Source organism: Lutra lutra, chromosome 7, assembly GCF_902655055.1.
Source record: "Lutra lutra chromosome 7, mLutLut1.2, whole genome shotgun sequence".
Lineage (NCBI taxonomy): Eukaryota > Metazoa > Chordata > Mammalia > Carnivora > Mustelidae > Lutra > Lutra lutra.
This window is the reverse complement of record NC_062284.1, coordinates 99,168,123-99,456,480: the sequence shown is the minus strand read 5'-3', so window position 1 is coordinate 99,456,480 and position 288,358 is coordinate 99,168,123. Positions and strand designations below refer to the sequence as shown.

The 288,358-nt window shown below is 40.1% G+C and overlaps 2 protein-coding genes, 1 non-coding gene and 2 pseudogenes across 8 annotated transcripts; 3 read left to right on the top strand and 2 right to left on the bottom strand.

The window, feature by feature from the left end:
• Window positions 1-41,627: 41,627 nt before the first annotated feature.
• Window positions 41,628-55,766, bottom strand: TMX1 (thioredoxin related transmembrane protein 1). The gene is given in 10 exon segments (XM_047737895.1): window positions 41,628-43,401; window positions 46,150-46,216; window positions 46,330-46,431; window positions 46,531-46,576; window positions 48,544-48,672; window positions 50,907-50,952; window positions 52,486-52,601; window positions 55,548-55,569; window positions 55,572-55,634; window positions 55,637-55,766. Coding segments are annotated over 10 exon segments (831 nt in total). The 5' UTR covers window positions 55,698-55,766; the 3' UTR covers window positions 41,628-43,222.
• LOC125105859 (small nucleolar RNA SNORA70) lies at window positions 52,248-52,380 on the bottom strand. Its single transcript, XR_007129106.1, has one exon. It is a non-coding gene; the product is annotated as a small nucleolar RNA SNORA70 (small nucleolar RNA).
• A 47,555-nt stretch (window positions 55,767-103,321) lies between the features above and the next one.
• Window positions 103,322-117,653, top strand: LOC125104520 (cleavage and polyadenylation specificity factor subunit 7-like; annotated as a pseudogene).
• A 45,842-nt stretch (window positions 117,654-163,495) lies between these two features.
• Window positions 163,496-274,033, top strand: TRIM9 (tripartite motif containing 9). Of its 6 annotated transcripts, XM_047738461.1 has the most exons (14): window positions 163,496-164,774; window positions 225,159-225,254; window positions 227,756-227,878; window positions 240,100-240,210; window positions 241,330-241,483; window positions 249,221-249,378; window positions 250,772-250,910; window positions 263,156-263,344; window positions 265,881-265,922; window positions 266,338-266,361; window positions 267,214-267,517; window positions 269,753-269,915; window positions 271,682-271,739; window positions 271,981-274,033. In XM_047738461.1, the coding sequence occupies exons 1-14, from the start codon at window positions 163,953-163,955 to the stop codon at window positions 272,010-272,012; spliced, it is 2,415 nt and encodes an 804-aa protein (XP_047594417.1). In that variant the 5' UTR covers window positions 163,496-163,952; the 3' UTR covers window positions 272,013-274,033. The 6 variants fall into 6 exon arrangements, with proteins under 6 accessions (XP_047594417.1, XP_047594416.1, XP_047594420.1 ...); XM_047738460.1 differs by having other exon boundaries at window positions 271,682-274,033; XM_047738464.1 differs by lacking the exon at window positions 271,682-271,739 and having other exon boundaries at window positions 163,497-164,774.
• Window positions 274,034-283,171: 9,138 nt separating this feature from the next.
• On the top strand, window positions 283,172-287,917 carry LOC125104519 (fibroblast growth factor receptor substrate 2-like; annotated as a pseudogene).
• Window positions 287,918-288,358: the final 441 nt, after the last annotated feature.

The window sequence follows — 288,358 nt, the reverse complement described above, 5'->3', positions numbered from 1 at the left end:
GATCGAGTCCCGCATCGGGCTCTCTGCTCAGCAGGGAGCCTGCTTCCCTTCCTCTCTCTCTGCCTGCCTCTCTGCCTACTTGTGATCTCTGTTTGTCAAATAAATCTTTAAAATGTCCTTCTTTGGGGCACCTGAGTGGTGCATCCAACTCTTGGTGTCAGCTCAGGTTATGATCTCCAGGGTCATGGGATTGAGCCCTAAGTTAGGTTCTCTCTCTCTGCTTAGCAGGGAGTCTGCTTGAAGATTCTCTCCCTCTGCCCTCAACCCACCCCTGCCCCCATTCATAGGTGCTTTCTCTAATAAATAAATCTTTTTTTTTAAGATTTTATTTATTTTGCAGAGGGGGTGCACAAGCAGGGGAAGCAGCAGTCAGAGGGAGAGGGAGAAGCAGACTCCCTGCTGAGCAGAGAGCCCGATGCGCTCGATCCCAGGACCCCAGGATCATGACCTGAGCCGAAGGCAGATGCTTAACCAACTGAGCCACTCGAGTGTCATAAAATAAATAAATCTTTAAAAATAAGATAAAATAAAATGTCCTTCCTTTTATGAAATAATGGTGATTTTTTAAATGTCCTTACTTGGCAAAATAAAAAAGCAATAATCCTATATATGACTCCAATTAAAAAAAAAATTGTCCCAATCTGTGAAATCCCAAATCAGGAAAAAACAAGGAGAGAACAGAACATCACTGAAAAGTCAAGTGCCAGCTCTCAGCAAGGCACACACTCTTGTTGAATAAGTCCCTCCCAGACACAACCCTGGAAATGCTCAGGATTCACAATTGTGACTTGGCAGACTTTGCTAAATGCCATGGACATCTGGAGTTGTTTCCAGACAGTCAAAAACCACAAATGTTAGGGTGCACTTTATCGGTAAAGCTGAGTCATTGTGCAAAAGGCAAAAAAATTCCTGAACTCTAAGAACTGTAAACACGGCCCTTTGTAGCTCCTCACCACATTGGAATCTTGATTCAATCAAACCAACTAGGAAAAGACTGTGTTGGCATTGAAAATAGTTAAATATGGTCTGGGTAGAACTTGCTAGTAAGAAGTTACTGTTAGTTTTGCTAGGTGTATCAGTGTCATCATGGTAAAAAATATTCTTATAATTTAGAAATGCATACTCAAGTATTTGAGGTGAAACTGATGGTGTTTGATACTGTTTTAAAATACTTTAGCAAAAATAAAATAGAGAAACCAAATATGGCAAGCTGTTGAACATTGTTAAATTTAGATGATGACATTGGTAAGTTTAGATGATACCTTTATGTATGTTTGAAATTTTTCACAATAAAGTTGCAAGGAAGGAAGGGAGAAAGAAAAGGAGAAGGAAGGAAGGGAGAAAAACTATCCCCAAAATGCTTATTATCATTTCATAATGACTTTAAATGGAAGGAAGTGTTAATTAATTAAATAAGGAGGGCTTTAGTCTGAGGTGGCTCTAACGCCAAGCTAGCCCAGGAAGCAAACCAAAACCTAGGCCTATAAATGCCTCAAGGTTACAAAATTGAAACCTAAGGACAACCTATCACAAACAGCAAACGGGGCTTTAAAGCTGAAGCCAATAATGGGGTACCTGTGTGACTCAGTTGGCTGAGAGGCCAACTCTGGTTTCAGCTCAGATCACGACCTTGGGGTCGTGAGATCAAGCCCTGCATCAGGCTCTGCACTTCCCAGGGAGTCGGCTTGAGGATCCTCTCTCTCCTTCTCCCTCTGCCCCTCCTCCCCCCAGCCCCCGGCTCACATGCATGCGCACACTCTCTCAAATAAATAAATAAACTTTAAAAAAATTAAGCTAGAGCCAATCAATAATTTCCTTACTTTGCCTCTGCCTTTTCTCTGCTAAAGCCCCTCCCCCAGCTCTGGCTGGTAGAGCACAGCTAACCACTTCTGGCTTGGTTCTGCCCCACTGGAATCAATGTTTGCTTATACCAACTCTCAAAATGTTCAACATGCGTGAGTTTATCTTCTGACAGAGATAAGGTGAATAAAGAGAGAAGAGAAATTCCACTAATATTTGGGAACACCTACTCTGGGTTAGTCTCTGTGCTATGGGCCCTCCTCTGTGTGCATATGTGTCAAGTAGCTTTTATTACCCCCAGTTCATAGAGGAGAAAAATTAGACTCGAGCTCCATCTGCTTTCACATGGAAAATAAAGAACACATCAGGCCCATTGGGACTATCTTGGCTGCTAAAGAAATTCACCAGTGAACAGATTAACAACAAAAAGAATTATACTGAGTCCTCGTGTGCTCTCTTTCAATCCACAATGAGGCAGGGGCGAAGGCTCTGCCAGGGGTGGGAGCAGTCCTCCCCCAGGCCTTTCCATAACTGTTTCTGGCAACACACGCAGCTCCCGGCATCCCAACCCCGGCCCCTTCCATTTCCCTGCCACTGGGGAACCAAACATGAGATCTGACCTGGGACTATGAGAAGGAAAGACAGAGCTTCTGTCATCACATCCAGAAAAGGGCAGGAAGAAAATCGTATCCAAGCTGCTGGACCCGCCCCCCCATGACCAAGAGCTAAGTTGAGGGCTCCACGAAGAGCACGTCAGATTCCTCTGCTCTTCCCCTACGTGGCTTCCACCCTGCACATCCAGGCCCTACTTTCTTCAGATTTCATCCTGCCTCCAAAAGTCAACGGCAAATCTGTGCATCCGCACAGCATAGTGGTTCTGAGGGCAAGCTCAGAGCCAGAACACAAAGAGTCAAACCCTGGTCACTTAGTTGCTGGGTGACCTGGGACAAGTTTATAACTTCTCTGTGCCTTTGCTTCCTCCTCCCCTCCAAAAAGGAGGATGACCCCAGAACTGCCGAGGATGAACCAAATTAGTTCACTCGAGTAAAGCACTGAGAACACAACACACATCACTTAATGATGTTAGCACTGTTACTATAACCCACCCTTATTTTGTTTTACCCCAGGCCACTTACTTCCCAATTGATCCCCAAAAGCAGGTAGATCTCTATGCCCCCTTGATCTTTGACTTTGCCCGATGCTCTTCCCAAATATTTTCTCTCACTGCGGGCAAATCCCCAGCTGAAGTCCTGCCTTCTCCCCAAGTCCTGACTGTCGGAGCCCACCAGCCCAGACCTCCTGCCAACTTCTGTACTGCTTACTGCTATCTGCTGCTACCTGGAAACTTCTAAGAAATGAGTCTGTTGAGTCATGGTCTTGTGAGAAAACAGGCAGCACCTCAAAAAGACAACCACAGGGACTATGTATGGAGGGGTGGACAGGGTTAAAGGAAACACAAAATGACCCAGAGAACTAGCAACAGAGCTCCCCGAGGTCTGAGGAGACAAGGGGAGGAAGCAGTTACTGAAAACCAATGGGAGGCCTTGAAGAGGCCACCCAAGTCATGGCCTTGAGGTAAAGAAACCAGGGGGACGGGGAGTGAACCAATATCCCACTCAGGGAGTCTTTTGCAGGTGGTTCCCACTGGGCAGACACAACTGGAGGCTGGAGCCCAGGCAGAGGTCAGTCTCCCTGGGATGGAGAGAAGGGTGAAGGGACCTGGTGGGGCAAATGGTGGCTAATCATCATGGACAGGTCTGAAACAAGCAATCATCACTCAACCAGGGGCCGTCTTGTACTCGTCCTTAGTGTCCTCTGCGAGAATCAGCATGGAGAAATGGAAAAAGCATGGACCTCGAAATCAGAGGCCTGGTAAATGGATAGACCCTGTCAACTACCTGCTGTAAAACCTTAAGAAAGTAATTTCACAGTAAAATCACACTGTGATTTACAGGGTTGCTGTGAGAATTAGAGAAGCCCTTTCCTCCTCCCTATTCTCCTTCTAACTAGGACTGAGGGTTTAGCTCTTATCTCCTCTGGATCCAGAAATGCTGAAAAATCAGTAAAAATGTGCATACTTGTTGATAAGAGAAACACTTCAGCGAATCCAAAGTCATTCTAGACAACTTAAGAAATTTGTATGATCTTTGCTTAAAGCTGGCTTGTCCACGGAGAAAAGCTGAAAAATTTATCAAAGGGCCCACAGATCTTTAGAACCTTGCAAATCCAAGTGTGGTCCAGCAGCATCCCCCATCACCTGGGAGCCTGTTAGAAATGTAGAATCTAATGAGGCAATGGATATTAACTAAACTCGCTGTGGTAATCATTTCATAATATACATATGTCAAGTCATTATGCTGTTTATGCCTTAAACTTCCATCTCAATAAAACTGAACAAAAATGCAAAATCTCAGGCTTCATACCCCCACTGGCCACCATAATTTGCATTTTAACAAGATCTCTGGGTGATGTGTATGCACATTAAAGTTTAAGAATTCCTTAAAAAAAAAAAAAGTTTAAGAATTCACGGTTTGGGGGGCACCTGGGTGGCTCAGTGGGTTAAATATCTGCCTTCGGCTTGGGTCATGATCTCAGGGTCCTGGGATTGAGCCCCTCATCGGGCTCTCTGCTCAGCAGGAAGCCTGCTTCCTCCTCTCTCTCTCTGTCTGCCTCTCTGCCTACTTGTGATCTCTGTCTGTCAAATAAATAAAAAATCTTAAAAAAAAAAAAAATTCCCGGTTTAGGGGGCGTCTGGTTGGCTCAGTGGGTTAAGCTTCTGCATTCAGCCCAGGTCATGATCACAGGGTCTTGGGATTGAGCCCTGCATTGGGCTCTCTGCCCAGCAGGGAGCCTGCTTCCTCCTCCCCACTGCCTGCCACTCTGCCTACTTGTGATCTCTCTCTCACTCTGTGAAATAAATAAATAAAATCTTCAAAAAAAAAAAAAAAGAATTCCCGGTTTTGAACTCAAGGAACCCCAGAGACCACGTACCTTCTAGTTGAACCACCTCACTTTATAACTGAGCAAACTGACGTCCATACCAATACAAATTGTCTTGAAATTGTCTGAAAAGACGCTCACCCTTGACTAATCCTATAGGCATTTCCAACCCCCTCATCCCTTGCTACTTTCCACTTTACAGTGTGAAACCCCTTCTTGCAAATCTGCTTTGTTGGTAGAAGAAGCCAGACATGGAAGCACTGTCCTTCCCTGTTTATGTTGCTTGACTAGCCCTGGGGTCTGGAGTTGGGATGGGTCTCTTGTGACAATAAAGCTACAAGCAGGAGGATAAAAGGGCCACATAAGGGCTGTACGAGGTAGACACAAGGCCCCTGGTCCTGGATGATGTCATTCAGCTGGCGGCTGAAATCTAACCAATGATTTCCTACTTTCAACTTTCCTGTCATCTAAAAGTAAATAAATTCCTTTTAGTGTAAGACACCACTTGTCCATCCTGTGTAATGTCACACAGCTAGCAAGTGGCTAAGCCAATATTAGGACTCAGGGCCCTGAATCCCAGCCCAGAATTTCTTCCTATGCCTCCTTCCTGACTAAATTTTAATAAACACATATAGAATCAAGAAGTGCTAAGGGACACCTGCATGGCTCAGTCAGTTAAACTCCTGACTCCTGATTTTGGCTCAGGTTATGATTCCAGGGTCATGGGATCATGCCCCACATCAGGCTCCATGCTCGGAGGGCAGTCTGCTTGAGATTGTTGCGCTCTCTCTCTTTCTCTCCCTCTGCCCCTCCTGCTCATGCTCTCTTTCTCTAAATTAAATAAACCTTTATTAATTTTTTTAAAGATTTTATTTATTTGAGACAGAAAGAGAGAGTACAGAGGGAGAGTGAGAGGAAGAAGCAGACTCCCTGCGGAGCAGGGAGCCTGATGTAAGGCTCGATCCCAGGACCCCGAGATCATGACCTGAGCCGAAGGCAGAGGCTTAACTGACTGGGTCACCCACATGCCCCAAATAAATAAACCCTAAAAAGAAAAAAAAAAAGTGCTAACGTGGGGATGTACCTCCCATGGGAAAAGAAGTGTTATATCAATTCTTACAAAGTGTACGGTAACATTTTAAGAGCGGATCATCAGGCTTAATCTAGGCTTTTTGCATGTGTGTAGTCTCCTGACTTTTAAAAAGGAGACTTGTACAAAAGGGATGAAGAGTACACAGACATTCATTTCACCAAAGACTCTGCTCTGACCATTTGTGTACCATGTGGAACTTCATAAATAAAACTGGAATAAGTGATAGGTATACTTCCTGTTCAGTGACACCACTGCCAAATGTCATGTTGATTCATCCCTGTCTACAGATTCCATTCATATGGAATATGGATCTACAGAGATATGAAAAATGAATGTCTAACCACATGTTGCTGTTCTCAAACTTACTTTTTTAAAAATCAACAAAATACAAGGGCTAGAATTCATTAAGGCAGAGAAACCATAAAAATAAATGAAAGTGATGACACACCCAGAAATTGAGAAAGTTCCAGAAGCTGGACAGCCCATTGGAGGAAATGCCGATTCTGGCTGGGCCCAGGGAGGAGTCTGAAGAGGCATGGCCATCATAGCCAGGGCTGATGGAACAGGGCAGACTTGCTTCCTTCCTTACACAGAAAGGCTTTTGAAGAGCTAAGGAGGGTCCTATTTGGGCTCTGGCCAAAACCAGTCTCCCATTTTTAAGTGACAAAAATGAGTTGCTAGACACTAAGCAGTCATAATCGTTTGGCTTCTGTAAGACTACGTTTTACAAAGCAACGTTTCATCCTTGCTGTGTCCTTGTCAGGTTGGCTCTGTACACCCCTTTTACAGGTGAGATGTTAGGAAACTTACTCAAGATGACATACGAATAAGTATAATGAAAAACCTCCATAAGCCCCTGCAGGATCTCGTCCTGCTTCTCTCTAACTTCACTAGGACACTTTTTCCTGTGTTTCCTCAGCCACAGCCGCTCTGGCTGGGCCCTGACTCACCGCACATTCTACACCCATTTTTACCTCTTATTTTTGGTCTCAGCTTCAAAGTTACCTATTTAAAAAATCTTTCCCTCATGCCCTACCCTAATTATCCTTCTTGTGAGCTGCCACAAGGCCCTATACTTCTTTGCACTATGGCTGTCATTAACTAATCACTTGATTGATTGATTGACTGAGTAAATGAATTAGATAATGATTTGTTTACTCTGAGATGTTGGCACCGGGAGGTGGCTTTGTGTTATGGTGGGAGGGAGGGGTCTTTCACCACTTGACACTCTCCATCAGCTCTTCTCCACCATCTATTCCAAACAATCAGATAATGTGAGAGAAGTCATTTTGCAGAGCAAAATCACCTTCAGGACGAACCTCGACACCACTCCCTTTCTCTGTGAAATCAGACTGAAGCCTTCATTCCCTCCTATGTAGAACTTCAGAGTCATTTTTTAATGTCTTTCACTCTGACTAGAGTAAGAGCTCCATGAAGGCACAGACTAGGTTTCGCCCACTCTTGAATCCCAGCCCCGAACCCAGTGCTCAGCATACGGAAGCACCACATTTGTTCAGCGAATGGATAAATGAATGGATGGATGACTTAGTCCTCCCAGATGGGTGGCTTCCCACTCTACCACTCTGCCTCCTACCAGGAAGAAGGCTACAGCAACTGCCACTTTGGGCACTGTCTTCTGCAGATCTCCAATGCACAGCCTTGGAGGGGTCAGGGGCTTGGAAACACAGAGCTCCCAATAGACCATTCTTGGCTGAGTTAGCCAAGATGTTTCATCCCACACTCAATGCCTTTTCAGGGGATTCTTCCCTTGGCTGGGGAGAAATCCTGAAGTGCTGGAAGTAGCAGGGCTGAGCAGAAGCTTCCCACCTGCCAAGACTGAGGGAGCCATGGTCCCAAGACCCTTGCTTCACATCTGTAATAAATCAAAATAGACCCAGGGCTTCCCTCTCAGGCCATTCTCCAAAGATAAAAAGAACACCCAGACCCAATAGAATGAACTCATGGAAGGAAGAATGTTGAAGGGACCAGATGTCCCTTCTTCATCCAAGCTCTCAACATTTGGAAAAGTAAAACTTTATAGCCCCTTCCTCAAAACCACTTGGAGATATTGATCTATAAAACAGGAACAATTCCAGGACTCCCCCACAGACCTACTGAATCAGAATCTTTAGGGATAATCTAAGAAATCTGTTTGAACAAGCTCTCCAACAAATTTCTGATGCTCACTAAAGTCTAAGATGTCCTTAGCTCTCAAGTCCCTTCTTAACCTAGGACTTTTAGAGGCTGAGCATCAATTTTGGCCAAGCCAGGCATTCGAGGTAGAGGAATTCCATGGGATCAAATGAGACTCCATCTAACCTGATTCCTTGCCACCAATGGCAAGTGGCCTGGATCACTGCCTCTTCAGCCCTTCTCCAAGCTTATCCTTATCACAGTCAGAGTATCTCGGACTTGCCAGAATGAGAGGAAAACTAAAGGATTGGGACCTGGCTTTTGTCACTTAAAAACACAGTTCAAAGTACCAGACTGAACCTGGAAGGCACAGGAATGTGAGGCTTTTCTTTGTTTATTTTGAGGACAAGCAGGGGCATTTTGGCAACCAAATCCCAAAACCAAGACAGAATCACAAAGCCCCTTTCATTTTCCAGTTACTCACTCAGTTGCTATTGAGTCTAGCCCCCGCTCCTACTATACAGCCAAACATCTGCTAAAAGTTCCCAGAGCCAGGTCACCCAAAATGCAGACTAGCAATTCATGGACTCTTTTGTTCTTTAAAAAATGGACACTTTTGAGAAATTGATGACCACCAGAATCCCTCTCCTCAACACCATCAAAAAGCATACAATCCCCAAGATTTTTCATATAATTTCAGGGGTACACAGACTCTTTTGAGCCCATCTATGAACCTCTGCCCATGAGCCCCAGGTTAAGAATTACCATAAACATGATGGAAAATTAAGAACCAGAAATGGATAAAAATTCTTAGACACACAAGAGCAAAGTCAAGATGGGAATGGGGTGGGATGCATAAGGAAACAAGTTGTATGTGTGCTTTTTATTCGTGTTAATAGAAATTTGACAGAAATGCAGATATATGCAATATTTAACTTTCTAGTGTTTTTATTAATCTGAAGTTTTGTTATTTTAGGGACATTAATAATTGACTATATAGAATTTAATCCGCTCATAAAATAATCATGCTTGGCAAATTTAAAGGTATAATCTTCAAGACAATTAAATATTTACTAGTTGAATTTACTTGACAATGTTTTATATTTGCTGTGAGGTATGAAAACAGGTAAGCTTTTTAAGAATTCAGGTTTAATTTTTTGCTATTATATATGAAGCATCCCAAAACTGTAAATATTTTTCTTTAAATGAAAAACTATACTTTTTTAAAAAATCTCTTTGTCCATCTCAAGTCCATACGTCTCAGAGGACAGGTTCTTGCTCCCTCCATGCTCTTGAGACCTGTTCTAGTTCCTTTTTGGTACAGTCATTTGGGCACATAGCAGCAGAAGCATACAGGATGCCCCTACCCACACAAGGCTTGGTCAACGATCAGCCAGCCTTATGCTGAATCTCCTAATTGTAGGCCCCCAGCAGAGAAGGCATTGGATCTCTCTTTTCCTGTAAAATGGTAGTGGCTCCCTGAACTTTGTAATCCTGCATTTTGTACCATGTTCCATTAACTGTAAGGCAAACCTTTTCTTATGCATCACGTCCAATGGACATGTTCATTTAACGGCAACACATGTCTTAACCACAGTCCTCTGCAGTGGTGCAAGCCTTTTGTTGCTTTGACATCCACCTGACGTGGATGTCAAGGATGCTTTCCTCCACCCGACATGCATTAGCAGTTTCTCCTGTCACTCGGCTGGGCTTGTGATGACGGCCAGCTTGACTGTGGATCTCAGCTAGAGTTTCTTCTACATGAGGGCATGGCTCTTCTGTTCATAGGCTCCAGAAAGCAGTCGGTTGTGGTTTTGCAAAAACCATGCAATTGTTCATTCCTCCAACCATGCATATCTGCTTCACTGATATTAAATTCAAGTCCCGCAGCTCTGTTTCTGCACCTTTTTGCAACAGGACTTTTCTTTTCAGTGCCAAATAAGAGTGTCATCTTCTGAGGACCTTTTACATAACAGTCCAACTCAATCCCTACAGTAACAACAGTACACTTACCTCAATTGTTGTGATGACGATATGAGCAGCTATGACCGAGTTTTGGCAATATTAGTAACTGTAACTCTGCTGAATTTAGCAGACGCCATCTGATTCCCAAAGATGTTGGAAGGTGGAAAATGTGTGTTCTAGAATCAGTGAAATATGGTTTCCCACTCTTTACCCCTGCCCCCCATCTCCATGTCTCTAGCAGACCAGCAGTCATAACTAAAATGAAGACGAAAAACTAAGAATAGGATAGTGGTAAAAATAACAATGTTTTTACTTCCCATAATGTTTTGACTCATTTCCATTACTCTGTCTTAAAATGAGGGACTCAATGCTATCTTTCTTCTCACTCACCTACACTATGTCATATTACTTTACTATGATCTTAATAACAGTATCTCATTACAGCTCTTTTTCTTTTCCTCTCTCAGTTTGTCCCTTTTTTCCCCTTCAGCAACCTGGAAGTGAAAGCAAGTGCTCAACTCCTATTTCACCTGTCAATACGATCTAGTACATGACTTAGAGTTTATGATAAAATTCCTTCCTCTCATTTTTATAATGAATCCCCATAATAACTTAATTGAGTGGTAGAGACAGGAAGAGACTATGATGTTTCTGATGATGAAACTGGAAAGAAATCCTGGAGTGTTGGCAGGGGAAACAACACTGGGATGCAGCCTCCCTAACTAGTATTTACTCTTCTCTGATTTCAAGACCCCTCTGAAAAGAGCCACCCCGCAAACAGAAAGCAACTCTCACTGAGATCCCCGAAAGGGTCACCCATCACAAGCCCCCTTTCAGGATGGAAAGGCTTTATTGTGGATTCCTAGAAACTCAAATCTGCTTATATGTGTTCAATTTACTAAATACTCATTCAGAGACTGTGCATAAAGCAGACCAAGCAGGATGCTGCTGGAGATTCAGGATGAAAGTTCTGGTGCTGCCCTCCAGTGACTCATAGTCTAGAGCTGTTCTCAGTTTGGGGATGGAGAGGCAGAAAGGGAGCATGGACCCTTTTGTGAATCAGACAACATTTATAGGTCATAGAAAATTGTTCCAGATCCCCATACACCCACACAATTCAGCAAATAATTTCTTAGGGCTTATAGAGCTCCTGGATGTTGGAAGAGTAGCTCATGTGTGTGTTCTGGAACATCTGGCCACAAAACTCATGGTGGGGGAGCTTTCTGTCATAGTTAGTCCTACCCAAATACAAAGAGACCAAATCAGTCAAATAGTTTAAGAAGAGAGTAATATCCTGCCCTTGGAGCTCAAGGTTTTCTTGACTAATAGCTGCTATTAGTCAAGGGGGGTAGATAGGGTGGCTGGGTTATGGACTTCGGGGCAGGTATGTGCTATGGTGAATGCTATGAATTGTGTAAGCCTGTTGATTCACAGACCTGTACCCCTAAAGCTATTAATACATTATATGTTAATTTAAAAAAATAGCTGCTAGACAAAACGGCTTAATCTCACTCAGATTTGTGTTTTGAGTCCTTCTTTTCTGGCAGGGACTGACTGTATCCTCCAGAATGCACAGCCAGCAAAGGAACTATTCAGAAGAGCCAAGGCCCTCCTTGCTGGACTTGCCCACAATACTTCCTGCCCCAGTCCTCCATTTTCCCTTTAAAGCCCCTACGCAAGACCTCCAGGGCCTCATTCTAAAATCTGACCTGCTCAGAGAGGAGGGCTCCTCTTAAAGAGATTGGGGGATTCCACCCTTCCAGGGACATCTCTAGCCAGTGCTATGGCAACAAGGAGTTTGTGGCATTTGTGAGTTGGCTGGTGGTTGAGGATTTTCCTGTCTTTCCTAACTCTGTAAAAGCAACCAGATTTTTCATTTGAAGTTATTAGGATGTCGAGGTGTCACTGAATTGCTAGGGATGATATGTGGGATTGGAGTCTCATCTTGACCACAGCCAGCGTCTCTGTATCACGTAAGAACACAGACACCCTGGCTTCTTCCCCATGTTAATTTGTGAATGTGAATGTGGGATTTTGTTATGTTCCCCACACCCTCTATTAGGAAAGGGGTCAGTTCCCATTTGGCTTCTCTTTCTGATCCTCAAGCCCAGAGCCATGGGATTTGTTGGAACTCTGAGGTTGCATGCATTTTCTTGTGTCTGTGATTCCTCGTCTCTGGATGTCAGTGCTTCAAGCCACACACAAAGGAAGCTCAGATATGGCCTCATTTGGAACACTACTACTTCGACTCCTAGTAATCATATATAGTGCTTTTGGTTTTAAAAGGGCTTTCACCTTTATTGTTATTTTAACAATTGTTATTCCTCTCCAGATAGAGTATCATTTGGGATTGCACAGGAATCAAGGGCATCTTCAAAGAGTTTGACTGAAAATTCTTTAAAGAGGGAACAACTTACAGAGATATACCTACGTTCAATCAGGAAAACAGAAATTATGCTGTTTTAATAACAAAGAATTACTTTAAAAGAGTTGGAGATCTTTACATAGCGTATTGAAAGCTGTCAAATTCATAAGGACAGAAAATAGAATGGCGGCTGCAAGAAGCTGGGGGAGGGGAGTTGTTTCAGAGTTTCAGCTGAGCAAGATGGATGAGAAAGTTCTGGAGCTCTGTTTCATGGCAATGTAAGCACACTCAACACTCCTGAACTGTACACTTAAAAATAAATGGTTAGGATGGTAAATTTTATCTGATATGTTTTCTGACAACAGAAAGAAAAAAGAAAAAAGAAAAAAAAAGCATTGAAGAGCTGAAGATGTGAAAATGGCTCCCTGAGGTAACACAGAGAAGTTAACTGCAGAGAAGCCTCAAGGGGCATGTGGGTGGCTCGGTCAGTGGAGCATAAGACTCCATCTCAGGATCCTAAGTGTGAGCCCTACACTAGGTGTAGAGATTAGTTAATGAATATGTAGACAGACAGACAAATTACTGTGAAAAGAGGGTGGCATTACTCTGGCCAGGGAAGCAAGGGATGAGCTTGGGAGTGTTATAACCCAGAAGTTCAGAGGCGCTGCCATGCTGATTACGGGTTACCCAGCTGTGCTAATGGCTCAGGAAATCCTGGCTGTTGTGAGGGAACTAGAACAGGAAAAACAAGCAAAGGGAGGACCAGGTCCCTCCTCCTCCTCAGCCTTGCAGGCTCCCTGTGGCACCCAGTATTGGCAGAATTGACAGGAAATTGTTGGCACAGAGGGGTGTCATTTGTTAAGTCCCAACCCAGCACCAAAAAGGCACAAACGGGTTAGGAGCTTTGATGGATTCCAAAGTCCTAGAGGAGAACGTAGGCAAGTAACCATGTTCACATCGTCCTCAGCAACTTCTTTCAAGACACATCTCCAAAGGCAAGAGAAACAAAAGCAAAAATGAACTTTTGGGATTTCATCAAGATAAAAAGCTTCTGCAGAGAAAAGGAAACAGTAAACAAAACAAAGTAGCAACCCACGGAATGGGAGAAGATATATGCAAAAAACACTACAGATAAAGGGCTGATAGCCAAGATCCATAAAGAACTTCTCAAATCAACACCCAAAAAACAAATATTTGAGTCCAAAAATGGGCAGAGGACATGAACAGACACTTCTCCAAAGAAGACATACAAATGGCTAACAGACACATGAAAAAATGTTCATCATCATTAGCCATCAGGGAAATTAAAAGCAAAACCACTTTGAGATACCACCTTACACCAGTTAGAATGGCAAAAATCGACAAGGCAGGAAACAACAAATGTTGGAGAGGATATGGAGAAAACGGAACCCTCTTACACTGTTGGTGGGAATGCAAGTTGGTGCAGCCACTTTGGAAAAGTGTGGAGGTTCCTCAAAAAGTTAAAAACAGAGCTCCCTATGACCTGGCAATTGCACTAGTGGGTATTTGCCCCAAAGATACAGATGTAGTGAAAAGAAGGGCACATGCACCCCAATGTTCATAGCAGCAATGGCCACAACAGCCAAACTGTGGAAAGAGCCAAGATGCCCTTCAATAGATGAATGGATAAAGAAGATGTCCATATACACAATGGGATATTACTCAGCCATCAGAAAGGATGAATACCCAATTTTTGCATCAACATGGATGGAACTGGAGGAGATTATGCTGAGCAAAATAAGTCAAGCAGAGAGAGTCAATTACATATGGTTTCACTTATTTGTGGAACATAAGGAATAGCATGGAGGACATTAGGAGATGGAAGGGAAAAATAAAGGCGGGGCGGGGGGGGGTATCAGTGGGAGATGAACCGTAACTCCATGGTTCCATAGAAACAAACTGATGGTTTTAGAGGGAAGAGGGGTAGGGGGATGGGTGAGCCTGGTGATGGATATTAAGGAAGGCACATTTGCATGGAGGACTGGGTATTACAAGCAAACAATGAATCATGGAACACTACATCAAAAACTAATGATGTATTGTATGGTGACTAACATAACAGAAAAAAAGTGTTAGGAGCTGAGCAATATTAGCTTAATGTGCACAAAAGGTGTGGGGCGAGGTTAAGGGAATGATAAAACCGCCACCAACTGGAAACAGCAGGAGGCAGTTACCACCTCAAGCCTAAGGGGTAAGAAGAAGGAATGACCTCATAGAGACCTCCTGAGGGTCAAGGCTGTGGGAAAGGGGAGACCAGTGGGAGTGGTGATCCCCTGCCTAAACTAGAGCCAAGCAAAGAGGGAGCAGGCCGGAGTCAGGGGATAACCCCTCAACTCTCTCCTCCCACCTGCTAATCTCCTGAAAACCAGCCTCAGCTAAGCCAAACCAAACTGGAAGCCAGATATCTGTATGTTTAGTATGCATTTTATGAAAATAAAACCTACCATATTCACATACCTGCATCTTTGTTTCCCCACCTAAGGATAACAATAACAAAACAGAAATCCCTCCAAGTGAGTACCCATTCTTTCTTAGCAATAACTTGGCATGAAAATTTGCTTTTAAGGATAAAAAATTAGGAAAAAAATAAGTGAAAAATTGGAATATTTTTGAAATCTGCCAAATGCCTCATATACGCCACTAAAATACTTGTTGATTTTCACGGCCCCTTACTGTAAAGAGTGGACCAAATGTTTATCACCTGCTTCTCTTGCCCATGGTGGAGTTGCCTTTAGGTTCCTCCTCTAAAATGGGAACAATAATAATACATCTCAAAGGACTGTTTTGATGCTGAAATGACAAAAAAAATAGGTGAAAGTGCTATAAAAAGATGAGGTTTTATTTCCCCTTCAGTACCCCCTGGACCTCGGATTGCCACCATCACCATCACCACCGTCACCACCATGGCCAGCACCTTCGTCACCGCTACCATCATCCTCAGTGTCTCCACGGCTGCCAATAGCATCCCCATTGCCATTATCACCCCTAAAACCATCTTGGCTCCAGTTCCTCAATTTCCTTGCATTTCATTGCCTTTGGGACCTTCAAAATTTTATTGAGCAACAAAACACAAAACCCTCTTGCAGGGAAATAAGATGTGGGATTTGGAGTCAGAAGAGCTGCCCTGAGGCCTACTCCGGCCAGTGGCCATTTGTAGGTGCCTTCTGAGTTTCCCAGTTTTCTCACCTATTAAGCAGGAATACCCACCTACCTCTGATTGTTCTCCTTTTACCCTTCCAAATCCATTTGTAGCCCGTTGTTATTCTAGTCTGTGTTCACGGAGGACAACCTTTACAAACTAAATCATCTGAGCTCTTTTGTATGTGCACATGGTTGTACGACTATTGATAGAAGGCTAGAAAATATACATACTAAGCTTCAGTTACATGGTTTAAGGGGCAGGAGGGTGAGCATCTGCCTTCAGCTCAGGTCATGACCCAGGGTACTGGGATCGAGTCCTGCTCAGTGGGGAGCCTGCTTCTCCCTCTACCCCTGCCCTCTCCCAGCTCATGCTCTCAAGGTACACACACACTCTCTCTCAAATAAATTTTAAAAATAAATAAATAAATAGGGTGCCTGGGTGGCTCAGTGGGTTAGAGCCTCTGCCTTCAGCTCAGGTCATGATCCCAGGGTCCTGGGATTGAGTCCCACATAGGGCTCTCTGTTCAGCAGGGAGCCTGCTTCCCTCTCTCGCTCTCTGCCCGCCTCTCTGCCTACTTGTGATCTCTCTCTGTCAAATAAATAAATAAAATCTTAAATGAATAAATAATAAAAACATTATGCTGAGTGAAAGAAATGAGACACAAAAATCATACCTATGTATGATATCATCTGTGTGAAATTCTAGAAAATGCAAAATATGTAGTGGTGGAAAGGAGATCAGTGGTTACCTGCGGCCAAAAGTGGAGGGAAAGGCTGACTGTGGCAGGGAATGAGGGAACATTTTGGGGTGAAAGAGATATTTGGTGTCCTGATTGTGGTAGTGGTTACAGGGTACATACATTTGTCAAAGTTCAACTACCTGCATTTAAATTGGTATAATTCATATGTAAATTATACTTCAATAAATTTTCAAAATACCCACGGCATAATACAAATGGGAGCTATCTATCAGAGGATCCCAGCTGTGACATTACTATAAATCCATATAACTTGAATGTACACAGAGGACCAGAGTTGACGCAGGCCAATGCGTGCATCAGTCTGGTTTGCAGATGCTGGCAATGACAACACCAAACTCGTTGATGATGCGGCCTTTTACAGAAATCCATGACTACTGAAAGTGAAAGGAACAAGAAAAAACTCTACAGGGACCTGGTGGGTGCCACATTTTTAAAAGAGTTTTATGCAATGGGCTGTTGAGTTATAAGACAACTTAGTAGGAGAAGGAGAGTGGTCTCAGGGCCACTGCGGCCGAAGAAGTCTGCTAACCCTTCCAGATTTCACTTCTTGACTTTATAAACTAAAAATAATACTAGCCTTCAAATGCCAAGATTTCACGGCCCCTATTGCCACTGAGAAATCATTCCCAAGACATGAGAGGAAACATTGATGGGCTCAGACACAAAATAGATTTGGCTCCACAGCCAGCCTTGTGCTAATGGTTCAGGAAGTTTAAAGCAACATGATTAGATCCTTGAGTTCATGGAACTAAGCAAAGCCCCTCTTCTTTATGCCCGTCCAGTAGCTCTCATCTGGCCCATTTTCTAGAAACTTCTGTGTAACTTTGAAAAAGTTGAGATACCTGAGCCCATCCCTTGAAAGGTAGGACTCGGGGGGCCTGGGGCATGGCCCAGAGAACTGGGTAAGTTCAAAGGGGGACCCTGACAGTCAGCTAATGTTGAGCATGCCTCCACTGGGCACCTGCCCTGCTCTCCTCAAGCAGCCCAGGCAGCCCAAAACTGTCCTCTCAGAAGGATATTCCACCCCCAGGCCCCAAAGAAACACAAAGCAGCTTCCATACACAGCTGAGACCAGACACACCTAAACTGGGTAAAGGAGACAGAGGTATTAGACGTGTAGACACCCTTCCATGTTTTCATTCAAAGGGCTTATTCTGAATCTCCTTTCCTACTTCCTGAGTATTGGTGACTAAAGTCGGTTGGCAAATAGGACCCGAGAGGCACTGTTTGCACCTTCTGCAATAAAGGTACAAGGAAATGAGATGGCTTCCTGACCTGCCTCTGACACCCTCACATACACCCAGCCTTGAGATCCAGACTTCTCAAGAGCAAGAATCAGCTCTTCCTTCATGTCCTCGAACAGCATGCACTGGCTGCCTGCTACGTGCAAGCTCGATTCTAGGCACTGGGGACACAAGACGGAGTTACGGACAAGCCTCTTGCTGTTCTTGGCTATAGTCCAAATCAAAGAGACAAGTACAAAACAAAACAAAAAAGATAGAATCCGATTTTGATCCCTGTAATGCAAGAAAGTAAAAATATGCAGTGATAAAGAGTAAAGGACAAGAGGCAAGCCATGGGGGTGGGCAGTGAGATGGGGAGGTAGTCAGGGAAGGTCTCCCTGAGGCAGTGACGTCTGAGCTCAGACTCAAGAAGAAACCAGCATGCAGAGAGCCCAGAAGGGAGCATGAGGGTATGATGGCTGAGGTCTGGCAGGAAGCAGGTGACACCCAAAAGGGAACTCTGGACAAAAGTACAGAAAGAGTTTAATGAAACTAGAGAGAGAGTGGGATCTCCCGAAGGTGGGGGGAGCTAAGGCACTCCTGGGACACAGCCAATTACCTGTGACCTAGCCAGAAAGCAGCAGGGAGAATAAATATCCTGAATTAAGTATCTTTTCCCTCCCTCTGTCTGACCCCTTGCTAGTGCTTTCTGTTGGCTAATTCCAATAGGAAGCCAGAACACTAGTATGTCCATGGATGCAATTCATATGGTCAGCCTACAGGGTTACAGAACAAAGTGAGAAAGGATGGACGCTGGGAAAGAAAGGGTAAAGGGAAGCCATCAGCATAAACAGCAAGTATGAAGGCTTGAGATGGGAAAGAGCAGAGCTTGTTCATGGAACAGACGGGCCACTGAGATCAGAGGACAGGGTTTAGGAGGAGGACAGAGAGGAGACAGGCCCTGACCATATAGGGCCCTGTATGCTGATGTGAGGTGTTGGTACTTTATTCTGTGCCCAATGGGAAGACTTTGGACCATGTAGAAAGGTGTTACGATCCTGCTCGGCTTCCTGTGTGGAGTAGGCACTTGTAGGAGCAGTGAGGATGGATGCAGAAGCAACCGGCGTAGCAGGCTTGCAATGAACTCAGCCCAGAACTCCAATGTGGGGAGAAATCAGACTTCAGCTTGGTCCAGAGCCCATCTATTCTTGCTCACTAGTTCCTATCAACTCTAGGAAAATGAAAGGAGCAGGGAGACAACCCTTAGATCAATACAGTGATTAAAGCAGTCTTTTAAGGTAAAACTCAGCCTCTTTGGTTAGATGAAATTAATCTCTAGATTTTGGCACTGCCCCAGGCTCCAGGATGGTGTACAGAGGGAGAGAAAGATGCATGACCTTATGGATTTGGGGGAAAAGAGTCCTCAAAACCATGCAGAGTCCTCTGGCTCCCCAGCAATGTCCCTTGTCCCTCATGTCATTAGCCTAAATGGTGTCATTAGGGGCTGCAGCTGAGGCTGAGCTGGTCTATATCTTGACCCGTACCAAGCTCTCAGCCTGGTGGGACTGGCAGTCACCTCCACCCTCACTGGCATGACAGGCCCCTCTGAATGTCTCGCAGTCCCAATCTCAATAGGCCCATGTCAGCCCTGGTGGCTTGCAATTCCATGTTCATGTCTTGGAATAACAGAGGAAGGCTTGGGGATACAAATGAGATCCTCACTCTCTCTGACCACATCTCTGAATTTACTTACATTGTGGTCACCCTCCAGGTTGACCAGAAAGATCCCTCACAGGGCCCCCGGGTGACTTTTTACCAGTGTCCCATACTAGAGGCCAAGGAGGAGGCCCTCAGCCCTACCTCCAGGTATCTAATTCACTTCTTTCTCCCTGGGCTTCCCTAACCGACCATTATCACCTTCTTTCCCTCTTGCCTTCCTCCTCCAAAAATCTGTGTAAGAGGGTGTGTAGACCTCCTTACCATAGCCCCATCATCTGCACAGCCTTTTCACTCACTCAGCATGAGGGGTGAATAGTACAGACATTCTCTGTGTTGTTGGAGACATTTATAATCAAGTCTTTTAGTCCTGATCTCTGCTATGTAAATGGGCACCAAAAACATTTATAAAATCCTTTCTCTCCCTATAAAGACTAGCTTTCAAGTCTACTATCTTTCTGGACAACCCTATTTTTTAATGTCAGAAGCCAAATCTTAGCTTTTTCAGTTTGTAATTTTTTTAAGAGATTTTATTTATTTGTTTGAGAGAGACAGAGAGAGAGAGAGAGAGAGAGCACATGAGCATAAGCACGGGAGGGTGAGGGGAGGGCAAGGGAGAAGCCAACTCCCCACTGGACAGGGAGCCCGACATGACATGGTGCTCTATTCCAGGACCCTGAGATCATGATCTGAGCCAAAGGCAGATGCTTAACCAACTGACATACCCAGGTGCCCCTCGGTTTGTATTCTTTTATCCCTTCTCTGAGCAGGTATATTTGGGAAAAAGAGAAAAGCACATTAAATTCTTCAAGTCATTGCCATCATTATACCAGTTAGGAATCTATCTTAATGGTCTGGATGAGAGAGAAATGTAGCACGCTGACGTGAAGTAGAGAGCAGGAGAGAGAGAGCAAAGCAGGCATATGGAGGAAATATTTTGGAATTAAAATAGAATTGGCTGAAGGATAAGATTGTAGGGGGTGAAGAAAATGGGGAACCAAGAATGACTCCTTAAGTGAGTAATAGACAGATGGTCCATTTGGGAATACTAGAGAACAAACAGCTTTGAGGCAGGAAAAGTCAAGGATTCTGTTTTGCACCCAGTAAATTTGAAATTTCAATTAAACGTCTAAGTGATCATGTCAAACAGGCCACTTAGAAGGGGGCCCAGAGATGATGATAAAAACTTTAGAATCCTAAGCATACAGATGGTGCCTAAAATATTATGAAGAAAGGCTAGGTCCATGCACGGATGGTACCAGGGGTGGAAGCTTCTAGAGGCCAAGTCACGTTAGGACAAGGGGGACAAGAAGAATCCCAACCCAGTCCAAACCTACTTCAAGGTAAGCTCTCAGGATTCACTGTAACATTTAAGGTCCAGACTCAGGCACCACAAACCCATCTACGTTTTAGCTATAACCACAGAGGAGAGAGAAAATGTGTATGTGGGAACTAGGTAATTGTTTTTGTACAGACTTTTATCTGAGAGAAAGTAACAAACACTTGGGATCCTTCATCATGGAGATCATGGAGAAACAAAGCACTCCTGAATAACGGATCTTTCTATCCACAAAACATCTGGTGATGGACCAGTTTTTCAGCCCAGAAGCCAACCAGAGGGTGGGCTCTCTGACTACCCAAAACCATACACTCTAACACTTCTGTTGTTGGGTAGGAATAGGGGGAAAAAAGAATGCATCGGCCCTCTGAATGGGGGGAGGGGTAGAGTGCAGTGATGGGGGTGGAGGACCAATACCATATCCCAAAAAATATCCCCAATTGCTGAAACAAATTTCCATCTGGGTTCCTTGAGAATCACTCTTCTGAACCAACATAGTGGAATGGAAGCAAGGCTGGCAACTAGAAGACAGACACACTTAATAAGGGTTTAGGGAAACCTATGTGGATGTCATATAAAAGCAGCAGGAAAATAGAAAATGATAAAGAAGACATGATTCTTTAGAACCAACATGTTGGGGCACCTGGGTGGCTCAGTTGGTTAAGCGACTGCCTTTGGCTCACGTCATGATCCTGGAGTCCTGGGATTGAGTCTCGAATCAGGCTCCCTGCTCAGTGGGGAGTCTGCTTCTCCCCCTGACTTTAACCCAACTCATGCTGTCTCTCTGATTCTCTCTTTCAAACAAATAAATAAATAAAATCTTTCAACAAAATAAAATAAAATAAAATAAAACCAACATGTTTATGTAGGTAGGATAAAAGAGAAAAAAGGAAGACAAGAGGGAGAGGAGGGGTGAGAACAAGGGATGTGAAAGTTTTTTTTCAGGATCCGTTACTATTTAACTATAACCCTCTTGCTCCCTCTGGAGGGCAAGGGTGTGACTAAAATGTCTGTAAACGAAAAATCACTGTAATAGATGCCTCGGTTTCATGTGGACAGCAACTTTCTTCACTTTAAAATGTCAGGGAAAAAATAACAAAATAAAATCAGTATCAAATAAAAGGACAAAATAAGGGTAAGAAATAAAAATTTCTCTGACTTTGAAGCACTTTCTATATATTCTGAAATTTGAAGCCCAAAAATTTGAGGTGATTTGTAAGCAAAGCCAGACTACAGCACTAATCAAAAATTTAAGGCAGGCCTTATATAGGATGGGGAAAAGGTACAATACTGCATTAGCCTACATTAATCTATTTCCCATACAGCTCATTGTTTCTTTTGTAAACAGGAAGATTCTTTAGGATGGGTTTTTTTTTTTTTAAAGGTTTTATTTTTAAGTAATCTCTTTACCCAATATGGGGCTTAAACTCACAACCCCGAGATTAAGAGTCACATGCTCCACTGACTGAGCCAGCCAGGCACCCCTAGGAGAGTGTTTCTCCTCACATCAATGTAAAGTCATCTTGGAAGGACAACATCTGGACTTTGTTTTAGATTTTTTGTATTTTAACAAGGATGTCATTGTTGCCAGGTAACTCTGTACTTAAGACGTAGGTATAACGTGAAAGTTAAATTATCTCATATTTCTAATGACTAGTCTGGTAGTAACCACAGTATTACAATTTGTCTCCCAAGACCTAGCAGCTGAATTAAGAAAACAAGTAAAGGAGCCAAAGACAATGAACCTTCATAAAACTAGTGCTCATGAGACCATTCTTCAAGGTCTCAATACAGTAGTTCCAAGCTAGCAGCCCTGCAACTCATTTTAGGAAGCCTCATTTTAGCCTAACAACAGAAACGGACTCAGATAACATTTGGGCAGAAGGAGCAATGCAATGCCTCAGAGCTGTGGGTTCAATTTGGGAAACAGTATTTAATAAATACATAGCCAGAAGGTAAATTTCTCTGGCTTAATTAACTATTCTCTCAGAAGAACAAATATCAATCTGGAGCATTATGTGTGGCCACAGGCAATGAACAGATAACATAACACCAACCACACCATGACTAAGTACAAAAAGAGCGAAAATGAATTTTAAAAGGTGATTTGATATAATTTAGTATACGCTAAAAGTGACATCTCAAATCACTTTCGAGTGGTGTCAGGACAAGGGGGGAGCCATTTGGAACAAAAGGTAAAATCAGATCTGTATTGCACTCCATACAAAAGAATGGACTCTATATGTATCAGATATCTGACAAAATTATCCAGGTACTAGAATAAAATACAAGTAAATTCCTCTTCAATTTGGGTGTAGAGACAAAGACTTAAAATAAAGAGGCGATTAAAGAAAAGACCAATAATCTGACCACATAAAAATAAGTACAATATAGAACAATAAAAAACCCCAACCACAATAAACAAAGATAAAAGACAATTGACAGAGTGGAAGAAAGTATTTGCAAGGCGTATCTATAATAGATAAAGTGCTCTTGAAAATCAAGAAAGGGTGGCTCAGTGGGTTAAAGCCTCTGCCTTCAGTTCGGGTCATGGTCTCAGGGTCCTGGGATCAAGCCCCGCATCGGGCTCTCTGCTTGGCAGGGAGCCTGCTTCCTCCCTCTCTCTCTGCCTGCTTCTCTGCCTACTTGTGATCTCTGTCTGTCAAATAAATAAATAAAATCTTTTTAAAAAAAAAAGAAAGAAAGAAAATCAAGAAAGGACCAAAAACTCCAGTAGAAAAAAAAAAAGGGGGGAAAAAATAGAGACAATTCACCCCTGAAATATAAAAAAGTCCTTAAAAACGTGAAAAAAAAGTTAGAGAAATATAAATTAAAGAAAAAAAAAAACAACACTGATATACCATTTTTACCTATCAGACTGGCAAGAATTAGAAAGTATGATAATACATTCTGTTGGCAAAACTGTGGGGAACTATTCTTGTAAATTGCCAGTGGAAATGGAAGATTGATACTATCCTTCTGGGAATGAAATTTGACAACACTTAACAAAAGCTATAGATGCACTTAACTTCTGCTCCCACAATCCCACTTTTAGGAGTCTACTCTGAAGATAAACCTCCAGCAATACAACATGAGTAAGCACAAGGTGATTCACTGCAGCACTGCTTGTAACTACAAAATATTAGAAGCAACCCAGATGCTCAATGCCACCAGTAGGGGAATTGCCAAATACACTGAGACACCACACAGTGAAATAGTATGCAGCTATAAAAAAAAAGAATGAAGATCTCTGTGAATTTATATGGAGTGACTTCCAGAACATATTAAATTTAAAAAGCAAAATGAAGAGTATCTATAGTATGCTACCTTTTGTATAAGACAGAAGGGATACAACAATATATGTGTGTCTATGTGTACTCATTCATTTGTTCAAAAGAAATGCCAAAAGGTTAAACCATAAATTAATGAGCTTTGTCTATAGAAAATGAGTGAGGGGGGTGGGTGTCTGGATGATCTTTAGCATCTTCCTTCAGCTCTGGTCATGATCTCAGGGTCCTGGGTTCCAGCCCCGCCTCAGGCTCCCTGCTCAGCAGAGAGTCTGCTTCTCCCTCTGCCTCTGCTACTGCCCCTGCTTGTGCTCTCTGTCACCTAAATAAAATCTTTTAAAAAATTAGCATTCCAATTAATAAATGTGGAAGGAATGAAGGAAACAGAAAGTCACCATTAGGCAAATACCATATGTACTAACTATTGCACAGATGACCCATTAATGGACAATAAAATCAGGAAGCAAAAGTATTATGAGAAAAAGGATATTTGCATGGTCTCAAAGTATCTCCCTACAAAATACCAATGACAAAGACAAAAACAGTTACCTTACAGGGCAGAAACCTGCCACACAACACCTTAAGTAATCAAAGTGAACGTCACCAGGAATTAGGCACAGCAAGATCCTGTGCCCCTGAGAGGACACACTGACGAGGGTTCAACATAACTTCTGTGATGTTCTTGCAGAAAAATACATCAACTCACATCTAATCCTCAGAAAGCATTAGAAAAACCCAAATTGGGGGATGTTCTAGAAATTAACTGATCAGTATTCTCCAGAAGTGTCAAGGTCAAGAAAGACAAAGGAGACAGAGACATGACAAATACACGCAGTGTGTGTGTGATCCTGGGTTAGATCTGGGACCAGAGGATTACTTCAACATGAGTGGGAAAATTGTTGAAATTCGAATAAGGTTTACAGATTAGTTAAAAGTTGGGTGTCGTTGGGGCGCCTGGGTGGCTCAGTGGGTTAAGCCTCTGCCTTCGGCTCAGGTCATGATCCCAGGTCCTGGGTTCGAGCCCCGCATAGGGCTTTCTGCTCAGCACGGAGCCTGCTTCCTCCTCTCTCTCTGCCTGCCTCTCTGCCTACTTGTGATTTCTCTCTGTCAAATAAATAAATAAAATCTTTAAAAAAAAAAAAAAAAGTTGGGTGTTGAGGGGCGCCTGGGTGGCTCAGTGGGTTGAGCCTCTGCCTTCAGCTCGGGTCATGATCTCAGAGTCCCGGGATTGAGCCCCGGGATTGAGCCCCGCTTGGGCTCTCTGCTCAGCAGGGAGCCTGCTTTGCCCCCTCTCTCTCTGTCTGCCTCTCTGCCTACTTGTGATCTCTGTGTGTCAAATAAATAAGTAAAATCTTTAAAAAAAAAAAAAAAGTTGGGTGTCGATATTAATTTCCCTCTTAACTCTGTTGACTACCAACATGACAGATTGTGAGTAAAGGTTATATGGAAAGTCTGTATTAGTTTTGCCAAACTTTTCTGTATGTGTACACTTACTTCAAAATAAAAATTTTAAAGGATTTTTTTAAAAAAGTGGTTCTGTTAAGTGAACACATGTTCCACATGGCACATTTCTTTTTTAAGATTTTATTTATTTATTAGCAAGAGAGAAAATGAGAGGGGAGAGGTCAGAGGGAGAAGCAGACTCCCCACTGAGCAGGGAGCCGATGCGGGTATCCCGGGACTCCAGGATCATGACCTGAGCCGAAGGCAGCTACTTAACCAACTGAGCCACCCAGGCACCCCTACAAGGCACATTTCTGAAGGGTATTACATGTGCAAAACCTTATTATGACTGCTGGAGGTAAGCTCTGAAGATATTGATGTGTAAATTCTGCAGGACAATGTTGGACCCCAGAAAAAAACATCAACAGGACAATATCTTGTTTAAAACACTGTAAAATGAAGTATACCCTCTTTGCTAAGTGCATAAAATAGTCTTAAAGATGTTCACGAATGAGAATTTTACCCATTACATGATCTGTTTCAGATGGAGGCAGACTGTGAGGTGATCCCTGAGGAGTAATAACTCTTTGAGAGAGTAACTGAAAAAGCAAAGAGGGTCTCCCATATCCATGGACAGACAACACAGGACTCATATCAAGCTGGGTTTTCTTTTAGCCAACATGGAAAAAAGGACTGTCATAAGACTGCGATTAGCACTGCTCAAGGACGTATGTATATGACCTCTCAAAGAAGTCTACCACTAGCCAGCAAAAGATGAAAAATGAAAGCATTCTTACCTGGAAAAGAGAAAGGTATATTGCAAGGTTGTTGGTAGGAAATGTTAAGTCCTACATTTTCTTAAGGGAGAAATTTTTTGTGTGTGGAATACCAGATAGGAAATAATTGATTTATACAAAGAACAAAAAAGCAGAAAAGCCTAAAAGAAATACAATTTAGCAAAATTTCCATTTGTTAATAAAAATGAACTTGGCCCTACTGATGCCTGAGATATTTTTTAACAAACCAGCTGCCTAATAATTTGTGCCAATCATATCATTTTATATTTGGCAAACAAAGATTTTGTTGCTCTTTTCCCCATATTTCCTTTCTTTTGGTAATGTTTTCTTTGAAAGATCTAGTAGCTACTTCCCTTAAAAAGAAAAAACAGAACTGTGAACTAAAACTATGGTTAACCAGTGCCCAAGTTCCTTGCCAGTCTGAAACGTCAGCTGGAAAAACAGCCACTTAGCATGGCACATTTTAAGCCCAGTCTTCAAGAAATCCATCAAGTTTTTATTTATTTATTTTTTGAAGATTTTATTCATTTGACAGAGAAAGAGTAAGAACAAGCAGGGGGAGAGGCAGGCAGAGAGAGAAGCAGGCTCTCCACTGAGCAAGGAGCCCAATGTAAGACTCGATCCTACGACCCTGAGATCATGACCTGAGCCGAAGGCAGACGCTTAACCAACTGAGCCACCCAGGCATCCCTCCAACAATTTTTTAAAGACCTGCAGGAGAGCCACTTCTCTGAGGATGAACAGCCCTCCCAGATGTGGTAAACACACACAAAAGGATGTCAGTATAAATAAAAAAGATCTGTTAACATGAAAAATAAAGTCTGACTGAGAGACTTTACTATTATCACCTCCACACTTAACACACCTGATAAGGATGACTTTTAAGGGTTGCTGTTGTTTTTTTTTAAGATTTTATTTTTATTTGACAGAGAGACTGTGAGAGAGACAGAGAGAGGAACACAAAGGCAGGGGAAGTAGGAGAGGAAGAAGCAGACTTCCTGCCAAGCAGGGAGCCAGATGCAGGGCTCGATCCCAGGACCCCAGGATCACTACCCCAGCTGAAGGCAGACACTCAATGACTGAGCTACCCAGGCACCCCCGACTTTTAAGTTTTTAAAATCCCAACCCCATAAGACAATTTTTCTTCAGTATGTAAAATTATGTTGCTTTCATTTATGTTTTTCAGTTTCTCAAACTATGGGATCCAAGCTTTTGGGAACTCTAACTACCATATATATACAGTTACACAGTTTGTGCACTGCATAAATGTACCTTATGCCAAAAGGAATGTGAGAGCTAGGGAGGGTTGGGGCCTAGGAAAACTCAAGAACATAATTATATCTGTAAAACTATACATAATTTCAGGGGCTCCCAAACCCTATGAAGCCCAGATCACAAGTTCAGGCCCTTCTGTTCTATTGTTTCTACCCAAATAAATGAGGTTTGCATTTTACCATATTGAGAATTTGTTGCTGGGTCAATCCTACCCCAGACATAAAACTAATTACAAATATACCCTTTCCAAGGTATAAGGAAATTTATCTTTACCAAGTTAATTAACTATTTTGTCTTTTGTTACGAAACAGTTTTTTTTATATGAATAAGATCTTAAGATAGTAACTCTCAAGTATTTTCATTTCTCTTCTGTCCCATTAAAAGGTCACTCTCTGCCCTTTATAAATTTAATAAAGAGCTAACATTATGGAAAGCACATCTAGGAGTAAAAGTCTCAACATTTATAACTTCGATATCTCCTTTATATCATTTTAAAGTTTCATTAAAAATGAGCAGAATTCAGGGTGCCTGGGTGGCTCAGTCTTTAAGCGGCCACCTTCTGCTCAGATCATGATCCCAGAGTCCTGGGATGGAGCCCCACATTGGGCTCCCTGCTCTGTGGGAAGCCTGCTTCTCCCTCTCCCACTCATGCTTGTGTTCCCTGTCTCGCTGTGTCTCTGTCAAATAAATAAATAAAATCTTTTTAAAAAATGAGTATTTATCGGGGGCGCCTGGGTGGCTCAGTGGGTTAAGCCGCTGCCTTCGGCTCAGGTCATGATCCCAGGTCCTGGGTTCGAGCCCCGCATCGGGCTCTCTGCTCAGCGGGGAGCCTGCTTCCTCCTCTCTCTCTGCCTGCCTCTCTGCTTACTTGTGATTTCTCTCTGTCAAATAAATAAATAAAATGTTAAAAAAAAAATGAGTATTTATCAATTGAATCTATCAGTAATAATAGCTTAATTGAACGAAATGACACAAGAACACACCTTTAGATACACACATTCATCTGCAAACCCAACTGATCTAATGAAAATATCTGACAATAAAAGGAAAAAAAGCATCACACTTAATTTTCAGGATGCAGCTATAAACTTAAATTCAATTCTGTCTGTGACATCACCACCCCATGTTTCAGTATATAAAAGTCCCCAATGTAATAGCTAAAAGACCTCCCACAACAAAAGTTTTTGTTAATCTCTACATTTTCTCAAAACACTATTAAAGTAATGGTAAAGAGATTTTTTTTTTAAGTGTAAACCCACAATACCAGAAAGAATAGGAGAGTAGTTCTGTTTCAGGCAAAATGATTTAGTGGAATGGATAACTTAAGAAAAACTCCTGGGACGGACATCTAAAATTTCTGGGTAAAAAAAAAATTTTAATCTAATTATATTCATGGCTGGGCATTATGAAGAAACACTCCATAGGCCAAAAATGAAGCAGGAACTAATCAAGTGAGACAGCTAAGTGTAAGAGCTAATAGTTACCACTGATGGTTCTGCTGATCAATGTTAGTGGATCCCAACTTTTTGGTCTTTATACAAACAAGGGCACTAGAGAAAAAATCTAGGACTTAGGTAGGATGACAGGTCAGATGAGATGAGACCCACCAACAACTCCCTCAGAAATAAGATAAACACAGAAGGAGATAGGAAGGAAATGTACCTATTTTACCTTAGCTCTGGAAGCAGGGAAGATTCCTCTGGGAGTTTCTCCACAAACTGGCCCTGCACACACAAACAAAACCTATAGTACCTTTGGGGGTGAAAAAAACTCCAAGGTGAGAATTTAATTTAAAACGCTCCTTTGGGGCACCTGGGTGGTTCAGTGGGTTAAGCAAGCTTCTGCCTTCGTCTCAGGTCCTGATCTCAGAGTCCTGGGATCCAGGCCCGCATCGGTCTCTCTGCTCAGCAGGGAGCCTGCTTCCCTCCCTCTCTCTCTCTGCCTGCCTCTCTGCCTACTTGTGATCTCTGTGTCAAATAAATAAAATCTTTAAAAATAAATAAATAAAAAAAATAATAAAACACTCCCAAGTGACTGGCAGAAACAAATGCAAATCCTAGAGGAACTTTGTAAAGCCAGGCCTCCAAGAATTTACAGATAAAGTAAATTATGAATTAAGATAAAAAATTCCTAAGGTATAGGAGAAAAAAAATCAGCATACATGACTGACACTCAAACAGAACACAACCATATCAGACTCACAATGTCTGGAAATAATTACACTGACTATATTTAAATATAAAAAGATAGTACTTAAGAGTATGAATAGGCATATGTCATAAGTAGAGTGTCTAGAAATTTAAAACATATAATTGGTTTAGAAACTCAATAAAGAGATGAAAAGAAGACATTGTTGAAGAATTACTATTAAAGGTAATTTTGAAGAAATTATTTAGAATGAAGGAAGAGTTTAATAAGAGATGAAAAAAAGGAAATTTAATAAATACTGAGAACAGAGGGAGAATGTTTAACACATCTCTAGTAGGACTATCAGAAGGTGCTAATAAATAATATAGGGATGAGGCAATATTCAAAAACATAACAGCTGAAAATTTTCCAAAACTGATAAAAGGAACAAATCCTCAGATTCAAGAATCTTGATGAATCCTAAAATGCTTAAATAGATTCACTACTAGACGTTACAGAACAACAAAGGGTAGATCTTAATGCAGCTAGAGGAAAAGATTACATCAAAGAAATCAGTCTAATAAAATCATTTTAATAACAGCTTCTAAAATTCAGAAGACCTACTCCAGAAAGAAGTAAAAGGGACCCTCCTAAAAATGGTCTGTGATGCAGAAACCAATGGTGAGCAAAATAAGTGGAAAATGCTTAAGAAAGTCTAAACTACTACTATATAAGGCAGTGACAATGATACCAAAATTGTGGGGTTAAATACAGAGAAGTAAAATAAAAAGTAATAAAATATAATTTGGATGATGGGCAAAAATAGCAATCACATTTTGTATCTATTAAGTTAAACATGCTTTTTAGAATTTCTGGGAGCACAAAAAAAATTAGTAAGAGAGAGAATCAATTCAATGGAGAAGATGGATTTTAAAACAAAATTTTAAAAAATCTCTATTGGAAAAGAAAGGGGAAAATAGGCATATAAGAAGAACACTTACAAAGCACAAAATAAGATGGTGGAAAGAATTCCAAATTTGTTAGTAACCACAATAAACTGTAAAGAGCAAATTCTTCAGTAAAAGAAAATGTCCATATACAGTCACTTGTTTTAGAGATAAAGTAGTATAGAGATAAAGTAGTTTTAGAGATAAAGTCGTGTAGGGACACACCTACACTCATTCATTTATAGCTTACCCTAGGCGGTCTTTGTGCTCCAACAGCAAAGATGAGCTCTTCAGCAATATCTCAGTATGGGTCTTCCTATTTATTAAAAAAATTTCTAACTGTACAAGAGGAACCTGAACAAACTTTTAACGTTCTGACTCAATTTCATGGGAATCACTAAAGGCCAAGTGGTCGCTACAATCTTCCTCTTAACCTAGCAGCAAAACCTACTGACCTGGGAAGAACAGCAGCTAACCTGCAGACTTGGTTTTGGAATCTCCTTTAAATGTGATGGTGTCTCATGCTGTACCATCTTTGGTACATCTTTTGGTACTCAGCAGGTAATCCTATCTTCTATGAAATCCCATTATTTTCTCGTGCATGCATTTATACTCATTGTTGCCATACTTTCAATACTGCTGCCCTCCTATGTCCTGAAGGAAATACTCATAACTGTTTAATCTTTATGCATGAACGACCTATGCTCCAAATTGATTTATTAGAAAACACAGACTTAAACTTCTTTGTGGATGAACCTACCCAGAAAAATATTAGAAGAAAGACACTGTAACAAGTCTCACGCTTCACCTCTAGGATGTGACTCCCTTCAAGGGGCAGATTTGCCATTATACTCAAGAGAGCTTGCTGACTACTTACACATAAGAGAATCAATACATAAACTGGTAACAGGTATGAGTCTGGATCTCAGCAGAAAATCTAATTAAGATCAGTCGGCAGATTAAAGAACTTCCAATACTCTAATGTTTCCTAAAGTACTGGTTATTATAATGGTTGGAACTCATCTCAAAAGGGATAACACAACACAAAACAAAATACCCTGGCTGATCACAATGCAAGACAGGCATCTCTTGCTAACATCCTAGCATCCATGTAACCCCAAAAGACCAAAACTTTGGAGAGGTGAAGTTATATTACAAGATGCCAGCAATCGGATCCAGAGTTAGAAGACAGCTACTGGAAGAAATCTGGATGCAAACTACATACGGATGATCTCTTGACCTCTCTCAGCACGGGATGCTGTAAAAAATTTACATGAAACTACTGACCGCAGTAAGGAAAAATTGACCACTACACTGAACCAACATTGGTGTATCAGGGTTATCCAGAAAAACAGAAGCAAATAACGAACGAACTAAATAAATAAATGTATTTATTTAGAGAGAGATAAATAAGAGAGATAAATAAATAAATGTATTTATTTATTTAGAGAGAGAGAGAGAGAGAAATTGGATCACATGGTTATGAAGGCAAGAAGTCCTGTGATCTGTCATCTGCTCTGCGAGCTGGAGAAACAGGAAAGCCAGGGAATTATTCAGTCCAAGTTCAAAGATCCCCAAAACAGGAACTTTGATGTCCAAGAGGAAAAGGAGAGAAAATTCACTCTCCTTCAGCCTTTTTGTTCTGTTTGGGCCCTGAACTGACTTGATGCTGTCAACCCACATTCATAGGGCAGATCCTTACTCAGTCTAATGATTCGAATGCTGATCTGACTTCAGAAACAAACCAGAAATACTGGTAACTTTCTGGGTAACTAAACTCAATCCTTTCAATAGGCAACTTTTTAGATGGCAAACGACACACGGACAGCCAGAAATCTAAAATCCTCTATGAGGGGCGCCTAGGTGGCTCAGTGGGTTCAAGCCTCTGCCTTCGGCTCAGGTCATGATCCCAGGGTCCTGAGATTGAGCCCCGCATCTGCTTCCTGCCCCCACCTCCACCCTGCCTGCCTCTCTGCCTACTTGTGATCTCTGTCAAATAAATAAATAAAATCTTAAAAATAAAAAAATCCTCTATGACATTCTATGCAGAAAAAAAGACTCTCATATCCACCAAAACTAGTATTTGGGACCTTTTGTAGGAGCTAGCTTTCGTATCTGAACCTTCAGATACTGAGCCTGGAAGAGAACTAGGGAACATATGGTAGAGATTTGGAAGCTGTCTCACTTTATCTAGTTTTACAGGTAAAACACACTATTTCTTTCATTTTAGATGTGCCTAACTGATGACCCTGACACTATAAATTTCAACACCTGGGGCCAGACTACTCTCAAATGGCCCCAAATCATAAACTATTTGACAACCCTACAGGGTATTCTGACCAAAAACAGATGACTGGGTGGCCACCAATAACTCCATTTTGTGACACAAAATTCTTCTGTAATCCAGTTAAAGCTGTAACATGAAAGCCTATTGGCTACTAGCAGCAAACTGGACAAGGGCTTGTCACCAGGGTAAATGGACACCTGCCTAGAGAACAGTCTGATATCAGCCACTCTGACTCATTCATCTGCCTCTTAGAAAATGTAATTAAGGTGAATTAGTGAAAGGAGAAACACTGGGCTTTGTTTTGAAAATTGAAACCTTAGCCACTCACAGCGGATCCTAGACTGCTTTCTTTTCTCTGATAGACTCTTCATTTCACTTTGCAAGTGGCCTAGAAATAGACATCTTACATGCTATGGTTCTGAGAAAAAAGCACAAGAGCTAGACAAAGCCACTAAGTCTATAAAGTTCCACCAAGGTAATCCTCATCCAAGAGATTCAGGAAATTGAACTGAGTAGGAGCCCATTAGATATAATATTGGTGTCTTGAGAGGAAGCATGTGCTGTTTTAGGGGGAAATGGTGTGATTATATCCCTGCAAACCGCTCTGGCATCTTTAATACTTCTAAAGAGATCTGACTAACAAAGAAATCACAAAATTAGGTAATTTGGCTAATAATCTCATGTCTGGTACTGCAGACTCATCACGATGGAAATGAAAACTGTTCTTCCATCTTAATTTGGGCATTCTTGGCTCAGGTTTAAAAGGTACTCAGCAAACTCTGATCATAGCCCTTCTTCTAGAAGCTCTCTGTTATAGAGGGGCTCAGATGGGTGATGACAAATTTGTTTTAATTTTTTTAAAGATTTATTTATTTATTTGACAGAGTGATGGCAAGAGAGACAACACAAGTGGGGGAGTGGGGGAGGGAGAAGCAGGCTTCCCGCTGAGCAGAGAACTCCACGAGGGACTCGATCCCAGGACCCCGGGATCATGACCTGAGCCAAAGGTAGATGCTTAATGAATGAGCCACCCAGGTGCTCCTGCAAGTTTTAAATGCTGCCATGCAACTGGTGTCCCACCATATAATTAAACAAATGATCTATGAAAAGAAAAATTTAAAAAAAAATGTAACTTTATGGATGTTGAAACAACCATCTAGGAACCGTGATACATGATCACGATGCCACAAACATCAGTGAAGATCTATAGTAAAGATTGTGGGACCACAGCCCGTTATGAATCTCTCAGCTCAAACCAAAGAATGGCAGTAAGAGGGTGATACTGAGAACTGAAACTACTTGCAATCACATAGCTATCAACATTAACAACTTTACTATTCTACTGTTTCATTCACATGGCATTAATATTCTAGGTAACTACCCCAGAAAGCTCAAGTTGCAAAAAACTTTATTGTTCATTTCAAGAACTTCCTTAAAGTCAATTATCTGACCACTAGACTATACAACTTCCCCTAAGCAAAGTATACACTCCCTTCTCAGAACAGGTAGCACTGAATGACTATTTACTTTCCAAGATTTACTTTAAAATTCTAGTCCCAAATTTGTCCAGTCATAAAGAAGACCTCCAGTCAAGAAACCCACCTTAAACCAGACCCCAAAAGAACTCAAATAATCTGCCTTTGTTCTCCCTCTTTCCAGAACACAGTATACTAAGACTCTGTCAATGAAGTGATTGTCCTAAACACGGTAAAGAATAAATTCAGCTTTGCTTAATCAATAAGATTATTTTGGTATATTTTCAGGAAGCCAGCAATCAACTGAGTAGGAAGCTTAAATTACGAGGTACCATAAAGGAAGCCTCCTATAAGGGGAGGGTAGCATGGTATAGAAGTTCCTCCATTAACACTCCCCCAAAGTGTACTTTAAGGGAAACTAACACCTTGAGATGTTTAAAGAATGTTAATTTAAAAAGAGGTTCTATGTTCAAATAAAGGGAAGCATCAGGTTAAACAAAGGTAACCTGGTCTTATTGGCCAGGGATTTTAGACTGAACTAAGAACATCCAGAAGGAGCAGCATATACAAGCTTTCCCTAACTCATTTTACCATGAGACTCTTCTTCATGAAACATCTTGTGGGACTAGTGAGCTTAAGATAATCTGAGAAACACTGAACTCTACCGAAGTGCGTGCCCAGGTTCAAGTCTTAAATCCACCTCCTTAATGGTTATGTAACCTCAGAAAGGTCTTTTGGCCTAAGTTTCAATTTCCTTAATAGTAACATAATAAATAGTTGCCCTGTCCACTCATTAAGGATGTTGTGAGTCAAATGAGACAAAGGTTGTGAAAGCCCTTTGTAAACTCTACAGCAGTACATTCGAGTAAAGTGTGTTCTTTTTTTCTTAAAGATTGTATTTATTTATTTGAGAGAGAAAGAGAAAGAGCACAAGAGAACATGAGCAGGGGAAAGTCAGAGGGAGAGGGACAAACTGACTCCCCCAGGGACACAGGGCTCATCCCAGGACTTTGGGATCCTGCCCTGAGCTGAAGGCAGAGGCTCAACAGACAAAGGCACCCAGGTGCCCCGTGAGTAAAGTATTCTTAACAGTATCTCACAGGAGGGGTGGCTGAGTGCCTCAGTGGGTTAAGCCTCTGCCTTCAGCTCAGGTCATGATCTCAGGGTCCTGGGATCGAGCCCCATATTGGGCTCTCTTCTGAGCAGAGAGCCTGCTTCCCTTCCCTCTCTCTCTGCCTGCCTCTCTGCCTACTTGTAGTCTCTGTCAAATAAATAAATAAGATCTTCAAAACAAACAAACAAACAAACCAACAATACCTCACAGGAGAGATAAAGTAAATCCGTGGGGATCATGGGGCAGAATTTATTAGAGAAATAAAGTGGAAAATATTCTAATAAAAACCATTTTGTGTGAAGTCAGAGCTTTCTTTGTCTACCTCAAGATCAGTGGTAAACAGCTAAGAAATATACGAAGCAAACATTTGTTGAGCTTTGTAGTGCCAGAACATGAAAGTGACTGATACGAACCTAACTTGGGTACTTCTTGCTACTATATGTAATAATGATGCTTCAACCAGAAAAAAATAAGGCTATATAAGACCCTCAGTATGCCCAACTGGTACTTTCTATTCCTTATCACCGGTATCAGATTTAAACTGATCTCCCTATATGAACAGGTGGAAATGTTACTGATGAAGCAAAAATTCAATTGTTCTCCTTGATGAGTCCAGCATAACACAGAGACACAGAAAAATGAGGTTACTACAGGCTTCTGTTGCACAGTAATACAAACTGTGACCTGCTAGATCTCCTATAAGCCAACAGCCCTGCTTGATCAGACTTGGGTTCTATTTAACAATGTGAACAGAGCATTTAAGCTTACAGTTGCGAAATATGGCATGGCTTCCATTAACTCCACTCAGAGAAAAATTTATGAAGAAATAAGAAATCAGTTGTGAGGAGACTGGAATTCTTACTCTTTGTCCTTCAAGAGCTGTCTAGGGAAGAAACTTCAGGTGGTTCCCAGACTTCAAAATATTATGGTCCACTAAAATTCTCTAAACTTAAGATACTCACAAGAGACTGTCAATTCTTAACTTTACCAAGGTAAGATCATTTTTTTAAAATCTGACATTTTTAATTTTAAAAACATTAAGAAGGATACATCCAAAATAAAAGACAGCCCATTAATGAAAAACTCATCAGTGTCTTATCTTTGTATACTATAATTTCCCTGTAAGCTCATATCCAAGGGTGAGAATACACAACACTTCATTTTGCACAATCTGCATATCCTCAGAATAAAAACCAGCCTGAAAGCTCGAGCCATTTAACAACTTGGACTCATACATAAACACCAAACATAACTAAAAATTTTTACATGCAGCATATAACTCAAAGTTAGCAAGCAGTGTGATTCTTCCAACAATAAGGTATCAAAGTATACACTGACAAGGAGCTCAGACATAAAAAAAAAAAAAAAAAAAAAGTAACTGCATTCTCAACAGGTTTGCAAAATCAACACTTCAAACTACAGTGCAAATTACAGTCTATTAAGCAGTAGGGTTATTCAGCTGGAATCCCCTTACATAAACATCAGATTAAGAAACATTCCATATCAAGCTGTTTGCATGTGCTAAGTTATGACTGGCATTTTCACATACATTCTCATTTAATCTTGACAACAAACAACAAACTTAGAAGAGAGAAACATTCCAGAAGACATAAACAAACTTCACCTTTTATCACCTCATCCTTTATTTGCTCCACCTCAAATGGGACAGAATGGCAAAATAATTCCTTCTTACCATCTTCAAATTCATATTGTTCTCATTCTCAGTAGAAATCTTAAGTCACTGTCAAATATGATAAGCTTTACTCACTAAACACAAAATCCAAATAAAAGAGGATTTTACGGGGCGCCTGGGTGGCTCAGTGGGTTAAGCCACTGCCTTCGGCTCAGGTCATGATCTCGGGGTCCTGGGATTGAGTCCCGCATCGGGCTCTCTGCTCAGCAGGGAGCCTGCTTCCCTCTCTCTCTCTCTCTGCCTGCCTCTCTGTCTATTTGTGATCTCTCTCTGTCAAAATAAATAAATAAAATCTTTAAAAAAAAAAAAAGAGGATTTTACAAGCCTAACACGGTTATTTCAGGCTCAAAACCTGAGTGAACGCTACATAGCTAGCTATGCTTACACTCAACATACTATTTTTAGCTTCCAGGATTTCATCTCTAATGCTTATAGATCCTAACATTAACGTAATAAAAATGTGAGCATAATTTAAAAAAAAAAAAAAAAAAAAAAAAAAAGCTCCCCAAAAAGAAAACTATACTCACTTAACTTTTCACTACCAAGCCTGTTTGGAGTATATCTGACTTACCCCATTAATTAGTTTCAACCACATATATAAAGATAACTCTTCTTCCTGACCTTGAAATGTCACGGGAAGAAAAGTAAACCACACAGCTTGAGGTGAGCAATCTGAAAATGACATGGAATTGAGCTGAGTTAAGCCAAATCAAGACGCCATTGCTCACAAAGTCCAGAAAGGTGACATGCTGGTAACTTTAGTTACAAGTAACTGAAAAGCCTTATTCAACATGGTTAGGTAATAAGGAAAATGACCTCTAATAACAAGATGTCTGGAGGTAGGATGTGCTCTAGCTTTGCTTTTCTGATTCTCTTGGCTATGCCCCATTTGTTCATTTCATCCTCAGGCTGTGAGGTAGTCACAAAATTCTAAGAAAATAGCCAACTCCAAAAGAAAAAGACATCTCCTTTGAGTCCTCATTTTTAAGCAGAAACCTTATAAAAAGCCCCCACCTCCTCACTGGCTCAAGCTGGACCACATATCCATTGACAATGTCAGTCACTGCTTTGGATCATCAAGTCTTAATAATCCAAACTCAACCCTAGTAGGTGAGGAGGGAGTCAGCTTATCTTGAAGAATATGGCTGCAGAGAAGATGGAGAACAGAAAATCTTAGTTCTGCTGTGAAGGATGTAAATGTCAGAGAGTAGACTAGACATCAGTGCTTACAATGATAGCGAAGGCAGACTAAGTAGCCTTTTTTCTTTTCCTGCTCCCCCATCTAGGTAGACTGAGGACCCAAACTGGTGCCTAGTGACACCCAGTTTACTGTCAATATGAACAGCTTGACTATTCAACTGTATTCATTCCTGTGGCATTAATATTCTAGGAAACCTGCCCAGGAAGCTAAAGTTGCAAATAACTTCACTATTCATTTCAAAAACTTCCTCAAAGTAATTTATCCAACAACTAGACTACTCAACTTACACTCATTTCACAAAAATAAACCATCAGTGTAGAGAGGTTGTAGTCACATTCCTAGTCAGGGACAGAGGCAAGACTTTTATCCAAGGTCTCCTGATTTCTGCCAAGTCTCTGCACAAGAGTATGCTTTGTCTCAAACTAAGATATTTTCAGGGCTCAAGGTGATGACAATCAGGTTTTAGAGACAACTTATGAATGCCTTGACTATCTTATGAAAGGTAGAGAACTCCAGAAATCACTTAACTCATACATTGAGGCCAAGGGATGTATTGTGATTTGCTCTATCACTCAGTTAATTGATGTAATAAATGTGAGAAAAAATATCACAAGACATAATCTGATTTAACTGCCAGGGAAGGATGAAAACCTACATTTTAGTTTAGTTTTTTTGTTTTTTTTTTTTAAGATTTTATTTATTTGTCAGAGAGAGAGGAGAGCGAGCGAGCACAGGCAGACAGAATGGCAGGCAGAGGCAGAGGGAGAAGCAGGCTCCCCGCCAAGCAAGGAGCCCGATGTGGGACTCGATCCCAGGACGCTGGGATCATGACCTGAGCCGAAGGCAGCTGCTTAACCAACTGAGCCACCCAGGCGTCCCTTTAGTTTAGTTTTTAAAGAAAAAATATTGTGGGCCAAAAAGGACTTAAGGGATTTGAGCTGACCCTTAAACCAACAGACGGAATGTGTGACATCTTCATGGAGCAACAGAGGATTTGTTAAAATAGTTTCAGGAATATTAGTTAGGTTGGGGGGAGGGGGAGATAAAGTTGATTTCATTTAAAATTTCCAACCAAGTATACAGTCTGTATGCTTCTGATCTTCAGTTCAGAGACATTTTCCTCAGAATGCCCAGGTAACAGTAAGTTGAATTTTCCTAAGTACTGGGCTTGATATCCCCAATCTATTAGTAACCTTATTTCTGTGACATACTGTATTAAAAACACTGAACCTAGGAAAGTTTTTCAAAAATACTTAATTACTTAAGTTATTCTTCAAAATTAGGTATATTTTCACTCAGTTTACAACTGACCTTAATTATATTTGGATTTGAAAGAAATTTCAGAGAATCAAACCTCTATTTGGTCAACTGACTTCTTATATTTTCATTTTTCATATTTTCATTTTCAGGGATACAACCAGTCTGAGTTTTCAAAACACAACCAAAATAGGTGTAAAAATAATGTCATAGACAGCCAGGTGGGTAGAAAGGAGAAATAGCTGATTTCACTAATGGCCACAATACTGATATTACCATCATTTGTAATTAATGAGTCAAAAGAAATAATCATTACAAGAAAGGATATATTTTAGATCTGTCCAAGTGTATAACTTGACCTTACTACTTGTGTAATATCAAAGTTCCAATTTAAATTTATCATTGTTCTACTTTTAATGGTTTTAAAACAAATGCAAAAGTTGTTATATATACAATACAAATCTAAATCTGGAAGGTACTTAAAATTTTACTTTTACCATTATAAAATTACTTAGTAGGACCACTCACTTAAATTCCACCCCAAATCAATCATTTTATTAATAAAAGAGCCATATCAAAAATAATTTGTCAATCATACCTCAATAAAACTGGACAAAAATAATTTATTGAAAGACTTCTACCTTAAACTGTTGTGGTGGATCAGAATATTCTGGGTAATCCTAAAACGAGTCAAAATGTTTGCTTTAATGTTAATTTCATAATGTAATAGCATCCAGAACAATGCCTTTGATGCACTGGGCTGAATAAAGACACACCCTGACAGAAAACTGCTTTCAAAGCATCATTTACAAATGAAACTGGGCCATTTTCTCACACTATACATAAAAATAAATTCAAAATGGATTAATGACCTAAATTGAAGATCTAAAAACATAAAACTTCTAGAAGAAAAGATAGGCAGTAATTTCTCTGACGTTGACCTTAGCAACATTTTCTGTTTCCTCAAACAAGGGAAACAAAAGCATAAACTATTGGGACTACATCAAAATAAAAAGGCAACCTACTGAATAACTGAAAAGATATCTGCAAATGATCTATCCAGTCATGGGCTAATACCCAAAATAAAGAATTTATACAACCTGACACCAAAAACACCAAAATGATTGGATTAAAATGGGCAGAAGACTTGACTAGACAATTTTCCAAAGACAACATCCAGATGGCCAACAGACACATGAAAAGATGGTCAACATCACTCACCCTCAGGGAAATGCAAATCAAAACCACAATGAGGTATCACCTTCCACCTGTCAGGATGGCTAGATTCAAAGAGACAAGGGATAACAAATGTTGGCAAGAATGTGGAGGAAAAAGAACCCTAGGGGTCCCTGGGTGGCTCGGTGGGTTAAAGCCTCTGCCTTCGGCTCAGGTCATGATCCCAGGGTCCTGGGAGGGAGCCCTGAATCGGGCTCTCTGCTCAGCAGGGAGCCTGCTTCCTCCTCTCTCTCTGCCTACTTGTGATCTCTATCTGTCAAATAAATAAATAAAATATTAAAAAAAAAAAAAAGAACCCTGGTGAATGGAAGCTACTATGAGATACACAGGACTCTTCATTACAACTCTTCTCATTCCTGCTCATTAAGTATCTAGGCAGTATGTGCTAGAACTGCGTTCTCCATCAGAGTGATCAGATTTTCCACTTCCATGGTAGCACTGAATAATTACTGGGAGTGGGGAGCAGAGTTCTCCAGAACGCTCATACTGCACCTTAATCTCTCCTAAGCTGCCATATAGAGCACCGTTAACCCAATAATGGAAACAAAAGGGATCTGTTAAAGGTAAAATGATCCCGTATAGTTTCTGCGTGCTGCTGGTGTGACCAAAAATTGATTATTCAGATGTCTAAAGTGACTGAAGAGTCACTGGAGAGATGCCAGAGTCCTGATGAAATGCAAGATTATGTCTTCTGAAATATCATGTCTCTGCCTATTAGGGCTGCTTTTAAATTTCTACATATATCATATTTTCTAACCACTTAGAAACTTAAAATCTATGTCGTGTATACTAGAATACTAGAAAAAAAACATGCCTGATTAAAGAGTACTGTTTTTCTCTGTCATCTCATGAAAAAGAAAAAGATGTGTAGGACTCTAGCCTTTTGACTGTACAGATCAAGAACACACACAGTGACACAACTATTCATTGGAACATCAATAAATACAAAGTAATTAAGCTTTTCTATCCAGAAATCACACTTATCTCCAGCTTTAATGAAGTGCTTAGAAAAGTTTATTTTGTGCTTAGACTATTTTTCTAAAGCAACACAAAATTATTATACATCCAAACTCTGCAATGGTAGAATATTTAATATTCTAAAGGCAAGGCCTTTCAAGAAAACTGCTGTACATTATGATACTGTGTAAGTCTAATGGATTCACACAGAAGCAGAATCTAGACAAAAGAGGACATTACAGAAACTATTACATAATGGACAAGTGATTCGCTCTGAGTTATGGTTTTTTCCCTTCTTGTAAATAATACAGTTCTTACTGTCACCCAGCACCCCTCCCCACTTTTGCTGTAAGGTAAAAACTCTGTGCTCTAACTCTCTGTGGAGTAAAACCACACTAAATATCCCATCCTGCTGATGCCCACTTGTGAAATACTACACAATAAAAAGTACAGCAGAACACAGATTCTGTGTGTCCAAAACGTAAGAATGCTATGATTTTTTAAACAGCAAGCATATACAGACTTTGTAAAATTAAGAACTTTGTGAGGGTAACTATACATTGAAAACATACACTAAACAATACTTTTTCCTGAGTAGAATGCTAACTTTATTTTATATCAAACTAATTTTCTATGAATTTTCAAAATGTAAAATATCAAGGCTTTTCCACAACATCAGATAAAAATCAGGAATGTTCACCTTCATATCCAAAAAAAAAAAAAAGGTTCAAGTAGAGGTTCAACAGAATGATGTAAAATCTGAAATGAATGGCCAAAATTTTAAATGATCGGTAGACAGCTCTTCAATTTTAAGGATCCCTCAGTAAACTTTGATTTGAAACAACAAAAAAGGGCTATTTATTAAGAAGGAAAAACATTTCCAGAAAATTATCCAATTTGGAAAATGAAAAATGTAACCCATGGTTAAGAAAAATACAAATTGTACACTGAACAGAGGGGAACAAAAACGATAACCAATCTTTACAGGAATCAAGACAACACCATCGACTTATATAAAAACTTCCTAAATCAGTAGCATATCCTGTATTATCACATGTAGAAAACTGTAATTAAGCAAGGTAGTTTTTATTAGTTGCATAATCTAAAAATATGATGAAATTTTGGGCTCTATCTCTAAAACCACCAGAGTTGTCACTGAAATACACATTTCTTGAGACAATGGGCAAAGTTCCCATTTATGGGAAATATGTTCTTTTTTTCACACAGTGAAACTGAGAAAAATTATACCAAATGAGAAATCTTTTTCTCCAAAGTAATCTCCTTAACTACCTCAATAATGCAGTATTTGGGAAATGTAATTTTTCAACTCAGAAAACTTGAAACAGATTATTAAACAAACATACTGAAATCTTATTGCTTGGCACCGGATTTTTCAAAAAATCAAAGAATTGTTTAAACCATCACTGCCATTCTTAAATCCTATTTCAAACATTTTTATGCATTTTTACATAGTCCTACTTTTATTTTCTGAAGGTAGTCTGTTCAATCTAATGACAATCTAGACTGAACCCTGAAATGTACAAGCATGTCACAGTTTACTTCAAACCAAAAGAAATGTTCAATCTTCTCTTTTTGCCAAAATAATATTATGGTATTAATAAAAACCAACTAGGATTTATCTGTGGCCAATGAAGGACCCACAAAACGTTGTCGTATGGCATTCTGTGCAAAGTCTTTGTTTGTTCCTTCTTTACTTCCTGCTTCCTCTTCTGAAACATCATCTTCATCAGCCTCTTGTTCCTCCTCCACTTTTTGCAAAGGTTGAGAAGATTCTGGTAATAATTTTTCTTAAAGACAAAGACCAGAGGGAATTAAGAGGTACAAACTTCCAGTTATAAAATAAGTCACTGAGATGAAAAGTACAATACAGTCAGTAATAACGTTAACAACATTCACGGTGAGCATTTAAAAAAAAAAAAAGAAAAAAAATAAGGTCAAGACCAGAAATGTTTTTTGTTGTTGTTGTTGCTGTAACAGATTTGCATTAGAGTAAAATGAAGACACAATTCATATGCCCATAAACTGCTTTGCCACTTATTTATCAACCATAAGTTTAGATTTCCAAAAGGAAAAAAGTCATCTTTAAGAGTGACACCATAAAAACAAAAAGTGGTTAGGAAGATCCATTTTACTTACCAAATTCATTTATGAACCAAACTGAAATAAATCAAAATTAATGCTGTGAATGTGGATGCTGTAAGAACATACATTGCATTCACTAGAACCACCTTAATTTGCTATTAAATCTTCCAGTGAACACTGAAACAAACTCCAACACTACCCTTGTTTCAGTTCCCAGGTGAACAAGAATGAGACATTTACAATTGAAGGTTATATTCCCATCCAGGTTTTTTCCAGGGAGTTTCAGAAATGTTCTTCCTTACATACATAATTTCATTAAGACATAATTACAAATAATAACATGTGCAAATCTTAGGTGTACAGCTCAATGAATTTTTAACTCTGTCCACACACACATACCCTTTCCATCTTTTTAACAAGGCCTATTGATAGTTAGCTTAAACTTAGAACATACCAGGTTACTAAGAGATACAGAACACAGAACTGGGCCAAGGAATTTCAGCCTGTTCAATGATCCTAGACTGCCCCTAATCTTAGGCAATCCAGAAGAGAGTAGGGAGACGTGAAGGTGCAAGGCAGAAGAAAACACCAAAGTGATTACCACATGGTGAACAATCTGTTGTTTGGTCTGGCACCCCTCTTTCTGTTGGGTTAATAGTCCCTTCCCTGTACCACATAGCATGTAGTTGTGGTGAGACCACATACAGTTCACAGTAGTGATTCTCCACCAAGGATGATTTTGCTGCTGCCCCACCCCCCTCCACCCTACACCCCCTGCCAAAGAACACTTAGCAATGTATGGAGATATTTTTGGTTGTCACAACTAACAGGAGTGGTGCTATTTCCAACCAGCGGGATGCTGCCGAACATCCAACATTGTACAAAAGACAGTCTGTCACAATTAAGAATTAACCAGCCCAAATGTGAGACGTGTCCAGGTTGAGAAACCCTGATTTACAGAGATTGTTCCAAACAAGTGAGCTCTTTACACTAGTGGAGTACACCAAAATTTTTTAAAGATAGGCGGGTATAGTGGAAAAGTGTATCTCCTTCTTACTTTGAATTGTGAGCTTAATCATTTTACACGAAGGACTAGAAAGAGCCAAAAATGGAACAAGCTAAGGCATAGAAAAGTAAGCAATTCAGAAACACAACATCTTAACATTTGAGCCCTAGGATCCAGCCATCTCTGCCCTCAGACATCCTTGCTCCCTGAGGCAATAAACTTCTATTTTGCTTAAAGCTGGACTGAGTTGGGTCTTTCCCTAGCAACTCAAAATCTAAGCTAAATACATCCTAGAAAACAACTTAAATCATGTGGCCTGCTATAGAAGGGGCGGTATCACACTGAACTGTGGTATCTATCAGTTGTGCCACAGATTACTTAAGAGACGAATTTGTTAAGGTTTTTCAAGTGATATAAATATTAAATGTACATTCACCAACTTTTATATTGTCTTTTACAAAGTAATCTGTGCTTGCATTTCCTTCCCTAGAGGTCACTGGCTCTTGTTGGATAAAATGATTCCTTCCCCTGTATATGTCCTTTTCAGTATTGATGTAATGATCTAAGAAATGAAAAGATAATCTGTCAGTTATCAGCAATCTCCACTGACTTCATTTCACAAGTCCTGACCTCAATAAATCCTAAGTCATGAAAGGCAGCACAATGAAAATGTCATGCCAACAGTCTAATTTAGGCCCTAATCTCCACTCTGTCACTTCTGTGTGACCCTGGAAAAATATTTCATCTCTCTGAGCCTTACTTTCCTCAACCACAAAAAGGAAAGGGTATCATTTATGAAATCCAGAGTTACAGGAAAGTGAATGGGATTGCACAATGTGAAAGTTCTTTATAAACAGCAAAGAGGGGGGCTTCCATAACACTGTAATTTTCAAGATTAAATGCATGTTTGAGAGGCAATTATACTAAGACAGACATCAGTGAGTACTTCTAATTATATAAACTCATCTTGTAGTACCGTGTCAATGCCACTCCTAAATCAGCTACAGGAATTACTTTTCCCAATATCCTACCATAAAAACAGACTTGGCTAACATACAAAGAAAAATCTTCAAATGTGGTTACTATAATAATGAATGACTTCAAGAGCAGAATATATTCAACTTCTTCTGATTCAAGTATACTCAAATGGATCCATGAATATGATGGTTCAAATAAAATGACATCAGATCAATGTCATTAAATATCTACAAGTTATATGCAATGTTAAAATTCTCTACATCATAAAAGCCAAGAAAATAACTGTTTCAAAATCCACCAGGCTGTCATTCTTACATGAAATAAATATTCCCCTGCCCCTTCCAATATAACCTATCATTCCACATTTAGAACACTAAGCTAGAAGGGCAACCTGTTAGAGTTGTGATTGTATTCACAGAATGAACAGGATTACAGTGAATAAAAAATAAACACTAAAAAACATACTTACTGGAAGGGTATGGCTGTGGTCTGCGCCTTTTTGAAGGAAAAAGGCAATCTGCCACAAATATCATACACTACAAAAACAAACAGAAGAAATCTCAATGTATGTGACAGAGCTAGTGTAACTATATTAAATTATCAGATGTAAAGGTTTTTTTCCTAGTACTCTGAAAAACGAAATACTTACAAGTCCTAATAGTAGTCCTGAAAGCAAAGTTGCTAAAGCAAAAACTGCATATGATCCCCAAACTGGTAATCCAAGGTCTTCAATAAAATAGTTATGGCAAGTCTAAAATGAAAATTAAAAAATAAACTAAAAACCGTGTTGTTTAAAATAAAGGGGTGGTGTCAAAAATGTTAAGAAGAGAAATAAAACTTTAGCCCATACCCGGATCCACATAGAGAGCTGAAAGAGTGCAGACATACTGCTCATCCTGAAAGAAAGGAGAGAGCACTGAGAAACTGAGTAAAACACACAGCTTTGAAGCAGAACGTGTGTATATCTATACCTTCCCTTCTGGGTAAATTTCTATAATTTCTCTGACATGATAGATTTTATTGCTAGTGTTAATCAAGATTAGTGATACATCAGTGATTTCAAGCCTGTATTAAAAAGTCTCATTAATGAAAATTAACAGTTCTTGAATTGTTATCACTATGTGATGTCCTCATAAATAAAACACTTGATAACTTTTTTCCTTTTCCCTATGCTTTGCCATTAGACTTTCACCTGATGATTTCTCCAATATACTCACAGCTTACAAGCTCTATGGAACCAGTTAGAGTCAAGTGTACTGTAAGCCAATGGCAACTCTTATTGATCCTTAAAATTCTTAAAAAAATGACCAGAGAAGGGATTCTGAAGCAAGAACTGGGAGCACTTGTGGAACTGATCCTTGAATTAACCCCATTTTGTATTATAATTAAATAAAACTTACAATACCATTAGTTTGATATAGCTTAATGATATACAAAGAAATTACACAGGAAATAAATACTAATAATATAAATAAAAGTAATTATTATTTTCACATAAACCCAAGTAGTTTAAATGGGCAGTTAGAAAGGCATGCTCGAGAACTAAAACGGTTTGTGGGGTCCCAACTGTTTCCCCTCTGGTGCAGGTGATGCCACCAACACATAAACTAATTCACACCTAAGCGAAAGTTCCTGTATGCAGGATCACCTAACCCACTCCCCATCAGTGGGTGGGTGACCATATTAACACTTGAAAATACCTCTTATTCGGTCCACCAAGACAAAAGACATGGACTGCTGGATCCCTGAGGATTCAACAAAGACTTAAAAGCAACCCCTTCTTCTACTGGAGAAGGGAGGAATCATTTATGAGATTTCAAATTAACAAAGTCAGTTGCATTTTGGTTCAACATAAAAAGGTGATTCAATCATATTCCTTCTGTTGTTTAAATTGCAAAATGGGAAAAGGAACAAAGAACTGAAACAAAGCACTATGTAGCCTCACTACAGTCAGCACTAATTAGGCTCTATCAGGAATATTAGGTGCCTTAACTGGGTTGGCATGGTGGTTCAGTAGGCGGAATTCAGACAAATACAGGACAATTCAATTCAGATTCTCACAAGAAGAAAGATGTAAGGGAAAGGTGCTAAAGACAAAATTCTATTTCAAAATATTGCTTATGGATCATCTTTCCTCCACTCCCAGAATCCACAGCATTTTTCTCTTAGACCATTGTTTAACAACCCCCCCATCCTCCAAGAGCAAGTGTGGTGAGGAGATAGGGAGAGATAGCTTAGCCACACCAGCATGAGTCCATGGGGACCTCAGCAAAACTCAGTATTTCTAGATGTCTCTCAAATGACCTGTGAGGCCTTACACCCCAACAGGTAGCAGGAAATATGCTAGCCATCTCCAATTCTTACTACTCCATATATCTAGCTATATATATTAAGCCCAGTGGTTACTCAGGCCATTAGGGTCACTGTTCATCCATACATTCATTCAACAAAAAATTATCAGATGGGTAGAATAATTCAATCACATTAAGAACTGAAATCTAAAAGTAGCAAGAGGAGGTATATGTTTAAGGCTTCTTATTTCAGTATTAAGCTCAAATGATAACTTTACCCTTCATATTGCTCAGGAAGATTGATTAGTTTTTGATGATAGAGATGACCATAATCCACAGAGCTAATATATTCCTGAAAAGGCTTTCAATTCTAGTGAACGCCTCCTTTTAGCTTAACAAGGATCAAAGTATTTTTGTCTCAGAAGAAAAAGTCAAACTAAAAATATCACAGCAAATATGAATGTACCTTAAGGGTCCAAGAATTAAAAACCCACTATAAATGCTTTATTTCTACAAAATATAACTGGTCCAGTTAATTCTGAAATAAATAAAAGAAAAATCCTTATACTTACAGAACAGAACCTGGACCAAACCATGATGAAACAGGTTCAATACTCTTCCACTCTTTCTCGCTGATAAAGTTTATGAAGTCCTTCTTAGTTCTTGGGCCCTGATAGCGCCTAAATTCACCATCTTTACAACTAAAGAGGATCAGAATCACATATTAAACAGAACCAAATAAATAAACTTTGTATTTGTTTTGCTATTTTTAACCTCATTTTACAATCAATCCTTATATTCAAAATCATTAGTAATGCACTAGTAACAAATTAAACTAATTGCACTCATAACATCTTAGCTCCAAATTTATTTAAACAGGGTTATAAACAAGCATAAGCCTTCAGACTAGTCTTATCTTTCCAAATAATAAAACAATGAAATAATAAATCAACTGTATCTCAATAAATGTGTGATGCCCTTATAAAAGAATGACTATAAAAAGTTGTTAGAACAGTGTCTGCACTTATTAATTACTAGTTACTTTTAAGTATATAGGTTAAAAAATTTAAGGCATTTTTCTGGTATTTTCAGCCCTAATAACATCATCTTAACCATGCTACTTTAAATTGCTGGAGGTATCTGGTCGTATTTCCTTTCCTATTTCAGTCATTCTACTCTACAGTCTACTTTGCATTCTTCCTGACAGCCCCCTCCCTCCTTCCCATTCGCAATGTATGGAGTTCTCATAGGTTCAAAAATGCTCTCTCTACTCCTACATCTTCACTATTTCCAAACTACCCTCAATAATACTGCCAGTCTAATCCTATAGAATACTTCTCTCTTTATCACATAAGTGCAAAAACTATCAAGAGCTCCCTACTACCTATAGTAGGGTTAGAGGATCCTTCAGTCATTCAGAGTCAAAGACCACAAGAAAGCCCCCACCCAAAAAAGAACTTTTTGTAAAGGCAATGGCATTTGAGCTGTTTATGAAAAATAGGTAGGAGTTCAACAGGCAAAAGAACAGGCATGATACCCAATGTAAGCTAAAGAAAGGACAGGAAATTCTTAGTTCTTAACCTCCCCTGAACTTACCTGGAATTAAGTTCAGGGGAGGTTAAGAACTAAGAAGGAAGATGACAAAAATAATCAGTTCTAGTTAAAGGACATGTGGAGAAAAGGACTGAGTGAAAAGGGACAGTAATACTTATGGTGACATGAACAGACACAAAGGGAGTAGGGATGAATACAAAGGTAGAGGGAAACAGGCATTAACGTGAAAATTAAAAAGATGACAAAAAAAAAGGACCTATAAACACACAAATAATTGCCAGCTTGCTTTCATATTTGAAATGAGAAGTACCTCCTGGCATTCAACCCACCAGCTAGATGAACTTTAAGGTATCAGGCAGGTACAGGCACACCTCGGTGGTATCACAGTCCCACCCCAGTAGAACAATTATCACAATAAAGCAAGTCACAAGACTTTTTGGTTGCCAAGTACATGTAAATATTTACTATACTATAGTCTATTAAGAATGCAACAGCATTATATCTTTAAAAAAAAAAGTATATTCCTTCATTTAAAAATATCTTATTGCTAAAAAATGTAAACCATCATCTGAGTTTTCACCAAGCTGTAATCATGGGCCACCATAAGAAACAGAGTAATGAAAAAGTTTGAAATACTGCAAGAATTACCAAAATGTGACACTGAGACACAAAGTGAGCAAATGCTGTTGGAAAAATGGTGGACAGATTGGCTTGATACAAGGCTGCCACAAATCTTCAATCTGTAAAAACTGCAGTATCTAGGAAGCACAATCAAATGAGGTATGCCAGCACAGAATTGAGATTTCCTATCCCCAGTTTATTAGACAAATTCAAACTAAAAGATCTGATACTGGAGACTACATAATCTTGCTCATTCCATTTTAGCACTGTCATTTCACCTACTACTGTCCGAAGACTGAGCTACAGCCCTTTCTTAGCCAATTATGAACATACCATGTACCTATTTATGACCATTCATGAGATTATTCAAAGGATGGAGTGCTTACTTCTATACTCTTTTGAAGATTCAGGGTTGTGTTTACATCCCCATTTCTCCAGGAACCACCCTAACCCAGTGATTTTTTTTCCCTTACCAAGCTTTCTACAGGATTTAACACAACTCTGGGCTCATAATCATTTATGACGCTATATGGTATCACACCATTTCATGTGAACACCCTCCAAAATAATTACAAAGTTCTGAGACCAGGGACAGTTTGATACCTCCTCCATCTACCTAAAGACACCTAGGATAATGCTAAGAGCAAAATGAGCCTTACTGAATATAATGCTCTTTAAACATGATCCAGGCCAGAGGCCTACTATTCTCATTATACTATGTTGCATCCTTCTCCATAACTAAGAATCCTCAAATACTTACTGATAAATAGTAGGAAGAGCAGTTATGATAAATCGTCCACTCAGCCCTAAAAATGATAAAGATCAGAAATAAATACAAGAAAGAACACACAACAGATTTTATATGAGCCAACAATCACTACTTAAAAGTTGATTCTAGGGGCGCCTGGGTGGCTCAGTGGGTTAAAGCCTCTGCCTTCAGCTCAGGTCATGATCCCAGGGTCCTGGGATCGAGCCCCACATTGGGCTCTCTGCTCAGCAGGGAGCCTGCTTCCCCCCTCTCTCTGCCTGCCTCTCTGCCTACTTGTGATCTCTGTCTGTCAAATAAATAAATAAAATCTTAAAAAAAAAAGTTGATTCTGAATTATTTAAATACTAATGGGGAAAGCATATGAAATTATACCTAAAAACAGCTGAGCTTTGTAAAAATGAAAAAAAATCCCAATTACATACTGAAACCAACTTTAAATAAATGAACACTCTTATATATTATCTCAACTAAAAGTACATAAAAGTTTGACTACTGAAGTGATCTGAATATGTATTTATTAACATTTGATCATTTATACCACTGTATGATAAGACTACTAACGATAAGTAATGGGGCAGCACAATTTAGCAGTAGTCTTAGAAAGGTCTAAAATCAAATGAAATTGCATTTGAAATTTGAAAAATAAAAGCAGAGTCAAACATGTTAAAAATGGAGAATATTTTGAACCTTTTATAAGATGAGCAATAACAAAAAAAAAATTAGCCATGTGTTAGATAATAACATAACTAACGATTAATCTATGCCTCAGTTTTCTTATCTGTAAAATGGGGATATTACCTACCCCACAAGGTTGTATAGGATTATACAGGATAAATGCAAAACACTCGAAGCAGTATCTGTACTAGGTAAGTGCTCAATAAACTTTAGCTATTATTACCATCTGGGGTGGGAACAGAGTCAATAATCTAGGTTTATTGTGACCAAGAACAAGTATGATGAGGCTGGCGTAAGAAAGAAGTGTCCTTAAGAACAGGCCTGCCACTTATTCAGGGAGACAAGTCAGGAGTATGTTTGACTCCACAACCATGACTAAAATACACAACCATTTATTAAAAGCATGTCCTCAAATCACAGGTATTAAATTTGAAACCCAGTTAAGAAATTCGGATCACTCGTCAGGGAATATGACCTTGGCTCTACACAGAACCTCAACCAGATTCTTATTCTGAAGCTTGGTATAAATGCAAATGATGGGTTGGCAACCACAGTATTCTAGGACTTCTTAAAGGCATCTTACACGCTAATCTGGGCCCTGGGATACAAAGGAAAGAAAGATCAGGGGCAGTTAAATGGGCAAGTATGGGGAGAGGGTAATGTTTCCAAGGTCCCTTAGAGCAACACATAAAAGGAATGAGCTGCATATACAACCACAGATCTGCTTTCTACAGCCACTGCACAAGGATCCCTCCTCAGAGAGATGGGTGAATCAGCTTAAGTAGTACAGTTATGTTTTCAAAACCTAATGAAAGGTAGTTAAGATCAAGTGATATGGCAAACAGGATGAACTTATGAACCCAATCTGCGAAGACTAACCACAGACCTACAGTACCTGGCTGCTCTGTGACATCCACTTTTGCAACATTGACCTCAAGATCTTCTCCCCATTCAGCAAAATTTTCCCATTCCGGTTGAAGATTCTGACAAGCAGGACACCATGGAGCGTAACTGAGAAACAGAACAGAAAAAAAGTTAAGCACTCTAATATGATCATATGGAGATAAAAATTCTAAGCGTATAATTCATGAAGAATATTTTATACAAAAACGAGATAGCAAAGTGACTAGTTTTGTGAAGATGAAAAAGTTTTAACTGTGGGTCTAACATTCTGGCAATCAAAACTACATGATAACACTAATCACAGAAAAGTAATTCTGAGAGTAAGTTCTTAAACCACAAAAATTAGCTCCTAAGTTCACATGCAAAACAGCTCTTTAAAAACCTATGAATTTCTCAGGGTCCCTGAGTGACTGAGACAGTTAAGTGTCTGCCTTCAGCTCAGGTCATAATCCCAAAGTCCTAAGATCAACCCCTGAATCAGTCTCCCTGCTCAGCAGAGGGGAGTCAGCTTCTCGCTCTGCCCCTTCCCAGACATGTGATCTTTCTCTCAATAAATATTCTTTAAAAACAAAAACAAACCTTTGAATTTCTCCCTAAGTATGTGGCCACCAGAAACCTCAAAATCGAATTTGGAGTTCACTGGTTTTAACAATTTGCACTACAGGAGTCACACATGGGAAAAATAGAAGTGCCCAGGGCTGAGGTGAACAAGGAAATGCATGGCCCTACTTAAAAGGGGAACCAACCCTCAGCAAGACCATCAGGAAGGGAATTATAGCTAGGAAGCAGGCTCTATCTTATTTAAAAGAAGCTGAAAATCTGCATTTTTCTGTAAAAATGCTACCTCAAAACTTAATCCAGACACAAACACTAGGCAAGCCAAACAAAATTCCTTTGGCCAGCTCTTGGCCAGCCAGTTTCTAAGACCTCAGGTTTACAAATCTATGGGTAAGTTTATTAGCTTTTTAATTACTCCTCTCATATTCCACATCTTTCAAGGCCCTGACTTCTCTCTAGGATTTTATTCTTCACTTTATTGTACATCATCTTCTAATTTGCCTCAGTTTTTTTTTTAATGGAACCAAGAAGAATAAAGCGAGTACTTGTTGAACACAAGAGTACAGTTTCTAGATTTCATTACATTTGAACTTATTTTATGAAAACAGAATTCCTAAAAGTAATTGGCACTATAAAACAAGACTAGTACCATACATAAAAGGCCAAGTCCTTAACAAGAGATTATTTCACTGAAAGCATCTCTGTAACAAAACTGATCAGAATGGATGTAATGCAAATAACAAACTTGTAATAAGAGCAGACTATCAACAGGACTAGTACTGCGCCCCGTTTTCAGGTTCCTTTGGTTCTTAGATGATTTTAAAGTCTTAACCTCAAAACTCAGAAAGCTAAAGGAAAAAAAGAATAAGTACTACAGTATATTCTAATTTCAGAGAGCAGTTCTAAATTCAAATCTAATAAATTCTTGACCACTGTATAGTTTGATCAAATGAGCTAAAAAAAAAAAACTTCATTACTTGAATGAGCTAAATTAAAAAAACCTCATGTATTACTTGACTGTATTTTGCATATAAATTGATAATCACTATTGTTTAATATTCATGAAACTACGAATATTTTATTGACACAAGCTAAAACAAGCTATTCATGACAATAAAAACCCAATGTTGTCTCTGATTATATTTCCTCCCTCCTGTAGCTTCAATGGTGTCTGAAAATTCATTTCACTAAGTTACAGATTATGTGCACACTACGTAAATATTTTTCCCTATCTTTTCCCCCATATAAATGTTCTATGCCTTTTTCAATTTTATGACTTGATAGAGTTATTGATTTGGCCTTTTGTGCTCTCCTTTAGGAACATCCACCTCCATCCATTAACTGGCAACCCAAGCATACAGGAAAAACACTCACTGAACTCTGTTAAAGAAGGGGGGCTGTTCTAACAATTATTGCATACCTACTCTTAGGCTTTGAAAACAGAAAGGAAGCCAGTATTGCCATACTGGGCCAGATAATGAAAACCTTTAGGTATTTCTCTCACTTGTAAAAGAGGAATATAATACCCATCTTATGGACTTTGTAGAGAATTAAATAGGATAATGTATAGAAAGTGGTTAGCAGTCTTTAGTACAGTTAACACTCAGTAGTGGTGCTTGTATCAATAATACCACCACCACCAATTTAGCAACTATAGCAAAAGCAGGCGGTTTACTTTCTACCTATGCAAAAGAGACATTATAACAGAATCCCCTAGAAATAAATGATTTCCTCTGAAAAGTAAATGATGACCTGTGGTCTTAAGAGTTTATATCACACTCATACATTAATTTTTAAAGCAGTATCACTTGGACGTTAAGAGTAACAATCCAGGATCTCAGTACTTTGCAAAAACAAACATCCAAACGAAAACTGAGATGCGGAGAAAGAGAAAAGAAAATTTAACAATAACCCAACTTGAATTTACTCAGCACCTAAAATAAAAAATATACCCAATCTATAAATAAAATTTAAGATAAGGAGTCTCAAATCCCAACACTGATAATGGAGTTTTTAAAGGATAATTAGACAAAAGGAGAAGAAAGGTTCGGCTCAATTTCCTGTTTTTGTAAAGTTTGATTAAGGTAAGTCTAGAAGTTTGTGAAGGATCATTCTAAAATAAATAACTGTATAGAAACTAGTCAAACGAACCACCTCCACGCCCAAATTCATGAGAAGTTGAGAGAATTCCAAGTTGAACGCCGGTCTTTTAGGCGCACCACGAGCGCTAAAAACGAAACTCGGGTGCACATTTTAGAAGAAACTTCATATTCCCCGGTAAGAAACGAGGAGGGGGTGGGACCAAGCTGATCTAAAGAGGAGTTAAAGGATCTGAATAATCAGGGACGCCTGCTCCACGGCTCGGAGTGGAGTACTGGAGAACCTGGACCCGCAGGAGGTGGTGAATGAAGGTGAAGTGGGGTCTCCAGACTCGGATCGAGGACACGGGACATTCCGGCCCACCGAGGGGACCCGAGACAACGGTCCCACACTCACAATTCTATCATCCACTCTCCTCCAGCAACTCTTTCCAATTCTCGTCCGTGATGATGCGCACGTCGCTCCGCCGCCCGTGGGTCCAGGAGTTCCCCAAAGCAAGAGCAGCATCATTGCCACGGGAGCCACGGGACTTCCGGAGGGCGTCATACTGCAGCTCTCCCACCCCACAAAAAACGCGGCAGCCCCCACCTCCGCGCAGCCGCTCCTCACTTCCGCCTTACGAGCTTATCTGCTCATGGCGCCTGACCGCGCGGTCAGCGCGCGCGTGCGCGCGTTCCTGGGAACTCTCAATGCGCAGGACGAGGTCGGGTCCTAGTGTTTGGGTTGTGGAAAAGAGGGAAGCGCGCCTATCCTAGTGCGCATGACAGAGAAGCGGTCCCTTCCCACCGCCTCATGAGCCCCAGTACTTTTGGGGAAGGAGCAGAGCAAACAGGGGGCAAGGCGTAGGAAATGGGTCGGAGCTTCGGGACGACTGGCTTGGAAACTGCTTCAGCGTTTGGCGCCAAATAATTGGTATTCATACTTAACTCAAGCCGATTGGTAAGTTTCCACAGTTTCCAGTTAACTGCACTTCAGAGCTTTCATTTGCTTCTTTGAAAACTTTGTAGTAAAACTAATGAATGTTGGACGCCTGGGTGGCTCAGTCGGTTAAGCGGCTGCCTTTGGATCAGATCATGATCTCGGAGTGCTGGGATCAAGCCCCGCCCTGGGCTCCCTGCACCGCGGAGAGCCTGCTTCTCCTCTCCCTGCTGCTCTGCCTACTTGTGCTTTTTCTCTATCTCTCTAATAAATAAATAAAATCTTAAAAAAAAAAAAAACCTAATGATGTTTATGTAAATCAGAGTATTGGTTTACTTCTGGAGGATTGCAGACTGGAAAGGTGCACAAGGGAACCTTAGGGATGCTTTCACATTCTATATCTTGGTCGCAACAGTTGGTTACACGAGCGTGCACGTAAAAAAACCATCAAGTCGTACATGATGAGGTGAGTGCACTTTATGCACTTTAGGGTGTATGTTGTCCCTCAGTTTGTTTCTAAGTGTAGTATTTACAGAGATGCGACAATCTGAAATTCAAAACACATAGGCTTATAATAATATTTGAGATTTTCTCTCAAGCGTTTGTAAATGCAAATTCAAATCAAAATGTGCACTGTCTTTAGAAAGTACTAGTCAAAGGATAGCCTTTGTCAGTAGATCTCCTCACCTCACATTGTTGCCTAAACTCACTCCAGTTGGCTGACTTACTCACCCCTCCTTCCACTGAAAGTCACTTTCTAGGACACTAGTGATTTGCATGTTAACAAAGCTGATTATTTCTTCTCAGTATTCATCTTACTCCACCAGCCAGCAGAATTCTACAGTCCCCACATTTGAAGCTGGTTTACTGTCTTCCTTCAGTTGAGCCTCACCTTGATTGTTTTTTTCTCCTTCCTCACTGCTGCTTCTTGGCTGGTCCTCCTCTATGTGATTCTAGTTATCGGCTTGCCCCAGGATGCTGTACTGGCCCTATCCTTATCCTTGTATCCACACACTGCTCCAGGTAACCTCTATCTGGTTGTATACCTGTCATTCCTGCTCTGACCCTTCTGGAACTTTGGACATATGTATTCAACTCTTTGCTGGACAGCCCTTGGATATCAAATAGGTGGTTTAAACATAACATGAACAAAAATAAATTCTTGATTCTCCCTCTCCTAGACTTCCATCTCAGTAAAGAGCCCCAAGGATCATCGGGTTCCTCAAGACAAAAATTACATTTTAAATTCTTGTTGTTTTCTCTCTTTACCATGTCCTCCATCAGCAAGTCCCAAAAACTTGATCTCCAAAACATAGCCTGAAGCTGAGCACCAATTCCATCTCCACAGCAACACCCTAGTCCAAGATTCTATCATCTCTTGCCTCTACTATGATGATAGATTCCTAACTGATGATCTGAAACCTGCCACTGCTCCTTCATGTAGTACTTGCCCTCCTCCTCTTTACCCGGCTACATTCCGGTGGTTCCTGAAGATGCCAAACTTATTCCCACATTAGAGAATTGGTATTGGGTGTTTCCCTCTACCTACACTACTTATCCATTGGTCTTTGTATCACTATCCATTTTGGTCATTGATCTCAAGCGTTACCTCTTAAAAGTCATATTACCCATCATATTAGTCCACTCTAAATCTCTGCATAATATTAAACTGATGTCCTTGTGTTATGATCTGATTTCTTTCCTCACTCATTAAGAATATAAGTTTCAGGCACCTGAATGACTCAGTCAGTTGAGCGACTGACTTGATTTGAGTTCTGGTTGTGATCTCAAGGTTATGGGATGGCTCCATACTCAGCTCAGGGTCTGCTTGTCCCTCTCCCTCTGCTTTTCCCTCCCCCTACCCACCATGCTTACGCTCTCTCTCTCACTCTCTCTTAATAATAAATAAATAAAATGTTAAAAAAAAAAAAAAGAATTTAAGTTTCATGACAGTGGAAAACTTCTCTGGTTTATTCACTACTATAATCTCTAAATTATAGTGCCGAGCCACTATTAGAAGTTAGTACATAATAGTGCTCAGTAAATATTTGTTGAGTGACTGAATGAGGAAAATCATAATTAAAGATATGCCATGCTTTTATTATATTGTATGAGCTGTATTAAGGAAGAATGTAAATATATCCTTGTGTGTAATATAGAGATAACGCCTGCTGTTTATATTCGCAGGTGTTGATAAGAGGATAAAATGAGTATTCTTTTAAACTGTAAGTCATTCAAGGTAATTTATTAAAATTTCATTTTAAGGGAATTTTTATATTACAAAAAAATGTACTTATGGCTAAAATGGTGCAAAGTACCAAAGATTGTAAAGTGAAAAGAAATACCCTCCAAAATCTTTTCCCAGCTCCTGTGAGAATTTGCACCATGTATGCAACTCTATTAACATTTTCTTTTTTATGCTTTCAGAATTTTCTATGCATGTAAACTATTTCTAAAAAGAAAACAAAAAAACGACAACAACACAGGACAAGAACAAAAACATACATAGGGGAACCTGGGTGTCTCAGTCAACTAAGTATCTGCGGGAAGCTCAGGTCATGATCTCAGGGTCCTGGGGTGGAGCCCAGTGATGGAGCCCTGCGTTGGGCTCCAGGTATCAGCTATTTACTAACCAAGTATTTCAATATTTTATCAACTGGTACGCTTACTATCACAATGTAACTGAAAGACTCAACCCAGGCTAGGGCTGTTCCTCTTCCTCTGAGAACTAGTTTTTTCACTGTTTTGGTTTTTTACATTGGGGCTTCAGGGAGGAGCCACTGATGATCTAGTGTCACTGCTATGGCTTAGACAAAAGCTCTCAAAGAAATACTTTTAAATTTGAATTACTGAAACCAGATTAACCCTCCTAACCAAACAAACAATCATCAAGTCCTATTGATTTTAACAACTAAACTCATCTCAATCTATCTCTTCATCCACTGTCACAGCCCTGGTATATGCCATTATCTTTTTTCTTCTGGAATCTTGAAGGGTTTCTTTTTTTCCTTTTTTATAATAATCTCATTATTGATATATATTCATGTACCTTACAGCACAGCCATTAAAATTGCAATTTAATGGTTTTTAGTATATTCAGAGTTGTGCAACCATCACCACAGTCAAATTTAGAAAATGTTTATCACCTCAAACAGAAACTCCATACTCATTAGAAGTCATTCCACATTTCCACCCAACTACCCCTTTCCCAGTTCTAAGTACCACCAATCTCCTTCTGCCTCTGTGGTTTTGTGTACTCTGGATAGTTCATAGAATGGAATAATATAATATGTGTTCCTTTGTGACTAACTTCTTTCATTTAGCATAATGTATTCAAAGTTCACCCATGTTATAGCTAGCATGTATTGCACTTCATTTCTATTTAATTGCTGAATAACATTCCATTGTACAAATAGAACATATTTGGTTATCTCTTCATCAGTTGATGGACATTTGATTTGTTCTTCTCTGTGACTATTAGGAATAATACTGCTATAAACATTTATGTACAAATTTTTGTGTGGATATAGTGTTCTCATTTCTCAGGGCACCACCTTGAAATGAAAGTGTTTATGATACAATATCTAAGAAACTATTGCCTAATCTAGGGTTACCTAGGTTTCATAAAGGAGTTTTATACTTTGGCGTGCCTGGGTGGCTTAGTTGGTTAAGCGTGGGATGGAGCCTCACATCATGCTCCATACCTGGCATGGAGCCTGCTTAAGATTCTCTCTCTCCCTCTCCCTATCTTAAAAAAAAAAAAAAAAAAGAACTTTATACTTTTATCTCATTCATTTAGATCTTGATTCATTTTGAGTTCATTTTTATATATGGCGTGGAAAAAGAGGTCCAACTTTATTCTATAGCATGTGGATGATCCAGTTGTCCCAAAACCATTTGCTGAAAAGACTATTCGTTCAACCATTGATTGGTCTTGGCAACTTTGTCAGAAATCAGGTGTCATAAATGTATAAGGTTGTTTTTTTTTTAATTTTTCCCTGACTTTTCAGTTCTGTTTTATTCATCTATATGTCTCCCTTGATGCCATTACCATAACTGTTTTCATTACTATAGTTTTGAAATCAGAAGTGCAAGTCTTCCAGCTATGTTCTTTTTACCTATTCGAGACCCAAATTTTTTAAATCAGTTGCTTGATTTCTATAAAAAAGCAAGCTGGAATTTGCAAGAAACTACATGAAATTTGTAGGTCCAATTTGGGGAGTATTGCCCTTTTAACAATAGTAAGCCTTCCAGTCTATGAACATAGAATATCGTTCCATTGATTTATGTCTTTTTAATTTTTTTGAGCATAATTTGTAGTTTTCAAATTACAAACCTTGTACTTTTATTAAATTTATTCTTAAGAATTTATTCTTTTTGATGCAGTATTAATGCAATTGTTAATTTCATTTTGGGTTGTTCATTGCGCTGTATAGAAATGTAATAGAATTTATATTTATCTTGTATCCTGCATTATGTTATTTATTCTAATACGTTTTAATGAGTTTCTTAGGAATTTTTTTGCATATAAGATTATGTGATCTAAAGGTAGAGATGGTTTTACTTCTTTTTTTCCAATCTAGATGCCTTTTATTTAATTTTCCTACCTAATTTCCCTGGCTAGACCTACAGTACAATGTTGAATAGAAGTGGCAAGACTAGAGAACTCTGTCTTGTTACTATTCTTAGGAGGAAAGCATTCAGTTTTCATCATTAAGTATGAAGCAAGTTGGGTTTTTCATGAATGCCCTTTATTAGCTTGAAGAGATTTCCTTCTGTTCCTAGATGATTGTGTATTTTTCATGAAGGAATGTTGAATTTTATCACATGGTTTTTTTGCATTTATTGAGATGATCAACGGTTTCTTTTATCCTATTAATTAAGTGTATTGTATTAATGGATTTAAGCCAACCTTGTATTTGTGATATAAATCCCACTTGGTTATGGTGTTTAGTTTTTTTTATATATTGCTAGATTCACTTGTTAGTATTTTATTGAGGATTTTTGCATCTATATTCATAAGAGATACTGATCTGTAGTTTTCTTTTCTTATGATGTCTGTGTCTGGTTTAGATATCAGAATAACACTAGCCTGGTAAAATGAGGTAGAATTGTTTATGAAGAATTCTATTAATTCTTTAAATGTTTGGTGGAATTCAACAGTGGATTCATCTAGGCGTGGGATTTGCATTGAGGGTAGTTTTTAAATTACTAATCCAATCTTTTGTTACAGATCTATTCAGATTTTTGGGCACCTGGGTGGCTCAGTTGGTTGGGTGACTGACTTGGGCTCAGGTCATGATCCTGGAGTCCTGGGATGGAGTCCTGTATCGGGCAGGGAGTTTGCTCCTCCCTCTAACCTCTACGCCCCCCCCCCATGCTCACTCTCTCTCTCTCTCTTTCTTTCTCTCTCTCTTTCTCAAATAAATAAATAAAATCTTCTTTAAAAATTAAAAAAAAATTTAAAAATAAAAAAGATCAATTCAGATTTTCTACTTTCTCTTATGTCAGTTGAGTAGTTTGTATCTTTCTAGGAATATGTCTATTTCATATAAATCATCTAATTTGTTGGCCTGTAGTAGTTCATAGTATCCCATTATAATCAATATAATGGTAAGGTCAATATTAATGTCTCTTCTTTCATTCCTAATTTTAGTAGTTAATAATTTAATAATGTGAGTTTTTTCTCTTTTTTTCTGGTCAGTTTAGCTAAAGGTCTGTCAATTTTATTGATCTTTTCAGAGAACCAACTTTCAGTTTCATTAATTTTTTTCTATTTTTAAAAAATCCTCACCTTTTCATTATTTCCTTCTTTTTGCATCTTTGGATTTAGTTTTTTTTCCCCCTCAAAGTATTTTAAGGGGGGTATTTAGTTTAACTTGAGATGTTTCTGCTTTTTCTAATGTTGGTAATTGAACCCATAAGTTACCCTCTAAACACTGCTTTAGCTGCATCCCCTAACTTTTGTCATGTTATGTCATCATTTCATTGATGTCAAGGTATTAACTAACTTTCCTTTTGATACCTTCTTTGTCCATTGGTTACTTAGAAGTGTGTTGTTCATTTCCACATATTTTTGAATTTCCCGAATTCCTTTGTTATTAATTTCTAATTTCATTCTACTGTCATCAAAGAGCATACTTCATGTGATTTCAGTTTCCTCCTAATTTAATGAGATTTGGTTTATAGCCTAGCATATGGTCTAGTCCACAGAATATTCAGCCCTTGAGAAGAATTTGCCTTTTTCTGTTGTTAGATGAGTGCTTTATAGATGTCTGTTAGGTCTAGGTGGTATATAGTGTTCAAGTCTTTTGATTCCTTGCTGATCTTCACCTAGTGTTCTACCCATTATTGAAAATGGGATATTGAAATCTCTAACTCTTATTGTTGAACTGTCTATTTCTTTCTTCAATTATGACAGTTTGTGTTTCATGTATTTTAGAGCTCTGTTGCATGTTTTTATAATTGTTACACATTTCTGATAGATTGGCTCTTTTATTATTAAAAAAAAATTCCCTCTATATCTAGTAACTTTTTTTGTTTTATAGTCTATTTTGTCTGCTATTAGTATAGCCACTTGTGACTTTGTTAAATTAATACTTGTTGTTAGAGCCCTGGGTTATCAGATGGCAAGTTGAAGTTTAATAAAAGACAAGGGAGATTGAAATAGAGAAGTTTATACAAGTCCTGAAAGAAGAAGAAGACAGTATGCCTTGAGGTTGGTGAGTAGAGTGCTTTGGGGCTCCTGGGCTAAGGCCAAATTGGTTGGCTTACACCAGAAAAAGCAGGATTTTGCTAAATTTCACAGGGTTTTTATCTAAGGGTCTACACACAGTGGAAGTCCTAGGAAGAGGTTGGGGGACTATTTATCACAGGGGCCACTAAGGGAGTCCTATCAGGAATTTACATTTATTTGTGACTCTCTGGGCTATTATCTAGGGCATACGCTCATAGGAGGGCCTAGTGTCAGCTCAAGGCCCCTGCAGGCTGCCTCACCACCCCAGAAGATGCCAAAGCAGCAATATTATAGAGTAGCTTAGCTAAGCTCTCTGACAACCTCACTGTGAGATAACATCTTTAGATGGCTCTCCAAGCCAAGACTAGGAAGATTAATTATTCTTTCCCATGCAGATGCAGAAAGGCAAAAGTGAGGACCATTCTTAATTTATGAAGTTGACTTTAAAATTTAAATTTAAAGAAGCATATTAAATATTTTATAATGTTCTCATTCATGCATAAAATGTTTAAATGAAATTAGAGAAAATTCCAAATGTTCAAAGGGATACTGTCACATGAAACCCTAAATTAGAGTTAAATGAAGATCTGGCCATCTGAAGGACTATAATCACTGACATAATTACTTGGGAAGTTAGAGGGGACTTGTAGCTCGAGATTAGTTTAAGATATATATTATTGCAGATGTCCACAAGACATGAGGAAAGCTAAAGCCACAGACACCATACATACATTTTGAAGTCTGGTCAATTTCAAAAGAAGAAAGAGAAGTGTGTTCACTTAGCATTGGAATCTTTGAAACAATAGCAGCTCTTCCTGCACGATGGCCAAAGGCAGAGAAAGGATCGTTAAGTGTTAGATTCAGGACAAGAAATGCTTGAACTGGACCTGGACAGAGGTGGTTATCTGAGCACACCTCTGATGTCACAGTTTCCCTGCCCTTGAGAATTGGTAGTTAACACAGAGCAACATTGCATACTAACATATATTTTTTAAAGATTTTATTTATTTATTTCACAGCAAGAGAGATCACAAGTAGGCAGAGAAGCAGGCAGAGAGAGAGGGGGAAGCAGGCTCCCCGCTGAGCAGAGAGCCCAATGTGGGGCTCGATCCCAGGACCCTGAGGTCATGACCTGAGCCGAAGGCAGAGGCTTAACCCACTGAGCCACCCAGGCACCCCAGCATACTAACTTATATTACCTATTACATTAATTATAGTGGGTTAAATACCAATTTCATATATATATGTGTATATATACATAATATATAAATATATTACATACCACACTTACACTAAAGTATCTCTCTGAAATTCAGCAATTATAGAAAATGACCTCTCATGGGGCGCCTGGGTGGCTCAGTGGGTTAAGCCGCTGCCTTCGGCTCAGGTCATGATCCCAGGTCCTGGGTTCGAGCCCCACATCGGGCTTTCTGCTCAGCAGGGAGCCTGCTTCCTCCTCTCTCTCTGCCTGCCTCTCTGCTTACTTGTGATTTCTCTCTGTCAAATAAAAAAAATCTTTAAAAAAAAAAAAAAGAAAAGAAAATGACCTCTTAATTTTTGTTATGGGCTAAGTGCTTGTATCTCTCCAAAGTTTATATGTTGAAGCCCTCTAAGCCCCTATGCAATGGTATTAAGAGATGAGGTCATTGGGAGATCATTTGGTTTAGATAAGTTCATGAGAGTGGAATCCTGATGATGAGATGAATGCTTTTATAAAAAGAGGAAGACACCAGCGCTGGTTTTCTCTGCCATGTGAGGACACAACAAGAAGGCAGGCATCTATAAATGAGGAAGAGGGCCCTCACCAAGAACCAAAAGTGTCTGCAACTTGATCTTAGACTCCAGCCTCCAAAACTGTGAGAAATAAATGTCTGTTGTTTAAGCTACCAAGGCTATGGTATTTTCTTGGAGCAGCCTCAGCAGACTAGGGTAGTCATTTTTAAAAAATTAAAAGGAGCAAGTCATGGTTTTTGTTTTGTTTTGTTTAAATTTTATTTATTTATTTTTGTAAAAGAAGAAAGCATGTGTGCACAGCAGAGGTGGGGAAGGGGCAAAAGGAAAGGGGGAGAAGAATCTTAAGGAGACTTCGTGCTAAGTATGGAACCCAACACAGGGCTTGATCCTATGACCGTCTCTCAGAGTTTCTATGTGTTAGGACTTCAGGAATGACTTAATTCCTGGTGGTTCTGGCTCTTTCATGAGGTTGCCGACAAGATGTTGATTAAGGGACATTCATCTAAAGGTTTAACTGGTGCTGGAGGATACTCTTCCAAAGTGGCAGTTCATGTGGCTGAAATGTGGGAGGTACTGGCTGGTAGGAAGCTGTAGTACCTTCCCATGAAGGCCTCTCCATAGGCCACTTGAGGTTTTCATGACCAGCTTTTTCCAGAGTGAGCCACCCAAGAAAGCCTGGCAGAAACAGGGATGTCTTTTGTAAACTGGCCTCAGAGGCTACTCACTGTTGGTCACTTCCACAACATCCTTTTGATCCCACAGGTCAGACCTGTACATTGCGGGAGAAGACTACATGAGGGAATGATAGAAACAAGCAAAGATTACGGGGACGTCTTGGAGTCTGGTTACCACACCTAACAGCTCCATTTTCCTGGTCATGATAGCTTAGGTCTGGTGGCTAAGAACCTGGTTCTGGAGTCAGACAGACCAGTATTCTAATTTTAATTGCACTACCTACTTATACTTTCTAATCCTCTGTTTCCTCATCTGTTGTATGGAAATATAGATCCACCTCATGGGTTTTCTGTAAGCATTAAATGAGTCAGTGTCCACAGGATAATTCTTTCTGTCAGATCATGTCATCTCCCAACTCAAAATCTTCAGACTTAGAAAGTCAACTAGCCTACCAGATCCTGACCTACCTGCAACTGACTTAGCTACTACCATTATTGCTGCTACTACTACTAGCACCACCACCAACTGATCTTGTTTCTTCTAGCTGTCTTTCTCCCTTCCTAACTTCATTCTATCCACTGGTCTCATTAGTCTTCAAACATGCTAAGCTCTCTCCTACCTCAGGACCTTTGTACTTGCTGTCCGTCTGCCTGGAACACTTTCCCCTTATGTTTTCATGGATCATTTGCCTACTTCGTTCGGATCTCTACCTAATTTTTACCTCATCAAAGACCTTCCCTAACCATTCCTTTTATCTCTTAATCCTTCTTCACTTTTCTATTTATAGCATTTACCACTACTTGATATATGTTTGCCTATGTTGATTATCATGGCTTTCCTTCATTAGTATGTCACTTCTGTGAGGACTGTGTCTCATTCACCATCTTATCTTTAGCATTTAGAAATATGCCTGGCTTACTACAGTAGATGTTCCAAAAATAATTTTTTTTAAGATTTTATTTATTTATTTGACAGAGAGAGAGATCACAAGTAGGCAGAGACTCAGGCAGAGAAAGAGGGGGAAGCAGGCTCCCTGCTGAGCAGAGAGCCCGATGCGAGGCTCGATCCCAGGACCCTGAGATCATGACCTGAGCCAAAGACAGAGGCTTAACCCACTGAGCCACCCAGGTGCCCCAAAAAATAATTGTTTAAAAATAAATGCATATGAATTACTCAGCGCATTGCTTGACCCACGCATCATGAGAATTCAGTAAATCTTAACTTCAACTTAACTTCAACTTTGTCATCATCAGTATCTCATCAGCAACATCCTTCCCATCACCCCCTGACCATCCTAGTCTCTCACATATATATATATATACACACTTTACAGTTTTCAAATTCCTTTACTATTTATAGAAAATATGTTATATTTTTAAAGCAAAGCTGTAATTGTGTAGGTATAGTTGAAATGATTTGACAAGTAATAAAACTGGTAAGTACAAGGGGATTTGTCTCCTGTATGTGACTTTTTTTCAGATGGTCTTGCCTGAGAATTCTTCTTTCTCCCCGGCAAATTAGCAGGCTTTCTTTAGGACAAACAAGTCTGTTATGAACGATCATTTTAACTTCATTTAAGATTTGCCTCTTAAAAGAGTCTTTAGTGATTGGGTAGTGCCCTGGATCTTTCTTGGCCAAGCTCTGAAGCAGAGAATCATGCTTTATGACTCTTTGACCTTGGAGTTGTCCTAGAAGCTTAGTGATTTCTTCTGCACACTCACTAGCCCTTTCATCTACCCTCACCTTCCCTGGCAAATCAGATCTCCATTGGAGGCTGTTTGCCTATATTGTGCGTTCATGTTAACTAGGAAAAGGCAAACTTTTGTCCTGGCAAAGGAACCCTGCAGGGGATCAGATTTGGTGTGAACAGTAGCCTTGGCACATGGCTTTGCCAGCAAAGCACAGGCTGAATTTAAGCCCCACTCAGCCCTTGGCTGGAGGCCCCAGAGCACAGTGGCAGGCCAGGGACATCTCTTATTCCCTCTGTGCTGCTTGCAGGCTGCACATATCTGTACGGTCATCCTAGGAGATGACCACCCTGCCAAATCATACTGAATACAGCAATCTTCACTGACAGGCAGTCTAGCACAGTCGGGACTGCAGAGTAAAATACTTAAGAGTGAGGGTTCTAAAGTCAGATGCCCTGGCCTTGAATACTGCCTCTACCAGTTATAATCTGATCTCTTAGGCAAGTGATGTAATCTCTCTTGCCTCAGTCTTGGGTCATTGTGAGTCTTACATGGTCTATTATATAAAATCCATACTCAATACATGTTATTTATTAATATAGGGTAGACTAGAAAACCTAGGAAGGTTCAAAATGCTTCCTCATGCATTTAGGAAAATGCAGTGCCATTTAAGATTGCTTCACTTCCTTGCCTTCCATCCACCCTTTCTGGACTCAGCATTGAGTCATTGAGCAAACATCTAAACACTTACTGTCCACAGTGGTAGACAAAAACATTTGAAGAGACAGTCCTCCACCCCAAAGTATGTTCCCTAGTTCTCAAAAAGTCAATCAAAAGAAGAGAGTGCTACATAATGTCCTAAAACAAATGTGACCATATCAGGAAGCATGGCATAGGCCTTCTGGTTTGGAGTCATACTTTAGAGATAGATCATCTTTGAATTCAGGCTCCTTCACTTACTGGCTTTGTGACTTCAACTAAGTGACTTAACTTCTGTGAGCCTCAGTTTTCCAGTAGGTAAAATGGGGGGGGGGTGTCAAGGGTTATTGTAAAGACTGAGATAATTTTAGAACAAAAGGGGTCTGGCACATACGAGGTGATTATTTAGTGGCAGCTTTCATCCGTACAATTTTCTCTGCTGTAAAGTTCTATGATGGAGCCCACAGGTGAAAGTCAAGATACCTCACATTCCAAGCTTTTGGGAATCAGACCCCATCCACCTTTTTATCCTCATCTTTTTACCCCTTGAATCTTGTAGCCAACATATGTAGAACGACATGAGGTTTCCAAAACCTGGTATTACACATACCCGGCCTTTGCACCCAGTGTCCCCTATGTCTAGATGACCCTTTTTGCCTCTTTTGCCCAATGAACTATCATTTTTACATAACACATATATATATTTAAAGAAGAGTAATAAAATAAACATTTTCTTACCCCCAAGTTAAGTAACAGAAATAGAAGGCCCCTGAGCATCCCACATTTTTTTTTAAATCAGCATTTGTGATATTTATATTTTAAAAGCATGGCAGAGGGGCACCTGGGTGGCTCAGTCAGTTGAGCATCTGCCTTCTTCTCAAGTCATGATCCCAGGTTCCTGGGATCGAACCCCACGTCAGGCTCAATGCTCAGCAGGGAGCCTGTTTCTCCTTCTACCCCACCTCATGCTCTGCCTTGCTATCTCTCTCAAATAAATAAAATCTATAAAATAAAATAAAATAAAATCATGCAGATAAAATCCTTATATAAATGTACCACCTATGCCATGAAGAAACCAAGGAATTTAAATATGGCATAAAAGCCCATAGGGCTACTAGTCTTTCTGCAGAAATGCCATTAGCAACTAAATATTCAAATTCTATTTGACTGATATAATATTTTGGAGAAAAATAATATTTCAATATTTTAAATTTAAGCCTTTTCTCCTACTTTGTATTGTTTCTTTTAGAAATCTACAGCATGATTCCTTTGTTTAAAATAAATATGGTGGGTTTTTTTCTTTTTGCTGGGGGAGGGGCGGTATCTTTTATGTTTTTCTTGAGTGGTCATAAGGAGCCACTAGGTGGCAGAGGATGCTTTTTTTGATTACAATGAGAAAACATAAAAATCATCACACTATGGACTTCATACGTTAACATGTTCCACTAGTACCCCATGGCCTTGCAGTTAGCAAGTCTGGCTTATTGGCTATATTTTAGTAGCAACCACAATAATACCAAAACCACAAAGATTTATTAAATGATTACTGTATACCAGACTAAGCAGTACCTACACATTTTGCTGTTTAACCCTCACAGCAGCAGGAGGTCAGATTCAAACCAGGTTTGTTGGATTCCAGAGACTGAAGGATTAACAATTTAACAGACTCTCAGCACTGGGAGAATATTTAAATCCTTTTGGAAGAATTAACTGTGATATAATTAGTTTTAGACATGTGTTGACCTCACATATTTTCTAATATTTTAGACATCACATTAATATCTGTGAGCTTAATCCTTAAAGACCTTACAAAATAAAAAGTTTATTAAGGACTTTACAAGGGGGTAGGCCCAACCTCTTATCTCTTTTCCCATTTAGTGACCATTTCAACCCAATTCCTATTCATCTCATTTAATCTATTCCCTTAAAACCTCCTTTCTGTTATACCTTTATGCCAAGAAAAGGCAATATATGAATGAAAGTCAGTTTTTCCAATGTTTTATAGATCTTTCTCTAACCGGTCAGATTTGGCCAGCAAACCCTGAGACTGCAAATGGAAAGAATACTCCAGACACAGTAGGAGAAAGGAGAGGCCTGGGGACCAGATATTCTAGTGGCAAAAAGCCTCGAACCAAGCTTTGTCTCTACTTTTATTGGGGTCTTATCAATACACCAAGCACAAGCAGAAAACAAGGAGGCAAGGAGTTCGTGAAGTATGTGACCACCACAGGTGCCTGTTTTTCTTTAAAACTTAAACATTTAGGGGAGCCTGGGTGGCTCAGGCATTAAGCATCTGCCTTCAGCTCAGGTCATGATCCCAGGGTCCTGGAACTCCCAGGCCAGCTGGAAGCCTGCTTCTCCCTCTCCCACTCCCCTGCTTGTGTTCCCTCTCTCACTGTGTCTCTCTCTCTGTCAGATAAATAAATAAAATCTTAAAAAGAAAACAAAAACTTAAACATATACTCCCTAGGTGAGAACCTTGAGCTGCTGTAAGAATCTGGCTGCTTTCAGCCAAGAAACTTCAAAGGAGGCCCAGCATTGCAGGCACTCCCTCTTTGCTTTCAGTTAGTCCCATCCAGGGGGGGCTTATTCGAGTTAGATTTTGTCTATCCAGGCACAGTGAATTCCACACTAACCAAAAATTTTTAAGCTACCTGCAGCAGCATAATTGACAAGAACAATATTATAATGTGTCGATGACCACATGTAGAAAATAAAGTGAAATCAAATGACACAGTCTAATCGTTTTTACAATCCAGTCCGTCATCTTCAGAAAACTACACCATGTTCTTAAGCCTCTAGCTGACATAAGCCATCAAAGAAGCATTTTAAAAATTTCCTAAAGAACACTTAAAAACAGTATTAAAGATATACACTGTGATGGGAAACAGGGAGAGACTATAGACACACTATTGTTAATGTAAGCTTTGTGGCAATACATGACTGTTACGTCAATCCAAAATGGGGCAGTGATCATGTAGAAATTTCAGAGGGCAATGGCTGGGTCCTCCTTCTAATTGGTAAAGTTTTACTTAGTGTCTTTATCCTTGTCTTTCTTTTATATCTTTTCTTCTTTGGAAAAAGAAAAGATCGGGGGAGGGGGAGGTATGAAGTTGATATCCCATAACTACACAGATGTTATTTAAATCAAAGAAGGATGTTCTTACCTGTACCCCTGGGGCTAATATACATTATATGTTTATAAAAAATTTAAAAATTAAAAAAAAAAAAAAGAAAGATGTTCTTAATCAAATCTTCATGTTCTTGGACATGAAGGTGGGAGTACAGGCCAACAAAAGGAACCTTGAATCTCATATGTCTATTACTTGTTAAATTATGTTGTTATCCTCAAATCATCTAGATTGAATGATGATATTTTATTTACATTCATAAATGCTTTACAGTTTAGAAGATGCTTTCAAAACAATCAGCTTATCCTTTGAAATAGGGGAGGAAGAAGAAGCGAACAGATTAGAATGGCAATTAGTAGTTCATGAATGTGGTGGTTTGTTGGGTATTAAATGTGATACTTATTTGTATTATTGTTTAAACTAGATTTTAGCGCGTTTTTAGTGTTTTTTAACTTTTCACTTAGAAAATCTTCCAATTATAATAGGCAAAAATGAAAATTCAAAATAATAATTCCTCTTTTGATTTCCTTTTAATATTCAAACTTATGTTGGTCAAACTTAGTGTCTACTATGGCTGTACATTTTAAATGTGCCAATAAGTTGTGAATGTTTATAATGAGGAACTTCTCTAAAAACAAAATAGATTAATAAAACTTTAAGAATCCAGGTTGTAGGAATTTGGAGGGAAAATTGCTATCACACTGATTATAAATTTTACTATTTTACTGACAATTTGTTAATATTACTATTTCTTTAAGCTAAAGAAATAAGCAGAAGTATGTTAGGAATTAGTGAATTATAGCTATTTACTATCCCTTACTTGATAAATTGTTTTTTTGTAAGTGGTTTACAAGCTCCTTTTTTTCCTTTCTTTTTTTTTAAGAGGTCATGATTGCCTACTGCAATTCTGAGAGACTTCTTATATCAAAGAAATCTCTCTTCTAATTTTACAATTTTAAATACCATGCATTTAGAATGTAATTACACTGCATAATTTTATTTTAGCCTACTTATTTACTCTAACTGTTAGATAATATTCTACTCTATCCGCTAATTGTTTAGGAAGAGATTATTGCCTGCATTGTTTATGTCTTGCATGATTTGTCTGTGTGTGTGTGTATGATTATGCAGTAAATCACTAGAATCAGACATTTTATATATTCATACCTTTCTCCCTTTCTCTGACCTATAATGCCTTTTGTCTTCCTACTAAAAATAGCTATTTTTAGTTATCCAATATGCATCAGGAGCCATTTCTCAATTGAAAATAGTATGTAGTTTTAACAAACAGGGGGCAGCCTTGGCAAAAGCATCAAAGATAAAAATTTCATGTTGTAGAAGACTGCTTCCCTTTCCCTATATACTAGAGTGAGAAAGCTAGCTGCTAGGACAATGAGTTCTCAAAATGTCAGTAGCTTGGGGCACCTGGGTGGCTCGGTAGGTTAAAGCCTCTGCCTTGGGCTCAGGTCATGATCCCAGGGTCCTGGGATCGAGCCCCACCCTGCAGCAGGCTCTCTGCTCAGTAGGGAGCCTGCTTCCCCCACCCTCCCACCCCCCCACCCTGCCTGCCTCTCTGCCTACTTGTGATCTCTGTCAAATAAATAATAATAATAATAAAAATCTTTTTAAAAAAATCTCAGTAGCTTAACACAATAGAAGTTTATTTTTTTGCTTTCAAGTAAAGTCTAATGAGGGTGTTCTGGGTTGGAGAACAACCTTCAGTGTAGCCACTCAGGGAAGCTGTCTCCTTCCCGTGCATGGCTCCACCATCTCCCAGTACCTCAGACTTCTCTGCTGGATCCTCTGCATCCAGCTGGCAATTAGGGACTGAGAAGATGTGGAAAATCACACAGGAAGTTTGCAGGATGGGCCTGGAAATGGTCAACATGGTTTGGCCCTCGTTCCATTGGCCCTAACTTGAGTGCAAGGGAGGCTGGGAGATGTTGTTTAGGCATGTGACAGAGGTAAAGGAAAAGGTTTGTTGAATGTGTGGTGGTCCTTGCCGAGTCCATGATAGTAATCCCATGAAAGAAGTTACTTTCAGCAACACTCACATCTACCTTGTGCAGAAACAATTGGAGTTTGGGACTGCAGGATTTTTAAGCTGTATGGTTGCCCTGTTACCATGCCTAATCTTTGAACTTTAGAGTAGACTCTAGTGAAATCTGTCACTGAGAGGCCTCACATGTTATGTGGCTCTCAGAGGCTTAAAGCAGATATTGGTTGGGTAGAGGCATGAGAGAGGGAACATGGACATCCAGTAGCTAAAACAAGGGCTCATATTACCTGTCTCGCACTGAAGGCAGTGCCCAACGCCGTAACAAGAGCTCTCCTGCCATCTTCCAGCTCTCCTCTGAATCCATTTTCCAGTGCCTCTAGCATGACCTGGCCTCCACCCGTCTGACAGCCAGAGAACTCATGATCAATGTGGCCAATATTCATTAGTAGAATGAAAACTGAAAAACTGGACAAGAAAATTAGTAAGGTTATAGATTCATTAAGCAAATGTATTTTGTATCATGTATAGTGAAAATGTATAATGCATAGTTTAGTGATATTTGCAATAGATTAAAACATTGTCTTTAGCTTTATGCCACGAAGGACACTTGAGCCTAGCACTGAATTTGGTAACTGGGTTGGTTGTTGAAAATTATATCCAAGTTTATGATCACCTTTTTAATCTTTGAAAATGACTAAATGTAAATTTGATTTGAGGGCTTAAATTTGAATATGTCGTAAAAGGGCCTTAACCTCTTTTATGGGGATTAAGAGAACGTCTTCTGTTAACTTGTTTTATTGTTGTTGCCATGGAGGCCACAGGAGACTCATAAATATATAAATTTGTAACCCAAATGAATTAGCCTCCAAGCAATGAATATTTTTTTTTTGCTTCAAATAGTTTTTGAAATGATTTACATTTTTGTCAAAAATGAATATGGATTTTTTTTTACTTGCCTCAGCTTCATAAATATGTAGCCCAGGATCATAGGTTATAAATATAAAATTAATTCACTGAAATATTCATTTTATGGGCCTAAAGTTATGAATTAGTTCATCACAAAATGTCATAACAGAAAAAGCAATTTAATGGTATCACTGTTTTTATCAGCTGCAGATCATTAAAATGTGCAGTTATAATGAAAAATCTTATACGTAATACCAAGGTTAATGTTAATATTCTGTTCAAAATTACCTAGTATTCTGTAGGGCATATATTATTCTGTTCTAAATCTCAGTATAATAATTATTATTTCAAAACATATACATAAAATGAAACCACTAAAAGTTATGCCAGAAAGTAATTGACTATTGTCAGTGTAGTGTTAGTAATGGTGATGACCAGCGATATATTTAATCAATTCTCATAACAAACTGTTTGCTTGAATGGTAACATTTTCTTCCCCTAAATATTGTGTCTTTCTCTTTTGGAATTATGACTGACTCAGAAATCTCTATGAGGATTCTAAAGAAAATATGGATTTAGCCTAAATGACTATCATGAGTCTATAAATTCATTCATCTTAGCCAGAAATGACTGCCATAAATTTAAGAAGAATAACTTTGCATTGCTATTCTCCCCAAAGAATATTCCACAAGATTCTGCATATTAGCCGGAGTTCAGACACAGCCTCCTGCTGGGGTGCAGAGGAGAGAAGAAGCAGTCCTTTTTTAGCTTCTGGGGTGTGCCTCAAGCCAGTCTTATACCCATCTAGACTAGAGAGTCATCTACTTGCCCCTAAAATTATCCTCCCCACTAAAGACCTGCAAAATAGTTTTGCCACAACCGGTGATTAGAGGTAATTAGAGGTGAATTGGGGGCCCCTGGAGCTGTTGTAAATCTACACTTCCTTATCAGAGAAGCAGGAATACTTTGGAGCCTTAATTTGCTATCCCAGTTCAGCCATCACAAATCATGGGACCTTAGGCAAACCACTAAACTTTTACTAAACTCTGTTCCTCAGGTTCCTCTAATGTAAAATGGAGATAAGAAGAGTACTTACTTCACAAGCAGCTTGTGTGACGGTTGATGTCTGTTTGCAAAAGCCAGTTGTTAAATTTTCGGGAATTTTGCATGGCACTATTAAACACAGTCCCTATTAAAAATTAAATGATATAATTTAACAAGTGAGCCATGTTAAATCAAAGTTAATATTCCAAACTCATCACTTCCTACTTATTTTACTGCATTTTATCATTATCTATGTTTTTTAAGTTAGTTATATCTATTGTATCTGTATTTTATCTTGTATCTGCCCCAAAGCACATATGGTGGCTACTGCCAATTTCTACCCAACTCCTATGTTCAGTGACATCAGATTTGTTGCTTGAAATTGGCCTTGGTTGCAGAGTATTTACACATGGAAATTGACAAATATTACACATCAGGCTTTTCTTTAGAGAGCTGGTTGCTAAACATTTTTCAGTACACCAGGATGTCACTCTTTGTAGTTTTTTAAGGGTTTGTCATCCTAAAAAACATTTGTTAAATATATGTTATTAAATATATAATATGTAGCAAAATGTAAATATGTTAGATTTGTGGCATATATATATATATATATTTAAACAAAATAGCATGGTGAGCACTGTAAGTTTTCACAATGGGTTGGCTAACCCATTAGTATTTCTGAGTTGTGTTTATCATCTATATTCTTTCCTCCCTTACTCCTTCAGTTCTACTTCTTTTCTTCTTCCCTCTTTCCCTTTCTTCACCCCCAAACCTGAAGCACAGGGTATGGGGAGATACAATAATGACTGGCAATCCTTCTAGTTCTGTTTCTTTCCTCCTAATCTCTCCTAATTTGACATTCACTCCAACCCAGTCAGATCAGAGACTACATATATCTGATTTACCACTGGATCCCCAGCACCAAACAATGAGCCTGCCAAGTACCAACCTCACATAATCTCAGCTTTGTAGCTCCACCTGGGGGCTGGCCAGGTGACAGTTCTAGAAAGTCAAAGCTGCAGTTATAACTGCTGCATGTCAACACTGTTGTCCTCCCCAGACAATTCCCAAGATATACTTGAAAGGTTTTAGAAAATGTCCTAGAGAGTCTACGGCCATACCACCCTGAAAGCGCCCGATCTCGTCTGATCTCGGAAGCTAAGCAGGGTCGAGCCTAGTTAGTACTTGGATAGAAGAAAATGTCCTAGAGAGTAGATTTGTTCAAAATGACCTCAGGACACTGTAAACAGCTGTAGACTATTCTGGGAAGAAGTATACAAATATAATGACTTACTAAGATTTTCGTTTGTCCTTAATTCCAGCAGCCCTTTGTCTTTGCCCTTCGTCCTCTATTTTATATGTCCAGTCAGGAGCTTTATGATGTGGTGATTGTTGTCAAACTCACTCTGGTTTTGAGAATCAGATATTCAATCTGTTTGTCAATCTCATGACCTTCTTTAGTGCATTTTACAATTAGAATTCCCTCTGCCCCAGGGCCTATTTCAGTTTTCATTAATTTGCCTTTTAATGAAGAACTTTGAGTTTTAGTTTTTACCATGTCTTGGCTGCATTCTATTTTAAATTATAGGTTACCATTTTGTCCTAATTCAAACTAACAGCAAGACCTGAATTCTGAGTTGCAGTTGAGTGTGTAAAAATACCGATTTCCTATGGTATAGCTAACTGTAATTATACTTTTAGTAAACAGAGTCATTTGTAGATTCTTAAGATTTAGAGAGAACTATCTAAGGGATTTTTATGGATGACTTTTGCCACAATCTCCAGAGACCTTCCTAGTGTTTATGATCAAAATAGTTCAAGGAGGGGCACCTGGGTGGCTCAGTAGTTAAGCCTCCACCTTTGGCTCAGGTCATGATTACAGGGTCCTGGGATCAAGCCCCACGTCAGGCTCCCTGCTCAACAGAGAGCCTGCTTCTCTCTCTCCCTCTGCCTGCTGCTCTGCTTACTTCTACTCTCTCTATCTCTCTGTCAAATAAATAAAAAATCTTTAAAAAAAAAATAGTTCAAGGATCCTTAACTGGCATCTTTTATTTGTGCCACCCAGGCTCATTTAGCTAAATATGTAAACCTCTCTATTCAAATATTTGTAGATTTAAAAAAATGAAACTCTAATATAAGAACTTTTTTTTTAAATGACCTAGTCCCTTACAAGTTTTTTAAAAATCAAATACTTTTATCTCAATTTTGCTTTTCCCAAATCATCTTAAATAGGCTATGGATTGGCATTAACCTGCCATCTGGGGCCATTTGGTCGCTTTTTAGGTGAAAGGTGGCCCTCTGCAGGACTAAGTTACTTGTCTAACACAGCCCCTGCTATTGTTCCAGCTGCAAAGCAGATGGTGCAGTGAAGCAGAGGGCAGCCTCGGGGAGCCTGCCCTCCATTTCATCTGCTTACAAGCCACAACACTCTCTCTCGCTCAAAAACTGGGGGCTCAAAAACATTCTCTTCCCTCTCTACCCCCCCAACTCCCAATAGATACATGAAATATTAATTTTTACATATGTATAATAAATGATTGTAGAATGACCTCCATGCAAAGTTGAAAAAAAAAATCCCTTGAGTTTAGGGAGAAGGCCTGGGTTAGAAGTCCCCTAAAGAACAGGTGTTGTGGTGTGTTTCAGTGGTGGACCATCTGCTAGGCTATGGGAACCTGCTGGGTACAGCTGGCTGCCTGACACTTAAGAATGTCACTGATTAATACATAACATGAAATACGTTAACACCATAGTTGTAGGAAATGGTGCCCAATGTAGTATGAAGCTGAAATTAGAAAGACAGATCTGTAACTTGTTGGTTCTGCTTGGTATGGCCTAATGTGAGATTCAGTGTGTCAGATTTGAGAGTACAAGTAATACCCATCCCACTCATTTATTACTTTTTCTTACATACCATGAAGATCCAATGACATTAATCTTTCAAAATATTAAATATCCTCCTCTATAAAATGCAGTGCAATCAAATAGTATTCTACCTGAAGGCACATCTCCCAGAGACCAGATTCTCTCTTTAGTAAAAGATTCTTCCATCTTAATCCAGATTTTTTTATAGTATCACCAGAATTCAATATTCTATTTCATGAATGTAGTATATATCCAAAATGCATTCCTTTGTCTTGGCTTCCTTTGAATGACATTTCTGTCTCATAAAAGTTATTCATATTTTTGAGGAAAGTAGGTGTAGAACCACTTCCAGCCATTATTTGCTTTTTGAAATATGTTTTATGTTATCTGAGTGATCTGTCTACTGCTCTTACATCTTTCAAACCGGCTGGCAAAATATTAGTAGTGCTTTCCATCTTGAAATATGGTTGACAGAAACTGAAGGGAACACTTTACAATTCCTGGGGGAAATGTCATAATCGGATTATAATTTCCCTTTCTGAAGGGAAAATGCCATTGAGACACAGGAAATAGGCTGGGAGATAGAAACTAAGCTCAGGAATAATGGAATCTCTAATATATTGGCAGCTCTTGGTCATCTTCAGTGAAATTAGAAAATCTCTTCTCCATGAAAGAAGTCATATGAAAACAGAGCTGGGTTTTCTGTGTTTTCCTTTGTTGGCTCTCCAGTTCTCATAGGTATTACAACAAGTGAATCATAATGTGCTAATAGTCCTAAAAACCAGAAGCATCATCGGTAATATTGTTAGTTTATGCACATTTTTTCCAAGTTCCATCTCAAAACTCCAGTCATTGTCAGGGGCTTTGCTTCTCCTTCCAAACGACACAGGAGCAGAGAGCAGACCCTGGGGTTGTGGCAAGTTGAAGGGTCTTTTGCCCCATTCAGATGCTTTGTGGGCTCCTGTCTCGTCATTCTGAGCCTCAAGACAGAGTGGGTCTGGCCTTTGGGAAGCAGCAGTTGGGATGGAGATAGACAGTGGAGAAAGAGAAGGAGACAAGCAGCATGGGCCCAGCAGCCACTGTCCATGGGAAGAGCCCATCCTGATCCTGGACAGGAGAGGAGAGTTCTTGCAGTCAGACCAGAGGGGAGGCCCTATTTATACACAAAGTCTATAGAACAGGTATTGGCACATTAGCAACTCCCTGCATAAATTAACATCCAAACTCCCAAACAGAAGACCTGCTCCTCTTCACAGAGGGCTACAGTCAGCCAGCGTATCAGTGGGCTTCCCTTGCAGCATCAGCCTGTGATAACAGTCCAAGTTCAAGATAATGATCATTCATAAGAAGTAAAAGAACAGTTTAAGGATTTGTTAGATGCTCTTTTGTGAGATGATGTGATTCCACAGAAATTCTGGTTCACCCTGATGAAATGCAAGGATTATTAAAATTAGATAAACTAAAAATAGTTCTAAAAACAACAACAAAAAATAAGTTTAAGATGTTGCATGCATCTTGCTAAGAACAGAAACCTGAGCTGTGTTCACAGGAGGTATTTTTTGAAAGCAAGGAGAGATATATAAAAAGAAACTTGAATAGTGGCTCACAGCCAATTTTATATCATTTGGACTGAGAACAATTTGTGCCACATCTATCATTAGAGAAGAACATATCCTGCCCGAATGGGAGAATGGGTAAAAGTGATTTATGAGGTACTTTTGAGGAAAACATTCCGGAAAACAAATGAGAGACAATCAATGAAACTGCTATAAACGGTGACTATTAGAATTCAGGAATGGTCCCTGTAAACTGACACATGAGCATAAGATGAATAGCTGAGAGAATTTACGGTCGATACTCATCTCAGGCTCTTTGTATTCAAATAACCTTAACTAAGTAAGTCTCTGCTCTTTCATTTTCCTAACATATGTAAACTGTAGCTGCCAGTGACCCACACTTGAAGTCATTTCATCTTCGTATGTGTTCAAGAAAAAATAAAATTTTCAAAGAAAAATTACCCAGTAAAAGGAGGTCTCTTGGCCACCTAGAACCTTCCAAGTTTAGAAGCACTGAGTCATCTGAATTGATGTCTGAGGAGATGGTAATGTTTATTAATCTAGAAGCTAGTGCCATCTGCTAGCACTGACTCCTGGGATAACAGAAGAGGTGTGCCTAATATTACATCAGCTATTGAATGTAGGGAATGCAGAGTACATCTCCATTTTTTAAACTGGGCTGCAGTGGTATGGTCCCTGGGCAGAGCAGATGTGATCCTTCATCACATCCCTTCTCTCCTGCCGCCTCCAGCCCGTGTGAGCCCCGGTGCAGCCTGTGTTAATATGGTATTAAAGGAAGCAAAGAGTAAGAAGGAACAAGCGCCAGCAGGGGATGGAGACTGTGCTGCTCTTCACCATATGATTTGCCCCTACTCTTGACCTGCCTTTGGCATGTTTCCTCCTGGAGGAGACTGACTGGACCAGAGCAGCAGGTGGATCTGAGCTTCCCAGCCTCTTGCCATGTTATGTGCTGGACGTTGGGAGGCATTCATTCCATGCAGAGGTACACATTGTTTCCACCACGTCCTTAAGAGATCTCCATTCTTCCTTACATCTGTTGAGAGGAGATTGCTGTGCTTGATACTACTGAAATCAGGGAATGCACACAGGCAGCTATAAGCTGACCACCAATATGCTTGCTATGCTCAAGAGTCTACCATTTCTGGTTTTTTAAATTTTGTTTTGTTTTTTAAAGATTGTATTTATTTATTTATTTATTTATTTGACAGAGAGAGAGAGCACGCACAAGCAAGGGCAGTAGGGTGGGGAGAAGCAGGCTTCCCGCTGAGTAGGGAGCCTGATGTGGAACTCGATCCCAGGTCCCTGGGATGACCTGACCTGAGCCAAATGCAGATGCTCAACTGACTAAACCATCCAGGCGCCCCTACCATTTCTTTTTTAATAATAATTTTAAAAAGAATGCTCTATGCGAAAATTGTTTAGCCAAGGAAAATGGGCATTTCTTTCTCATGAAAAAAAAAAAAAAGAGTGCTGGACTTCAAATGCGATAAATGAATGAACTGGCCCAGTCATTAATTTTTCTTAAGTGACAAAGGGGGGGGGGTGCCTGGGTGGCATATAGGTTGAGTGACCAACTCTTGGTTTTATACTTAGTTAATACAAAATAATAGTGACAGACACCAATTAATCAAGAGAAATATTGAGTAGGGTAATCATCCTTCAATGAGATAATATATAAGATATTTATATACTGCATTCAATCCAAGTTCATAGGGAGAAATCTGGACTCATTTAGAGGTTTAATTTTCAAAAACAAAAATAAAGCAAACAAAAAAGGAATAAAAATAGAGATTAACTGTGATTTTTCATATCAAAATTGAGCAAGATTTTATAGGAATTCCAGAGTCCCTGGTCACAATATCCAAAAATCAACCTTTCTTTTTTTTTTTTTTTTTAATTTTTAAGTAACATATAATGTATTATTTATTTCAGGGGTACAGGCCTGTGATTCATCAGTCTTACATAGTTCACAGCCACCCCATCCCTCCCACCCTCCTCCCCTCCAGCAACCCTCAGTTTGTTTCCTGAGATTAAGAGCCTCTTATGGTTTGTCTCCCTTTCTGGTTTCATCTTGTTTCATTTTTTCTTCCCTTCCCCTAAATCCTCTGTCTTATTTCTCAAATACCTCATATCAGTGAGATCTTATGATAATTGTCTTTCTCTGATTGACTTATTTCGCTTAGCATAATAGCTCTAATTCCATCCATGTCATTGCAAATGACAAGATTTGGGGTTTTTTGATGGCTGCATGGTATTCCATTGTATATATGTACCACATCTGCTTTATCCATTCATCTGTTGATGGACATCTAGACTCTTTCCATAGTTTGTCTATTGTAGACATTGTTGCTATAAACATTAGGGTGAACCTGCCCCTTCAGATCACTGTATTTAGTATATTTAGTGTAAATACCTAGTAGTGCGATTGCTGGGTCATAGGGTAGCTCCATTTTCAACTTTTTGAGGAACCTCCATACTGTTTTCCAGAGTGGCTGCACCAGCTTGCATTCCCATCAACAGTGTAGGAGGGTTCCCCTTTCTCTGTGTCCTTGCCAACACCTGTCATTTCCTGACTTGTTAATTTTAGCCATTCTGACTGATGTGAGGTGGTATCTCACTGTGGTTTTGATTTGTATTTCCCTGATGCCAAGTGATGATGAGCACTTTTTCATGTGTCTGTTGGCCATTTGGATGTCTTCTTTGCACAAATGTCTATTCATGTCTTCTGCCCATTTCTTGATTGGATTATTTGTTCTTTGGGTGTTGAGTTTGATAAGTTCTTTATAGGTTTGGATACTGGCCCTTTATCTGATATGTCATTTGCAAATATCTCCTCCCATTCTGTCAGTTATCTTTTGGTTTTGTTGACTGTTTCCTTTGCTGTGCAAAAGCTTTTGATCTTGATGGAGTCCCAGTAGTTCATTTTTGCCCTTGCTTTCCTTGCCTTCGGTGATGTTTATGGAAGAAGTTGCTGCTGAGGTCAACGAGGTTGCTGCCTGTGTTCTCCTCAAGGATATTGATAAATTTCTGTCTCAAATTGAGGTCTTTCACCCATTTTGAGTCTGTTTTTGTGTGTGATGTAAGGTAATGGTCCAGTTTCATTCTTCTACATGTGGCTGTCCAGTTTTCCCAACACCATTTGTTGAAGACTGTCTTTTTTCCATTGGATATTCTTTCCTGCTTTGTCAAAGATTAGTTGACCATAGAGTTGAGGGCCCATTTCTGGGTTCTTTATTCTGTTCCATTGATCTATGTGTCTGTTTTTGTGCCAATACCATACTGTCTTGATGGTCACAGCTTTGTAATAGAGCTTGAAGTCTGGAATTGTGATGCTGCCAGCTTCAGTTTTCTTTTTCAACATTTCTCTGGCTATTCAGGTCTTTTCTGGTTCCATGTAAATTTTAGGGTCATTTGTTCCATTTCTTTGAAAAAAGTTGATGGTATTTTGGTAGGGATTTCATTAAATGTGTAGATTGCTCTAGGTAGCATAGACATTTTCACAATATTTTTTCTTCCAATCCATGAGCATGGAACGTTTTTCCATTTCTTTGTGACTTCCTCAATTTCTTTCATTAGTATTCTATGAAAAACCAACCTTCTTACTACACTAATATTTGAACTTGTATATTTTTTCTTAAAGTATATAGGGAGAAATCCCATATAAATTTCATTTGTAGAGCCTCATATAACCATTAACTGATGATAATTACCAACGATTTGTTACATCTTAGAGTTCAGTATCTTTAGGGGGAGAAGGAAAATTATACAGTAGTTTATTCTGCCATTTAATATCAAATTAGAACACTTTATTAAGGTTCTATAAATGAAAGAGTTCTAACTTAGTTAATGGGAAGAAAGGATCCGGTGTTTTATGTCCAGTAGATTATGCTGCATACTTTTAAAATCACTTTCTTAAAATTCCATAAGTTATGATAAATGAAAATATTATACAATATACATGTTGACAGAGTCTGTGGAGACCTATCAACCATTTGAAATTTAGTTCTGAAAAGTTTTATTCAGCTTACCCACAGTTCCCCTCACCAGAGATAATTAACAGGTGAGCTGGTAAATTCTACATTTACCCACTTGCCATTTTTACAGATTTTTTTTGATACAACATGGTGTTTATTGTTAGAGCAATGTTCCCTCTGGAAATAATACATGAAAAACTGTCAAAAATTATTAGCTACAGGGGAGAATTGGATTATGGAAAGGAAATCTTAGAGATTTATTTTTTTTTAAAGACTTTATTTATTTATTTGACAGAGAGAGATCACGAGTAGGCAGAGGCAGGCAGAGAGAGAGAGGGGAGGAAGCAGGCTCACCACTGAGCAGAGAGCCTGACACGGGACTCGATCCCAGGACCCTGAGATCATGACCTGAGCCAAAGGCAGAGGTTTAACCCACTGAGCCACCAAGGCACCCCGAAATCTTAGAGATTTAAAGCCTTCCATGGAGCTAACCTCTCAGGAGACAGAGCCACCTCTGCCATCTTTATTTCCTTCTGTCTCTTCCCACAAGTTCTGCTTTGCTTTTTCCGTAAGGAGAGTCCTGCTTTGCCTCCTGTGTTATATAGATGGGTAAGAAAAGTCCAGCAAGTTTCAAGTTCAATCAGAAAATTATCAGGTAGTTGTGAATATAGGTCCCATACGTTGTCCTACAGCCACATGTGACCAAAGTCATTCTTGAAAGAAGGTATAGAGGCCACCTGGGTGGTGCCACCAACTCTTGATTTCTGCTTAGGTCATGATCTCAGGGTCCTGGGATGGAGCCCCCAGTTGGGCTCCCTGCGCAATGTGGAGTCTGCATGTCTCCTCCCTTTGCCCCTCCCCCCTCTCAAGCACATGTGCATGCTGTCTCTCTCTTTCTCAAATAAATCTTTAAAGAGAAAAAAACAAGAAGAAGTTATATAAAGGTATTTGATGATTACCTGAAAACTTCAAGCTAGGGATACAAGGAATTTCATGAAGGCAAAATTGATTATATATTGAAATTGGCTGTTGAACAAGGTCATAAGATAGCTATCTAATAGAAGTCATTTTTTAATATGAGTTTTATTAAAAATATAACAGCGTTTTATGCCATAGTAGCAACTTGACTACAGGCAGAACACTGGATAATGGGTTATCAGATCAAAAGTGGTTTTTTGCAATAAATATGATTATGTAAAAATATCTCTGATCTCTCTTTTTCAAAAAGCTAGTAAAACCTGCCTATGTTCATAAAAGACATTCCAATCATAAAGCATTTGGACCCTGATGGACCTCCATTTTTTTAGCCTAATTGACTGCTGAATGATTGGAACAATGGATTTCTCAGACTATTTTTTAAACATAATAGATTCGAAAAAGAAAAAAATCTCTTTTTTAGCCTAGGCAAGGATATCTAGCATTCCTCATACTTAAATTTATTCCAATCTATCTTTTATTCATCTAGTCCATTCATTTGCCAAAGGATTATATCCTAATACACCATAAGGTATGAAATGAATGGGTGAATAACGAAGTGAAGAGGACTAATAATTATACCCCATAATATCTATCGTAAAAATTATAGAAGTCACAGATTTAAAATCTCCTGTGAGATAAACATTCCTACCTTCTCCACTGTGTTCTGCTACAGAGAAAATTAACATTGTGGGACTAAGTTGCTATTTGAATCATGACTTGTAGAATTTTTGAAAAGGAAATGCCAAACTGTTTTAAGAAGATTTCAGACAACAGAAGAACCAAGGGAGAATCAGGACTAAAATTGGGGTAGAAAGAAATCCCTGTCACTAAGACATTGATGCTTTCATTCATCTTCTAATTATTTCCATCAGAAATGTCTTCCATTATACGCTGCCTTAGTCATCTCAGTTATCACTGCTCTGGAATTAACACTGAATCCCTCCTACTCTTTTCTGCACATTATCATCCATATAGTACTAATTTTATTTTTGGCATCCTTCCAATTACCCAGATTCTGCCCTATGAAAGAAGTCAAGGAGAGCACTCTTCCCAAGGAATTATCTGGTTCCAATCTATTGCCTTCAGGTAAATAAATAATAAAATCAGCCATCCAAACATTCAAATCTTGATCTTCTTCATACTAATAAGCTCTGCACTTAGAGAACCATATTAAGTTTCTTCCAGGATAGGGTCTGATGTTCAAAATTGTGCTAACATAACATGCTATGTTCCAATATAATCACCTTCAGTGACTTCTAGTCCATTCTTAAGCCCAGCCATTTAGTATGTTTTTAGATTCACAGATTTATCCACCATCTTGTTTAATCAAGAGACTTTTGTGTGTATTTTGTATTTCAACAGGAAACATAAACTAATTTTCTCAAAGTATCTGGAGTAAGAATAATTTTAGAAATTTTTCACATTGTGGGGCACCTGAGCAGTTCAGTTGGTTAAGCAGTAAAGCATCTGACTTCTGCTCAGATCATGGTCTCAGGGTCCTGGGATCAAACCCTGCATTGGGCTCCCTGGTGCGTGGGGAGTGTGCTTCTCCCTCTCCCTCTGCCCCTCCCCCTGCTCCTGATCTCTCTCTCTCTCAAATAAATAAAATATTTTTTTAATATTTTAAGATTTTTTAAAGATAGATTTATTTATTTATTTATTATTTATTTATTTATTTATTTGAAAGTGAGAGGGTACAGGCAAGGAGCACCAGAGGGAGAGGAGAATTGGGGAGCCCAGTGCAGGGCCCCATCCCAGGACCCTAGGATCATGACCTGAGTCAAAGGCAGACACCTAACTGACTGAACCACCCAGGCAGCTCAATAAATAAAATCTTTAAAAAAATTTTTTTCACATTGATAGAGGCCAGTAGTTCTGTGAAATACAAAGAAAATTATTAGAAGATAATACTGGATATCAGCAAAATCAAATTGCTGTAAGAAACAGCTAAGATCTTACTCTCAATTTCTGTACTTACCTTATCATAAACCAGCATCATAACATAGGCCGTGTCTTACATAGCACTATTCTCGAACATTCTTGTGACTTTATCTCAGTCTTTTGCCATGTGTGTGCATCACTGTCATACCAAGAGCAGGGAGGAGGGAGCAGACCACCTGGGCATATGCAATAGAAGTTGTATTAAACAATCATAAAACTGATTAAAAATCAGTCCAGTTTTGGTTATTATTAGTTACCATTTGATCATTGACAATTCTAAACAATGTCAGTGATAAAATCTCCTTGAAAAAGATACTTCTCTCCCCGCAAAAATCTTTTCCACACACACAGAACCTACTGTTTGTACTTCAGTTGAGTTTGCGACTGTATCATACATGGTCTCTAGTTTCTCCACATACTGTGTTAACCAATTAGGGTATTCTATTTTATTAAGTGTCTGACCAATTCAGAAAGTACTGGAAGACTTATTCTTAATGGTTCAGACATCAAATTTCTTCGACATAGCTCTGGGTTTTTTTTTTTCTGTTTTTTTTTTTTTTTAGGTTTTTTTTTTTTTTTTAGATTTTATTTATTTATTTGACAGACAGAGATCACAAGTAGGCAGAGAGAGGGGGGGAAGCAGGCTTCCTGCCAAGCAGAGAGCCCAATGCGGGGCTTGATCCTAGGGCCCCAGGGTCATGACCTGAGCTGAAGGCAGAGGCTTTAACCCAATGAGCCACCCAGGTGCCCCGACATAGCTCTGTTTTTAACAATATTTTAAACAATAGCACTGTCATTGCTAATTAATATTTGGTTTTTGAGATCAGCTGTTCTTTTTTTCTCCAGTGTTTAGCCTGAACCTATATTTCTGTGGGTTTAATATCTGTTTGGAGGGGAGGTATTTCTTTTTATCTCCTGTAATTATACCATGGGATTCTCTTCTGTTCTAAAATCCACCCATGGTTGAATTAGTCTTGCAGTTGGTCTAAGTCAACACAAAAATAGTTTCTATCTCCTGGAGTCAAAAATGACACAGTATCAGGTTAGGTTCCCTAACAGCAGAGCCTGCCACAGGGGCTTGAGTCAAGTGTTTTACTAAGGGAAAGCTCTTCAGAAGAAAAAGTATGTAAGGGCAGAGGGGACACAGGATAGGGAGGGGGAAGGAGTTGAGCTAGAATGTGTCTCAGGTAGTCTCACTTTGGCCTGATTCATTACACTGTGTGTGTGTGTGTGTGTGTGTGTGTGTGTGTGTGTGTGTGTGTGTGTGAAGATCAAGGTGGGGGGGTTGCTCTGGAGTAAAGTCACATAGAGTTGTCCTGCCTATAGCAAACTATAATTGTCTGTCCCCAAGAAGGAGGTATATAAGCTCCCACACATCCTAGCCATGGCACTCTATGAAGGCAGAATATATGTGTGTAAGTCTAGTATCGGTTATCTGAGCAGAGCGCCAGCAGCATCTACCACAGTTCATTCTATGCAGTGCTCAGATACTCTGGCTTCCCACATTAAGTTCATTCCATCTAGATACAACTTCTCCAGGATGCTAGTTGGTCACAATTTCTTTGGAAGCTTCTACGAGGAAGATTAGAGGAAGAAAGCAGATTTCTGCTGCAGCATTGGTCCCAAGCTATAACTGATGTTCATTACCACTGATTCTAGGTTCCCCTCCTCCTTGGCTAGTACTTTTACTAAGTGGCTTGCTTGGTGGAGTGCCCTCGATCCACATCATGCAGGATTTGGGCTCCACCTTGCTTTCTTTTTTTTTTTTTTTTTTTTTTAAGATTTTATTTATTTATTTGTCAGAGAGAGAGAGGGAGAGAGAGCGAGCACAGGCAGACAGAATGGCAGGCAGAGGGAGAAGCAGGCTCCCTGACGAGCAAGGAGCCTGATGTGGGACTCAATCCCAGGACGCTGGGATCATGACCTGAGCCGAAGGCAGCTGCTTAACCAACTGAGCCACCCAGGCGTCCCTCCACCTTGCTTTCTTATGCTTGCCCATTTTCAGTTAAAATTGGATGTGGGAGAACCACAGGATGCCTTGGTAGAGCACCAAGTACCAACTATATTCCTTCCACCCCCATTTTGTGTCAGGCTTAACTCCTCATAAAGAGCAGGGTCAACTGTATCTGGTAATATGAGAACTCTTGTGTATGTCAGCTGGTCTACTGGCATGAGGAGCCTTAAGTGACCAGATGGCAGCCATAGCAATAATTTAATGGGTATCTTGATATACTCCCTATTGGAAACATCCTCTTTATGTGAAGGACTTCTAGACCCACAGGGCCAAAAGTTGTGAGAATGGGAAGCACAAAGTCCCCAAATGGGTCATTGGTAATAATGGAGGGCAGTGCTGTTCCTACTACTATCCCTTGGCTTCCTACCCCATGTGGTCTCCCTGTTTGGATTCAAAATGGCTTTTGATCTACACCCTGAAGGATAGCACCCCCTCCAGAGCGTCTACCTCCAACCTGACACCAGCTATGCCTCCTAATGTCTTTTTATGACAGAAAGGAGAGAAGCAGGCTCCCCACTGAGTGCAGAGCCAGATGCAGGGCTTGATCCCACAACCCTGAGATCATGACCTGAGCCGAAATCAAGAGTTGGATGCTCAATTGGCTGAGCCACCCAGGTGCCCTCATTAAATTAACTGTATTGTAACAGACAGTATACAAAATTCCTTGAATATAAAAATAATAATTTTTATACAAAATAAATTTTTGTATAAATTGTGTATAAAAAAATTTTATACACAAAATAATCATAAAGGCCATATGCGATGGATGAGAATTGCCCTTAGTAATAGCTTTTTAATTCCCATTCCACAACTCAATACCATAATAATTGCACTTTTCATTTTATTATTCCATATAATCCTGGAAATACTTCAGTTTCAAAAGAAAAAGACAAGGGAAAACTTTCTCAAATGAAGTACATCTGCTGTAATAATTGCATTTTCACCATAAATGATGAGATTATGCCCATATCTCCTTGGCCTTAAGAGATGGAAATGGAAATTGAACTGCAGTTATTGCTAGTAGGTGAGTCTTATAACAAAAGCAAAGGCAGATTTTAAAGTGGGTTAAGACTAGGGCCACCAGATAAAATATAGTTTGTCCAGTTAATTTTGAATTTCAGATAAGCAATGAATACTTTTAGCATAAGTATGTCCCAGATATTGCACAGGGCATACTTAAACTAAAAAATTATTTGTGTGTCCTATGTTTTTGTCTGCTAAATCTGGCAACCCTCCTTTCTAAGAAGAGAAATCAAAAAATTTCTTGTCTATTTGTTTTTCTAAAGCCTTAGAACAATCCCAACCACTTTACCCAAGAAAGATAATGTAACCCAGATAAAAATAACTGGCATTAGGGACACCTTGGGTGGCTCAGTTGGTTGGGCATCAGACTCTTGATTTTGGTTCGGGTCCTGATCTCAGGGTTGTGGGACTGAGCCCCACGTTGCCTCAGGCTCCACGCTCAGCGGGGACTGTGCTTCTCTCTCTAACCCTATACCCCTCCCTCCTCCTTTCTCTCTCTCTCTCTCTCAAATATATAAATAAATCTTAAAAAAAAAAAAAAAAGACAGAAAATTAGCACTAAGCTGGGAGTTTTTCCAGATGTTACCAGGACTGAAATTAATTGGTAAAAATGGAAGAAACAGATTAGGTGAGTATCCCAACCCTAGGAGAAGTAGAGGAAGAAAAAGAGGGAGAAGCCAAGAAGACAGAAGATAGAAGGAAATACAAGGAAGAGAAAAGAGAACAAGAAAGTAAGTCAACAGAAGAGGAATGACAGAAACTAAAAGGAAGAGGAGGATGGAGCCACCACATTGTTGGTGAGGACACAGCCATTTCACCCGCTCAGCAGGAGAACAGAGCCTGTGCCCACCAGAAGGGAAACACATGGCCATTCCATCTCTGGCTCCAAAGCAAAGACATCTCCCATCTCAAAAAATCATGATCAGATGCTCATCAGAGGAAGAATCTGACAAACTTAATGATTCAGCCCCCAGAAGGAATAACTGGACAAGCATTTACATCTGTGCTCTCTGGTGAAGCTGTAGGCCCAGAATGATTTCTTACTATGGAAAAGGTTTTTGTAACATCTCCCAGTATCCACTTCCTCCAAAATAAGCCCCTATAAACGTTCAACAAACATCTTTTCTTACCCACAGCTTAGGAAACTATTGCAATAAAGTGTACTGGGATAGCATCATAATAACATCCCAGAAGATCCTACCAAGAAATCAGATATTTTGATATCATATGCCACAAATAATATCCTAGAACTTGAGTTTTCCTTCATTGCAGAAGCATTAGGCATTCCATTTATATTGTAATAGTAACAAGTGGACTTTAACTCTGGCCGGCAGAGTTTAAGCAGATGAAGAAACTGAAGAATATCACAGAAACTTGGAAAACGTTTGACCGAAACATATTGCTCCTGACAGATAAAGAGATTAACACTAGGTCAACATCTTATGTAAGTCAAATTATAAGAGTTCAGTTCGGAATCATGGTAGCAGACACTCTTGGTGGCCTGGCCACAGTCCCTGTACTCAGCAACTTCCTCTACCATGATTTCCAACTGCCACACCTCCACTTCTTTACCTGAAGACAAGAGCTCTTGCTGCTAGAAGCAGCCAGATGAACCTTACTATCATCACTTTGTGAATTCAGCAGGCAAGAAGATGAACATTCCAGGAGCAGCCCTCAAGCACTCCCTCACTCCTTAGGTAGGATAACTCTGAGGTTTGTGTGTGTGTGATCTAAGCTGGCTCCCCAAGTTCCTCTGGTGGGATTGAGCTCAGCCTCCCACACTGATAGCTGCCTTGATAACACAATTTTTATTGGCTGCCCTCCCTTTGCCTCATTTCTTCACTTGGATCAAATCAACTACGAGTCCTTGAGTCATTGTCTGCTATTAGGGGAACCCAAACTCGGGCATTTTGCTGTATCTCTAAATTTCTACTCAATGTAACAGATTATTAGAATACATTTGGTTAAGAAATCTCATTTTATTATACTTTGATAATATGGTATTGTGCATAACAATAATTGCTCTTTTAAACACGTAATGTTTTCAAAGAATGCTTTTTATTATGCTAACTCAGTGTTCCTTCATTCATTTATATTTTCTTTCTTAGATCAACTTATAAATTAGTTAAACATCAACAAGAGTAGTGAAACTTAACAATCGGTAGGTTGCTAGGTGTAAACTCTAGACGAAAGGACAGGAAGAAATCCCTAACTACATGTTTTTTTGTTTGTTTGTTTGTTTTAAAGATTTTATTTATTTGACAGAGATCACAAGCAGGAAGAGAGGCAGGCAGAGAGAGAGAGAGAGGAGGAAGCAGGCTCCCTGCCTAGCAGAGAGCCCGATGCGGGACTCGATCCCAGGACCCTGAGATCATGACCTGAGCCGAAGGCAGAGGCTTTAACCCACTGAGCCATCCAGGTGCCCCTGTTTGTTTGTTTTTTAAGTGAGGTGAGGAAGACAGAGGAGAGACTGGAGTCCATTTAAAGATCTGGCACCATTTAGGTTGCTAATTACTTCTTATAGCAGTTAAATAGGCCAGGTTACCTTCATCCATGTCCTACTAAATTGATGCCAAAAAACTGTAGAATTGGAAACTTCTGAGGTTTCTTTGAACTCTAAAAATTTCTTCTTAATCAGCCACTGAAAAGTCATCTCAATATTTCAGACAATCTACTTCTCAGGCAAAAGAGGATTTAGGAACGTTAGAAGGAAAAAACGCCTTATTCAAGCCCCCATCGGGTAGACAGTTGATATATTTTTGCCTGCCCTACTCCTTGGAACACCCTTCCAATGCTGGGAAATTCTTCATCTCTTGAGTCCCATCCTTCTCATGACGGAAGACATGAGCTCTTTCCCACCCTCCATGCAGCCAGGTACCAGCATGTGAGAGAGTTATAGAGGCCTTGCTGATCAGAAACATGTGACCAGTTCAGAAACTGGTGCCCCGCCTGAGCTAGTGCTATACAAATTCATTCTGGGTAATGTGACTGCAAAGCATGGGTATCCAGAGGCAGCCAGGGCCAACATTCAGCTACTAGGTAGTTTGTTCTCACAGGCAGCAGTGAGCTGTGGCGTGGCCTCCATCTGGGAATCCCACAGGACCATCCTGTGGTAGGATTTGCACATTGCTTCAGTCTGTATAACCTCCAACCTGCTTTCTGGTCCTCAGGAAGGGTATGTGTGCTATTCACATACCTTTATTTTCTGCTTAAACTAGCTATAGTTTGCAACTCTGCCCCTTGCAACTAAGAACTAACCGCCACACCCTTCATATGCAAAGCTAAAATGCAGGAAATTTAAAAATCAAGGAGCTTATATAGCTTATATAGCCCAGTGGAGAGAAAAAAAAGTAAATGACCACAATATACAGTAGACTCTGAGTGTTGTAGGTAAGAGCAAACCCTATGGACTACCTGGGGTTCAAGTCCTGACCCCACCATTGCTTACCTAGTTTACCTGGACGAGTTACTTAACCTCTCTATGCTTCAGTTTTGATTTGTTTAGTTTTGTTTTGTTTTTATCTGTACAATGGGGATAACAATATAAACTATCTTATATGGTCTCATGATGTAGAATCCTGATTGTCTTATCACATCCATTCTCTTTCTAGGCACACAGCTGATCAATCAAAGATTATATTTTCAGTCTCCCCTAGAACTAACTCAGTGCAGCTATATGACTAAGTGTTAACCAGTACAATGAGAGCAGAAGCAGTATGTACAGCCCTGGCTTTATTTGGTTAAAAAGAAATTCCTTGTCCTGGACTTATACTGTGTCTTCCCTTTCCTCCCAGCTTTTGCAAACAGTGATTACAGGTGATGAATGGTAATGGTAAACCCTGATATGGAAGATAACAGAGCCATCTTGCTAGCCTGGTTCATGGATGACTCTGTGGAGAACAGCCCATCTACATTCACTGCTTTGTTGTAAGAGAAATCAATGTCTATATTAGAGTAATCCAGAGAAATAGCCAATAGGGTGTATATAGATAGATAACAGGAGATTTATTATAGGAATTGGCTCATGCCATTATGGAGGCTGAGAGATGAGATAATATGCCATCTGCAAACTGGAGAACCAGTTTTCATCAATTCAGTCCAAGTTCAAAGGCCTGAGAATGGGTTGAGGGAACATAATGATCTAAATCCAGTTTACTCTAAGTCCAAAGGCTTGAGATTCAGGAGCTCTCATGTCCCAGGGCAGAAGATGGATATCCCAGGGGTGCCTGGGTGGCTCAGTCAGTTAAGCAGCTGATCTTGATTTCTGTTCAGGTCATGATCTCCAGGTGATGAGATCGGGCCCCATGTCAGGCTCTACACTGGGTATGGAGCCTGCTTCGGATTCTCTCTCTCCCTCTCCTGTTGCCACTCCCCACCTTGCTCCTGCACTCTTTCTCTCTCTCTCAAAAGAAGAGAAGATGGACATCCCAGCTCACGAGAATGAGAATTTGCCCTTCCTCCATCTTTTCAGTCTATTTGGGCTCTCAGTGGATTGGATGATACCACTCCCATTAATAAGTGCAGATTTTCTTTACTCAGACTGCTGATTCAAATGCTAATCATTTCCAGAAATACCCTCACAGACAGTTTGTAGGAACACCTACAAACATTTTGCCAGCTCTCTGGGCATCTCTTAGCCCAATGAAATAAAGTTAACCATCATGATGTTTTTATTCTTTAATTCTCTACATCAACGGGACTCTTTGTCACAGCAACTCTGGCTTTTACCTTATGAACTATAGTTATTACAAGGATTAAATACATACATTTTATAGAGAACTTAGAACAGTACCTGGCTTAAGGTAAGTACTATACAGGTTGTAGCTACTATTAGGTCCTTTTTTTTCGTCATGTGGGGAAACTGAGGCCCAGAAAGATTAAGCAGTTGACCTATGGCTACATTCAGAGTGTCAGAATTAGGATTAAAATGCAGGTCTGTAGAACTAGAAGTTTCAAAATACATGTGTCTATTACTTAAACAATTTTCACACTTATATAAAAATAATGAGGCCCCAAGCAACATTATCATCCCTGAGAATTTGTAATTATAAGATGCCCTTCAAGATCAAGAGGGGTCCTTCTTATCCCAGGCACTGAAATGAGCAGTCAGGGTAATGGGGGGGAGGGTAGGTGACATTGTCTCTAGAGTTGGGACACAGGGAGGGATCATGAGAGGAATCTAAGTCTCACTGAACAGGCTGTCTGTGGGGTCCAACCAGGTAGGAAGATAGAGCAAAAGGACAGAAGGGCTTTGAGCCCAGGGGCTAGTTGCCTATCCCTCTAGGGATACATAAAGAAGAGGTGAGATATAGTGAAAGCTGGGAAAGATAGAAGGATGAGAAGTAGCAGTCACAACAGGGAATAATACAAAGACTCTTTCAACCTCCACCTCTATGGCATGTACATATTTATTTTTTCCTTCCATTTTTAACAGTCTGTGAGATTTCCATATTACCTCCTTGGAGGAGGTAAATTCTTTTATGTCAGCAGCTCATATCATCCCACTGTATGCTGCTTGCAAAAGATTTAGTTGTTTAATGGTTCATTTGCTCAGGTTATTTGCTATCTCTACAGGTAGCTTCTCCAGGCTTGATTGCACATGGATCTAAGGTGACTTCTGATTGACAGCTCTACCATACAACTCTGGTGGGGGCCTCTAGGATTGCAAGGGAAGGGAAGGGGAACTAGGGTTTATGGAGCATCTGCTATACATTTGACATTTTAAGCACCTACTTTTCTTGACTTTTACTAACTCATGACATTTTATTAACCCAGTTTTTAGACACTAGAAACCTGAACTTTCGAGAGGTTACATAACTTGTCCAAGCTCACAAATTTAGCAAGTGGAGGAACTGATGTTCAAGCTCACCCCCTCCCCCGACTCCAGAGTCTACACCCTTGCCACTGTCTTGTGTCCACACACCCATGAGGATGCTCCCATTCACAGGATTGAACTATAGAGGAATTGAACTTCCTCTATATAATGGGGATAATAAACACCTGGTGGACCTGGATAAAATAAAATAACGTATGCACTTAGCACAGTGCCTAGCACAGGGTAGATGCTGAATGTGCTTGAAAACACATACACATTCTCTGCATGTGACCATAAACGATACAGAAATTTCAGCTTGTCAAGCCTCCCTGAGAACAAGTAGACACTTGGGTTAATTCTTTTGGTGGCAAGTGAAGAATTATCATGTTAGGACCAAAAAAAATAAGGTGACAATTGACTTTCCTCCAGAGAGTAAACAATAACAAGTGAGTGGACATTACAGGAAGGGAGACTCCAACAATATTTAGAAGGAGAAGTCCAGTTTTTAGGTGTTTCCTAAGGAAATAAAGGTTACTGAACATGTCCAGACTGACTGGGGGACCATCTGACAAAACATAGCCTCCCATACTGGGCAAGACAGCTTCCTGTACTGGGCAGGACACCAGGCTACAGTGGTCTGATCCAGATTCTTGGCCAAGTTTCTATGGCTTTTTTGTAGGTTAGGAAGAACAGTCTATTTCCTCCCTGGGTAATTTCAGGACATCTCAACCTTGAAATTTCTGTGAATTATGCTTGATTCTAGACTGTGTTCTTCTTCAAAAGCCACTTTTCCCATTTGTTTCTCCCTGCACCTTTTGAGGGAGGAGCCGTGTTGAGCATCTGCTCCCAGATTTCTGTCCTGTCCTCCAGCGATGAAGAACACCCCCGTGCCTGTGGGGGTGGGAGGCTTGGCTCTCCTTTTAGAAATTCCCTTCTGTGCTGCGCTAATCACACCCTCGGTACATTTTACATCTTATTTTTAGGAGCAAAGTATAAAGACTCCTAGCACCAACAGCAGTTTCTGTGGCAACCTGCATCGCCCCCTTGCTTGTCCAGCTGTGCAGAATTAAATTCTAAAAGAGACCATTTTACATCATGTAAAGGAGATCCACAATGAAGATGCTTTTTAAATGAAGATTTTCTTCTGTGTTAAGTGGAAACTAGCTTGGAATTAGGTTGGGGGGGGGGGGGGGTGCATAAAAGAAATAGAACCTTTACTTAGAACCAGAACTGTTATAAAGTCCCAGGTGTTCATGGCCATGCCCTAGTTGCCCTGATTTTTTTCCCACAGGGTATCATTTTAGACACAAAAATAGCACTTAGACCAATGAAAACTAGGTTTGAATATTTATATCAGAGAAGTTTGTTGATAACCTCCCCTTCTTCTGCCCCCGCCCCAGGGTCTTCCTGCATAGCCTTCTAGACTAGACTAGATTATAAATTAACATGCTTTCTAAATTCATCTTGAATAGCTCTTTCAAGCCAACTATCCCAGCTCCAAGGAGGCTTTCACCAAACTTTCCCTACCTGACACAGGTTAAAAAAAGGCAGAATCTACCTGGGCCAGGCCTAAGAATAGACCTGTTAAGGCTGCACCCTAGGACTGTGATTTGGGAGACACCAAAAACCAGCAGTCCAAAATAATCTCCAAGGCCTTGACATGTCCCCCAGTATGATAATAACCACTGCTTTGTGTTAAGTCATTTGCTGCTGTGTGATTCTGGGAAATTGCAAATGTGCTTCTGGGAGGAATAACAATCAATTTTATATTTTATATTCCATTTACTTCTAGGAAAACATGAGGGAACACAGAATAAAAAAGCCATTGCTCCTAAGACCATTAGTATAGAGACCACAAAAAGGAATAAATAAATATGCCCCAAGCCTAGACTATGCTTACACATTGATTGAGCTCCAAGTTTCCTGAAACTAGTCAAATGAATTTTTTATTATGATTCATTATTTGATTATTGCCTGTTCAAAGACAATATTTTTTCAGGATAGAGACATTTTTCGGATACTAAATTAAAAAAAAAAAAAATAGACCCCTGTGTTTAGGAGACAGAACGGGGAATTCTCTTTCTTGCTTGCTTTCTTTTTTTTTTTTTTAAGCTTTTGTTTATTTATTTGCAGGAGAGTACACAAGAGGACAGAAGCATTGGAAAGGGAGAAGCAGGCTGCCCATTGAGCAGGAAACCTGATGAGGGGCTCAATCCCTGGGATCCTGAGCTGAAGGCAGATGCTTAACCAGGCAGAGGCTTAACCGACTGAGTCACCCAGGCTCCCCAAGTAAACTCTTTTTCAACAGTAATTTAGGAAAAGGTACAAAATCATTCTCCCATGGTCATTTATTATACTGACCGTTGATCAAATCTAAGGGTATAACCTCAAATTAAAACTCAGTGAGGCCACCAAAGAAGTGCTTTAAAAATATTAAACAGGCACAAAGACATTAACCCAATCTACCTGAGCTGATTGGCTCCAGGAATGTTGGAGAATGGGCTTTAAGCGAGTATGACATAAAAAGCTAGATTTTGGTAGGAGCAAGTGGCACTGAAAGCCAATCAGTGGTTTTGACGAGATGTAGTAGAGTTGCGGGTGGCAGCCAGGCATGGAAAGCCTGGTCATATTAAAGAAGGGTGGAGGGTAACTAGGGAATGGGAGGGAGGACTGGAAAGAGGAAGTGAGAGGGGTCCGAGATAGCCTATACTTCCTTGGTAATTTTGCCCAAGGCCATCCCTACAACATTCAACCCTTTGATGAAAAATTCAACAGTTGTCAGCAGAGGGACAAGCTTCATAACTCAAATGACTTTCACTCGGCTCTATTAAGCATAAAACACATTGGTTGTGGGTCAAATAGGACTCTGAAAGTGGTAAACGAAACTCAAAATTGCACCTCTAAGGAAAATTTCTCCCAAAACTTCTGGATTAACCTTCCTTTCACTGAAAGTTTAAAAGTAGAGGTTTTGGGGGACGAGGATGGAGAGGGCTTTTTATTTGTTTGTTTTTTCAGAAAGCCATTAGTAATCCAGAAACAAATAAGCTAAAACTCTCTAGCAGTTTTTTTTTTTTTTAAGATTTTTTTATTTATTTGACAGAGAGAGACCACAAGTAGGCAGAGAAGCAGGCAGAGAGAGAGGAAGGGAAGCAGGCTCCCTGCTGAGCAGAGAGCCCGATATGGGGCTCGATCCCAGGACCCTAAGATCATGACCTGAGCCAAAGGCAGCAGCTTAACCAACACTGAGCCACCCAGGCGCCCTAAGCTAAAACTCTCTAAAACCACTTGAAAGTAAGTTCAAGTCCCTTCCGTACTAAAATGTGTTTCTTCATTAGTATGCTACTCAGTCCGTATGTATTGGGTGCCAGAAAACGTTAGAACTGGTTTCAAGAAAAATAGCACAAATTAAATACTGATGTTAAGGGACACATAATTGATTTCATTTATTTATTTTAAGATTTTATTTATTTGAGAGAGAGAGAGTATAAGTCAGGAGAGGGGCAGAGGGACAAGCAGACTCCCTGCTGAGCCAGGAGCCATAGGACCCTGATACCATGACCTGAGCTGATGTCAGAGGCTTAGTGGAGTGAGCCACCCAGATGCCCCAATTTTATTTTTTTTAATCAGATAAAATTTTCCTTTTACCCCTAATTTTTAGTAATGCTAAAATATCAGCTAAACAGATTTAGCATATAATGGCATGAGACCCTTATTTCTGTCCCTTTGATTCCAAAGATAACTGATTCTGGAAGCAAGAAAGGACCCATGGTTTCTAGGGTCCACTCCAACCTAAGTGTTGTTTTTTTTTTTAAAGATTTTATTTATTTGACAGAGAGAGATCACAAGTGGGCAGAGAGGCAGGCAGGGAGAGAGAGAGAGGAGGAAACAGGCTCCCCGCAGAGCAGAAAGCCCAACACGGGACTCGATCCTAGGACCCTGGGATCATGACCCGAGCCGAAGGCAAAGGCTTAACCACTAAGCCACCCAGGTGCCCCCAACCTGAGTGTTTTAAAAGCTATAGAACTAAATGTGGTGACGACCAGTTGGCACACCTGTGCATATTTGTCTCTATTTGTGTGTTAGGGGTAAGTGGTGGGGAGAGATTAGAGGGAGTTTTATCCTTGAATATTTTTCTCTCCATTAGATATAAGTTCATCAAAGGCAGGGGACACATTTATCCATCTTGGCATCTTCAGTACTTAACATACTACCTTACAAACAGGTGATATTTAGGATATACTTATTGAATTGAACGAATAATAAGAGCAGTTCTTCAAATTATAACCTCTAACATCCCAGAAAAATTCACCGTGACACTGGATTTAGATTGTTACTGAATCACAAATCTAGAAGACTCCTAGTTCTAAGGAGACAGGAGAGGGGAGTCAAGGTGCCCTCTCTGCATCTCCATCCCCCCCCCCCCCCCCCCCCGCGCATGCCTGTCCCAGCAGCTGCTCCACTCATGTCAGCATCCCCTAATTTGGCTCTGTAGATAATTGGGGAGTTTATGTAATCTTTTCTGGTAGAAAGGGTTGAGACTGGGGAGATGATATCATAGCAGGTGCTGGCATTAGGAGGAAGTCCAGTCGAGTGCCCCCTGAAAGAAGGCATGACCAAGGCCGCAGTCAGTGACAACAATGCCTAGCTCCCTCAGGCAGCACCCACACAGAAGAAGCCTAGAGAAGCTCCAAGACAGAAGGCTTCCACCATTTCCACCCTTGGGTAACCCCAGAGGACAAGTTTGTCCTTTATCTATCACTGGAATCGTGGCTCCTTCTCAGCATTTCTCTAATGGTAAGAGCTCTCTAGGATACTTAAGTATACAATTTTTTTTATTAACTGTAAATGAATAGGGGCACCTGGGTGACTCAGTGGGTTAAAACCTCTGCCTTCGGCTCGGGTCGTGATCCTAGGGTCCTGGGATCGAGCCCCGAGTCAGGCTTTCTGCTCAACGGGGAGCCTGCTTCCCTCTCTCTCTCTCTCTCTCTGCCTACTTGTGATCTCTGTCTGTCAAATAAATAAATACAATCTTTTTTAAAAAATAAATAAATAAATGTAAAGGAATAAATTCAGCAGATCGTATATACTAATTAGATGATTTCCCAACCCTTATTCCCATAGATAGACTTGGCATGTGTTTTTGATAGAACTGACTTTTGTGTCATTTCTACCTCTCCTATAGCAGCTCTGCCCGGAGACTGTTTCACCGTGGGCTGTTGGATCACTGAGGAAGCCAACTGGGCTTTCTCCCCGTCTTTTTCTCTCCAGCTGAAATGATTACTGATTCTCTAGTCAGCTTACTAACAGCTACCTGGAATTTTTCACACAGAATTTCTTGAAAGTAAAGTTCCTCTCCTCCTGGGAAAAGTCTACCTACACCAAATCCCTTCTGTTGTCGCTTCTCTGAAATTCTTAATCCAAATGCCCCAGATTTCCTGACAACTCAGGACCTGACTCATTGTCTTACCTGATGAATGTCAACATGGTTAGTGAAGGACTTCAGCCCACTTGCATTTATTTTAACCACCAATCCATTTAGTCATATTCCTGACTTTTTATTTTAAGTTCTCTTTTTCTTGATTTGCTATTTGCTGTTGTTTCCCTGTCTTTCCTGACTTATACTGGATAACTAGATTTTCTTTTTTGTCCCTCTATAGCATGGACATTTTTTCTGTTATGGGCCAGACAATACATATTTTAGGCTCAGTAGGCCATACGGTCTCTGTCACAGCTCCTTAGTTTTGACGTTATAGTGTGGAAGCAGCCAGAGACAATATATACATGAATGAACAGGGTTGTGTTTCAGAAGAACATTGTTTACGAAAACAAGCAGCAGGCCAGATTTGGCCTGGGGCTGTCATTTACCAGTCTTTGTCGTAGAGGATTAAAAGTTCTACATCCTGCATTTTAAACAAATATGCCTTGCAACAATAGAATATTCATTCAACTTCTATGACAGGTAATCTAAACAACATAATTTAGACAAGATAGTTTATTTCTCTAATTATATGTGAGTAGTCAGGGGCTGCTATGTGGTTCAGGACCCTGGATTCTGTCTTACTGGTCCTCATCGCTAAGGTGTCACCCTCAACTAACTGTACCTACGTCCTCATCCACATTTCAGCCTATGGATGCAGGGGGAAGCGGAAGTGGAGGGCATGCTTCTTCTCTTCAGGGGACAGCCTGGGAGATGCACAGACCACTTCTGCCTGCATCCGTCTTAGCAGTAGTTTGTCCTAGGTCTCAGCTGGTTTATTGGGGGCCTGGAATATGCAAGCCAACTGGCAGGCTGTATAGTCAGCTACAAATCCTATACTACAGAAGATGAGAGGATAGATAATTGGGAGCATCTGACAATCCCTACTACAACTAAAACTTTGATTTTTTTTTAATTTGCTTCAAGGATCGATTACGATCTGTAACGGTCATCCAGTTAAAACCTTTAGCATGTATTTATTGAATACATTTACAATCCCTATGTTTGTAATACTGTCATCTCCCTCAGTTGAGTTTCTTCAGACTCCCGTATGAGCTTTTGGTGCTTTCTTTTTCTCATCACTCCTTTTTCAATAGATGCAAATGCTTTGTTGATGATTATTTTCTCCAAGATCTGACCTCCACAAACTTTCAGGACAGTTATTCTGCATCTTTCTCCTTCTTTTCATGGAGAGAGAAACAGCAGCACAGGGGAAATCCTTACTGTTTCTGCTTAGAAAGACCTGGGTTTTAATTACTGTAATATACATGAGAGTTTTGTGTTTAGTGGTGGACAACATGAGATGAAATACCTGTTAATATGACATGGCACTAAGGGAAGGAACAGCTCTCTGCAGGCAACATGGCAGTGAATTATTTCCCTGCTGTTATAACTGTTCTGAGAACCTCAGTCATCAGCCCCCTTTGTGAATAATTTTCCATTCGTATGTATGGGTGTCTGACAGTTTGTTTACATGAATGTTGGGAAGAAGAGCCAAAATTATTTGGCATGGCGTCAAAAACTGTCTCTATTTTTGTTTTCTGCAATGCCCTGATTCAGTGCATTTTAATAAGTTTTTAACAATGCATGAATTTGAGTCAGAGGAACTAGAGGAAAGGCTGGGATGACACGCACTTATTATAGAATATAAAGGGATGATACGTCATCTATTTTTCCCCATGCCAACAGTCCTTAAATCAATGCCCCTTCTCCTTTGGAACTGGATTATTCTCATTAGGACTGAGCACAAGCAACTTGGCATAACTTGGTCTTTTCCCTTAAGAGGTTTTAAATCTGAAGTCATGCTTGAGTTCATTTCCAAGTTCTGTCTTATGCAGATTTTATCCACTTTCTGTAGGGGCCGGGCTTTGGAAGGCTACTTTCCTACACAGCCATTAGAGGTCTGTACTTTATTGTGTAGGGATATATCTTGATTCAAGTGAAGGCAGACAAGATATGCAGTATTGGTTTTTTAGAGTCTGGAATAATCCCTTTTTCTGGATTTTCTCCTTCTGCTCTTTGGCTTACACCATTGAACTGACAGTGAAACTAAACTAAAATTTGAAAGCATTGGAGTATATTCACTTTTTTTCTTTAGTGAAAAAGTAATTTGGACTCTCTCATGGAAGTCCTATATCAGGGACAAACCAGTATATTTAAGCTGCCTGAAGTTTCTTCCTGTTGCTGGAGGGAGAGTTTGAATTCTAAGTTGCTGAAATGAAAAAGCTGCTATCTGGGGTCTCATAACCAATTTCTGCATTTTAAAATGGAAACTGGAATCTATTCTGTGGGCAGGACTTTGCTAGGTTCTGCATTGCAGATAGATGTAAAGCAAATAACTCCACATTAATTTTGGGAGCACTGAACCACTGAAATAGCTCAAATATAGATGCCTCAGACTGAGATGTTTTCATTCAGTTTAGAAATAGGAATTGGCTATGTCTTCAGCAAGACTGTGTCCTTGCAGAAAAATGTCTTTTTTCTAAATATATACTTGACTATGTCCCAGAAGAGTAGTTATTTAGGACTGAATAACCTACTCTTTAGTTAATATGTTGCTCATTAATTATACTGTGATTGCCCTGCAGGAGAGTGGGTGGGACATCAGAGCACACTGTGTTTCCCCCCTGTCAGTCACAGGGGGGTGGATTAAAAAAAAGTCAGCTTTGGAATGATAGAAGGAGAACGAACTCTGAATGGCTGAGAGGAGTTGGAAACTAGGCTCTTAAGAGAAAAGACATGGAATGTGCTATTTGTGGGACATAAGCAGGTTCCTGTAATAGTGACAGATCAGGAGGAATGACATGCAGGGGGCCTCTGTGAGCATGGTCTGTGAGTTCTACTTAGCTTTTTCGCTCAGAATTTCCCAAATGTATTCAAAATAAAGAACTCCTCTGTTGCATAACACTTATCAATCTGCCACAGAATATTTTCTGAAGAATATACATGGGAAATGATATTAGCCAGTCTTCCTCCTAGCATGCATCGAAATCACCTGGACGAATTGTTGGAACACAGATTGCCGACTCTACTCCCAAAGTTTCAGATTCAGTTGGTCTGGAGTGAGTCTGAGGATTTGCACTTCTAACAAGTTCCTGGGTACATGGGTTGCTGCTAGGTCCAGGAGCCACACTTTGAGAATGAATGACAGACTGAAAGAGTCTGATCCATTCTTTGTCTACAAGAAGTACAGTCATTGAAATAAAGGCCAGATATTAAAAGCCCACAGCTAACAGCATACTCAGCAGTAAAAAACTGAAAACTTTTCCTCAAATGTTAGGAACAAGGGAAGGGTGCCCACTTTTGCCACTTTTTTTTTTTTTTTTAAAGATTTTATTCATTTTATTTGACAGACAGAGATCACAAGTAGGTAGAGAGGCAGGCAGAGAGAGAGAGAGAGGAAAGCAGGCTCCCCGCTGAGCAGAGAGCCCGATGCGGGACTCGATCCCAGGACCCTGAGATCATGACCTGAGCCGAAGGCAGCGGCTTAACCCACTGAGCCACCCAGGCGCCCGCACTTTTGCCACTTTTATTCAACATTGTATATTGGAAGTCCTAGCCAGAGCAATTAGGCAGGAAAAAGAATAGAAGCACATCCAATTTGGAAAGGAAGAGTAATAGTATCCCTGTTTTCAGATAACTTGATCTTATTATAGATAGAAAACCCTATAGACTCCACAAGAAAACTGTTAGAGCTAATAAACTCGTTTAGTAATGTTGCAGGATACAGAATCAACATACAAAATTCACTTGTGTTTCTAGACATGAACAAAAACAATCTGAAAGGGAAAGTGAAAAAATTCAATTTATAGGGGTGCCTGGGTGGCTCAGTGGGTTAAAGCCTCTGCTTTCGGCTCAGGTCATGATCCCAGCGTCCTGGGATCGAGCCCCACATCGGGCTCTCTGCTCAGCAGGGAGCCTGCTTCCTCCTCTGTCTGCCTGCCTCTCTGCCTACTTGTGATCTCTGTCTGTCAAATAAATAAATAAAATCTTTAAAAAAAATTTCAATTTATAATAGCACCAAAAAGAATAAAATACTTAGCAATAAGTTTAACCAAGAAGGTGAAAGACCTGTATGTTGAAACTACAAAACAGTGATGAAAGAAACGAAAGAAGACACAAATGGAAAGACACCCTGTGATCATGGATTGGAAGACTTAATATTGTTAAAATATCATAGCTATTCAAAATGATTTACAGATTTAATGCCGTCCCTATCACAACCCAATTGGAATTTTTTTACGTAAATAGAAAAAATAATCCTATAATTCATATGGAACCACAAAAGACCATGAATGGGCAAATCAGTCTTGAGGAAGAAGAAAAAACCAGAGGCATCATACTTCTTGATTTCAAAATATATTACAAAGCAACTGTAACCAAAACAATATGATACTGGCATAAAGATAGATATATAAATCAATGGGACAGAATAGAGAGCCCATAAATAAATCCATGAGTGTATGATTAACTGATCTTCAACAAAAGTACCAAGAATACACAATGGGAAAAGGACAGTTTTGTCAAACTGCAAAATGGTGCAGCCACTGTGGAAAACAGTATGAAGATTCATCACTTCTGGATATTTATTCAAAAGAATTGGAATCAGAATCTTGAAGAGATACTAGCACTTCCATGTTCATTGCCACACTAGTCACACAGTGTGGAAACGACCTAAATGGCATTCAGTGGATGAAAGAATGAAGAAAATGTGGTATATACATACAATGGAATATCACTCAGCCTTTAAAAAGAAGGAAATTTTTCAATATGCAGCAACACATGCTAAGTGAAATAGGCCAATCATGGAAGACAAATTCTGCATGGTTCCACTTATATTAGTTATCTAAAATAGTCAAATTCATGGACTCAAAGAGTAGAATGGTGGTTGCCAGGGACCAGGTGTTACTAATCAACAGGCATGAAGTTGCAGTTAAGCAAAATAAATAAGCTCTAGAGATCTGTGCAACATTGTGCCTATGGTCATCGATAATAATGTACACTTAAAAATGTAAGAGAGTAGATCTCATGTTAAATGTTCTTACCACAATAATATTTTTTTAAAGGACCATTATCTTACACCATACACAACAATAAACTCAGAATGGATTAAAGACATAAATGTGAGACCTGAAACCATAAAACTCCTAGATAAAACATAGGCAGTAATCTCTGACAACGACCTGAACAACACTTATCTAGGTATGTCTCCTTAGGCAAAAGAAACGAAAGAAAAATAAGCTGTTGGGACTAGAATAAAAAGTGCTTGTATGGCAAAAGAAACGATCAACAAAACAAAAAGGCAACCTATTGAATGGGAAAAGATATTTGCAAATGATATAGCCACTAAGAGGCTAATATCCAAATATATAAAGAACTTATACAACTCAACACCAAAAAACCCCAAATAAGTAGATTAAAAATGGGCAGAGGACACAAATAGACATTTCCCCAAAGAAGACATATGGAAGGCAAATAGGCACTTGAAAAGATGCTCAACGTCACTAATATCAAAGTAATGCAAATCAAAACCACAATGAGATAATCCCCTTATACCAGATAAAATGGCTGGTATCAAAAATATAAGAAACTACAAGTATTGGTGAGAATATAGAGAAAAAGGAACACTTGGCACCATTGGTGGGAATGTAATTTGGTGCAGCCACTGTGGAAAACAGTATGGAGTTTACTTAAAAAAATTAAAAATAGAAATCCCCTATGATCCAGTAATTCCACTATTGGGTATTTGTCAAAGAAAACAAAAACACTAATTCAAAAAGATATATGCCCCCCTGTGTTTATTATAGCATTATTTACAATAGCCCAGACATGGAGACAATCCAAGTGTTGATCTATAGATGAATGATGAAGATGTGAGATATATATATACATACACACACACACACACACACACATATATATATATATGTATGTATACATATATATATATAATGGAATATTACTCAGCCATAATAAAGAATGAGATCTTTCCTTTTCCAACAACATGGATGGACTTAGAGGGTAGTATGCTCAGTAAAATAAGTCAGACAGAGAAAGACAAATACCATATAATTTGACTTATATGTTGAATCTAAAAAAAAAATGAACAAACAAAACAAGCAGAAACAGACCCATAAAGAGAACAAACTGGTGGTCCAAAGGGCAGGGGGTTGGGCAATGGGCACAATGGGTGAGCTGGAGATACAGGCTTTCTGTTATGGAGTGTGTAATTCACAGGGATGAACAGTACATGCTAGGGAATGTAGTCAGTGGTATTGTAATAGCATTATATGGGGACAGACAGTAGCTACACTTGTGGTGAGCACAGCATAAAGTATAGAATTGTAGAATCACAATGCTGTACACCTGAAACTAATGTACCATTAGGTGTCAACCATACTTGAGTTTAAAAAAAAAGTAGTAGTAGTCATTGAACTTATACCATGAGCAGGCCATACTGGTTTATTCTGCCCCCGTAACACAAAGGCATACTGAAGAAGAAGATCCCAGAGACAAAAATTTAACTCCCTCCTCAGTTATTGCAAGGTAATTTTAAAAATTAATAAACGTATATACTATCCAAGCTTACTGAATGTTTTGACCATTTTACAATTCGATAGTGTTTTTGTTTCAAAGTGCAGAATAATTGAAAGGAGTTTTACTCATTAAAATTAGCTATAGTAACTTTTCAGCAGTCTTGCCGCTTTAAAAGCCATCTGGGTATGCTGGTATATGTTATCACAGCAGTTCAACATCTAGTCAATTAAATCTGAAGAAACCAGTTAGCCAGTAAGCAGTTTGGACCACCTAACAATAAACAACTGGTTTTGTGGATTGCTTCAGCTGAATTGATTACATGCCTCAGAGAAATAGTAGAAACATTTCAATTTGTATGACAGCTTTACATTTCTGCTTTCCAGTAATTATAATCTCTGTTGAGCCAATACTTCCAAAGGAAATACTGTGAAATGTTCTGAATTGGTTTCTCTTTTGCAATATATTATTATCTTCATTATATTTACCTGAAATAGAAAATTAGCGAAAACAAAACCAAAGTAGAGCAGAATAGATGAGCTGTGTATCCCCAGCCAAAGTTCATCTGGAGAAGTTAAATATGCGCAAGATAACTATTTCTGCATACGTGAGGCAACTGGAAAGTGATATGCGTTATCAGCCCACAAATTCAGATGTGCTTCGCTTCAAGTTACTTGAGCCGTTGCCTCATGGCATATCTTTAGATGTGATGAACTTCAAGAAAATGTCAAGGTCTCCATTCTGTGTTTCAGAGACTTAGGGAACCATTCAGCCATCCATCTTCTTGTAATGTCCATCATAATGACTGTGGTAGCCCTGAACTTGTGCTGGCCAGATACCCAGCTGAGGTGAGCATAATTGACTCTGGCCCTAATAGCCACCCCTGAGAATGTACCACTTCACTGGGCTCCAAGGCCACAATTCCCCCAGGCAATGACTGAGCACAATGCCGTACAAATGTGTACCTATTCACGTGAAACTCAAAACTTCTTCAGTTAGTAGTTTGGTTTGAGGACTCCCTATAGGCCTGGCTGCACATCTCTTGGAACTGTACTACAGTCTGAGACTCTTACTACCTAACCTCCCCTTCCTCTCTGCTTCCACAGGAGTTGGACGTTTGTTTCCATCTGAAGGCTCTTCTTGCCTCGTCCTCCTTCCCCTCCTCACCCTTCACAGCTATTAACCTCTCTTGCACATCTAACCCCACCTTGGAATCTGCTTCTCAGAGGACCTAAACTCATAAAGACAATGATTTTCATACTATCACACAAGATAAAATCAAGATGTTTATGAATGAATTTTAAATATTGGGGTAAAAGGGACATCCAGGTGTCTCAATCGGTTAAGCATCTGCCTTTGGCTCGGGTCATAAGCTCAGGATCTTGGGATTGAGTCCCGTGTCAAGCTCCCTGCTCAATGTGGATTCTGGAGTCTGCTTCTCTCTCTTACTCTGCCTCCACCTCCGCTCATGACCTCTCTCCCATTCTCTCTCAAATAAGTAAATAAAATCTTTAAAATAAATGAATAGATAAATAAATAGGGGGAAAGTGTCAGACCTAGAGTAAAAACCACAAAATCTGAAAGTTTACTAGTTTTCTTTATTAGTTTACTTGTCAGGGTCACAGATCAGCTGTAGGGCCAGTTGATATTTTCTGATATTACTTCCTTTGTATTTGGCAAATATCCACAGCAGCACATTACTATGATGAAATGTCTGGCTTCTCCTGATAAGCACCCTCTCTTACTCAAAGATTGATGCAGAGATATTGAATACTCTCATGTAAAAATTTATAGGTTTGGAATACATTTTAGATCATCATTGTTTCTACCTAAAAGTGTTTCCTGTTAGAAAAATCATTATGGGGCGCCTGGGTGGCTCAGTGGGTTAAGCCGCTGCCTTCGGCTCAGGTCATGATCTCAGGGTCCTGGGATCGAGTCCCGCATTGGGCTCTCTGCTCAGCAGGGAGCCTGCTTCCCTCTCTCTCTCTATGCCTGCCTCTCTGTCTACTTGTGATCTCTCTCTGTCAAATAAATAAATAAATAAAAACTTTAAAAAAAATCATTATGAAAAGTTTAGAACATTGTTTGTTTATTTATTTATTTCTTTGTTTATTTTTAAGTAAGCTCTGTGCCCAGAAAGAGGCTTGAACACACAACACTGAGATCAAAGGTCCCGTGTTCTATTGGTCAAGCCAGATAGGCACCCTTAGAACATTATTATTATTATTATTATTATTATTATTAATAAAATCAGGGACACCTGGGTGACTCAGTCAGTTAAGCGTCAGATTCTTGGTTTTAGCTCAGGTCATAATCTCAGGGTCATGAGGTCAAGCCCCGTGTGGGGCTCCATGCTCAGTGTGGAATCTGCTTGAGATTCTCTCCCTGTCCCTGTCCCTTCCCCTCTGCCACTTTGCCCATTTGCACTCACTCTCACTCTCAAATAAATAAATAAATAAATAAAGTCTTGAAAAAAAAATAAAAACAAAAATCACCACCTAGTTTCAGCACTCAAAGGTACATGTTGATAGCCAGTTACTATTTCAGTATGCTTTTGTCTCTATCTTTTCTATGCATTATATTTCTGTCTACCCAGATGAGATAATACTACATATAAATTTAGTATCCCTCTTTTCCCTCATGGTATTAAACTTTTTTTATAGAATACTCCTAATGGCTACACAGTATTCCATTGTGCGTTAATCTTATTACTCCACTCTCTCACTATTTACTTAACTATTTCCTTATTGTTGGAATTCAGATAACTTCTAATTTGTTGGCTATTGTAAACAGTCTATAATGAATATCTTTGTTCATAAAACTTTCGTCTGCCTTTCGGATTTCCCCCTTCCTGACCTCCTGATAAGCCTACTGCTGAGAAGAACCAACAGGCTTACTCCCTATATCCACACAGCATGGTAGGAGGACACAGTCTTAGCAGTCAGAAGACTCACTAACTACCTTGGTGCCCTAAGCAAGTCTCTTTACCTCTGAGTCCACAGGTGTACAATCAGGGACTTGAATTACATAATCTCTCTCATTTCATCCATGTTCAATATTCCTTAAACATTTGCTCCGTGGACCTCACTCCTACCCAGTACCGTAATTCTTATGCCCTTTAGAGCTATGTAACACAAAGAAACAGCACTGGTAGTGGATGTTGGGTATTACTATTTCACTGTCTTTATACCATAGAGAACACTACACATTATATAGGAATATGATGATTCTGTTACTCTGCTCTCTCCAACTCATATAACTTAGTATTTTTTGTGTGTTTTTAAATTACTTCGGGCTTCTAAGTATTAAGAAGTATAGCTGTGTGAACCTGCTGACCAGCCTTCTAATATTAACCCAAGGCAAAACTATTGTTCATTTGTTAGAATATATTAAAATGTCACATTTAAATTTTTTCTTTTGTGTTTTCTAAATTTAAATCTGGCTCAGTCTTTTTTTTTTTTAAGATTTACTTATTTATTTATTGAGAGAGAGAGAGAGACAGAGAGACAGAGAGACAGAGCTGAAGGGGAGGGGTGGGGTAGAGGGAGAGCATCATCAATCAGATTCCCTGCTGAGCACAGAGCCAGACCTGGGGCTCTATCCCAGTACCCATGAGATCATGACCTGAGCCAAAACCAAGAGCTAGATGTTCACCTACTGGGCCACCCAGGCGCCCCTCAGTCTTTATTTATAAAAGACTATATTAGGGGACACCTGGGTGGCTCAGTGTAAGTGACTGACTCTTGGTTTCTCCTCAGGTCGTTATCTCAGGGTTTTGAGATCGAGCCCTGCATCAGGTTGGGTGTGAAGCCTGCTTAAGATTCTCTCTCCCTCTCCCTGCTTAAACAACAACAACAAAAAGATTGTATTAAGTGTTTCTCTGTGCATGACCTTGTGCTAGGAACTGAATTACCAAGATGTTATTTTTGACATCAAGGAATTTCTAGTGGAAAACCACAACAGTAAGGACAAGGAACATCTAAATAACCAGTCTGAAACTCGCTGCCCACCTGGCACTGAGGGCCTCTCTTGGGGCATCGGGAAAGGAGGGCTCTAAAGAGTTCTGAGTTTGGAGAGGCTGAAACCAGTGAGATATTGTATTCCTAAGAGAGAAGATACTGAGGATGAAATGGGAATCTGGAAGCTTTCAATGAAGTGGTAAGGCTTAGGTCTACCAGAGAGAATATTTCAAGATCTGAGATGTCAATCAGGAAAGATTCTTTTCCTGATATAGGTGGAAACAGAGACATCTGATGTTGTACAGATCAAAAGTAAGTCAGATATAAACTCCAACGGATGATGATAATTCAGGTGAAGTGGGTCTTAGCAAACAGCAGTGCAGATAAGTGATGGGAGTTAGCATGGAGAACTACGGCTCAGGGAGTGGACACACTGAAATGCTTACCTGAAAAAATGCAATCACTTTCAATTGCACTGGACCTAATGAGATCCCCTTATTGCTTTTAATAACAGCTGCTCTGTATGAAATACAGTGGTTCCAGCTTTTAATAACAGCTGCTCTGTATGAAATACAGTGCTCACTCATATTGTGAGTTTTATCTGGCTTTGTTACTGGACCCCCAAGACCAGGTTCTTGAGTCTCAATGTCATAGAAATGAACACTGACCATGATACAAAGAAAGCAGGTGGGGGTTTTAGAGATAGCTTATATACGAGAAAGCCAATGAGAGAGGAATGTCACTCCCTAAAGGGGTATACAAGGCAAGGCTTATAAAGGCACTTTTCCAAAGGGTGAGGGGCTGTGAGTAGGGAAGCGTTCTACAGTCTCACGGTTATTATCTTGTAGCTGTTACTTTTTAGTGGACACAAGACAGTCGCAGGATGCCTTTCTTTGTGGTTGATGTTCTTTAGGGCTCCTGGAAAATAGAAATACTTGTGCAAGCCGGCTTGGAATTGTTACTTCTTATTTTGCCCAGACAACCATTACTCCCTGGTGGCTGTTACCTGTCATTTGTTTTCTTTCTCAGAAGGAGGTATTTGTCCCTAAGCCTATGGAAATTTTTTTTTTTAAGATTTTATTTATTTGGGGCGCCTGGGTGGCTCAGTTGGTTAAGCAACTGCCTTCGGCTCAGGTCATGATCCTGGAGTCCTGGGATCGAGTCCCACATCGGACTCCCTGCTCGGCAGGGAGTCTGCTTCTCCCGCTGATCTCTCTCTCCTCTCATGCTCTCTCTCTCTCTCTCTCTCAAATAAATAAATAAAATCAAAAAACAAAAAAAGATTTTATTTATTTGACAGAGATCACAAGTAGAGAGAGAGAGAGAGAGGAGGAAGCAGGCTCCCTGCCTAGCAGAGAGCCGGATGCGGGACTCGATCCCAGGACCCTGAGATCATGACCTGAGCTGAAGGCAGAGGCTTAACCCATTGAGCCACCCAGGCAGCCCAAGCCTATGGAAATTTTAACCCTTGCCTCAGACTAGCGAATTTACAGGAGTTTAAGTCCCTCTGGCTTTCCCTATATTGTCTCAGCTTTGCAATCAAGAAATCTCTGTGGGGCTTGGGAAATGTTAAGAAAAATATCGCCTACCCCCTAAATGGACTTAAGGTAGAGAGAGTGAAATGTGCTACCATTTTGAGAATGCCGATATTACCAAGAACCAGCTAATGCTAAGCTAGGATATGTTTTCCAAATGAGGATATTTTGATAGGCTAATTGGTGACCAGCGTCCTATGCTTCCCAGACATTAATTTTAGGAACTTGAAATTCTAGCACAGAAGAGCCTTAGTTTGAGCTTCCCTAAAAGCAAAGTGTGAAACAAGAACTGGGGTGTGGTAGTTGAATTGGGAGGTGATTGCAGGGAGCAGGAGTGAAGCTGCTGAGACAGAGAGACAGAACAGGAGAAGTAATAATGCATGGTGACTTCCTGAGTGAAAAAGAGGCCAGAACAGGAGACTTCTTACTGCTGTGGACATCAGGGTCTCAGTCCCACAACAGACCGTCAGAGGAGCTGTGGAGAATGTTTCTCAGAATTATCCCACTGAAGGACAAGGAGACTAGGGATTGACTCGCTAACTTCTTCATTCAGTGAAGTTTGTCTTCTAATGCATTAATTACCCCCACACTTCTGGATCAGATCTATTTGGACCAAAAAGACTTAGGGGGAAGTGCTAAAGCAAAACGCAGATTGATCCCCTAGTGCGTGCCTCAGGTAAGACATTGGCCATTTACAGGGACTGTCCACTGAGCAGCTCCCATGCCCCATCCTGAGGTCTGAGGGGTGGAGGGCCATGGTCTGAAGCCTGTGGAGCATGGCCACCATTGACTTAATATGGTCACTGCCACTCTCATTAGTGTGTTCCTTCTTGTATTAGCAAAGGGTCCCTCTTCCTGGGCAACACAGTCACTGGTAGGTTCTCTGGTGTCCTTTAGTAAACCAGTTTGAACATGGCCTTTCTGACTCTTCTTTCCATACTTCATCTAGGCAGTTGCAACATCTCTTCCGTGTTTATTGTAAGCTATTGTCTTGTCCAACCATCAAAGAATCCAGCTAGCAACCTATTAAGGGTCCTTACCAGGAAGTTTAATCCTGCATCATGGGAAGGTGCTTCCAGGTCAGTATTTGCTTCCATACAGAACTTTATGTCCCACTCCCTTGATTGAGCGCCCTCAAGGTCTACTCCCACACACATCTCTAGGTTCCTACCAGGACATACTGGTAAGATCCTGCAGTTCTTCCAGGAGTGTGCTCTCTGCTTCTGCAGCAGGCACTGCTTAGGCTATGCCAAGAGCTGACCCTAATTATTCATCTGATGGCAATGGTGAAAGGTGTAGGTAGACCTGGAAAGGATGGGTGTCATCTTACTTCCACCTCAGGTGAAGGGGCTTCATGTCATCTGTTGGCAAAGGGTAGGGGGGGAGGCCTGCTCTTCTCTAGCAAGATGGAGGGGAATGTTTCTTCCCACTCTGAAGAATCTAGGGCTTCAGAATTCTCAGGCACATCCATGAAATATGTCTCAGCATCTACTCCTTCCTTATGAGACCTCTGATATTACCAAAAGGAAACCAGTCAATGACAGGCAGTCTCCTTACTAGCACATCTGTCACCTACCAGTTGAAGAGAAGCAGCTCAATAAAGCTACCAAGAACACTTTCTGGGCTTCACAGCATGCCCTGAATTGATAGACCATCTCTTTCTTCCAGGTTTTTGAAGCAGATAATAAAAGTCGGCCAACTCTCAATCTTAATACTTACCCTCATAACTACTAGAGCTACTGTGGAAGTCAGTGCTTCCCCCTTCTACCTAAACCTCATGCCAGCTCTCCGCTAGTGAGATTCTTAGCAGTTATGAGGATGAGCTCACCAGAGGTTATCTCCATGCCACACACCACTGGCACTAGGGTCCTTGCTTTCATCTCACGAGTTTCAGTGTCCTATCCTGAGGGTCTTTTTCTAGCACTTCCATTTCCAACTGTCTTGCCTTAGGTTCCTCTAAACTGACATATCATTTGAGCAAACTTCCACAGCTTCTGAGAAAGCATTAAGAAAAGTAGAGAGATACCATGCATACACTTGAGGTAGGATGTTGTCCATATGCATGGAATTGTTCATATGACTACTGAAATCAGGCAGGCCAGGGGTGTGGCTCAGGGTGCTCCAATGGACTGTGACAAGATATTAATGAACTAGAGGGAACTCAGGAAAACCAACAGACATTTTTAGACCCTTGGATAATCAACCCATTCCCCAAAACCATCAAACCAAGAATAGATATAAAATTCATTAAAATATGGGCACCTGGGTGGCTCAGTGGGTTAAAGCCTCTGCCTTTGGCTCAGGTCATGATCCCGGGATCCTGGGATTGAGCCCTGCATCGGGCTCTCTGCTCAGCAGGGAGCCTGCTTCCCCCTCTCTCTCTGCCTGCCTCTCTGCCTACTTGTGACCTCTCTCTCTCTCTGTCAAATAAATAAATATATATATATATGTATGTATACATATATATATATAAAATTCATTAAAATAACTTCTTTAGTCAAAAGAATGTATGCCAGTGGTTTAAAGCTAAGACCCATGGAAAGAAGTGTTTTACTTTCCCAGGGACCAAACAAACAAACAAAATGCTCAAAGATTGCCTGAAAGACATAGCTCAGACATTTTAGAATAAACTAGAAAGAGGGGACAGTGATTGTTCCAGCTGAGTGGGATGAAAAAGAACAGGCAGTGCCTGGAAAGATACCAGGCAATGCTTTACTTTTGAGGTACACTAATAAAGTCGGGAAGCTAGGAGTCTGTATTTAAGATTATTTTGAATATAGTTTACCCAGAAGGACCTGCCATTGGCGGAAGCACCTTTCATGGTGCCGTGCGTGGGAAGTCCTGCACAGAGGGGCAAAGCGTTCATAGCATCCTAAGCCTGTGAATCTAGAGTCTTATTCAAGGTATGGAAGACCTTGTTCTCTCACCCCCAGCAAACCTCAGGTGGGAGCAGCAGAAAGTTGTGTAAGAAAAGCAGCGACACCATCTGTCCGAGGAGCTGTCTACCTGGGACTCAACGTAGGGATGTTTGCTTTACACATAACTGGAAAAGAAATAGCTTCCAGCTGGCTGCAGCTCTATGTTAGGATAGGATATGTGTTAAGATTGGCTAATTGCTCTAGCAGACCACCCCAAATCTCAATGGCTTACACCCACACCAAAGGTTTAATTCTTGCTCATTTCATAATGCCATCAAGTTGGCAGGGACTCAGAGGTCCCAGCTTCTTTCATACTGTGGCTCCACTGTTCCCTGAGCCTTGAAGTCCTCCACTAGATCTTCTGCCTCCATCCAGCCCAAGTGCAGAGGGAGAGAGAGACAGAGAATGATGAGTGAGGGTGGAAGACCACTTGGGAGGTGGAGACCTGATGGCCTACATGATTTCTATCTACATTCTTTTACCCAGCACTAGTCACATGGTCCCACCTAGACATGGGTTTGGGAAAAGTAGTCTTCCTGTGAGCCCAGGAGGGAAGTGAAAGAGTCCAGTGAATACAGAGAAATGTCTCTGCCACAAGCTGTATTCTGTATATAATTGCACTAAATGATGTCCACCAGAGAAAAGATTACCACTGACATAATCCTAAAAACTCAATTCTTTACACATTCTAATTTTGGTTAAGAAATCACTTAAATTGATGCTCTTATCATTTCTCCCTGACCGCTGGAAAGAACTTATTTTCTGGGCTTTCCTCCCTAAGTTCTGTCAAGTTCCTGCCCAAATGTCACTTCTCAGTGAGGCCTATCTGGAGCAACCCATTTAAAATTGCAACCCATCCATCTCATCTCATCACTCTAACTCTGCCCTATTTTTCCCCAAGGCATGTATCATAATCTCACTTAATACATTATTTATTATATTTCTTTTTTATGGAATGCCTTCCCTCCTTGAAATTTAAGCTCTAGTAGGGCAGGTGCTTTTGTCTGATTTGATCACTGAGTATTCTGATGCCTAAAACTGTCCCTGGCACAAGTAGGCATAATGAATGAATAAATGAATAATGAACAAATGAATAGGGGGAGCCACAGGCATTCATCAAGAAGGAACCCAGAAACAGATCTGTATATCCACGTTCATGGTACCATTATTCACAATAGCCAAAGCATGGAAATAGCCCAAATGTCCATGGAGAGATTAATGGATGAACAAAATGTGGTGTACACATACAATGGAATATTATTCAGCCTTAAGAAGGAAAGCTCTAGCAATCCCACTTTTGGGTATGTAGCCAAAGAACTGAAATCAGGGTCTTGAAGAAATATCTGCACAACTATATTCATAGCAGTGCCATTCACAAGAGCCAAGAGGTGAAAGCAATCCACATGTCCATTGACTAATGAATGGGTAAACACATGTATATACATACAATGGGGTATTAGTCACCCTTAAAAAAAGAAGGAAATCCTTTTTCATGCTACCATGTGCGTGAACCTTGAGAATATTATGCTAAGTGAAATAAGCCACTCTCTGTGTTCTCAATCTTCCTTCTGGAGCCATTTCAGAAGGAGGGAACTCGATTGATATATAACTGACACAGAGTTCAGTCAGAACCTGGAATTCAGCAATATGGATCAGATTTGACCAAATGATGTGTTTATGGCCAACTCACAGCCCTCAGATGACAGGAGCAGCAACACAGAGTCACCTCCTCCTGTTTGCCAGGAGCCATCTCCAAGCCCAGCAACAAGACCCCCACAATTCTGCATACCTATAGTGGCCTACGAAAGAGATGAACTATGTGCGCAACTTCTCCTGGTGGACCACAGAACAGCAACAGATCCAAGTCATTCACTTGCTAGGAATCTATGATGTGGTAGAGTTGAAATTTGCAGAGAATGGAGCAAATGGCCAATCCGAATGGGTATGCTGTGGTGGTAAAAGCTTCGGAAAACTCTGTTCACAAATTACTGACTTCTCCCAGGAAAAGTTCTTAACAGAGGAAAAAGTGGACGTGGGACCAGCCACTTGGTAGAGCCTGTCACAGTTTGAGGCATAGTGTCAGAAATGTGTGTCTGAGTCTCAAGAGGGGGGGATATCTCCATGGAACCACTCCTGAGATTCTAATGATTCTGCTGTTGGTAGGACCACACTTTCAGAACCTTGTACCCTCATCTACCTGGGAGATAGGCCCCATGTGTGCTGCCCACTTCAGTTGCCCTTCTTCAGCCCTTCACCTGTTGCATCTGCCACCACTCCCAATTCCATCCCCACCACCTCCCTCCTCAAGACTTGGAGTCCCTCCTTTTCCCCCTGGAATCCACTATAAGCCTCTCATGCCTCTTTAAATTACAGAGACAACCAAGTAAGTAAGTTGATAGTTTAAGGAAAAAAATATATAGAATATGAGAAAGTGGGGAAATTTTTTCTCCCCATTTTTTGTTTTGTTTTTACTCAAAGACACAATTTTTAGTTTAATTTCTGACAGCAAACAGGAAAAAAAAAAAGGCCTCGCCTCATTTCCCATGTTGTCAGTGATTTGTTTGTCTTTCTGATAACTTGAAAACTAATAAATTTGGTGATGCTGTCAATCTTTTTTACTGCCTTGCATCTTTTCCCTTTTGCAACAAAATATTTTTAAATAATAAAATAGGATTGTTAACTGTTAAAAACTAAAAAACTTAAATATTATATGATTCCATTTATTGAAGTATCTAAAGTAGTCAAATTCATAGAAACAGAAGTGGAGTGGTAGTTACCAGGGAGTGGGGGAGAAGAGAATGAGGATTTAGTGTTTAATGGGTACAGAGTTTGAGTTTGAGAAGATGAAAATGTTCTTCACTGGCTTGACTCCCTCTAAGAATGGACATCGTTCAGGAGTGTTGCAAGTTTGGTTCATTTCAATAGGCTACTGGTCATTGTGCCCAATATTGATAGATGATGTATTACATTGTGCATTTCTATATATATTACAAAGTGTTCTTCTGATTGTGACAAGAAAGTTAGAGTGGACCAAACATTTTGAAGGAGCTAGCTCAAAGGTGCTGCCATTGGCCACACTGAATAATATAAACTTAAATATCCATAACTCCCATAGTGGAACTGAGAGAGAGAGAGGGATAGAAAAAGAGAAAAGAGGAAAAGATTTCCTTTATTGAAAAATAATATATATAGCAGAGGATAGTAAGTATAGAAGAAATGGTTTAGTGAGAAATCACCATTTTGCAACCCTTTTTAAAAATTGATTCAAGCAAGGATAAACAGAGGATGCTAAAACCATTCAATGGAAGTTTGTTGGAGAAGAAGATAGTTATGTTATTCGAATTATCACCCCACAGACTCTTTTAATTTAAAAGGGGGGAAGATATTTACAATGAAGATATCTCACAGACACACTTTAACCAAGTTATCAAAATTTCTCATTAATTACAGAACAACTGACATTCTACACATCTTTCTCATAAGCTACAAAAGAAACTATACAGTATCATCTGTGTAGTATTCTTGCCAAAATGTTTAACTTGAATCTAATCATAGGGCCAACACAGAATTATGATGCATTCTACAAGACAACACTCAGACTTCAAAATGTCAGTGTCAGGAAAGGAAAAAGAAAAGGTGGAGGGAAGCTATTCTATGTTAAAGAGGACTAAAGAGACCTAACAGTCATACAGCACGCATAAATCTGGATTTCATCTTGGATTTTTAAAATATAATATAAATGCCATTGGGGGGTAAGTGGAAACTTAAATATGGACTGTATGTTAGGTGATATTGTCAAATCAATGTTAAATTTTTGTAAATGATAATGGGTGGAATGTCACTGAGAATGTCATGTGGAGTGGAGTGTATTATATTTACAACTTATTTTTATTTTTAATATTTTATTTATTAATTTGAGAGAGAGAGTGAGAGATCATAAGCCAGGGGAGGAGCAGAGGGTGAGGGAGAAGCAGACTCCTCACTGAGATCCTGAGATCTTGACCTAATCTGAATCTTGAGATCATGACCTAATCTGAAGACAAATGATTAACCAACTGAGCTACCCAGGTGTCCCTGCAACTTATTTTTAAGTGATTAATAGAATATTTTTATGTATCATATGTAGCATGTTGAAGTTCTATACACATGTAAATAGAAATAGAGACAGAGACAGAAAATAGAAATAATGACCAACCTAGTAACAATGAGCATCTCTAGTGCCTAAATTGTGATCTTGAAATAATATTTTTCACTAGAAGAAACTGGAGTCTCTGGACAAAAATGGCTGATCCAAGTCTGTGACAGAAAATGACAAGATAAGCCTGGAATATCTTGTTTACCCAATACCAAAGAAATTATCAGACTGCTAGGGTCACCTCAGAAAAATTCAGAAGACAACATAAAGTTTTCACTGGTCAAAGATGGGGCAAGTGGAGCTTCATCATGATAATAGTAATTTTGATGGATTGAAACTAATTAAATATGTTTAAATCTATGAGGTCATAATGATATGTATATATGTGTGTGTGCTTACATAATATGTGTATACATATATATATTTATATAAATATATACATATATATAAAGAATTGATCACCTTCAGAATGTGATTGGAGTCAGTCCATTATCTTGAAAAATTATTTAAGTAAAAACAAAGAGGGGCACCTGGGTGGCTCAGTCTGTCGAGCATCTGACTTGTCATTTCAGCTCAGGTCATGATCTCATGGGTCCTGAGATTATACCCCCAACAGGCTCCATGCTCAGAGGGGAGTCTGCTTGAGATTCTCTCACTCTGTTTCACTCACTCTCTCTGTCTCTCTCTAAAATAAATAAATAAATCTTTTAAATAAATAAATAAAAGCAAAGAATCAAGGATCTATCATGCTTTCCTATATGAACTATACCACTGGGTAGCCAAATAAGAGATTAGGGGAAGTATCTCTTTATTAATAGTATTTAACAAATGAAATAGAAATTATTAAAATTAGAATATGTCCATTTTGTAAACAAAATTAACTCCTAGATGTAGACAGTAATCCTCAGTGGCTGTTAACATCACTCTGAGGGGGGAGACAATCAGATGTGCTTCCTACAGAACTGCCCAACACCTCGTATGCTCTTGCCTAAAGGATCAAACGTGAGACTGATCCAGTCCCTGGATCCAGCTGCCAATTAGCAGGAAACAGAGAGGACAGAGGAACATGTTGAATTATACCTTGAGTTTATAATCAGCAAATTTCAGTCTGTGGGAGATTCTGCCAGTCAAAGGACCCAAACAGAAAGTAAGAAAAAGACAGAGATCATTAGGTTAAAACTTAAAAGACATCTTTTTTTTTTTTTAATGGGCAAATCTAAATTATAATGTCTAGAACATTTTATCACAACTGGGGGGTGAAACTATTTGCAAAGCAGCAATTACTATAGAAGTAATGGGGGAAGACAGTGTTCATCATTGGGATGAATCTCATGGAAAGGAGCTCCTGCAGTGGAAGGCAAAGTTGTACATTTTTACCTGGGTTGTAGTTACAAGGGTGTTCACATTTATAAAAATTCATTGCCATATATTCACTTCATGTAGTTTTCTATATCTTTATTTTACATTCCAAAAATAGCACATGTTTTAAAAGAGAGAAAGATACTTAGGAGACACAACAACAAGTACAATATGTAACCCTTGTTTGGATCCTGATTTGAACAAGCCAATTATAAAATATTTATGAGATAATCAGGAAAATTAGAACATTGACTATATCTTTGATAACATTTGGGATTATTGTTTAATTATAGATGTGATAATACTACTGTGTGTTTTAGAAAAAGAGTCTTTATTATTTAAAGATACACACTGGAATATTTTAGATAATGTTTGAGATTTTTACTCCATTGAGGATAGAAATGGCAGGTAGGGATATAAATGAAACAAATTGGCAAATGTTACTAATTGGGGAGACTGGTTTCAGAGTACATGGGGGTTCATTATATTATTCCCTCAACTTTTTAAAATTGATTAATTATTTTAAAGATTTTATTTTATTTATTTGAGAGAGAGCAAGCGTGAGCAGGGAGAGGGGCAGAGGGAGAGGGATAAGCAGACTCCCCACTGAGCAGGGAGCCCAATGTAGGGCTTGATCCCAGGACCGTGGGATCATGACCTGAGCCAAAGGGAGATGCTTAACCAACTGAGCCACCCACACATCCCCATTCCCTCAACTTTAGTGCATATTTGAAGTTTTCCGTAACAAAAAATTCTTTCATTGTCATGATTTGGATGAGTTGTTCATAAGCAAATGAGACACGGACACATAAGAGCTGTATGTCGATTGCAGGAGCAGCTTCCTTTCTTTTTAATGAACTGTCGTGAAAATTCTGTCTTCATGGGATGATTATTTAAGTAAAACCAAAACTTCACAGCCAGGTGAATACCGAATATCCCAGTGCTTCTTTCAGACCAGACTGGCAAAATAAAACACGTATTAACTCCTCTCTAGAGGTCTGGAGACTATGAAGCACAGACTAAAATGCAGTGAATGTACCATCTGGGAGCCAATGTCCAGATTGGTGCACCTTAGAGGACAGAACCTTCCATATTCTGTGGAGTTTCAGGCCCAGACCCAAAATCTGTCTTTGAAACACCTCCCACACTTGTTGAACAGCTGCTCAATCTCAAGTTAGCACCCAAAGGAAAACATAATAATATGGGTTGTTTTTTAAGGCCTCGCTGCCTCAATTTTATTATGCAGGCATCAGCACCATATCCCTACTGGTGCGGCAAATTGAGAAGAAAATGCTCCTATGACCGTGCTGCTGATTTTAAAAATAACATATCTAATGAGCCAGCTGTGATTAGACAAAAAAAAATTAATAATCATTTCTGCAGTTTGTTTCATCCTAAACAGTTCTCAAATATTACTCTCTCTTTACAGAACTCTAATACAGATATCATACAGATGGTCCATTTGACAGCTTCTATTTTAAACAAGCCACCAAGGAAATCATTGTTTCTATCAAGCCGTAGAAAAAAATAGTTTGTCCCAGGTCAGATGGGCAGGACTAAAAAGAAAGTATGACTTTGACAAAATGACATGTGTTTTATAGAGCAGTGTTGTCAGTTCTTCAAGATACAATGCTCTGTCTCCTTGGAACTTGCAAATACAGGAAATAAAAGATTGACTTGAGTGCTAAACCACACAATCAATATATAGTGATCGGAGCTGACAGTGCAAATCTGCTTAGAAACCAAGCAGCTGTCAGGTCAGCAAGACTGAGCTATGAAAAATGAATATATTATGATACCTAGAGAATGTGTTCATCCAAAAGTGTGTGGGAGGGGTCACAGAAACATAGAAAAGCGAGTGTCACTAAGGTAAGTTTTGGCTGAGTCTAAACACCGTTTAGAACAGTGAGTCTAAACACCGTTCAGAGGACAGAGAACCCTAAGTAGTGACTCAGTTACTCGAGGCCTCAGGCAATGGAAACTCAAGGCAGAGGTCACAGATTTGTCTGGATCTGTTTTCTTTTAATATTCAAACTAACTAGAAACTTTTTTTTAAGATTTGTGCAAGATTCTCCATTTATGGCTTTTCTTGAAAAAGCCCACAATCTCATGTGGAAAAAATCAGCTAGAACTGAGTAAAACTGCCACCTTCACTCCCCCATCAGTCACTTTCACTCAGTTCTCTTACCTGCCTGGACCCCACAGTCATCTATGTTGGCCGCACACCCTGCCCCCCTGTAGAATACCATCCACTAATCCACTGGTCTCACTTCTGCATGCTAACTCCATGCTCATACAATCTGCTGGTGTCAGCCTGACTTCTCCTCTTGATCTTTTTTACAGGGAAGGAATGAGCTGGTCATGTTGATGTCATCTTCAAGGCTGAAGATTGAAACACCACTGCTGCTAATTTCACAGTGGTGTGCACCCTGGATCCATGACTTGGGATTGAACTACCCAACATCACCATATGGAATGCTCTGCAAAGAGGACCTTGTCCAATTTTCATTTTATATTTAGAAGGTACTTCGTGGTCTAATTTTATTTTATAAATCACATATGCTCACGTTATACTTTTGTATATAGCCGTGGAGGGGGGGGATCTGAAAATGGAAGTTGGGTTAGTGGAAGAGCAACCAAAATAAAAGCTTGGGTTCAAAAATAAAATGATCTTTGCCTTTCTAGCACTTCTTGAAGCATGCTGGGTGTATGTTTGTGGTTGCTTTATCCTTTCTGTTAGTATCATGTTTCATGGTTCTTTATTAATTGTGAAAGAATTCTTGCTTTTTCTGACTCTCAGACCTTACCTTCTCTACTTTGTTAATGTCGTTGCCTCTGCAGTCACCCACTAGCCTCCTTTATTTTATAATTTAGAAAATGTCCACCTACATATTGTACCTCAATTGTGTCATCTGCCGAAAAGCAAGATGATTGGGAAAGAAAATCTTAAAAACACTTCCTACACGTTCACACATTGCAGAGGCTTTACATCACGGGCATTTGGGAGCCCCACTGTGTCTAGGAGAACTTTCGAATGACTCATGCAGGAAACAACTTGGGGGAGGATGAACTCTGAAAGAGTCTCTTTCACATGCGTGCGGCAATGCTGCCTTGTGGAACGGCTCTTAAATGCTTCAAGATCCTCCAGCTCTTTCCACATTTCTTTTTTTTTTTAAGATTTTTATTTATTTATCTGACAGAAAGAGATCACAAGCAGGCAGAGAGAGAGAGAGAGAGGAGCAAGCAGGCTCCCCACTAAGCAGAGAGCCCGACGCGGGGCTCGATTCCAGGACCCCGGGACCACCACAGAGCCAAAGACAGAGACTTTAACCCACTACACCACCCAGGCTCCCCTCTTTCCACATTTCAGTCAGAAACATAGACCTCTCCTTCATTCATTCAAAAAGTGGTTATCAAACATCTACCATGTGTCAGTGACCAAAGACACACCTAAGGCCAAGAGAAAACAGTTTTCCTAAACTGAGTCTCAATGATTGTAACAATGATGACAATAGTAAGACAGGACATTTTTTGCCTTTGCAGCCAGCCCCACAATGTGACTTCCGTTGTTTTCTGCATTACAGGATAGGACCATTTGGCAGCTAGTGTCATCTAGATCTATACTTAGGATTTGTGTGTTTTCCTCCTGTAGGGAGGTGTCTTTGGACATGAAATTAGAGTTCGCTACAAAATGCAGGCTGAAAGCCGGCAACTACTTAGGGAGTATTTCTCAGTATTACTTCCAAGTAATTTTGAAAACATACCAGAATGCCAGAAACTCATTTTTTCTCTCCGTCCTACCCCCTAATTTTTCCTATATGAACATTACTTATGGTTGAAGCATCTTACAGTGAACAATGACTATGGGGCATACTGAGAAATATTAAATAAATAGATCTCTTACTGTTATGTTTTGAAATCACATGTACATTTGATTGGCAAATCAGTCACACATAAAAGTATCCTAACTGAGAAGCTTCTCAGTTTCATTTCTACAAAATGGAATACTTCCAAGGTTGACATTTTGATAACTAAAATAAATCTTCAACGACAGAAAGAAGTATCTGGATCAACTCTTTACCTGGGTTACAAACTAAATTTATTTTAAATCTTGATTTCTAAGACTCAAAGAGAATGACAGCAGAAAATTAAAATGACCACAGTTTTGAAGGACCAAATACTGATGTCTCAATTATAGAATTGACAGGCTAGCTTCAACAACTCAGATAAGACATCTGGCATTGGCCTGGGAATGGGTTTTATCCCATAAAGATGTTTTATGTCTGACCTCTAATGAGTACTTAGAATTTAGGTAGAGAGAGGAATAACGGAGATATAATTTTAATGTCAACATTATTGTAAATAGGATCTACTTTACTAAAAACCTGCTTCTTCACCTATAAACTATGTTGGCAACATAGTTGCCAACTATGTTAGGACTATGTTTTAAGGAACTTAAAAACCTAACAAAGAGTGTTGTGGAAGCTGTGTGTGTGTTGTAGAGATTGTGTGTTGTTAAAACTGTTAACTTTCAAATGACAACTCTACAATTTTATCATAATAATAAAAGGATGACTCTGTGAGTTCCATGTGGGAACCCTGTAATTAATTTTAAAAAGTGCCCAGCAATCTACAGGTAGAGTAGAGATATGACAACCAAGGAGAACATATGTTGGCCTCACAGGAGTGGGTTTGATATGGTATTTTATAAGAGAAAGGGAAAATATTGAGCCAAATGCCAAGTACCTTGCATTCTGTAAATAATCACAGAATGGCCTTCTGGGACATAACAAACATATTTACCTAGACTACCCAAAGCCACTACCAAGCTGTTCTAAACTTGAAGGACTGAAGGACAATGGCTCACCTGCCTGCTATTTATTTTGCAAAGCAAGGACTACCATGAGTCTATTCCACCCAGAACCTCAGGCTTCAGGGTTTCCATAGCCTGAGTCCACAATTTTTATGTCTAAAATTAACAAAAGTAACCTGTAAAAACAGAATGGAAATACCTACCCCACAACAACTGAACATTGTTAGGAAGGTCCAGTGAGATAATGTGCTTTAACAGTGTGCCCAATGCGTGATAAGTGCTCCGGAAACGAGAGGACTTTGTATTATGCTCTGCACGCACTGTGGGCCATTGTGGGAGGGAAAGGAACTGAACTGCTCCTCTTTTGCCTCTCTGCCTCATAAACGTGGTCACCACAGCTGAAATGCAGCAGTTCCTTCTGGGTTCTTCCTAGAGGACCAAAGTTGTACATCAGCAACGTAAAGTATGTGAGTCCCCCTTACTGACGCTAGTTAGATACCAAGAAAGAGAGGTGGTTTTCTGGAGGAGAATTGCTTGGGGGGAAATGTGTGTATCCACTTCTGTGATGTCAAGTGCTGGCCACTGCTATGTAATTGAGAATGAATGCCACCCACCTCTGTACCCACAGGAAACAGGTGAAATCATTTTTCTCATAAATGGGATTGAACTCTTCTCCCCCCATGAGGATTTTTCAAATTCTTAATTATCACCTCCTCATGGAGGGCCCCTCTGACTACCGTTTTGAAAATAGCAACCCACTTCCCTCCCTATATTGATTCCTCTTCCTTAATGTTTTATTCTTTCTTAACCCCATTAACTTAATAAGATATGTTGTTTTCAAATTTATTATGTCCATTGATTATTGTTTGTCTCTTCCAGCTAGAATGTAATCTTTTGGGGACAGGAATCCATGTTTGTTTTTTGCCTTAAGTGTTGATAATTTGTTGAATGAACAAATAAATACATAGATTTATTTGCCTTTGCTTGTATGTGCACAGAGAAATTCTAGAAACCTCCCAAAAAATAATAACAGTTATTACTAGGGCAAGGAAAGTGGGAAAGTTGGTCTGAATGAACTGGGGGTGGGGTGGGAGGGAGATTTCGATTTTTTAATTTTGAACCATGTGACTTTTTGTTATGTGTAGTGTATATTTCAGAAATCACTCTTTCTAAAGTCACCTGCCATCTCTGACAGGCCTGACTTCCATCTCTCCACTCTCTCAAAAGAGATATCTCTTCCTTCTTTTTCCTGTGCCTCTTTAATTTTCCATAAAGTCTCAAAATAGTAAATTTTTCCCACCACACATAAATATGCATCAGCACATATCCTTTCTAGGTAAATGAATCTTGTAAGAAAAGTGTAAAATTGAACTTTGGTTTCAAGAGAGCTATTCTACTCAAATACAGAATGTAACCAAGTTTTTAGTGAAGGCTTCTTGTTCATCAGCAACAACAAAAAGATGACTCCAGGGAGGGTGATGGTGACCTTAGAGGGTTTGATAAACTGATAGTTCATGCTGGCAACTGCTTTGTCAGTTATTGGCCTTCTCTCCCAGGGGTCACCTAACAGCAGGTCCGTTGTGTAGTAGGTGAAGTAACCACTGTGCTGGGAACGTGTGGTCACGGTTTCTCCCTGCTGCCAGTTTTCCTGAGGCCTGATATCAGCTTCCAGGCTGCACCCTCCACCATTTTAATGGAAGGACTCACTGGTGTTAAGCCATCTGAGGGGAATGCCTCAGAGAGACTGAGAGAACACAAACAAGCAGATCTGCAATGTAGTGTGAAGAAAACAGAAGAGGCACGTGAGCTGGGATGTGTTAAAGATGAGGAATTCATTTACACAGTCACCCGCAGAAGCAACATGATCTAAAATCAAGACAAAGCCAGGAGCCTTGCCTTCAAATCGCCAGTGTGTGGAACACATGCTTAAAATATAGATGCTTTCTTCTTCCCCTCCAGCCTCTTTTTCACCTCCCCACACATTTTCCAGCCAGCGGTAGGCAAGTGAATTATTATTCGGGCCAAATTCTTCTAGGAAGGAAAGAGTAAACTCAATCCATCTTCATTTTCCTCCTCTGACAAAGTAGGTAAGACAGTGATGATATCAGTCTTTTAACTCACTGGATTTTGTTCACAGGGATTTAATGAATATTCGTTAATACACTGTGATAAGCAGTGCAAAATTATGAAGCATAGCAAAGTGATAAAGTCCACAAATTATAAATTCCTAAACCCTTATGCAGAAAACGGATTTCTTCTTACTGCATTAAGATCTGACCGCCCCCCCTAGATCCAGTGCCTCTTGAGTACATCTATGAATTTTAATTAAGTATATAATTAAAATCTGAAGAAAGAAGTCATTTCCAAACTTTTATTTATTTATGTTTAGTCAAAGTATAGTTGACTAGTTGGCATAAAATATTATATTGGTTTCATGAATAACATAGTGATTCAACTTTTATATACATTACAAAATGCTCACGAAGTATAGTTACTATCTATGGCCGTACAAAATTATTACCATATTATTGACCATATTCCCTATTCTGTACTTTACATCCCATGGACTTATTTATTTTATAACTGGAACTTTGTACCTCTTTATCCCTTTCATCTGTTTCTCCCATCCCCTTCCCGCAGCCACCAGTTTGTTTCCTGTGTTTATGAGTCTATTTCCATGTTGTTCATTTGTTTTTTAGATTCCACATATAAGTGAAATCACACGGCATTAGTCTTTCACTGTCTGACTTACTTTATTTAGCATAAAACCCTCTAGGTCCATCCAGAAAGGAGTTATTTTAAATAGAAAGATTTATTCCTAATTTTTCACAAAATCATTTCCCTTTATACAAAATATTATTGAACAGTAGTCCTCTAGCATTGAAAATTGTCACATATCACAATGACTTATAAATGTCTTCTATTAAAACAAAGTCTAAAAATATTTTTAATTGATTTGTTAAGATTATGTTAATTAATTATGTTAATTAATGTTAATTAATAGTTAATCCTCTAGCCTAGAAAATCATGTTAATGTAATTGGAAGTTGAAAGGAACATTTTCTAAATCGTTGCTTGATATTTCTCAGTGTTGGCTGCTGCTTCTGTCCGGAAAGATTATAATGGCACCACCCCTTGATATCCAGCCCCCAAACAAGATTGTCTGTCCTGTGACACCAGAGCAGCAAGTAGTCGAACTCGTTGCTACTTACCACCATGACTATAGTTCTCTCTCCAATGTAGGGGTCATACAGTGAAAGAGGAGCAGGTCCCACCCCACCTCCAGGTGACATAAGCACCCAGCCCGAAGGGAGCAGCTCAGATCCTCTGAGCAGCACCCACAGAGAGAGGACGTCAGACCCCAAATAACAACTTTACTGTGAGCAGCAGAAGGAATGCACAATTCTGCTTATGATATTTAAAGACTGCAACACAGTCTATGAACCTGAGCTTCCAGAGCACTAAAGAGAAGTCACGCTTCAGGGGTCAAGTGCTGGAGGAAGGTCCAAGGCAGAGGCAGTAAGCTCTAGCAGTTGCCATGGTGACGGCAACAGGCCTAGAAAAGGTTTCCAGATACAGGTCTGTCTCAAGAGTGTGTGATGCAGTCCTACACTGTCTGTGTTTACCACATCAGAATGAAGACAGAGACAGTCCGTTTTCCAACTCCCTCAGTCAGTTTGCATTATGATTATCTGATGAAATTCTGGAGGGGCAAGTGTGATGAGCTGTCTGACCTGGGTCTTTAAGTTAATGGTCAGTAAAGAAGGCTCGGGCCTTTCTTCCTGGATTGAGCAGGAAATGTAGCATAAGCCAATCGCTGTGGCAGGTTTAGCCTGGTTTGCTGAAATTTCCAGTTACACTAGAACATTTACCAGTCTCCACCTGCAAAATGATTGATCTAATATTAAAACTGACTTGGTCACGGGGCTCATGGCTGGCTCAGTCCGTAGAGCTTGACCCTCGATATCCGGGTGGTAAGTTCAAGCCCCATGTTGGGTGTGGAGCCTACTTCAAAACAAAAGAAAATAGAAATCTGATTTGGTCACTATGTACTATTATTTGGAAATATTAAGAACTATTCCAGATAGTACAGGGGAATGTTCTTTGAATCTGAATTTATTTTAGAGAAAGCAACAAGGGAATATTTCTTTTTCTCCTTATTCCTTTAAGTGACTTGCAGAGGACCATTAGGCTTTCATTGCAGAGGTCAACTCTTTCCCCGGGACAAGAGGCCAGACCCTGAAATGTGGGCCTATTCTCTAGATAAATTTTATCCTTCCCACACCCCAGAGAAGATCAAGTTACTTTTTTTCTTGTGGTGAAACATATATAACTTAAAATTTACCACTTTAACCATTTTAAATGTACAATTCAAAGGCATTAGGCACATGCACAATGTTGTGTGACTGACCATCAGTATTACCCATTTCCAGAACTTTTTCATCATCCCAAACAGAAACTCTGTACCCATTAAAAAATAACTCCCCAGGGGCACTTGTTGTGGCTCAGTTGGTTAGGCAGCTGGCTCTTGATTTCGGCTCAGGTCATGATCTCAGGGTCCTGAGATGGAACCCCGAGACAGGCTCTGTGCTCAGCGGGGAGTCTGCTTGAGATTCTCTCCGTCTCCCCTTGCCTCTCCCCATGCTTAGTTAGGTGCATGCTCTCCCTCTCAAATAAATAGATAGATCTCTGAAAATAATTTTCCATTACTCCCTCTCCTCAGCCCCTGACAGCCACTGTTGTACTTTCTGTCTCAGTGAATTTGCTTATTCTAGGTCCCTTATATAAGTCATACAATATGTGTCCTTCTATGGCTGGCTGTCAGTATAATGCTTTCAAGATTCTTCCATGTTCTTGCCTGTATCAGATATTTCCCTCCTTTCAAAGGCTGAATGATATTCCATGGTATGTATGTACAACATAAACCCATTGTATGTGTATTATGCTGATCTCTTCCTCTGTCAATGGACATTTGGTTTGTTTCTACCTTTTGGCTGTTGTGAATAATGCTGTTATGATCATGAGTGCCAAGTATCTGTTTGAGTCCCTGCATTCAATTATTTGGGGTATATACCCAGAAGTGGAATATGGTAATTCTGTTTAACTTTGTGAGGAACCACCAAGTTGTTTTCCACAGTTTACATGGTGGGGCAGTGCATGTTGGCATGACCCTGGCTCTACCATTTTACATTACCACCAAATGTCTCCTTTGAATGCCTTTGGGAAGATAAAACCTCTTTGTTACTTTCCCAAATTTCAAAGTGCTGGGGTAAGATGGCCAGTAGAGCCAACTCCATGAGTCAATGGTTAATACATTTCCTTGATGTTACACCGAAACCCTGATAATTTAAAGCCAGTAAACATTTGTTGTGTGCCTGCTATGAGCAAGGCAATGTACCAAGCATTAGAGATAAAAAGAGCTCATAGCTTAGTGAGGATGACAGACTTTTATGTGCAAAAGTGTAGTGTGATGAATCCAGTAATAGAAGGATGTGCAAGGCAATAAAAGGGCAGGAGAAACTTTGCAGAAAGGATCACTGAGCTCAGTTTTGAGGGATGAATAGGAGTTTGCCAGGTGGGAGGAAGGAGAATAGCCCAAGAAGGAAATAGTAAGTTCAGAGAAGATCCAAGAGAACATGGCATTCTCCAGGAATGAAGTATATATAGTTCCTTATGGCTGCTCCCTGATACCAGGTTGCTCCCTGGTATCTGGCCTATTGGGTGTCCCCTCAGAAACTCTAGATAGGGGAGGAAGATGTGTGTATTTGGAGGCATGTGCTCATATATGGACTTGTATCTCAGGGGAGGAAGCAATGGGACTTCATCAGGTAGTGTCTGTTCTGGTGATCTGTGGTCAAATGTAGGAGCAGAGAGGTGCTGAGTTAGGAAGGTGACTGCTAAGTGCTTTCTGACTCCTTGAGGCATTTAAGTGGTTGTTGCCAAACCAAACTTTAAGGCACCTAGAGATAGGAAATATGGCCCACTTAGATCTTTAGAAAAATCTACTTGTGATTCATCCAATTTTAGCAATATGGTAGACTGAGAAACCTGAAAAAACTTCACTGCAGCTCCTAGAAAAGGCTGATCAAATACAATAAAAATTCTTATGAAAGCAAAGCCAAATTAACACATACACAACATAGGCACATCTCCTGTGCCAGAAAAGGGGTCACTGGCAGCCAGGGCAGCAACCTGAAACCGTAGGCCGTGTGGTTCAGGGACAGGGATGCAGGATGGACTGTGAAGGAAAAGGCAAAGTTTACTGGCTTTTATAAAGCCAGCAGGAGACAAAGAGAAGAATTAGCAACAAGGGGTCTTAGCTAATGTAACATAATCATGGGAGTGACATCCCATCACCTTTGCCATATTCTGTTGATTATTAGTAGGTCCTAGGTCTCAATCACACTCAAAGAGGGGGTTGGGGTGGTATTTATAAGGCATGAATACCAGAAAACAGGTATCATTGTGGGTCACTTTAGGGTCTATCCACTGCCTGGGTACAGACATTCTGTAATGCTACATCCCAGGTGTATCTATCAAGAGATTTCTCCCCAATGTCAGAATATTGACTTCCCATATCACCTTTGGTGTGCTAGTGACACGATTTGTCCTATAGCCATTGACTATAAATATAGAGGAACACAAGATTTACTAGTTTTTTTCATTTGTGTATTTTATAAAGTATTGCATGGTTATGGAAACGTTCCAAACAGGACAGCTAAGTGTAAGTACATAGCAGAGATCCTCCTTCCCCTTCACAAGTTTTCCGGTACTACTCCTCCTCAGAAGTAATTTTTGGAAATAGTTTCTGGACAGTGCAAGTTATTGAGACTATCGCCATTTCAGTAAAACAAGAGCACCAGCTGTCCAAGAGAGAATAGGAGTTGTACTGGGCAAGTGTAGCTATTTAGTTTTCTGAGGTACCCAAGGTGAAGGTGAAAGGGTGAGAGATTATTAAAAGGGTCAGGGTTACCGAAGGGCAACAACAAAAGAAGCTTCCATTCTGCCCTGTGATGCTTTGACTCAAGAATGAAAGTTTATAGCAGGTTAAGGAGAGGTTAAAACCAAATATTTAGTTATAGAACAAGAGAATTAAAAATTAAAAGGAACAAAATAATGATATTTACATAGAAAAAAAAACAAGCTATTTTTTAGGAGTAAAAAAGAAAAATAGTAGTATGGAAAGAGTGCAAAGTATAAAAGTAAATAAAGGTCAAAATTTCAAAGAAATCACATTGAAAATTAAAAGTTGAGGGGCGCCTGGGTGACTCAGTGGGTTAAAGCCTCTGCGTTCAGCTCAGGTCATGATCCCAGGGTCCTGGGATCAAGCCCCGAACCGGGCTTTCTGTTCAGCAGGGATCCTGCTTTCTCCTCTCTCTCTGCCTGCTTCTCTGCCTACTTGTGATCTCCGTCTGTCAAATAAATAAATAAAATCTTTGAAAAAAAAAAATTTAAAAGTTGAACCAAAGTATCACAAAAGTTAGGCTTAATTTAAAAAAAAATGTGGTAAAGAAACATACTGAGAATTTACAAGCAATATAGATGGCCTGTATCTGTGAAAATAGGGGAGCTTCATCTCCATTCAATCAAAACATTTAATAAGAATCACGAGATACTATTTCTCACCTGTTAGATCAGCAAAGATTTAGAAGTTTGATAATGTCCAGTGTAAACTTGTGGAAAACAGTTAGTCTCTTACACTGTGCATGGGTGGGAATATAAATTTCTATGGCTTGTTTAGATGTCAATTTGACAATATCCATAATAACTTATAGAGCTACTTTAATTAATAAATCCAATTTTAAGGATATATGTCTTAAGTATGTTTGCATATGGGGTGTGTGTGTGTATGTGAATACGCCATTTATCTTTATATGTTATAAAGATAGATTGATATGTAGATTCTTGATAGATCACCATTAATTGAAATAGAGAAAAGGTAGAACAATTTACATGTCTATCAATTGGGAATTGGTAACATAAATTATTATATCTCCATTAAATATTATTCATTACCACAATATAGCTTTCTCCCACCTGAAAGTGGGCTTCCTTCCCTTCCTTTTCCTCCTTCAGGAAACCTCAGATTATTCCATATTTTAGTAATGGTTTCTTTAGTAGCTGCTAAGGTATTACCCACAATACCAATTTTCACTCACTTTTACTACCCTCAAGTGGTAGATTGATTGTATTAATGGTATTTAATGTCCCAGTCAGTGACCACTCTATATGCATGCTCTCTGCCTTACAACTCTGTTGTTCTTGCCCAGTTTAAATCTGAATTTTGTGGCCATGTGACCTGTTTAGGTCAATAGGAAAAAAGCAAATCTGAGACACATACACACACAGACTTGCAACAAGAGTGTGCACATTTCTGCTTCCTCTGTGTACACATTTCTGGTGGACCACTGTGATTGCCAAAAAACATGCCTCAGCTAGACTGCTGAGAATACGTTATGTGGAGTGGAGTCCAGTCATCCTGGCTGAAGCCATCATAGACCAGCACATTGCCACTTAATAATTGTCAGGCCAGTGAGTAAAAACAAAACCACCCAATCAACATGTAGATTCATGAGAAATAATAAGTGGTTGTTGTCTTAAACTACTAAAATTTGGAGTTGTTTGTTATACAGCAATAGCATACAGCGTTGTTTGTTATATAGCAATACACCCGCAAATTAACTTTTTCAAAAATATGTAGGTTTTCCCAAGCTACTCATGCTTCTTAATTAGCGTTCACTATCTTAAAAAATATTCTAAAAATATAATCTACCATTAAGCTCAGGATACTCTGCTATCTTTATGGTGGTTTAATTATTATATCTTTTATAAACCTGGATTTTTTTTTTCTTTTAGAACTTAGCTGTTTATTTCAGTCTTCTTAAATCAACTTCCATTAGTCTTTTTAAATTTTTTTTTCCTTTTTAAAAATTTTTTTAAGTAGGCTCTAAGCCTAATGGAGTGCTCAAACTCACAACCATGTAATCAAGAGTGGCATGCTCCACTGACTGAGGCAGCCAGGCACCCCTCCATTAGTCTTTTTTAGAACAAACCACATTATTTTCAATAGTGTGGCTATCAAGAGGTTAATGATTATGAACCAAGTAAAGAGAAAAACCTTTGGAGAGGAGTCCCTAAAGTCACCAGTTTCGGGCCTTCTTTTTTCTCCCATCCTGTCCCCGTTTCCTCAGTAGCTTAGGACTTCAGCCAACACAGAACTGGTTTCAAATACAGGAGAACGAGGTATACCCACAGCCAATCAGCCATGGTAAGAGAAGATTTTTTAAAATCAGGAGCCTTTTAGATAGAGATGAATATGCTTTTATTTTGATACAGAAAAAAAAAATTGAGCATGTTTTTTTACATTGCTACATAACACAAATTGATTTAACCCACTTTTATACTTTCAAAAGCCTATGGAAAAAAGACTTTTAAATCCATCAGGTTTTGTTTTGTTTTGTTTTGTTTTTCCTGCTCAGCATCTTTTCTAAAATCTGTCTTCCTTGAATTCTGATTTTTTTTCCTTAAACAGTCTTCAATTTTTCAAAACAGAGGAGGATTGATTAGTACCTTCATTCGTGCTTCAGGGGCCCCTTTCTCAGAAGATGAAATACTTCTTCAAAAACCCTTTGCAAACAAGCTCTCAAGTCAATTACTCTCCTTTTTTGGGATGTAAAACAAATTGTACCATTAGTCATTTAACACAAGCAAAACATCTCCCTCTGTGGAAACCACCAAGCCATTTGGTTTAAAAAAACTAAAGAATAAATCACATTTACCTAATGGGTGAAACTTGATAATTTATCCATATGTCATTACTAAAACTGACATGGCAGAAGTTGCCAAGAGGAAGTGATAAACAGTAATTCTTAAGGAAAGAAAAATAGTTCTTGAATCTTCATTAAACATATCTTTGTTTTAAAGTTTGATTCTGTTTCCACCAGGACATCAATTGACATTTTCACTTACTCTTTTACCTACAACTGAATAACTTTGAGAGAGCTGTTTTCAAAATAACTGTTCCCAAAGCCAGTCTATGGAAAAAGCAATATTCTCAAGTGACTTTTTATGGTCCTTAGGTTATCAGTGAATGGCTCATGCCCTTCTTACACACACACACACACAAAAAAAAAAATACAAGAAGATGCTCACTTCTGCATCATTTGTTTTTTTTTTTAATAGTAGACCTGGGAACTGGGTATCACCAGTTAGGCAGGAAACCAGAACCCTCCACAGCAAAATGACCTTAAAATTTGCTTTAAGTCCAGCCTCGATCTCCTGAGGCCATTGACGGTACTCAAAAGGTACCCTCACTTCTGGCAATTATGTTGTATACCAATGGAGTTCCTCTAAGAAGCTGAAAACTCTTCTCTTATTTATTGACCTTAATTTCTTTTTGCTATTTGGCAATGGTTTCCCAAAAAATTAATTGAGAAGGCTGTAATTTCAGCCCCACATCACTCTTACTCAATGGTAGAATGCCACCATTAAAAATACATTTTTTTTTACCCTTACTAGTCTCCTTTGTTATCATTTTTAAAGTAGTTTGTTTGTTTGTTTGTTTGTTTGTTTGTTTGTTTTTTACCCATCTGGGCACATCATGGCAAAATAGTTGTGTTTTTTGTGTTTTTTTTTTAAATAGTTGTTTTTTAATAATAAAATCACATTCATTTTCGGGATGCCTGGGTGGCTCAGTTGGTTAAGCAGCTGCCTTTGGCTCAGGTCATGATCCCAGCGTCCTGGGATCGAGTCCCACATCAGGCTCCTTGCTTGTCAGGGAGCCTGCTTCTCCCTCTGCCTCTGCCTGCCATTCTGTCTGCCTGTGCTCGCGCTCTCTCCCTCTCTCTCTCTCTTACAAATAAATAAAATCTTTAAAAAAAAAAAATCACATTCATTTTGTTGTTCTACAAGTGGTAGATGAGGTCCCCTTCTATATCCACTAAAAAGAGGTATGATTCAGGGGCTCCTGGTTGGCTCTGTCAGTGGAGCATGTGATAGCTGATCTCAGGGTTGTTTGTTTGAGCCTCACATGGGGTGTAGAGATTACTTAAAAATAATAATCCTTCGAGAGAGTTGTAATTCAAAGAGAGGGAAATATAAACTAGATTATGGTAACCTGAACCAGGTGCTTTACATATGTTAGCTTATTTAATCCTTGTAACCACTTTGTAACGTAGCTATTATCATTTCTGATTTGTAGTTCAGGAAATTAAGGTTCTCTAATGGATGAGATAACGTGCCCAAGGCCATGTATGGAGCCAGCATTTGATTTCACATGGGTCTGGCCCCAAGGCCAGTGATCTGTTTCTCCTTATTACCCAGATTTTAATATAACCTATTTGAATGACATTTAGGAGAAAACACCGAGATTCATCTGATATAATTTCTGGATCTAGGATTGTTTTCTCCTCTTTTTTCAATTTAATCCACAACTTGCTTACCTTTGACCCCTGTTAGGTGACCAGAATGTAAGTAACAGAATTAAACAACAGTCCCTTATTACACAACCCAAAACTTACATGACTTCCAGGCAAGACAGGCAAGCTCTTTGCCCACAGCAGGATTTAAATACCTTCATCAAGCAGGCCAATATTCAAATACTCAGGGGGTTGTTAAGGTCTAAAAAAGGTCCTGTATGTAAGCCCCTGATAAATGTGAGACAAACAGTAAATCTGACAACTATTTACTGAGTAGCAAACAAAGCTGACCTGACTCCTGCCCCCCATTAGACAGCCTTGGAAGGGGAGAAAGGGAAGGAAAAGTGAAGGTGGGGGAATGACACAAAGGGGAAGGGGCCTCAGGGCCACGTAGTCAAACGCAGCTGGGAGTGTGGAGACCAAACCTCCCACTTTACAAAGTCAAGGGCTGTGGCTTTTAATTGTATCTGGGGCTTGGTAAAGCTTTCTTCTCCATTAGACAACCTTCCAATTCCCATCTCAGAGGGAAGCAGTCAAGCTTGGCAGATAACAAGCAGCTCTGTGACAACAACAATGCTCAGACATCAAGCCTGTTGACAGAACAAGCTGACAGGTTCATACCCTCTATGCGGGATTGCAAATTCTCAAGGGTGTTTTGCCCCCTTCATGTGTGGACAGATGTATTTGGGGGGAAAATTACTTTATTGCAAGTTGGGTTTTTCATGTGTTGCTCAGTAGCCCCTGTAGTTTTAACAGGTGCAAGAGAGATGGTGGAGGTAGGTTTGCAAATCTAGCCACCATGCCTCAATGCCTCCCCCAGTCACATGACGTGGGTAGTCACTAGGATGTGCTGGCGTTTGTCCCATCAGGATGTAAGTGACAAGGGACTGCTTGGAAGGAGCCATCCTAGCTAAACTCTTCCCACCTCCATCTTTCAACCTTTATAGTGAATTCCTCTAGGGAGCTCACTGTGTGCCAAGTACTGCCCAAAGTATATGTAACTAATCACTTTATCTTCACATCAGCCTGTGAGGCAGCCCCTGTGTTTACGCTATGTCACAATCAAGGAAACAGAGACACAGAGCAGTTAAGGATCTTGCCCACGGTCACCCTTGTAAATAAGTGGCAGTACCATGTTTTGAACCTAAGCAGCAAGATGCTGGAGTCCACACCATATGCAGGACCTTGCACTGAGAGGCTGGAAATGGGGATTCAGCCTTCGCTCTGCCACTCTGTCGTAGCAAGGGCTACATTCATGGAGCTCATGCTGTGGTCCAACCCTGTGCTAAGCACCTTCAATACATTTCTCACTTAATACAACACCTATAGGAAGTGAATACTATTGTTATCCTTATGAATGGGAAGACTGAGCCTTAGGAGGGTAAAGAATTTGCCCAAGTTTACAAAACTAATGAGAGTTGAAGCCAAAATGAACAGCTCAACCTCTCTGACCCCAGAGGTCTTAACTACTCAGTGTCCTGCCTCTGTCCCATACTCGCTGTCTTGAGTATTTGACCTCTCTAAGCTTCACTTTCCTCATCTGTGAAATGGGCATAATATTAGTTACTATCTCAAAAGACAAATGTGAGGCTGAAACAAAGGTATGAAGAGGATCTACAAACTATAATGTACTAGACGATTCTAGATACTATCATCTTTTCTGAATTGCTCAAGTATTGAACCTTAGCTCTTTCGAATACTTACCTAACCCCAACAAAATGCAAGTTTCTCAAGGGTAGAAATAATGACTTCTCTGCTTGCAATTTTATCTCCCATAGAATTTGGATATATGGTTAGGTACATAGTTAGAGCCCAATAAAAGTTCTTAAATAAGTGTAAGCATGTGGGACAACAATGCCAGAGGTTTTGTCTTAGAGGAAGCTTGGTTAACCCATTTGGCAAAAGGCTATTTCAGGCTTTTAGCCAATAGTTGTCTTATTTATAATAATTCTGAAATACATATATGTTCTTTTACTTTAAAATGATACATGAACTAATATAAATCAAATCAATATGGGAAAAAAACTAAAAAAAAAAAAAAGCCCCATCATTCCACTAAATCCCTTCATTTGAGGTGTCTGTCCCTCCACAGCTGTTCCAAAGGATCATGTAATTAGAAGAAGGAGAGTCCATTTAGTGGGAAATATGTGATTTATGTAGCAGGACTAGTGAAAATGATCTCCCTTTCCTTGAATTTCCTAACCTATTCTCTACAAAGATAAACTCTCTAAATTGTGTTGATTAAGGTATTCTCTCTACTCTAATGTGTGACCATTATATTATCAATACACGCTTGCTATAAGACACACTGTAATTCACATTCTTCTCCAAGCAAATTAATTCTATCCTTCTCAAAGCTGAAGGCTTGGGCATGGGTGATCTCACTGATTTATATGAACTGAGACAGCATTCAGAGGGTAGAGGAGGGAAGAGAGAAAAGAGAGGTTGGATCACTTGCCTCTGTCTTCCCCACCAAGTGGTTTTGTGCAGAGGAACCCCAGACAGTCCTGTGGCATGGCCATATCTTTAGTCTCGAACAGGGTAATAGCAAATAACTGAGCCTTTTCCCTTCAAACATGACAACTTCTTTATCTATCAGGGTCTTCACATTTTGTTGCTCCTACTGTCTGTGGTGCATGTCCCCATATTCCCCCACAGCTCCATCTTTTCCATCTTTCAGGTTCTTTCTCAAGAGGCCTTCATTCCTGGCTAAAGTAGTCTCCTGCTCCATCCTACCCAGTAAGCCTGTTAAAGCATCTCCCCAACATCTCTCTAGGCCTGAAGATATCTTATTTGCTTATGTGTTTATTACCTATCTCCATCAACTTGGGCATAAGCTCCTGGAGGGCAGGCAGCTCGCATCCCCAGATGCTTGGGACACTGCAGGTGCTTAATAAACATGTGTGGACTTAACTATGGGGAGACAGGTCCTCCTCCCTGTAAACCTCACCCCACCGCCTCCCCAATCTCCATGCCAGAAAGGCCTGGAACTGAAGAGTACATCCAAGGGAGTGGTGCTCCCTGGCCCTTGGCAGTACCCTATAGTCTCCTGGCAATTGGAGGGACTATAGCTTTGTCTGTGGTATAGCCTCAGCTCAAATCCTGATCCACACACCTGGGGCATTGTTTCAGGGAGTCAATGTCATGACTGCCAGGGTACAAATTGCTGTGCCAGCTCTTAGCAGCTGGATGATCTTGGGCTAATTATTTAATCGCACTAGGCCAGAATTTCTTTATCTTGACAAACGGGATATAAAGCACATTGCCTGCAGAGTTGTGAAAATCCACTGAGATAATGAATGTAGCGGGCTGTGCCCAGGGCCTGCCACAAGGTAAGCTCTGAATAAATTGTAGTTCTGAATTTACTAATGGTAGAAGATAATTTATACTCGTGCCACTAGTCCCTCTCCCATGGTGGACCCCACTAATTGATTATACCATTCTTTCTCTTAAAAAAAAGAAAGAAAGAAAAGGTTTCTCAACCTTCATGTAACAACACCCTCTCCTAAAGGATCACTACCAATCAATCATTCAGTGTTGGTGTGCAAGTGGAACCCTATTAGCCCGTCCTGATTCAGGAAACTCTTAACAAGCTGTCAGACAGGATTATTAACATTGAGCTTGATGTTCAAAAGGAGATTGGTAAATTTCGCTTCTCGACAAGTGGTATATTCAGCAATATACATCCATGAACAAACCCATTAACATGGAGAAAAGAATAGTAATGGGAGAACCTGTTCTTGATAATTGAGACTGGAGAGGAAAACCCTGCCTCCTCCCATTTGGTCTGGCTCCCAAGAAATTATAAAATCAGGACCACCAGAAGGCAAGTTGTGAGCAGTGCTCTAATTTACTCTCTGGTACATTCCTTTAGATGTAATCACTCTGACCAAAATTGGAAGAAATTATCCCTCATGATTGGCTCCCTTTGAATTTTCATTAAATATTCCAGATGCCTCCTAACAATTTCTGGATTCCAATCAATATCAAGAGGACTATAATTTTCATTAACTTATTTTTAAATGATAGAGAGTCCAGCAGATTAATACCTTTTTGGTACCATTTTAGAAGTGACAATGAGATTATTAAGGAGCTTTTTCCATAGCTGAGGAGCCTGATGGTTTGGATGAATAGCAATATGTTCAGAACAAAAATGTGAAGGAACTAAAAAGATAAACTATAGAAGTAAAAATTGAAAGTGAGGCTTGTGTTTAATTTACTTCTGTCAAGTCTGGCTCTTCCCCCAAAAACAAATTAGGAAATGCCAACTTTCCCACATTCCCACTTTCTTTTCTTATTTCCACTTTCTTTCTTATTCCCATTTTTGGTCAGTTTTATTTCCTGAAGAACCAGTGCCCCAACTTTCTCCATCAGTTTCATTATCAAATTTTCCCCCAGGAAATTAGTTGGGATAAAGCTAATTCATACAGAGTAGAAATGTTTCGTGTGTTAATATTTCCTCTTATAAACAATACACAGACTTCATGGCTTAAAGACTTATGGCCTGAATTATGTCCCCACCAAATTCATGTGTTGGAGTCCTAACCCCCAGTAACTCAGAAATTGGTGTTTTGGGAGATAGGGTCTCTAAAGCAGTAATCAAATGAAGTCATTGGAGTGGGCCTTAACCAATATGAGTCATGTCCTTGTAAGAAGAGATTAAAACACAAACACAGAGGGCAAACCACTTGAAGATGGAGGGAGAAGATGGCCATCTACCAGCCAAGGAGGAAGTTAACCCAAACTGACACTTTTTTTTTGTTTTATATTTTGTTCTTTTTATTTGTTTTTTTAAGATTTTATTTATTTGAGAGAGAGAATGAGAAAGAGAGAGTGTGCATGAGAAGAGGGAGGGTCGGACAGAGAAGCAGAATCCCTGCCAAGCAGGGAGCCTGATATGGGACTCAATCGTGGGACTCCAGGATCATGACCTGAGCCAAAGGCAGTCGCTTAGCCAACTGAGCCACCCAAGTGCCCCAAACTGGCATTTCAATCTTGAACTTCTGGCCTCTAGAACCGCGTGGAAGTAGATTCTTGTTGTTTAAGCCACCCAGTCTATTTTGTTATGGCAGCCCTAGCAGACCAATACAAGTAGATTTGGAATCAGTCAAACTTATGTTAGAATCTCAACTCTTCCATTTAATAACTGTGAAATCTCAGACAGATAACTCTTGGAGCTTTAGTTTTCTCAACTATACATGGAGATGACAATGCCTACCTCATGGAGTGCTTATAGGGACTAAATGAGACACTCTACGTTACTGGTAAGCATAGTACCTGCATGGTGTCTGGCACTTAGCACTTCATCAAGTATTATTTTCATCACTATTACTACTTTTATACTGGAATTTTAACTGGATATAGATGAATGAGATTTGTACTTTTATACCATCACTTGTCTTTACACTATTGCAAACACTCACCGAATATTTATATCCTGGATCACACTGCCCTGGTGGCTTCTCACTTCTAAGTGGCCCTTAATTCCCTTACAAATGGCATTGTAAGCTACAGGTGGCCTTGATCTTCAAAATGTAGATAAGAATTGTGTAAAAATATAAGCAAAGTCCACCCTGCAATAAAGGAGGTGAGAAGAGTCCGCACCAACAAATGAAATAAATTTTAAATGTATAGAACTATCAGTGATTATGGTTAGAAAAATTGTTTATTAAATGATTAATACTAATAAGGAAGGAACTTGTTTCTAAATAACTTTTGGAGAAAGCCTCTTAAATGTAGGTTCTCAGATAAATGTCTTGACTTGTAGAATATTTATGTGATAATTGTTTCAGGTCAGACACATTAAATGTGATAAATGTGATAATTATTGTTTCAGGTCAGACACATTAAATTTCTTTTTATTTTTTTAAGATGTATTTATTTATTTGAGAGAGAGAGTGAGAACATGAGCAGTGTGGAGGGGCAGAGGGAGAGGGAGAAGCAGACTCCCCAGTGAGCGTGGAGCCCATCCTGGGGATGATCCAGGACCCTGAGCTCATCACCTGATCTGAAATCAAAAGTCAGATGTTCAATCAACTGATCCACCCAGGTGCTCCCAGACACATTAAATTTCAAAAAACCATTATGAATTTTGACATTTGAAGTACTTTTAGTATATATGGCTTCTCTAGCAATCAAAACTTACAAGGGAAGGGAAGACCTCAGTAAAACTAATACCATATCCCTTACCCTACAGTTTCACAAAAAGTTTCTAAAACAGATCACTCAAAATATTTACCCACAAAGCATTCTCCATAGTCAATACAAATGTGTCAAGTTGCCTTGCATTATACCAGCAAGCAGGAATAGAATCTCTTTGGACCTCTGGGTTCTAGGATTTTAGAAGCAAGCACAATAGCATCAACTGCATATTTGAATGCTTTCCCCAAGATTTTAGCAATTAGTGGAAATAAGGCTGAAATTGAACCAGCCAGGTACAGAACACCAAAATATAAAACTGATATAACCTTCCTTCTGAGTTTCATTCCCCATGTGCACACTCTATCCCAGGCTGTTCCTTGCTAGCATCAGTGAGCTGTCCCCTCTTTGTCTCTCTACCCCAACTGTGGCAAGAAATTTCTCCATTCACTTATCTTAAGTCCATGTTACCAGCCCTGCAGCTGTATTTTCTAGTCTGTCCCCCTTGTTCCTGTTGCTAGGCCCTTTCCTCCACTCTCTGGTGCCCAAAGCCCACCACACCCTCCTCTTCTCAATTATCTATCTCTTACTTATTTCTGGTGCAATACGGCTGATCACAACTCAAGAAATCCTGAGCAGAAAAGCTGAGAGGAGGGGGGGACCTTGGTCCCACTCTTGTATCAGGCCTCTGGGGAGTTCCTGCAGCATAGCTGTTAAGAGTATATCATTAGATTGTCAATCTAAACCTCCCCAAATCTAGAATTGACCCAAATAAATACACATTAAAATCTTTGGAGAAGTAGCCTAACAAAAGAAAAATAGACAAAAGTTTGATTTTTTTGGACTTCTTTTTTAATATTTATTTATTTATTTATTTATTTATTTATTTTTAGAGAGTATATGCATTTTGCGGGGAGGGATGGGCAGAGGGAGAGAGAGAATCTTAAGCAAGCTCCACGATCAGTGTGGAGCCCAATGTAGGTCTCAATCTCACGACCCTGAGGTCATGGCTTGAGCCAAAATCAAGAATCGGACACTTAACCAACTCAGTCACCCACATGACCCGTGATTTTGGGGGCTTTTTTTACAGTTGATTTCCTCTTCAAGAAGAATAAGAGCAAGATAACTTCCTTTGAATTGAAGTGAAATTCTCTGTTGTAAATGGCTATGTACACAAGACTTGCAGAAAACTGTTTCTCAGCATCTCCATCAGCACAGAAATTACCACAGGGACGTGTTCTCTAAGCGTCTGTTAGGGTGGCACCTTCCCATTGTCCAGCAGAAGAGAAAAGAAAGACTGCCTTGTGGTTATTATACATGGTATAATGGAAACGTCTTTGCACATGTATTTTTGCTCACGAAATTGCTGGGCCCAGCAGAAAACTAAATTTTTTTATGCTTTTCTTAAGTAATGATAAATCAATAGATTTATTCAGCTTAGCTTCTCTGTGCTCACAGCTCATGGTAAATCATGGAGGTGGTAGACAGGGCCACACTTCATTTCCTTTGTGTAGTCTCTTTCCATCTCCCAGCTTTTCTGCCGGTTCAGGTGACCTCACTCCATAGGCTAGCTTTGTTATTCATGGGTAAACTAGCTTTGCAAGTGCTCTCCACTAGTCTTTGATTCAGCAATTCCCCACATCACTGATTTTGTATCTGACCTGACTCTACTGGCTGTCTCTTTCATCACATTGTAATTTGTCAATCAATTTTATCGACCAGTGTGTTTTATTTTAAAAATTCTTTTAGGCTATACTGATGAGAGAAGACAGAAGTTGATAATGTTGCAATCCTCTGAATTCATGGAGGAATTTGGATTGATACTGCTGGATGTGGCAGCTTCCGTGAGCATTGGGGACATCTCTTGCAGGACCTGGTAAAATTTTCTCATGCTTTCACAGGCAGATCTATTCTATTGTACATGGGAAAGAAACCACTGGAGCATGCAATTTTGACTAGCATAGTCACAGAATTCCCAGAATAGTAACTAAAGGAATAAAAGCAGAGGTTAAAAATGACATTAAAAGCAGCAAATATAATGCAATGCTCCCTATAAACATGTAGTAGATACTCATTAACAGATTAGGAGACAAAGAAGGTACCAAAATGTGACTCGGTGCCCACCTTCAGAAAATGCAGTCATTGACCAGCTGCAGATACTCAGGATGCAAGACTTCACCATCCTCTGCCCCAGGTGATGGGGAGAACTTGAACGAGGCAAGTGTCACTTAAAAGAGAAAGCTTCTTGGAGCACCTCGGTGGTGCAGTCTGTTAAGCATCCTACTCTCGGTTTTCAGCTCAATTCTTGATCTCAGGGTCTTGAGATCAAGCCCTGTGTCGGGCTCAAGACAGAGTTTTAAAGCAGACTCTACCCCTCCCTTCTACCATGTGTGTGCTCTCTCTGTCTCCCTCTAAAATAAATTTTAAAAAAATTTTTTAAAGGGGAAGCTTCTTTCATCTTTAGTAGTGGCAACATCGATGGAACTTCTCTCTGTCTGTCTTAAGATCTCCAAATGAAGCTAATACATACCTATTGTTTGACATCAAACTCTGCCTTGTCAACATGAACTGAAATTCACATACTTTCAATAGAGATGTTTGGTCTTCTGTTTAACAATGTGTTGACTCGGAGCATCTGGGTGCCTCAGTGGGTTAAAGCCTCTGCCTTCGGCTAGGGTCACGGTCCCAGGGTCCTGGGATTGAGCCCTGCATCGGCCTCTCTGCTTAGCAGGAAGCCTGCTTCTTCCTCTCTCTCTCTCTGCCTGCCTCTCTGCCTACTTGTGATCTCTGTCAAATAAATAAACAAGATCTTAAAAAAAAAAATGTGTTGACTCTATTTTTGCCCTTGTAGAAGAAAATGTTTACCTAAGTTTGGCCCTAGACACTACTGTCTTTGAAAAGTTTACTTATTCTAGTACTTTTAAAAAACTAAATAGGCCAAATTTTAGGAAAGATACCATCAACTGTTTGGGCTCTCTAGAGCTGGGGCCAGAAGCTGTGACTGATATTGATTTACTCCTAAGGGGAATAGAGGTTTCCCCTGTCTAACTCTGGGGACAGAAGAGGACAGCCCATTGCCAGTCACCTTTGAAAAGGAATAAAGATGGGACTTGCAATGAGGATGAGAAAGTAACTTTTCCTTTCTCTTGAGCCAGAGATTAGACTGGCCATCTAGGGTATGGTGGCAGTTGGAGATTTTAATTTTTGAGGTTGAGCCAACCTCTGTGACTTAAACATCTATCCTTCCATGAGCCTAAGAGTAGCCACTTTTGATGGCATAACTGAACTACTCTCAAAAGTCAAGTGATATACACAAGGCAAAGCTTCACTATATCGTCTTTGTCACTTGCAAATCTTTTTCTGAATCTAAAAGTAGAATTAAGTTTTTTATTCACTTTTGTATCCCTAGCATCTAGCTAGCTCTTAACACACATTTTATTGGATTGAATATTCATAAAATTCAATGGAATTATCAGTATAGGAGTTTTATCTATATTCAATAAAGGCAGCAAGCCCTTAAGTGACTTACTTCTCACTTGATCTCCACCTGTGGAAAAAGTCTGGTTCAACTAGCCTGCTTTCATTTTTGTTAAACTAAATTGGTTGATCCTGTCACTGAAAACAGTTGAACCCACTGGTATTCTCACAGGCCTACAGTGGAGAGAAGCACTGATTCATCCCAATGTCGTTCTGAGCGTCGTCTCCATTTCTCTCAATGTAGTTGCTTGGCTAGGCCAGCAAAAAGCATCAAAGCCAATAAATGGTTTGTTTTCCCAATCCATGTAAAGTCACATTTTCATGATGTTCTTAGACCTACTGAAATTAAGCCACATATTCTTTTTTTTTTAATTTTTAATTTTTTAAATTTCTTTTCAGTGTACCAGAGTTCATTGTTCATGCACCACACCCAGTGCTCCATGCAATACATATCCTCCATAATACCCACCACCAGGCTGACCCAACTTACCACCCCCGGCCCCTTCAAAACCTTCAGATTGTTTTTTCAGAGTCCATAGTCTCTCATGGTTCATCTCCCCCTCCAATTTCCCTCAACTCCCTTCTCTCCATCTCCCCATGTCCTCCGTGTTATTTCTTATGCTCCACAAATAAGTGAAACCGTATGATAATTGACTCTCTCTGCTTGACTTATTTAACTCAGCATAATCTCTTCCAGTCCCTTCCATGTTGATACAAAAGTTGGGTATTCATCCTTTCTGATGCAGGCATAATACTCCATAGTGTGTATGGACCACATCTTCCTTATCCATTCGTCCGTTGAAGGTCATCTTGGTTCTTTCCACAGTTTGGTGACTGTGACCATTGCTGCTATGAACATTGGGGCACAGATGGCCCTTCTTTTCACTCCATCTGTATCTTTGGGGTAAATACACAGTAGTGCAATTGCAGGGTCATAGGGAAGCTCTATTTTTAATTTGTTGAGGAATCTCCACACTGTTCTCCAAATTGTAAGCCACATATTCTTAAAAACCAGTTATATAGTCATAAAAATAAAAAAGGAATTAATTAATGAAAGATATAGTTTGGTGCACCTTGATCTGAGAATATAAAGAATGTCATGTTTTTAGAAACCTAGTATGTGAAAGGTACTGTACTATTTTCCTTAACATTTTCTTTTCTTTTCTTTTTTAGTATACATTTATTTAATTGGTTCTCTTTGGTCAAACATTTATATTTTGAGACTTCTGTGACATACTCCCAAACTATTCTTTCTTACTATTTCATCATCAACATTTTACAACAATAAAAGAGGTTAATTTCCTAATGGAGGCCCCACCCAAACTGGGTATTATATAATTTTTTCCTACTACATTGTTATCTCAATTGATGTTAGTAATTTACGTGACCTATTGCACTAGCTTCATAAATTATCTTTTCTTCCTACACTCACTATCAATAAATTCTCAAAACAGTAACTTTTAAATTTTAAACTATGAAATATTTTTAACAGATTTTAACTTAGATATAAATTACATATAAAATTTTCAATTTAAAGTATATGATCCAGGGGTGCCTAGGTGGCTCAGTGGGTTAAGCCTCTGCCTTTGGCTCAGGTCATGATCTCAGGATCCTGGAATCGAGCCCCGCATCGGGCTCTCTGCTCAGCAAGGAGCTTGCTTCCCCCCCTCTCTCTCTGCCTGCCTCTCTGCCTAGTTGTGATTTCTCTCTCTGTCAAATAAATAAATAAAAATCTTTAAATAAATAAATAAATAAATAAAGTATATGATCCAGTGGTTTTTATCCTTAGCATTTTCCTGTGTAATTTCTCAGTACAACTCTTAGATTTAGGTATTACATTTTCCACTTTATTGGAAACCTGAGGAAACTGATGTTCAAAAAGGGTCATTAATTCACTTCACAAATATTTATATTTTTTTTAATTTTATTTATTTATTTGACAGAGAGAGATAGTGGGAGAAAGAGAGAGAGAGAGAGCACAAGTAGGGGGAGCAGGAGACAGAGGGAGAAGGAGAAGCAAGCTTCTCGCCGAGCAGGAAACCCGATGTGGGGCTCCGTCCCAGGATCCTGGGATCATGACCAGAGCTGAAGGCAGATGCTTAACTGACTGAGCCACGCCTGTGGCTTTAGTATTCATTATATTCCAGGGGATATATGCAGGGGATATATAACAGTGAGCAAAACAAGGTCCTCATGGCATTTATGCCCATGTCCTTGTGGCTAGTCAGCAGATTTACATATAGATCTGTCACATCCCAATATTCTTGCTCTTTTCGCTGCACATGGCAACTGGAATGGAAGAAATCAGAGAGAGAAGACTGCAATATTTTAGTAATCGGAATAAATGTTATATGTTGCTAAGGGAGAGTACCCAAAAAGTAAATTTCAATTCTTGGTTCTAAATTGTGTCAACTTTTTAAAATAATGAAGTTTATTTTTTTTCCACTAACAAATATATTGTTAAGTTCCCTTCTCCTGTCTAGACTCTGGGGAATATGAGATTTTCGTTAGAAGGAAGTATTATGAGTTTTTCAGAGGATGCTAAGACTCATAGACATGTGTCTGCCCTTTTGGAAAAAGTCCAGCTGTTTCCATCATCCATATGCTGTTGTGTCCTCTACAGTAAAATAATAATTCAGGACTGATTCCCCTTTACTACAAATTATGTCTTCAAAACCCCACACTCCAACTTCTCTGTTTACTACGTACTCTACTGAATGTTCTTTTCTACCCTAGCTCTTTCTTTTGAAATCCTACCAATAGAAGCTTCATGACCTCACCCACAAATGCTGCCTCCCTCCTCTGATCCCCCCACCCCATGACACTCTGGAACACTTCTCTGGTATTTATGGCCTTATACTGTAATCATGAGTGACTTTTGTCTTATTCTCTAACAAAAGATTAACTCTGAGAGGGCAGGGATGCTTTTCTCAAGTCTCTGATAATCAACAAATCAGCAAAAAACACTTTTAATTTATTGTGTTATTCTTTATAATTAAGCCAATAATTATCTCTACTCAGATTTTTTAAACTGCCATTTTAAAACCACAAGGAAACATGCCTCTCAAATAAAAGCCCCATGTTACAGTTAATTTGAATCTATAAGAATATAAGAGGATTTTTCATTCAATCCATAAGTAATTATTTGTCATTTACACTGTATAAGGAATTATTCCAGGAGAACTGAAGGTTGCACTGAAGAACTAATGTACACCCAAACTTGTGAAGTCTTATAAAAATAATTTATCAATCAATTAAGAGGTGATTATACAATTCAAAGGGATTTGAATCATGGGTTTGGGGCAAGAAAAATGATCTTGCTCATTCAGGCTCTTATCAGAAGTAGTTCAGTAAAATTGAAAAACCTAGGGCTCAAAAACCAGAAATAAGAGAGATTATTCCAAAATCTGCATGAAGGTGTTCTAATATAGTATCCATTGGCAGCATCAAGGAAAAGAAATATAGAGCAATAAGTATTAGCTATTTCATAAAAATTGGTGTCTCATTTTTCTCTGTAACTACCCTATAAATATCATTGAACCTGAGACAACATTGCACAGGAGAATGCTACGTCTACAAATTATGACAAAATGTTCTGTTATGAGCTGCTTTGGTTACCCATATGTATGACCTGAGTTCTACTCCAATGACACCCGCATGACCAAGGGGACCCTACATAATCTCTCAGAGCCTCTGCTTTTGTAAAGATAAAGTCATTTACTCACCAGGATCATGAGAACCTAACAACCTCAAATACATAAAAGTGAAAAATCAGGTTAAACTAATGTGTTTGTTACATTTAACTTTCACTTACAGGCATTAATAGGTATTTTCTGCTTGAGAAATTAAATAAAAATTCATATCAAAGAATAGGAATTAGTAATAAAATGACTAGTAGTACTACAGCTATCTTGGAGTGGTTTTCCCCTCCCAAATGAGTTTGGGCTTTAATTTATCCTATTTAGATCATGTAGCAAGTGGTTTTGACCTTCACGTATTACAGGAACTTGTACAGGGTGCTTTAAGTACTATCCTCATTATCATCAGTGTAGGGAAAAATGATCTATAACTTTTTTCCTTGGAGACTACAGAGCAGATTTTCTTCTTTCTCCTTCTCTTCCTATTCCTTCCCCCACCTCCTTCTCTTTTTCCTCTTTCTTCCCAGAAATAGACTGTGGATGTTAAAGCCAGAATTTTCTAGAGCTTCAAAGGACCCAAGGAACCATTTAGGCATTCTTAAGACTTAGAAACTTAGGATCCACAAGGTAGAGGACCTGAACAGGACCCACTCAAGATTATATAACTCATACCGTCTTTAGAAATCTAACTTTGGAACTGGAATCTGGGCTTTCCATCTTCAAGGAGCAATCAGATTGAAAGAATCAGTCCATTCAAGTCTTCACATTCAAGTCCATGATCTTTACAAATTCTCTTACCTTGCCAGTATTAAGAAACATATAAATAACAGCATTATTCTTGCTTCTCTTCTAGCTCACCATCGGGAAAAGAGAATTGGACTAGACATCAGAAGTTTTGGCCTGAAAGCCTGGCTCTAATCATTACTTGGTGACCTTAGAGAAGTCAATAGACTTCTTTGAGTCCCAATTTCTGCACCTGTAAAACTAAGATGCCTGCCTTAATTATTTTGCAGAGTTTTAACAAAGAAGGTAATAAATACGAATATTTTCTATAAGTTATACAGTTCTGAATGAACACAGTCACTTTTGTTATATATTCTGTGATCTCCTGAAAGGTTTTTAAAATTTAAAAGAGAAAATAACATTATATGGGTTGGAAACACAATAAACTAAATTCCATTTAAAAATAGAAGATAAGAATAATGTCAGAAGGATAACAGAATTGGAAGCTCTAGCCCTAGTTCCCCACAAAGACACTGACTTAACAACAATATATGGACCAAAATGCCTTTATGAGAACTCTAGAAGCTGGTTAAGTCATGATACTTTACGAGTGCAAAGCCAAGAACAGCTTGTGTTAAAATGGGTAAGAAAAGCCATTGCATTCATTCGGTGGGTGCGGAGCCAATAACCACAGGCTTATTTCACTGAAACAATGCTTCTTTCTATACAATGAGTCTTTCAGTTACCATCTTCTTTCCTTATGCTACCAGTGTTTTGTAAGTTACGTGCAGAAACATAAAGGAATAACTGTAGGCTTAACTCACTGAAAGTACACTGTGTACAATGCATCCTGCAACTAACATCTTCTCTCATTAGGATGTAAGTGTTTCTAAATATATGTGTAGAAGCATATGAGAATGTGTGCTGAACTCATTACAACTACACTGTGTGTAATGTGTCCTTGAGCTAACTTCTGCTTTCAATAAGATACAAGTCTTAGTAAATGTATGTGTAGAATCATATGGGAATGGCCGAATGCTTCACTCATTGGAACTACACTGTGTCTAAACCTTCTTTTAAATAACATGTTGTTTCAGTAGATATAAGGCTTTTCCCCAAGTTTTCATTTAAATTCCAGCTAGTTCACATATAGTGCAATATTAGTTTCAGGTGTAGAATTTAGTGATTCATCACTTACATACAAGACCCGGTGTTCATCAGAGCAAGTGTCCTCCTTAATACCCATCACCTATTTAACCCATCCCTCCACCGACCTCCCCTCCAGTAAACACTACTACAAACACAGTTTGTTCTGTATAGTTAAGAGTCTAGGAAAGCCTTCGAATTTTTTTTTTTTTTAAGATTTTATTTATTTATTTGACAGAGAGAAATCACAAGCAGGCAGAGAGGCAGGCAGAGAGAGAGAGGAGGAAGCAGGCTCCCTGCTGAGCAGAAAGCCCGATGTGGGGCTCGAACCCAGGACCTGGGATCATGACCTGAGCCGAAGGCAGCGGCTTAACCCACTGAGCCACCCAGGCGCCCCCTTCGAATTTTTTTCTTAACTTAAATTCAATTCATTAACATACAGTGTATTATTAGTTTCAGAGATAGAGGTCAGTGATTCATTTTATATAACACAGTGTTCATTACATCACATGCCCTCCTTAATGTCTATCACCCAGTTACCCCATCTCCCCTCCAGCATTCTATCTGTTGTTGCCCCTCCCCGCCCCTAGAGGAGAAAGAGCCCAACTCGGGACTTCTCCCTTAGAACAGAGAGAAGAGTGGAATGTGCATGAAACATTCCAGCTGCCCAAGAGACTGATTTCTGTCTTGCCTGATTTGGAGTGATGATGAAACCAGCAAACTTTGGATGCAGGGGCCAGAGAACAAGAGAGGGTACTGGGGCTTGTTGCTGCCCCAGAGAACCTGCGGTTCCACAAACAGACCAGAAGGAGCAAGAGATTATATGCTCCTAAAAAACAAACCAGCAAACCTTTCTAATTGGGAAATTATGTGCACAACAGAAAAGACACATCCCAGAAGAAGTTTCAGAGGTCCCCAGAATCTCTGGCCAGTCTGACTGGGGAAGGTCTTCCTCTACATGGAACTTCCCATAAAGACTTGAAGAGGTGGCAGTTTTCAGGGAAACAGGGCCTAATCAAAGGAACAACAACATCAGAAAGCTGCAGAAATTGACCATAAAGAAATGGATCTGTGAATTACTTAACAGAGAATTCAAAATAGGTGCCTTTTTTTAAATAAGTAGGCTCCATGCCCAGTGTGGACCCCAATGTGGGGCCTGAACTCATGACCCTGAGATCAAAACCTGAGCTGAAATCAAGAGCTGGATGCTTAACCAACTGAGCCACCTAAGTGCTACCAAAATAAGTGTCTTAGAGAAGTTCAAGTGTGCTTAAAACACAGATAACTAAATGAAACAACAAAAATAGGGGTGCCTGGGTGGCTCATTGGATTAAAGCCTCTGCCTTCGGCTCAGGTCGTGGTCCCAGGGTCCTGGGATAGAGCCCCGCATTGGGCTCTCTGCTCAGCAAGGAGGCTGCTTCCCTTCCTCTCTCTGCCTGCCTCTCTGCCTACTTGCGATCTCTGTCTGTCAGATAAATAAATAAATAATCTTTAAAAAAAAAAAAAAAAAAAAAAGAGGCGCCTGGGTGGCTCAGTGTGTTAAAGCCTCTGCTTTTGGCTCAGGTCATGATCCCAGGGTCCTGGGATCGAGCTCCACATTGGGTTCTCTGCTCAGCAGGGAGCCTGCTTCCTCCTCTCTCTCTCTCTGCCTGCCTCTCTGACTACTTGTGATCTCTGTCAAATAAATAAATTTTTTTTAAAAAATCTTAAAAAAAAAAAGAACAAAAATATGATGCATGAACAAAATGAAAATACAAACAAACAACTAGATAGAAACTAAAAAGAACCAAGGGCAAATTCTGGAGCTGAAATTAGGTGGTATAAAAGGCAGAATGGGCAGCGCATCACTAAAAATGGAGGAATAAATGACAATTTCATGAGATGAAGCTTCCCTTCATGGTCTACTTATGCATTCAAAATAGTTATCTTGGTTTGGAGTCCTCTGAGAAACATACCCAGGGACATGAATTTAAGTGTAAATACCTTATTTGGGGGATGATCCCAAGGAACACAATTAAGGAAGTGAATAATGAAAGACAAGAAGCTATCAAGCCATGTTGGGTATCTTGAGCTGATCGCCTGAGGACTCTGGGAAACAACGTAGGAATATGCCTCAAAATGATCCCAACTAAGAGATGTTAGGAACTTAGGTATTTAAATGCCAAAACCTTCATCTACCCAGCATCATTTGTTGGGGCAGCTTCCAAGGGCATTGACTCTCTAGCAACTCTGGTTTGCCCTGTGTCTTGACTGAGCATGCTCCCTCAGAGAGATAAAGCCTTCAAAAACTCACAGATTGTTGGACAAAGCTGCCTTCAGCACAAAGAGGTACATACGAAGAACACCAGCAGCATCTGCCACAGTGAAGATCTGAATATGTAAGCAATTAAAATGTGACTAACTGAATAATTTGATTTTGGTCTTTTGAATGCCAGGAAAACAGGCACCCTTTTACCCAAGAAAAGTTAAGTATATTATAAAGATACTGTTAGGTTTGTGAGCAGACAAAGTAATAAAGAAACCAAAGCAATGCCAGGCCTAATGGGAACTGTAATGAGATAAGTAGTGTAGCTGTTTTGTCTCTTTCAAGGGCTGTGTCTCTGCCTGTGTCTTCCACTCATCTCCCTTTACCATACTGTATCAGTCAGGTTAGGCCATGCTATGGTACAGTAACACACCGCTCTCACACCTCTGGCTTTAAAGTGACAAAAATTAATTTCTCCTCCATTGTTCGCCAGGCAGTGAAACAAATCTGATAACTGTTTTCCCATGTCGTGATTCAGTCATCTGGGCAGCTTTGATCTTACAGTTCTGCAAAATCTCAACACATTTTCCATAACAGTGAAAAGCAGGGGCTTTTCACTGACTCCATCTGGAAGTAACACACATCACCTCTGTACACATTGCTTTGGCCAGAACTGGTTACAAAGTCTTCCCAACAACAAAGGGTTGGGATGCAGAGTCTCCCATGTACCCAGGAAGGATGAGATACCTATGAGATACCTACAGATTGCTAGGCATTGGCAATATCTACCACACTAGACATGTTCCTTGAAACTTTAGCTTCTGCATAGTCATATTGGCTAATTTGGCCTCTAGTACACTTCTCGCCCTTTATGCTTAGCCGCCTCTCCCCCCCAACTAATGTACTCAGTCTTTCCGTTCTCAAATTTCCAAACCATGAAGAGAAGAATTCCTATAGTCAGTTTCTTCTAGCATGACCAAAAGTAGGAACAGCTTAATTTAAAAGAAATTGTGATGGGAATGCAAACTGGTGTAGCCACTCTGGAAAACAGTATGGAGGTTCCTCAAAAAGTTAAAAGTGGAACTACCCAGCAATTGATGCAAACATAGTGATTTGAAGGGGCACATGCACCCCAATGTTTATAGCAGCAATGTCCATGATAGCCAAACTATGGAAAGAGCCCAGATGTCCACTGACAGATGAATGGATAAAGAAGATGTGGTGTATATATACAGTGCAATATTACTCAGTCATCAAGAATTAAATCTTGCTGTTTGCAATGCATTGGATAGAACTAGAGGGTGTTAGGCTAAGTATTATAAGTCAGTTAGAGAAAGACAAATATCGTATGATTTCACTCATATGTGGAAATTAAGAACCAAAACAAATGAACATGGGGAAGAGAAAGAAAAATAAAATAAGGTGAATATTGAGAGGGAGGCAAACCATAAGAGATTCTGAATTTCAGAAACAGGGGAGGGGGAGGTGGGTGGGTGGGGGTAACTGGGTGGTAGGCATGAAGGAGGGCATTAAGGAGGGCACTTGATATAATGAGGACTGGGTGTTATATGCAACTGATGAATCACTAAATTCTATCCCTGACACTAATTAAACATTTTTTAATAAAATAAAATTTCTTTTCATTTCTTCTTTGAAAAAAGAAATTATGGTGTGAATGACCTGTGCCTCTGAAACTTAAACATCTTCTGGACCCTAGGGAACTGTTCACTGAGCACCTAAAGAAAGAGGATTCTGCCAGCAACTTTATTTTTCTAGCAAGCTATCTTCTTCTTAAAGTCAAGGAAAAAAATATTTGAAAACTTACAGAATGTAGGGAAATTCACCTAGAAGACAGCTCCAGAGAACATTATAAAAAACAATGGCATTGGAACTGTACTGCAAGGTTTAAAGGGCAAGTAGGCATGATATCTAACAGAGACAGAGTAAGTGGTGTAAAGTCAGGTTAACATCATAATAGCATATGGAAAGTAGAATTCCAAAATACAAGAACAAGAATGTAAGAAGTGCTTCCCAAATTCTAATATGTGACAATAAAGATTAGATAGGAGAAAGGGAATCCCAGGAGAAGTGCTCACACTCCTTCAGAAATTCATTCAAAACTCTTCTATAAGTTATTTATTAGATATTTTTTGAATTATAACACATTTGTAACATACACTTGTTATAAAAATTGAAATAACCCAGTACATAGGTGTATAAAGTCTAAGCCAATCATTTCTCTCTTAGCTTCTTTCCCAGCCCCAACTCAGAAGCAGTCCTAATGATAAGGTATTCTGACCCTTTCTCCTTGTTCATACATATACATTTGAGAGAATACATTTATACCTAGTGGTGTGTGGGTTGGTTGGTTGGTTGGGTTTTAACAAAGGAGAATTCTAATGTGCACAATAGCCAATAATTAGCTCTTTTTCATTTGACAGGATATTGGGATAACCATATATGTCAGTATCTATACATCTGTGCATATAAAATACATAAGACACTCATAAATTTTGTTTACATAAGTGGAATATCCTCTGTGCTAGGGGAGTAGAATTGGTACATTTTTAATGACTTCCATACTCTCCCTGCAGCTCCACCCATAATCCATCTCCTGACCTCCCCTGGTAACCATAGTTTACAACTGGCGTACATGCTTTAATGAGTTTCTAGGTGTTTATATAATCATATGCAAACATATTTACATAAGTATTTTGAGCAGCGGTCATTGTCAACCTACCAAAAACAAAATCATCTTGTGTACACTCCTATGTATCTCCCTTTTCTGAAGCAGCAATACTTATTGGAAATCCCTGTAAATCAAGTAAATGCTAACCAGTTCAGCTCTTTTGCCTTTAATTTCTCTCTGGAATGTTTCATAGTTCTCAATGTATAGATCCTGCACATATTTTGTTAATTCAATTTCATGTTTTTTGATGATGTTGTAAATGGTACAGTTTTTAATATAAATTGCTTATCATGTACAGCTAGTATTTATAGATACAATGGATTTTTTAAAAGATTTTTTTTATTTATTTGACAGACAGAGATCACAAGTAGGCAGAGAGGCAGGCAGGGAAAGGAGAGGAAGCAGGCTCCCTGCTGAGCAGAGAGCCCAATGTGGCACTCCATCCCAGGACCCTGAGATCATGACCCGAGCCAAAGGCAGAGGCTTAATCCACTGAGCCACCCAGGCGCCCCAATACAAATGATTTTTGTATATCCAATGAGTGCTCTTCACTCTGGCTGATGGGAATATGAATGACTTCTGGTCCTGTGTGTACTCTGAAAATTGTTTGTATTACAAGTCCAGTAATCGCTCTTTCCTTGGAAGTTGTTATTGCCCAACCTGGTGGTGGACGTTCACCCTATACATACCCACATTGTATTCAATCAGAGACCCAAACAAATCCCTATGCTGAAACTATATCTCGCTCTTTCCTCTTTGCAAATTCTAGCTTCCTTGACCTTCCCCAAATCCAGTCTGTCTCAACTCAGAGAGATTGGTGGGGTTTGTGTGGGTTCCTCTTCCCTGTACCATCTAGCAATTACCATCTGGGAGAAAGCCTGGCTGAAGGTAGGACTCACCTCTTTGCCTTCTCTTGGGAATGACAAGGCTACACTGCCTATTATCCAGTGTCTGACAATAGTTGTTTCCAATAGTTAATCCTGTTTTTTATGGAAGGAGGATTATTCCCATATGGTCCAAAGAGAGAATTGTGTCCTTTGATTTTTTTTTTAAAGATTTTTTATTTATTTATTTGACAGAGAGAGAGATCACAAGTAGGCAGAGAGGCAGGCAGAGAGAGAGTGGGAAGCAGGCTCCCAGCTGAGCAGAGAACCCGATGCGGGGCTCGATCCCAGGACACTGAGACCATGACCTGAGCCAAAGGCAGTGGCTTAATCCACTGAGCCACCCAGGCGCCCCTGTTCTTTTGATTTTTCATGTAATAAATGGTGTTGATAGTTTTACTGACCTTAGATTCCTGTGAAAATCCCTACTTGGGCATTTTCATTAATCTTTTGCTCCAATGCTGAAATCTGTTGGCTAATACCAACACAAATAAATAAAATAAACACAATAAAAACCCACAAAAAAATAAATAAACACAAAGTGTTTAACACTTTTGCATCTATTACTGTGGTGATTTTGACCTATAGTTTTTTCATTTATTGCATTTTCTGTTAACTATATTATCAGATTTTATTGGGTCACTTGGGAGACTCTGTTGGTTAAGCCTCCAGCTCTTGATCTCAGCTCAAGTCTTACTCTCAGGGTCGTGAGTTCAAGCCCCATATTGGGCTCCATGCTGGGTGTAGAGACTACTTTAAAAAATATATTATTTAAGTTATGATGGCTTTATAAAGCAGACTGGGGAACATTCTATATTTATCTTTAATTCAGATTATTTCAATAACATTAAAATCACTTGGTTTTTAAAAGTTTTTATTTATTTGAGAGAGAGAGAGAGTGAGTGAGTGAGAGAGAGCCTGGGGGGGGGGGGCGGGGTTAGTTTGCAGGAGAAGCAGAGAGAGAGGAAGAAGCAGACTCTCCTACCCCTTCCAATCCCCCCTCCACCCCACCCAGTGCAGGGAGCCTGACTCAGGGCCCCAGGGCTCCATCCAGGGACTCCAGAATCATGATCTCAGCCAAAGACATGCTTAACTGACTGAGCCACCCAGGCATCCCTAAAATTACTTGTTTTTTAAAAGTTAACTGTAATTCAGCCATGCAACCATCCTATCCTTTACAATGATTAATCTGAAATTACCTTTCAAATTTTTTTTCTGGAAGTTGGTCTACTCAAGCTTTCTACTTTGAGAGCATTTGAACATCTTGTTTTGAAGGTTCTTTTTATTTTTGCAACATCATCCCATACAAGAGCAATAAAAACATAAGAGTCTTAACAAATTTACAATAGAATATTTGTATAAAAAATCTGTATACATTGTTCTTTACAGCAATTTTACATAGTAAATTAACCAATTGTTTAAAAATGTTCCTTTTAAATACCTGTGCTATCTTACTTCTTGGAGTATTATAGGTAGAGAGCCTACGTAGTGCTATTTACAAGTACAAAATTAAGACTATAACTTAAATGGAATCCATTCATTTAAGAGCTCAATTTAATATCCTTGACTATTCAGTGCTCTGTAAGGAAAAAAATCCACCTTAACATGCTGACAAAGAGCCAAAAGTTCAATTTCCATAAAAATATTAAAGGTATCCAGTTCTGAGAATACCTAGTTGGATACCAGCAAAGGAAGCTAATGCTGTATTGTTGCTAGATTTGAAGAATTAATTAAGTTAATCTATTTTTGAATGAAAACATTCATTTCCTTTAGGCTTTAAATTTTGTTGTCATAGTGTTTCACATAGTATTTTCCCAGTGTTTGTTAATTGTGAGTTCTCTTGTGCTTTCTATTATATCAATAGTTATATTTCCTTTCGCAGGTCTCATAATGCACATATTTATTTGCTATTGAATGAAAAAGAAAAGAATAGGTCCTGGAATAGGGTGTGTCTGGCTCCCTGCTCAGCAGGAAGTCTGCTTCTCCCTCTTCCTCTGTAACACCCCCCCTTCCTGCGTACCTATTCTCTCAAATAAATAAATAAAATCTTTTCTACAAAAACATCATTTGGGTGCATAGTTGAGTAAGTTTTAGAGAAGATAAGACACTTTACACAAATGAGAACATCTGCAGTCACCCCAGGAATGATAAAATTACAGGGCTATCAATGCTCATGCTTCTGGGCATGGGCTGATCACCAGCTGGAAGAAGGAAGATATATTCCCTACAGTATTGATATAATACCATCAATTACATTCAGACTTTTTATTTCCCTTTAAATAAAACTCCTTGGAGGACTTAAATGTACATTATGGCCATGTAGTGCTACATGAGGGGAAATCTCCCAAAGTTTACAAAACTTTTTTAGAGAAATGAATTCCAGAAAAACCATAAACTCTCAGGGAAGGTAAACAGAATAATATAAAAATTATCAAAGATCATTTTGAGTATTTCTTATACACAGAGCTTGACAGAAAACTAGGCATTTGTTGAATGAATGAAGGAACGAATGGACGAAGGAACGAATGAATGAAAGAACAGGGAAACAAAATTACATGTGCCTGGATTCAAATCCCAGCTTCACCAGTATTTGACCTTGTGTACTTCATTTACCCTCAGATTACTCATCTTTAATATTAGGATAATTATGTCCACCTCTTTTTGTTATCATGGGGACTAAACTAGGTAATCCATGTAAATAAATAAACCCACTGCCTAAAACAGAATGAGCATTTAACAAATAACAGTCATTTTAAGAGTTCTCCTGGGATTGATTTAGCTAATTCCTAGCCAAATAGCTCTAACTATTAAATCACCTCAATATATTTCATAATAGGTCAATTCTTCATGTATTGATTATATCATAAATCTATATTCTATTGAGTCTCTGTGAAACCAACAGCGTATTACACCACAGACATTCCCTAAAATCATCCTTTATTTTTAACTTAAGGTATGTTTTCTGCTAATTAGCAGACCTCTTAGATGGCGGTTTTGGCTTTTTAGGCTGCTAAAACAAAATGTCACAGACTGGGTAGCTTATAAACAATAGAAATTTATTTTTCACATCCTAGAGGCTGGGGATTACAAAATCGAGGTGTCCACAGATTTGCCCTGTGGTGAGGGTTTGCTTTGTCAGGGACAGTGGTCTTCTCATGGTAACCTCACAGGGTGGAAGGGGGCAAAGGAGCCTTCTTGGGCCATTTTTATAAGTGCATTAACCCCATTCATGAAGACTCTACCTCATGGCCCAATCACCTCCCAAAGGCCCCACCTCTTAATACCATCACCTTGGGGATTAGGATTTCAAGATGAGAATTCTGGGGAGACACATTGAATCTATAGCAGATAGAATTCTATGAAAAGCAAGTTCAAACTCATAAAGGGAATATTTGCTGCTCACTTTGAAATGTACATAGCCCTGGGGTGCCTGGGTGGCTCAGTGGGTTAAAACCTCTGCCTTCAGCTCAGGTCATGATCCCAGGGTCCTGGGATCAAGCCCCACATCAGGCTCTCTCCTCAGCGGGGAGCCTGCTTCTCCCCACCCCTCTCTGCCTACTTGTGATCTCTGTCTGTCAAATAAATAAATAAATCTTTAAAAAAAAAAAAAAAAGAAAGAAATGTACATAGCCCTGACCCAAGGCTACTGTGACTCTCAGCCAAATGCATACAAAAATCCTGGAAAGGATTTTTATATATTAAATTATGCATGGCACTGACACTCTTTTCTAAATTTCTCAACAATTAACTATTTAGTATTAGCAAATTCTCTTGGGACCCATAAATTGGATACATCCTTCAGATACAGATAATGTTCCAATTCCCCGTGAAGAAACTGTATGGCTGTAAACAGAGTACCTATGCCTGTGGACGCTCTGGATTTAGCTAGTTAAAAACCAGATTAAAAAGAAATCATATAGGGGTGCCTGGGTGGCTCAGTGGGTTAAAGCCTCTGCTTTCGGCTCTGGTCATGATCCCAGGGTCCTGGGATTGAGACCCACATCGGGTTCTCTGCTCAGCGGGGAGCCTGCTTCCTCCTCCTCTCTCTCTGCCTGCCTCTCTGCCTACTTGTGATCTATCTCTGTCAAATAAATAAATAAAATCGTTAAAAAAAAAGAAGAAATCATATAGCATTTATGGTTAGCATAATTTTAAATAAAAATGAGAAGAACCATTCCCCCAACAATAATCTAGTGCTGTTTTCATTACTACTGAGGAAGATTTTGGAAAGATAATGTAGTTTAGTGGACTATTTCTCCAAGGGCAGGATTATGGGCCACTTTTTACTAGGCAATAAAATGCTTTTAAATTCTAAATGTTGTTGCATATAATCAAGTTATCTCTTTTTTGGAAGACGAAAAATGGAAGATTTCTTAGACCTTGGGAAGAGTTTTTGCCATTTATTTATGAATCACTCAGCAAAAGGCAGCCATGTACTACTTCAAATAAGATGCTATCTCAGAATGTCACCGTCACTTGACTCGAAGATTTTTCTTTCTGTTTTTTCTTTTTTTTGGGGGGGGGGGGAGGAGGTCCTCCTCCTCCTGCAACATCAAATCAACAGTTCTGTGGGCAAGGGACAGGACCAGATATCTCCATCAATATTTGGTAAGAGGGAGAAGAAGGGTGCTTAATATATGAGGACTAACACTAGATCTCGCCCCCATACCCCTACCTGCACCCCTCCACCAGCACCATCACCCAACGCACTTCACTGGAGCAAACAGAAACAACCCACCATTCTGAAGCTGTGGTAAACGCTCAGGCCACGTGACACTGAATAATGCTGTTTGCATTCAAACACTGAGACTCCGCAGTGACACAGTAATTCATCTGCAGCTAGTTACAAAACTGTGGGCACTGAGAAATAGGCAACCCGTACTGAGCCAAAGGTACTGCTGGCCTCGCGGAAGCTCAGCCAGATGCTGAGAGCAGGGTGACAGCACGGTTTTGGGAGGCAGGGAGAGTGAAGAGGGGAGAGAGGCACGTTCACACCATAAGGTTCACACCGCACTCTGAGAAGCCTCTGGGCCGAGCCTGAATTTAAAGCGGGAAATGAAGGGGCCGACAGAGATGTTAACTAATATACTGAGCCTTCACATCGGTCGCCTAGCTTCAATTTCACGGCAACACTAAGAAATTGGTATTATTATTAATCCCCTCTTAGACCCTAGGGGCTGAGGCTGAAAGAAGCAAAGAGGCTCTTCCTGGGGCTTACGCCCCGCGCGCCAGACTCCCAGGAGGCGGGAGCGCCCGGGCCGCGCTGCACCGCTTTTCTGGAAGGGAGAAAAGCGGGGCTGCGGCACAAAAACCTCGGTCTGGGTGAGGCGCCAGCCCAAGCTGCCAGCCCCGGAAGGAGAAGGGGGGGTCTCGCAGGCGCGCGGCCCTCGCGGGTGGTAGGTCGGCACGGAGACCAGAGCTGGAAGCCAAACGCAGACAGTAGGCGAGAAGCACCAACCCCCTCCGCCCGCCTACTCGCAGCGGGGAGGGGTTTCTCACGCCCCCTGCTCCTGGGTGACTGCACCGGAGGTCGGAAGGAAGCGGGGCGAGGGATGAGTCATCCCGCCTAATTCCTCCTTCCCGGTCCCTCGCCTCCGCACGCCGGCCCCCTCCAGAGATGGAGCAGCCAGGAGCGAAGACTCGCTCTTCCTCAGAGTCCGCTACCAAACCCCCTGTGGCTTGCAGAAGAGAGGGGAAGGACGGGGCGTGTGGCCAATGAGAGCTTCGCCCTCTCGCCGCCGGCCAATGGGCCGCTGTTTACAGGGTAGGGCGGGACTAGGAGGGGGCGGTCCGGGGCTCGCGCGCGGCGTCGCGGTCCCGTGGCTCACTGAGAGAGTGGCTCGGTGAGAGAGCGCCTCACAGGGAGTCGGCGCCTAAGCGACGCGGGAAGGCGCCACCGCCGCCGCCGCTGGCCAAGGTGCTGGAAACGACAGGCCGGTCGGCCGCTTCGCCAGCTCAAGCGCCCGTTGCAGCTGCTGCTGCTTCGCTCCAGCTCCGTCCTCATGGAAGAGATGGAAGAAGAGTTAAAATGCCCTGTGTGCGGCTCCTTCTATCGGGAGCCCATCATCCTGCCCTGCTCTCACAATTTATGTCAAGCGTGCGCCCGCAACATCCTGGTACAGACCCCGGAGTCTGAATCCCCCCAGAGCCGTCGGGCCTCAGGCTCCGGGGTCTCCGACTATGACTATCTGGACCTGGACAAGATGAGCCTGTACAGCGAAGCGGACAGCGGCTACGGTTCCTACGGGGGTTTCGCCAGTGCCCCCACTACCCCGTGCCAGAAGTCCCCCAATGGCGTCCGCGTTTTCCCCCCGGCTATGCCGCCACCGGCCACCCACCTGTCACCGGCCTTGGCCCCGGTGCCCCGCAACTCCTGTATCACCTGCCCCCAGTGCCACCGCAGCCTCATCCTGGATGACCGGGGGCTCCGCGGCTTCCCCAAGAACCGCGTCCTGGAAGGGGTAATTGACCGCTACCAGCAGAGCAAAGCCGCAGCCCTCAAGTGCCAGCTCTGCGAGAAGGCGCCTAAGGAGGCCACCGTCATGTGCGAACAGTGCGATGTCTTCTACTGCGATCCGTGCCGCCTGCGCTGCCACCCGCCCCGAGGGCCCCTAGCCAAGCACCGCCTGGTACCCCCGGCCCAGGGCCGCGTGAGCCGGCGGTTGAGCCCGCGCAAGGTCTCCACCTGCACAGACCACGAGCTGGAGAACCACAGCATGTATTGCGTGCAGTGCAAGATGCCTGTGTGCTACCAGTGCTTGGAGGAGGGCAAACACTCCAGCCATGAAGTCAAAGCTCTGGGGGCCATGTGGAAACTGCACAAGGTGAGTCCTAAGAAAACCCACCCCTAACTCCCCTCGCCTCCAGTCCTCGGGTTTTGCAGTCAACCGTCTCCCTTTTGCGCACAGTGCATCCCAGTGGGGGCGCAATGCAGGTTCTCCTGTATCTGCTTCCCCCGTCTGGTGCACTGCAGAAGCGCAGGGGGACCTTATAGCTAGCGCAGGGGAGTTGAATATCCCCAGAGTTGTTGCGGGGATGCCTGAGAACAGGTCTCCCGGGGGGCCCTGCCTAACCCGGGGCGTCCCCTCTCCGCCGCGGAGGCGCACCCTGAGGTGCCCGCCAGCGTACTGGAAAGCGCTGCGTAACTGGGCAGAGGAACGCCAGCGCCCGGGGCTGCCAGGAATGCTCCAGGGCAGATCCGGCTGCGGTCCCCAGGGACGGAGTGGGGGCGGTGCGACCGCGCGAAATGCCGAACGCTGGAGCTGCGGGATAGACTGGCGCTGTGATTCGCGGAGGGGGCGGGGAGAACTCCGCGAGTGGAATACTGATGAGGCCGCGCGGGCCCAGACCCGGGGTCCGCGCTGGAGCGGTTGCGGGACCCGGCGCTTTGCTCCCGGGAGGCGGAGGAGTGGGGAGTGTGTTGCGTGGGGGGGTAAGGGGGGGGGAAGAATACTGTGGTTGCCAAGGCAACAAGGCTTGATGGCGGCGGGTCCTGACCCTCCCGGGGGCTAGGGACCTGGGGCTGAAGTAGCAGGACCAAGGTTTCTGTGTGGTCTAGGTCTGAAACCTAGGCAGATGCGTCTCCCAGGGTGACCCCATCCTCCCAACCACCACAAACGCATTTGTCCAGGATTCAACCCTTTTCCCCTTTCAGTAGTTGTCTTTGACAGCTTTGAGGCACCTGTTACCACCAGATTTATCTTTCTGGTCCCTTTTGATGTGCCTTTACCAATGTTTAGGTAAGCCACTCCTCTGCTGGGAATCCTCCAATTGTCCCCGCATTTCTTAGACAGAGCCTAGAATGGTCCACCAGGACCTGCTTGACATGTACACTCATCGACCTGACCTCATTTCGTCCCACTCATTCCGTTTGCTCCAGCTGCACTGTCCCTCAACCAATAGCAGACGCCTTACAGCCCCCCCCCCCCCGCCGCCCCCGGGCCTTTGCATTCGATGTTCCTTACGCCTGGGACATTCTTACCCAATACCCTGTATTCATTTGCTGGCTCATTCTCTTGCCTCCTTCGGATTGTTGCTCAGATATCACCTTTGCAGTGAGACCCTTCCGAACACAGTTGCTGCCATTAGTCTCAGACACCCCTAACTGGCATGGTATATATTTTAATTATCATGTTATTTTTGTTTTTATCCATTGCTCCCCTCCACATATACTAGAAAATAAGATTCATGAGGAAAAAGATTTTATAATGTTATGCCCACCCTGCCTAGAAGGAAAGGAACCACTCTTGAGGAGATGTGTATAAATTTCAGTTTTAATTTTTAAATAATTTGCTTGATTGGAATGCAAAGGGTAGGGCAGGGATTCAGGATTATTGTAGGGAGATTTTCTTCACATCATTGAGTTTCAAGCCCAAGGTTCAGGTAGGGCAGTAAAGATGGTGTTCAGGCCTCAGCTATGCCCCACTAAGGGTTTCCCAGCATTTCTTGGAGACTAGAAAGGCTAGCCTCTGAGAGAGTCCATGGAGTTAAGGCTGGAATATTGGTATTTTATTTACAGCAAGAAAAGAAATAAGATATTAGCATTTTCAGCAATCAGGGAGGTTTTCTCAATTCAGTATTAATTGAATGTGATCCATGTTTACAATTTTTTGTGTTCTCACATATAACCTATTAAATCTTATTTGTACTGATGGAAATTTAAGTCAGCACAAATTTGAGCCCTGCTAGGCACATGCATTTATTTTTAAGACATTTCAACTTATGGGGTGCCTGGGTGGCTCAGTGGTTAAAGCCTCTGCCTTCGGCTCAGGTCACGATCCTAGGGTCCTGGGATTGAGCCTCACATCGGGCTCTCTGCTCAGCAGGGAGCCTGCCTCCTCCTCCTCTCTCTCTCTGCCTGCCTCTCTGCCTACTTGTGATCTGTCTGCCAAAAAAAAAAAAAAATCTTAAAAAAAAGAAATTTCAACTTAACTTTTTAAAAATGATATTTAATTTTGAAAGTTTTCAAAACTTGAGTTCACAGCCAATCTTTTTCTTCATGTTATGATTTCACTCTTAAACTGCTAACTATAGCCCATGGTAAGTTGCCTTCTAAAACTAACCTTGGAACTAAGAAACTAATCACCCTGTATCAAAAAAGAATGGAAGAGTCATACACTAATTAGGATGGTCAAGCCACAGCATGGTTTTTCCGTGAAGAGTCTGTACTTTATCCATTAAAACCAAAAGCAACCCTTTAGTCTTTGTCAAGCCCTCTATAGATTTGAAATTGTTAAATCATTCGTTTTATGGGTAATGGAAATTGTGAGTGGACACTGGTGTGGACTGGGTTGAAATTTGGATGTCTGTTAAAAAAAAAAACAATAATGTCAAAGCCCTTGAGACATGACATAAGTAAGCTTTTAGAAAAGGAAGGTTGGTTTGTTGAAGAAAAAAAAAACCCATTTCTTCTTTGATCTTTTGCACACTTTTTCCAAAATAGTGGATAGGTATAATTTTTGTTCAGTCAATATCAGAATTATTAAACTGCCAAAAAAAATGACAGAATGATGACAGATTTTAACATTTGCTTACCGTCTTAGGAGAACAATGAACATTTTCCCCCATCTTATCTTCTTAATAAGGTTGTTAATGTGTCAACCCTGGATTTTCTCATATAGTCATTTATGTTCTGTTTCCACAAAAATCTCATGGGCCAGAATTACTATGGGCCAGAATTTATATGTCTTTCAAAACATAAGAGAGCAAAGAATTACATTAAGTAGTTTTCCCAAAGTTGGGCAATTAGTTTGTCAACACATGTTATTACTAGACCTGAAAGTTTCCATTAATGTTCTACCATATTAATTAGTCATTTCTACTGATAAAAAATTCTGTGAGTAAGTATTTCCCTCGAGCACAAAGTCCTCATCTTACACATTCAAGACAAAATGGCTGAAATTTATTTTAGAAGAGGTTATAAAAGCAGCTGGTTGAAATTCATTAGTTGTCAATTGACCATTAAAATACTTCTTGCACATATATGACTTTCAAAATCCATGAAAAGTGATACTGCATGAAGTAGCCATATAAGACAAATATCTGGGGCGCCTGGGTGGCTCAGTGGGTTAGAGCCTCTGCCTTTGGCTCAGGTCATGATCCCGGAGTCCTAGGATCGAGCCCCGCAGCGGGCTCTCTGCTTAGCGGGGAGCCTGCTTCCCCCTCTCTCTGCCTGCCTCTCTGCCTACTTGTGATCGCTGTCTGTGAAATAAATAAATAAAATCTTAAAAAAAAAAAAAAGACAAATATCTGATAACAGTTTTCATTTAGTACCAGCACTTGCTATATTCCTTCATACAACTTAGGTTGGTATAAAGAATTGCTACACAAAAAATAATTTTGTAGATACTTTCAAACAGGCAATTGGAACCATTATTACTACTTTGTAATTTTAGCAATTCACATTTCTAAATCTAACTTTATCCTTAAATTCCTGGTGTTTTTTTTATCAATCACTGAATCAGTACATTTGAAACTATTCTGTTGTATTTGTGCCATTGAGCAAAGATTTTCTTTTCTGTATTAAGCTCTCTAAATCTTGTCTCAAAAGTTATTTTTCTTTTACTTTTTTTAAGTGAAGATTTGCAATTTAAGCAAATTTTTTTTTTATTTTTAAAAATATTTTATTTATTTATCTTAGAGTAAGAGCCAGTATGTGGGGGGCGGGGATGGTTTAGAGGGGGAAGGAGAAGGACAAGAAACTCCTGCCCTGAGTGCAGAACCCCTGGCGGGACCCAGTCCCACAACCCTGAGATCATGACCTGAGCTGAAACCAGAGTCACATGCTCAACTGACTGAGGCATCCAGGTACCCCAGCAACAGTTTAAAATTTTAATCAGTTATGCTTTAATTTTCAAAGTATTCTGGAAAAAATATCTGCTTTGTGGTATGTTGGCATTTCATCAAATATTTATGTAGCAAAGTGTGTTATTTAATGTAACTAAAATGGTAGTTAACTATCAGCAGTAAACACAATATAATCTAGATGTTCCTATGATACATATAACAGGTAGCAGATATTCATGTTTTTTATATTTTTAAAATTTACATCTAGTACAATCAGAACACTCTGTGCACAGTGGTACAAATATTAGGAGAATGAGTCAGACAAGTTGGTTGTTCCTCTTTGTACTGAGACATAATAGTAAGAGCAAGATGACAGGGGATCCCATTCCAGACATGATACTGCCACTTACTTGCTAATAACTTGAAGCAAATCTCGTAACTTCCATGCTTCCTACACACAAATCTATATTTGTGGAAATATTTTGAAAAAAATAATTTAAATGTTTATAACTTACTCATTTCAGTTTGGCACAAGAGGTTTTTGTTTGTTTGTTTGTTTGTTTTTTAAAGATTTTATTTATTTATTTGACAGAGAGAGTGAGCAGAGGCAGATAGAGTGACAGGCAGAGGCAGAGGGAGAAGCAGGCCCCCCGCTGAGCAAGGAGCCCGATGTGGGACTCGATCCCAGGAGGCTGGGATCACGACCTGAGCCGAAGGCAGCTGCTCAACCAATTGAGCCACCCAGGCGTCCCAAGAGAAGAGTTTTATGTAAAGCAAAAGTTGTTGTCTCACTAGTCAGTAATTATTTCCTAAAAACCTCATCCTCCAGTTTGGGATACTTTGCTTGTTCCTGTCAGAGTACAGGATGCAGTGAAAAGCTATTGTTGAAGGTGGCCCAAAAGGGTGAACTACACACCTCCATGGGTCCAGAGAATACTCAGTTGAAGTAAGCACAAAGAATAAAAACACTACAGAAAAATTTATTTATATATTAAACAAAGGCATTTTGTTTTTCAATAACGATGCTAAAATGATAGTTGGTATCACTGTTTTGTCAGATTCTCCAAAGAAGACAGTGTTCTCACTCTGAAGTAACAGAACTTGTTCTTCCCATATATCCCATAAAACAGTGTTATTAACTGAAATTTCAGGCAAGTCACAGTTTACATAAAAAGAAAATTATCATAGCTACCTGTTATTGACTAATAAGAATAATGCACAAAAATTATCCTTACTTTCAGTACAGTATATTCTCTCATCTAAGTATTTCTCGAAGTGTGTGTATGCATACAACTCAACCTTGGCATGGAGGAGGACAGACGCATTACATGGTAAAAATTAAGAACAAAATAGGTCTAAATAATATCATTGTTATCTATTTTACCAGGGACTCTTAGTTATAAGGAACAGAAAACCCACTTAGGTGATCTCAGAGGATTTCCTGGGGAATGAAACAAGTCAACTCTCAAGGAAAGCAGAACTAGAAAGGTAGAAACTAAGTTTATTTTCTGTATCAGCCAGGTTGGACTAAGTTATGCTACAGTAACAATTTCCTAATCTCAGTGAATTACAACAATAGTATATAATTTCTCACTCCCCTCAATGCCCACTGGGAATCAGCTGTGGCCCTTCTCCACATCTTCCTATTCTTGAACTTAAGCTGAAAGAGCATGTTTGGAACATGTCAACCTTATAATAGAGGGAGGAGAACAAAACACAGCTACTCAATAGCACTTCAATTTTCTACTCAGATGTGGCGCATCACTTCTGCTTATATTGATTGGCTAAAACAAGTCATGTGGCCACACCTGAAGGCCATACTGTAGCAAATACACTCTTCCCACAGAAGAACACCAGAAAAGGACCCTATAATGGGGGCTGGAAAATACTTAGAACAAATAATATAATATGCCACATATTTAACTCTCTCATCTCTGCTGCTTTCTCTTGCAATGGGCCTCTCTGTCCTGCACAAGTCCTGACAGGACTCCTCTAGCCCCGAGGCAGCATGGCATTTTAGTACAATTTTCCACTGTCATCTAGCTAGAGTGTCTCTTCACATTTTCAACTTTAGAGAAAGAATCTGATTGGCTCAGCTTGCATCAGGTAATGATTGATGACTGTCCAGGCCATGACCCAACCCCTTTGGTGAGGTAGATGTAGAAGCCTAGGCTGAGACAAGTGAGATACTCACCTCAGCAGCATAACTTAACAGGGCACCAAAACTCAGCAATCAAGATAAAAAAAACAGTGTAATGCCATATCTTAAAAAATAAAAATAAATGCAAGAAATCCATGATCAACAAAATGTCAACATTTTAAATAAAGGCAAGATCAGTAACAGTATGGCCATGCTGAGCCATACTAGACCCTGAGTCAAAAGGAAAAACCAAGGGCGCCTGGGTGGCTCAGTGGGTTAAGCCTCTGCCTTCGGCTCAGGTCATGATCTCAGGGTCCTGGGATCGAGCCCCGCATTGGGCTCTCTGCTCAGCGGGGAGCCTGCTTCTCCCTCTCTCTCTCTGTCTGCCTCTGCCTACCTGTGATCTCTGTCTGTCAAATAAATAAATAAAATCTTTAAAAAAAAAAAAAAAAGGAAAAACCAAGATCAGTCCTGTCTTTGTTTCCTATCTTGACTTTTGTTCATCAAAGAATCCTTACATTAATTTTTATTTTTTAAAAATGCCACATTAAAATAGTATTGATGTTGATTCCTGAGGTTTTTGGCACTCCCTTAAATTCCACATCTGAGGAGAGTGCCTCACTCCCCTCCTCCAGCCCTGGTCCTGAGGGACAGAGTCACATGATACAACACCTGGCTCCTAGTTTACTGTACACCCAGAGAGAAGCTCCACACAGAATGCCTCAGAGAGCAGCGGGGGTAGGGAGGCATTGACCAGCATTCTGGTACAATCTCAGAAGAAGCCATGCTGGGTGCAGAAGAAAGCATTTTGCTCTACTTGCATCTTCCACATTTCAGCTACAGCACTAATCTATTGAGCTGCTTTGACAGTGATGCAGTAGAGTTGATGATGATGAAAGAAAGGACAGGAAAGTGTAGAGAGAGCACTGAGAACTGGAGCTCAGTGCTTGCTCTCCACAGCAATGCTCCACCACCAAGTGGTTTGTGTTATCACTGTCCTGTACTCTGGTGAACATGGTCATATCAGAGCAAAGCAGTCCCTCACTTCACTTATGTTTGAGTAGAGGAAGGAGGACAGAAGATGCCATAACATGATTTTGTACTCACTATGGGTACCTCTTTGAAAGTCTGTGGTTGGACTGGGAGTGGGAGAAAAATAAAACCACGGTTTCCTGTCGGTAATTTCGTCTATTTATTAGAAGGAAAGAAGAGTGTTAGTAACCATGGAGTTCAGTGTTTTGTGTTTTTTGTCTTTTGGCTTCCTAACAGCAGCACTCTTCTTGCTCTAGTTAAATGCTTCCCCTCACCACCTTATTCCTACCTCTTCCTAGTCCCTGTGGTGGGCTGCAATCCAGGGCCCTGCCTTATCTGGCCATGTGGAAGGGCATGGGACATAGGCCTGACCAGTCATCATTCCCTATCCCCCTGGTCAAAGTGATTAATTTAAAAGATTAACACGTACTCAAGCTCGTTCAATCAGAGTCCTTTTCTGAGGTTTATATATACTGAGTCAAGGACAGAGGAGTCTTGCTTTCCTCTGGACATGTTGTAGCTGGAATAAAAAAAGCCAGGAGCTGTCTGTGTCCATGCCTCTTCCTCCTACCACTACATCAGTAGAAGAAAATAAGGCAACCCACAGAAATACAGAGCTGAGAAATGGAGAGAGAATTCTGAGAACAGTAATTAAGCCTTTGGAACATGTCATGAGTGCAGCCAGCTACCCCCTCCTGCCTTCTGAGTTACCCAAGTCAGTAAACCTCCCCACCTTTTTTAGCTCTAGCTAGTTTATTTCAGCTACTTTCAACTGAGAAGTCCTCACTTATAAAAGCATATGAATTAACACATGTGAACATTTATATTTGAAAATATCCTTATTCATTCTAGATATTGTCTCTAAAATACTATACTTAGAAGGCTGCATTCTGATGCCAAAAACAAAAACAAAAATGGAAAGCAGTTTCGATTCAATGAAGCAGAAATTATATGATATTTAATCTAATGCTATTTACCCATTCACTAACTGCGTAGCCTGTACTAGCTTTTTGGGCAATAGGCTGGACAGAGAGCTTCTGAAATCAGACTTCTGCTAATAATCAGTTTTATTTGTTTTCAAAGGCAGGAAACCTCTGAAGATATACATCTTGCTTTGACCTGTTCTTTAGGTCATAATTTCTCAAATTGTGTTCCCGCAAAGTTTCCATACTTAAATAATTTTGAGACTCTCTGCTCAAACATGCTCCTGGTGGTTCATGTTGTACATTATTACATCAGTGTACTGATCCATTCTGCAGCAAAGAAAACTGCTAGAATCTTTTTTTAAACATTTTATTTATTTGACAGACAGAGATCACAAGTAGGCAGAGAAGCAGGCAGGGAGAGAGGAGGAAGCAGGCTCCCTGCTGAGCAGAGAGCCTGATGCAGGGCTCTATCCCAGGACTCTGGGATCATGACCCGAGCTGAAGGCAGAGGCTTTAACCCACTGAGCCACCCAGGCACCCCTAATCTAGAATTTTCTAAACTTATTTGACTTTGGAAACTATTTTTTATTTATTTTCTCATTTTTTCCCCAGCTTTATTGAGATATCACTCATATGTATAATATATATACATTATATTTATGTATATGTATATAACATATATATAACATAGGTAAGTTAAAGATATACAAAGTGATGATTTGATATGTGTATATATGTGAAATGATTGCCACAATATGTTTTGTTAGCATCTCTATCCCCTCACATAATTACCTTTTTTGTAAGTGTGTAGAGATAACTTTTAAGAATTATACTCTTAGCTTTCAAGTATATAATACTGTGTTGTAAATTATAGTCACCATACTGGATAGATCCCTAGAACTTATTCATCTTATAGCTGGAAATTTGTACCATTTGACCAATATCTTCCATTTCTTCAGTCCTCAGCCCCTAACAACCACCATTCTATTCTCTATTTCTTTGGATTCAGCTTTTTTTAGTTTCCACATGTAAGTGAGAACATACAGTATTGGTCTTTCTCTGACTTATTGCACTTAGCATAATGGCCTCCAGGTCCATCTTTGATGTTGCAAAAGGCAGAATTTAAAGGAAATTCTTTAAATTCTTTAAAATTTATGGCTGCATAATATTCCTGTGTGTGTGTGTGTGTGTGTGTGTGTGTGTGTGTACCACATTTTCTTGATCCATTGATCCATTCATCTGCTGATGGTCACTTCAGCTGTAGAAACCCTTTTTTGGTGCTAAATGAGTTAGGGAAATACTATTCTAGACACTGATTAGCTAATAAGCCAGTAAGAAAGTAAGCATTCTTAATTTCTGCTATATGCAGAATAGACTACTCGAAAACTCCAGCCTGTGGATAAATGTCCCAAATAAGACTATCTTTAAATCTTATGTTAATCTTTAAAATAAATATTAAAAGTTAAATTTATGTTACTTTGAATATTAAAACCAAAGATAGAAGTAAAAGCAATTAATATAAGTTTTTTAGTGTTTATATACATATACTCAATATATGTTGCTTCCCTTTTTATTGTAAATAACTGAAAAAATTAGTTTAGGCATCAGTGATACCAAGGTAATATAATTAGAATTAACTGCTTTGGTCTGTTTTTGCCTATTTTTAATCATTGTGTATATGATGCCAAGTGACTTATTTGATTGAGTTTGCTGTTAAATTGCAGTAGATAGAAATAGATTGTTTTTAAAGTACTTAGTAAAACAAAAAAGATGATTTAGCTTGAAGGTTAAAACTCTAAAGGTGCTCCTGGGACAACATATCACAACTTATGAAAGTTAAAAGAGCAGTGCTTTGCTTGTTATATTCCAGGCTTTGCTAATATTTTCAAAATGACATTTGGAGTCAGTTTGTAACCTTGGAAGAAGAGTTAGTGATAAAATGGCCCCCAGCAGTGTACCTAGATTATTAGAGACGATCTAGGTTTTGTCAGCAGCATGTCTAATGTATCCCAAAAGACATTTCAAAGCCAAAAACACTTACTGGGGGTGTTCTCGCAAGCAGTTTCATCACAACCGTAAACTGGGCCCTTGTCTTAAACTGAGAACTCTCTCTCAGAGTGACACTATTCAGAAAAACCCAAGCAGAATGCCCAGAATGCACTTGACACATCATCAGGGAAGTCATCACAATTTCACTTCACCTTAGGATATATTATACATACTGCTGACGAAACCTAGCCTGTCTGCCAGCCCTGTCCTCCAGCATTTTCTTAAACTAGACCTTCAGATCAACTGAGCCAGCCTCACCAGCCTTGCAGCAGACTAGCCTGCTGTTGGGAAGCTAAGTGCTGCTCCCTATTCCCCAGAGTCACTCCTACACCAGCAACACTCTCACCCCAGCTGGGTCGAATTAGAGATACTTTTTTTCCTTAACTGTAGAAAGAGAGTTTTTTTCATTTTGACTCACTCATTTTACGCTGATGAAGCAAGAACACTTGTCTTGAGTTTCTCGTCTTGAATAAATAAGCATCACTGACTTCTGTCTTCCTCAGCATGCCTGTCCCTAAAGACTCACTTACATCATCTCAACTCTTTGCACCTGAATGTCTGAAACAGATCCAGTCATCTCAGTCCCATTCCCTTTCACAATGTGCTCTCAAACTCTTGTATCTTCTATCCACCTACCTCCTCAGCTCCCATCTCTGAGTTCCAACGCTGAGAGCCCCCCATATTATAATTGCATGTTAGAATCTCCCACTGGACCCTACAAAGACTGTCATAGATTATTTCTTATATATCTTTGTTTCCTCCATAATGCTTTTAGTAGATGTTTGAAAAGGTTTAATAAAGAAAAGAGTCAGTAAGAAGATTAATGATTAGCAAATATTCTAATATTCTAAATTTCTCATATTAGCCTAGTAATAATAGTGAAATTTGGAGCCTTCAAGTTTATACTTTTGTTAAAACTTACTGAGCACTTACTCATGCCAGGAACTGTTCTAAGCTGTTTCCAGGCACCTTCTCGTTTAATCTTCGGAATTCACACATTCTTCCTACGAGAAAACTGGGGTACGGAGAGATCATAGAGTCATGCCAGTTTTAAGTGGCAGAGCCAGGGTTTGAATCCAGGCTGCCTGACTCCAGAGCTCACATATTAAACTGCCATTCTGTCCTACCATCTGCTAATCACAGGAAATGCATGACCTAGAAAGTGCTGTTTTATGGTCCTATAAATTACAGTAGTATAACAAATAAACTGAGTTCCATTAGTTCTCATGCATGCAAATTACTGAAAAATTAAGTCATTTGTCCCCTATGTTTCCTTGTGACAAAATAAATTTAAAGAGGAAAATACAGGGCAGGGGGAAGAGAAAGACAAGCATATTGAGTATTCCCTAGACCAGATCCTGGGAGGCATACAGGGTAGGCCAGATTCCCTTGGGAGGGGTCTGTCAGAACCAGTCAAGGAGCAGAAGATAGTAGTGGGGTTCTATCAGCTCAGCCACTGATTCATTGTCCTCATGTAACAAAATCACCATCTTAAGATTTATAGAAAGAAATTACATAAAAGTTTAGGTGCAGGGTTTTTTTTTTTTTTTTTGCATTTTCAGCATCTTTATTTCTGCAGATCTAAAACATTTATAAGTCTATCTTAGAAAACACAAAAATATGTTGAAACCTGTAAGCAAGTATCTGTTCTGTCTCTTTTCCATTTTTTCTTGGACCTTTTGCTGAGGTGGTTAAAGAAAATACATACATTCCTTTTCAAGAATATGTGCCTGGCCCGCCTTTTCCATAAATACAAAAAGGAATATATGAATCGGAAAAGCCTATTGTTTAAGAATGGGTTTAAGCACTGCCAAATGAAGTTTGTTTTTCATAAGCCTCGCATAGAACCAGAACTGTGTGTTTTATACTCAGAGCTCTGCTCAAAGAAGAAACTGTTCCTTAAAGAATTAGCTTTGGAAGTAGAATGCTAAACATTGTTCTCTGGTGTGGGAATAGCCACCTTCTGTCATTAGCCAGTACACATAGATGATTAATTCTCATCTACTGCTGATTTATTCATGTGAAGCTGACTTTCCAGCCAGATAGCATCAATTCCGCTTTATTGAGATTTTTGTTCATCCTCTCTTTACTCTTACTTTGCTTGCAGCTTGCATTTTAAGAAGCAACTGTTTGACACCAATACTTACTTCTCTCTCCCCTGCTCCAGGAAAAGCCGGGGAGAGGGCCATGTTGCTCTGACCCATGCTGTACATCAAAGACATTATTGAATCTCTGAAAAAGCAGGCCGCAGAGGGAAGTAAATGTGAATGGGGGGATCAAACAGTTTCTACCTAAGGCAGCTCTTCTTCACAGGCTTTTTGGTTTTGTAGGAAGCAAATGCTTGGAAGGTCAAATATACACAGGCTCAACTACAATTACAACTCACCTAAAGCCAGAGGGAAATAACTCTATAATAGAATCTACCATTTTTTGTTGTCTGTACTGTAATTTCTTTTCATTACTACAAACAACCAACAACTGATTTTACTCTGGATATGGGTAATACACGACAGAGTGCTGCTGGGGCTGTTTATGCCATCACCCAGACACACAAGTTCACGATAAAATGGATAACATGATAAAATGGTGTTGCCTCTGCCATTCCCACTCCTGCATCTATGAAATGGGATCCTAAGAGCATAGTCACATAGAATCAAACATGAAGTCAGACTCCTAAACAATCTAATAAATCTTACATGGTGCAGATAAATCTGCGGTGCTTTTTACAAGTAGTTGTTGTTGATTTCATTGACCATCAATCATCTGGCCCAGACTTAGCAAGGAAATATGATAAAGAGCTCTCAGCACACAATCAATACAGTGTGAAGAAGCTTGATGTTTACATTCAACTGATGTTATCTGGCTGTCTTCTGACTTATGGAAGCAAATCTGCCATTAGTGGAGCTAAAACATTGTTCTGTATTAAGTAAAATATTCTCTACTTTCTACTTTGAGAAAAAAGAAATTTGGAAATATGGAAATTTGGATAATCACTCAATTTCCAGGCTGGCCTCAACAAACATGATAAGCAAGGGTAGCAAGTGTAACTACCATTCTGTTAGTGTTCAAAAATGGCACCTTTGCAGTTAGACTTAGGATGTGGATTTCTGATTTCTCTGGTCACTGTATATAAAAGTGTTGTGGAAAAATCTGAATTGATAGTGAGGTCCTATTATGTACATATAAAACATAATAGTAAATATTGGTGTTCATTGGCAAATCAACACATAAATGTTTTATATTAATTTTAAAAAACCATCAACCCAAAAGAAAATTCATCCTGCTGACATTGATAACATCCTTGATTCTTGATTTCCAAAGAGGCTGCATCATCTTACATTCCTACCAGCAATATATGAAGGTTCTAATTTCTCCATATTTTTACCAACACTTGTTATTGTCTGTCTTTTTGTCTAGAGCCATCCTAATGGTTGCAAGGGGATGTCTCATGTGGTTTTGATTAGCAATTCTCTCATGACTGGTGATATTAAACATCTTTATGTGCTTAATGGCTATTTTTGTATCTTTTTTAGAGAAATGTTTATTCAAAAGCCTTGCCATTTTTAGTTGGGTTATTTCTCCTTTATTGTTGAATTTCAGATCTTTTATATATTCTGGACACTTATTCACTCATTTAAAATGTAAGGGACAGAGATGTAAATCTCTCTTCTCTCAGAAACACGGAAAATAAAAAGCAGACACATAGCTGAGGGTGAGGAAGAAGTTAAGACTGGCCCACCACAACCTACTGCTTATTTCTTGCCCAGTCACCTCTATCAGCCAGTTCTGAGGCAGAGCTCAGATAAGTTCTAACAGAAGTGGCTCCTGATGACTAGGAAACATGGGAAAGTCCAAAAGTAGGAGGAGGAAATAATCTGGTTATCAAGATACCTGGATATGGTGGCTGTGTTACCAAGTATAACTTGAGTTACACTTCTGCCAACTTTGGTGATAGAGTGCATTTATATATTTTATATATTATAAACTTCAATTATAATAAAGTTCCAGTGGTGCTTGGTTTCTGTTACAGGTTACCATGGTATTTTAAAAAATCACTTCCAGGTGTCAAAATGGTAGATTCTTCCCCTATAGTTGAGAGTTATAAATCGATAGAATTGAAATACTGTATATTTTAGACCACTTGCCAACCCTGTCCAAAATCAAAGGAATAAATCCCAGAATATTTTAGTAAATCACAAAAATTACATAGGGATGTATCACCATAAAAACACATTGATTTCTTGGAACTTATATTAAGAAGGCAACATCCAAGGACCCATTTTTCAGTTGCTTGTGTGTGTGTGTGTGTGTGTGTGTGTGTGAGTTCAGTTAAGCTCAATTAAAACACCTATTCTCTTTTGGAGGCTCTCCCATGCCCCCAAACAACCATAATCACAGCTTTTTTCTATACTCCATGACCACAGCTATCAAAGTTTACTTGAACCTTGTTGTTCTCTCTTTAGGGGGAAATTATATATGTCTATACTCTTTAATTAATGTTCCTTTATTATATGTATTTTTTTTTTAACACTGGCCCTCAGTAGACAGTGCCTTTACTCAAAGGATAAATCAATCTCATGTGGGAGTTTCAGCATAAAGGCTGGAAAGGGAAGCATTTGTAGAAAATAGGCTTTGCTTTTTCCCTCGCACAGGGAGAACTGCTGCTATTGCAGCATGGCTGTCCTCTTGGATTGGTTGTCTGATTGGCTCCTGCCCTAGCCAAAAGCACAAAAGAAGTTTATAGGATGAAGCAAAAAATAGTCTCCAGTTGCTCCTCTTCCCCTTCTGGTATACTGCTTGCCAACTCTGTTGGCACCTGGCTGACCACCAGCACTCTCTACTCCTCCCCTCCCACAGTGGTCTCCTCTGAATCGTCTGGTTTCTGCCTACTTCTCAGCAAGCCCAGCTTTCCTTCTGATATATGTGCCTTTGTCTGGTCATCTCCATGCTTTGCTTTGGCCACTGTGTGTCCAGTCTGTACATCTAGCTCCATACCCTTGACCAGCCACTTCCAGGGAGTCTCTCTGCCCAGCCCATCTGGATTGTGCACCCTCTCCCTCCATCCTGACACTGGCTTTCCCCACGCTGGCTTCCTTCCTAGTGAAGGACCCAGTGCTGACAACTCTTCAAATCATACCTCCTGGGTAGCAGCCCCAGAGCTGGCACTGATCCCAGCAAGAGATTACTGTCATGTACTTGGCCCATCACCTGTAATGTTAAAATAATATTATAACATATACATCTGAGTTGTCTAAAAATGCACTCACATAACTCTTTTCATTTGAAACATGCCATAAAATGATTTAGCTAAATACAAACACAGAATCCACTGACATATAGCCACCACTGAAATGAAATACGACGGATATTTAGTTGGACCTGGAAGTTCTACTTATGTTGAAGGCAGAAAGTAAAAAATAATTTTCAAATTTCATCTGCAAAACAGGGAAGGAATGAATTAGTTAGTAGAAGATTATTACCCAATTTGGAGGCTAGCCAGAGACTGGTCGATTACTGTCTTCTGAGTAGAGCCAAATGGTTCAATTATATTGCAGTCTTACCTCCATAGATCTTCTGTTTACTTACATGAAAACAATGTCATCAATTTACCATTTGTATATTATTTAATTTGCATGTTATGGTGGCTTTTAGGCAATGATCAATTATTAAGTGTTCTAAGATTATATGTACAAAAGGTTATTATTGTGAGCTATAGGCTCAAAAATTAACCTAGTGTTTTTAGAGAAATTCTTTAACTAGCATATATATCTAAGGAGATTGATATAAAAATTACATAAATATTAGGTTTGAAAATTAACTTCATTTGGTATTTGTTTGTATCTCGTGATTTTCTTCAGGGATTAAATCATATTTATCAGTAGGGTACTAAATTCACTCTGTTCCTTCCTGTCCTGTTCTTCTTTAATCTTCCCAGTCATGTTAAGGGATTTAGATGATCTGTATTCAGAGCTCCATCCTCACGTAACTACCACAAGGCCCAGTGTGGGCTGCATGAGGCCCTTCCTTTTGCTGATTCAAGTTCAGGATACTGGTGGTATAGCATAGAACACTGGCCGTTTAGCTGGCCCTGAGCTCCAGCTTTATTCAGCTGCTCAACTGGGGAAATTCACACAGTCAGGGAGATTTCCAGTTTGACCACACAGACAAAGCACTTTTATATGCCCAGAAAGAGGAGTGGATAATGGTTACACAGATAATAGCATGTGACCATGTCAATTCCCAAGCACCTCTAAGAAGAACTTGTTCTCGTAATGTGTTAAAACCAAGGTCATGGAACAGCTGGTGCTAGAACAGGATTTGCTGTTTGAACCGTGCTGTGAGATGTGATTTTGTATCAGTGTCCTTTCCACCATGAACTATCTCTTTGATTTAATATCAAGGATCATTAGAACTGGGTTAGGAGGGCTTTGTGCATATTGAAGCTGAGACCAAGGGCCTAAACTTAAGTCTGACAGCTCATGAACACCTTCCTTCCAAGCTTAAAACACCCTGTCAAGGCTCTCAAGTCTCCTACAGGAAATGTGGACTCCTTCCTCCCTGCTCCTAAAAGTAGTCGATCATACCCGCCACGATGAGAGTGCCACATCAGTGCCTGGCTGGCTGAGGGCAAATGGTGACAAGCATTTTGACTTTAAGCTAAGAGAATCAAAGATGCACAGCAAGAATTCAGGTAACAGATAAAATAGTCAAGAGAAACAAGAAATAGAATGTGCATGGCAGAAATGCAAAAACTAGTCTCTGGGTAAGCCCTTTAATAGCAAGTCCTAAAATAAGAATTAGCCAAAGGACTAGAGTCTTGCTGAAAAGGCCTTTTTGTGATAAAGCTATAGTGTGTGTAGTGTGGTATTGTGCAGCTCATTGGTATGGGGGCCCAAAGAGCTGGGGTCTGTTCCTGGGTGCACTATTATCCAGACAACACAAGGAAGAGCTGAGAACACAGGCCTTACATATGACCTATGTTTAACCCCTGGCTTTTCCACTGCTTAGTTGTGTCTGTGCCTCAGTTTTCTCATCTGTATAATGGAGATGATAATCAGACCATATAGAGTTGTTGAATCACTGTATACCTGAAACTAATGTAACACTGTATGTTAATGATGCTGGAATTTAAAAATAATTTTTTTTAAATCAGACCAAACCCCAAGGATTGTTTAGTAGATGACAGGTATGGTAGATACAAAGTCACTGGAACACAGCCTGGCCAAAACAAGTGCATGATTAATGTGAGCTATTATTACTTATGAAATAAGACTTGAAATTATAGATATAGATAAAACTTATATTTAATTTATAATTATAAAATATAATTTGTGTTATTTATATTAGATATATGGTTTATTATATGAAATTGGCTCATGTAGTTGGAGGCTGAACCTGGACAGAAGCAAGTTAGTGGTGTTGTTCAGTCTGAATCTGATGGCCTGAGAACCAGGGAAGATGATGGTGTAATTCCCAAACTCAAGGGAGGAGAAGACCAATGTCCCAGGTCAACAATCAGTTATAGAGAACAAATTCTCCCTTCTTCCACTTTGTGTTCTTTTCAGGCCCTCAATACATTAGATGATACCAGGCACACTAGGAAGAGCAGTCTGCTTTACTCAGTCTATGAATTCAGATGCTAGTGTCATCCAGAAACAACCTCATAGACATACTAAAAAATAATGTGTAGCCAAATATCTGGGCAACCCATGGTCCAATCAAGTCAACACACAAAATTAACTGTCATATTAGTTTAGTCAGAAGTTGGCCAAGAGCAATGAGAAATTGAGATAGATCGGATTCCTCCCTCCAAAGTCTTGAGAGCTAAGGCAGCTCAGCCATCTACACTGCCATTTGTTCTTGCTCAGGGCCTCCTCTGAGGCTTCCTCACTCTGTCACCTCTGGGTATTTGCAAAGAATTTGGGCAGTGATTTCCAGGAAGACAGCAAGCATGGAAAAAAAGATTGACAGGCAACAAGTTGCTCCCAAAACACAGCCCCAAATGGGCATGTGCTCCTAAAAACTTGAGTAAGTCAATCTGTATTTTGAATGTACCAAGACATTTTCAATAGAAGGAAGTCTGGTATATATTTTTCAAATATAAATATCTATTATAAAGCCATGATGCCTAGATTCCAGGACATCAGCAAGTTAATGCTAGCTTCTTAAATTGTTTTCTAGAAAAAAAACAAAAACAAAAGAAAAAAATTTTAAAAAGAATTGGAGTGTATATCCCAATTTCAGAAGCATTAACAGGGAGTAAGAGTGGGGTAGGAGTCCATCAAGAAACTGAGAATGCTTGTGGCTACATAGGACAGAAAAAACAGGAGACAGGGAGCTAGGGGTCTCTCTGTTTTGATCCTACATATACCTCTTGGGCAACCCACTGGACTCCCCTGGGCCTCCAGCTTCTCATGTATAGGACAAGGGTATAGAATCAGATGAGTGCTAAGGTCCCTGTCAGGGGTGAATTTAATTGGGATCTACATTTATTGATGTTTCTCTGGCTCAGTTCCTGAGAAGAGTTTCTTGGATAAAACTGTCTGCTACCTGCTGTTTGTGCCTTTGTGAAGAGATACTTTAATTTTCCTCCTGTTTCAAGTTTCTCAGTTGGGGTTTCAACATTTGGAAATCAAAGGAAGATGGACAAGATAGCAGCAGCATCTTCCATCCCCTTCATTTTACCCGGGCCTTAGCAGTGCTCTGGGGTGCCAGAGCCACGTGGAAGGGGCTAACGGCGCAGGTGGAATGGGCAGAGGCAAGCACATGCTGCCCAGCTTTGGCCTTTGCTTCTCCATTTCAGATGGAACAACCCACTGGTGGACCTGTAATGACCTTTGTCCACAGATGATACTCACTATCATGGGGATTTTGAAGATATGAACCTGGCCTAGAGTTCCTTATCTCAGGGGAAGAGCTAGTTTGGTGCCAGACTTTTAGGGGGAGTAAGATATGCTCCAAATTCCTTCTATTTCAAGTGATTATTATTTATGCAGAAGAAGTAGATAGTTGGTTTCTTGTTGTTATCATTGCTGTGATTCAGTGGTGCTGGTAAATATGCAAACCCTTGATTTGCAGCATTTGCCATGGCTGACTTCCAGCTACCCTGACATGAGGGCACTGACCTTGAAGTTGAGAAGGGAGTCAGAACAAGCCAGCTCCGGCACACCACCACTATCGTTAGTTCTTTTGCTTTATGTCAGACTGGAGGAAGTGCCAGATCGCAAGTTTTCTAAAATTATTTAAGCCTGCAGCTGCAAAAAAAAAAAAGAAAGAAAGGAAGAAAGAAAGAAAGAAAGAAAGAAAGAAAGAAAGAAAGAAAGAAAAGTTACAGAAATTTTTAGTGTAGAAATCATTAATGTACAGCTCAGTGAATTTTCACAAATTGATCACACCTGTTTAATTAGCAAAAATCAAGAAACACTATTATGAGACTCCCCCTCCCCTTGCAGAAGCCCTCCCTGTGCTCCCTTTCTGCCAACAGCCCCACTCATCCCTTCCCCGGGTAACCAGTACCCTGCCTTGGAACAGCACGTTAATTTTGTCTGGTTTTGTGTTTCACATGAATCTACTCAGACAGCATGCACTACAGCATGGCATCTTTTGCTCACCTTTATGTTCATTAGATTCATTCACATTGTTGTATGTAGTTTTAGATCATTCCTTCTCATTGTTTTATAGTATTTTATTTAAGGGATATACCACAACTAATCCATTCTACCATTGGCAGGCATTTGGGCAATTTCCAGGTTTGGGCTATGACGAGTGGGGCAGCTGTATACACTATAGAAGATGTCTTTGGGTGCACAAATGTAAGCAGTTCTCTGGGTTATACCTCAAGGAGGGAGATGGGTGGGTCATGGAGTACTACAAGGTCCACCTTAGAATGTGCCACCTAACAGTGTTACCCAATGGTGGTGTCATAATACAATTCCCCCAGCAGTGCTCCTCATTGTTCCCAGCATTTGCTATGAATTGTTTTCATGTTAGCTGTCCTGGTGGGTATATGGCAGCGCCATGGTGTTGTGGTAACCAGTGGTAGTGAGCACGTTTTCATATATTTTCTGATCCTTTTGGATTTCCTCTTTCATGTGGAGGCTAAGTAATTTGCCCACTTTTTCATTGAGTTGTCTGCATTTTTCTTACTTACTTGTGTTTTAGATCTCTTTTTTTACCCACAAATACTTAAAAAAAAAAAAAACAGTTTAATTCTGAAATTAAATAAGCTGCTTTTCCCTATGGACCAAAGATACTACTTAGAAGAGATTTGCCCCATCTGTTTTCTTGTCATTTTTTTCTCAATGTAGAGTTTCTCCTGCTCTTTATATCAGTTTTTATGCTTATTTCATAGCTTCACTTAGAATATTATAAAGCAAGTTGGGGGGAAACGGTTTTTAAGAACAAACAGTGCAAATGCAAATGCATTTTCAAAAGCGAACAATTCTTTCTTAAATGAAAGTAAGAGCTGTTCAAATAGTTTGTAAGAAAAAAAATAAATTGAAGTCTTAATTACCTCTAAAAAGTAATTCTAAAAAGTAATTTCATATTGAATATGAATTTTTAAAAGTTTCCAGAGGTAAGGCTTCATTTTCCTTTCTCTTATCTCAATAGATAAACCTTGTTACTTATCTATGTCCTTTTTTAAAAAACCCTGTTCACTAAAAATTGAATTCCTCCTATGTATTGTGTGAGCTATCTTATTTTTTAAATCCTTATTTAGATATGGAAGTGCAATCTATTCACCCTAAACTGGTTCTATGGCAAGAATATAGAAAATGTTAAAGAATAGTTTACTATTTCAGAAATTAAGGAACTTTCCTTGGATGACTTGAATATGGGTCAAACATACCAAATAGTTTTTTCATAGAAGTCTAATTGCTTTACCACCTTTATTGTTCTTTCTCATATAATGAAATAGAATAAAGTATTAAGATTACTATTTCAGAAGAGTTAAGTCTCCCCATGAAGAAGGGAAAAGAAATCTCCTGAGATGTTCCAGAAAGAACTGGGAATATCTTCAGAACCACCTCAAGGCCTAGGGAGATTGCCCCATAGGCTGGGCCTGACTGGTCCAGCCATGTGCCTTTTCACTGCACATAGCATGGGTAGCCCAGAGCAAAACTGGGAAGAAGGGAAAATTTCCCTTCTGTGCATTCTGCTTCTCTTGTCCCTATGCTGTCCCTTTGTGGTGCTTCCTCACATTGCTGAGACCAGAATTGGCAAATACAAAGCACCTTGCCACTCTTCTGTTCTGGACCCATGACAACTATCATCGTCAATCATGGCACTTTTCCCAGTGATTCCAGATGTAACACAAATGCAGCTCAGAATCCTTAACACAGCACACTGAGAGAGAGACCAATACCAATCTATCAGAGTTGGCATTTAAGATGGTTTCTACTTGGGACATCTGTGTGGCTCAGTCAGTTAAGCAAACAACTCTTGGTTTTGGCTCAGGTCATAATCTCAGGGTCCTGAGATTAAGCCCCATGTGGGGCTCTGCTCTGAGTATGGTGTCTGCTTAAGTTTAAGGTTCTCTCCCTCTCCCTCCCCCTTTGCTCCTCCCCAACTTGTATGAGCACACACTCTCTCTCTTAAATAAATAAATAAATGAATAAAATTTTCAAAAAATTTTTAAAAGATGGTATCTACTTGCCATCACTTATTCCATCTTCTGCAGCAGCCCCAAAATGTAAATGTTTTAATTTTCCCAAGATTATTTACATTACCTTGTAATGTAAATGTTATGGTCTGAATCTCTGACCCATCATTTTCTATCCTGGTTCTGGACATCTTCTATCTCAACCGAAAAAAAACACAAAAACCTAGGATTATGAGTCAAATGTCTACAGGGACCAGATAATACAGGCAAGGTTTTCATATTTATTTAGTCCAGGACAGCGATAGCCTTCACTTTCAGAAAGAAATACACTGTCCAATTTTTCAAGTAACATGTGACCCTTGTCTACCTTTGGTTTGTTCACATTTGAAAAAGGTATACAATTTATTCTCATTATTCAAGATATTTATGTTGTACAAAGTTACCAAGAACATTGAATTAGTGAATATTGAACCATTGCTCCTATGGAAATTAAGGGTTAGTTTCCTGTGAGTTTTGGTCACATTTTTGACAAGTGATCAATATATAACCTTGTCTTATGTGCTTTTCTGTTCACAGGTCCCTTGTTTAATACATATTGTTAATTGATTATCTTTGAACTCAATGCCAAGAGCACTACAACTCATATATGAATGAAACTTATCTAACGCATAGGTTTTCTCCATAAGGCACATCACAGCTTTCTTGTACTTAAGAACATCAGACAGCATTTAAACACTACACTTGGGGGTCATTTGAAATAGCAACATCACCAACAAAGCATAGAAATGCAAAAACCATAGCACTAAATATACATGAAAAGGATAGTTGTTTATAGCATGAGTTGACAGAAGAAGGCTGAGTACCTACCTCAGCTAGTATGTGTGCATTGGGCAACTCAGATTTTTTCACTGCTCTGTCCATGTATGACCATGAAAGTACTATAAGTATTTATTTTCAGGTTACAAGTTAATTTTAGGAAGTAAGCAAATTTACCAATGTGGAATTGGCAAATAATAAGGATCGATTGTATCATTGCACCATGAGGAAAATAATAGTGCGAGCACAAAGACAAATGATGTATGAGTTTGGTCTCAATGAGAAGAGAGAAAATGGGAGCCATGAGGCTGGCAAACCAAGGAAGGCACAGTCATTTATAGTCAGATATCACCCAGGAGAAATTTGGAGCCAGAGTTGGCAGATCTTCCAAGAGAAGCCTGCCATCTGGATCATTTTAATGTGAACTCTCCTGGTTTTAGATGTTGATCTAAATTAAAAACAACAGCACCATAGAACAAACTAAACACATCTCCTTACCTTGTCTGACTTGCCTGAGGGCCTCTGGTTTACAATGTATCCTTGTAGTCTAAGGAGAGTTTCTCAATCTCAGCACTATTGACATTTTGGACTGGGTATATTGACATTTGGACTGGGTAATTCTTTGTTGGGAGGTAGATGTCCTATGCATTGTAGGACATTGACAGCATCCCTGGCCTCCACTATTTAGATACCAGTAATGAATCTGTCTCACCACCTACCTCCAAGCTGTGACAACCAAAAATGACTTTAGGTATTGCCATATGCTCCCATGAGAGCCAAAATCACCCCCAGTTGAGAACCACTGGTCTAGACTGAGACAGATAAAGGCACTTCTGACTCAAAATTTCTCTATTCCTTAGACTGCCACTTTCCTGATTATCTAGACCTAAATCCTCCAGATACTTGAATATTTCCCTTCCTCATATGGATTCCATTTCTAAACTTATCAAATCTTACATTCAACTCTCCCTTTATTACTAAAATCATTACCCCAGTCTCCTACATCCTCCCATCTAGACTGCTGAAATAGTCTCCTAATGGGGCACCGATTACTAGTTTACCCTTTCTTTATTCCATCAGATCATCATTCCGAATTAATACTCCAAGACACTGTTTTTTTTTTTTAAGTTACCATGTTGTTAACTTCATACTATTCCAGCCCTCACTCGAAAATGTTAAACAGTGCTTCTTTTAACAGAAACCATTGCTAAATACCCAACAATTCCTGTAAGAGTGTATCAGAAGAGGCATGGAAGCATGACAATAGAATTAACAGGTGTTCTAGAATGCCAGGAACCCTGGACTATGCCTTGGCTCCATCACAGGCTAGCTTCTTATAATTCCTCCCCTTCTAGTTCTACCCAACTTCCCATCCTTCCTTTTCCTCTCACCTCACAACTCACCCATGGTGGTAGAACAGTGACTGGCTAGGTGCTTGGGTTTCAAGATATGCAAACTAAGGTTAAAATTCTCAAGCAGTTCCTTAACCTTTCTGAGCCTCATTTTTGTCATCTGTAAAATGAAGATTAAACATAATACATACAAGGTTGTTGTGAGACTTAACTGATATTTTCCATGTAAAATACTAGGCCCATTATAGGTACACAAGAAGCTCTTAATAAATGTCATATGGTATTTATTCCTATTGTACCTTCCTCTTGTGAGATCTTATTGATCTTACCACTTACACTGCCTATTTGACATTTCACATATATTGACTTTATTTTATGTACATGTGTGCATGCATGCATGTGCACACACACATATACACATAAACGCTCTTTATTTAATTTATTTTTTTAAGTAGGCTCCACATCCAGAGTGGAGCCCAATGCAGGGCTTGAACTCATGACCTGAGATCAAGACCTGATCTGAGATCAAGTGTTGGATGCTTCACTGACTGATCCACCCAGGTGCCCTTAAACTGTCTTTTATTTTTCGTTTAACTAGAGTTGTGCTTATTGGGGGGCCAGACCCTGTGTTTACTTCTTAATCCTTATGATTCTAGCATAGTGCTAAAAAGATAGCTGACAGTCAGTAAATATTAGTCCAGCTCTCAAGGTGTTGTCTTTAGACCATCTGCTGGGAACTTGTTAAAAATGCAAATTCTTGGGTGTCACTCCAGACTTATGCTTGAGAAATTCTGGGAGTGGGACCTAGCAAACTGTTTTAATAAGCCCTCTGGGTGATTTTGATGTACAATAAATTTTGATTACCACATAAACTTTAATTCATTTATTCAGCAAGTATTGAACACGTACTATTGTCAGTAACTTTTAGGAACTAGGGCCACAGCAATAAATAAGAGCATCTCTGCTGTCATGAGGCTTACATTCTGTTGGAAGAAAGAGACATAACACAAACTCAAATAAATAATGTATTTTTGTATAAGGGCAGGTCTAAGAATAAAATAAATAAAATAGTATAAATAAAGTAAGAATAAAATAAAATAGTAAAATGAGATAGAGAGCAATTGGAAAGAGGTAGTGAATAAGGAATGGTTTGTGCCTGGTTTTGGTTGCTCTCCAATACCTTCAAATACTTTTTTCTTTTCTTTCTTTCTTTTTAAGATTTTATTTATTTATTTATTTATTTATTTATTTATTTATTTAGAGAGGGAGAGAGAAAGTGTGTGTGTGTGTGTGTGTGTGTGTGTGTGTGTGTGTGTGTGCATGTGAATGAGTGGGGAGAGGAACAGAGAAAGAAGGAGAATCTCAGGCAGCCTCTGTGCTGAGCGTGGAGCCTGAACCAGGGCTTGATCTCAGGACCTTGAGATCATGACCTGAGCCAAAATCCAGAACTGGGTGCTCAACTGACTACCTGGCTACCCAGGTGCCCCTAAAATACTTTTTAAATACATATTTTTCCTATGGTTTATAACTGATACTTGTGCAAGGGTTATTTCATAAAAACTATTCCACCATTAGCAAAGCTGGCACTTCTCTTGTTTTGTTTGTTTGTTTTTTTAATGCAATTGCTGGCATATGAACAAAAATTGTAAGACATATGAAGAATCAAGAAAACATGACCATGGTCAAGACAGGAAGCAATCAACATAGCAGACACAAAGATGGCACAGATACTTATATTATCAGGGATTTCAAAATAAGTATGATAAGTATATTACAAGATTTGGTAGAAAAGTTGAATAATATACACAAACAAATGAGTAATTTCAGCAGAGAGAGGGAAACCATAAAATAAATAAATAAATATATATATATATATAGTACTATTGTCATAATGAAGGATTTATTAATTGGGCTTAATAACAGACTGGACATAGTAGAAGAAAGGATTAGTGAACCTGAAGAACTAATCATCTGAACTATAACACACTAAGAGGAAAAATAGGGGAAAGCAGACAAACAAACAAAAATCCAGAACAGAGAATCTGAAATTTGTGAGGTAATACCATATGGCTTAACATACATATTACTAAGCTCCAGAATAGTGGAGAAGGGGGAACGGGACAGAAGAGATATTTGGAGAGATGATGCCTGTGAATTTACCAAATTTGAAGAGTTGTTTCAACCCATGGATTCAAAAAAGCTAACACAAACCTAAGTGGATAAATGATGCTAAAACAACTGGCCACTCTATGCAAAAATAAATTAGATAGATGATAGATAGATAGATACATAGATTGATAGATAAAAACAATGCAAACCTCAAGTCTTATATCCGTCTATATACAAACAACAATTTGAACTGAATCATAGGCCTAACAGTATACATTAGAATCATAAAACTGCTAGAAAACATAGGAGAATGTATATTTGGAAAGAGCAAAAATTTCTTAAAGAGAACATAAGAAGTGTTAACCATAAAAATATATATAAATAAACTTCATCAAAATTTTGAAATTCCTTGGATAAAGAAGATGTGGTATATATATACTATAGAATACTATGCAGCCATCAAAAGAAATGAAATCTTGCCATTTGCAACAGTGTGGATGGAACTAGAGGGTGTTATGTTGAGTAAAAGAAGTAAATCAGAGAAAGACAATTATCATATGATCTCTCTGATATGAAGAATTTGAGAACTTGGGGTTGTGGGGGTGTAGGGAAGGAAAAAATGAAACAATATGGGATCAGGAGGGAGACAAACCATAAGAGACTCTTAATCTCACAAAACAAACAGGGTTGCTGGGTGATGGGGGGGTAGGGGTAGGGTGGTTGGGTTATGGACACTGGGGAGGGTATGGGCTATGGTGAGTGCTGTGAAATGTGTAAGAGTGATGATTCACAGACCTGTATCCCTGGGGCAAATAATATATTATATGTTAATAAAAATAATTTTTAAAAAATTTTTGAAATTCTTACAAATCAAAATTCACTAAGACACAGACTAGGAAAAAAATAAAATATGTGCCAAAGAACTTGAACTTTGCATATATATAACTGTAATAAAAAACAAACAATCCAATTTTTAAAATGATAAGACTTGAGGGAGATATAGATTTCCAGTTATGGAAGGAATAAGTCATAGTACTAAAAAGCATGGCCTAACGAATACAGCCAATGACACTGTAATAGCGTTGTAAGGGGACAGATGTTAGGTATACTTGTGGTGAACATACATAATGTACAAACTTGTTAAATCACAAAGTTGTACACCTGAAACTAATGTAATATTATGTGTCAACTATACCCAAATAAGAACAATAATACTTGAGCAGGCACTTTTCATAAGAAATAGGAATGGCAATTAAACACATGAAAAGGGGGCGCCTGGGTGGCTCAGTGGGTTAAGCCGCTGCCTTCGGCTCGGGTCATGATCTCAGGGTCCTGGGATCGAGTCCCACATCGGGCTCTCTGCTCAGCAAGAAGCCTGCTTCCCTCTCTCTCTGCCTGCCTCTCCGTCTGCTTGTGATCTCTCTCTGTCAAATAAATTAAAAAAAAAAAAAAAAAAAAAGAGGCCAGAGGGTCTTTAAAAAAAAACACATGAAAAGGTGTTCAACATCATTAATTATCAAATAAGTGTGAATTAAAACCACAATAAGATACTATTTCATATTATACATCAAATTTCATGTCATATTTATGTATTTTTTTAATTAAAAAGACTGACAATACCAAATATTAGCAATGATGTGAAGCAGCTAGAACTTTCATCCACTGCTGGTGGAGAAATAAAATGACTTTTGGAAAACTGGCAATTTCTTATAAAGTTAAACATTTATCTGTACTATGAGTCAACAGTACTACCCAAGAGAAACATAGGTCCACAAAAGGCTTGTATAAGAATATTCATGGTAGTCATACTTATATTAGCTTAAAACTGTAAACAACCCAAATGTCTATAAATAAGATCATGGATAGACAAATTGTGGAAAATCTACATAATGGAATACTACTCAGCAATTAAAGGAATGAACCTGTGATACATATGAACGAATCTCAAAAACTTTATGTTGAGTAAAAGCAGTTGACACAAAAGAACGCATACTGTATGGTTCCATAAGGATAGGAAAAGGATGATGATATGGGCAGAGAATGCTATGATGTTGATCTCAGAGTACTGAGGGTGTAAAGAGGTGAACTAGATCATTACAGGAAGATGGGCTGATGAAGGACTTCAAAGGGTAGGGAGTGAGAATTGACTGAACAAAATAATAATATTTAGATTCTTGATAGATAAATAATATGATGAAAATGTTTCTGAATATCTTCACAGCTGTGTGCAGTTTGACTTATGGAAGGAAGAAACAGAAAAGTAGAAAACCCATACCAAATTCTGATGTGTTCTAGCTAAGAGGAGGTGATTTTTCTGTGTATTCTGCTTTGATGGAATTCTTTTTGAATGAAAGGCCTATAAAAATCTTCAAGTTATGATAAAACATTTCTTTTAAAAAATTTATTTTGTATTTTCCACTTAATGTGTTTTTTGGAACCAGTTTAATGTCCTTGCTAGTAACTTATAATTTACAGAAGCTACATTGAAGGTTTAGATGTTCAAAACCAAAGTAAAGAATAGGCTGTATTATTTTTCCCATTCTGTTCTTGTGAATTTTAATTTGAGTATTGGTGAATAAAATTAAAAGTAAATGTTGAAAAATACATCATGTAGGGCACCTGAGTGGCTCAGTCAGTTAAGCGTCTGACTCTTGGTTTTGGCCCGGGTCTTGAACTCATGGGTCAGGATCTCAGCCCACTTGCAGGCTCTGTACTCAGCAGGGAGTCTGCTTGAAGATTCTTTCCCACTTCCCCTCCCCCCACTCATGCTCTGTCTCTTTCTCTCTTTCTCTCTCGGATAAATACATAAATCTTAAAGATAAATACATCATGTGTATTTTTAATAGATATCCCCTATTTTCTATTAATAATGCAGGCACCTGGGTAACTGCTATGCCACGACTGCTGTTTCTGTAGAAATTAATTCAAAAGTCCTGTGGTAACCATGGTAACATGAGGCAAAGTTATGGAAGTGGTGTTTAGGAAAAATGAAAAATCTCTGCCCTTCCCCTGCTCTCTGATCGTCTATGCTCCACTGTTTTTCTCCTTGGAGGAAGGAGTCGATCTCCCAAGAACCACCAGGGGGACGAGGTGGGGATTTGTGCTGATATCGGGCTGGTCCTAGGCCTGGCCTACTAAACCTCCCGTTCATCAGTTCTTCCTTCATGGACGTGTTCTGACCTGCCCTAGAGAATGTGGAGAACTGTGTAGTCAACCCAAGGGTTCCTGAATCTTTGTTTATTACTACAGTCTCTGAAGAAAAGTGCAAATGATCACATGAAAATTTTTCTTTATATGTGGAAGCTAAGAATATAACCTATTTCAGCTTCTGAATCAGCAATATTTTTCTTATTATTCAAACATCTTACAACAAATCCCATCCAGAGTCCTTGGGGCCTTTGTCATTCTGACTTGGTGTGATAGAGACACACCACATGGAACTGAATTGAAGGGGCTTCCACAAGATAGAAATTTCTTTCTTTCAGGTGAGCATCTGAGCTGAGTGTATCTGTTACGCTGAAACAGTCATTGGGAATGCAGGTGGCTTTGGTCTTGTTGCCATCATCCTTGTGGCTCAGGTTGGCTCACCACCCTACCTGCATTCTTACCACCACAGTGGGAAAAGGCAAAGGGAGGGCATGTTCTGGAGGATGCCTTCCCCTTACATCCAGTGGCCAGAATTTTTCTACGACCACACTCAGCAGCAAGAGAGGCTAAGAAATACAGTCTTTATTATAGAGGGTTTATATACAGCTGAGTCAATAACCAAACTAATATATACATGCTCTCAGTTGGTCTTCCCAACCAATAGCGCTGAAGGAGTAGGCAAGGCAGAAATAACTCTTTCCTTTCTGTGGGTGCCAGGCGCCCCCCAGCACCTACATATTCACTCAGGGGGCACTCATGTATTAAGTAGTTATGTCTAACCTAGATTCTGGTTTGAACTCTGAGTTCCCGTGCACGATTGTGTTGTGTTGTAATCTTGGGACATCCACAGGCTACTGTGCTAACCAAGGCCCCTGGATTCCCTAGAGACTTTCCTTTCTTTTTTTTTTTTTTCATTTTCACTTGTTTTTCAGTCTCTTTTTTTTTTTTTTTAAGATTTTATTTATTTACTTATTTGACAGAGAGAGATCACAAGCAGGCAGAGAGGCAGGCAGAGAGAGAGGAGGAAGCAGGCTCCCTGCTGAGCAGAGAGCCCGAAGCGGGACTCGATCCCAGGACCCTGAGATCATGACCTGAGCCGAAGGCAGCGGCTTAACCCACTGAGCCACTCAGGCGCCCCTGTTTTTCAGTCTCTTTATTGACAGACTCTCAGCTGTTGTTTCTTCTGTAATCTTTTTATAGAAGTGTTACTTTCAATAAGTTGTAGACTTAGAAAATAAATAAATAAGGTTGTTAGAATTTAATTTAAAATTATAGTAAATAGGCTTGGCATGAGAGCCCAAAGTTCTGTCCTTCGAGTGTATTATATTTAATCAATCGTTAGTGGATGAGCTTGGATATCAACCTGGCTCCACAGGCATCATTTCCACTCACTTCTTCCTTACCTGAATTCCAAAGAGAAGGTTTAGTCTTATACAAATGTTTAGGTATCAAAAGAATTTTTTAACTGATAGATTTTGTAAGCTTGGCCTATTTTTTAAGTCAATAGAATACATTCCTAGAAGAAAGATGAATAAATCAGATGAAAAGATCATGATTTTGATTTTATAACAAAAATAAAACATGATTTTCATACCTTCTGAAAATTGCTGAGGTACAATGCTACTCTTCCTGTGGATGTTATATTTGTAGTGTCTCAAACATAAATAAGCAGATTTTAAAGGTGAAAAAAAAATCTAAGAAAAAATTTCAAAATAACAAAGCAGTCTTTTAAATGGAGTGTTTTATTTTAGCAGATACAATATTACTATACAAGGGGGCTCTTTTTAATAATCTTAATTGTGATGACTTCCAGAAAATAAATCTTTTCATCCATAAGAGGAAATAATATGACTTTCATTATAATCATCATCATTCAAGATAACTAAAGGAATATTTAATTTGTAAACATTTGTAAATTTCTTTGGGTTATTTTAGAAGACAGAAATATTTTAATTCTGTAAAAAGAAGAGCACTCCTGATAATTAGGCAGTATTAGAACAATTCATTAGCTAAGTAATTGCTGTCATGGCCACCCAAGTAATTTGCTTCCCATTGAAAGTGTGAGCAGCAATTTCTACTGAAGGGTGATGGGGTTTTTAGAGTATGGCATCAGTGGTGATGCAGATAGAATATGTCTGAGACCTTATGCTGGCTACCGATATGCTCCAGAAAGTAAAAGGCTCCAGAATGGTTGTGTTAATGAATAGGAGATGGGTTCATTATTCATTCTCCTATCTGCTAGGCAGAAGTTAAGCCATGCTATACCAGATGAATATTAAAAGGTATAAGACATTGCCTTGAATCTCTATTTCACCTTAATAAATGTTTGCTTCTTGATCCCAGAAGCTGGACATACTGACCTTTGATTTGAAGGAGGTAAGGGAAAAGCTTGGGCAAATTATATTCCATATGACAAGACGGCAATGATAGTGGAAACAAAGAAATGAAAAGAAAATTACTGGTTGCAGAAAAATTAAGATCTTGGACCAGGTGTAATTAAGACCCTAGAAATGTGAAACTGGAAAGGATAATGGCGTAAGAAGGCAAAATACAGAATAGCCTTTTTTGATGGTTTGCTGAGCTGTTGATCCAAACAAACTGCCCGGGTCATCTGTTTTGTATTCAGAGTGCTTTGCTGTCTGATGGATAGCTTGCTGTGCACATGTGAGGTGACATTTCCAAACTGCCTGAAAAATGCTGTACTCATTTGTTTAATGTCAAAGTTTTATATGTGAGATTATGAGATCTGGTGTCTAGAGTGTGGCATGTCTGGTGTTGGGAATTATTTCACGATGAGTTTGTTTATTGTTTTGTCGTTAGAGATTCAGCCTTGGATTTGGGCAGTATGGTTGAAAACTATGCATTTGTATAGAATTAATCTACTATGTCCTGGACTGAAGGCTAATAAGAATTTGGTATTTTTAAGATATTTAAAACCTAAAAAATGACAATTAATGTTTTTCAGTCCATTGCATGATATTCACTAACTATAAAACTAATTTCTGATTAGAGAGGTTTTTTTGTTTATTTGTTTGTTTTTTGTTTATTATTTGAGAGACACACAGCAAGAAAGGGAACACAAGCAAGGGGAGTGGGAGAGGGAGAAGCAGGCTTCCCACCTAGCAGGGTGCCTGATGCGGGGCTCGATCCCAGGACTCTGAGATCATGACCTGAGCCGAAGGCAGACACTTAACAGACTGAGCCACCTAGGCACCCCTGATTAGAGAGGTTTTAATACTTCTGGAATCTTCTAACTTCTTAGCTAGATCAAGGACTCTGAATGCATAAACATAATTTTTGTCCCATTGTAAAGATTTGCTTTTACATGTATGCAATAAGTAGAAGTGAACAAAACATCAGAGACATGAAAGGAGTATTGAGTAATGAAGTTGGATTTTGAACATACAATTTATAATTTATAAATCCTAATGTATGATTTATGCATACTAATGAAAGTTATCCCCTAAAGCAGAGGAGTGCCATAATTAAGCTTTTCAGGATTGTCTAAAACTATTTATTTATGAATAATAGTTGAATTCTCATAAATTTTATCTATCTAGTGAAAGTTAAATATTACAATTTCAAATTTGTACAAGTTATATTGTAATCATTGATCCTAAGATGTACATTATACTAGCTTCCTAGCCCTGCTATAACAAATTATACAAACTTAGTGGCTTGAACCAACACAAATGTATTACCTTTTATAGTTCTCTAGGTTAGAAGTCTGATACAGGTCTCTCTGGGCAGAAATCGAGGTGGCAGCAGGGCTGCATTCCTTTCTAAAGGCTATAGGGAAAAATCCATTTCCTCGTCTTTTCTAGCTTCTAAAGGCAAGTTGTATTTCTTGATTCATAGCCCCTTTCTCCGTCTTCAAAGCTAGCAACACTGCTTCTTTCTAACCATTCTTCTGTAATCACAGCTCCCTCTCACATTTCTGCCCATCTTCCATTTTAAGGACCCCTGTGATTACATGGTGATTATGATCCAGGATAATCTCTCCATCTGCTGATTAGCTACCTTAAATCCATCTGCAACCTTAATTTCCTTTTGCCATGTAACCTAACATATTCATGCATTCTAGGGATCCAGATATGGATGTGTTTGGGGCCATTATTCTGCCTACCCCATCTTATTTTTCACCTTTTATCATTCCTATGAACAGAATACACCTTACAATCAATGTGATAAGAAAATATTGTTTCTTAGTGTAATTGGCAATTTTTTTCTTTCTTATCAGAACATAAAATAATGGTGCTTTTTATAATTGATGGCTTTTAGACTTAATGAAATAATTTACGGTGGCTTCACAGTAATAAACCAAATGAGTAAAAGTAAGATTCAGTTCTTTCTCTTCTGTGTGAGTCATAAATCATACACTCAGAATGATGTCAAAATGATTTCTAGAAAATGATTAATAAATTCCGTGATCGTCTCTGGATTTCAATTACCGAATTTTAAAATAATGAATCTTTAAAATTCAGATTGGCCATTCATCTATCTTTAGAGATAGTAGCTGATTAAATTGACAGTTTCCTTTGTTTAAAGATTGTAAGATAGCTGAACCTTATAGGCTTATCCTTGCCTATAAATATTTCCTTTACATTTTATAGTCTTTATCTTTGGATAATAATGTAACCCCTCCCATCCATAAGAATACCTATTCTGATCAATTCTACAGTTGAACTTGTTTGTCTGAGGCACTCCCAAAGAGCATAAAGTGTGCACTACAAACTGAGTGTTGAGTGAACTCTTCCACATTTGAATCGAAGCATCCCCTGTTGTCAGTGTGCTCTGTATCACTTCCCCATCATCAGACACACACACACACACACACACCCCTCCCCAAAGACTCAAGCCTTTAAAAGAAAGTTCTAAGAGAAGCGGAGGATTACCCTCAGGACCTTGGGAGCAGATGAGTATTTATTTATTGACTTAACTCATCCTGGGACTCTTAAGAGCCTGATAAATACTAAGAGACTGCCTAAAATAAGCTTATCTTATCATTCATAAAACATTTCATAAATATGAAATAACACTGCTTTGTGCAAGGCATTTTTCAAGATTCTTTTTTTTTTTTTTTTTTTTTTTTTGACAGAGACAGATCACAAGTAGATGGAGAGGCAGGCGGAGAGAGAGGGAAGCAGGATCTCCGCTTAGCAGAGAGCCCGATGCGGGACTCGATCCCAGGACCCTGAGATCATGACCTGAGCTGAAGGCAGCGGCTTAACCCACTGAGCCACCCAGGCGCCCTCAAGATTCTTTTTTTGATTCTGAGTTTTGTTTTCTTTTTTTGCTCTAAAGATACTAAAATGACATGTTCCCTCTGTCAGTGTCAGGAATGAGGTATAAGGTTTGTACGATGCATCAGTAAAGTGGTGTGACCTGTCCAACCCTAACCCTCTACACGTAGAGTTTATAGGCAACAATACCTGTTATCTGGAGTCTGAAAGGAGGGCAGAAGATATCTGCTTATGTAATAGAGTCTGAGTGCAGAGTGGTTGCAGCTAAACGGAGTGTCATAATCTTGGCAACCTCTCTGCCTACATCAGAACTCCTACTTTGAAATGAAGGACTCATATCATTGAAGAGTGATGATACATCAGTTCAATGGTGTGCTTCAGGCAATCCAAATCATTGTCTCCTTCCCATTCAGAATCAAATTTATAGGGATTAAATATAAATTAGCTGTTGCTAATAGCAACAGTAGCCAAAATACTGAAGAATGAGGCTGTTGATGACCACATTTAATTCCCAGAAGAAAAGGAATTCCAGCAGACACACAATAGGAGGTAAAAAGGTTTTGAGGAGTCGTTATTAACTAAAAAGTGATTTCTAATCTTATTTATAGACTTTGGCTCTTTTGTGATTTTTCAAGGGTCTCTTCAAGTGTTAGGGAGTTGACAGTTTGCTTTATAGCATTAATAGGCCTTTTTTTTCACCATATTAATGATTTTGTGAAAAATATATGTTGAAAGAATGAATTTAATGCCCAGCCAGATAAGGATATTAATAGAATTCAATAGCTGGATCATTGTGATTATCATATAAAAGACTCAGTATGGATTGTCTGACTGCTATCTTTTTCTTCAGGGAGTCCATGTTTATACCTCACTAACAATCCAAGTTTAGGGCGATTTAGCTATTTGCATTATACTTCTCTGCCAAGTATACCCATACTAGCAAGTTGTGTGAATGCATCTCTTCCTGGGTGCTTTGTGTAAAAATCTCTGATCTCCTAATCCCAATGTGCAACAGGCCTGCCAGGTAAGAGTCAGCTTGCCTGTACCCCACCCAACCCAAATTCCTCTTTGATCTTTTCTCCACAGTGGTGGTTGGGCTAAGAGAATTCTGTCCCTCTGAGTGGCCTTGGGCAGGGCGCTGAGGGATGGGTTGAGATAAGAATAACCAAGAGAAGAGCAGGGAGCCAAGAGGAGTGAGGGAAGAGATAGAGCTAGAGAGATAGGCCATTAAAGAGAGAGCAAGGTTGGAAGAGATGAAATACAGATATAGGAAGAAAAAGAAGAAATATATAAAATTTTTAGGGACAAAGAGAGTTTCCTTTGTTATCTGGTTGTGATGGTTTTATTTTTTTGTAACTGGTAAATCAGAGCGTATCAGTTCCTTACTAAAAATACTCCAATGACTTCCATCAAACTTAGAATTAAATTCAAGATCCTTACCATAGGGGCTGCCTGGGTGGCTCAGTGAGTTAAGCCTCTGCCTTCAGCTCGGGTCATGATCTCAGGGTCCTGGGATCGAGTTCTGCATCGGGCTCTCTGCTGGGCGGAGAGCCTGCTTCCTCCTCTCTCAATCTCTCTCTCTCCCTCTCTGCCTACTTGTGATCTCTTTCTGTCAAATAAATAAAATCTTAAAAAAAAAAAAAAGATCCTTACCATAATCTACAAAGCCTTAAATGATCTAGCTCTTAGGTACCATTTAGTAACTAAAAACAGTTCATTATCTCTCATAGTTTCTGTGGATCAGGAATCAGGAGTGGCTGGTTATTCTGGCTGAGAGTCTCTCCTGAGATTACAGTCAGCTGTTATCTAGTGCCAAAGGCATTGTATGATTTGAGGAGGGTTGGAGAATCCATTTCCAAGGAGGCTCGTGCATATGGCCAGCAAGTCAGTGCTGGCTGTTTGCAGGAAGCTTCTGTTCCTCTCTACATAGGTCTCTCCAAGTAGGCCAGTCTTCCTTACAAGCTGGCAGCTGGGTTCCAATGGTGAGCATGCAGGGAAAGAAAGAAGGAGGGAAAAAAGGGAGGGAGAAGGGAGAGAAGGGGGGGAGGGGAAGATGGAGAGGAAGAGAGAGAACAGGAGGAAGAGAAAGAGAGAGAGATTGATTAAGATTGGAAGCCAGGCTGAAGTTTTATCCTTTTTATGACCTACCCTTGGAAGGTACATAAGATCACCCCTGTCATACTCCAAGAGCCTCTCCAGACTCCACAGATTCTTTCTCTTGGAAGATCATATTGTTAGAAGTACATCTAGGAAGAGATAAATATACAGATATGGCCAACTTCAGAAAATACAGTCTTCCAAAGGGAGAATTTCCTGTGGTTATAACTCTTTTATATAACTGGTAAATCAGAACATATCAATCTGTTCAATGAGTTCTTATCAATTACTTCCAAAATTTCTACCTATAAAGTCTTACATGGCCTAGTCCTTCACATTGAACCCCTTTCTTACCACACCCCCAGTCCTTCCAACCACTCTCTTTTCACCACTTCTCAAACATATCAAGCTCATTCCCTCTGTCTGGATTAGTTTTCCTCCCAGATATTCACATGATTTGTTTTCTTGCTTCATTCAGTTCTCTTATTAAAAGGTGCCCTTTGAGAAAAGCTTTCCCAGTGACCCCACACTACCTAGTGTGCTCATGCACACACTTTCTTTCTCTCTTCCTCCCTTTCCCCTTACCCTGCTCTATTTTTCTTCAAGGCACCTGTCACTAAAGGAAGGAACTCATTTTGTTCAGTGCATGGAACAGTGTCCACCCCAGAGTAAGTGCTCAATGTGCAAATTGATGATAACTCTTTCTGAAGGCCATTCCCAGGTAGCTCTGACCAGGGGTGGCAGCACTGCAATGAATGTGTCTGGGAGGATTAGGCAGGGCAGGACTCCAATGGGAGCACAGATCCTAGCTGCCAAGAAGCATTGACATTATTGCAAGTCATAGTGAGACCTGGTATCCTCTTTTCAATCCTGATGAATGAATAAGAAAGGCCCATAATGGCACTCACATGAACTATGTTAGTGGAAATAATAAGACTGAGATGGGATGACTTTTAATCTGTGGATTCAGAATCTAACTCAGCAATTTGTTTTTGAATGTGTTCATCATTCATGCCAAAATCAACAGTCTTTGAGGCTTTTTGAAATAGTGGAGTGCTATCTTAATGATACTATATCAAAGGATTGAAACTTCAGGGTAAATAGGATTCTATAATAGATTTTAAAGGCAGGCTTGCCTTGCACATCCCTGGGTACAAGGTAAATTGTACTGCTGATGAGATGATAGGTCAGAACTTTTCTGAAAGCCAGCAGCATAAAATCAAGATTAATGCCCATGCTTGCTAATTTGAGAAATTTAGCAACAACTTGATCAGCAATGTCTGTGTTTCCTATGGTGGCAGAAAAAACATCAAGGCATCTCTGGACCGTGTCTCCTCACTGCCCTGCTACAGCGCTGCTGAACTGCTCACCATTCCTGCCAACCCAGGCCATCTCACACCACCATGCCTTTGTTGACTGGGCTCCCTGTTTGGGAAATATTACGACTATTGAGCTTACCTCCTCTCTGAAGTCTCTCTTAACCCACACCCACTTCAGAGTGGAACTGGATACTTCTTTCTCTTGATTCCATGGTACCCTGTATGCACACTTCTCACAGAAGTATAACAGTTTTTTACATTTAACATCTTGCATGCCTGCCCTTTCCTGGATCACCGGGATCTCGAAGGCAGAGTCTGGGTCTTATTGTACTTACTGTATCTCCACCAAGAAGACATTGATTTTTGCATAGGACATTTTCAACAGGAAGATTTGATGCATAGATCGATAGATAGATAGATAGATAGATAGATAGACATACAGACAAATGTGTGAACTTTCTTAACAGTGCTCTACTAAGAAGGGTCTTGAAAGTATGAGAGAAGACTTACTCATCCTGATATCCTACTGCCTGGAGGCTCTCTTCCTAGACTGTCATAATGAATACAGCTCCTGTCTAGAAGAGCTGTGAGATGAGAATTCTCAGGACCGGCCTTCAGGGCCAGAGCTGCATGATATTCAGTACGCCCTTTACATCACAGCCAAAAAATCACAAGGCAAATTTTACCCGAGCAGTGGTTCTTCTGTACGCTGCCAGACAACCATTTTAATTCTGAAAACCTCGGCACTGCACAACCATTCGGGAATTTAATTTGCTAGATATTCATTGTTCTAAACTTAACAATAGCATCTTGTGGGAGTAAAATTCAGAAAATAGCATCTTGGATCAACTATTAATCAGGAAGGAAAAATGTTACCTTTTGGTGCCCAAGTGAAGACATATACTGCATGGTTATAATATTTGCTAAGGGGACTTTTTTAGAATAATAGATTACATAAGAATATATATGCTCAAAATAGAGTATTCTTTTATGTTAGGTGTTTTTAATTAGAATAAAATATAACTTTTTGTTGAAGACTATTAAATATTAAAAATATTTTTTATATAAAATATTGTTAAAAGCTATATATTTCCATTGAAAGTGGTGTTCTTATTCTCTAAGATGTGTTGTGTTAGTCTCACTTGGGGAAAAAAAGGCTCTCTCAGATTCACCCATAGTATTTGATTGTTACCCTTTCTTTTTTTTTTTTTAAGATTTTATTTATTTAACTGACAGAGAGCACAAGTAAGCAGAGCGGCAGGCAGAGGGAGAGAGAGAAGAAGGCTCTCTGCCGAGCAGGGAGCCCGATGCGGGGCTTCATCCCAGGACCCTGAGATCATGACCTGAGCTGAAGACAGAGGCTTTAACCACTGAGCCACGCAGGCACCCCTGATTGTTACCCTTATTTGGCCATTTTCCTTATCAGACACAGATCGTATGTGCAAGTCTTTCCTATACTAGACCATTCATCCCTTGGGTATGTGCCTTATCCTGTTTGTCTTTGTACAGCAGGGCCTAGACCAGTGCCTTACACATGTTAGGTGCATCATAAATATTTTAAATAATTACCCATCAAATAACTTGCTGCAGAGTATCTGTTGTCCTCTCTTCCTTCCTGACTTCGCAACATCTCTGAAGATAAATCAGTCCCATCGTTTCATTATCCTACAGAATGGTTTTCTAAGCATTATGTTTATTTCTCAATAGTCAACCATTGCATAGTGCACCCATTCTTGCTGTCAGGGAGCTCCAGTGAAATACACAGTCACAGAGGCATGAGTGGATGGACGGATGAAAGTTCTGTCAGAGTGCTGACTGATGGTCTCATCTGGGGCAGGGTAATCAAGGACAGCATCTCACAGGAGGTGTGTTTGAGCTACAGGACTTGAGAAATAGCACTCTGTGCAGACAAATGGCGATCCCTGTGTGTTCTTCCCCAGGGAATCCCCTTCCTCATTGCCAGAGGTATTTCTGTCCTGAATTTATATTTATCACTTCCATGTGTTTCTTTATAGTCTCACTGTATACATGTGGATTCCTATTCTAGTATCACCTATTTTCAAGCTTTATATCAGTGGTATCATAGTGTTCAACAACTTACTGGGCACTTAAGATGTGCCAAGCACTGTTGTGAACATTGTGCATATCTCAAGCCAGTTTATTCTCACAATAACTCAGTAATGTGGGTACTATTCTTATCCCATTTTACTAAGAAAGAGACTAAGGTTCAAGTTTAATTTGTCCAAAGTTTCACAATGATAAGTGGGAGAGCAATCTGGTTCCCAAGCCTGAGTTCTTTTCCCCTTGACTTTAAAAGTAATATTATTAGTGAGAATCACACTGTTTTTCTGTGGGGGTGAATTTTAAAATTTTCTATCCTTGAACAGGAGATCAAAAATATTTTCTAGGTTTGTCACATTTGAAGCAATGTTTCTTTCTTCCTTTTTAAATTGAGAAAACTGGGGTGCCTGGTTGGCTCAGTTGTTAGGTGTCTGCCTTTGGCTCAGGTCATGATGCCAGGGTCCTGTGATTGAGCCCCACATTGGGCTCCCTGCTCGGCAGGAAGCCTGCTTCTCCCTCTCCCACTCCCTCTGCTTGTGTTCCCTTTCTTGCTGTGTCTCTCTCTGTCAAATAAATTAAAAATCTTAAAAAAAAATAAATTGAGAAAACAGTGAATTCATATGCAATTGTGGGAAATAATATAGAGAAATCCCTTTTATACTTTTCCGTTTCCCTCAGTGGTAATATTTTACAAAACTATAGTATACTATCACAATATCACTGGGTATTGACATTGAAATGGCCCACCAATTTTTTTTCAGATTTCCCAATTTTACTTTTTACTTACAAATGTGTGTACGTTAAGTTTTATACAACTTGAGCACTTGGATTAGTTTAATGTAGATACCATAGTCAAAATGATCAATAGGTCCAACGCCACTAGGATTCCTCGCGTTGCCCTTTTAAAATCACACCTTCTCTTTCACACCCTCAACCTGCTCCAACCCCCTCCCCCAACCCCATCCCTAACCCCTGACAACCACTAAACTGTAATCCATTTCCAAAATGTAATCATTGCAAAACCTGAATTTTTAACCCACCCATTATATTGCAATTTGCTTCTTTTCCAGTAAGAATTATATTTCCAAAATCAATACTTTATGTTGATGTATATCACTCTATTCATTCTAATTGCTATGTGGGTATTCCCTGACTTCTTTATCTTTTCTTCTGTTGATGGACATTGAGGTTGTTTCAAGATTTTTTCCCACCATTACAAACAATTCATGAACATATCTCTTTGTACATGATGTTGCTTCTTACACTTGAATTGGGGTCTGCCTTTGATGATCAAAGAAAGATGAATGAGAAAAGTTTATTACCGATGATGGACCTATTGCTACAATCATGCTCACTAGATGGACCTAATTGCTATAATCTTGCTCATCATCCTTTATCAGGACTGCTACCCTCTTTCAAATGAACATCCAAATTACTACATCATCCATATTATAGCATATGTCAGTACTTTATTTCTTTTCATTGCTGAGTAGTATTCCATTGTATGGCTATGCTACATCTCATTTATATAGTCATTGGTTGATAGACATTTGGTTTGTTTCCACTTCTGTACTTTTATGAATAATGCTGCTATGAATATTTCTGTATAAATTCTTGTGTAGATCTATGTTTTCAGTTCTCTTGGAATTAAAGTGGAATTTCTAGGTCTTTTTGTAACTCTATATTTAACTTTTTGAGGAAGTTGTTTTCCAAAGTGGCTGCACCAATTTACATGCCCACCAACAATGTGGTTCTAATTTCTCCACATCCTCTAACACTTGTTATTGTCATTTTTATTATCCTCATCCTGGTGGGTGTGAATCAATGGGTTTCAACTCACATTTTGGTTTGATCTATTTTTTAAGATTTTATTTATTTATTTGAGAGAGGGAGAGCCTGTGTGTGAGCAAGCAAGAATGGGGGGAGGGACAATGGGAGAGGGAGAGAGCCAAGCAGACTCCCCACTGAGCATGGAGCCTAACTCAGGGCTTGATCCCAGGACCCTGACATCATGACCTTTAGCCAAAGAGGCTTAATCGACTGAGCCATCCAGGTATCCCTGGTTTGATCTTTATATGCATAGTGTTCTTGGTCATGAAAAAAGACTTAATTTATTTATTTTAGAATTAAATGTCTTCAGAATCCTTCTTACCTTTCTGTATCAGTCAGGGTCCAATCAAAGAAGCAGTACCACTAGGCAATATAGCTGGTTAGTTAGTTCGTTAGTTAGGTGGCTTGTTATGAGGATTTGCATTTGCATAATTGTGGGAGGAATGGATTAAGCAGTCTCTGTAAGGCTGTTGTCTTCACATCTGATCATGGAGCTTGAAGTTCACAGGGCAGCACTAGAGAAAGCTAAAGTGCACAAGCACGAGCTGGAGCTCATGAGGTCGACTGAAACCCATGTTGGTTCTTGCTTCTGTCCTTGGAGATGTGATGCAAGTGTCCTGTAGAATCTGGGGCCTTTTGTCCTTGATCTAAACACACACACACGCACACACACACACACACACACACACACACCTGGCCCAAGAATTAGAGAAGCCAAAGGAGGACCCCAGAGAAGGTGGAGCAGTTGCTGGTTCAGCTGCTGCCTCATGCCAACCAGCTGAGTCGGCAGATGTGACAATGGGTGTGGGCTACAAAATGACATAATTCACTTCCCCCTCAAATTCTCCCACAGGAATCTCTCCTGTGGCCGACCCTAACTATACATGCAGGAAAGGGAATTCTGGGGGATGTACTTCCACCTACCTTGACACATTAGGAAGCTACCACCTCTCTGGTTTCACTGTACGTCCATGAGCTAAAAAACATGCCTATAATTAGTGAGCTGCCTACTTCTGCTAACTCTGGTTGCTCATCATATAGAAACAGATGAAGAATCTGTAAGTTATATGGTGGGAGAAAAAAGAATCGCTAAGTTGAAGTCCTAATATTTGGTTTTCTGTCCAGATTTCATATAACTTCTGTGGCACCACTGGTCCCTCAAGGTTAGACCCAGTTGACATCACTATGCCTAGCTTTCTGGGTCATCCATGGAATTGATCAAGAGTGCTCTGGAGATCACAGGCATTTCCCTGCCATCCCAGATGGTCTGATATTTGATCCTAACCTGTTCCCATCTTCCCTCTGTCTATCTCTTTACCTTTCTCTTCTTTCCATTGTTTCTACCATTCCATTTCCTTCCTTTGGCTAATATTCCTTCCCCCAGCTTGACATATCAGTTGTACTCTGCTCATGAAACCACATATTCTACACACTCTCATTTTACCTTCCCCAATCCTTCACCTCTTGCCACACCTCTCATTGATTAGCTGCTTTCATATCTGAGTTCTGTCATTTTTTTTAAAGACTTTTATTTATTTTATTTGACAGACAGAGATCGCAAGTAGGCAGAGAGGCAGGCAGAGAGAGAGAGGAGGATGTCATTTTTTTTAAAGATTTTATTTATTTATTTGACAGAAAGAGAGATCACAAGTAGGCAGAGAGGCAGGCAGAGAGAGGGGGGGAAGTAGGCTCCCTGCCGAGCAGAGAGCCCGATGTGGGCCTCGATCCCAGGACCCTGAGATCATGACCTGAGCCGAAGGCAGCGGCTTAACCCACTGAGCCACCCAGGCGCCCGAGTTCTGTCATTTTAAATATATAAGTAGAAATAGACAAAGGTGATAGTCTAAATATAAGACATTCAGGAAGATGCAGTCTATAAAATTAAATAAAATTGATGCCCTCCAGTAACAACATTCTTTATTAGAAATTCAGACATGGAAACACAAGAGGAAATAAAATGTATGCATTTTCAGACCTCCTGTAAGTAAGTTATGCCATTGCCATTATTAACTATCAGCTTAGATCATGTTTTATGCCAACTTCTATAGCAGAGGAGGCCACCCCGTTGTTTAACCAGGGAAGGTTGAGGAGAGATCTGTCTGTACCAGGTTAGGCTTGGCTCCTGGGAAAAGCTCCTAAGGAAGGGATCAGTTCCTCCACTCGTACCTGCTGATAGGACTAGGCTTCCAATGACTCAAAGGGTTGCTCTTACCCTAGGGAGAAGATGCCCAATAGGAAGGGTGGGAGGACAAAGACTTCATTCTAAAAAGATGATATCAGGATTGCCTTTGTGGCCAGCAAGGTAAAATTAATGTAATTTCAAGGTCCCCTTTCCTAAGCAAAATTGTTCCCACTTTTCTAAAAATTACTAAAAATTTCCTTAACTGCAAAGTCTTTCATTTGACAACTAGAAATGAAAAATGTAAAAGGGAAATCTTGGTTTAGATAAAAATTTAATATGCATGAATTTCAATGAAAGGCTAATGGGCTACTTGGCCCATCATTCTTAAGTGAGTGGTATTAGATCCTTCCTAAGCTTTGAGTGGAGGAAGAAAAAGGAGAGTTAGCATCAGGGGACAGCCTGAGGAAACAAGGAAGGTGTACAACATGGAAATGCAGATTTTACCAGACTTAGCCATAATTATCTTCTGCTGAGTGGGGATAGCGACAGGCTGGGTACTAAGGGATTTCTGTTGCATGTTTGAAATGGCTTTTAAAAACCAGCTCACTGAGCATAATGCATCAACGAGCTGGGGTGGGAGGGAGTTGATTTAGCTACTGAGTTTGCACTTTGAGAGCAGTCTCATCACAGTTCTGAATATTTGCATCCTTATTCAAATCCGCACATTCGCACATTCTTCTCTGCTGAGGATACCAACTCGCTGCAACACAAGTTCCTACTTCAGCAGTGAGTCCCACTGTTCAGAAGGAAATCTGGCTTACTGGATCCAGGAATGGAATTAATTGAAATCACTTTAATTATACACCATGAGATTGATAGCAATTATTTTCTTATGGATCAGAATTAACTGTTATAATTTCTATAAAATGTTATTAGGAAAATATGTTTGTAAACCATTATTTGAAACACTTAGCATCATGTTACATTTTAAAATGAAAATTAGGGGCACCTGGGTGGCTCAGTGGCTTAAGCCTCTGCCTTCCGCTCAGGTCATGGTCTCAGGGTCCTGGGATCCAGCCCCACATCGGGCTCTCTGCTCAGTGGGGAGCATACTTCCCCCTCTTTCTGCCTGCCTCTGCCTTCTTGTGATCTCTCTCTCTCTCTGTCAAATAAAAAATAAAATCTTAAAAAAAAAAGAAAATTAAAAATCTGCAAGTATTTCTATATGTTTTTAATTAATAAATAGGACAGATTATTAAAATAAGGGGAAATGATAGTGAAGAGACAAGAGTATTCTTATACGATAGCACCACCTAATTTAACAGAGAAATAGACAATAAGCAATTAAATTCGTACCATACTGGATGCCTGAAGCACAGCTCTGGGAACTGTGTCCTTTCAAGGAACTAACAGTTTCTGGAAATAAGACGAAAGACTTTCAGGGATGAACACTTACTATGTCATTTGCTATGAGGTACTCTAGAATCTATTCCCTCCACCTGGAATTAAAGCATCGTTGAAATTCATAAGAGGCCAAGATATGCAGCCCACACATGATGGATGCAGAACCGAGCAAGCTGTGGCTCAAAACAGGCACTTCCCTGCACATCGCCCCATCTGCGTGAGGTTAGCGGCAGATTCAGTAGTCACCTCGCATAACCTACCCTTGCTCAGGCAAGCTTCTAACAGGCTTTTCTTTGGAAATGATTGCACAGTTATTTAGTCGTTTACAAAATCAACCAATTCCCATGATGAGATTTATTTCTGTGGGAGTCAAATTGTATATTCTAACTAGCAGAGCGAAAATCTGTTGTCATGGAAACCATTCCCTTTTCACTAGGCTGGCACTGCAATTGACTTGCATAGAGATGGATTGACAAAGACGCAGAGGGAAAGGGGGAAACGAAATCAGACATGGCTTAGATCCATTTTCCTGAACGATATTGATGATCACTATTAATTTTATGTTGAATGGAAATTGACCTATAGGTACTGGATCTTAACAAATCTTTCAGTATTGCGGGGAGAAAAAACAAAATATGTTTTAGAACCCATTTAAGATATCCCCAAGAGTTTCTCTTTTGGCAAAGAGGATCATTTATTAGACAAAGATTGTGTTTTACTTTGTTCTCAGAGTAACAGAAACAATGGTAGTGAAAAGGAGAGTAATATTAAGGCTAATTTAATTTCCTTATGTTTGGACTTTATAAATGAAATGTTAGGACTCTCAGAGAGGGGCAATGTGGATTTATCAGCAAAATGAGAAGATTCATGCCTCTCAAACTCGTAGTCAAACTAAAGGAACCAAGAACATCTGAACACAAGTTCTTCCTACAATTTATGGCATCATAAGTTGACCAAAAAGGGCACATTTGCATTGTGAGCCTTATGGCATCTGTGCCTTCCCAAAGGATAGGACATTTCTGAGGGTGGGCGAAGATCCTGGCAGAGGTGGTGAGTGTCCTCCCATTTCTTACTGAATGGCGCCCATCATTCCTGCTCCCTCTGAGGAATTGCCACTTTTCAAATTAGGCATATATTTCCACCTAAATGACCTTTACCAGATTCATCTTTTTTTTTTAATTTAATTTATTTTTTTCAGTGTTCCAAAATTCATTGTTTATGCACCACACCCAGTGCTCCGTGTAATATGTGCCCTCCATAACAGATTCATCTTTAATATTAAAATCATGTCATTGTGAGAGGGCATGCAGACCAGTTAGCAGTGGCCAGGTAACCGGATTCCAGGGGCTGCTAGGTATCTGCAACAGAAGAAATATATATATATGTATATATATGTATGTATGTATACATATATATACAAATATATAATTACCACCCAAATCAGATATAGAACATACCCCTATCTCAGAGACTTTTTTTTACAATACCTTCCGGTTAATCTCCCCATTTTCCTGACTTCTCTCATTGTAGATTAGTTCTTAAAATAGCCTCTTCTTGAAATTTACATAAAAACAGTATGTACTTTCTTGTGCCTGACTTCTTTTACTCAATATGATTTTTAAAATTTCATGTATGTTTTGCATATATCATTAGCTTGCATTTTTTTATTGCTTAATAGTGTTCCATTGTATGAATATACAAAATCTATTTATATTACCATTGAGAGTCATATGCAATGTTTCCAGCTTTGGGGCTATTATAAATAAAGCTGCTATGAACATTTTATCCAAGTCTTTTGGGACATAGGCTGTCATGTAGGGTAGGTATACATTGAAGTTTATTAGAAAGAGCCATTTTTCCCAAGCGGTTGTACCATTTTAACTCCTGCTATCATTGTGTGAGTCTCCCCATTCTCACCAGCACTCAGTGTGGTCAGTCTGGTGGGTGTGTAGTGGTCTCTCCTTATGTGCCCTTTGTTTTTAAAGACTCTGTGGGGGTTCTTGCCTGACTCAGTTGATAGAATATGCAACTCCAATGCTTGATCTCTGAGTTGTGAGTTCGAACCCCATGTTGAGTGTGGAGTTTGCTTAAATAAATTTAAAAATCTTTAAAAAAAAAAAAAGAAAAAGAATCTGTGCTAATATCTGCATCGATGGTGTAGTGGGGTTTGGAGGTCAGAATTAAAATTCAGATATTGCGATTAATGTTTCCCAGGCTGCTAATGACCCCCATGCTTTTGAAAAATCTAACTTTTTTAAGATAAGTTCAAGTAAGCTGAGATTACATTAAAAAATATTCTGAAATTATTGAATGCTTAGAGCTTAAGAACATTTGTCAGAGCCATCCTGGATATAAGCACTTAAGTGCAAAAAAGCCACCTCTGTCTTTTATGATCCATTCTTTTTTTTTTTTTTTCTTTTTTAGATAGGGAAAGGGACAAAGGGAGACAACGGAGAACCTTAAGTAGGCTCCAAACCCAGCATGGAGTTTGGCTCTATCCAGAGCCTGATCTCACAACCTTGAGATCATGACATGAGCAAAAATCAAGAGTCGGACACTTAACCAACTGAGTCACCCAGGCACCCCTGATCCATTTCTTCTAAGAACAGTATTTCTAGAGGGAACAGTGTTATAGTGTCTGAGTTGCCTAGCTAGCCCCAAAAAATCATATTAAAAAAGCAATATATTTTCATAAACCGATTCTCCTCATTAATATATAGAAAATTTGTAAATGCAGTTTTAATTTCCTGTTTGATCCAGGAATTGTTTAAAATAGTATTTCTTAATTTGCAAGAGATTAGTAAACATTAAGCGAAGCATTTGGGGAAATGTTGAGAGTTGGGACGATCAAAGTTACTAGTTAATTTTGACTTAGCAATAGAAAAATGAAGGTTTACCTAAGATGAAAGATATGATGTTAACAGCTTGCAAAATAGAAAAGCATAGCAAAATATCCAGATTAATTGGTGAGTAGTTTAAGATATTAAAAGAAATGTGATAATGCCACAAAAATTTTTAAAGGAAAATGGATTATAATAGAAATATGTACAATAAAGACGGAATAAAGCCAACTATATCAATTAACACATGTAAATAGCCTAAATTTCCCTATGATAAGGTAAAAAAACATCAGATTGAGTTAAAACAAATGTAGTTTTAAAAAAAAGATGAGCAAAGTGGGGTGCCTGGGTGGCTCAGTTGGTTAACCATCTCACTATCTTGGTTTTGGCTCAGGTCACAATCTCATGGGTCATGAGATCAAGCCCTGCATTGGGCTCCATGCTGTAGGAAATCTGCTTGAAGATTCTCTCCTTCTGCCCTTCTCCCCACTATTTGTCTCCCTCAAACTTTCTGTCTCAAATAAATAAGTCTAAGTTAAAATTAAAAAAAAGAAAGGATAGGCAAAGTTATTTGAGAAGGAGAATGAGGAGAGGATGTATATAATAGTATCAGATAAAATGAAGTTCAAAGGCCAAAAGAATTAAGTGAAACATCTAAGGATATGATCTATTGTTAAAAGGTATAATGAATGCACAAGAAGATAGAACAAATAGCAAAGCCACAGATTACATAAGAAAAATTCGTAGAAGTAAAGAACATGGTCAAAGCATTATCTTTGTGGGAAATTTATGAGACTGATGCACTACCTACTGCACTAATGAGGCACCTTCTTTGTGGGAAATTTAATCACCTTTTAATTTTAGAATATTATAGACCAAAGAGACAAATAATAAGAAAAAATGTAGGGTATCTGAACAACCCCATTAACAAGTTTATGTTTCCATGTGAATTATAAAAATTTATAGTATGTATATTATCTTTATATCTTTATGTTATCTTTATATTATACATTTATATTATATAAATGTATATATATTCTCTCCTAGAAAATATTCTTCTCTTATGCCCATTGAATGTTTACCAGACACATTATTATGTGTCCACAAAATAATAATTATAAGTTCTAAAGATTAGAGATTTTGTGAACCAGACATGCTGACCAAATTCTACTAAAACTGTTAAGCCATAACTTTTCACTTCTCTGGCAGGCCACCTAAATTTTCCATGTTGTTTTTCAGTTTTTGGTCCCTAAGGCTTTCTTGATAAGCAAACAAGTGTCCTCAGGCCAGCCGTATTCACAGATAGTCATCAACAATGAGAAGAAACTAATTTCCTTGACAAATACTTAAGCAGTCCAAGTAGCACTCTGTCGGCTAGGACCTCTTCTAAGTGCTTTATAAATAATACCAGTGGGAATTTCCACCTTAACTAGGAAAATATCAATAATAAGCTTTTGAAAAAAGTCTCCCTCCCCTCACCTTGGTAATTTAAAAATGCAAATTTTAGAAATGAGATTCCATTCTTTGCCTCTCTGATCTTAAAAAATAATACAAATGATAATATTTGCAGGTATTACTTACATCACCTTTATCAGGAATATAAATTAAATGACCACTCAGGGACATTCTGATAAGATGATAACATTTAATGTGAGTAAATACGAAATTTCATTTCTGAAAAGGAGAATAATCAAGAATGTGTTGAAATGAAATGTGTTGACATGAAATTCATGTCAGTTCTTTGCAAAAAATGGAAGCAAATTGAATGTCCTAAAATAGGAAATTAGTTAAATAAATGATGCTGCATCAACATAGTGGGTTACCCTTCCGCTTAGTGGTTACCAGAATAGATTCTGGTCACACACTTTGTGGATTTGGATTCTGCTCTGCCTGACAGTTTTAAGACTTTGGACCATATAACATCTCTTGCTTAATTCTACCACTTTTAAAAAATTTTGAATATTAATAGTACCCACCTTGCTGGGTTGTTGTGTGAAAAAAATGAGTTACTATGTATAAAGCCTTTCAGGCAGTGCTTGCCACAGAGTAAATGTTATCAAATATTATATTGCTATTACACAAAAGGAGGAAGTAGCGTATTTTTAGTCAGATGGGAAAATATTTATAGTATATTAAGTGAAAAGAGATTATTTTATTTTTTTCAACTACTAAGTCTTTTATTTTCTGATTTTCCTGAAAGAAGCATGTTCTGTTTTTGAAATATAGGGGGAAAGTTATTTATTAAAACATCTTGCTCCCACTAGTTATTTTGTCATTCCAGCTTTAGCACTTAACACTTGAGTCTCTGAAAGAGCACAGGAAAAGCATTTCTGTATGAAAAATAGTTAGGTGATTTCTTTCACTTCATCCTATATATTTCTTAGAGCATGTTTTTAATTATTTAGAGAAAAGTCCTCGTTTGAAAAATGAAAGTTTCTATCCGGGACTCTTAAATATTATAGAGAACTGAAAATATATTCATCTCAAATCTGTTCTGCTTATCTTAAAACTGTGCCCGGGCAGTATGAGACAATATGGAATGTTATACCACCTGGAAGGACATGGCAGACCAATGAGGACCTAAAGGAAGCCAAAGGGATCTGCAGAGAAGACAGCTTTCTGGGAAAGGATTCAGAGTCTGCTGACTAGGGCCTTAGAATTCTCCATAGAGAAAAGGCAGCGCACACACAAAGGAGATGGATGTATCCTGTAGTCCATCTCTGGGATGTAAAATCCAATATTTACACAAAGGCTTAGTTAGCCCAAGGAAAGCATATTTTTGATCGTCAGCTGTAAATGCTTAGTAACTGCCTAACAACACACGTGTAGTGGTTTTGAATATCCATAGAAAGGCATGCTCTCTGACAGAGCCTTGGGCCGAGTGGTGTTGACCTTGCAGCCTATATGCTTGCCGCTTTATTAAAGTTTCATGCCTTCCATCACAACAATTGCTGCATGAATTCTTTCACGGCTCCCAGCACCCTGCAAAAGCCATAGAGACATGGCAAATTGATTTCCCCCCAAGACACTATGAACATTGGGTGAGGCAATAGTTTTTCTTTTTTCTTTTCTTTTTCCCTTGCTCTCTCTCTCTCTCTCTCTCTTTTTTTTTTTTTTTTTTCCTGTGCCTTGAGGCAAAAAGTGACTTCTATCTCCAGGAAAGAAACTCCATGTTGATTTGCATCTCCAGCTTGAGAGTTTCCTATCTATGGCAGAGAACTACTTTCAGTTTAGTAGATAAAGGCCATGCAGAGTATATCTAGAATTCAACCTCTAGCCAGAATTGGCTGTGTCTGGTGAGGAAGCAGATACTTCTCATTTGCCCTGAGAGGTGGAGAAGCTACATTTCTGTTGTTAGTTGTTGGAATAGTCTAGTCTGCTTCCTTTTCATTAGAGAGTCCATAAGAGAGAACTTTCAAATGGACATTATAAAGCTCAGAATGGTGGTGGTTTCAGAACAGTGATGGTTCCTTGAGGGAAGGGATTGTGTTTACTTTCTTTATCATTATTTTCTTAGTGTGAATCACAGTGCCTGGTCCATGATTAAACTATGAATATTGATTAAATTAAATCATGAAAAAAAATATTATAATTGCTATCTGTATTCGTCAATTTTGCTAGAGTAACAAACAGTCCCTAAAATCTTGGTGACAAAGATGTATTTCTTTTTTTTTTTTTTAAGATTTTATTTATTTATTTGACAGAGATCACAAGTAGGCAGAGAGGCAGGTAGAGAGAGAGGGGGAAGCAGGCTCCCTGCTGAGCAGAGAGCCCAATGCGGGGCTGGATCCCAGGACCTGAGATCACTACCTGTACTGAAGGCAGAGGCTTAACCCACTGAGCCACCCAGATGCCCGCAAAGATGTATTTCTTGCTCATGTTCTATCACAGGAGGTAGTCTGAAGTTCCATTCCACATGTGTTCTTTCTGAAAGCCCATAGCCACTATGTGGGATATGCCCAGTGGTATGCAAGTATGCTGATCAGCTCATACCCACTCACTGTGAAGAGCTGATAGTATACATCTTTTCTAACTCCACATTCAGTGATGTATGTTGGTAGCCTAAAACCAACCTTGGAAATTGGCAAACAGTGTCTGAATAATCATCAGTGGTCAAACCCCAAATTGGGATCTGTGGTGTGACAAAATGTTTTAGTGATTTATGTATTTTTTTAACATAATTCTTATTATAAATGCTTACAATATTTACTAAATGCTTACAATATGCCAGATGTTGCATAGACGAACTTTATATATATGATTTCAAATAATCCTCACTACAGTCCTCTGACGCAGATACTATTGTTATCTCCGTGCTGCAGACCCAGGAAGTTTAGTGTTTTAGACTGGGGCTCCTGGACACAGACTCAGAGAGTTGTGAAGGATTGGTTAGCTGCTGAGTTCTCTTAGTAGAAGAAGTGAGAAGGCCAGGAATGAGTAGAGGGGGAACCTGACCTGACTGGCTCCAGTCCCGTCTGCTGGGAGTTCTGGAGCTGGGATAGTCCTTCGGGTTGTTCTCAAGTCCTGGCAAGGAGGGCCTAGCCAGTCACTCATGGGACACCCTGTCCCCATAGACAAGAAAGACTCCTAGTGTAATCAATTTATCAACAGTGGTATTCCCAGCAGCTAGAAGGACGCAACAGCCTTCTTTTTTTTTTTAAGATTTTATTTACTTATTTGACATACAGAGAGAGATTACAAGTAGGCAGAGAGGGCAGAGGGGGAAGCAGACTCCCCACCGAGCAGAGAGCTTGACATGGGCCTTGATCCCAGGACCCTGAGACCATGACCTGAGCTGAAGGCAGAGGCTCAACCCACTGAGTCACCCAGGCGCCCCAACACAGCAGCCTTTAAAAGACAACTTGGACAGAGCACCACAGTATCCCCTACATTAGGTAATATGCCCATGGTTCCACAGCGAGTGAAAGGCTGGATTTAAACCCAAGTCCGTCTGACTGGAAAGCCTGTCTTCTTAACCCCAATACCAGGTTACTGCCCTTTGCCCTGTCTATCTCAGTCAGTTGGTACTACCTGGTGAAAAAAATAGCATTGCTGGCCCATGTTTACGGTTTCAAGAATGACTGAAACAGTATTGGATTTGAATTGTTATCAAAAAGGTCAGCGGCATTACGCATTAGCTTTTAGTGTGGATGTTTGTGTACTTGTCTGTGCAGATCTAGCCCTGCGGAATGGGAAAGGAAATTATATGGAACAGTGTGTTAGGGGCAAAATATCTTCTTCCTTTCTTCTTCTGCACAGCTTATAGCTCACATTCACAGTCAAAATGGTGAGATTGGTTTAGTATATGAGAGATATGCTTGTTCAGGCAGGGGAATTTGGACGTGCTTTCTTCCCTACCCTTAAAGTTAACCTGGGCCGGCTGAAGGGTCAGCTCATTGCCCGAGATTACCACAGCTTTCCCTAGGCCAGAGCCAGGGTAGCCACTATCAAAGATAAACAGAGTGGACACCAGTTACCGTGGTAAGGACAGATTTCAATCAGTAGTACACTATTGCAATAGGGAAAGGAGTCCAGCATAACTGAACTCAACTTCAATTTGTACGGAAGTGATTGGGTGTTTTGGAGGGGTTTTTGTTTTGGGGGTTTTGGGGGTACAAAATGGTAGTTTATTAAAGCACGTGGACAAAACCCAGGGGGGAGGCAAAAAGAGCTGCTGCACTGGGGTTGTGACGGGCAGCTGATTATATACTATGGGGTTGGGGGAGGTAGAGAAAAAGGGAGATTTCAAAGGCCTTGGCAATCAAGTTAAGGTTGTTTTTCCCCTCTAGCAAGTCATTAACATTAAGATAGTTGGGAGATTCCTGGAAGGTGGTCACACACGTCCCACCCAGGCGTGGGGGTTGGGGGGAGGCTACAGGGGGTCAGCTTGTGCTTTGTCTTCAGCTTGCCTTTGTGACTGGGCTTTTTTTTTTTTTTTTTTTTTTTTTTTTATAAACATATATTTTCATCCCCAGGGGTACAGGTCTGCGAATCACCAGGTTTACACACTTCACAGCACTCACCATAGCACATACCCTCCCCAATGTCCGTAACCCCACCCCCCCTCCCAACCCCCCTCCTCCCATCAACCCTCAGTTTGTTTTGTGAGATTAAGAGTGTGACTGGGCTTTTTACTGGAAGCCCAAGAATGGAAGAATGGGGAGGAGATGAGCTGAGGCTCAGGAGAGTCAGGGAAGTGAGAAATTACAGAAAGTGAGAAAGAGTTGGCCCATGTGGAATGCATCTGGGTTTGCTAACTGGTGTTTATTGAGTTTAGACTCCTAACCTCCTACAGAGACTAGGAGACAAGGGCTCTATCTTCACGTGTTGGCTGAAACAACCAGTAAATTCTTTTGGCAGCTTTGAATTTCCTCAGACTGACACTTCAAGGGGGCTAGGGTCATCCCAGGGATGTGGCCATGACCCATTAGAAACTATGTTAGAATTTTGTTCAAGCCTTTATGGGCCAAAGTTGAGAAGAGGGCTTAGAGGAACCTGACTACGTTTGGCCACAGAGAGGATCTTGGTCAGAACCAATTAGCAGTAAGCAGCAGCTGAGTGGGCCCAAATCAGCTGCCCATAAGACCCCTCTGATACCAGCCTTATCCAAAGCCAAGAGCTTCCTGAAGCTCCATTGATGTCTCATACACACATGTACTCTCACACACATTCTTATACACTCACGTTCTCTGTGCTCATGCTTGCTCACACATATACATTCACTTACACACACACACACACACACACACACACATGCCTAGATTACTGTTCACAGATCACAACCTGTTTACTACCCCTGCTCTGCTGCTGGCCCTCATCTCCAGGCAGGCCAGCCTGTGGGGCTTCCTGCCCATCTAACTTGTGAGCTGGGGCTGGGCTAGATCCAGGGTTTTCCACCATCAGAGAAACCAGAGGAGAGATCCCTTTGTGGAGGAAAGGAAAGGTGCAAGGAAAGGTATAGACCAGAAACAGAAGTTTAGCCAGAAAGAGAATCAGTCCCCCTGGGAGTTCAGCTCAAAGGTTCTCCAAGTTCTAGTTATTCAGTGACTTCTCATTCCTTTACCTGTTTCCACCCTCAGCCCAGTCCCTCCCAAGGTCTCAGGTCAGTGGGTGATAAAGCCAATGGTGGACCTCAGTCCAAACCTTTTGGCTCTCTCCCATGAGACCCATGGATCTCATTGACAGGTCCTTTTCAAATTCACCAAAAAACTTTATGCAGGAAAAATCTAGGTTGACTAGCTATGCTATGGATTATATATTATCAGCCTGTTGAGCATAATCAGGTTTCCTCATAATCAATCATAACCCCCTCACCAACTCATCTTCCTTGGTTTTGCATGCTCTCATCATGGGTGGTTTTTATTTCTTCCTGCATGAGTGAGAGAAGACTTCTCTTCTTTGGACGGTGGAAGCAAAGAGCACAACTTTGGAGTTAGACGAGGGTTTGTGTTCCTGCTCTTTTATATGTGAGTTGTAAAACCTAAACTCTGGTGTATCCTCTCTGAGCGTCTGCAAAATGGCAGGGTGGTGATTGGGATTAAATGGAGTCCCATTAAAAGCACCCAGCAGTCCTTTGCTAATAAGAAATGACCAATATCGGGGCACCTGGGTGGCTCAGTGGGTTAAAGCCTCTGCCTTCAGCTCGGGTCGTGATCCCAGGGTCCTGGGATCGAGCCCCGTATCGGGCTCTCTGCTCGGTGGGGAGCCTGCTTCCTCCTCTCTCTCTCTCTCTGCCTGCCTCTCCGCCTACTTGTGATCTCTCTCTCTCTCTCTGTCAAATAAATAAAATCTTAAAAAAAAAAAAAAAAATGACCAATATCTCGTAACTATTAGAATTTCTTGCCTTTACTTTTTAATTATAGAATGACAGTAATGTAGTAAGACTTAAAAACCAGCACTCCTTCCAGAAAAAAAATTGTTCTTCTTCTAAGGGTCTTACTTCAAAATTACATCACATCAATTGTCACTTTGCTCCTGCATTTTGTGTTGACCCTGGTACTTGGGAAGGAGGGGGCCTGGGCATGGTCCCCAAGTGGAGTATGCTGTGACAGAGTTACAGGGGCCATTAAGCCAGTGTTGCTTCATCTATTTTGTACTAATTCTTTAGGGTTGACCCTTTTGGACTTGTCCCATAGCTGTAACTTAAGATCACAGACAGACAGGAAGCTCTCCTTCCTTTGTCCCAATTGCCTCCATCCAATATTCATAGTAAACTAAGGGAGAAAATGACACACAGATCATGTTCACGGCAGAGCGAGGAGAGGAGACACCATCCTCCGTGTGGGCATCCTCCGCAGCTAGGCAGATGCTCGGCCAAGGGAGGAGCTAGTTGAGAGGGACTGAATCCCACACCCATCTACTGAGCCTACGTCATTATGGGTTGCAAACCGCCCTCCCACAGTTTCCAGGTTGAGCTCCTGATCCCTTATAACCTTTACTCCTTTGGAAGGTGAGGGGAATCTGGGTGGAAATTGGAGGGAAAAAGCAGCACATGGAGGAAGGAGGAGGGGCAGTGTTTTGTTTCCCTCCTTACAGCTCTGAGCAACTTGCTACCTTTCTGGGCCATCTTGGTGATTCAGAGCATGCTCTGAGCTCTGGCCTCTTCAGCTACATTAATTCCCCACTCTCATTCACTTTCTGGTCATTACACCTTTTCAGAAAATTGGAAGACAACTACTCAGGAAATCAGAACGGCATTGCTTAGGCATTATAAACCGCTTCTGATGGCTACTGGTACAGCCAAAGGTACTGTAAGGAAAACACGCACTAAGTATTTGCATCTTTGGTGATCTGCTATACATTCACAGGGCTGTTCCGTGGTCCTGAATGCAGACAGAACATTTCTGTTAGCTCACAGCAGGAATTTAAATGCTCCTGGGAAACAAAATCAATCAATAATAATGTTCTTCTATGTCAGATGTAGCTTATAAATGTGATCAAAAGACTATTCTATAAAAGCACATAAATCCTTATAATAAGGGCATTTTCTAGTAATAAATGGTTTCCAAGATTTTTCATTGTCTCCTGCTCAGTTTCCACAAGCTGGCAAAGCTTAGGAGAAACGTTTTTAGATCTTTATCTTATAATACAGTTGTTTATCAAATACCAGAACCATTAGCCAGGTGGAAGGTATTCTTGGGATTGAAAATAGACACAAAGGGAGGTAATCTGCAAATGAATTGATTTTTTTCAGTTTGCTTACTGCTTTGCCAAATGAAAACCTGGGAATGGATGAGGCCAGTACTCTTTGTATCCTACGAAATAGTTTCTTTTCTGAGGAGCTAGCGGTATGTTGTCAAAAATTCTTTATGGGTGTCAGGTCTAACTAACTTACATTATATATTAAGTACCAGGTGGGGACACAAGAAATCAGGTAGCTTCATTTCTCTATAGCTGAATGAACTTGACTTCTATATTCCAACATCCAAGTGTGGTTACTAAGGCAGATGTTGTAATAAAAGGGGGATGAAAACTGTAGTAGCCAGCAAACTTTTGCTCATTCTGAAAAAGAAGAGATATGAATTCTAAGGTAACAATGAAAAATGTCTCCTTTAGAATATGTCTGTCATTGTATTGTCTGCTTCTCTAAATGAGATCCTCCTACCCTTTTTCGTTCCCTGGGCTCTTAGAAAAAGTTCTTAAGGAGAAAACTTTTATTCCAAATAATAGGTCAGCTGGGACCTGGTAATAAATAATTGAGTAGCCCTTCCAGCATTGTAGGCTCACTTTGTTCTTTTTCTTATGTAGCTGTATTGGTTTAGCCTCCCTGAGTCTAAGTACATAGATCAGAGTAAAAGTGATGAAGGATATTCTCCAACAGATCCTCTTCTAGGAATCTGCTCTGCAAATCTCCCCAGTCAGTCTGCAGGTGTTTGTGAGCAGGAAGGAAGGTGAAAAGAGTTAATAATAACCAGGGCATCTGGGTGGCTCAGGTCATGATCTTGGAGTCTCAGGATCAAGTCTAGCATGGGGCTCTCTGTTCAGCGGGGAGTCTGCTTCTCCCTCTCCCTCTGCTCCTCTACCCCCCCCCCCACCTCATTCATGCTCTCTTTGTATCTCCCTCTCAAATAAATAAAATCTTTTTTTTAAATTAGTAATAACTAACATTTATTAAGCATGTACCATACAACAGAGGGGTTCTGCCCTTTAAATTTCATCACATGCAATGCCCATTACACCCAAGAATAGTAATATTCTTCTCATTTTATGGAGGAGGTAAAACTGTGTATAAAAGTTGGTACTACCAGTAACTGGTAGCATTTATGAATTCAGAGTAGTTCCCTTATCCATTATGCATAGCTAGCAGGAGCTTTTGCATTAGTGAATGCACTAAACCCTCACAATGACCCAACTATAAAATATTATTATGCTTCCCATTTTTTACACTGGAGTAACCCAGGCACAGGTAACTTTCTCAAGGTCACATTTAGTAAAGGACAAAGGCAGAATTTGAACATTTCTAAGGCCTGTGTTCTTTCTACTACCCTACATTGCTTCTATCAAGCATTTGGTGTGCATATTTTTAAAGAGATCCAGTGCCCAACTCTATATTTAATAAGGCAAATATAAGAAGAAAAACATTCACTTAGCCTTATACACTCTAGCTCCATGTCGTTGCAAATGGCAAGATTTCATTCTTTTCTATAGCTGTGTAATATTCCATTGTACACACACACATACACACCCCCCACATTTTCTTTATCCATTCATCTATTAATGGACAGTTGGGCTGCTTCCATACCTTGGATATTGTAAATAATGCTACAATTAACATAGGTGTTTGTGTATCTTTTCAAATTAGAGTTTTTTATTCTTTGGGTGAATACCCAGTAGTGGAATTACTGGATCATATAGTAAGGTGAAGGGGATTAAAAGTACCCTTAACTTCATGAGCACTGAATAATGTATAGAATTTTTGAATTGCTCTCTTGTACACCTGAAACAAATAAAGCACTGTATGTTAACTATACTGGATTTACATTTTTTAAAAAAGAGGCAGAGAAACATTCATTAGACCAAGAGATATAATCTTAAGATTCTGCCCTTTTACTTGAAAGAGGAGAGTGGTTGCGGTGTTGTCTTGGCAAGGAGGGGAATAGGTTTTAGTCTTCAAAGAAGGTGTTGGGGGTAAGGAGTTTGTCTCTGTGATTTCCTGGAGAGATGGGCGGTTATGCCCAGGCTTTTAGGAGAAGAACTTTTGCATCAAATACAATGGTAGTGGCTGCAAGTAATGGAAACCCCAGTATGGGAACTTAACTAGGTTAATTAATTAATTGATTAATTGATAATTAGTTAATTAACTAATTGAATTAACTACTTAATTTAAGTTAATATTCCCCATAGACAAGAAGCCTAGTGGTAGGAGACTTCAAGTGTTGTTTGGCTGCTCAAAGCTGCCCCTGGAACCCAGACTATTTCTTCTTCTACCCTTCCTCCCTTACTATGTTGGTCTTCTCAAGGAGAATCATAAGACATTTGCCATAAAGTTGGGAACACAAGGGCAGAGGCTGCACCAGCCACACTGGTCTCAAGTGAGCAGAAAACCAAGAGCTTCCTCAGACTACTCTCCACCCCCAGCCAAGCTCCACTCCAGTCTCATCAATTAGCAATGTGTCTCTTTGCCACCCCGACAGGCAGGGAGGCTGGAGAAAAAGCAAGGTCTTACTTTCACCCTTGGCCCCCCAGCAGAATCACATCCCATGTGGACAGGACAGTGTGCAAAATTGGGAAGAGAGTCTGCCTTGGTTTGGGAGTGGAGAGGAGTTACGGTAACAGGGCTGTAATTGGAAGCCAAAAGGTGACCTTGATGAGGAGGACTGTGATCATGGCTTTTGTATCTGTCATTACACTGAAGTGGCCCCAAAGCAGCACACCAGTGCGCTAACCCTTCCTTCCCTCCTCCTGTTCTTGACTCTCTATTCTTCCGGCCCCAGGCCCAAACCAAGAACACTTCAGCCTAAATCATTTTGACAATTACCAAATCATCTAACTCACAGTTTTCTCTTAATTTCAAATTAAATAAATTATTGCTGAATTAATCAACAAATTAATGAGATAAGGAAATTCCATGCAGATACAGCTGGTGAGGGCCTCTCCAATGGCCAGGAGTTGACCCTGCTTCAGAGGAGAAAGTTCTCAGGAGCCTGTGGAAGGGGTCTGGATGCTGTTAATACCAGAATCCTCATGTACAAATGTTGGCTAACTGTCCCAGGCTCTGACAAAAAGAATCTGAGGAGGTTGAGGACTCTTGGGTCTTGGATTGAAATGACTCTGTACAACCTCACTGCTACTTTCTGTGATTACAGCTCCATGGTTTCCTTCTTTATCTTTGCAGAGCCAGCTCTCCCAGGCGCTGAACGGGCTTTCAGACAGGGCCAAGGAAGCCAAGGAGTTTCTGGTGCAGCTCCGCAACATGGTCCAGCAGATCCAGGTATCGGCAGCACCTGAGACAGAAAGCAAATCCCATGGGTTCAGATATTGCTGCATCGTGGAGAAGTTTGTCTGTTTCTTCTACTTTTCTGTGTTATGGGGGAAATTCCAATTATTTTTCTGCTCTGTCTCTTCGAAAACAAGCAAATGTTCAGACCAATTTCAAATGTACCCGCTTCTCAAGGTGGTTATATTTTGCCAACAAGCCAGCTACACAACCTGGTTTTCCAAATAGTTCCTGTCCTTGGCACTGAGGTCCTAATTCTCTACTACTCTGGATTTAGAAAGAGGCCTTTTTGTGAAGTTGGAGTCGTAATTGTTTAGTTTTTTAAACTCTCCAGGCTCCCAAAACATCTTGCCATAATTGTGTCTTATCCAATGGTTTCCCTTTCCTTCCTTCCCTTCACCCCTTCCTCCCTTCCTCCTTCTCTCTGTCCTTCCTTCCTGCATGTAGTAATGCTTCTTCTCCACTTAGATGCTTAAATATTTTCCAAACAAGATCCCCCTCCGGTAGCTATAAATTCAGATTGCTCTATTTGGACATGACCCACAGATCAGCTGGCATTTGAGAGTTCGTGAATTCTCCACTATTGCTAAAGGAGGGAAGCCATAAACTACATGAGATGCTTAAATAATGACCTTCTGCTCTGTTTACTGTTCTTATGTTTTGAGGTTGCCTCACAGAAATAACCTTCGCTCTGGCCTCTAGTAAATTGCTTTCTGAGTTAATATTTAACCCATGTCGACGTAGAAATATCTTTTTAAATGTAGGCCAATCTTTCAAAGCATCTCACACTGATTTCCTCACCCTTTTTTGCATGGATGCTCATGTTAAAACTTTTGATTGCCTAACAACCTAATACCCATACACTTCCTTCTGTTTCCCAGAGCAACAGAGGTTATCAGTCAGTCCCTCCTTTGCTTTTGCCTCTGCACCCCACCTCTTCATCAGAGCAAAGCTTTCTTTCTGCTCTACATCAGAACCTGCAAGAAGGCTGCACTTATCCTCCCAATGTTATCCTGCATGGGATGTGGAGAGCTCTTAAATGATGTTTTCTATAGGACTTCTCTGAGTACTCAAAAGCAATTGTCATGAAAGCTGAAATTTCATATTAGATGTCATTGCTCTAGCAATTACTTATGCACACCTCAAATGAAAAATGACTTGCATTTGAGAAGTTATCAGATACCTATCAGTATGTCCTCATATTAAGAGACATAGTTCTTAGGGCGCCTGGGTGGCTCAGTGGGTTAAAGCCTCTGCTTTCGGCTCAGGTCATGATCCCAGGGTCCTGGGATCAAGCCCCACGTCAGGCTCTCTGCTTGGCAGGGAGCCTGCTTCCCTTTCTCTCTCTCTGCCTGCCTCTCTGCCTACTTGTGATCTGTCTGTCAGATCACATTATAAATCTGTCTGTCAGATCACATTATAAATAAGTAATCTTTTAAAAAAAAAAAAAAGAGACACAGTTCTTTTTGACTTTGGAAATAAATTAAAATTTGATAGGCTAAACTGTTCTTTCCTTGCCAGCCCCCAAAAGCTTACAATCGACCCAGTTGGATGCTATTTTTTCAGTGCTATTTGTGTATATGTGAGTATTCATCTTTCATTTGCTATAAATTACAATTGTTTTGCAGCTTATGGTTTGACTCTCAAAATTACATATGTAACTTATTGAAAGGATGATTGTTCATGAATGCTTATGAATTGGGAGAGAACTGCTTGAAAAAAATGTCTACAGCTTGTACAGGTTTAAATCAAGTAAATAGTTAGATCTGGCATTCAATTTAAACATCATGAAGAAGCTATAATTCATTTAGAATATGGTTTACTTTCTCCAACAAGCGGTTGGTTCATGGCTTGACTTTTACAGCTGGGTGATGCCTGTTACATATACTCATTGTTCTTGACGCCCTATGTGCATTAACTATTTGCCTTCTTTAATGAAAGGAGCAAGTACTTTTGCCCATGATTATTCTTTAAACTTCTATTGTCATTGGATTATTGTTTAATATTGAAGACCACTGCTGTCCTCTTTCTTCTCTCTCCTCTTGAATTTAATAATTCTTTAACTCTCATGCCTCCACCATACCCAACACGTTCAGGCAGCCAACCTCTCCAAATGCCACCTTCCACCATCCATAAGTGGACATATGCCAGCCCTCAGAAGGATTTATGGTCAACTCTAACTTTATGTTCAATAAACTAAGCTTTATTTTACACAATATAATGTGAACCGTGGAGATGATTTCCTTTTGATAAAAATAAATTTATTAAGTACTATTTATACTTTTCAATGTAAAATTCAAGGGAACACTACCACTGTGGAGTGAAATTTATCCAGTTACTTAAAAAAATGCCAAATGTGCATTGTAGACAGAGTTCCTTTCCGTCTCCTTCGGCAGGGATTTCCATCGCACAAATGGACAGGGGAGCTCTGTTTTTTTCTGGCAGCCCAAGGAGCCCAGGTACACTGGGGCTAAGACATGTGCTCTCTCACACAGGAGAACAGTGTGGAGTTTGAGGCTTGCCTAGTGGCCCAATGTGATGCCCTCATCGACGCCCTCAACAGAAGGAAAGCCCAGCTGCTTGCACGTGTCAACAAGGAGCATGAGCACAAGCTGAAGGTAAGTGCTGTGCTGTGGGGAGGGCAGAAAGCTGAGGAGCCCAGGCTCCCAGGGCCAGGCTGGACAGGCTAGATGAGTAGGCCATATGCCCACAGTCTTGGGTGGCCAGTGGCCCAGAGGGCAGGGAGCCAGCATCCCTTTATTCACCATGCACACCCTCATTTACGTCACTGATGTTTATTGAGTGACTCCCCAAGAATTGCTCTGGGTATAGACATAATTAGGTAAATAAAAATTACTGCCCTCGTGAGACTTATATTCCACCAGAAGGGATAAACAGTAAGCAAGAAAGTAAAATATGCAGTATTTAGTAACAGGCACTGGGAAAAATAATAAGGAATAGACTGGACAGCTGCTCGGATTTTTGTCATCACACTGTGAAATCAATTGATTACAAGTCTAGGCCCCCATTGGCAAAAACATTGGTCCTCTTAGAGACATCTGATACCCCATCCATTGCCCCTTTAGAGCAGGGCAACAAGATGTGAGAGCAGGCTGAAGAGATGGGAAGGACCCAGCAGGAGGGAGCTCAGAAGCAAGCAGTCAGAGAGGTCCACATGCTCTGCCATAAGCCCCAGGGTAGCTACCAGTGGGAGGAGGATAAGGGGTATGCAGTGCTGGCCTGATGAGGGCAAAGGGAGAGGTGAGGTCTGACTATAGCCTCTCTAGTGCAGTTAGGCAGTCAACATCAGGGAGCTTCGATAGTGGGCAGCAGAGAATGTATACAACCTCAGGGGAGCTTGTGAAAGGCCCCATAAACATCAGATACCCCAGGAGATTTGGAACAGGCTGTAGTTGCTGAAGAACAGGGAAAGGCCCCATTTCTAAACAAATGGGATTCCAGTAAGAGGACCAAAGAAGAGTTTCAAAATGAAGAAATAAGAAAACACAGCTTACAAGATTTGGGGCTCAAGGTTGGTGGCGGGGAAGCTTCAGGCTGGGCCAGTACCCATCTTGTGGAGACCAGAAACAAGGCAATAAACTAGTTGCTAACTAGGGCATGAGTCCTGGACAAGACCCGTGGTAAGACTGGCAATGCTGGGCCCTGAGCGGCAGAATCACCAACATTCCAACTTTACTCTGTGCCCCAGCCACACACCAGGACCGCAAGCTCTGGGGTGGGGGGTGGGGGAGGTCGCTGCCAGAAGGCAGGGGGCCAAATGGCCAGATACACAACCGCTCCCCAGGGAAGCTTAACAGTTTTCTCCAACAGTTATAAAACCCTAATCTAGCTTCCTCTTCTACGAGGCTCCCTCTTCCACAGCCCACCTGCTGCAAAATACAGAGCGTGTGGCTGGAATAGAAACCTTTCTCCCCTGCCTCAGGTGTCCCTCTGAGAGGACTTGTGGAACTGCACCAGGCAGGAGGCAGAGATGGGATAACAAGGTCCAAGCCTCGAAGAGCTCCTGGGGGCTATGCCCCGTGATGAAGCTTGTTGGCCTGACACCCTCTGGGGCTCGATCAGGGCCACGGCTCTCTGAACAGTCCTGACAAGGCAGCTGCGGTGCCCTTTTATCAAGGAGAGGCACAGCAGATGCCTTGATAAAGAAAATTGCATGGCTTGAAGTTAAATCTGAAGCAGGAGTTGGGAAAGGAAAGTGCACAGGGCCCTAACGTTCCTAGAACATCAGCCTGTTGGTTTGGACAGGAAGCCAAGGCTGGTGATGGTAACACTCCTTCCAGAGACGCCATTACTGTTTCTTAGTGGTGCCTCTAATTGGAAGATCCTCTTAGGCTCATGTTAGAACAAACTCAAACCTGTTTCCATCACCTGCTCTAACATTACTAAGCCCTTCATTTCACACCCTTCAGAAACCTAGAACCTTTTTTGTCATGGTGGAGCTCAAATATCACTTGAATCCCATAGAGCTCTCTAAAGGAAAACCCCAGCTGTCTGCAGGAAATGAGCTGGACGGCTGGATTTTCCCTCTAAATAGCAGACCCACCATTTTTGTATGTAGTCACCAAGTGTTAACTTTTCCTCAGTAGAAATCTCTTTTTTAAGTTGTTGCAGGCACTTTCTTGGTATCTTTAAACCATTTGTGATAAATCGTACAGGGCCTATGGTGGCCACTGCAGGTTTTCTACCTGGGAGAAGCAGAAGGGCGGTGATCTGGACCGAAAAGGGAATCGCAGATTGAGAAAGCATCATTTATGCATATCAAACAGCAAGAGGGGCACGAGAGCCCCCTGAGCCCCTGCTGCCCCTGTGGGATGGGACTGTGTGAAAATCCGTTGAGGGTTGTGCTGGGGACACAGAGAGAGAGATCCCTCAGGAACGGCTGCTGCTCATTGCCCAGGCTCCACGTGGGGCAACAGTCTGTCCGTCCAGGTGACCTGCCCCAGTGGGACACACCGATGCGCCCGGGGCCGCTGAGCAGAGGCAGCTGCCTGCTCTCATGTCGCCCTGCCCCGCGTGGAGTGCCCTGCCCCAGATCCCGAAGGGCCGAGGAAACAAGAGGCAGGTGGCTGGTTGTCCCCCACGGCAGCAAAGCTGTTCTGTCTTCTGTCGTGAGCGATTTGTTTCTCCGCCGTTTTCAGCAGATTGTATGTCACTGCTAAAAACCGCCAGGAGCGCCGACACCCGGACCGTGGACTCCAGCCTCCGAGTCTTCCTCCCTCTGCTTTTCTCTTCCTGCCGTTCCCCTTTCTTGTCATTTCTGTTGCTACTCAGATCTGTGAGAAAAGACTGGCCTTTTATAGACAGCCCTCGCCAAGCACAGTACTTCTTTCTGTCTTTGTTGGCTGACCCATCACTCACAGTAGGGCAGGGATAATCTTATGGTCTTCCGCTCCCCTTTGGCAGAGTTCTCTAGGGGCCTGCTTTTCACTGACAAAGAGGAGAGTTGTGTGTGTACTTTTCTGGCAACTTTCTCTTCTTGAGCAATCCAAAAGGCCTGGGATGCTGGAAAGGGAGTGTGTATATAGAGTCTTTATGATCTCCTCAGGCCCCTCTCTGAAAGCACTGATTGCTGGAGCAGATTGGATGGTTCTGGTTCTGAGACAAGCTGCAGCTGAGAGGTGAAGAGCCCAGCTTCTGTGTCACAGAGAGCGGGGTGGGAGGACACACTTCCTCACTTACTAGGTCTCCAACTGTGGGCAAGTCTCTGGCTCAGTTACTTTCACCTGCGGGTAAAATCAGGCCAGGAGCGGTGGTCACCTCACAGAGCATTGCCCAGCACTTCCGGCAGTCCTCGGGAAATGTTGTTAGCCCTGAAAGGATGCCTAGAAATGTGCTGGCACCCAGCATATTGAAGAAGTGCTCCTAGGGACTTACGGTCCATAATACCAGAGTACGTCATGTAGAAATCATCTGTACACAGGTGTGATTGTCTCTGAACCTAGTAAAGTGGCTTGTGTTTTTAACTGATCATCCTATGAAATAGTTCACGAAGTTTGGTGAGCTATTTTTAAAATTAGTAAAAAAAAAAAAAAAAAAGGCTTGGAGACGTATATATGCAGCTGTGACCATATTTTAGGAATATTTGAAATAGAAATTTTGTTTAATATTATTCTGTGGTTTGAAAAAAAAAAACACTGGGAGACAAGTTTTGGGATGTGGTAAACTAATCAAATGTCAGAAAGCTACTGAAGGGGAAAAAATGCTTTCAAGCTTTCAAGAAATACTACTGATTCGTGTTTGGGACAACATGGGCAAAATCCCCACAATAAGCACCATAAACCCAATCCCCTGGTGTCTTGTTTGAACTGTATGTTTTGTGACCATTCTTCCTGGGCCTTCCTGACTTGAGTAAGGCCTTAAAATATCCTCACAGGGAATTTGTGACAATACTTAAATGTGCCATTAATGAGATCCGTGTTTTTCTCATGAAACTTACAAATATCATTTCTGAGAATGATTTTTATTTATGTAACACTCAGAATTTGAAATAATTCTACAATCATCTTAAATGTATATTTGTTCCAATATTTTAGAGTAAATTCATATGTTGAATAGTACAAGGTGACAGGTGTCTTCTTGGTTACCTTTCAATTCTAAGATTTTCTGGAAGAAAAAAGTTATAGTTATTTAAAAAATTCTGAAAAAATTTAATCTTTAATTTCCACATGTGGGTGGCCAATGAATGTACCAACAAAATTATCCAGTGAGAATGCTAAAAGAAAATGATAAAGTTTGCTGTTTCTTACAACATTTTATTTTTACAGATGACCTCCACATCCAATTGTAACCATATATAAAATGTTTGACTTTGAATCGAAGTATATTGTTGGGTTTTGTTAGAATTATTATCATTATTAGCATGATTGTCTTTATTATTATTTGCCATGTATTGCCTGTCGTGTTTCCATTACGTTTATTTAGAAAAATGAATTATATGGTCATTTCATTCAGAGTACAGATTTACACTAGGGACATTATTGGCTTGTCAAATTGCTTCCTTAGGCTATTTTGCCATTGCTTCAAAACAGGCTAGTAATCCTTTGACTTAGATTGGGCTAGGAGATGGGAAAGAAAGAAAGAAAGAAAGAAAGAAAGAAAGAAAGAAAGAAACAGAGAAAGGAAAGAAAGAAAGAGAAAGAGCGAAAGAGAGGGAGAGAGAGAGAGAAAGGAAAGAAAGAAAAGAAAGGAAGGAACAAAGAAAGAGAGAGAAAGAAAGGGGGAGGGAGGAAGAAAGAAAAGAAGGAAAGGAGGGAGGAAAGAAGGAAGGAGAAAAGAGGAAGGGAAGAAGGAAGGCAAAGAAAGGGAAAGGAAATGGAAAGGAAATGGAAAGGAAAGGAAAGGAAAGGAAAGGAAAGGAAAGGAAAGGAAAGGAAAGAAAGGAAGAAAGATGGAGGGAGAAAGGGTGGAAGACAGACATACCCAAGCTCACAAAACTTTAAGTAATTAGATAGGATTTGACAGGCTGCAGCCCTTACTAGAAAGAAAAAGCAACAAATTTATGCCAATAATCAGCTCAATCCCAATAAAACTACTGGCAATAAGTTCTGTAAGTCCATTACAATGAAGATATTTGGAAATATTAAGCACACTGGAACACTTGAAACTTTGACTGCCCTTGGGGGGACCAACTCTAAAATTTTAACCACAGTTATTATTGATTATAAGGCTATATCATTAATGGGGAATTCATTTCGCAAATGCTGTGATTCCCTGCTACATACCACATAGGAGCAAAAGTCACAGAGGGACTGTATGCAGAGTCCCTATGGGATCACCAGGATGCCACCACACACAGCTGGAGCTCACCAAAGTTAGGGGACACTCTTCTGAATGTTATGCCCCAATAATGGGTCCGTGATTAAAGGAGCAAGACTGATACAAAGCGAAGGTCAAGCAAAGCTTTATTTCGAGCCAAGCATCAAGAATCTAACCGAACGTTCGGGCCGCACCTCTTACAAGAGAGGGCGACCCTTCTCTGTTTCACAGTCTAGCTTTTAAGGGCAAAGGCCATGTGGTCGGGCCTGGCCACGCACAGGTGGCTGATGAGATTGTAACACACACAGGCAACTCCATAGCAATGCTAGGTGACCAATTGAGTTACAATTTACCCTAGTAGACATTTGACCCAACCTATTACACCTTGATTAGGATTGGTGCCAAAAAGGGTTCCCAAAGGGTGGGGGCCCCTACTCCTTGGTAGCTAGGGAGACAGTATGCAACCTCCTACTGATCGGATGTCTCCACTTGGCCTGACCCACCCTTGTGTCTGGACTTTGTTACCTGAAGCTGGTTTCCAGGACTTGTTTTAAAGTGAATCCCCTGGGGGAAGGGAAGCAGGGACAGTTTAACTTTAATGAAAGCCTCTTGGCTAAATAGGTCCTTACACTGAACACTCATTACCCACTTTGGCAATGTCAATGGAGGGCAGTCACAGACCTTTAACACCTTAACTCAGACATGAGTGACATTCCTTACCTCCAGAGGGCACTAAACACACACTTTGAATATGGGCGAGTCATCTACTGTGTCTCCCTGCACCCCACAGCCTACAAAATACCATGCTGTATGCATCACTTTAACCGCAGCCCACCATAAACAGTAAATGTTCTCCTGTGTGGGTGGGACCACACCAATATGTGTATCTCTCCAAGCGACTTGTATTCCTTCATTAACTTCTTTGTACAGGGATGTAGTATTCTACATACTAAGAGTGGGTTTCGCATATTCCACTCAAAGTTTATTGATAAGGCTATGGGTGGCATTCACACTTTTGAAATAGAAAGTTCAGTTTTTCTGTTAAAAACTCAAGCCTTCTTCAAAACAGGTACATATTTTATTTATTTAATAGGGCTAAATTATCCTTTTCTTGATTAAAAACTCAAAGCCTCAAAACTGATCTTTGAAATGAGTAGTTGTTATGTGGGTAAATTAATGACATTAGTACAGAGAATGGTATCAAGAGAAGGGGGAAATATTTCCTATAATCATGTGGGAGAATGGTGGCATGTGAGAAATTAAAGATGTTCTTCCTTAATTTAAATGCCTCTAAGTTTCAGTGAATATAATGATAATATAGGAGATAATATCCTAATCTAGGGGGAAAAAAGAAAATTTGTTATTTTACTGGACAAATCTCATGGACAAAGCACTTCACTTGTAACTCACAAATGAGTTCATTCCAAGCATTAGTTGGTCATCTTGCTTTAGGAATGATGCTACATGCAGAAACTCCTCCCACTGATCAAAAGAACCTGTGAAGAATAAATTCTTCAGGCTTGCATCTTGAGATTACTTGTACTTTACATATAAAAAAAGGATTACCTTATATTTGGGAGAAACTGTTTTAAGATGTGATGGGAAGTTGTATATTATATTTAGGAAAGAATTTCTCAGAATAGAAGAGAGAGAAGTGTTTACTTAGACTAAAAATTCATTAGTGGTATCCCTGTAGACCCCATGATGAGAGAAAAAATAGTATGAGTGAAAGTATTTATTAAAAAGAATAAATAAGGAAAATATTTTAAAGAGCCACACACACGTAAGATAGAGAGGTGAATGGAGGCAGAGAAAGGGTGTCAAGGTCAAATTGGATAAAATAATGAAATTCACTTTAATTAACTTCAGATCTTGCTGCTGGTTGTGTTACATGAGCTGTGCCGGAGGGAAGAGATTGGCCTAGTAGAGATGGGATGGAAAATGTAGTTGTGGACAGGAAGAACAAAATTTTACACATAAGCTATCATGGATTACTCTATGCTACTGAAAAAATTTGAGCACTCAGAGGAACACGCCAGTCTATTCTGAAATTCATTTTTTCTGAATAGGTGTCCATGACACATCTTGACCCAAAGAATAACCCTAATAAATTTGCCACTTAACAAAATAAAAACATTCAAGTGATCAATAGGACTTGCCATCCTGAACAGATGGGGACTGTTAATAAGATTGTGAATAAGATTGTGAAAGCCTTCTCTGAAACTATGAACTAAAGATTAATTCATTGTCCCCAGAGAGCTGGTTCAGGCCATAACGCAGATGAAAGCAGGGAGATTTTTTTTCCCCAGTCCCTATTTGTGTCACTCTTGCAACTTGCACATTTCCTTCCTAAGAAAAGGAAGTCATCACTAGCCAGCTGCAAACATGGTGCCAACCGTTTCTCCGGAGCATCAGAGCAACTGCAGAGAAATGTAGACCTCAAAGGAAAAGTGACCTGGCCTAGCTTCCTAGGAATTGTTTTCCACAGAAAATATAACGTGAGATAAATAATAATAGTAGTAGAAATAACACAGAATGAAGAAGGGAACAAGTAAGAGAACTGATGCAAACATTCAACTAGAGAAAATATATTCATACTCTTAAAAGATCTAATTATTTGGCTGATTTCATAGGATGGGAAATCTTGCCAAATTAATTCAGAAACTAGATGTCAATTACAATACACCCAAAGTGCTGCTTCTGGGAACCCTGTAGTTGAATTTTTAGTAGTGATTTTTATCACAGGCTAATGGGATCATTGTGAAATGGTTGATTAAAATGTAAAAAGATGGGCCAAATGCATTGTTGCAACAGTGGGAGTTGAGAGCCAGGAACTCAGGGATATTGAGTCATCCCAAGAAGCTTGAACCATGGAATACAGGAGCCAATGGCAAACCCCCACTGAAACGTACCAACTCTTCACTACAGTGAAACTTCTTAAGATTAGCTGGAGAGACCTGACATTCAAGACAGCTCCTTCAGCATCAAATAAATCTTGCTTGAGAAGGAAATTTATAGAGGCAGATGTAGAATTTTATGAGGCCTGATTATCATATTTATTTCAGTACATTTAGGTCATAAAATTATCATTGATCTGTATGCTCTGGAAAATAAACACAACAATTCAAGTGTATTTGGCCTCAGCAGACTCACTTTGGGTTACAATGCCTGGTGCAGACTTGCACACCACTCAGGTATGCACAGTCCTAGGACAGATGCCCATTGGATAGTGATTGGCCACTGCTGAGGCTTCTGCTGTCTAGAAGCATTCATGCACTGGCTAACAAAATATCAACACATTTTCTGGGAACAATTTATTTACACCTAAAATGGCAGACAGGAGTAGCATATTAGCAGTAGGTCACCTGTCCTGGATTTTTTTTTTTTAAATACTTTTGGGTGTTTTGTGTTTTTTCTCCCTGTAAGAAGCAAAAACTTAATCTTCCTGTTTGTTTTTTATTAAAAAAATAAAATAAAATAATTTGCATTCCATGAGCCCAGACCAACAGATAGGGGTGATGGGTTGACAGAATACTAGATGCCAGAAGAAAATAAGTCTATCACTGAATTTTAAATTTGGTCTCGCCTCTCCCTGCCAAAATCACAAAAAAGATCTTCACATCAAGGTTGATTTCTTTCACCAGTTCTGATATGCAGATTTCAAATCCTATACTTTATTTTTTATTTTAATTTTATTAAAAGTGAAAAAGTGGGAACAAATCATCTGTCAAAAGATTAGGAATCTCCATAGAGCAAAAACAATCATGTAAAAGGACAAAACTAGAGTTCTCATACTTCCTGATTATATAACTTACTGCAAATCTACAATAATGAAAACAGTATGATTTTGACAAGGGTGGCAAGACTAGGCAATGGGGAAAGGCAGTTTTACAACAAATGACACCAGAAAAACTGGCTATCCACAGGCCAAAGAAAGAAGTTGGACCATTACCTAACACCGTATACAAAAATTAACTCAAAATGGACCAAAGACCTAAACGTAAGAACTGAAACTATAAAACTCTTAGATGAAAACACGAGGGCAAATGCTTCCCAACACTGGACTTGGCAAATGGTTTCTTGGATATTGCACCAGAGGCACAGGCAACAACGGGAAAGGTAGATAAATTGGACTTCGTGCAAATTTATAAATTTTGCGCATCAAAAGCAAAAAAACAACCCAGTTAAAAAATAGGCAAAAGACTTGAATAGACATTTCTCCACAGGAGATATACAAATGGCCAATAAGCATATGAAAAGATGCTCATCATCACTAGTAATTCGGGAAATGCAAATCAAAACCACAATGAGATACCACTTCACATCCATTAGGATGGCTATTATTATTTTTTTTTTAAAGATAGTAATAAATGTTGGTGCGAATATGGAGAAATTGGAACCCTTGTGCATTGCTAATGAGAATATAAAATGGTGCAGCTGCTATGGAAAACAGTATGATGATTCTCAAGAAACTAAAATAGAATTAGCATATGATCCAGCAATTCTACTTCAGGGTATATACCCAAAAGAAGTGAAACAGGGACTTTCAGATATTTGTATACCCATGGTCATAACAGTTTTATTCACAAGAGCCAAAGGTAGAAGCAACCCAAGCATCCCTCAATGATTGAATGGATAAACAAAATGTGGTATGTATCTACAATGAAATATTATTCAGGAAATTCAGGATGTCTGGGTGGCTCAGTCAGTTTAAGTGTCCAACTCTTGGTTTCAGCTCGGGTTGCGATCACAGGCCCTGCATTGGGCTCTGTGCTGAGCATGGAGTCTGCTTGAGTTTCACTCTCCCTCCTCCTATGCCCGTCCCCCTTGGGCTCGCTCACTAAAATAAATAAATCTTAAGAAAAAAAAAAAAAGGAAGGAAATTTTGACATCAGCTACAGTGTGGATAAACACCTTGAAGACATGATGCTAAATGAAATGAGCCAGTCACAAAAGGACAAGTATTTTATGATTCCGCTTACATGAGAGTCCTGGAGTAGTCTAATCCATAATGACAGAAAATAGAATGGTGTGTTGCCAGGGGCCAGCAGGGAGGGGAGAATAGAGAGTTACTGTTTAATAGGTACAAAGTTTTAGTTCAGAAAGATAAAAACAATTCTGGAAATGGATGGTGATGACAGTTGCACAACAATATGAATGTATTTAATGCCACAGAATTATCTGATTAAAAATAGCTAAGGTTGGAACACCCGAGGGGCTCAGTCAGTTAAGCGTCTGCCTTCAGCTCAGGTCGTGGTCCCGGGGTCCTGGATCGAGTCCCATGTTAGACTTCCTGCTCAGAGGGGCGTGTGCTTCTCCCTCTCCTCCCTGCTTGTTCTCTCTCACTATCTCTGTCACTATCTCTGTCTCTCTCAAATAAATGAATAAAATCATTTTTAAAAAATAGCTAAAATTGTAAATTTTGTATGTACATTTTACCACAAGAAAAAAAATTAGAAAGACATCAGCAATAATAAATGGATGAACTGCCAAAAAAAATTAGGAGGAACTTAAATGTCCAAAAATAGAGGAACAGGAATGTTTAATTAATTATGATAACCCACTCAGTGGGATATTTATGGAGCCAGTAACATTTATTGATGGTGGCAACATGTGAAATGGTATATGGTATAGTGTTAAGTGGGAAGGAGGTAAAATTGTCACATATTATGATTGCGACTATAAAAATATCTAGCTCAAGGATAAAACCTAAAAAAAAAAAAATCAAAATGCTTTAAAAATTTGCATGAGAGTGATGAGATAACTGCTTTTTTGGGGTCTAGTTTCCAATTGTTTTCAAAAGTAGATATAATAATCTTTGATGAAAAATGTATAATCAAAACTGAAAAGAAGGAATGAAGAAAAAGCTTTTTTTTTTTTTTTAAAGATTTTATTTATTTATTTGACAGAGAGAGAGATCACAAGTAGGCAGAGAGTCAGGCAGAGGGAAAGAGAGAGAAGTAAGCTCCCCGCTGAGCAAAGAGCCTGATGCGGGGCTCGATCCCAGGACACTGAGATCATGACCTGAGCCGAAGGCAGCTGCTTAATCCACTGAGCCACCCAGGCGCCCCAGAAAAAGCTTTTTAATAATTATTATTAAAATTCCTTTTAGTTATTATTTATAAAATCAAGAAAGCTGGATATTTTTGAGGATTTTGTAAAGTAGTATAAATGTAAGTAATTGAGTTTCCTAGAAAACTCTTGTTCAGCTCTAGCTTCAGAAACCACTTCAGATTTGGGTCACTGAGCAGAGGACATGGAAAATGCATCTTTGAAGAAAGAAACTTTTCAAGGACTGTCATGTGTTTGACACTGGGCAAAGACAACTTCCCAGAGGCAGAAACTGCGTGTTCGGAGAAATACCTTTCTAAGTTAAAGCAGACTCACAGCATGGTAAACGGAGAAAGACTTTAAAACTGCTCTCCCAGGGGCGGCTCAGCGGCTCAGTCAGTTAAGCATCCTACTTGGGCTCAAGTCATGATCCCAGGGTCCTGGGATCAAACCCCACATCAGACTCTCTGCTCAGCGGGGGGAGTCTGCTTCTCCCTCTCCTTCTGCCACTCCTCTGTTCATTCTGTCTCATTCTCTCTCGTTGTCTAAATAAATAAAACAACTGCTCTCCTAATGAGGCAGTGACTGCTTCTAAGTGGGTTATACTCCAGACTTAACTCTGCATCCATCTTTGTCTGGCTTCCTTATTGTCATTAGCTCACTGTCTTTCAGCAAGTTTCACCTCTAACCCCATCCCACCACCCACTTAGGAAGAAGAATCAGAATGAGAAGGAATTGGGTTCAGATGAGGACGTTTGCTCTTTACAAGAGAGGCACAGGGTGGGAGCGGGTGGGTGACATTTCACAGAACAGAAGCTGCAACCGCACCTCGGGTTACTCAGCTCCTTCATAAACTCTCCACGACCTCCCACTTAGAGCAGCTCACAGTATCAGCTTCCTGGAAGATTGGGGAGCAAGGGGAACCTGAGGAGGATGTCCCTTCAAGCACTGCAGTTTGCTTCTTTTTCAGCCTTTGCCACTTTGGACCATTCTGTTCTCACATCAATCCTAGGTGGTTCGAGATCAGATCTCTCACTGCACAGTGAAATTGCGCCAGACCACAGGTCTCATGGAGTACTGCCTGGAGGTCATTAAGGAAAATGATCCCAGTGGCTTTTTGCAGGTAAGTGTCAACTAGTTTCCACTTCAGATTCTCAGTGTCCCGTGAAACGCAGTCCACCAATGTCGCAGCCAGACTCTCGGCAGCCCTTGCTGACCATGTTCCCTCCACAGTGGAACCCACCTTCAGATAGCCACACACATGTGGGTGCCAGCAGAACGCCACTGACTTCCTGAAAGTCTCTGCCACCATGTGCTCCAAGATTGAGATGTATATGGGCTTCTTAAAATTTGTTTCTGTTCATAGTTAATCATGAAAATGTAAGTCCCTGCAATTTCCTCCGAAGCAGGGCTACTGCTTTGCCTAAGAATTGGGTCCCTTTCCACTAATATCTTGGACAGCATTGTCAGCTAGAAATGTTTAAACATGCAAGGCTTCTACCTTCTTGACAGTTTCTACTGGCTAGTTAAATCAGTGATTTTCTAGGAGTTTTTTCATTCCTTGGATTTCTTGTAATTTTTTTCTGTGTTGATTGTTTTAATGAGATGTCATGATGTCAGCTGAATTTTGCTTAGGTTTTGAGCTCAATGATTAAGGGAGCTTTTATTAAGGAACACATAGATTCCTTCCAATTCACATTTTATCAAACTGGCCAAGAGTGACAATGGAAGATTAAATATAAGAAATGGAAGAGTTCTCTATCAAAGAATAAAGTGATAGAGAAGATGACAGGCTTAAAGTGTAAGAAATTCCACATTACAGATTACCATCTGCAGCCTCTCAAACTATTTTATAAAACTCATTCCAAGTGTTTACACAATATCCACACATCCTATTAGAAACTTAGGGTTGTTAGTTCTACTAGGCTTAACAGATCACCAACATGTTATCAAATGTTGTTGGCATTTAGTTGATCAGACATAAATAGCAATAGCATATATCCAGGTTTGTCTACAAAGCAATTTACAGCTGCTAATTATTTATAGTGGCTCCCTCCAACTCATGAAAGCACCCAGGTTTGCATGGATGACACTGGTCAGAATAGGCTTCTCATTGCCTACATGGAGACAGGAAAGGTGTGAGTCCCAGAGTGGTTCGGTATGCTCCTGGAGAGTGGAGGAGCAGTGTTCTGTGTCCAGTGTGGTGTTATATTTCTTAGGCTGTGGTCTTTGATGTGATTAGATTTCTGACGCCCTCATAAGGAGGGTGCACCTGACTGAGGACCAGTGGGGGAAAGGCACGCTCACTCCCAGGATGACCACGGACTTCGACCTGAGTCTGGACAACAGCCCTCTGCTGCAATCCATTCACCAGCTCGACTTTGTGCAGATGAAAGGTGCGTGCCTGCAACCCCTGAAATAGAGCAACACCCCAAGTGGATACTGATACTTGAAGCAGGATTGAGGCTTTGTGCCAGACTGTAGCAAACAAAATGCAGCTGGCAGGTTTATAAATCACCTAAGAGGTGGGGAAGTAAACATACACACACACCTCTGGGTAAGATTACAAAAGTCTGGAGTGGCTCCCAGCTTACCACATACGGGAAATGTACCATTGTAGCCCTGTGACCTACCTTTCAGAAAGCCAGATACATTCAGATAAACTCAATGCTTGCCTCCTTAAGAATCTTAGAGCTGTCACAAGCCCAGCATCAGGGAATAGCTGACATAAAAAAAGATAAGGAGTTAGAGACCACATCACTGTACATAAATAAAATCTTGTTACAGAAAGTAACTCAGAAATATTGGTATAAATCAAGGCAGTTGAGAATTGAAATGACTACTACCACATGGGTCGGTGGTGAGCAAATGGTTGAGCATAAATTAGTGGGAATTTGAGAGGATCAGCGTTGACTTGCCAATACTGGTCAGGAAAATGCCAGCCTGGTTACAGAAGGAAAATGAAGTTCTGAAATAAATTTTAACTTTTCAAACTTTGGCTTATATGATTTAGGGGTTTGCAAGATGTCTTTGAGACTTTTTTGGGTGGCTGGGGGGAAGTGCAAGTACCTAAAATTATCTTAAGGAAAATAAAAAGCCAACCATGCAATGATATTTTTATGGCAGTATAAGTAATATCCATTGGAAAAAGATTCTTTTTTTAACTTTCATTTTGAAATATTTATACATTCACAGGAAGTTGCAAAAATAGTAAGGAGAGGTCCTGTGTACCCTTAGCCTAGTTTCAATCAATGGTTGCATCTTGCAGAACTATCATCTTATATCAAAACCAGGAAATTAGGGGCACCTGGGTGGCCCGGCCCAGTTGGTTAAGCATCCACCTCTTGATATCAGCTCAGGTCTTGATTTCAGGGTTGTGAGTTCAAGCCCCGCATTGGGCTCTATACCCTGCGTGGAGTCCACTTAAAAAAAAAAAAAAAGAACACAGGAATTAACATTGGTACAATGAATATGTATCACTCTGGGTCATTTGTCAGGTGTTTAGAGTCATCTAACTGCTCCTGCAATTAAGCTACCACCATAAAGACCTCCCTCATGCTACTCCATTATGGTCATATAGTTATACCCACACCCCTCCCCTCTGCTTTCATCAATCCCTGGCAATCACCTATCTGTTCTTCATCTCTGTAATTGTGTCACTTTCTAGTCTTTTTCCTAAAACTGAAGAAATTGATTTGCTCTTTGCTTCTCCCAATTTGAGCAGCCACATAATAAAGGACTTAGAAGTTAGTGCTTTGAGGGGCGCCTGGGTGGCTCAGTGGGTTGGGCCGCTGCCTTCGGCTCAGGTCATGATCTCGGGGTCCTGGGATCGAGTCCCACATTGGGCTCTCTGCTCAGCGGGAAGCCTGCTTCCCTCTCTCTCTCTCTCTGCCTGCCTCTCCGTCTACTTGTGATCTCTCTCTGTCAAATAAATAAATAAAATCTTTAAAAAAAAAAAAAAAGAAGTTAGTGCTTTGAGATTTTCATTTTTTAAGAAAAATCTACATGCTTCCTTTTATCAGAGAGAAAGACCTAACCCAGCAAGTCTTAGGGCTCTGCACTTGTAACTCACATCACACAGCTAAACTCATCCATGTACCTGGTACAGGTAACTCTCATTCTTTTAATGGATTTTTGCTCTTTTATTTTCAGTTTTCTCATTTTTTGTTTATTATATATTGCTTTGGGATGATGCCTTAATTGATTTTTGGAGTAAATAGCATATAGATTGTTAATAAAAGTACTTTGTTGCCATAACAAAAATGTTTAGCATTTCCTGACTATTTACAAAACCAGAAACTCTCCTAAGTGCTTCATGTGGATTAATTCAATTTATTCTCACAGCCCTAGTAGGCACCCAAGGAAACTGAGGCACGGGAAGACTGGGTAGCTTGCCTGAATTCACACAGCTAGTGAATGTCAGGCAAGCGTTCAAAGCCAGAGAGATACGTTCCAGACCCTGCACCTACAACTTCCAGTTTGTGTTTTAACATTAGTGCCTTATAAACTGGCTTCTTCAAGCAATAACCAAATTCCTCTCTTAAACTTAAGAAATTTAACTTTTTGTTGCAGCACAACTTTCTTGCTATTTAGAATGTTTTCTTAAACACCCCCATGTGGTCTGTAGAATACAGCCATTTGAGTAATATATGGATCCCCAGGTAAATCTCCCTCAATCAGCCTCTCTCTGGATCCTGTCCTCTCAATGAGGTCAAATCATTGGAAGTTATGTCACAAATAGCTCAGAGGAGAAAATATGTCACAGAAAGGCAGTGGAAGGGCTTTCAGTGTAAGGAAAAAAGGAGCCAACCCAATTAGACTTGGTGATGGAGCAGGTAGAGGGGGAGAGCCTCAGGGCTTTGAACTGCTTTCAGCAGCTGACAGAGCCCTCCCCTCCCTTATTTGCTGTCCTTCTGAATTATGTCCATCTGCCCAGAGTGAAGTCCAGGCCAGTTGGCAGGATGGTATCAATTGTGTTGGAATGAACAGGCCCTTCATCTGGTATGGGAACTGCAGCCTCATGTGCTGTGCCTCACAGACCCCATCCCTAAAGCACAGGCACTTGGCCCCTTAAGGCTGCCTGCAGACATATGCATGAAAAATGGCTGTGTGTCCACTCCACCGAAGTCTGCACGCGTGGCAGAGAGTGCCACACACTCTCAAGGCCAAAATGCAGAACACACTCACAAAAATTCACCCGGGACACAAATGATCTCAAACAGTTATTTACAAGGTTCCTCCAACAGGCCATTTGGGATGAGACTGGATTATTCCATTTTCCTTTTCTTTTTTTTTTTTTAAAGATTTTATTTATTTATTTGACAGAGAGAGAGAAAGAGATCACCAGTAGGCAGAGAGGCAGGCAGAGGAGGAGGGGGAAGCAGGCTCCCTGCCGAGCAGGGAGCCCGATGTGGGACTCGATCCTGGGACTCCAGGATCATGACCTGAGCTGAAGGCAGTAGCTTAACCAACTGAGCCACCCAGGTGCCCCTTCCTTTTCTTTTTCATACTTCACATTAATTTAATTTACTGCTGATTATTATCCTTCTGCAGAGTTAATTTATATGCTTTGCTTTGTGCTTGTGAAGTTTAATTTATTCAGTGAGAGCCAAGTCCTCGTTAGACTCAAAATAATTTTTATCTGTCAGATGTTTTCGATGGAAAGGAGAAGCCAAAAGGGCATGATGCAATAGAATTTGACTGGCTGTGGTTAAGACTACTCCTACTGGCCTCTTTGATAGCTGTTAACATACACAGCTGTGCTAGGTGTAGTATTAGTGTTTTTTGGTAGGATAGCTTGGTCAGTTTAATACACTGCACGTTCCCAGCTTGTCAGTAAAAATATCTCAAGAAACTGTACCCCCAAATCCGAGTAAGAAGGGCCAAAATTTAAATAGCATTGAGAACAGTGCTAAAGTAATCTGACCATTAATACAATATGTGTACTTCAATATATGTTTTCTAATTATGCTAAGCAGATTACAGTAGAAAGTTAAAATATTTTCAAAGCTACTTAAAGTATGCATTTAAAGTTTGACTCAAACTAACAACAAAAATATCTGTTCATTTCTTAACTGGAAATTCTAGCCTCTCTCTGGTTTTGGAATTTCATCTCAGATGTCTTTTTTTCCCTTGATATCAAAAAAGATAGGTCTGTGGCTGGTTTTTTGTTTCTGTTAGGGCAGCTACTAATTAGCAAGAAAATTATTCTCCTATGAGCCAAGGATTTAACTCATCTGCTCTTCCTGATTCTGCATCTGAAATCTAAGTGGAGAATGCTGGTACCTTCTTTGTTCAAACATCCTCAGAAAAATATTATCCCAGAATTGTTTTAAGTATAGAAAGTGTCCCAAGATTCATGAGTCAGTGCTGGAAAGAAATGCCAACATGTTCATTCTGAACCAGGATATGAAACAGTGACCTAATGCTCCCCTAAGCCTTTTTAGTACCAATGGCTGTTAATCCCTTAAGTGCCTCTACTCAACCTAAGAACACATTTATCTTTATGAACTCATGTCACATCTAAGAGCCCTGAGTATGCACCAAGGTCATGGGCAAGGTCAGTGTGATGTGAACAGACCTTCTTATAAATCATGGAGAAAGAGCACCCAGAGGTTTGGCAGGGATGCGGATGAGCACACACACTGACTCACATGTCCTCTGTTCATGCATGTGATCCATTCATGGTTTGGAGTCCTGCAATGCATGTCCTCAAAACCCACGTTCACATTTATCTGTACCAGTGTACTAATGAGAGCTTTGCAGAAATGGCTTGTTGTTCCTCTAAAGTAGAAACTTTCCTGAGATGCCACTTGTGTTGTTCAGCCACTATAAAGGAGAGACAGTCCCCCAAGGAACATTCAGATAGGATGACTCAGGAGAATTGCATTCCCAGCTACCATAGCTCTTATGGTGAAATATTTCTTTATTTTCTTTTTGCAATTTTTAAAGTATGGTTGACACCCAATGTCACACTTGTTTCAGGTGGACAACACAGTGATTCGATAAATTGATACATTATGCTATGTATGGTGAAATATTTTATTAATCTATGCCAACAATTCTCGGGGAACTTTGTCACTCACATTACAGAAGCAAAAGGAAATATTCCTCTTGGAATCAGGTGTGGGGACTTCCCTCTAGTACACTATTACTACACACGGGTCTGGAGAGGCAGTGTGGTGTAATTAAGCATACAGCCCTTGGGGCCAGCCTGCTGGGACTCGGACCCCAGCTCTGCCACTTAGTAGCCATGAAAATTGTGTTTCTTTTTCCTCATCTATCAACTAGAGATAATAACAACACCTGTTCTTGTGGGGGTACTGTGAAAATCACTTGGGTGACACTCGTGAAGACACCGTTGCAGAATTTAATTTTGAGCCGAAGCTCCAAGGAAGTCAGTAGGAAGAGAGTAAGAATGGTTGCCTCTTGCAACTAAGAAGAGAATTTTTAGCCTGAAGCTTGATATTATGGGCCAAAAGAATACAAGCAATAGACTTCTGATCAGTCAGTTTCTCCTGAAACTGGAAAAACAAAAACATCCAAGAATGATGGTGAAAGCATTAAGATTAAGACAGATGCAGCAGCCCAATGACAGAAGTTTCAGTAAAATAAAAATTTCTTAGAGTTCAGCCCAGGAACTGTGATGCTATCCATTTCCAAAACACAAATAATAATTTGAAAATACTTTGGATTCTTATACACCATTTATTTTATACCTAATAAAGTGAAATAGGATAATAAAATACCCACTATAAAATCTGTTTTTCTAAAATGTCAGCCTTAGTCTTTGCTAATGAGGCTGTAATTTTGTCACATTTGCCTTTTATATGCAACATCACTTTGGGGTAAATAAGGACATAGAAAAAATAATTCTGAGCACATCGAGAAATAGATTTAGACATGCAAATGTCTCTATGTTCCTTCATTTTCATTTCTCTCTTTCTCTCCCTCTTTCCCTCCCTTTATCTCACTCTCCCTCCCTCATTTTGCTTTTTTTTTTTTTTTTTGATTCATTTGTTTAAGGTCTGGACAATATTAAAATCTGAAGATTAGTGAGTGGTTAGACTTTTTATTATCTTTTTAGTCTTTTAAAGCGTATCCACTGAGGACTTACAAATGAAGTTCTCATGCTTTAATTACACATGACATCATGTATTTCAATTAATCTATTAATTATACCTATGTCTATACAAGGAAATTTGAGTTTCTTATTGGAGACATTGCAAGCATTTGCATGATTCAAGTTGAAACCATCTTGTGAGCTTATTCTTTGATTTTAAAATTGTAGACTTGATTTTAAAATGTAGACTTGCCTGAAACATGAACAAAGGGAAAATGAAGATTGATAGGGGAACTAATGAAATAAAGAGAGTCCAAGAAATAGGTTGTTTTATGATAGGCTCTGATTTGTAAGGACAGCTCAGAGCAGATATTCCCAAGGAGAATCATTCCATGTCTCTAGCCATTTGAAGAACAGTTTGCTTAAACTTATCATAATTTACTCCACAGTTAATATGTTAAAATTTAATATTTTTATAAGGGAAAAGTGTTTAATGACCAGGTGGTTTCCTAACACATGATTACCTGAAGTTAACCCTCCAATTACAATTGTTAGGTGATGCCTGTTTATGGGCAGAGAATCATTAGGTGTTACATCTTCTCTCTCCTCCCCTTCCCATCCAGTCCTGTAGTCTATTTCTTGAACAAGGCAATGAATCCATCTCCTTTCCTCCAATTCCAGATGTTTGAGGATCTCTGAGGCTGTAGAAACCACTCTTTTCTCATAAGACCAACTGAACTCTATGCCATTGAAATCTGAAACATGATTTCCCTTCCTAAACTCACTACCTCCAATCAACTGGTCATAATTTTGATTTCATTATGTTTGTTCTAGTAACTCAGGCATGGTTTTCTTGTATCAAAGTCTTTTCTTAAGTTTAATTGACCTGCCTCACCTCCATATCTCTTGTGTTATGAGCACTGCTATTATTTCCTAGGTTATCTACCATAGAACCCGTTTCCTAAATGGCTGTTAAAAAAACCATCTTTGGGGTTGAGGTGATGGCAGGGAGCAGATAATTTGATGCATGACACGGAGTCCAATTTTGGTACAGCGTACCAGGTGTTCCATAATTAACATTTGTTCATTTAAATGTCCCTGGATGCCGTCCAAACTGTTCTCTCCTATTGTTAAAGTGCTACAAAAATAAATTAATGGTTTGGTCCTAAACAAAAATTTTTTAAACAGTTGGTAAAAACATTATTCCCAAATATATACATTGAGTTCATATGTTAGGAACTGGGATTGTTTGTTACCTTAACAGTTCTATGTCTGTGCGTCTGAAGGCTCAACCCTTCTGCAGTTTGAAGTAATAGAAAAGACTCCCGGCACAAAATGGGGCCAGGGGTATGTTATGACTCATAGTACTGTGGCAGATTCTCACAAAGTCACAAGGTCAACTTGACCCTCCCCTGCCAGGCCCCTTCTGCTGCCATGCTACTCTCCAGGCTCACAGTTGGCTGTTCTGCACCTCAGAGAATGGACCTGAGCTAGCCTAGCTACCATGGAAAAATGGGGTCAAGTTCCTCAAAAGTCTAGAAATGGAGAAATCACTGTTTTTATGTCACTTACAACTAAGTTTTCAAAAATCCACTGTTGCAGCTACTTACGTGTACAACACCTTGAGTAGAATCACTGGTAAAACAAACAAACTGCTCAGAATAGGCAGTTCCAAGTTTATACACTGGGGGTCAAGGCTCAGGATAAATTTTATGATATGGTTTTCACCCATATTATGGGTTACATGGAGTTTAGTGGGCCGGGCTGGAAACCCATCTCCCATTAAAATAGTTCCCTTAGGGATGAGGTCTTCAGTGCTCAAGGGGGTGAGAACAGAGCAATTGTCTCCCCACTGTTAAGGTAAGAAGTACCACCACAAGTTTGCGAAAGGGCTTCACAGCAGCTCAGGACCCAGTCCCAGTCCTAGAGACTTTGGAAGAGATCCAGTTCAGGTCCCCCATGGGCTAGTACTGAGTCAAGCCCCATGTTGATCAGGGGGATGTTTCCCATTCCAAGATCCTGAAATGTTTGTACCTCAACAGAAGCCAGGGTTACATTAATTTCTGTTTAGCTTCCTCTCCAGTCCCAGCAACCCCCATCCTGCAGCTGGAGGAGTGTTGTACCCACAACAACAGCGCCACACTGTCCTGGAAACAGCCACCTCTGTCCACGGTGCCTGCTGAAGGCTACATTCTGGAGCTGGATGATGGCAATGGTGGTCAGTTCCGGGTAAGTAGAGCATCTGCTACTTGTTAACCAAAGCCAGGGACCACCTCAGAGGACCCATTGTGGGGTCTCAGGCCAAGCTTCCCCACCTCTCCTGAGACCAGACCATCCTGGCAGGGTCTGTCGGCCCTTCAACGGAGACCTGCATTCACCTTGAACCATCAAAGATGGACAAAGGAGTCTCTGAAGAGAAACTGCCCTCCCCTTCTGAAGAGAAAGCCCTTGTAGGCGACAAGCTCTAGGGTCCAACTGCTTGCTCTCGAATCTGGACTCCACCATTTAGCCGTGGGATTGTGCCCACTTCTCACTTCTTTGAGCCTTCATGAACTCACTTGTAAAATGGGAGGTGATAATATTAACACATACCTCACATATTGTGGTTAAGAGTCTTTTAGATAATCCATCATATAAAATTCTTAGCATGCCAGGATCCCAGACCCCAATCTGCTTAGTATCCCACCAGAGAGTTATCATTTTAAGGCTGTACTTTGAATACAAATTATTTTTACTCATTACATCAGCATAGTGTTGCAGAAGCATACAGCTAAAGAGGGAGGCACATGCCTAACCTATGCTAAAGATGCATTATGCTACGATTTATTTTAAGCCTTTGAAATGTCATTCTTCCTCCCGCCCCTGTTTCCTCCCCCTTCCCTTTGCACCACGATAAAACCTATACTTCTGTGCCTTTGAGTATAATCTTGGTGACAGTTCCTCAAGTTACCAGTGGAGTTACAGACAGAACACAGAGACCACCCTCATGTTTTCAAACCAATTTTGACAAATCACACTGATGGATAGAAAGCTTGGTAGGTATATTATGTGGGTAAATGCCAAGTTAATAATAATAAGCATAACATTAACTATAAGCACCCAATTTTAATTTTTTAAGCCCTAACTGCTAGTAATTACCACTCATTAAGGTGCCAGGCCCACGCTAAATATAAGGCACTACATTTGTCAGTTTGCACACATGACCTCCTTACCGGATCATCTTAGCAGCCTCATGAACTGGGTATTATTGTTCCCATTTTACAGATGTCAAAACTGAGACTTGAAAAGGCCAATTAGGGGCACCTTGGTGGCTCAGTTGGTTGAGTGTCCAGCTCTTGGTTTTGGCTCAGGTCATAATCTCAGGGTCCTGAGATCAACCCTGTGTCAGGCCCCATGCTCATTAGGGAGTTTGCTTGAGATTCTCTCTCTCTCTCTCAAACAATAAGTAATAAAATCTTAAATAAGTAAATAAGGTCAATTAAATGGCTTAGTATCTCACAGAACTTGAATCCAGATCAGGCTGCCACCAAAATGCTTGCTCCTGACCACTGAGCGACACTGCCTCCCTCACCCCTCACAAGGGTTGGCATTAAATTGTGGCCTGTTCTTTGTTGACCCTCAGGAAGTGTATGTTGGGAAGGAGACGATGTGCACCGTGGATGGTCTTCACTTCAACAGCACATACAACGCTCGCATCAAGGCCTTCAACAAAACAGGAGTCAGCCAGTACAGCAAGACCCTGGTCCTCCAAACGTCTGAGGGTAAGGCCCTTCAGCAGTATCCCTCAGAGCGAGAACTGCGAGGCATCTAAAGTGGCTGGCAAGCCCGGAGGTAACCCCACCACTGCCCACATTCTGAAGTGTTTCCATGACTTGCTCTGCATTCTGGCACAAAGCCGCTGTTCCTCTCCTGCCGTTAGAGAGCCCATGGTATGTGGATGTGATCAAACCAAAGAGTCCACAGCGGCAGTTCAAATGGCCTGGGGCGTCGGCTTCCTTTGATAACACTCTAAATAAGCTGCAGTTGAAGAAGCTGAAAAAATGAAGGCCTGAATGTCCCCCCCGGTGTGTGAAACAAATGTATCTAGGTTCTAGGGCAGGCTCCCATTCTCCACGATACACGTCACTTGCCAATTTTATCCAGATGATTCTAAATTGCTTTGTAGTCCTTACCTGTTTCTGAGGGTGGGGCTGAGGTTCTTTCCAGCTGTGGATATGTGTGACTGAACATGTTTCCAATGGGTGTGGGATGCTAGAGCTGTTCAGAGAGGGCCTGTCGGCCAGCGCGGACCGCCTTCCATCTCACGCCCAAAGCCGAGGCCGGCGGCACCAGGACTGAGGCTTCCTGTGGGCACCAAACAGGAAATGACCAGCAGCTCCGCATTACCTCGCCATTTTCACCTTTGCCCATCCCTCTAGGCTGGGTTAGGCCACCCAGGGCCACTCTACAATGTCATGCCCCAGAGAACTTTGGCTTCTTGGCCATATTGTAAATATGTTGGTCATCAGAGTCAAGCCATTCCTCTCGGAAGAGGGGCTTGCTTGTGTTTGATGACCAGGTATAACCTCTGAGGCTTTTAACATTTTCATTCTAAAAGCAATCACAGCACATGAAATTAAACCTATGAAGAGGTATTTGTGGTCAGTGCCAAAGCATTTTTAGACCTTCTGGGTGTTATTTTAATCACAGAAGTCACCCCCGCTGGCATTCCCCATAACCTCCCTCTGCAGAACTAATTGTGTTGATTTTGTTCAAATTCAAGATGTTGACTCAAAGAACTGTGGTGGTGTTTTTTTCCCACTTCCCACAAACCTTGGCATGCGCCAATCACACTTAAAATGGTTCACATGGTTAAAAACAAGCACAACTTCAAATCCCACAGCAAGGTTGACAGGCCCCTAGCCGCAAAGACCGGGCCTGGGGAGCAGTGGTAAGTCTGTGAGGGTTGCTGTTCAAGGAGAAGGATTCGCTGAAGGAAACATGCCTGCACGGACCATTCCCATCGGGTTCTAGGGATGGGATAGCTACAGCCCCCCGAATGACCATTTTAGCAACTTCTCTCTGGGATGACCTCTCTGCTTGAGAGCTGTTGTCTCTTTCCCCAAGTACCCTGCTAAATGCTAAAGCCCTCCAAGAGTTGCCTACATGCAATGCAGAAGGCCCCTCGTGATGATGGCCTCATTTCCCACGTGCGTACAAGGCGGTTTGATTGAAGAGTGAAGTGCATGTCACCAGAGCAGGGAGACAGTTTGCAGCAATGTTGCTAATATGTATCATGAGACCTACTACTTCTATTCATAATACATCATGGAAATCATATTCTTCCGCTAAAATCAGTTACTAGCATAGCAGCTTGAGCATTCATGTTTCTCTTTTCATCCTGCAGGAGGATGTAGTTTCTCAGTTTCTCTTACTGTTCATAAGATTATGGTGTCTAATAAATTACAGGATTGGAACTGCGATCCCTCGTACCACAGTCACAGAACTGGGGGTCATTTTCTAAACGAAACTAACGGAACAAGTCCTCTTCCAACAAAGAAACTGTACTGTAGAAATTAATTTCTTCCATGAATTTTATATATTGTGTACAAAATATAAGGTATGTATCTAAATACAAAGAAAACCTTATCATCGTGTAGATATATCAGTATTCTCTGTTACTGCACAGAAGTGATTTTCTCATGATGAAATAAAGTTCACACACATACTTTCTCCATAACTTTGGTTTGTTCTATTTGTTTCTCCCTCATTCTAACTCATTCACATGGTGAGACAAGGTTTAGAAAGCAAGAAAAAATAATAATGATAGCTAATTAAAAAAAAGATTTGATTAAAAAGATCAAAAAGATTTGTAACAATAGAGAAAGCCTATAGAATTAAAGAACTATGTATATATTTTTTGTTTTGTTTTGTTTTTAGAAATCAGTGAGAAAAATGCCATTGACAGGGTTCAATATATTAACTGAACTTATATTGTACTCTATTAATCTTCCTTCCTACAGTTCCTGGAAAGGTTTGCTTTGGAAGTTTATTTTCTTTGCTGCTCTTGGGAATGGCGTGGCGGTTTGTTTCGGCTTTCTACTGTAACAAGATGTTTTGCGGTTTTCTTAGCAACAGCTAAGCCTTTCCCCAAGTTCAAAACAAAAGTCTGTATTACAGAAGGGTCCAATTCATATATGATAGCAAGTCTCATTTGCATGTACCTGCATTTAGTCCAAGGTTTAAACCACTTGTCACTTATATTCTTTGAACGATCATAAAACCATCTGCTGACTTACAGGTAACATTATGCAGGGGAGATCAGAGGTCTACGTTTTTATAAATGCTGATCATTTTCTCCAGAAGCAGTTCTGCTTATTTATCTATTTATTGGGCCGTGCTTGGTAAAGGCTCAGTGCGTGCTACACTGTGGGTGTAGAGGGATGAGGAGGTGTCCCCCCTGCTTGTATGAGCTCACAGTCTAGGAAGAGAGACAGGCCTTAAAGGACACGTGACTAGTTATATACTTGCAAGTTATTATTATCACTGGGAAGGAAGGAAAAGGGACTAGTAGGAAGACTTAATTTGTATCTGGGAATCAGTCAGGAAAACAATGAAAAATAATTTAATTCAATGGAAATTATAAAGAAAGTGTTATTAAAAAGGAAAAGGAAAGGAAAATGCATCATTAGGTGAGTTCAAGTGTGATTCGTTCCCTGAAAGCAGAGTTCTCGGAGTGCACCTAAGACAGCCACGCACATAAAGCCAGCTGCAGATCTCAACCCAATTACCCTGACTTAAGAAGAAATAGAACTGTCAGCAATTAAGAATCTTGATGAAATTTTAAAATGAGGCCCACGACCCCAGTTGTAAATATTTTTTAAGTAATCCACTTAATAGCCATCATGGCTGTGTCCTTTTGCCAATGGTCTTTGAAACCATTGGCAAAAGAATACCTGTTATGTAACAAGGCCGTCTTCCCACGTAGTTCTGGGGCTTATTCTGTCTGGGAGACTCTACTCCTGAAAGAGATTTTTTTTTAGATGAGGCTGAAAACAGAATCGGTAATTGTCCCGTTTATTTTTCTCTATTTTCCTTCTGCCTATCTAAACAGACTAACCTTTTTCTTTTTCTTTAATCTGGAAAGAAAATAAAATAGACCACAGGTAACATTCCTGGGGCTCAAATAACTCAAGACTATTAGCTGACTGAAAAGAGAGGGTTTCCTTGACCCCCTTTCAGTGGGGAGAATTGCCAGGGAATGGCTTCACTCAGTCTTAGTGGAGGAGGGAATCTCTCAGGGGAGTGAGAACAGGAAGGGTGTCACCCTTGAGTCTATCAATACTGTCTCACACAAATCTTGGTATCTTCCTTGGACAAATTCTTAGAGTTGGAATTACCAGACCAAGGAGCATGAACACTTTTGAGGCCCTTGATCTGTGTTTCTCAGTTGCTTTCCAGATAGATTTTACACCAGAAATGTTTGAACCGTTCCATTTTTAAAAATCACCTCAATTCTGCTATTAGTTTAATTTTGCCTAAGAAGCAGCCCCCTAAAAGTGAAAGTGTACCTAAAACAGGACTTTTTAAATTTATGTTTTCATAGAAATAATATTCTGATTGTTTAACACCCAAGAACTACATGAAGTAAGTTGCAACATATTGCAAAGAAAGTGAATATGATCCAAAAAGGAGGAAAGACTTCCCAGAGTATAGAGAGACAGACAGAAATCCAAACACAAGGAATAACTGTATACAAGGCAAAAGCTTCAAAATCTGCCTTGAGCTGACTATGATAACAAAATCTCATTCATTCAAAAAACATTAATGGAGCATCTCAGTTGTGTCAGGCACTGTGCTGGGCCCAGGATCACAAAGATGCATGAGGCATGGCCCCTGCCACCAGAGCTTATGGGCTTCATTCTTCCTTCTCCCTGAACTCCATGGCATCTGACTCAGAACGCCTAAAAACTATGCTACCTCACCTCTCTAGAGCTAAGGTATCCACCCGGCAATCTAGATAGTCATCTTACAATCAAGAAGTGACAATAATCTCTGATTGGTCAAAAAAAAGAAGAAAAAAAGTCAAAGTTAGGTGTAGACACTCCTGCGCTATCCTTACAGCAGGGCCCCTGATCTCCTCGGTTCTTGCTATTCTTACTTTATGCACGAGTCCACTGAGCTCATGACCCACTCGGGAAGACCACAGCAGTCTAGGAACATCACATTAGAAGAGAGAAGAGGGACTAGTGAAGAGGGAAGGTAACTGGAAAAACCAAGAACGACCCCTCCCCGCCCCAAAAAAGTCAAAAGACAGCATTCTGTGGCTTGTGTTCTTATTAAAAAGGTTAGAAAGTATATTATGAATTGTAAAAATATTTCCATTTAACATTTAAAAGTCGGTATATTCCCTGGAACCCTTGGTATTGGATATTAGGTATATCTCAGAAGACTTTATAGAATCACAATACAAAATACCGTGAGAAAACTATTGCAATAAACTCTATCTCATTTTGTGTCAAGCTTCTAAGAACTTTCTTCACTGCCCACTAAAAGAGTCCATGAAAAAGTGACAGCCAGCAAGTATTTTTAAGGATACTGAAATCCAGTAGAAGAACTATATTTAAAAAATTCCATTCTATATTTCACTATAAGATCCTAAGGGAAAATTAGGAGTTTTTTCTATTCACCCTAAAACAGCTATAAAGACTCTAGACTACACCTCTGTGCCCACAAATGCAAACCCCTCTCCTGTTCAGATATCGCAATATTCCAGATTTACCCTGTGTATTAATTTCCTATTGCTGCTGTAACAAATTACTACAAACTCAGTAGCTTAAAATAATGCAAATTTATTACCTTATAGTTCTTTAGGTCAGACTCCTAGATGGATTTCACTAGGCAAACAGTGTGGTGTTGATGGGGCTGCATTCCTTCAGGTAGTTCTAGAGGAGAATCTGTTCTCTTTCCTTCTCCAGCTTCTAAAAGCCACCTGTGTTCCTTGGCTCACAGCCCCTTCCTCCATCTGCAATGCTAGAAGTGTAGCAGCTTCCAATCTCTTTCTGACTCTGCACCTTCTGTTTCCCTTTTATAAGGACCCTTGTGATTACCTTGGGGCCATCTGGATAATCTCTCCATCTCAAAATCCTTACCCTAATTACATTTGCAAAGTACCTTTTGTCATGTAAGGTAAGAGATTGCAAGGATTATATGACACGGACATTTTTGGACAAGCCATTATTCCACCTCCCACACTCCAGGAGGAAGTATTATAATTATTACCTCATCCTCCATATGGGAAGACTGAGCCTTTGAGAGGTTAAGTGACATGTCAGACCCTGGCCTTCCAGCCTGCACAGCTCAGCACAGTGCACTTCAGTGCTGACATTAGAAGAGCGCTATTTGCACTCAACTAAAAGGAAGGAAATAGGGAAATCTATCTTAAGTCTGTTTGCTAAGTGTGTGAAAACATCTTGTCCAAATGAAGCAGCATTATGTAGCTGCCTCATGTGAGCATCCAGAAATCCCAGCAAGAAATGGACTCTAACACTTTCCAAGAGTCATGTTAGAATTTGAGTGAAAAAAATAACATTCTTCCTTTAAGAAGGAGGTGAGAAGAGGCTGTCCTTTCCAGCATCAAATCCAAACTCCTACTCAGGTCCTGTCCTTTTCTTCTGTCTGTGCATCTCCACTTTCTCACCCACCCACTCTCCCTCCCCAGGATAAGTGTTCATGTAGAGAGGCCCTTCTCCCCTGCTGGGATCAGAAATTGCTTTTGGCTGGCAGTGACAGGTGGCTGCTTGGGAAAGAAAAGGAATGTTGGAGCCAGATCTGTAAGGTCCTTAAAAGACCCTACCAAATGAGGTCTGGGTCTTGAAGCTCTGCTCTAGTGGGAACCACAGAGCCATTTATTGGCAAAAGCTCTCAGCCCTCCAGATCTCAACAATGAGGAAACTAGAGAGAAGGTAAACAGTGATAAATGTAGAATCAGGCTTTAGACAAGATGCTCTCAAGCATCTTCTTAGTTGAACGTCCACAGGAATCCTCTCCCTAACACTTTTCAGGATTGTCTTCTCTAATGACAATAAGAGGGTTAGAATTCTTGAAATTATGTCTTAGAAGTTGCTTTCTAAAAGGGGGCATAGAAGATGTTCATAAAATGAAAATGCCTATTTTCCCCTATTAGACTATTACTGGCACATTACCCCTTCCAATGTGATAGCTCCTTCTCCCACACATTGAAAGAAATAACCAAAAGAATATTCCGTGGTATAAGCAGAATATGGCCCCAGAATAGCCCCAGATGCATCTATCCAAAATCTCTTAGCAGATATTTTATAGTGATTTTGGAGAAACGTAAGTACTGTATTCTTAAACCCTGGTGTACTAAACCTGCCCCACCCCCAGAGAAGTTGTAACCTTGGGGTGGGGAAGACGATCATTTGCCTTGCAATCCCTAACCACCCCAGTCCATAGAACTGCTCCATTTAGAGAAGAAAGATTCACCCTCACTCAATATGGTACAGGATTGAAAGAATGATATTGGGTTCATATGCACAAATCTTGGTCACCCCGAGACCACTGGAATGTGTCCATGGCCCATGGCCTAAAGTTTACCTTTAGTACATTTCCAAGGCACAAAAGAGAAGCAATGGCCTTGTCACTCCCAAAATTTTATCCCCCTGGAATTGATCCTGCCTGGGTCCTTATCCTGTCCTACCACAGCGGGCAGTGTGACTTGGGATGTGTCCCTTAACCTCTCTGGATTTCAGAAGTTTTTGTTTTGTTGTTGTGCTTGGGGAGGGGAGTGTTGGGAGGGGCTTCTTGGTTTGGAGGGGGATTTGTTTTGTTTTTGTCTCTAAAACTATGGACTTAGAACATATAACCTCCAAGTTCTTTATAATTTGTACCTCTGGCTTTCTTATATGGTTTATTTCTTCAAAACTACTGCTGAAATCTGTCAACTGCTTATGAAAATGTGATGAACAGGCATAGACACCTCCTGCCTCCTGCAAGGATCTTAATAGGTCTTAAAGATCTGCCTGTGATACTGAGAATTCAACACTAATAGAAAACAGATGATAAAGGATCATATAGGGGAGAGTATATTGTCCACCAGAGATCATCTTTCCTATGCCTCTGCTTTATTTTTCCCGGTTCAGAACCTCAGAGCTCTCAAAACATTAGTTAGAAGAATGTGCATTTCCAAAACAAAATCCTCAAGGTAGGTAAATCATACCTGAACAAATTTGGGTAGGTTTTACAAAATCCAAAGTGAGAGGCATGCTAGTTTTCAGAGCCCAGAGAAGAGAAATACTCTGTTCCTTTTAATTTTGACAACATGCATGACATCCCAGGAAATTTCCTCAATTTTTCCATAGAACTAAATTGGATCCAGACCCTATCTTTGGTTCTGGGCAATATGCTTTGCAGTTGACACTCTGGGGAGTAGATGAGTCCTTTGGAATCTGTTGTATCTATTTGAAATGCAGGAATTTTTAGTTCTTCTGATGGCAGTTACTTAGAAATAATGCTATGGTATTCTAAACTGGAGTGGAGGATTTGGTGACAGAGCATGCAGCTGTCCCAGGGGTGTTTAAGAGACTATTTCTTCTCTTAAAAGGAATCTTTTTCAAAACAAATTTGTTTCTTACTTCTCAACTGCAGTTGAGAAGAGAGCTTAAAATACCACGTTTCATTGTAACTCACGTACCAGTTGGACATAATTATACCTTCAGATGCTTATTAGATCATTTAAGGAGACTCAGCCTCCTTCATTCATTTGTCTCTTTAAAATCTTCCCCAAAAAAGCAAATTATTTTATAGCTGGTTTATAATTAAACTGAAACTCAACTTTACTGCTGCTTGTGCAGTTCTTACTGACATATCTTGTCTTACTGGGCTTTGAAATACAACTGTCTTGCTGGACCAGCACTCACGGGCTGCCTGAGATATGAAGCTGTACCCGACCAGACAAAGAGATAACCAAGAATTCTACCAGTCACAAAGAAAGCTGCATTAGCATACACTGTCAGAAGGAAGCCCTGTTGGTTTGCTTTTCCTCTTTGAATTCCAAAAATAACACCCCACAGACTGGTGAGGAATATTTCCAAAATATTCTACCACACTACAGAAATCTTTCATATTCAGTACATGTTGGAATCAGTCAAGAAATTCTGCCCCTAGAAGATTTTGTCTAAATTACTCTCTTTCTTGTGGTCAGCTCTCCTTCCAAGTTCATGTTTCCCAGCTGCTCAGTTTTAATACAATGTCTGGCACATGGTAAGTGTTTAATAAATGTTAACTAATGAACAAGTAAAAGAAGTATGTACCATTAGCCAAACAGGAGTATACCACCTAGACGTTCTTTTTTCACTTTGAACCCAAAAGTCAGTAAATAATACGTGTGATGCCCAGCGGGTCTTCACTTTGATAATTCTTGATGGCTTCTTTCAAGCATAGGTCTCGCTCCAGAATCCAGCCAGTCCTGGGTGGGAAGGGAAAGCAGTCTAGTCAAGGACAAGAGGAAAATGGTGGCCATTAACAGAGTTGATGGAAAGTATGTCTTGACATATTTCTATTATGAGGACTGTTCCCATCGTGCAGTTACAGCTGTGTCTAGAGTCACCATGCCAGTGTCCAGCCAGCATTTTACTGCTCTTCCCGTTGGTCTTCCCTGATCAGCTGCTTTTACTCAACAAAACTATTCAGCAGACAGGATCACTGCATATCATCAAACAAGACATTTAGAATCTTTTAAAGTACAACTTGTCTCTAGTGATCTGTACATTAAAAATTAATAACAGTGATCCTGGATATTAGCTATGACCTGGAACATAGCTTTTGTATCATGTATTTGGTGGGGGGAGGGGAGGGAATGTGGAGGTGTGAGAGATAAACCCCACTATTTGTCTTGGCTAAGAACATTAATGGCTGAGAAGTCTTCTCTAGATCTCCAGATCTCAATAGTGGTGCTTTCAAGAGGAGGTGACAAAGTGGGATGTATTCTTCTTGCATCCCATGGGTATAATATAGAATATACTCTTGGGTGGCTCTGTGTATGTTCATTAGTTAAATCACACAGCAATACACATTGCTGTGTGATTTAACTAAACCAGGGAGTGGTAATACTATACCCAGTATTGTCTTAGTGTCTTTGGTTCATGTTTTTGAATATGTCGAGTGGGGCAAGACAAGGAGACAAGGAGAGTTAAGATTTTAAATTCAGAGCATAGAAAAAGGGCAGGAAATAGATTCTTTTTAGCCCAGAAAAGGGAAGATTTAAAGGGGATTGGTGACTGCCATCCAATACTTGAAGAATAGTAGTCTTGGCCCCAGAGAGTAATGCTATGTTTGATGAGTGGGGCTCTCAGAGAGGCATATCCAGACAAATACAATCAATAACTATAACCTGGAGGAGACTGCCCAGAGGCAATGAGTTCCTCAACACAGGATATTTCAAGGGGAAGTTTGATGATTGCTTCTCAGATGTTACCCAGGGTCTTCCTCTGCTGAGACTCCTGTAATCTAAGATATTATCAAGTGACATAGATGACTTACAGGCAACTGACCAAATATTTGCACTGTGTGCCCACGGGGAGGGCATAAAGGGACACTGCTTGTTTAGTGTGGCTGGGATCGGGTGGAAAAGAGTCTCCCTCTTGTAATTCATTCAGGAAGTTTTCATGAGGAGTTAAGAAAATTTTTTAGGAACTCCTTAAAGAAAATGGGGTAAGAGCCCAACTGAAGGGTATGGGAGGCCATAGGTGGGGGAAAAAAAAGAGGAAAATGGAGATGGTTGGATAAAGTGGGTATTAAATAAGCTTGCCTGAAAAGAGGGCATAGTTCAAAATTAGAGGAGTCAAGGAATATTAGGTTATCAATAAATAATGGATCCACATAAAAGGCTAGAAAAACAATAACTATTTTAGTGTCAAGTTATTAATCCCATGAATAACCACAGCTACTCTCAGGCCCCCTCCCACAGAATGGTGCCATTACCAACTCGGTACTCAGAGTAGGAAAGGTGAGTATGTTTCATGATGGCTCAGATATGCTCCCCAGGGTCTGGATTCAGTATACATCTCTTCATTGGTTTTCAGATGATGACTTGGAGGTATAAACTCTAGAATTCAATAAACTATGTACGTCCTTTCCCTTCATTTTTAAAGCAACAATTATTTTCAGTATAATGAATTGATTGCTACCGCCTGGAAAAAATACACTTCCAAGCAAATTCTTGTTAATAAAAAATCTTTTAGGGGTGCCTGGGTGGCTCAGTGGGTTAAAGCCTCTGCCTTCAGCTCAGGTCATGGTCCCAGAGTCCTGGGATCAAGCCCCACGTTGGGCTCTTTGCTCAGCAGGGAGCCTGCTTCCCCTCTCTCTCTCTGCCTGCCTCTCTGCCTACTTATGATCTCTGTCTGTCAAATAAATAAATAAAATATTTTAAAAATAAAATAAAATAAAAAATAATTTAAAAATCTTTTACTGACATAAATATGGCCTCGTCTCCCTAAATGAAGCCCACATCAGTTTGTGGTGCTCTGCTGGATTTCAAATTCCCCATTAAACTAAAAGATTAATTCCCCCTTGAGAGAATTATAATAGGAATTAATTCTGATTTACTATTTTTGAGCAAAGAAATGGCCATATATGTCATGTCATCCAAATTATATGAAGTTTAGTTAGAAGAAACTTTGAATATATTATTATTGGGAATACCACACCTTAACTCCATGAGTAGCAGTTCCTTTTCTCTGAGATCTTTGTATAATTTTCTTTAAAAAAAAAAAAATTCCCCAAGGATAAGAGTAAAGCATGAAGAGCTAACTTTAATATTGTAAATGCAGAAACTAAAATGGGGCTGACTCTCAGCAGTATTCAATTAAAACTAGCCAATGGCCTTGTTCGGAGCTTTTCAAATAGGATCATGTAACATACACACACTCCAGTGGCTTGAACATGCCCACAATAGCATTTTGATAGGACAAGGATATGTTTAACAGGAAGAAGCATGCTGACAGACTCAAACCAAATATTCCCAGGAAGATCCTCTGGCCACCAAGACAGAATTATTTTTTTCAGTGAAAAGACCATTCTTCAGTTTTGGACATAGAATATTACCATCATGCCATCTCTCTTAAAGTATTATTGTCACACTGTGTTCTAAGAAGGTCCTGACTGGTGAAACATCTACCTCTGACCAGACCACCCTACTGCCTAGAACCACCTATTGTTTGACAAAAGAGAAAGGAGTGATTTTAGTCCTTTAGTGATGTTTACGCCAGACCCAAGTATCTGAAAATAAAGACATTTGTGCCATCCACACACCTCATCATGGCCCCACAGACTGTTATTATTAGAAAACCAAAGCTGCTCAAGTGGCATCCCTGGGGTCTGATCCTAATTCAGAAACAAAGGTAAGGCTCCTTCCCTGATTCCGTTTTCAGCCCTATCTTCCTCTCCTATCCAAAGAGCAAGTGTTGAGTGTGTTAGGATAGAAAAATCATCTCGTCCATTTGGAAATGGAAAAATGTATATAGGAGAGAAAAGGAAAAAGTATGGAAAAAAAGCAAAGAATTGGTTAAAAAAAAAAAAAAGATGATCATCTCCTAAATAGAAACTTTTTAAGAAGCTGTAAGTCATACAGGTAATAACTTCCAAGGTAGCCGAAGGGGTTGAAGTATCACTCTTGGTCCTCACTGGGTAAAATCTACCCTAAAGTTTCTAAATTCGACTCTAAAAAATTGAATGAAAAGGAAACCTTCTAAAATACCTTCTCTACCACTAAAAATTGGGGGAAATGAAAGCAACTGTCTGTGATGTTTGAGGTGTCCTCTGGTCTTGAGTCCTGGCCTGCTGAGAATACCCTCCCAGCCTCAAGCCACTTTGGTTTTGTTAATGCCTTGTGGCACCTGCGGGAGGGATGAGGCTTTGTGCAAATGCATTGGTAAGGCAGGTCTTGGGGAACCGTGCTTGGGCAGGTAGCAGATTTCTGATCTCTAGTTTGCATTGATCTTACATCTAGACACCGATTCAGAAGAACAGACACTCCCTTTTCCAGTGCCTTCGGAAAGATTGCCGCTCCGTAGAATGAGTCCTTTCTCCTCCACCCTTAATCTACAACCCAGCTTTCCCGGGAGATCCTACTTTGATATCCGATCCTCACCCCACCAGCTGAGCTTGCATTCCTCTTTGCAGTCTCTCAATGCACCGGGTGAGCCGAGCTCGTCTGACCTTTCCCCTTGATTTCTCTGTGCCTCGATGGCATCTCCGAAATACTTGTTTTGTTCTTGCCATTCATGTGCATGGAGAGGGCAATGAGCTGATCTCTATGTCTGTGGCCTGCTTCTGGTATGAGGAGGGTTTGGATGCTGGAGCTGTGTGGCGTTCTTGTTTGTGTGGTGTAAGGCCCAACCATCTAGCTGTGGTCAATGTATAATGGCATTGGAAGTGGCGAGTGAAGTTGTTCTTTTTGCACCAGCTAGTACCGCCATGGATGACCTGCTCTGTCATCACATGCAGTGACATAGCACGGCATAGGCGCTGGCTGAGTGGAGGCTGTGGCCTTAGTCTGGGAGTTGCAACCCTGCTGTATCCAGGAAACCAGCTGTGTCTGGGAGACTGGATCAGTGCATCCAGCCCATAGTGGTCTGATTAAACATAGACTCAAGAGATCTTTATTGAAAAATAAAGTAAAAACACACCAACAGCAGACAGCATCCCACAAAGCAGCCAAAGCAGAGAGCAGAACATGAAAGTATTTTCTGCAAAAGCCTGGGCTTGCTGGTAGGACAGTCCCACTCATGGCGGATTTTTCCTAGCAATGGGGAGGGAACATCACTAGCCAAATTAGAAACCCTTAACTGGCCTAAGGCCCAGGGATCCAAGTCATGGCCAAAGCTGGCTTCCCCAAAGCAGGTTGGGAGAGGGCTTTAGATTGATTTCAGGGAAGCTAGACATGCATTATTGTGCAATCGACTCTGTCTAGCCAACAGAATCCTAAAACATCTATGATGCAGACCTATTTGATCTCTTCAGGACTATATTGTAATCGTGAAACACGTGATGCACATTTCACATTTCCAAAGGTTTCTTTTGCTTTTTTTTTTAATCTTTTTGCTCATCCCACATCCCGGAATGAAGAAGGCCACAGCATGACAGTGCAAAAAGTATGCAGGGACTTCAAGCTCTCTTTAAAATGACATTTTTCTTTGTGCTTTTATGTTTCTTATTGTTTTTCTGTGCACTACTGGCTTTCAAACATGCTTTGTTATGGAACTCTTTTCACTTTGTGTCCAATGTACTAAAATACTGTTATAGTCTTTGTAATGTATATTGTCTCAAGAATAAAATGAAATGTGGGTCTGGGGATGCAAGATGGCTGTGTTTAACAGCATTGTTCTAGTTGTATCATTGACTCTTAAATGTATGGTGGTATGTTTTCAATAGTGTAACAAGATTTTGGAACACGTGTTTTGAAAAAGACTTGCAGAAGGCATGATTCATTTAAAATTTTTAAAGCCCTGTTCAGATTCTATAAATTCATTTCCGAAGTGGGATATGAGATTCAGCTCTAAAACTCCTTGTTTTCCAGTCCTCACTATGCTCTAACCTGTGAATAGGAATTTTAAAGTGATCGTTGGTAGAAGCTAGGCATAAAATTCAGCCATGAGTTGGAAGAAAATGATTCTTTTGTATGTGAATTCATCCCAGAGTAAAATAAAGTAACCAAAAGTAAGGACATACTTTACAGTTTTGTTTTTTACTCAATCATTAGTCCTTTTTTTTTATAATAAGTTGCTGTATTCCTTCTAAAATTCTTTTAATTCAGTGTATTATCCTTTGATTGTTTTAGAAGTTAGTGTATGAACCTTTCTGAGTTAAAAAAAAATTAAATGATTCTCTCTAGGGGATACCCGAGTGTTCATCAAAAATGCATTTGCCAGATCTGTTCCAACACCGCTTGAAACTAGAGGTCATACACCTTGGAATATTTTAAGACCACACTTCTTCCTCCACCCAACCCAGCTTCTCATGGGATCCAAATCTTGAGGAAGGAGGGTTGGGAAATTTCCACAGGTGATTCTAGTACCCACCCCCACTTAGGTGAGAAGAATCGATTTAGTAAAATGACCTAAGAAGATGAAGTCATTTGTTTCACTACATTTAGTTCGTGCCATTATTAAAAATTATCAGATGTTTTATTAACATACAGGTTACATCCTAGGTTCAGTCCCACATATGTGTATCATTTAACTTAGGCCCAAGTCACAACAAACGCCTTCTAGTTACCACCAGAGTTAGAGGTGCATGAAGTAGTGTTAGAGAACAGAGTTTTTATCAAGATCCAGTGATATCTCCTCACTTCTCACATTTTTCTTCTTTGTTTATTTATTTTGCTTCCCTCCAGCCCCGAATATTTCCCCTTTCTAAACAGTAAGCCTTCCATTTAGTACGGAAACTTTAGTGGAAAAGATTGAGCTGGGGGCTGAGAAAATTTAAGCTGCCTAGTTTAGAATCAACTGAAAGAGGATTTATTAAATGGGGGGGGGTGTACTTTTCATTTGGAAAAGGGCCAGAGAAAAGCCTTTTTATACCCAGCAAAGTTAACTAATATAAAACGGGCTTTGGTTTTTCATGAATCAGGCCTCTGGTGACTCATTTCAGCTGGTGTTTTTTAAGTGTGTACAAATACTGTTTATCCTCCTGGTTGCTGCTTCATAGCTTTGATGTGTAGTATCTCTTTATAGGATGCAGCTTTGAGCCTCAGTCGGCACCTTACTCTCAGTTAGGCAAGTACACCTATATCGTGATTGTCATCTTTGACTTGTGTGGTTGGCATGCTCAATTTCCTCCACCAAATAAATGGCGGCAGCTTATTGTATGTCAATAAAATTGTCTGATTGTCATGAAAATCCCCCATTAGAACACTTTCCCCTATACTTAGAAAAGTGTATTTTTAAATCTTATACCTAGAAGAGGATTGCATTCCCCCCCCCCCAGTTTTCTTATACATCAATGCAGAGCACTCTTTATGAGTGCTAATGTGGGTTAAGGTACAAGTCAGACCAACAGTTGTAGTGTTTGTAGTGTTTGAAATCAAGCCCTTTTTTGGTATGAGTCTATCAAAAGAGACGTGTTTTCTTATCAATGTCAATTTTGCTTCCTGTTTCTCTCTCCCATGCCTTTCACTTGGAATGACAACAGTTGACATTAAAAAGCTGTTGGCAGGTATGGAATAACCTTATTCTGTTACAAATAGCAAAGACCAAAGTGCATGTGAGATGACTCACAGGTTCAATAAATCAGCAATGACATCTCTCCGGAGTGTGTTATTGGTAGGCAGCATTTAGAACTTGGGTCAGAACGATGCGTGCAAAGATGTCATTCTCTCTTCACCTAATGTCCAAAATACCTACTGCTCCAGCAAAATAGTTTACATGTTAGTGTTAGGAGTAACATGCAAACTGTTATTTTTAAGGTACGAAGGAAGCAACCCGTCTCATGTCCAAAGTCACACTCATGAAAATTATTTCATGTTGCCGATAGCTTTGCAGACTTTGAGCTTCCACTAGCGCTGAGGACATTTTCAAAACGATTAGATGTCAGCACTTCTGCCGAAGGGACATTTCCTGGTTTCACTCAGTGTGTTTTATCCCTCCTCCATCTAGGACTGTAGATCCTAGCCTCCCCGCCTCAGGGTAACACAGGCATCTTAGCGCACCCTCTCCCTTTATGTCTCCGGTGTACTGTTGTCCCAGTCACCGGGTGAAGGGACTTGCACCTTCCAAAATCGATGCCACTTCACTCCCGGATCACCTGGTTGGGAGTGCAGTCTGAGTCAGGTAACCCCTGCTGAATCGGTCTTGTGTCCTCCGTCTGCTTCTGGGTGCAGAGAGTACCACCTCCCAGGATGTGGCCCCTGTCTGCTCACTCACAGCCCCCTGTGGCCCCGGACACCTCCTTCCTGCATGGCAGCATGAAAATGGGACACGACACTCCTCCCCCGTGCAGGGGCATGTTGCACTGCACAGAGCTCTTCGGGTCAGCCTTGGTAACCCCACTCCCTTCTCTTGTTCCCAGTGGCCTGGTTTGCTTTCGACCCTGGCTCGGCACATGCTGACATCATCTTCTCCAATGACAACCTGACAGTGACCTGCAGCAGCTATGATGACCGGGTGGTGCTGGGGAAGACCGGCTTCTCCAAGGGCGTCCACTACTGGGAGCTAACCGTGGATCGCTATGACAACCACCCTGACCCTGCCTTCGGTGTGGCTCGCATGGACGTGATGAAGGATGTGATGTTAGGGAAGGATGACAAAGCTTGGGCAATGTATGTGGACAATCACCGGAGCTGGTTCATGCACAACAACTCGCACACCAACAGGTACCCAGCAGCCCCCAGGCTGAGTCTTCTTCATGCTGGCTTCTGGTACAAAATGAGAGCCCAAGTTCAGAGTCCTATTAAATTGACAGCATTTAGGCAGCCAGGCAGGTGGTCTCCAGTAAGTGACACAGGAGTTCTACTACTCTTACCTGAGTCCTTCTCAGGGGTTAATTGATGGATTGATGGATTGATTGATTTTACGTTTTCATAATGCCAAAGATATGAGCCCTTTCCTAGGTCCTTCACCATGGCTGGTAACTAAGACTTCCCATGCATATCTATTCCAGGAAAATATCCTAGGATCATAAAATCCAGACCTACAACTTACCAGGAGAACCTTTTAGTTTTTCTGAACCTTTGTCTCCAAATCCATCAAATTAGGCTAATTATATTTTTCCAGGTGGGAGTGTTCTCCAGATTATATGAGATATGTGAGAATGCCTCACATCGGAGGCAGCTGAAAACAGAAGCCATTGTTCTTCTTGTTAGGATTATTATCAATACCACTTCCCAGAATAGAAACCATGCATTAAACTTAAATCTTACGGATACCAGTTTAGATAGCTTTAGAATTTGTAGGCCTATTACCGTATAAATTCAGAACGCCCAGTTTTCTGGGGAAGGAGAATGTAGTCATCTCCTTAGGTTTGCCTCTAACACCAAAATATAGACAATTATCATTTAACCCAAACTCTATTTTTTTCCCTACACTTCCTTTATCATTTGGTTTGCGTAAGTAGAGAGGTAGAGGAAAGCAAGTCTGGCAGTAGTACCCAGGTGGATTCCACTGTCTCAGTTTTTTCTGGAAGGTCATCACGGCTCCTTCTCTAGTCAGTAGGATTCCTAGGACCTCCACTTCCCATTCCCTTGGACATTTTCTATACACACCCATCTCGGTGTCTATTGTTTGCTCATAATCCCTTATAGCGAACACACATACCACTTCAGCCTGATATCAAATCCATCTGGGTGTCGATAAGTGGGCATTTTTGGTGACTTACATTTGGGGGAGCCCTCAGTCACTAGAGTCATCATACCATTCCCCCCGTACCCACTTACTTTTCCCTTCTAGCTTCTTTATTTTGGAGTGAAGGAGTAAATAATAACACAAGGGTCACACTATGCCAAGAAATACATTCTTAAAGTTGAACGTGTCTGCTTGCGTGCATATCGTGCTCTCATTGTTGAAGTTGTGAATTAACAAGAGGCGATTTATAAACCTGTCCTTTGATGATTATGTACAGTCTGTATTGTACATGCTGGGGGGAAAGAACAACACTTAACCTTTAAACCAACTTAAGTTTCTGTGCTTTGCTGAGATGAGGATGAAGTTCAGTACTGGCCGACCTCAAAGATCAGGGTGTAAGGCAAATCTGACCATCCACGTTGATGACTTTTGTGAAAGCATCTGTTGAAACATTAGACATAATTTGCTTTAAAATGACATTTCAATGAAGTTTCTTTAAAATCACTCCTCCATTTTCCACAATATAATTGTTTCACTTTGCAGGGGAGAACCCTCTCCGATGTTGTCATTTTTTAGAGAGCCTTCTCAATTTAAACTCAACATGCCCAGAGCTAACATCTTTCTGGAATGAGTTTTTTCTGTTAAATCGGTAGCATACGGCCCCACATCCCATTTTTCATGCATATGCTTTCAATTCAGCTTAAGTGCTTCTTTATTTTGACTTTCAAATTAAGGCATTTTGGAGTTGATGTTTAATTCACACCCTTTGTACCAAGTGCACGACATTGCTGCAGACGGAGCTCTGATAGCCCAAAGCCGGCTTTTTTCTCTTAGACTTAATCGATTTGTCTTCTGCTGAGGAGGCTCAGAGGTAGAGGCCCTCTGGGAATGAGTTCACTCTCAGCCACCGCAGAGCAGCATTGTTGAAACTATATTCTCTGCAGGGGGCGCTATCTCCCCCAAGGGAGAGAAACTTGGTGTGTGGGGAGGAGGGAGTTAAGCAAAAAATCTTACTATTTATTTACAAAGCACAGATATACACACAACACATAAACAAATACCCAGTGTATTTCTGGTATTAAAACAATATGTGAGGAAGGTGACGAGGGAAAAAATAATATTTAAAAATGCTCCTGGGGTGTGGGGAACAACATTTTTAAACAGGTTGAGAAATACTAGTTAGTACAAAAGGGTTTATATAGTTAGTACAAAGAGGGGAGCTTCTAGAATGATGACAAGTGAAACCCAGTTGTTTTCTTTTCCTCCAGAACGGAGGGAGGGATCACCAAGGGGGCCACAATCGGGGTCCTCCTCGACTTGAACAGGAAAACCTTGACCTTTTTTATCAACGACGAACAGCAGGGTCCCATAGCCTTCGAGAACGTGGAAGGCCTGTTCTTCCCGGCGGTCAGCCTGAACAGGAACGTGCAGGTAAGCGCCGTGCCCCCGCGCCTCCCAGCAGCTTCTGCCCGCTCTGCTTCAAAGGCTGCCCGCGGGTGGTACGTTAGCCCCTGAGAGAGGGAAGCCAACCGTGTAAGGCCCAGACCAAGACCCGGAGGAAAGGAGAGGGGAAAGGGATCAACGTTGACAACAGAGATGATTCCAGATCAGCATCAGCCCCTCCGTTAAGCTTGGACACAGTCTAATTCACAGCAAGTGGGCGATTGGAACTCAGTTCACGGTTTGCTCTTGACCGGCCCTGAGGCCTAGTTTCATCCCTAGTAGGAAAGAAACTCTTGAACCAGCTGGTTTGAAAACAGATGGAATGACTTATGCAAAGCTCCATGAATGCCCGAGAGGTGAAGGTATGAGACGGAAGTATTAGCACCGTTATCAGAAATCCTGAGCATCTTCTCTCTGCACTGTTCCTCTGCTCCATTAGGTGCCACGGGGATTAGAAAACAGTCCCTGCCTGCGGGTTACTTACTTATGATTTACTGCAAATGGCCAACAGGTTCTTCTCATACATGCATTCAACAAATAACTACTGAGTGCCTTTAATATGTCAGGCACTGTAATTACTAGAAGTATTGTTGTTTATCAGTGAGAACAAAACAAAATCTTGCCCTCGTAGAGCTCACATTTGAGTTATGGGTAATAGAATAAATAATAAGCACAATGACCATGTTAATGATATATGAGCTAGAAGACAGTAAGTGCAAGGGAGATGAGGCCAAGGGCAGGGCGAGGGGGGTTGGGGGTGGTAAGGAGGAGAGGGCAGCTGCCATCTCAGCCAGGGTGCTCACTGGGGGGTGGGCCTTATTACAGCCCCCACGTGAGCTGTGCCCTGGAGGGAGTGAGCTGTGCCCTGGAGGGAGTGAGCTGTGTGGAGCTAGCTTCCCAGGCAGAGGGAACAACTGGCACAAAGTTTCTGAGGCATGAGGGGCCTCATGGGAGCAAGGCAGGGCCAAGGGGCCAGGGCTGGGGTGAAGATCAGAGTCATGGGGTGCTCTGTTGCTAGGCTGGGCTTTCCCTGCCCCTCTCAGCTGGAGCTCTCATTATCAGCTGCTGTAAGATGGCTAGGTCGTGGGAATCAAAACCCTCTAGGTGATTTTTGCTCTGTTCAAAACCATAGTCTTGGGAGCTTAAAAAAAAAAAAAAGAAAAGAAAATGATTGTTGTTTATCAGTGTGTGCAGTAAAAGTGATTGCAACCCAGTGACCTTTGCCCTTCTCTCTTCCTGCGACTAGATGGGATTTTCTGGGAGGCTGAAATCTAATCTCTCAGAGTTCAGCCTCTACACTGGAAGAAAGGAAACCATAAATTGCCCTAGACGTGAGTCTTAGAAAAACCTCCTTCAAAGATTTCCACACATTGCAGCTGTTTCCCCTTCCAACGGATGTTGTACTCAGTGGTTTTCAGTGTTTTCCAGGGTGTTCTGAATATCTTTAGAAAAAACTCTGGGGCTCGGGAGACAGGGACGAGAAGGGGAAGGAGAACAGTAGAGCCTGAGATGCTTCTGGCCTCGTCCATGCCGCTGTCCATCGAGATGCGAGGCTGCTCGGGATCCAGGGAAACCGTACCCCTGCCCGTTTCTTAGACCTGGCAATCACCTATTCGTTCCCCAAATGAAAGGCTCATCCTAATCGGAGTTACTAGTGGACACGGGATAAGAGAAGGGTTCTCCGCTCACTGGTTCTCTATCCATGGATTCGGCCTTTTCACTGCGCCCTCACCAACAGGCTTTGCTACCTTCAGATCAATGCCTGTGTCTTCAGTCAGAAGGAACACAGCCTTCCCAGGATCCTTAAAAGAGGCAGGTGGATAAGAACCACATTATCAAGTGTCTCCAAGATTTGGGAACCCCCAACCGTGGCCAGGCTCTTAGCGCAGACAGAATTCTACTAGAATTCTTCTTTAACATCTACTAGAATAGACGTTAAAGAAAGGGAACAGGTCCCCCATTGAACTAGGAACACAGCCGCTGTGCCCTGGGGAGGGGCTGATGCAGGGAGGGTTCCTGCGGTGCTTCCAGGACTCACAGTCTCGTCCCCCAGGTCACGCTTCACACCGGGCTCCCAGTCCCTGACTTCTACTCCAGCAGAGCATCAATAGCCTAAGGATGGGCCGTGGAGGCGCCAGCTGCCGGTCCTACCCTCCGTCCTTACCTCCGCCTGGGAGAGCGACAGCACCTGGTGGGATGCCGGAGAGCTGGAAGCAGAGGGGGAGGAGAAGAGAAAAGCTGGTCCCCACGCGTTCACACTCCACAGCTCCGCTCCGCCCCTACCTTTCCGACCTCTCTCCTGCTCTGATGCCTGCGTTCACTTCCGCCTCCCGCAACTCTAACCAATGAAGGACCTAGGCCGCTCACCATATCACTTAGTTTCCAATCCCAGGTTTTGCACTTACTTTACATATTTTTTTTAATGTAGGTGAGTTATATTTTGTTTCTTTTCTGATCATGTTCTTGGTGACTTACTGAACTGTTACTGCCAAGAGAATATTCTCCTGATAACCTTTTTCTTAAGCTTTCTGACAAAGAGGTTGTAGAGAGGGGTGGGAAGAATGCTTTGAATTTGGAGCTTGCAGTTTGCCTCCTAGAAGGTTCTTGCTGTTACCTCTCGTGCAGTGCTAGACCTGCATAGCTAATCTTTGAGAGGTGGGCAGAGTGAAAGCAGCATTGAGAAGTTTGACTATCCATTGAAGCACAAAAATAATAGCCATATGGCTACACAAAGGTTCACAGCCCGCAGGATCCTTAGGATAGCTGGGTTACTGGGAGAGGCCAGAAACCCTGGTCATTGAATCAAACTAAGAAGTCTCTAGACTGGGGCAGACCAGGGGGGTTATGATTTGGTTCATTTATTTAATATAAGTTTTTAACTGAGAACCTACTATGGACCAGGCACTGTTCTAGACACTGGAGACACAGTGGTGAACACACAGGTGTGGTTACTGCCCTTCTGGAGCTTAAATTCTCATAGGAGAGCAAACCGAAAATATGACAATTACAAATTATTTTACAAGTACTAGAAAGGAAATAAGGAGCAACGAGGCTCATTGGCAAGATCTCTCAGTTTCCCAAGAATGATGCTAAAAATCTACCCATTCTGGCCATGGCACCAGAAACATACCAACTCAATGCCTTTTCTGCTACATTATTTTAATTATGGTACCTGCTGCCATTCATCATAATTATGGCAGAAATGATGTCAGCATTCTTATTTGTTAATGCTGCAATGACACTAAGCCTTAAAAATGAATGTGAAAAAAAAATAGCAACCAGAGAGAGAACCCATTTTTCAGTAATGGGGGATCTTAATTCGCAGTCCATGGCATCCCCATTCTCAGGATAAACTCACGTGTCTCCATGTATATCTGTGCCTGTTACAAATGACAAATCCATCCACTCTGCTGCCATTCACAACCTAACTTTCTGGAGTAGTTCCAGTAATGTGTGGAAGAAAATGAAATTGTATGTCATTGCTCTGACTGATAGCAGAATGATAATTCTTATTACTTCTCTATAGAGACAGACTTACACGGTTACCCTTCTGATTCTTTAGTTTTGACATGCAGTTTTAGAAAACGTAGAACATGGAAAGAGGTTCTGATTAGTTGTCTAAATATTTGCCAGTGAGCCAAGAAATTCCGCATGAAAAAACAAGAATAACAGATAAAAGAGAAGTGGTAGGATGGGAAAGCTAACAAACTAAAGTTTTGGCATAAAGTAAGATATGTAAATAGCTAATTTTTTCCTTTTGTGCTTTATTTAGCTCATCTCTATCAGTTACAGTGTTTCTTTGGTTACATGTACCTAATTTATTGGATGGGTGCTATCCTGTATATGTCCATCTTGGTTTCTTGGCTACAGAAAAACTCTGTTGCAGGACAACACTAGTTTGATATTTGATTTACTCTCCAATGAGACTCGATGGCTGGGCCGCTGTAGACTCATAGTTCCTCTTGTTCTTTATTAAATTCATCCTGCTGAGTAGATTTCTAGTGACTTGTAACACCTAGTTTACACAGAATTACCATTGTAGATGCATACAGCTATTGTACTAGAAAAATGGATATTTCTGGTGTGCCAATAAAAGATTTTTATGAGAGAACATCATATGTCTCTTTAAAATTCTTGGGTTTTGCCTGTTTGGGATGATGATTCACCTTTGTCCAAGTGACAGGTTCTCAGGCAAGTGTGATTGGAAAGTCCCCTAGAGTTCACAAAAGTTCTTGGTCCTCACCTGATTTCCCTGGGAGCACAGACACTCCTGTGGTACCTACCTCCTGAATCTTGGCTAAGTGTGAAACATCTGTAGTTTAGATGCTGTTTGGGTATTTTTCCAAATCTTGGGAACTTACTTTCACAAACCTGCTCCTGAAAAACCCGTAAAATTGTACTACAAAGTATAATGTCACTGCCTTTTTCAAACCTGGTTCCTTCGACATTTCTTTGAATGGCTGAACAATGTACTTGTTTTTAAGTAATCACACTGGGGATGGCTAGGTGGCTCAGTTGGTTAAGCATCTGCCTTTGGCTTAGGTCATGATCCCAAGGTCCTAGGACCCTGCTCCCTGCTTAGCAGGGAGGCTGCTTTTCACTCTGCCCTTCCCACCTGTTTATGTATTCTGTCTCTCTCTCCGATAAATAAATAAAATCTCTAAAAAATAAGTAAGTAAATAATCACAACAGTACTGATTGTCTTTATATTATCATTACCCTTTATCTATTTTTTTTGGCTGACATTTATTTATTTATTTTTGTCTATAAATTTTTATTATTTTCTTATTTAAATTCAATTAATTAACATATATTATTAGTTTCAGATGTAGAGTTCAGTGATTCATCAGTCTTATATATTACCCAGTGCTCATTACATCATGTGCCCTCCTTAATGTCCGTCACCAGTTACCACATCCCCCCACACCCCTCCCACCCAGCAACCCTCAGTTTGTTTCCTATGATTAAGAGTCTCTTATGGTTTGTCTCCCTCTCTGATTTGATCTTCTTTTATTTTTCCCTATTTCCTCTATGATCCTCTGTTTTCTTTATTTTTTTATTTAAATTCAATTAACTACCATTTAATGTATTATTGGTTTCAGAGGTAGAGGTCAGTGATTCATCAGTCTTATATAACACCCAGGGCATATGACATTATGTATCTTCCTTAATGCCCATCATCCAATTACCCAATTCCCTTACTCCGTCCCCTCCAGCTACCTTCAGATTGTTTTCTATGATTAAGAGTCTCTTATGGTTTGTCTCCCCCTCTGATTTCATCTTATTTTATTTTTTCTTGTATGATCCTCTGTTTTGTTTCTTAAATTCCACATATGAATGAGATCATACGATAAATGCCTCTCTCTGATTCATTTATTTTGCTTAACATAATATCCTCTAGTTCCGTCCAAGTCATTGCAAATGGTGAGATTTCATTTTTGATGGCTGAGTAATATTCCATTGTAAATATATACACCATATCTTCTTTGTTCATTCATCTGTCGATGGGCTCTTTCCATAGTTTGGTTATTGTGGACATTGCTGCTATAAACATTGGGGTGCAGGTGCCCCTTTGAATCACTATGTTTGTATAGTTCAGAAAAATACCTAGTAGTGTAATTGCTGCATCACAGAGTAGCTCTATTTCAACTTTTTGAGGAACCTCTATACTGTTTTCCAGAGTAACTGCACCAGCTTGCATTCCCATCAACAGTGTAAGAAGGTTCCCCTTTCTCTACATCCTCACCAACATTTGTCATTTCCTGACTTGTTAATTTTAGCCATTCTGACTTACGAGTTGGTATTGATTTGTATTTCCCTGATGATGAGTGATGTTGAGCATTTTTTGTTGTTGTTGTATCTGTTGGCCATTTGGATGTCTTCCTTGGAGAAATATCTGTTCATGTCTTCTGCCCATTTCTTTTTTTTTTTTTTAAGATTTATTTATTTATTTGACAGACAGAAATCACAAGGAGGCAGAGAGGCAGGCAGAGAGAGAGGAGGAAGCAGGCTCCCTGCTGAGCAGAAAGTCCGATGCGGGGCTCGATCCCAGGACCCTGGGATCATGACCTGAGCCAAAGGCAGAGGCTTTAACCCACTGAGCCACCCAGGTGCCCCTTCTGCCCATTTCTTGATTGCATTATTTGTGCTTTGAGTGTTGAGTTTGATAAGTTCTTTATAGATTTTGGACTCTAACCCTTTATCTGTTAAGACATTTGCAAATATCTTCTCCCATTCTTCGGTTGTCTTTTGGTTTTGTTGACTGTTTCCTTTGCTGTGCAGAAGCTTTTTATCTTTATGATGCCCCAATAGTTCAGTTTTGCCTTTGTTTTCCTTCCTTTGGAGACGTGTCCATCAAGAAGCTGCTATGGCCAAGGTCACAGAGGTTGCTGCCTATGTTGTCCCCTAGGATTTTGATGGATTCCTACTCACATGTAGGTCTTTCATCCATTTTGAGTCTATTTTTGTGTATGGTGTAAGACAATGGTCCAGTTTCATTCTTCTGTATGTTGCTATTCAGTTTTCCCAACAGCATTTGTTGAAAAGACTGTCTTTTTTCCATTGGATATTCTTTCCTGCTTTGTCAAAGGTTAGCTGACCACAGAGTTGAGGGTCCATTTCTGGGTTCTCTATTCGGTTCCATTGACCTATGTGTCTGTTTTTGTGCCTGTACCATACTGTCTTGATGATTACAGTTTTGTAATAGAGTTTAAAGTCCAGGATTGTGATGCCACCAGCTTTGGTTTTCTTTTTCAACATTCCTTTGGCTATTCAGGGTCTTTTCTGGTTCCATACAAATTTTAGGATTCTTTGTTCCAGCTCTGTGAAAAAAGTTGATGGTATTTTGATAGGGATGCACTGAATGTATAGATTGCTCTAGGTAGCATAGACATTTTAACAATATTTGTTCTTCCAATCCATGAGGCATAGAATAATTTTCCATTTCTTTGTGTCTTCTTCAATTTCTTTCATGAGTGTCCTATAGTTTTCTGAGAACAGATCCTTTGCCTCTTTGGTTAGGTTTATTCCTAGGCATGTTATGGTTTTTGGCACAATTATAAGTCAAACTGACTCCTTTATTTCTCTTTCTTCTGTCTCTTTGTTAGTGTATGGAAATACAACTGGTTTCTATGCATTGATTTTATATCTTGCCCCTTGGCTGAATTCCTGTATGACTTCTAGCAATTTTGGGGTGGAGTTTTTTGGGTTTTCCACATAAAATATCAGATCATCTGCAAAGAGTGAGAGATCGACTTCTTTTTTGCTGATTTGGATGAATTTCATTTCATTTTGTTGTCTGATTGTTGAGGCTAGGACTTCTAGTACTATGTTGAACAGCAGTGGTGAGAGTGGACATCCCTACTATGTTCCTGACCTGAGGGAAAACTCTCAGTTTTACCCCTTTGAGAATGATATTCACTGTGGGCTTTTCATATATGGCTTTTATGATATTGAGGTATGTTCCCTCTATCCCTACACTGTAAAGAGTTTTAATCAAGAAAGAATGTTGTACTTTGTCAAATGCTTTTTCTGCATCTATTGAGAGGATCATGTGGTTTTGTCAAAGCTTTTTCTGCATCTGTTGAGAGGATCATGTGGTTCTGTCTTTTTTTTATTAATGAAGTTTATCACATTGATTGATTTGTGGATGTTGAACCAACCTTGCATCCCAGGAATAAATCCCACTTGGTTATGATGAATAATCCTTCTAATGTACTGTTGGATCCTATTGGCTAGTATCTTCATGAGAATTTTGGCATCTGTGTTCATCAGGAATATTGGTCTATAATTCTCCTTTTTTGGTGGGGTCTTTGTTTGGTTTTGGAATCAAGGTAATGCTGGCCTCATAGAAAGAGCTTGGAAGTTTCCCTCCATTTCTATTTTCTGGAACAGCTTCAGAAGAATAAGTATTAGTTCTTCTTTAAATGTTTGGTAGAATTCCCCTGGAAAGCCATCTGGCCCTGGACTTCAGTTTTTTGGGAGATTTTTGATTACTGCTTCTATTTCCTTGCTGGTTATGGGTCTGTTCAGCTTTTCTCTTTCTTCCTGGTTCAGTTTTTTTAGTTTATAGGTCTCTAGGAATGCATCCATTTCATCCAGATTGTCAAATTTGCTGGCGTATAGTTGCTCTTAATATGTTCTTATAATTGTTTGTATTTCTTTGGTGTTGGTTGTGATCTCTCCTTTTTCATTCATGATTTTATTTATTTGGGTCCTTTCTCTTTTCTTTTTGATAAGTCTGGCCAGGGGGTTATCAATGTTATTAATTCTTTCAATGAATAAGCTCCTAGTTTCATTGATTTGTTGTTGTTGTTGTTTTTTGGTTTCTATTTCATTGATTTCTACTCTGATCTTTATTATTTCTCTTCTCCTGCTGGGTTTAGGCTTTCTTTGTTGTTCTTTCTCCAGCTCCTTTAGGTCTAGAGTTAGGTTGTGTATTTGAGAACTTTCTTATTTCTTGAGAAAGGCTTGTATCACTATATATTTTCCTCTCAGGACTGTCTTTGCTGTGTCCCACAGATTTTGAACAGTTGTGTTTTCATTATCATTTGTTTCCATGAATTTTTTCAAGTCTTCTTTAATTTCCTGGTTGACCCATTCGTTCTTTAGTAGGATGTTCTTTTTTTTTTTTTTAAGATTTTATTTATTTACTTGACAAAGATCACAAGTAGGCAGAAAGGCAGAGAGAGGGGGAAGCAGGCTCACTGCTGAGCAGAGAGCCTGATGTGGGGCTCGATCCCAGGACCCTGAGATCATGACCTGAGCCCAAGGCAGAGGCTTAAGCCACTGAGCCACCCAGGTGACCCTAGTAGGATGTTCTTTAGCCTCCATATATTTGGGTTCTTTCCGAATTTCCTCTTGTGATTGAGTTCTAGCTTCAAAGCATTGTGGTCTGAAAACATTCAGGGAATTATCCCAATATTTTGCTACTAGTTGAAACCTAATTTGTTACTAGTTGAGACCCAGGATATGATCTATTCTGGAGAATGTTCCATGTGCACTCAAGAAGAATGTGTATTCTGTTGCTTTAGGACAGAATGCTCTGAATATACCTATTAAGTCCATCTGCGAGTGTGTTATTCAAAGCCTTTATTTCCTTATTGATCTTCTGCTTAGATTCTGTCCATTGTAGTGAGTGGGATGTTAAAGTCCCCACTATTATTGTAGTATTACCAATGTGTTTCTTTAATTTTGTTATTAATTGGTTTATATAATTGGCTGCTCCCAAGTTAGAGCATAAATATTTATAATAGTTAGATCTTCTTATTGGATACACCCTTTAATTATGATATAGTGTCCTTCCTCATCTTTTATTACAGTCTTTGGTTTAAAATCTAATTTGTCTGATATAAGGATTGCCACTCCAGCTTTCTTTTGATGTTCATTGCCTGATAAATGGCTTTCCGCCCCCTCATTTTCAATCAGTTCTGCCCTTGCTGGGCCCCTGCTCTGAGAGCAGTTGCCCAACTGAGCTGTGGTTCATGGTTTATGGTGACCTTGAGCTGAGAGCCCACTCCTGGGATCACTGATGGCAGCCAACTTCCCCACTCAAATGCCTGGGAGCTCTGCCACACTCAGGTACCCCTGGTCTTCCTATGACCCCAGGGAGCCTGAGACCACATTGTCCCACCTAGTGTTCCTCCCCACTTCACCACCTGAGTGCCTCTCAGGCAGGGACACCCCCCACTGGAGCAGACTTCTAAAAGTTCCAATTTTGCACTCTGCTATAATATCACTTTCCGGTATCTGGCTAACAGAGGCTCCCTCCTTCAGCAGTTTAGCTTCTCATATATCACCTCAGATTCACTTCTCCCCACCTCCTACCTTGCAGAAGGTCATAGTTTTTCTATTTGCAGAGTTGCAACTATTCTTTTCTTAGATCTCCGGTTGAGTTTGCAGGTTTTCAGAATAGTTTAATAGCTATCTAACTGAATTCCTGGGACCAGACAAAACTAAAATCTTCTACTCCTCTGCCATCTTGGGCTTCTAGGGAGAGAATCCATTACGCTTTGAAGGAAAAAAAAAAAGATTTGTTTATTTATTTTAGAGAGAGAGAGCACACACAAGCAGGTAGGCAGCAGAGAGGGAGGGAAAGAGAATCCTTAAGAAGACTGCCTGCTGAGCATGGAACCTGACTTGGGGCTTAATCTCATGACCACAAGATCATGACCTGAGCCAAAACCAAGAGTCCAATGCTCAACTGACTGAGCTATCCAGGCACCCTCGTCATTACCCTTTTAAAGTGAACTGGGGGCTGTGTGTGTGTGTGTGTGTGTGTGTTTAAAGAAAACATCCCCTGCAAGCACCTGATCCAGGTTATGACCTCAGAGCAGCACACTAGGGGGCTGGCAGCTGCCCTTGCTCTGTGTACACCAGGTTTCCCCACATCTCTGTTTCCTCACCTGGTACCCTGATACTTCCTTCTTCCTCCTCCATGGGTCTGCTCTGGTGGTTTTCTTCCCTTCTGTTCTCTACCTAAGGCAACACATTAGCCACTTTCTACTCTTCTCGTGGCACTGAGGTTAATGGAACTTATGATTCCTGGCATTGCCTCACAGGAATGATGGACTGATTTGCAAGATATCATCGTATTTTCTGGAAGTGAGGTCCTTTTTTTCTACCTCTAATGTGTGCATTAATCTTTTACTTATCTCTTCAACTCACTGATAAGAAAGGAAGACTTTCTGTTGAATCAGGATTTTTTTAATCATGAATCAAAGGAACTATAGTTATTAAAGAAGTTCTCAGACCACACTACCTTCTAATTTATAGTACCATGCTAAAGACACCTGCATATATATTCAAATGTATGGGCCAGCTACTTGCACTGACACTGGCATTTAGGGGAACCTGAGTCTGACATAATATATCACAGGTAACTGAGACTTCTTCAGTCTTGTCTTTATCCAAAGAACCAGCATTCTGGATACATACAGAATTTGAGGCACTGAAAAAGACTTAACAGGGGAGGCATCTAATTCAATGCACAGAAAAATCGGTCTAACTTTTAGATGTATTATTTCTACCACTCTACTACAACTATGCAAAGAAAAGCTTCAGAGGTGCAGAACTAGATATCACAGAATTAATAGTGATGGTTGCATAACCTTGTGGTAGCACTAAAAATCACTGAATCATACACCTTGAAAGGGTGAGGAACCATGTTGGACATGACCACAACTCTTCTTACAGCCTCCTTCCAACTACACCCAAGTCTGTTCCTATTTTCTCCAAGCTGTCCCCTGAGATAAAGCCTAAAGCCAAGGAAGGGTGTCAGGGACCTAGGAGCAGATCTCCTAACCCTACTTTTTCCTTCCCTTCCCATATTCCCTTGGTTGGTGAAAGGGCTTTGATTTGCTTCCTCTTCTGGTGAAGACTGCCTCTCCATTTTGTTCTGAGTCTCTCTAACATGGCCTTTAACTTGCCCCTTTCCTGAAATTCAGAGTGGTAGAGAGAATAGAACACCTTTCTCCCATTAAGGAAGCAATTAAAAATAGCTCTTACAAACCCCCAATGGTTATGTCTCTTGCTCACATCTTTCTTCCTTCTCCTTCCAGGGAAAAATAAACATTCACCATGAAATCTGAAAGAATTAATATTTTGGTTCATTGTTCTTGCCCTTTTTCCCCCTCAATATTTTTTTCTAAAATTCCCTAATAATAAATATAACAAATTACAACTCCACTAATGAGGATGGCTGGATATTAAATTTTAATTACCTGTTAACAACTTGCAAACCATCTTTTGAGGCATAGCCACAATTTGTAATGTGTATAATAAAGGAAAGCATAAAGCTAAAGAAATGACCGTGATGGGAGAAACTTCATGGAGGTATAAAATAGTGGTTTTCCACCCTGGCTAAAATCCTTGGTAAGGACAGTATGTTCAATCATGAATTTCTATATATTCCACACAAAGAAAGGGACACGACATGAGATCATGCATACAAAAGCACTTTGTGCAATAGAGATGAAAGACACTTAAATGTAAGTACTCATTATTAAGTAATCTACACTCCGCATTATCAGACAACCCTGAGAGGACTAAAGTGTAGTGACTGAGGGCAGCATCTGGCAGTAACTGTCTGAATTCTGGTCCTGGCTCCAGGTTTTGTCAGCTGTGTGCCCAAGTGCATGGGATTAAAAACTCACCCACATTTTCCACATTCTAAAGTAGAGGTAACAATAGAATGGTTTTGAGGGTTAGATCAAATAATATGTGTAAAATATTCTGAACAGGACCCAGCCCATGATGAGTGCTATGAAGTGTTAGGGATTATTCATTTGTGTGCAGTCTGTTCATGATGCCACCATCAAATCCCCTCCTTTATTAATTACCAAGATCCCAACTGAGTGTCAATAATGAGTCATATAATCATCTTCTCGGGAGACAATGCCTATCTATGGAACTTGACAAAATGTTAAATTCCTTTGTTAAATTAAATGGAAGACTGTAGGCAACAACGTTCTGAGCAAAAGCAGTAACTTGATTCATAAGACATGCTGAAATCTCTTTTAAAGTCACAATAATCAAAATGGCATACTATTACTAAATCAACCACAACTCAGAAATAGAGATTTCAATAGATATTGAACAGAAAATCACAAAGGGGGAAATGAAACTTATTCAAAAATGTTGAAAAATATTTGAAAAGTGGTTAGCTATTTGGAAAGCAAAACTATATTCTTAATCAAATCTATGTTCCAGATGTTAAGGTGGTAATGTAAAATATTTAAAACTTTAATAAACCAGGAGAGATTACAAATATTCATCTGATCTTTCTCAAAGAGGCCTGAATCACTGTAAATTACTTTATGCAATAGGCTTATCAATTTTCTAAAACTCCTTTCCAACTTATATTTTACATTTAAATCCCTCCTTTGTTATCTCTATATATCATGCTTATCTGTTTTCTTCTTTAATTAACTGGGCCCCTCTTTATCCTGTCTAAACCTACTTTTAGTATCATAGATTTATTGTCTGTATTGATTTTTTTTGTCATGCCATCATTTAACAAACTACTTTTAAGGAAAGATTAAGGTATTGAATATGAATTACTCTGCACTCTGTTTCTGAACTGTATTTTCAACCTAGTAGTTAATGAGTTATAATGAGCAAGTTGTCTCAAGTAAACGAGGATCCGAATGTTTCCTTCTTTAATGCTGATTCCCACATAGGATCTGTGAAAAGAACACTCCACTCAATTTTTCCCAATTGCCTGGTGGGCAGTATGGCTGTCAGATATGAAGAAGTAAGTCTCCAGTCTTATCAGTTGGCAGGCTGAGAAGGATGAGCAGGTGAAGGTTAATCGTAGCTTCTCATGAGGTCGGTTTCATTGTTGGCAATACAATAACTTTGCAAATATGTGAAATTTAATACTTAGGTATAGGGATGGGCTTGCTCAGAACTTATAGAACTGCAGGAAAAAAATCATACATATCTATCAGAAAGAAAGCAATCTTAGAGAATTATGAGGATCACCCAGAACTCCACGCCACTATTAAATTCCATGTCTTCAAGATTTCAAGTATTGAAACGTAGTGCAGTTACCTCCTGCAATACACATACTGTGTGTAAGCTGTTTGTCTACTGTCCAAGTGGAAGGGACTTTTCCTCGAAGTTAAGAGAATCTGAGATCTGTTCTCCATGCCCTGGGAAGGGGTAGAGATAGGATCCCAGTCCTGGAGCATCTAGGCTGCCAAATCAGGGACTCCCAGGGAACAAGAAAGAACGAGACACAGATGCAGGCTCATTGAAAAGGGGCGGCAGATGCATCCCACATGAGCTTTCTTTCTGTTTAGAGATCTCAGGTATCAGGCTTCACCTTAAGCCTCTTGTCAGGTCTTTGGCAGTAACTAAGGAAACATAATCCCTGAGACACCTTCCTAGAAGGAACTATCAAAGGTGTTCTTAAGGACAACAAAGGAATGTCCATTATTCCACAAAATGGGTCTGACCCAATATGATATTTTTCATGGTCTGAAGCTACCTGGGGCTAGGCTATTAATAACAAAATAATACCGTTTTCTTTTTTCTCCAATGCAAAGGTTTTGTTGTGTTTGTTTGTTTTTTTTTCCCAAACCTTAACATCTCTGCAATGAAGACACATTTCACTTGTGTCAAAAGAAACTCATCAGCCGCTGTTATGGCAGGTGCCTCTCAGCCTCCAACTGCACAGGGAAATCATCTGGAGAGCTTTAGAAATAGTGATACCAGGCTACTCAGTTAATTGGCTTGGGATCTGACCTGAGAACGTGGGATTTTTTTTTTTAATTGCCCACATGGGAGTGCCTGGGTGGCTTAGTAGGTTAAGGCCTTTGCCTTCGGCTCAGGTCATGATCTCGGGGTCCTGGGATCGAGCCCCGAGTTAGACTCTCTGCTCAGCGGGGAGGCTGCTCTCCTCTCTCTCTCTCTGACTGCTTGTGATCTCTGTCAAATAAATAAATAAACTCTTAAAAAAAAATAAATTGCCCACATGATTCTCATGGCCAGAGGAAGAGAATGTGAGGATGGCACACACTCAGAGTTTGCACAGCTGGTGCATTTGAGAAATTAATAAGACGTGGGACTGGATCAATTCATTGGTCTGTTACTTCTGGGAAGTCATTTGAACCGGTAGGTGGTAAATTTATTTATTTATTTTTATATTTTTAAATTTTATTTCTAGTACAGTTAGCCTGCAGTGTTACATCAGTTTCAGACAGATGGAGAACTTAAATTCACATCACAGTGATCAGTTTACAGGTCTTTTAGAAAATTCCACTAGAATGCAATATAGAAAAAAAATGTACAAAATTAATAAACGTACACTATATGCGGTGACTGAAAACGGTAAAAATCGCCAAAATTTTGAGAACAGATTACAAGATTTTCAATTGTTAGGAGCAATTGATGCATTAAAAACTATCACTCAGATGTCCAAATCTGTCAAAAGCTTCCAGCTACTTCCCAGAAAAGCTCTTTACTTATAATTCAGTTAGCAGCAGCAGCAACACAATGTAGTCAAAAGGGAAATGCAAACAAACAAACAAAACCCCACATAACCCACAATATTCTCTGACATGTGTTTAAATGAGCATCACAAAGATGATACCAAGGTCCAGATCATCACCAGCGGTTACCATTAACGTTACTCGTAGCTGCCAATGGCCATATTCTACAGGCGTTTCCATCCCCAGGTGTGACTATCATTCTGAAAAAGAAAACAGCATGTATTTGGAGAAAAATGTATGATATTGTAACTTAGGTTTTTTAGAGTTGTGTCATTTAATGTTGTATTTGGTTTTGATTTTCTTCAAAAGAGCTAATATGAAGTCCATGGTTCATTTTACAATCTCTGACAAAGGCTTCCTAAAATTGATAAATACTCTAATAATATTGATAGTCATATATTGAACCTCGTTGTTTTCCATGCAATGTACAAAACTCTTACTTAATCTTCATCTTACTTACACACTTTTATTATTAGCATTTTAGAAATGATAAAACTAAAGCATAGAGAGCTTAAGTAACTTGCCTAAGGTCACACAGCAGGTAAGTGGTAGAGCAAAGATTTGAATGCAGCCTAACTCCAGAGCCCACACTCTTCATTAACCTCTTGATTATAGGACACCGTGATCCCTCCACATACCGCGTGCAGCATACTTACTCACGCAATACATATTCACTGAGCACCGATTAAGTGCTAAATATGGGGAAACACTAGAGATACCAGTGAACAAAATAGAGAAGGTCTCCACCTCCTTAGACCTGATATTCTAATCGGGAAATGCAAATAATAAATAATTAGATAAATGAAACTCAGCATAATTGAAAATACTAACCAGAAATGGAATGGGCTAATGAGATAGAAAGTTCTGGTGTGTCAGTAATTGCCTCTTTGAGAAGGTGGCATTTGGGCAGCAGAGCCATGAGTGATGGCAGAGGGCCTTGAGGTGGGAGCAAGCTCCGTGTGTTTGGGGAGCTAGACAGTGATGCCCTGCAGCTGACATGTGGTGAGAGGGAGAGAGCAGTGCCAGGTGAGGTCTGGATGTGGGCGGGGCCACACTGGGGAGTCTTCCACAGGGGGGACACCAGGGAGGAGTCTGGTTTCAAAAAAAAAAAAAAAAAGGAATTTGACTCTGGGTGACATAAAGGCACAGAGAGAAGTTACTAGAATGATAGCTCAGAAAGATGAGGACCAGAACAGCTGTGCGTATCAAGGAGCAGGAACTGATGAGCAATTGGCCTTCTCTGGGCCACACAAAGCCTGCTCAAATGCTCCTAGTCTTTCCCAACTTTTTCTCTCTGCTCAAGATTTGATCCCAAAAAGACGGATGTGATTTTTGCTTGGGTTTTCTGTCTGACTCCTAGCTGATAGAGGGCAGGACATCGTGACATAGAACCCAAACCACAGCATCCAACCCAAGGGCTGTTTTTAGAAAAGTGGGGATGGGTGCTGGCAGCCAAATGAGCAAAGGAAAGTGACAGTTATATCAATGCAGTGATTTGAGTGAATGAGGGCTGTTTAAGTCTGTGACTTTCATTACTGGGATGTGTGGGGTTTTTTTGTTTGTTTGTTTGTTTGTTTTTACAAAAGCAAGTATTTTGGAAATAACAGGAAGCAAGGAGGCTCCATTTCGATCTCTGAAGAGAATACACAGTGAAGGGGGATATTCTCTTCAGTATTGACCTTATGTCTCAGAATGCTAGGTGCTCACAAATGATGGAGCCTGAAAAACGACAGAGCTTCCACAGCTCAGTTGAAACTGGGGCCAGAGCCAACTTTACCTAATACGTCTTTTCTAAGAAATGAACACAAGATATCACTGTCTCTAAGCTACTCAAAACTGAACAAGGAATTTTCTTCTCACAGTTTAAACATCAACATAGCTGATTAAAAAAAAATTTTTTTTTAAGATCCAAGGAGTGAATACATACCTTTGTCAACACTGCAGGAGCACAAGAAGTGCAGGAAAAAAAGTGCGCCCAAGCGGGCACGTCCCATCGAAGGTGAGGATTTCTAGGGCTGAGAGCAGCACACCCAAAGAAGAACCAAGTCACATGGAGGAAGAGACCCTCAGATTCTTCTTGAACCTGAAGGAAGCAAATTTGTCTTAGGAGGACCGACCCCTGTTCCGAAGCAGTTAATGGAAAAAGAGAAAGTGAAGCAACTTGAAAGAGACCAAGTCAGCAGAAGAACGGGACATTGGATGTGATGGTGACAAGCCTAGATGTGCCTTCTGCTAACCAGCTGGTGGTGAAACTATAAGTGGGTGATCTATGCCGAGGGCCTCGGGGCTCAGGAGAGGTCATCTGACATCCGGTAGCGCCTCAAATACCCAGAATATCAACAACTCAGCTCAGAGAAGAACTGCATTATTAAATTACAAAATTTACCATCTTTTCCTCCTTTATCCCAAACGGGAAGCACGCAAGCTAAGTAGGGAGGAAGATGATAATTTAGGACCAAAGACCCTATCTCTAAGTGGCCACCATAATAATCTAGATCCAGTGTAAATACAGAGAATGTAAGGAATGGTGCTGCCCAGTGCTCCCAAAATAGAATATTCCAGGCATTGGGAATATGCGCAGACAGTCTCTAACTTTGATATCAGGGGCCCAGGTTTACAATACAGGCGTCTTGGTTATGCACAGGAAAGCAGCAGCAATTCTAACAACCCTTGGACTCCAAACACGCCAACCGCACCCCTTCTGCAAGCCCCCACCAGGCACTCAGAGCTGTAGGCTGTGACAAACATCGAGGGAGCTGCCGCTCTGTCAGATTTGCAGAAAGCACAGCCAGAGGTGCTGGTGCATCTAGGAAGACCAGACATAATAGTACTGACCTGCCCATGGGAGCCCGGAAAGTGGTACATTGTTTGCACCTTTGTGAAGTTTTGAAAAATGAAGGTGCAAGCACTTCATCGTCATTTCTAAACACTAACTCCTTGTATAGACTGATAAGACTTTTTTCTATTTCATGTGCCTCTTTAACTGAAGGGAATTAATGCAGTACAGGTACTGATTAGAAAACACTAATTTCAGTATATACTATTCAGCATTCCCGTTCTCACAGGATCTATTTAAAATGAGAACTGTGGGCACCTGGGTGGCTCAGTGGGTTAAGCATCTGACTCTTGATATGGCCTCAGGTCAAGATCATAGGGTTCTGGGATCGAGTCCCGTGTTAGGCTCTGTGCTGAGCATGGAGCCTGCCCAGGATTCTCTCTCTCTCTTTCTCCCTCCCTCTGCCCCTCCCTCTACTTGTGTTCTCTCTCCTCACCACCTCAAAAAAATAAAATAAAATTAGAGTTGAGTGAGCGACATGCTGGTTGATTTTTATCAGTATTCTGGACTTAACACATATCATTCATGCCTAAGTCGTGGTTAGCACTTTAGACATTTTAGAAAGCCTCTTGATAAAGTGCATTGCTAACAGATAACTCTAG

Coding starts and splice junctions, on each gene's coding strand:
- TRIM9 (XM_047738460.1), top strand. CDS start 163,953: ATGGAAGAGATGGAAGAAGAGTTAAAATGCCCTGTGTGCGGCTCCTTC. Junction 265,923..266,337: donor GGCACCTTACTCTCAGTTAG/GCAAGTACACCT, acceptor GAATGACAACAG/TTGACATTAAAAAGCTGTTG. Junction 266,362..267,213: donor CATTAAAAAGCTGTTGGCAG/GTATGGAATAAC, acceptor TCTTGTTCCCAG/TGGCCTGGTTTGCTTTCGAC.